At 40.7% G+C, this 226,946-nt stretch overlaps 3 protein-coding genes across 6 annotated transcripts; all 3 read left to right on the top strand.

Moving 5' to 3' along the window:
• Positions 1–1,942: 1,942 nt before the first annotated feature.
• Positions 1,943–179,898, top strand: LOC140310094 (tetratricopeptide repeat protein 28-like). Of its 3 annotated transcripts, XM_072388249.1 has the most exons (25): positions 1,943–2,196; positions 4,583–4,882; positions 109,460–109,607; positions 115,717–115,989; positions 118,473–118,603; positions 143,471–143,978; positions 155,272–156,068; positions 156,170–156,714; positions 157,854–158,377; positions 162,844–162,953; positions 165,863–165,992; positions 166,136–166,354; positions 168,003–168,162; positions 169,795–169,935; positions 172,388–172,532; positions 172,684–172,863; positions 172,972–173,516; positions 173,867–174,114; positions 174,210–174,334; positions 174,427–174,658; positions 175,318–175,394; positions 176,049–176,072; positions 177,056–177,185; positions 177,335–177,442; positions 177,568–179,898. In XM_072388249.1, the coding sequence occupies exons 1-25, from the start codon at positions 2,167–2,169 to the stop codon at positions 179,175–179,177; spliced, it is 7,440 nt and encodes a 2,479-aa protein (XP_072244350.1). In that variant the 5' UTR covers positions 1,943–2,166; the 3' UTR covers positions 179,178–179,898. The 3 variants fall into 3 exon arrangements, with proteins under 3 accessions (XP_072244350.1, XP_072244351.1, XP_072244352.1); XM_072388250.1 differs by lacking the exon at positions 176,049–176,072; XM_072388251.1 differs by lacking the exons at positions 1,943–2,196; positions 4,583–4,882 and adding an exon at positions 60,773–61,580.
• A 300-nt stretch (positions 179,899–180,198) lies between these two features.
• Positions 180,199–197,725, top strand: LOC140310093 (phosphatidylinositol transfer protein beta isoform). Its single transcript, XM_072388248.1, has 11 exons — positions 180,199–180,283; positions 184,465–184,495; positions 185,806–185,951; positions 186,168–186,259; positions 186,468–186,475; positions 186,604–186,678; positions 186,756–186,839; positions 188,770–188,847; positions 192,125–192,235; positions 192,492–192,614; positions 195,222–197,725. The coding sequence occupies exons 1-11, from the start codon at positions 180,264–180,266 to the stop codon at positions 195,267–195,269; spliced, it is 816 nt and encodes a 271-aa protein (XP_072244349.1). The 5' UTR covers positions 180,199–180,263; the 3' UTR covers positions 195,270–197,725.
• A 4,971-nt stretch (positions 197,726–202,696) lies between these two features.
• On the top strand, positions 202,697–219,137 carry mn1b (meningioma 1b). Of its 2 annotated transcripts, none has more exons than XM_072388246.1 (2): positions 202,697–207,281; positions 217,660–219,137. In XM_072388246.1, the coding sequence occupies exons 1-2, from the start codon at positions 203,765–203,767 to the stop codon at positions 217,869–217,871; spliced, it is 3,729 nt and encodes a 1,242-aa protein (XP_072244347.1). In that variant the 5' UTR covers positions 202,697–203,764; the 3' UTR covers positions 217,872–219,137. The 2 variants fall into 2 exon arrangements, with proteins under 2 accessions (XP_072244347.1, XP_072244348.1); XM_072388247.1 differs by lacking the exon at positions 217,660–219,137 and adding an exon at positions 216,917–216,957.
• Positions 219,138–226,946: the final 7,809 nt, after the last annotated feature.

Raw genomic sequence — 226,946 nt, 5'->3', positions numbered from 1 at the left:
TCTATGAGATTAATCATCATTTGAGGTTACTTACTGGGAAGACTGTGTTAAAAAAAGAAATAACATAAGGGACTAATTATTTTTTTAGCTAATTTTTAGCTAATCAAACAAAGCACTGGCAACAGTGTACACAACAGTGTAATGACAATGTAATACAAGAAAACGTTTGAAATTAGACTAACATAGAATTAGAATGAAATGAGTTTTTACATACTCAGAGTAAACCAAACTCCTTTGACAAAGTTTTGTGCTTATGTATATATAATAACATGACTGCAAGGGCAATAAAAATGTTCATATCACAGCACAGATGGCTTCTCCGTAGCATTAGTGAATACTTTCTTCTCTGTCTCTGTTGAACACACAAAACACACTTTTCCCCTCACAGATGCTTTGATAAGCCCAAGCAGAGTCAGTTCCATTTAAATGTTTGGATAGAAGACATATACCAGTGAGACAGCACAGACAATCCCAGAGGCTCGTACTGCAGCTATCGATATGGCTGTCAGCTACATTTGTCCTTTTCCAGCTCCAATAATTTAAAATGTTTCCTGCCGAAGAAGCTTATTGCAAAAATGTTCTTTTCAAGAGCATTATGAATGATGGTTTCAAGGCTAAAAGTTATATTAGCGATATAGACTAATATATTACATGAGGGATTATTGCACCATCTGCTGGCGAGGATCTGGACACACAAAGAGTATTTTAAACTGGGACCGTCATAGTCTGTAGTGAACTGGTGTTGCCTTGCCAGATTCGTGTGTGCGGTTGTTTAAATTAATTCATTGATGTAAACCTACCCTCAAGGTGGAAATCGATATCAGAAAATGTTAGATGTGGGGTTGTTATCTTATCTAAATAGTTACTGACGTGTAGGTACTTACAGAAATGACTCCTTTAAATCACACAGTGGATAAGTTTGAGAGGATTGTTATAATTTCAAACAAATACTATTCTATTTGAATTAAACACATCCAGAGGACCTCTGCTTCTTGCCTGATGGGATAGGCTCCAACCCTCCTGCAACCCTGAATAGGAGGAAGCGGGTATGGAAAATTAATATATGAATGAATGAATTAAAGTTCATGCCAAATGCCATTATTCCCTACAAAGAGAGAAAGAGGACATATTGCCAGCCAATGTTTATGGATGTATACTATCAGGGGTACCTGTATTTTTTTTACGATGCATACTGGTGTAAAGATGCATACTGGTGGTCATATGGCGTAAGACGTTATTTAATTCTCAAAACCCCCTTTATCATGTTAAGGGTTACAGGGGGCTGGAACTGATCCTTGCTGCCGCTGTGCATAAGGTCCGGAGGCCTGCATCGTGGACAGGTCGCAAAGGTCACCACAGGGCTGACTCAGACAACCAAAAATACTCTGTACTACCAGTTAGCTTCCACTGACTGTGGGAGGAAATTAGAGTTCTCAAAGGAAGAGGGAGAACATGACCTCTCCTCACAGAAAGGTCCCAGCTGAGAAATATCATATCAATACTTAAATATTGACGCTGATCTCAGGATACATTTAAAGTTTGTTAATCTTGAGGTAAATACTAAAATACTGGTGCACAGCCACCAACATGAGACACACAAACAAACAAATGTAATAACGCAAATTGCAATCATGCCACAGCAATAAACTTGGCCACTTGAGGTGGCTATTTTCCATGTTCACCCGTGACCTTACAGGATCTTTGAAAGCCCAAGATTCAACATATTTTATTCCCCCTTTTTTTAAGAACTGCCTTGACTTCCACTTTTTAAATTGCAGTGCGTTTGGTATCCGTTGGCTGATTTATTCATTGTTACTACTTTCCTCCGACTGACTGACTGAAGCTCCAACAGAGGTTCCTGCCTCTGTGTGCACAGCAGCGCTCAAAAACCCGCTATGGCAACAGAGGGAAAAAAAATACACCAAAAAAAAGGAAAAGATTTGACAACATGGCGCACTTTCTTTGAGGAAAGTTTCTCCTGAGAGGCACACGGCTCCGTTTTTTTAGTGGATTTCGTCGGCGTTTAACGACCTTTACGCAGCAAAGTTGACTTTTTGGCTGAATCTGGAAGAGTTCTTGATGCACAAAGAGTCGACACGAAGTCTACAAAGAATGTGATGGGATGAGAGCGATAACCCGTCTCACAAACCAACGCAGTCACACAGGATGGAGAAACAAGCAACTCTGAAAGAAAAGGTAAACACGTTTCCAAAACAAATGTTGGGGTGCGAGCTGTCAGCTACTTGTACATGTTGGCATTTTATTACCCAGATTTGTTTTTACTTCGCGTCCTGGCCAGGAAATACCAATTGACCATTCCTGCAAAAACCTCGTAAAAGTCCTCTATCGATTTTCCAGCCATGCATTCTGCGCTGCACAGTGGATGTGTGGGCTCTCCTGCAGCAGACAGTGACCAACACAAATGGGAATTTTCTGTCAGTGGAGGATCGTACAAAACAGGCCGTTACTTCAGACCACACTTATTTGGTGTTGCATGAAGAGAAGCTTGCACTGCCAGTAATAGTAGGCTCTATAGCAGAGAGTTTGACTGTACTGCCACGAGTAAATTCAATTTTTTCCCAAACAGAACCGCGAATAGGTGCAATCCAAGCTACATTTGACTTTGGAGAACTGAGGGAATCTCAGTCTCTGATTCCTTGGGATCACGTTGGTGGTGTGTCTGTATTGGTGCAGGCTCTCATTATCTCTCACTCTCCACCCTTCCTGCTCAGTGCTGCCCACACACAGAAGGCAGACCTCAGTGTGTTGCTGCAGATTCCCTGCCTAAGAAAGAAAAGCTGCATGCTCACGAGCCTTGGAAGCTCTTGTCAATAATGGATGCTACTCCTGACACTTCTCTGGGTGTGAACTTTTGCATGTCTGCTGGGTGACAGCTGTGGTGTGGATGTCACCCCCCTCACAGCCATTTGTGTGTTTGTAAGAAGTGGATTGCCGCTCCATGGCACTGTTTCTAAATACCATCTACAGAACACACCAGTTCATCCTAGCTGTTGTCTACTTTGCCAAATTGATTTGATTTTACCATTACTCAGGTTTTGAATTAGCACCGTGGACACTTGAAAGTTAATCCCTTCCAACAGAAACCATTTTTCAACTACTGTTATGGCGAGAAGGGCAACAAAAGTGGGGAAAGATTAAGGTTAAAGAGTGCACGAAAGCTGATGGTTGAAGCTGTATTGTAACACGATGTCAATCTGCTTGATACCCAAGCCCTCATTTCGGCTGCTTATCCTGCCTTGGTCTCTGGAAGTAATTACCAAGCCTGCCCTATCCCAGAATTCAGTCTGAGGAGGTGTGGTAAGAAAGAGGTGTAGTGGAAGCCAGCCCAAGAAACTTTCAGCCCTGGGATGAATTTTATAATTCAGCAATGCTTAGCAAACTGTCACTGTTTAATGTTCACAGCACTCATCTACATGTTGTAATCCATCAGTCATTAGGGGTTGGATGCAGTTACCAGAGAACAAGAGTCAGTATGAGGGCTCCTTCTGCTGCTTGGTTAAGGAGTGTGGAAACAATGATAGATTAAATGCCACAATGCAGACGACTTGGTCTATAAACCAGGAATGAGATTTACTGCTACATGTCCAGATGAGTAAAAGCTAAATGGCTGCGTACAGCAGAATAGATGTGGGCTTTATTTTAAACGTATTGTGAACTGAACTATAGTGACAGGAAGTAAAAAGAAAGTCTTATGTGCTGCATAATGAGATTGGTGGTTTAACCTAAAGTTCATATATGCGCAAAATCCTAGCTCTCCTCAAGTTCTCCACTAAAAAAAGTCTTGTTGAGAGAAAAACACAATCAAGCCGAGTCTGGATTATTTTGAAACCTTTATTATTTTAAAAAGTGCACTATTTTTTTATGCTATAACCATATTGATAATAATGATATCGCTTTAGTGAAACAAAATAAATGGATCTCAGCCTTCCTGTTCTGTCTTTAATCTTATTTTTACAGCAGACAATAACATTGACATGTCATAACAGGAAGATCACAGGTGGGATAAATAACTCTCCCTCTCAGTGAGCCAGGGTCTGGGCAAGCAAAAGGAAACAAAATTAAGTCATTTTTAGCTTTCTGATGTCTGTGCTTTGTCTGTTATGACATGCTGTAAGTAAAAAATTCTATTGAGCTTCACGGCCACCATATCTAAATTTTTTTTAATAGATGTGTGAGAGGAGATGTGTGAATTTGGCTTACAGGCTTTGCAATAAACTCTATTTCAAAAACACTCAGCTTCAGCTTTCATTAACATTCCCTCACACTTCCGCTGTATGTTCCAGCTGCTGTTGTTTTGCCAATGGACAGCAGACATTTTGACCTGTCAAAGCAGCCAAAGCACAGCACATAAATATCTCAAACACAGCTTCTAGTCTTAGTGGTGCGCATGTTGGCTCACTATCATGGCTTACCAGGAAGCTTGATGGAACAAAGCCCTCGTTAACAAAATTAGTTTCACCTGTGCTGCTGTGGAAAAAGCTCCCTGAGTGCCTTGTGAGTGTTTTGATATATTTTGAATCAGACCGATGAGAGCTCTTCTTCTCTCTGCCCATTTATCCAGTTTTCAATCTTCGGCTCTCGAGCAGGGGGCAGACCTATCCGGTGCGTTGCCGGAGACGACAGCACCAGGTATGGCCTCAGCAAAGCAGAGTTCATGGAGAAAGTGCAGCAGAGCAATGAGGCGTGTCAGCGGGGTGACTTTCAGGCGGCGGTCCGTTTGTACAGTGATGCATTGCAAGCTGACCCGCAGAACTGCATCCTGTTCAGTAACCGTTCAGCAGCTTTTCTCAAACTGGGCCAACACCAAGCAGCTCTGGATGATGCTGAAAAAGCTTGTGAGCTTAATCCCAAGTGGCCAAAGGTAAGTGTGCCTCGAAGGCTTAAACTCTGGATTTGATGATATCATACATCATCTGCTGCATAGAGCAGCATAAGAAAAACATTTAATTTTCAGAATAGAAATTATTGACTTGTGCGCTAATAGAGTATCACTGCTAAGAATGATAAATCTCAGGCCTAAATCTAATTTGGGAGCTTTGATGTCCATAACGTTGCAAATTTGAACTTCATCAGCGCTCAGCTGGATAGATTGAAATGAGGTACAAGCTCTTTTCTAAAAGGTGTGTAATGTCAAGAGACTTTTTTGTCGCTGACAGTAGTTATGTCAATGTAAGTACTAATAATACAGTTAGTAATAAGGTAGTCCCACAGTTATATTGGTGCTGTTGCACTGGGAGTGAGTTTGCGTTTTTTGTTTTTTTTTCTCACTCAAGTACTAGTTAATTTATCTCCAGTTCAAAAGTGTTTCAAATTCTAATCACAATTTCGCTCCTCAGCTTCATTCTTGTGGCTAGTGATCAATACAAACTTTTCTGGGGTCTCGTCTTTGATCTTGTCCAGGCCATGAGCACTAACCTGTGATAGATTTCACATTACTCAGCCACAGAGCCCACTAGGAGACCAATTCCTCTCAGTGATAGAAATGCATTGATTTCCTGATTTAGCATGGAGGGATACTTTTGTCTTTCGAGAGAGATTGATGATAATGTGGTAGAGTGGTATTGACGATAATTTGTCGCTACCAATGATGCATCAGTGGCCATCTCTTCTTTGATGTGAGGTCGTGTGTCTTCAGATGCTCAGGTAGGTTTCCTCCTCTGAGAAAATGTGTCATTACAGCAGGAACTGAGACACTGTCACTTTGTGTTACATAGATGGGTGCTTGCCTCATTCTCTCATAGATGGAATGAACACGCATCACAGTTGTAGCACTTCTGTCTTCTTTTGTTGACTACAGTTCTTGAAATTTGTGTTGTTATCTATATGCAGATGTCTTCAAGCTGTTAATAATATGTTACAAGTTTTACAGCAGTGTATTCTATATTGTCACTTCTTTGCTGAACTTAATTTCAGCGAGTTTTCATAATCCTCTGAGGCATTGAGACCAAACAATAATTGAAAATCTTTGCCAAAATCATTCCCCTCCCCTTTATATGCTGTCCAAGTACAATGAACTCTTTGTGGTCTGAATGGGGGATGGTTGGCTTAATCTGGGTTGTGTAGCTCTGCTTATTCTTGGAATTACTCTCTGACAGCTTGACTTTCATACCCAAGTTCGGGTTATCTTTCTTGGTGTGAATGTATAGCTTGACCCTCATGTTTTACTTTGTAACATGAGGCAAAGGGATTAGCGTCTGCTGTATCGACATTTTTACTGATTTGAGTGTTTCAAATTAAATTTTTAGAGTCACCACTAGGGGTCATTCTTGTCAAACAGGAACATCTCGTCTATGCTTGAGAAAAAGGCACTCAACCAGTGAAATTTCCAAGATGCTTTTCTTCTCATTTAGTGGAGCCAAAGGAAACTAAGTGATCATCGTGGCTGGCTTTTATCTTTATGGCAGAAAAGTGCTGTAACATGTATTATATTATCATTTTGTAAAAAGATGCTAAGGTCACAACAAATAGGTCTTCTTTTTTGTATCTTTGATGTGCAGTTTTCTGCTTTCAGAGCCACTTTGCATAATGGATATAAATGATATGTATTACAACTCTTGTATTCAGTCAGTGCTGCCTCACAGAATTAATTAGTAATGGTGGTCTGGCTTTGGCTTTGGAATGAGAGGCTTGGTGTTGTGCAGTCCATCTGCCGTGCCTGGGATGTTTGATGAAGGAACAGGGGTTATAACACAGGAGTGTGCTGGCATTCAGATCCTGTGTGAGTACATAATATCATCAATCATACCTCCCTATGACTGCACTTCTGCGCTGGCCCATCAACTAGTGACAGGCATGGTGTTGCTGCCCCAAGCACCAGCGAGCAGCCCACCCTCCTGAAGCCAGCCTGTGAAGGAACTCCCTGTCTAATCTGTCAGCTTTCACTGCTTTAACTGCCATAAAACACATTCTGAGAGAAGAAAGAAAATGTGTGGTTAAATGACCCAAGACAGCTTTAGGCCCTTTGTGCCTCTCTCCCTTACTGCATATAAAAAGCTTAAATGAGAACAAAATAGAGTGTCATGTCATAGACAAGGGGTGCACACTTCTGTGTCTGCTCACGTTTTGACTCCATGAGCCAAGCTGGGATGGAAACTGAGATAAAATTAGTAGATAAACCAAGCTTCTCTTCCTGTGCTTCATTAACTTTGAAGTACAAACACAATGCTACTGCTGAAAACTCTTGTACATTAGCTTTTTGATAGATATTTGTGCCATTTATCTATGATAAAAGACATTTAAGCATCATTTGTACTGTACTTTGATGTGCCTCAAGTGCCTTTTAGGTCCACATGAGTGACAGAGAGGACAGCACTCTTCTAGACCGAATCCCAGTCTGTTCTGCTCCTCCATCTGGTCCCTCCCTCTCAACACTGCTGTTCCAGTGACATGTTAAACAAACAGCCCTTTCTGCTATCACTCTAATTCTCCAGCTTGAGCGCTGACAGGAGAGTTTCTAGGGAACAGAAAGAAAACTGGCACTGCAGTGTCAGGGGGAACAGCGCTACCATTTGCATAGCTTCTGATTATGGGTTATGATGATACTTATCAGGGGTATTCTGTCTTTTCAAATGTTTATTGCAACGTTACAGATGACACCCACTTATCATGATGGTTACGTATCATCAGGTCTCAATTTCTAGATGAAGCTGGAAAGCTTTTTTTTTTTTGGTGTATTATCTAGGTACATACATAGATACTGTTTCACCAAAATGAAATCTCCATTTACGTCCCAGTGGCTTGGTCCTGGGTTTAACTGACACAATGAGTGTTTGCAGTGGAAAAGGTCACAGTGTCTGGAGTGCTGAAAGGGGACTTTAATTACAGCAGCACCATATCTAGTAACTGACAACCTGATGCAGCGTAATGCTCCTGTTTCCTGCAGTGCTGGGCGATGACACTATATTTTGTTGTTGCTGTACGTTGAATAGGAAGAAAATAATTTTTTGTATGTTTGATCTGAAGAGCTAGTCATCAACGGCACTCTGCTTTAAAAAAACAAACATCAGGGTGCAATGTCTCACTGTTGGAATGACAGCCGGCTAAACCAGCTCACATGTGATCTGTTTAAGAAGGGTGAGTGTGAGTGTTTGAAGAAGGGGGAACTTGTTTTTCAATACAATTGATTACAGCTCTTATCTACTCTTACTTAGCACATTTCTTCTTGTCTCATGGAAATCATCTACAATATTTTCAGTATAATCTCTATAAACATGTATAATAAGACAGCAGACTCTGGTTGATGGGGTTACAGATTGTTTCTGATGATTTGTCCAGTGTCATTGAAAACAAGCCAAATAATCAGTAGTAATTTTCAAAATGGAGATGTGAATATGCATGATGTGGCCTGGAATTTGTTTACACTCTTTTAAATTGTTCAAAACTCATGTAAAAGCTGAGGCTGTCAGCCAATCTACTTACCGCATGGCTCAATGGTCTTTAGTGGAATTTTTAATGAACCATTGATGGCTTGCCGTGAAGTTTGTTACCAACACTAACGCCCCCCTCACGCATTTACACATGCATTCAAATAGCATTTCCGATTCTACACATGCATAGCTGTTTTGTTTTTTTTTGCCTTTCATACATACAGTTACAAACTAATTATCACATTGGGGGGCAGTGTTGGGCTCAGCATCCTGCCCAGGAACAATGTGACACGTGTAGGGCTGGGAATCAAACGTCAACCTTCCAACAGATAATTGCTCTTCTATCTGAGCCCTGGTCGCATCTTCATCAAGTCAATCTGATGTTAATTTGTCTAATACAAAGTAAGAAGATCCAATCAGATCAGCGGTAGTTGTAAAATGTTTTTATTGCCGATGAGCACATATCAGTGTAGAGACTTAAAAACAACCCCATGGGTCGTTTGTTTAAGCATGCGGTAATGGCCGATAATTACATTAAAAGAATTAGCAATTTCTAATGGTCTTGAAAGTAACTGAATGTGAAAAAGTGTCAAAAAGGCATGTCCATGAAGGTGATGGTGGCTTCGTAAAAATAATGTACAGTATATTAGCTTTAAGTATGAACATTTCTCACTCTAACCACACAGTTTTGATTTTCACGCCTTACAGAAGTTACAGAAGCTGTTTGGTGTTACTTTGTTGTTGAGTGAATGTAGTGCAGAATTAAAAAAAAATTTAAAAAAATCAAGAGGTTGTTGTATCTGGGTGTTGAATTCATGTTACATAGTTGAAAGCACTGCATGTAATGGCAGCATCCACCCCCACATGCTTCCTCTTTGAGAGGACTTCGAGGCTTGTCAAAGGAAACACTTGAGAATAATGCCTGTCCTCCTGCCTGTAGGGTTGGTTGTTTAAATTCATATTCTACTTTGCAATCTTAAACTCACAAATTGCTTGATGAATAAGTAGAAATATAAAATGTAAATTAGATTGAAAAAAAATGTTGAACTCTGAACTGTGAGCCCACATTATTTATCAATAAATATTTATCATATCCTGTGATACATATTTAAGATTAAACTGTGGTGCTTTGATTTGAAGGACCTAAATTCAGATTACATAAGCTTGCAAACATTCCCATAGTTATGAACAACTATAAAATGTAAATGGCTGTAGCTAATCATGAGAATATTTATATTCGTCAGAAACTCATCAGCATGTTGGGCAGAGAGGGATTCTCGCCATTTTGCCCTCTCAAATCAGATGTATTGCTTTTTGCTAGTTGGTTCAGTGTCCACGCTTAGCTCGTCACTTTCTGTTAAAGGGCTGTGCTTACAAGGCAACGTTTCATGACTGTAATTGTCAAAACCTTTTTTTCTGAAGTTCTTAAAGGGGCTGAGACATTTAAACTTGAATAGTGTGGCAGCCATAGAGGATATGTACCATTTGTGTTTAAAAGCCCTAACATGTATTATTGCAAGACACATTTACTTAAACATGTAAAGAAAACATTAAAAGTATATGTCCTATAAGTTATTCCCAAATGCTAGTAGCAGTACTTAAACCTAAGAAATCCACAGAGGGGTCACATTTTGTAACCAACTCTAGAATATTCCTAGGAGAGAAGAAATTAATATTCAAGCGTCAGTTTAACTGTAACAATTTGCACCATATGCCTCATGGGAGTACCCTAACATTACATCAATGTTGAACATGCTTATGAATATATTTTTAGTTTAACTTCTTATACCAATGGCCAACTCTCAACTTCATCAAGCTGCATATTTTAGAGAAGTAATTACATACTGGATATTTGAAAATGAATCGAGAAATGATATTCATTCTGTGCGGTTACATGCGGGCAATCGGATCGGATTAATGGCTAAATTACAATAAGATTGAGTTATTCGGCTCATGTAACAAGCTTAATCCGACAAGAAATCGGATCGGGTTACTTGCGATTGAATTAAGACCCTGGGATAACTCGATTCGATTGTCCACTTAACGTGCCTGGAGACGACAGTGGATAGGATCGAGTGTTCTGCGCATGTAAGATTTTTTTCCCGCAATCGTCACCCGGAAGTCGGAACTGTTGTTGTCGCCGCCGTCAGAAAGAAAGAAACAACGCGATGGAGAATGCGCCGTTGTGCATGGCGTTTGTGCCATAACCAGCTCATCACAAATGTAGAGGGACGCAGCTTCATCTTGCTCTTCGTTTGCCATCTTTCTCGAATGCCTTCGTTTTGCTGTTGCTGGTGGTGAAGACGTCAACCGGAAGTGGCTCTATTAGTGATAGTTGAACTGGGTACAGCGCCACTTATCTACTGTGGTATTGCATGCTTTGTGCCAGTGATTCGATACATTCACCGCCATGTAACAAAGGATAATTACCCTTACTCAGATAAGGAGCATAACCCAACTATAGCTATAATCGAGTTAATCTCATCATGTTACTTCTTTTGCTCTGTAGAGATATGTTGACAAGACACGAGATCTGTTATTAACCCCTGTTTAAGGTAATTTGTTTTACATGATAAAGCATTTGTACAGTGTATTCTATAAATAAATACTTTGATATGTTTAAATTTTGAAAAAAAGCAGCTTTGGAAAAAATACATCTGTGATCTACAAACACAGACACAAAAAACCTTTTTGCTGTACACTTGGTTCATGTCTTGATATTTTATCTGTAATCTTAGTGTTTTAATGTAAGAGCTGTTGAAAACACACAGCCTCTCCCCAGGAAGAGGTGTGCTGTTTTTAAAAAAAAAAAGAAAAAAAAAAGAGAAGAAATCATCCTGACAGCTTCACCCCTCCCACTACTGCTCGGCTGTTTTCCACTAGAGCTCCAGTGCTCACCATGGAGAGAGCAGAGTCATGAACCACTAATGAGAGGGTTCCGTTTTGCTTCTACCCAGCCGAGTCTTGACCTAATGAACAAATCAAATGAATGGCATTTAATTATAGGACAGGGAGACCGGCATGGACAGAGGGTTGGCGCTAGTGGGCACAAACCTGAAATTATTTGTCTGGAAAATCTGTGAAAGGAACGGTAGCAGTTAAATTCTGACTTTTTCCTTTCGAAGGCCTCTGTGGCTAAGCAGTGCAGCACATGTGCACTGGCCATGATTGAGGGAAAATGACCACACACACACACACACGTACACACGTCTGCTGTTTTGATTTCAACACCACTTCCTTGGCAGCTATGTCAGTCTTTACGCAGATGAGATGGAACTAATCCTGAGCTGCAGTTGTCAGTTTGCTCAGCAGTGCTGCTTTCTCGTATCCACAACAGAGTGTTGCTTTTTTTACTTTTATGTTTCACTTCATGTTCCAAACATGAATGAAGTAAATGTTTTATTTTGGCCAATTCAGTCTTGACCTTAATGCAATGTATTGGTACATGAAATGAGCAGTTCATTTTAGGAGATATCCTGCTGAAGCTCTTGATCAGTACAGAGGAATGGGCTTCCTTTTAACTGTTGTGCAGGACCGATAAACATTTACCAGAAATGTTTAGTTGCAAAATGGTGCTCATGATTTGTTTTGCTGGGTGCTTATCTACTATTGCAACGTTTCAAAATCTGCTAGTGTTTTATTCAGAAATAGAACATTCTAAGGGGTTCACATATCATCTTAAGGCCATGCACAACACGATAATTATGTCCGTTATATGACTGATAGGATTTCAATCTAAAACTGCACTGCTTTTCCCAGTTTTTCAGTGGTTGACTGCTTACTCAGGTTATTGTGATCGTGTCCAAGCTGTTTCTTCTCCGGCACACAGGCACCAAATTGCAGTGTTTAGTTAAGTGAAATTGACTTTCCAGTAACACCATACTCACAGACATAAAAAGAAGAAAGTGAGACTGAATTGTCTTTTTTTACAGCAAGCCATACACTCTGTATGGTGTATATCTTAGTTTTTTTTGCTGAATCCCTGTAAGTTGACACAGAAAAGGCTTTCAGTTTTCAGTGCAACATTTCAGGATGATGTAATGTGATTTGATGCGTGGGTGATGACCTCTTTCTCACCCCACAGATGCCTGTCTCTGGACTATCAGGGGAGGGGGGTGGGGTGGGGGTGGGGGCGTGAATCAGAGCTGAGAACTGATGTCATACCCATGATAATCCGTCAGGCTTACAGACACACCATTAACACCTACGAGCCATCACACAGGAATTTTTGGACAATCTCTTTTCCACCTAAAAATATTAGATACAAATGTGTGTGTGTGTGTGGGGGGGGGTTGTTTTCTGGAACTTTTGCTCAGTGCTGAAACGTATGTGCGTGTTAGCTTGCTTGAATAATCATTTTGTCCTACAGTTTAGAGGACAGCTACTCAGAATATCAAATGTGATGGTCTTATTGTTCCAAAAGGAATAAAGTGTGTCAAAGACGCGGTAAGCACCTTAATCAAGAAACTTTCAATCATGTTGAAGAATGTCTGCAACTTCAGAGTGCTAACCCTAACCCTAACCCCTTCCGAATACACAAATTGATTACAAACTTAATAGCCTCTTGCTTGCTGTTACATAGGATGAAATGTCAACGGGCCCAGAGAAAGCAGGCTCATTGCCATGCTCATGGCATCACATTCTGTCACTGATAGTGGATCAGCTTTACAAGCTTAAGTAAATGAGGAAAGCAATTGCACCCTGCTTCTACCATGTTAACCTCTGGGGTTATTCACATGCTCCTTTTTTCTTCCAGGGGTTCATCTTGCTGTCAACCCCATATTGTGCTGGCCCCTCTCACTTGGGAGCTAAGCAAGATTTAGGCCCTGAGTCCTGGTTGTCTCCAGATTTAGCACAGCCTGGCGCTGCTGCAGGGAGCAACACTCCCACTGGGGAAAGAGGGAAGAGCAGAATGCCCATTAGTATACACTGCATAAGGATGACAAGATGAATTGTAGTTTTGTTTTTGTGATCTGCTTCCTGATCCTGTTGTCTTCACCTCGCCTTCACCTTACGTGACCAGAACACACTTTTTTTCCCCTCTTGTCTTAGTGTCAGCAGCTGTGTCAGACGCATGCCACAATATTACTATGCAGATGAAAGAAAACTCATTTTTGCTGATGCTAAATATCACCAGTGTATTATTATATATTTCACCTCTTTAAAGAGGTGCAAGGTTTAGTCTGAGTTTACGCCTCTGTGGAAAGAATTCGTCTCTTAGCTTGTGGTCTGTTTCATGCTGCACCTTTTCATGATGTAAGCTCCCTCTGTGAATGAGTCATCTGGCCCTTATCCTCCCAGAGAAATAAAATGGTAGGGATAAAGGTGCCACTAATTCTGTACTCAGGTGGATGGTTAGTCTTTTTGGAAAGACTTATTGCAGTATTTTGGGAAGTCCTGATCAAATTAACTCTCACTTGAAACGAAAGAAAAGGTGTAAATTTAAGTGTGTACCCTTTTCTAAGCTAATGCTTTGTTCGTGTCATTTTCACTTACTCAGTTCAGTTATTTGTTACAGTCTTCCAGTAAGCTTGTGAAAAACTTTACCCCTTATTTTTTCCTATTATTATTTACGTTATTTGCTATTGGTGCTTATTCCGATTCAAATGAGGGATGAGGAATTATGTGATCCTTCTCCCACTCACCCCTGTAGCCTTAAAATATGATGTTAATACTTCACAAATCTTCTCTGATGCAGCACAATAGCTGGCAAAATGTCCTTCCTGACAAAATGCAACAATATACATGATGTGTTTGAGCATTTCTCTGCAATACCTGGTCAGATTGTAGCAGGGCATCATTAAATTAAGTAAGAGATTGAAAAAGATGTCTTTCTTGATTATAGCAAACATAGTCGGCACAGAGTACTCTGCACATCATTGTATGCACAATGTAAAATGTCAATGTGCGTTAACGGAATAATAATGTCTAAAAATCTATCATAGCTTTATTCAGAAGCAATCACTTAGTCTGTCAGTAGAAAACAAAGTAATATTTGTCAGTGTTGCCCATATGGAACCGGGACATGAAATCTAATCAGGCTTTAGTTTAAGCATGACCTAATTTTGCCCAGTACTTGAGTGCTGCCTGGTCACAGTTTTTCTGCAATTACTGACTTAACTGGTATGTTGAATATGATTAATGATAGATGATTAGTTATAAATAATGGATGTTTGGAAGGCAGTTGGGAACAAAGACTGCAATATTCACAATATTATGTTATGTTGCTTTGCTGATAATCTTAGATTTTGTCACGAGACGATAAACAGGACCATTTAATATTCAAATCCAGCCAGATGATAAATCTTGTTTTTCTATCTAGATTTTGTTGCGTTTAATGGCCCTCAGCCTGATTCATTCATCTGAAATGCTCATTCTCGATCTCAGGGCTCACTTTTAGGTAGCTAAATTACTCATTTGTGCCAGGTTATTGCAATTAGATGTTTGAATGCTTGCACGGCCGAGTCTTACCTAGATACTTTCCTCTAATTCATTCTCTTCATAATGAGTTTGACAAGGAAACAACAGCAGCAGTCGGAGCAGCAAAATGGAAATGCCTGGGGAGATGTATTGGCTAAAAAACCATGGAGTGCAGTTGGTGTGTTTATGTGTGCAAAGCTGACAAAGGACATATGTGTTTGTGGAAACAATCTCTGTTTCCAGTCAGGTGGAAAAAGTGACATGCACACACACTTAAGTGAGTTACTGTTTTAGTGACGCAGACAGTTAATATATATTATTGCTTTAGAGTTTGTGATTCATCAAGAAGATGTATATTTTTGCATAAATGTGACCTTACACTTGAGTTTGAGATTTTTCAGTCCTAAAACTGATGTAAAAATTGGATGAAAACATTATACTTGGCCATTTATTGATGAAGGAAGATGATCCAATATTCCATGTGTAAAGTGATAAAAAGTATGTGAAGCTTTGATTTCAGCACTGTTGTGACCTCCTTATTCTCAGTAACTGCAACTATTTGTTTCCTGTAACTATTGATCTCTCCTTCAGATCAGCTTGGAGTTTTAGGCCATTCCTTTCCTCAGAACACCTTCAACTCTGGGATGTTGGGGGGGTTTGCTTTAACTCCTTCAACAACATTTCTAATGTTGCGATAATGGCAACTTTACTCTTCTTAACCTTTCTTTGTCTGAACAGTGTATGTTGTCTTGTTGCAGGATTTGCTGGTGCCATTCAGAATTCTTCCATTAATGATGGCAAGCTGTGCTGGTTTAGATCTGGTAAAACAGGACCTAACCATGATACTGTCACCACCATGTTTATAGATGCGAGAAGAATACTGGATAGTTTTTTTTACCCTCTAAACAGAATGCCATTCACTTATATCAAAACGTTCTACTTTGGATTTATCTGTCTACAGATTTGCAGGCTATAGAGTGCAGCTGCACAGCACTGCTCTTTTGGTCACAGCGGGTTGCTCACAACTAATTTTCTGCTTGAATAAAAACACCGTAGTCTAATTTTACCATATGGCAAGATAATCCTTGAGGTTCACTCAGAAATAGATAATATTCTATAATTTTCTTGTTTGTATACTTGTGGCCTGTCTTATTAAATCAGTCGATGCTGGAGCCGACAATGTAACCATTAATGCTTTGTACTTGTCATAGTAATTGTTTTTATTTGAATGAATATAAAAGGTGTTAAATGAGCCTGATATCAAGAGATTGTTGTGGTTGAATCACTAGCATATTATAAACAGAGTATTCCTTTGATTATTCTCTCATAATTCTTTTATCTTGATGAGGGTTATATCCTGCTGGGAACTTGAAGGCAATGCATTCGATCCAGTATAGTGATATTGGATGCCGTGACCCTCTGGCATTGACCCATATACCAATTTTTCAGAACCCTAAAACCCATTACACAAACACATGTAGTGTACATCCCGATGGCAATTGCATTGAAAAGGGAGTTAGTGAGGGCAACAGTCAACAGTGAATTCCTTCTGTAACTCACAGTATTGACCTGCCGAAATACCAGGACCGTAATGCATTTAGTGTGATGTGTTGTGTGCAGGGTTGTTTTAATTTTAACAGTAATTGTGGTCCAAACCACAGGATGCCTGCTGCATTCATCCATCCACCAAAGTTTTGCAATGTCAACTTTTCTTCTCCTTTCATTGTATATCTTATATTGCTGCCTTTAAGAGAAGTAGACAACTCTAGATTCCTTGCAATGTTCAAAACCTGCTGTCATGAACACTACAATCATGCCTTTTTCAAAGTCAGCTGAATTTTGATTGAAACCCATTTTGTTAACCTATTCAAATGCAAAGCAAGTTTGAATTTCTCTTGTCAGCACCTGTTTATGTAGACATAGATATGCAAATGTTAAGTACCACTCATGCTGAAGTAGCATGTTTTTCATGATTTCATGAGCATTGATATATGCATTTGTGCAGAACCAGACATGTCTCAGAAGGAAACCAAAAAGAATGTGGAATCAATTAGTTAACTTTCATATTTACAGCTATTTTTGTAATCTGATTATTATTTTAGTGGGTTTTTTTTATTCAACAAATGGCAAACATTTCTGTAGTTCCAGCATCTGCAATGTGAGAATATGAGGCATTTGTTTTATATTTACAAAGTCATAATTGACAAATCCAGATGCTAACTCAGCAGAGCATTTGTTTCACATGCAAATTACATCAAGAAGGCATTAAAAAAAACAACAACAAAAAAATAAGTTCAGAGCTTGAATTTTATCCACTTCAGTGCATTAAATAGATAGCTAGACTACAGAGACACAGTAGTTCCATGACCATAATGAATTTATTCAAACCTCATCACTAATGATTGGCTAGTTACCATGGGTGACCAAATTCAGAGTGCCGCATCCACTTCACTTGGTCTTGTTGCCTCAATTGGCAACCAATTTCTTTTTTTTGTAACGGTCTTCTTCTACAGTTGTTGTATTACTTTGAAAAGAAAAAAGAAATTCAATATCTCAGTGAACACTAATGACAAAATCCATATCCTCATTAAAGCTCAGAAGGATTTTCCCCTTTTGCTACAAAATAGAAAGACTCTGTTGTCTTGTCAGTTCACTGTAAAATGGCTCTATAAAATAATAATTATCCTTCAAATGTACCTTGCAAACCATATTTTAATTTGACTCATTCAGGAATGGATTAAAAAATAAATTTTTAGGGAAAAATCTGTATATGCGTGTGTGACTACTGGTTTTGTCTGACCAGTAATCGTCATGAGAAGCAAAGCCTGGTTCTAATGACACAAAACATCCATTTTTGGGTCCTGGTTTAGATTTGGGGTAAGGTGTGAATTGGGGTTAGGGAATGGGATCTTTTTGGAACGTGGGCTGAATCCTTGTGAAATTGTAAGTATGTTTTTGTTCCTATTATTTCTAATAAATCTTAATCTAACAAACTGGGAGTTCCAATGAGTTAAATTCCTCTTTCTCCTGTAAGCCGATATCACTCTAGAATCAGAAAAGACCTTGGACCCTCCTAATATTTCCTCAAAATTGGACTTAAATTTGTTATTTAACATTCTTCCAATTGAGGAAAACGTGGTAACCAGAGGAATCGATTTCCCCCAATCCCTCTCGCTTGTTTCTTTCAATTTCTTGAAACAGTCCCTCAAAAAGGGTTTAGAATACCCTCTTTTTCTCAGAGCAGAAAATAATATCCGAACCGCTTCACAAAAATCCTCCTGTATACTGCAAATGCGCTTGAATCTAAGAACTTGAGATTTAACTATGCCTTTAAAAGTATGTTTTGGATGGAAACTATTTTTATAAAGCAGTGCGTGTGTGTCAGTAGGTTTGAAGTAAATCTTAATGTCCAATTTGGAATTATAACTGAATTGTGGACCTTTTAAAAACCGTAGTGTCAAGGAAATTAATGGAGTTATCATCTACCTCAGTTGTTAACTGAATAGAGGGATCATGAGAGTTGAGGATCCCAACAAATTCCTCGAACTCCTGTTTCGACCCGGTCCATATTCCCCAAATAACGAAAATAAAAGGCTGGCTTTTTATTACATTTTAAAATTTCCTCGGGTTCCCAATTGGCCATGAAGATATTTGCATAAGCTGGGGCAAATTTCTTCCCCATTGCCGTCCCTTTAATTTGCAAATAAAAATTTGCATTAAACATAAAATCGTTTCTTGTCTAATTGATTTCTAATAACTTCAAAAGCTCTTCGTCCGGTTTTTTAGGGTCAGGGTATTCTTCAAATATTTTCCTGATGCACTGTAAACCAGCTTCAATCGGGATATTGGTGTATAGATTTTTAACATCCATTGAAAAAAAGAAAGATTCAGCTGAGATTCTCAAGTTATTGACAATTTCAATAAAGTGATACGTATCACGGATATGAGCAGGGTGTTTGCTGGATAGAGGATTCAGATAATAATCAAGATATTCACTACCGCAATCCGAAACAATGGCCTACCCGGGGGGACTTCAAAAGGAATTGTCCATTTTTCGGGATCCTTATGGATTTTTGGTAAAATATAAAATTGCCGTTCACAAGGTTCAACCTCCCCCATTAAATACCGTCTTTGTTTTTCCATAATAAACTTTTTCTGTTTTAAAGAATCTAGAATTTCTTTAACCATAGGGATTGTATCACAATAAATTTGTTTCTCTAATTTTTTGTAATAAATTTGGTCGTTCAATTGTCGCTCCACCTCAAAAATATATTGATCTCTACTTAAGATAACTAAAGCTGATCCTTTATCAGCTGGTTTGATGACAATATGTTTAAAATTTTGTAACTCCCGTAATGCCCTGAGCTCTTGAAGGGAAATGTTGGTAGATTCTATCGTTGGCTTATAATGTCACCTAAATGCCTTCTCATCCTTGCTAATCAAATCCCTAACTTCTGTAGGCAGTTTGTCCAGTGGGGGTGTCCAATCTGAAACTCCAGTAAAAGGTAAAATTTGTCCCCCACTGGAATCTTGGAAATAACTGGTCAATTTCATCCGTCTGTGGTATTTCTGTATATCCCATTGAAATTGCATTTTTTGGTTCCTGCCTATATCCGCAATAGGAATAAAGGACAACCCTCTACTGAGGAGATTATACTGAGGTTCAGAAAGGGTAAAATTATTTGCTAAATTAACCACATTCTCACCTTGAAAGGACCAAGGTCCCTCGACCCCCACCTGTACTGGACTCAAGGGATATCGGCGTTTAAAAAGTCCATCCAAGGGTAGAAGATGGCTGTCCCAGTCTCCCTCGTCCAATGGATGTCATCCGCCTCCATGTGACTGTTTCTATTGGGGTTAGGTTAATGTTAGGGGTAGGGTTGAGGTTAAACTTTACACAATGAATGAAAGAGTTTGATGTAGAAATTTTAGCATGTGTGTATGTGGATACAATGTTCAAGACCTTACCTGCTTTAGTAGTTACCATCTGCTAATGTTCTTCTCAAGACAAAAAATAGCATATGGTACTCAGTAAATTGGCATTGCATCAGTGGAGCAACAGTCAACAGTGTACTAACAATCAACAAAAATTTAAATTGAGGGCTATAAAAATCAACAGGTATCAACCCCTAATTATAATTCATTAATGCACAAAACACAAGGTGCCATAACTGTTAACACACCTGTATCTGTAAAAACTGTCAGAGTACTTAAAATGACAGTAATGTGCAAAACTTGCTAATGAAGGGCTTTTTTGAGCTTAATCTAATTTAAAATGGACTTAGGGAAATTGGAGAACGGTTGAATAAATTGAGATGTGAAAATCTTTTGGGAAAGATGGATCATCCATCGTATTATTGGGAATTAGTTAAAAAGCACTATTAATGCTGAAAGGTATATACAGATCTTTTTCTTAGAAGGCCTTGCATATTTCAGCAGAACAATGGTAAACTTCATACTGCATCTATTACAACAGCATGGCTTTGTAGTTGAAGAGTAATGAGTGTTGGACTGGCCTGTCTGCAGTCCAGGGGTCGTATATTTAGAAATTCCTTGTGCAAAGAGTTGCTCCTAGTGATGACATTTCAAGAAAATACTTACAAATGTGTGTTGCCCTGAAAATGAAAGAGTGAATCCTAGTAAAGATGAGTATTTCATGAAACATCTTAGCCCCTGAAAGAGCTCTTTAGATGAAAAACTGGATAAAAGAAGATAACTTTTAATAGGCTTAAGGATTCCTTAAGCAGAGAAGAACATGGTTGGTAAACTAGAAGAGATGGGCTATATGTAAGGGATGACTGTCGGTTGTTGAAATCCCACAGATTAAAGGGTCATGTCTGTCAATGAATCAATCAGTTGATCTTTATTTAAAGTACTTTTTCAAGCAAATTCAACTTGGTGCTTTATAAAGCAATTAAAAGGACACAACCAAGGAATGAATTCTAAAAGCTATTTGCAGATAACAGTGACATATTTATTACATCTGCAAAAGAAAAATATATATATATGAAAAGACAAAAAAGAGCATATTAGAGCAAGTGGTGCACAAAAAGTTCAGGAAGTTAAGTACAAGTGCTGTCAAAAAGATTTTATTGGAGCTGAACATACATCTGGGGCACAGCACAAAAATGCCTTGAAGCCAGGTGCCCCTCAGTAAGCATTAAAGGGCCCATGGCATGATTTTTTAAATTTTTTCTGGTTTATCTGCAGTGTTAAAAGAATTTATTAAAACTTTAAACGTCAACCAAAGCTAAAAATAAGAGCTTTACCCGTGTTTTAGTATTTTTATGTAGAAGGAACTTGTTTTATCTAGTATTCTCAAACTCTTGTCTTTTTTTTATTTTTTTTTTTTATAGTGGCAGTTTAGCTTTTATGTCATAGTTCTCGGATTTCCTTGTATATGGTGAAATTCTCCAGGCAGTTTGCCCCAGCTAGAGTGTACACTTTATCCACCATGACCACTTTAAAAGCGTACATTTTTATCACTGCAAGGAAGGAGTGCTCCATCACTACGTCTCAGAGTACAGCACTATGTTTTTGTTTCAGAGATGTCTTAAAGAAAATGTGAACACGGGAACACGTTGACCTTTTTCAGCTTACCCCAAAGACCAGTGATCTTGGATCAGTGGTTGCAGTTAGTTTTTCCTCGCCAGCAACACAGTTGCAGAAATGTTTGGATTTGCTCACTACAATTCTATAAACAACACCTAGTACAACGCTGGCTTTGGGGGGAAAAATTAAGCTGACAGTCAAGTAAGTTCCAATACTAAAAGGGCGCGAGTCTGAACCTCAAATGGAAAATGAAACTGTTTTTGTAATCTGTGTTACGTTGGCATTGGGCATACAAAGGCATTTTAGTACAAATGCCATGGGTACACTGAGATAAAAAGCAGCTTACGGTACTTTGTGCTAAATAACTTGTAAGTTTAATTTTGTTGCTTTTACAACCTCTCAGAAACACAAACCATCTTCCATCTTACAACCTTCATGTATCATGTTCAAAGAAAAGCAGTTAGCAACCTGTCCTTGCTTAACAATAGAGGAGTCTGTAAGCAGATGTTTTCTGTCTTTGTTGGAATGTTACCTCACTTCCCACATCACACGTGGGAGTATATTGAAAAATGTATACGATAAGGATCTGATCTGATACATAATCCATAGTGTTTCACAGTTGCAGGTAACAAGCATACTCACCAAACATATTCTTTGTTGTGACTGTTCATCATGCTGCTCACTTTCTGGATCCAATTCTCAAACATGTGCAAATGGACTTTGTTGCATCTGTAATTGCAGACTAATGAGCTCCAGTTTTTCTGTTTATTATTGATTCATACTAACTAATTAATGCTTGGCACCTAACTATGTTGGTTATGTGATGCAAGTTTGTGAAAGCCAATCTGAAAGCTTTAAAAAAGATCTCATGAAAGAAACATGATTTACTTGTCCAAGACTTTGTAGTTGCAAAGAGCTCCACACAGATTTTATTAAAGCAGTACATCAACATGAATGTGTGCTGCAGAGCGAATTTTCTTTTCTGCTCTTCCAATCAATTATTTTCATGTTTTCAGATCATTGTTGTATATCACTGTTCTCCAAATCTGGATACAAATTTCACAGGTAATGTGAAAGCAAGAGTCGTACATGTACAGTTCTGTATTTTCTGCCACATATGCAGCATTGGCAGCATTCTCGTCATGCTGAACCTCATTCAGTCAGAATTTTTCTTTGATAAGAAACAGGGCACAGACTGTTTTAGTTTGAATCAGCCATGAGATACTCCTCTCTACTCTACAAAGAAAATATGTGAAATGACCGGTCTGAATAAAAAGATGACAACCTTCACAGTCCTTGGGAAACTCAGATCCAACAATGAGCTGAAAACAGGAAACTGGTTGGGAAGTTTGTCAACAAAGCTCGGAAATGACCTCTCGTGAGTCAGGGTCGCAGTTGTAGCTGCAAAAATCTAAACACTGAGAAACTTTTGACTTTTTACTTAAAAACCACAATCAATATAAACAGAGACTATAATGGTCAAAGTGTCAGCATCTAACATCACACATGAAGATTATTCCAACATTTGGAATTGTTAGTCATGTATGTGAGACATTATGACGACTTGTAATCACAGTTAAAAAAGTACAGCAGTTTATCTTATTTCATCATTATTTGTGTCCCAGCTGATTCAAAAATTATTTGCAGATAAATATTCTTGTAATGAAATACAAGTATATTGAGGATTAGAAAGCTTCTAATCAGTGAGTAAGATACAGATTAGATACAGATAAGATTCAGATGACACAAATACAATAACGAAAAGATTCAGACTCTGGGATCTTTATTTATGATGCAATTTTCTTTCGATATCATCTACGTTCTTCATATAATTGCATATTTGCATCTGCAGCACCACCACAGCCCTCTTTCCCCAAGCAACACTCAAGGCGCAACACTTATTCATGCCACATGGGATTTTACCATCACGTAGTCTGAGAAGAAACACCTTGCCTGGGACTGTGTGTGCATACGTGTGTCTTCATTTCTGCCTAAATAGGTCAACATTTTTTTGGAATATTTAACGCAGTTTCTTATGGAATAATTGTAACAATACTGTGAAAATATACATTGAAACTAGTGTGCACCACTGTACACGACCATGTGCTTTGAAGTGCTTTTTCTGAATGAACACATGGGTTTGTTTTTACACACTTCACTGTCAGCCTGCAAGATACTGAAAAAACAAACACAAATGAAACGTTTTACCAAATCACAATTAAACATGATGCACATGCGGTTGTGTACATGGTCAGAAGAATTAAAGTGTCCTTTTGCTGACTTGTTGGATTAATAAATAGGCATCTTTGGCGGCTGGTGGGTCTGCAGAGGTCAACAGAATCTCTCAGCTGGGCTCTACAGGCAACACAGAGCTGCAGAGCGAGGACAATACGCACAGCACAGTGTACATTTAGATAGTGCCTTTACACACTGGGCTATATTTCTTTGTTGAATTCATGTTTTATGATGATATTATAAAGCAATCTTTGTGGACTGTCAGAAAAAGTTTCTGTTTGTGTGACTTTAATCCTAAACAGGACAGAACTATGCCTAGCTTCAGCAGGGCTAATAATCCTTGAGTTATCATGTTGAGATACAGTCACCTTTCATTTCACTGCTTTTCACGCCACAAAGAACTGTGGCACTGGGAAAAAAAGTGTTAATATGATGAAAATGTCATGACACATCTGTTCTGTCTGAATGAAACCATATAACCACAGTAGAAGTGTATTCTGAGTGCATTTTTATTTGTTCAAAAGTATCTGTGTCTAAGAACAAATGTGGCTAGAGCTGCTCAATGGCATAAAACGTTGTGATAGTCTTTGTGATTTTTTTTTTTGATGGAAAAGTGATGCTGATCTGATTGCATTTTACTGCTTTGCTGCACCTACGGGTGTCTAGTTTGCTGCCAGAACTGCCAATAACCAGGATAAAAGCTTATTGCATTCCTTTCAATCTGAACATTGTTGATCTATTCCCTTGACGAATCGTAACTCATTGTTATATAGCGCTGCCATTTCTCGTCTTTATCTTTGCTGCTCTGTTATGGTCACCCGGACCATTTGGTGCCATTTCACAGACATTATTCTATTATGACAGACAAAATTTAATCAATCTGTGAGTGTGTGTGTGTGTGTGTCTGGGAATGCTACGAAAATCCGGTCAGAAATGGAGGACACAGACTTAGCTTTAAGTGGAATGTAATAAAAGCTTTTTTTATTTAAACACAGATGTCCTGTTTGAATGAGTGAATAGCGGAGCGCTTATGTCTGAAACCCATGCTGCTGGCTTGAATATAGGGATGAAAATATTGATCCATTATCTTGTGTGTTAATGGTCAGTCCAGTAATTTGTTACTAACTAAAATGTCTCGAGATAATTTAGTAAGATAATTTAATATTAACTGCTTACAGAATTTACCTGATATTCATTGAATCCATTGTGGGGATAGTTGTCTGTTCCACTGGCTGAAACCATAAACCATAATGATAAAAATGGCATAACAACAGTCTCTTATATATAAAAAAAATGTGATTAAGTGCCTTGAAGTGCACTACCGCTGATAGCACCTAGGGAGTGACTCAAAAAGATTTCTGACTCGACTTTATAAAGCACCAACTTACATCACATCCATTTAACAGACACCAGGGCTGTCATGAGATCAGATTTTTATGCATGATTATTTTGCCCAAAGGATTACAAGGTTAAATAATAATACTAAAGATAATAACACAATATCTATAATATTTAATAACACTTTAATCTTCAACTTTATTAAACAATTTGCCCTTTTGTTTCGTAAATTAATTATACCAAGAATATAAGGTACAATCATACTTCAGGGATAATGTAAAGGAAAACAAGTGAACCCCTAAAAAAGAATGTACAAGGCTCAGTCATCAAAACTATGTCAATTGAAACAATATTCCTTGTGTGGCGCATAGATTAAAGCTGCTGCTTTAATCAGTTCTTATAACTGGTCTCTCTACATCATTAGATGTATGTCTGCAAATATAAAGGACATCATATCTTCAGCCATGAAGTAGGTCAAAGGTTTAGTGATGGCTTCATTGTGAAGTGCCCCATCCATGTCTACTTTTCTTTTCTTATTCATTGTTTTAAGCATTACTTCAAGGTTCCCTCTGTCTTCCTTGATACTGCCTGACAAAACAAGAAGAGAGAAAGTATTGTGAAATCCAGTGTTGTGATAACTAACTTTAAACAACAGAAGAAAGACTCCAATGTAACATTTCCCATGTCAGGGATAGAAAACCAACTGCAGCTTACTCAATCTACCCTAGTGAAGCTTGCAGGATGATGGATGAGAAGGTGCGTGACCAAGTTAGTTGTATTCTTCTGCTTCAGTGCTACTCCCTGCATACTACCAACTTTTAAAAAGGATCCATACAATTCTTGCACTGCTAGCTAACTTCATTCAGATGAGGGTACTTCTCCCTGTTTTTTGTCATTTCTGACATGATTTTATTTGGCGGTAGTCACACACACGGTCTCATTGTATTGGCAAGTGAAAACAGGTAGGCAGCTAATCCCTGCTTCTTCTTTTCCTGCTCCCCTGCGTTGTATTAATGATGCAATACCACCTCTTAGAACAATGACTGTCAACAAGGATCAAGATGCTGGTGGTCATTTAAAAGCAATTCAACTGCCAACAAATGACTTAATCCCACTTGATGCAATGTGTTGTTTCTCATTCCTTAAACAATATCAGAAAAACACATCCAAGAGCAAGAGCATTTCCACACGTGGAATGTAAACTCAAGGTAATAATTAAGACTAGACATCTGTGTAATTTTAAGAAAACTAGTCAGTGAGGATGATAGAAAAAAAAAGGCTTAAATTTGCATGGGAGCATAAAGATTGGACTCTGGTACAATAAGAAAAGGTCATGTGGTCTGATAACTTCATATTTGTCCCGTTTGAGAATGATGGACATAACAGGATCAGTTGATGCACGCGTCATGCCTTTTGCCTTCCATACAAACCTATGGAGGCAGCAATACAATTGTGCTTAAGTTGGTCAGGTCTCGCATCAGCATAATTTTGTGCCTAAACAATGAGATCAGCGGACTCCCTGAATACGCTCAATGAGCAAGTGTTTCCATCAGCAGATTTTTATTTTCTCCCTTGACAGTAGGGGAATATTTTAGGATGAGAATGCCAGAATTCATTGTGCTCAAAGTGTGAAAGAGTTGATTAAAGAGAGTGAGACATAATTTTCACACATGGGTTGGTCACCACAGAGACCAAACCTTCAGTGCCATTGGGAATCTTTGGGATGTACTGGAGAAGACTATACAGTGGTCTGACTCTCCAAGCCATGGTACAAAATTTGGGTGAAAAAATAATAGAAATCTGGATGGAAATAAATTCTGTGAAATATTATAAGCTTATCGAAAAGATAGTGAATGCTTGCTGTGAACTAAAGATGGTCTAACAAACTATGGATGTGAGTCCAGTCAAGTAGTCTTTTTTTTTTTTTTTTAAACTGAATTAAATGAAATATTTGAGTAGCATCTGTAATATGAGCTGTTCAAATGATCTAAATACTGAGGAAAGGAGCACCAGTGCTTTCTATATTATCACCTTTAGCATAGGAAAGACTCGCCCATCCCTAATTAAAGAAATTTGATAATTCTATCCCAAAATTCCTTTCAGCTACAACTTTCAAAGCAATGCTTGATTATTTTCCTTCAGTCTCATTGACTCATTGTAATTTGTGTGGATAAATATGTGTCCATGAGGCTAAGTGTGGACAGTCTGCAACAACATACTGTTAAATTCTGTTTCTTTTTCATTTTTACAATGACAAAGCTTGTTAATAAAGTAATATTTTATATTGTATCTTCTAGCCTCTATGTAAAAAAACTGCTAAGCATGCATTAGACAAAGTATCTAAAGCCCTTTTGGGAGAAAAGTTTAGTTTCAGTTTCTCCTATCATCTTTCCTTAACTCCAAAGAGGTCAATGTGAAGAGCTTGGGGAAATAAGACATTTTTTGACTATTCAAATGGACTTTGTCTTTATTTCTTTCTTTCTTTCTTTCTTTTTTTGCCAGGCGGTGTAGATGTCAATGAGAGACTGTCTCAGCCAATCAAACTTCTTGTAACACTCTCCATCTCCAGCCTCTTCACTAAATATGGTCACAGACTCAGAAAGATGAAGATGGCGACGACCAAATGATTAACTCGAAGCTTCAAAACAATAGTCAATAAAGCAGTTGGAAATATTGCTGTGTCTATATCCACAAAGTGTGATCCAGCCAACCCCTCTGCTTAGCAGTTGGGGAGATTTATCAGACTCTGGAGACGCCACTCTAGAGTCTGATAAATCTTCCTGAAGGTCTCTACCAGGGGCTTTGATTTGCCTTTTTAGCAGTCTTTCTGTTCACAGCTTTACTCTCCCTGCCCTTCCATTTCTTAATTGAACCATGATCTGAAGAAGCAGCTACCTATAATTTGCAATGCGAGGCAGCTGTCTAGGAGAGCACATTGCGGCTTATTGCCAGTATAAGGTTTCAGGAGATGATAAACAAAGCTTTGAAATTAGCCTTAACTGGACTCTCCTGTGACAGTAACAAGTCTTTACACCAGCAGACTAATTACAGATTTGATTTTAAACTGATTAAAATATATATGTGTGAACAAAAATCTTGGTCTCCAAAAACCTTTCCATGTGCTTTTTTCCTTTTTCCGCTAATATTGTGCAAAAAAACAATTATGAACGTATCTTGGTTAAAATCTTAAAAGAATGTTACACTTTAACTTTGTTTCTTAAATACCAGCTCTTCTTCCACTCACTTTAGTGCACAATAGCTATGATTTTGACCTTATATCATAAGTATAGCGCTGGAGATTCTCACCGCTGTCTTTTGTTAAACTGCAATTAAATAATTGAAACCCTAATCAATGCAAAAGAGTGACAGATTTTTTTTTAAAAATGTAACAAAAATTTTAATGGTTTTGGATGTTTATGTCACTATGTTGATGCTGCTCTGGACCACCTATAAACCATTATATGTTTGTTAATATCTAAGAGCTGTTTAGAAGCTGAGCTCATGATATATCACTGATTCTGTGTTACTTAGCCATGTTTACTACTTTTTTAGAGCAGCTTCCTTTCTACACGGGCCATTACACTTGTATGGCAGGTAAGAAAAACATTTAGCAGATTTCATGTAGAGATTATTATGCCCGAGGTGATAAGAACATCTGTGGTTACTTGCTGTTTAACTCACTCTATCTGTGCATAGATTGGGTACGATAGGGCTGACAGAATGTCTGATACAGCTGTCTCTACCTCTGCTTTGATCCTTCCACAGAAAGAAAGGAAGGTGGGTTTCATTGTCTTATACAAGGCAGGTTTTATTGGATGTGGCAGACTAATAAAGAGTCTGACTTTGGAGTTGAGGTGAGGGGTCAAAGCTGGTGATAAGGGTATAGATAGGGACGGATGGGATTTTTTTGTGTGTCTTTGTATGTCAGGGAGTGGGGCTATGGAACCTGTCTTATATTCCACAAATCCTCAGGGGACTGAGGGGAAAACTGGACTGGGATTATAACAGCCCAACGCTGTGTTCTTGTCACTCTCTGAGAAACACATCCTGTACTGCAAGAGCCTAAGACGGATGTGAGATGTACAGGAGGGCCACGGGTGATGATGAAAAAGACACTGCGCTGTTATCATTGAAAAAATATCATTTTCAGATGACACATTTTTAGAAAGATAGGACTAACCATCAAAATATATATAGAAAGACATCACTCTTGCATGACATAAATGAAATGGGAAGAAAATCCAACAGTCTCGCGGATCCAAAATGCACATTTTACTAATAACATGGTGGAACCAAGACAGGCTACATTTGTTACACAACTTAAAGTGTGTGTTTGTGTCCCACATTGCAGTTTGCCATGTTATTAAAGCACCACAGTGCTTGTTTAGAAGCTGAACTAACTGACTCTTATATTATCCCTTAGTGTGCTCAGGCAGTGTGCACAAAATTAGTTAATGATAATAATAAGCTGCCATATTACTTTCATTACATTATTTTGACCTAATGGCATGAGAAAATATTTTTCTAGATAAACAGGTGGAGGAACAGTTGTCCACAGAGGTCATTTTCTCTGATAATAAAAAGCTAAATTAATCTCAGTGTAGCTCTCATTTGTAGAAAGCCACTTTTCTATGTGCTTAAATGAGCCTTGAGTGTACATCTCTACACAACTATTCTTATTTCAATATTTAGTGTAACACACAAGACTTATTAGCCTTGTGGAATGTGAGATATATATTTTTAATGACACCATCCGTTCACCTCAATCCTTTGTGGGAGCAATATATATATGTTCCATATCACTTTCCTGTGGTATGAATGCTGTTCTATGTTAGGGGGCTGAAGGCATATAGAGGGTCACATTAATTAGGACCTCTCTCTGGGGCTTTTTTGGCATTTTAATGCTGGCAGTTCCCATAAGGATCTTTTTATTTAAAGAAAGCACTTTTACATTGTCATACAATATTCACAACACAGGTGTCAATCTGACCTTTTGTGATATGAGCTCACAAGATGGCAAGCTCCATCGGAAAGCCCACTCATGGAAGAGCAACTGCATGTACTAGTATACACAAAGGTGGCTGTGCAAACAGATGCTCAGGGATTAGGAGCTGCCTTATATTTATGCTGTTGTTTGGATCTAATATCTCTCCTGTCTGAATCTTGTCTACTCAATTGAGACTACATTCCCTGACACATGCAGCCATATTTATCAGGTAAAGCACTTTAATCACCCTGTATTTGGCTGTTGTTCTTGCAGCATTTTGAAAACTCCCACTGAGGGATGTGGTCGTCACTGCCACAGCTGTCCACCTGATTACCTTAATTTTCTCTCTAATTGCTTGTTTTGTTGTTTGGTAATGAATAGCAGAAAATGAACAAGAAATGCTGCAATTTTCAGTCTTTTTCAGTTTATTTATATTCTTTTTCACATTGTGTACAACCTACACCTTTCACATCTACTGCTTCATCTGTTTCCCCTATTTCACTGGTGAGTCTAGTCAGTCAGGTGCTGGTCTCAAGTGACATGTTTTCCTTAATAAACAACTCTCTGTATTTGTCCATTCTTTTCCTTATTGTGTCTGGTGCAGAACCACCAGGATTGAAGTATTACGAGGCTTTAATTTTCACTGACAAGGATTTGTAGTTTGAGGGTGTGGGGAACAGACAAGGGGGTGATCATTAATGTTTTATAATCTAATCGTTTTTTTTCTGCTCTTGTTTTCTTATAAGGTGATATTAGCTGTGTGTGCTCTGGATGATCTAATTCTTAAGATAAAGTGATGCAGCAAATGTTGATGAAAGAAGATAGAAGATGAATTTAAATGTTTATGCAGCTGAAGATCTTACTTTTCAGTGAAAAAAAAATCCCTCCCTTTTCCCTTTTTTGATGAATCAGTACTGGTGAGCTATCCATCACCTCCATGTTGCCCATCCTGGAACAGGGGTTGCTCCCCAACAGTTACCTGTTAACACAGTTAATGGGGGTCCATATTTGCATAAGCCAGAGTAAAGAGGGGACTGGAGCTAGATAGCATACAAGCTGGGCGGAGCCTCTCTCATCTAACAAATGAGACCATTCATCACAGCTTTGTTTGCACGTATGCTCCTTCTCATGAACAATTAATGTGCTGCAGACATTTTTGAGCTTTTCTGCTCTTCCTTTATCTTACTTTATTCCTCTCTTTGTCTCACATTCGAGAATTGTCACTGCAGTGCGTACCTCCTGGTGACTGTAACAATGAGTCCATTTATTAGTTTAGTCTTTCCCAGTCTTTTGTCTGAGAATGGGATTGTTTTTTCTCACTGTTAAGAGGTGTCAGGACATAAAGCCCTGTCTTTTCTTTCTTTGTCTCACCTCTTCCAGTGTTAAGTAGTTTCTATATCGTGCCTGTGATCTGCTTCAAACGTTTTGTAAAGCTAAAAAGTCCCCATGTAGTATTTTCGTCTGTGTATTTATATATTTCAAATAAAAAAAAAATGGAATTAGGTGGTCTGGACCTTCCCACAAAGCATAGTATGCTGAGATTTGTGTCAAAGGCCTTGAGAGACATAAAACTTTGTTATTTCTCAGAGTACAGGGTGTATCGTCTACATTTCTTTCTCTAACACTCTAAAAGACTTTTAAAGATAATATTACAAATTTTTGGGCGTAATTTCTGACAGATTCTGGCTTACATGTAACATATATTGTATTGCATCATGCAATATATGTGGCAATATTGCCATCTTGGCAAGCTGTGCATTTTACTGCAAAGAATCAGACATTGGATGAATCACTGCATTCTGCTGAGCAAGGTTCGGAAAGAACAATGTTGTAATGCACATGTTTGTCTTCACAGATTTGAGGCTATAGGCTTTTTTTGCTGGCAGTTTGATGTTGCTTACTTTGTACACAATTTTTATGCGTGATCAATATGTATGGTTGGATATTTACCAAAGCAATTTGGTTTAAGTGCATAGTTGCCTGAGGACCTATAGAGATAGAAGACCACCTGGGAATAGATGCCAATATACCCTGAACAAGAGCTGTCAGCGTAAATCAACTGACACTTAACCATTAACAAAACGCATCCATTAGAATGTTTTTCCGTCTTTTGTTTAAGCAGGCTGTTTAATGCTGTGTATTGACTTTTACACTTGAGACCTTTTTGTCTCGGCTTCTTCAAATATTAAAGTGTAGACATGAGTTATCTCTGTGTACACGCTTTCCATGTTTTGTTCACTGTCTTGGCTAACAGTGTAATAAAAAGAGACTCATGAAAAATGAATTACAGCAGCGATAGACAGCGGTTTCCAATTGGACTCTTGATCTCTCACAGTCTTGATTTACGTACATCGTTTAACTCATCTATTTGCCTTACTTTAATAAAAGTGTTAATCAATTTAAGTTATTTACACAGGCTTTTGATACTGTTACTTATATGTTCTAGTTAGCCTTGGTAAATAGTTAATAAGCATGAGTAGGAATGAGACGTAAACTTACTGTACATTGTAGTTCAACACCAGGTTGTGCGACTTTATTTTAAAAAGGGCAAATATTTTGCATTGTTTTTCTGAGAAAAGACCTGTATTCATGTATAATTCATGACTAAAACTGTCACCAGATTTATAAAGCTTTGTGTACATACAGTTCTCTTTTGTAGACCTCAATCATCTGAAAACCACACACACATGCATAAACCTGATTCCACTTCCATTTTTAGTTATAAATAATAGATAATTTCAATATCAACTTGCACCAGTAAGCTTAATATTGAACACAACAGTGAAGAAGAAACACAGATTTACCAGATATAAGATTGAGAAACTAATCAGTGAAGTAGAGGAAAAGGAAATCAGTTTTATTTGGTAATCTCTATTTGGTTCTGTAATCAAGAACGGAGCTAAAACTACTGAATTAAAAACTAACAAGCAATCAGCTCTGTACATTCAGAAAAAAGGACCTTGCAAAGGTAAAAAAGAAGTGGTTGGATTATAAAGCAGCAGCCAAAACGCGCATCAGCTCACATCGCATGTCAAGGCAGCAAACTGACAACTCCTGCTTTATTTGCAGCGTATGAATGCACAGCCTGTACACTTTACAGCCTGCCATGGAGATGATCAGAGGGGAGACAGAGATGTACAGATGGCTCATGGAATTTTTGCTGTTTTCTTAAATAACCCTAGGGAAACCTATGAGACAATATTTTGTCTGAAAATTCAGAACAATCTCTAAATATACACTTTATTTTAAAAGTCTAATAAGAGTGGCCTTCTGTAGACCCCACACATGATGCAAAAGTGCAGTTACTCAGTACCCATATTTATTGTAATCCATCCATCCATCCATTTTCTATACCCGTTTAATCCGATGTGGGAGGGGCACTCACTCCAAGGGTCAATTTAGAATCACAAATTAGCCCAACAGGCTTTATTTTAGACTGTGAGAGGAAGCCAGAGAGGCTGAACACTCAGAAAGACCCCAGCAGAGATCTGAACCAGGAACCCTTCCTGCAGTGAGGCAACAGTGCAAACTACCACACCAATGTGCAGCCCACGATAACTGTAATTGAGAGTATATTGTGAAAATTGACGATATGAAACAAAATCAGAAAACCATCACTAACATACTGTGATATGATAGTGTGTGTAAGGTTCAGAAGAATTTGTGAGGTGTGCACATTTTCATAGCACATTCTCTGTTGATATACACCAATTTGTTGCAGAAAAAGGTGTGCACGCGTGAGTACAAATGATTTATGCACCTGGCCCCTGGAGTAAAATACGGGCAATGAATCCGATTTATTTATTTTTTATTAGAATGCTGACTGTTAACATCTGGACTCACATAACTAAATGCAAATAGATGAATTAAATGTTTAATTTTTTTGCATGAAGCTTACAGTTGAGATAATTTTTTTTCTTCAACATTATATGAGGAAGCAGCAGTTACTGTCGTTTTCTGCTCAGGATGACAGCCTCCCTACGCTCAGCCTCTGTCGGGCAGAGTGATAAAACATGCATTCAGAGACCTTGGGAATTCACGCGCATCTGTGCCTTTTCTTTTGCACACACGGTTAAACACACTGTGTACAGATAGAGATCTTGAGATGAAGCATCAACAAACAACTGACACCCGTAGCTACAGCTCACTGTTTGAATTTCAACAAGAGGAGCATTACTGCAATAAGCTTTATTGATATTTAGACACCCTTTTGCCATCTGTGCTCAAAGACTAATTCAAATATTGTCATTTCTTTTTTTGGAATTGCTTTTTCCCCCAAACATGACAGAAACTTGTTTGTTTCTTCAGGCATTGCAGGGAAGATGGCACAGTAATAAAGACAGATAAAAAAAAAATCACATAATTGCTGCATGAAAGAAAGCAATTGATTTAAATGTTGTGATGTATCTTGCCCCTCCCCCTGCTCTGCTTTATTGGATATTGTCACTGGGATTGGGTGGAATGAGTGTTCCTAGGAGACTCAGTCAAGCTTGGAGATCCTTGCAGTGGACTGGTGGTTAAGGGACTGTGGGAGGAAGGGGGACATGGTGCTAACATCAATAATTGACAATGCTATTGCTAGGGAAACAGGATTCAAAGGTATAGAAGTCAGACCAATGCGAATAACACATTTCTGCAATACCATGCAAATAAATCTGATCCAAGCCACAGTATTTTTTTCTTTCTTTCTTTCTTAGCATTTCACAGCAGTATAGATGTATTGAGCCCATAAAAATGCATAATGATTGTATTGATTTCAATGAAGCTGTTTTCTCAGCTTGTGTCCCACAAGCAGAGAGCTTAATTTACTGGTGTTGAGGCTTCTGGTTTTATAAACCTTGTAGTCGAGAGGGGAAGAGAAAGGGGTAGAGCGAGCCCCAAAGAGCACAGGCTATTTCCCAGGCCTGCTTATTAGATTTCCAATCATAGCCTGTGGTGCAATGGCATTACCACCATAAAACACCTCTTTGCTATGTAGCTGTCTGGGCAGAAATTGCTATTGCTTGGTGGAAACTTGAGTGTTTCCTTAACATTGATTTCTGTGGAGATGGGAGCGAGGGAAATTGAGTTTAGGCTATCGTTAAAACAGAAACACAGAGGAATTCATATGAACTGCACACATTAGCTGCAGCTTTTGTAGCCTCTGCCACAGGTGCTGAGTGGGCTTTATGAAGTGTTCCCTCTTGTGTTTTTGGCTGCTCATTTTCACTGCTAGGAGCTGGTCCCTGTTATGGATATAGACTTAATCCATTATTGAGCTGATTGCCAATGTGATTTCTGTGACACTCTTCCCCAGGCATGGGTCAATTACAAATCAGACTGAAAATGCATCAGTTATTCATGAGGAGTTCATGAGTAGCTGAAGAGTAATAAGTCAGATGATTACCTTTTTGATAACCAGTAAATCCGATTATGACTTGATTTAATGTTGTGACCATGAAAATTATATTTAGTTTTTACTTGATAATCTAACATTAGACTATCTTTGTCATATACCCAATGCACCACAGTATAGCTGCTTTTTCATCTTAGCCCCACTCCCCAGTGACTCTCTCCCTCCCTCTTACCCCCTCCACAATTTTCTCATTAGTGATTAGAGCAGAGTTTCCATTTCCAGGCTATTGACTGTGCTGTTGGAGGCTCAGAGCCCATTACATACGTTGCTCCCACTAATTGTTTCCAGTCATAATGAAGTTCCTTACAGTGGAGGAATGGTAGTTAAGGCACATTAGGTCATAGGCACATACAGTGCATTATTGTGAATACGACATGTCTGCTGTTTCTTCGTAGTCATTCACATCATGATTGTGTTGTAATTTTGTCAAGTGATTTTAGTACCCATTCATGGGTGTGATAATTGAACATTCTCTTAGAAAAGCCATATCTGTTCACTTTTTCAGTTTTCTTCTCTTATGTGTTTGGAGGCTATATCCAGCATGGTGGTTTGTAGCGTTAATGCAGGTTGTCTGCAGAGCACAAGCCCAGAGTGTCTTGGATTAGATTAGAGCTGTTCTGTGTGACAGAAGTCCCATTTTCTGCCCGTTCCATTAAAGGGAGTTAAAGTCTTACCAGTCAATCCCGGCTGTTTGTGGCTGTAGATGGCTGCTTCACAGCTGCAAAAACTGTTTCATTTCATTAATAGGCTTACAATCCATCCATCTATGTTCAAATCATTTCTCCATTTGGAAGATGTGGTAAAAGACCAGCAGAGCAGTCACATCGGCTTTATTACCAGAAATTTTCTCCCATTCCTTTTATGGTTTTTTTTTTTATCCACCCTAACCCTTCAGTCGGGAGTTGTGAGGGGGACATCTTCAGAGAGATCGGCAGCCAGGAGGCATTCTCATTTAGAGCCCATGTCACCTCAGATAGAGAGAAATGACAAAGGTGAATGTTGCCTAATTTGTTTAAATCTCATCCTAAAATTGTTTGCCTCTGTTCTCCGTTTTCACAGCTCTAATCTACTATTTTTGTCATTTTCAGTTAATGGCTTAACTTCATGCAAACAAGGGGATCTTCTTGTTGTAGTCCGGTGCTTGCTTGAAATGTGCAGAAATTCAAACATAATCCATACTGTTCTCATTCCACATAACGTCAACACACAGTAGCCATAAACAGTGAAAACAGCAGTCTTTACCATCTGCTTTATGTTAAACGAACAAAACTAACTTGGGGAGAACATATGGCAAATAAAATGCACATGTCTTTATGCTCTTATATATCTTAGGATTTAATAAGATGTCTCTGTGAGTGGAATTATAGGTCAAATTTAATGCCATGCCATAAGCCAAAATGACCCAGCTTTGTCTTTTTATTCAAAAGTGCAGGCCAATGACAAAATGGCTGTTTTATTTGGTGACCACTCATACATTAAGCTGTCTGACTTCTGTATATTCGGTCATGCATGAGGACAACATGTTCAGCCACTCAGATTACAAAGCTCTATGTTGTTCAAACACAGTCACAGCATGCCGGGATGACAGGCGCTGTGAAATGAAGAGTGATGACACCAGTACAAAGTAGAGGTCTGGTTGAGATGACCCTTAAACATGGAAAAACACACTCTGCTCCAGTCAAGTGTTAAAAAAAGCTTTTATGAGTCTATCTCAGTCTGCTGGGGAATGATTCACCCCTATGATACTCCGTGTCATACCTGCCTCATCAATATACTGTCATGACTTTAGTTCATGTCCCATCTCTCTTTTGCTGCATACTCTGGAGCTGAACATGTTATATGACTGCTGCATAGAAACATCATACACCATATTATGGTCTAAGGACCTCATGACTTTATAGTACATATATCACAGTGCCATTTTAGAGCGTGGCTTGGCCTTAGGGTAGGCAGGGGTGGACAAGTAGCAGAGGTCTGCTTAAAAGAATAATTTATTTATGGTCTTTCTTGTGATTAAACACAGCATTTTGTCTTGGAATTGGTCATTATCTTATTCATCCTGCATTTCCCGCTATGCTTTTTCCTTTTGTCTCCTTCCTTTACATACAGCCTTATGCATTTCTGCAGGAATGATGAACAGGAATTTGCACCATAGCAAATAACCATACCAATGAATTATTGATGGAGTAGAGAACATGTTTTCTTTTTCCCTGAAACTCATCTTTATTCTTTTACTTAAAGCTCCCAGTTGCAGATCTTGATGTTGTTCATGTGGCTGTGTTTGTGCATGTGTGTGAGCTTGGAGTGCTGCTCTGCATGTGCACTTGGTTTTCTCTAATCTGAAAGATGTATATTTCTTGGCATTGGGTGCATCTCTTTTAAAATACACTTGAGTTTAGTTCACCCCTGTCAGATCACCGTCTTCAGTTGCTTTTAATGTACTGACTTCATATTTGCATTGACTTTATTGTTACACTACAAATACACTTTGCAGTTTGGTCATATGAACCAATACCATTATTTGAGCTGCTCCTATTAGTTGAGCAACTCACAATGCTAAGCTTATTAAATCTCGCTGTATACAAGTCATTGCTGGAGTATTATTACATAGTCGAACAGACTTTGGATCAGTAGATCAACATAAAGTGCAGTGACACTTCACATTGTTTATGAGAATTATCTCATTTCAGTTGAAAATATTAATCATAAGCAATACAAAATCAGGGGCTGCACAGTGGTGTAGAGGTTACCGTGTATGTGTGTTCTCTCCAAGTACTCTGGTGTCCTCCCATTCCTCCGGCATGTTAGGTTAATTGGTGATTGTACATTGTCCCTAGGTGTAAGTGTGCATGGTGGTGTCTTGTTTGTGGCCCTGTGATGGACTGGTGACCCATCCAGAGTGTACCCCACCTCTCACCCTTTGGCAGCTGGGATAGGCTGCCATCGGGCTGGATTAAGTGGGTATAGTAAATGGATGGATTACAAAATCTTACACTCTCACACTAAGTTCAGACTTAGCATTCAACCACTGCAATATATTTTCAAATATGAGGATTTTCCTACAGAACAAACCTAAACTAAATCAACTCTACTGGAGTGAAGAGCTGCACATTTTTAAAAAAACTTAACAAACAGCTCTGTGACATTGCGTTTATCTTCCGTGTTCACAAATCCCACCAGAATTATAGCTGGGATGCTGCATTGTGGAAGTTTTATCATAGGTCTTCATGTTTATAGAATTCTGTATTTTGAGAAATTAATTCCATCTAGACTTACATGCCTGAAAATACACCACATTACCCTTCACATATTCTGGTCAGTATTGGCTGGAAACAGAGGATTGGTTGCTTAGTTGAGATCAACGGTTAAGCTGGTATTACTGTGGTTGCCAAGGTGCACACAGTTGTGTGCTAAATATCTCTAGACAAAAGCCTATATTTGAAAGGTAAACAATTTATAGATGTTCAAGTGTAGACCTATGATTCATATAATTTGATTGAATGAACATAACCCATAGCATACTCTGATCTGTGTTGACAACCGTCCACTCTGGATGTGGCAGTGTGTAAAATGAACAGGTGATGCCAAAACCTATAAATTATAACATTATCATCTGATTATTTCCAAGCTTAATTTTACATGTCAAACTACCTTCCATTACTGAGACAAGGTGTGATTTTAGTCTCTTTGATATCTTGCTCAAACCATGCTGGCTTGCTCAATAGTTTAATTACCGGCTAACGTTACTGTAATGTGACAGACGGTTTCTTTCAAGCAGGCTTACATCTTGTCAAACAGAATTGAGTAAAAATGGAAAAGTTTGTTGTTTAAGGAACATTAAGGCCATTTACCTTTTAAACAAAATTAAACATCCATGTCAGTTTCCGTTTGCCTTCCATATGTATTTATCTGTGAACCATCTGACTGCCAATCCGACTGGGAATTGATCTGCGAGATATCCTGTGTGTGGCTTATATTTGCAAAGTTGCAAATTTTAAGAAGGCTATTTAAAATGTTATGTACGTTTTTTAAAAACTTAACTGTTTTATGCGGTTTCATTAGCCGATGTTTACATTTGTGTTTTACTAATTTTCGTGTAAGATTAGTTAATCTATGATATCATGAGTGTAGAAGGTTGCCCTGCAACCCACCCTTAGTTTGCAATGAAATGACTGCATGATCTACATGCAATTATTTAGAAGCAATGAAGCTGAAATGCTGCTTGCTGCATTTGTAGTCATCTAGTTGTCACAAATGTACATAATTGCTTATTTAAATGTGATCTTGGTGTTTATATCTCTCAACAATATTAGAGAGTGGATCTGTACTGGCCCAATTTAACACCCAATTTAATTGTACACCTGAGAGTCTACACTAAGGTACTCATTGAACTCAACTATCTACCCACAGCCGCCAGACTCAAATTCAAGTTACTAATGCTTGCCTACGACGTCAGTCATACAGGCTCATGCTCTTCTAGTCCACTTCATTCTTCTCAGGAACGTACAAGACTGTACAAGACTCGGTCCAGACTGTTGTTATTTGTGGTTCCACAGTGGTGGATCGAGCTAAGTGTTATCAGAGCTGGGGTGTCCCTCTACATTGAAAAATCTCTTGTAGATTCATCTCTTCAGAGAACACCTCTAACCCTAACACATTTAGCCTGCTCGTCTGTACTGGTTGTAGTCATACTATTTGATATTTGGAATGATTTGCATTGATTTATCATTCTTAGTACAATCCAGGGTTTTTTTGTTTTTTTTTACTGCACTGAAGCCTAAATGTTGTTTTCTCATTTATTAGTCACCTTGGATAAAAGCGTCTGCTGAATGACTCCTGTATATTTGATCCAGTTAGGTTTTATTTCACACTGCACTTTATACAAGTGCACCAAACCACTTCACATGACATAACCTAGTCCCGTTGTCATTACCTACAGTATGAAATCTGCTTCCGCCTAAGCTAGGCATTGATTGGTTTGGACACATTTGTATGTCTGCATTATTGTGTAGCCAGGACTTTAGTCAACAGGAACAATTTTAGTAACTGTAATATTATTGCATTACAACCAGCCGCAATAAACTTCAATCATAATACTCAAGCCTTGAATTTGCCAAAAGAACGTTCTCATTATATAAAACGTAGGTGTGGACGCATCCTTGACATGATTTGAAACTTTTTAAAAATCCAACGCCGTAGTTATAGCACAAACTGTCTTTCAAAAGATTTTTTTTATTTTGTAAAGGTTCTGTTGAATGGCATTATGTCACCAGAGTCAAGTAAGTGCAAGAGCAGCACAGTAAAATTCATATGCACTTCTAGCTCCTTCATCCTCATGAAATAGAAGGTGCTTGAATTTGTTTAATGATGAATCTGTTTGCTTTAAATGGGTGATGATTTTTTAAAGAAGAGTTGTTATGTATTCTTATTTTGCAAGTGCTGATGTTAAATAGGACAACAACAACAAAAAAGACTCAATCGGCAGTTTTGGTGGTTTTGATGATGATTTACAGTTTGTTTTGTATTGTTCATGGACTGTTCTCCCAGGAGTGTTTTACAGTTGTATATGTGTCTTAAATGTCCATCCTATTCTGCTAAAAGCAGAATCATGCAAAAGTAAATGGCAACATGCTGAGAAAGATGATCAAAAAGCTGACTCAAACATGGAGTGTAATTTAGAACCACTGAAAGAGGTGTATTGTATAGAGTAATTCTCTGCGGCTGATATCAATAAAGACTATTTTGCTCACTTGATGATGCAACTGGAGAATTGTTTCAGCAATAACTTTACACACTCCAGCATTTTTTTAAGTGATCATGTGGCCATTTTTGCTCAACGTGTAAGTATAAAAGTTGTGTTGTGCTGGGGTTTAACTATTTTGCTAAGTTACGATGATTCTGTAAATTGTGGCAACAAGCTAATAAAGGAATTTACATTAATAAACAGAATAAAGCAACCATTAACACTGCTACCATATCATTGGCAAAAAATATCACACATTTTTGCAGATTTTTTTCAATGAAAAACTGAATAATTCTATAAAGAATTTTCTCAAACTCAGTGTTTAATTTATTGCTACTCAAGGAATGTTGGTGTTCACCAAGGTCTATAATATATTAGAACATAGAGTAACATTTCTCTACATTTTTGCCATCCATATTCCCAGTTTAATTTAATTTCTCTGCCAATAATGCATTTCAGCGTAATGCATTGCGACAGCTTCTGAAATTCATTATCTGCATGATAAACATTTTTTTTTGCATACATATTAAATTGTTTTGCACCAAACAGTGAGCTGCCTACCCCATGTCCTTGAGCATTTTGCTTCATTTGCATGTGCCTCATATTTGTTTTAGTCTGAGAGAGTGTTGACGTGGGGTAATTCAATGCACATGAAGACAGACCCTCTCACATGCCTGCCAGCTCCTTCATATCCATCCGTCTGTCATGTTAACAACTTTAAATTCGGGCGCTTGGCATCTCTTTCATGGAGGGTAAAGTGTCATGAGCTGGTGCCCCTGTGGTGCTTCTGCCTGAGAGCAGTGTACCAGAAGGTCTATTTAATTATTTAAAATATCAATGAATTAAATAATAACTGCGTTTTGGATTTTTCATTATCCAGCTTGTGATTTTGATTGGTCAGGGATGTAATGTATTGGCTTCCTTGCCCCACAGACTGTCTTGTGCTGCAGCATTTTGATTAGTCATTAAACTGTATTACACTCTATTAAACTGTATTACATTGATAAATTATTTAAACTTCTACTTTTATTCTGGTATACCCACTGATAGTATATTGTACTCCACTCTGAGCACCTCATGTATGATTTTCCGTTCATTTCCCCCTGTAACGCAAACTCCCCCATTGTTTTTGGCTTCCTGCAACTGGATGCGGGGACCTTGCTGTGTGTATTTGCCACCAGCTTCATACTATTTTTCACTCTCTTTCACTTGTTCATTTCACACTGCTTCTCACCTTCCTCCCCTTTTCCACTTATTGTTCAGCCCATGAATGACTTGGCTACCTTATCCAGCCTCCTGTTCCTTTACCAGCTGGTATAAAAATAAACAGGGTTTTGGTTTGGCAGCACTACTCTGTTTGAGTGGGTTGTAGACGGCACAGCACTGCCTGCTGCTCCAGATGCTCAAAATCACGCCGTCCACACTACAGACCCTTGCTTTTTCAGACTGCTTGCAGCTGCCACTGAAAGGCTGGGATTTCACAGACGCTCAGTCGGCATTTCTTCACGGGCAGCTTGCACAAAATTATACTACATTACTGCAGTTTCAGCACGCTGGAATCCTGCTCAGCACACTCTTTTAAAGACTACTTTGGACACATTTGAATAAGATAATGAATGAAGCAAATGTTTGAGCACAGATGGGGTTTTTGATGTTTCAGTGCTTTGCAAATACGATTCAGTCTCTAAAACATAGAGAAATTGTAAAGGATCTGTGACTTTTTTCTTTCTTTGACATTTTTTCAACCATATGGTCCTTACTTTTTGTCCAGTGAGAGCTCCATTGAGGGGGTCAACTGAGCTTAGCACACCAATTAATCCTGCCACCCATCAGCAACTTGCTTGAGAATAGCAGTGGTTTATGGTGGAATTATGCTCTGGAATAATTAGTTGTTAGCTTTGGCAGTGTCATAGTTAAAATGCTGAACTGGAGCACTACCATGTGACAGTGTAGACAGAATAGAGGTTGCTAATGCTGCATTTAAGAAGGAGAAGTACACTGTCAATACAATTTCTTGCAATTCTATCCATTTATTCATTCATACTTCCTTTCTTTATAAATCTCCTCTTTCCTGTGTGCCTGTCTCCATCCTTTTTCCTCCATCCTTTCTTTTATTGTCACCAAGCCAGCCCTCTGGCTGTGAGCCTCACAGTTGCCATGGTAATGATATAGTTTCTCATCTCTGTAATGTGATGTCTTATTAGCTTTCATTGGGGCGTGTGTCACTATTTTATTTCACGCGCCATTTGGTGAGCTTCGGTCTCTTGTTGAAAAATCTTGTGCTTCAGAAGTGAGCAGTGAGTGCGCTGACAGCCCAGTGTAAAAACGGCAATGTACATGTGTGAGGGTCCTGATGGAGAGAAAGAGGACAAAACGGAGTGAAGCAGACTGTGAGACACGAGGGACAGTGTCTGCTACAGCCACATAGCAGGTTTTCAGGTTCTCAGCTTTAACGTGCAGAAAAGACGAGTTGTGATATGAATCGGAATTTAAAAGGTGGGATTGTCCCAGAGTGACTGTCTTTGTCTCTGTGTTCTCTAAGGCTGGCACATCAGGGAGGGGTTTCAGCTGTTACCCAGCAGGAGGCACTGTGTGTGCTTTCAACCATCAAGCAGAGGGTACTCTAGTTGTAATGCAGTTCCTACTTTATCTCCATGTGTCTTGAAAGTGTTTTTGTCCATAGTTTAGTTTAGGTGGAACTACCACTCTTGATGTCACTATTGTAGGTTCACTGTTTAAGTGTTACTTTACATACACTCTTTTAAATATACGCAGAATGTCTGTATGATAATCAACAGTATTTGCAACGTCCTTTAGAGTTGCCATTGTGCTGTGTATTTATCCTCTGTGTGTGTGGGTGCATTTGCAGACAATGCTTTGAATGCCTGTGAGAAAAAAACAGTGGGAAGGGTGCTGCAATCAATAAATGATCAATATTAGCCCAGATGCTACTGTCAAACACATCAATAGAGTTCCTCCAACGGTGGTTTTTATCTCTTAGCGTGGATTAACTGCCTTATGTCAGCCCACAGGGCTTTTAAAATGACCCCTGTGCTTCATCTGTCTTTACAGATGTGGCCCCCTAAAGGCGACTTCTTTTGACAAATAGCAATTGTGGACTGTGCGATTGTGACTACTGAACAAGCTGTTGGGATGGTAATCGCACATCAGCAGTTGTCCTAATTTGCTCAGGATGGCTCCCTTTGAATGAAGATGCCCTGTTTCTCACTATTTATTTATAGTTTTAAAGTATATTTCAGTGGGAGGTGAGTGTCAAATCATTTTCTGTAGCCGTGACCACATCTGCGTTTTGTACTTGAAGATTTTTTTGGAGTTGCTGAAGCTGGAATCCCATTGTACTGTTTTTGACAAAAGTGTCATAAGACAATTATGAACATTTTGAATAGAAAAATTACACCATGTTTGAAGAGCCATTTGATTAAGTGTGCAGAATTACAATCAGGGCAGTGAATATCCCTCTCAGAGGATTCTGTTTTCATACCCGAACACCTCTGATTGGCTTCCGTGTCTTGTCACTTTGTGGAATATTAGAATACACTTGTAAACGATGATGAAAAGCATATCCACAACCATGTTTTTACATTTTCAACTTTGGAGATAGGCCCAAAAACCACAGCATAAGGTGTTAGTTTCACAATCTCCTCCCACCAAACTATGTTGAAATACTGCTTTGAAGTTCCCTTGTAGTATCTCTTAATAATGCTCTGAGAAACCTTCATTTGGCTCTGTCTTTGAGGAGGCAGGTGACACAAATATTTAATCTGACCATATGTGTTTTTGATGAGACCCAAAACACCAAAAGGCCTTGTGTTCAGTAAGCATGTGGTGTACATAGAGCTAGGTGAAGATTTTAATTTCTTCTCTTGAGGTGCACTTTTTTTTTCTGTGTCCTCGACAGGCTCATCAAGGAGGCATGATGTGCTTTTGATGGCATCTGTTGTGTTCTCCTCTCCTCTGGGCTCCAAGCCAGGCATGTGTTTGTCAGATGGCCGTGTTGCTAAGATGGAGGTTTCTAATATATCTTGACATGTTCGCTCTTCCCTTCCATTGACTATGCCATTTGTCGTATTTTGAAATGTTACCACATTATAATTTGTATCATCACAACTCAAATTAACATACACACTTCCCTCGGAGCATACAGAAAATGGAGTCTTAAACAAGAAACTAGATCTGTTTAAAGAATTGAACTGGAATTTCTCTCACAATAGACCTGAACTTTATCACTTGGGTTGATGAATAATTTATCTTTTGGAAAAATGAAAACAATTTAACAATTAGATTTTAAGCTCCTTCTTCTAGAAAAGGTTTATTCTTGGTTTTAAATTACATTTTATCATCACATAGATCATTCCCAAATTTTCCTTTACTGTGAAAATCCCACAGTAGTTAGTGTAAAATCAAAATACAATCAAATAAACTCTAAAAATTTAATCAGGTAAGTGTGACAGCAAAGTGCAAGACAAGGCATATGATTAAATAAATCCTGCTTGTGTATCAGTTTCATTTACTGGTCTTTGACTGTCTGGCATGAAGGTTTGTAGATATTTAGTTGAACCCATCACTGTTAGCCTCAGTGGACTTTTATTTCTGTTTTTGCTTGAACATGGGTCAACATGGAAGAAGGTGTTGTAGGTGATAATGTCAGCCCAGTTACAAGAATAAAAACAATTGCAACATTTTACATCTGTGCAAATCAATGATATGTATGATTTAACCATCTTTGACACAGAAGAATCATAACCTTCTAACTCATCTATCGCTTATTAACTATTTTTAGGCCAAACTGTGACATTTCCCAATTCTTAACCAAGTTCATTTAAACCTAAACCTAAAAAATGTTTGTTTAAACCAAACTAAGCAGCAAGTGAAAACAAAAGCTTTAAATATGGCACTTAAGAAGCTTGAATTGCGCTGTCAAAGACAAAAGAAATAACAATGCTGTCTCCCAACAACTTATTCCACCACCACCCCTCCTTCTCATGTGGAATGTGTTACTGTTTCATAAGACACACATGTGCATATTGCCTGAGTTTGTGCTCTCCTCATCAAATATTATTGTGAGTGGTGTGTCAAAAGACAACAGGTCTGTATCTCAGAGCTTCAGAAAGGTTCTGATAATACATATCTGATCCAAAAAGTTCAGTTCTTGGACTATAGCCCTTTGGCTTTTTGGAACCAAGTGACCATGTTTTGGCAAGAACACATTTAGTGCAGAAAATTCCAGTGCCTATTTATGGCTGTATAATTTATTGATGTTCAGCCAATACAGTCAGCGGTGTGGAATGCAGGAAGAATGCACAGAATGCTTCAAGACGGATCAACTTCCGTCCTGGAAAGCACACTTGGCGACCTCGTTCTCCCCGTCTGGACACAGCTTTGAGGTACTACTGCTTTTGCAACATCTCTCAGTAACTTACAGACAGAAAAGGTTGACTGATTTGAACTTGAAAGCATAGTTGCTATTAGGCTATTAGTCTTATGACTATCTGAAATTGGAAAGCTGTTGTATTACAGTGGACAAATGGGGAGATAAACAAGATTTTTTATTTTTTTTTAAATGCAATGAACTATATCTGCTGAGAAAAAATGCAAAAATTTGTTTAAAATGATGTTCAAATTTAGATAACCAACAGAAGTTGAGCTAACAGAGAAGAAATCTTGATTGACTGATTTCAAGGAACATTGTTGATGTTACAAAAAAAGATTAAGTTTGCCAAAAATGACTAACCTCTGATACAGCTCAATGAGATGACCCCAAAGACAGGCCAGCTAGAGTGACAACAAATTACGTTGTATTTAATTCAATGAAACCCTCAAGTAGGAGTAAAGCAACATAATGCGATCCAAGGTAAGAATAGGACAGGATATGACCTGTAATAGAGGTTACAAGTAGTGCCTCTTTTTATGTCATAATTCCTCTTCATGCAAAACAGGTAAGGGGGGCGTGGGGTGTCCCCCAATTATGTAAATGATTTTCAGGCTCTGATAAAGTATTTAACTGTATTAAGGTTCATGCATGAGGCCATAAACATATTGGTCTCTGCTGCCTTTATAGGTTAAGTCTCTTTGAAGCCAGATTCAAATGACCATTTGAGGACCTGCACTAGGTTTCATTTCTCAGCTGTGGACGTTGCCACTTGGTTACGAAACAAACTAATTGCGAGATCAAACTAATTTCTTTGCCAAGTCAGCACGCAAATTGATTAAGATGTGTAAACTGAAATCTGAGCATGTCAACTGTTTAGCTCTTTTCTCTGCTTTGGGAGAAGCAGATTTAGGTCAGGAAGATTTGGGGGTGGCAAAGCAGCTGGAAAGCTCGTTTGTGACTGTCAAACTGCCCCTGACACCAGCTGGACGGGCTGATAGTGCTACAAAGCCAGTTATCCTTTTTTGAGTAATGTGTGGATCTGCATTGTAAAAAGCCTCAACTGCACCTCTACCTCTGATGCATTCAAATCAAATCCTAGGTGACTGTATTTCTTCTCCTCTCCATTAAACAAGATTATACATACTGTACACACATGCCACACAAGGACACAAATAATTATCTAACAGTCAAGATATGTGAAAAGCATAAAACATCCACCCGGAGCTGCCTAAGGTATCTCTTTTCTTTAAATAGATATGAACAGTCTCTTTGTCCGCAATCCTTCATGTCAGTGCAGTCATGCCCACCTTGTCCAGACTTTCTCCATTGAGACATCCAAGCAGTCAGAACTTCCATGCTGAAAAGCAACGGTTTATGCCTCAGATTTGACAAGTGTAATGCAAGTTCGCACTCTCAGATATCAGTGTGTGACAGACAATTTGAGTGTTGCTGTGAATGCACCACACCTTTCTGCCTCTTTGCAGCTCACATTTATCTTTGGTTCAGAGGATTTCCGATAAAGCCAACTTAACACAAATGTCTGAAATGTGAAAACAATAGATGCAAAATTCCTCCTTTTTTATTCCTAAATCCACCTTTTGCTGATGTGCCATTTATTGTAGTGATCATGCCTCAAGCACCACTTCCTCTGAGGCTGTGGTGGAGCACTCTTCCTAAGTGGAAGGTGAAAATGAACATCGCACCTCTCAATTAAAGCAGTGGTGCCAGTTGGTACCTTTTGATTTTATCACAGTGTTAATACATTTTGTGTCAATGATAATGAGTGCATAATCCACTCTGAATACACACTTCTTACAGGTGATAATTTAGTGTGGATTATGAAGCTCAGGCAGTGATTTACACGCTCTTATCTTGCTGTGTAACTGATGAAAGATACTCAATTCCTGATGATAAACTTGCATTTGCCATATATTATCAGACAGATAATTAACGAGAGAAGGATAATTTCTGATCTCATGGGTCTTGTTGATTATGGATTTGTGTAATCTAGCTTTAGGAAAACACACACTTGAATCTTTCACAGATCAACCATTAAGAATCTTCATCAAACTAATATGTGTTTTTTGTGCCTCTTGTTATATTATGTTTTTCTTTAGTTTTCAAAATATGGGATTGTTTGCTTTTGTGTATTGCAACATTTTTCATATCTCCACACGGGCCACACACTGTGTAGTCTGTGATGAAAGACAATGAGTGATTGATGCACACAGTGCATCTACACATCTGTTGTGCTCCTCAGGGGGAGTTTTGAGGGCTGCCCAGCCCCTGTTAGAGGTGCTGGGGTGTGGGAAGCTGCTGTTGGGCTGCAGTGTGGAAACTGCAGTTCTCAAACATAGTTTTCCCCAGCATTACATCATCTCTTGTCCTTTTTCTCCCACCACATCAAATGGTTCTCAGGAGACGCCTGCTTACAGGAAGGGGCAGGCGTCCACTAGGCCTGGTTGTCCTGAATCATGGTCTTCTAGTATTCATGTTGTCCTGCACCTGTGGACTGTAAATGTGACGATTGAAAATTTTAAGATAAGGAGCTTTCAATTGGTTACTTAATGTCAGCAGCTGGTTTGCTAAATAAAAACATTGTCGGGGAGCAATGGCACTCCAGCAAAATGATCTAGTCATAAAGATCCTTATTTTCTATACAACTTCACAGCTGTGAAATATGTGAAAATCTACACTGTTCTTTATCGTCTTCAAGATGAAGTGAACATTTATTCTTGCTGTGGTACTAATAAAAGATGTACAAACCTGTGCATTGTGAATATGTGAAGATCTTGACACTCATTTATCAAAAACTCTTGTTTGCAATATACCTTCTCACCAGAATCTTTCTCGTTCAAGTGGCAACTTTTGTGACAGAAGAATTTGTCCAGTGCTGATGTGCCAAAATCTGGGCTCGCTAAGTGTCCACTTGAGGGTGGCTCCAAAAGTCTGTCAATCCCCATTGACCTTCATGTTAACATGCCTAACTTTACAGCATAAATAAGAATATTTGCTCCCTTGGTTTCTATAGTTTATTCCTTGTTCATGATAATTGTACACATTTTTTTGTATGAATCTCCCTTTTACAATTCTATTGAGACCCAAATTTATGCAGCTTTAGGAGGTGACTACTTTGAATAACAGGTCAGTATTGAACTTTAGGCTTTAAAATAGTAGTCCATGAACCACTGGGCAACATCATGGTGGCTGATTCCATCTTTTACATACAGTCCATGGTTACACCCAGTCCAAACAAAGCCTAACAATCTGCTTGTTCAATCAGTCAGGGTCTCAAATCCTCTCCTCTCTTCCTGACACCAGGAACTGGGGTTCTGCCAGAAAATGATGTCTCACAAAAGCCAGAGATTTCTTATATAGAGATCAAGGTGGCAGTGTAATAATTGAGACAAATCTTTTTATTTTTATTTTAGTGACATATCTTACAGACTTATTTGTTTAAAAAATACTGATCCCATAGCACAGCCTTTTGTATTTTTAGCAGCAGTGTTTTCATTTAGAGCACTCACTAAGCTGTTTGACCACCGTTCAGTTCTGTCATCTTAACTACTGCTTGATCATGACTCTGTGTCCCATGATGTAATCTAATTAGCTAATTGCACATGCAGCATATAAACAATTGTCACATTAAGTGTATATCTTAATATCAGCTTTATTTTAGTTATGAATAACAAGTATTTATTAAGCAATCTGACATAAGAGCATGTTTATGTGTTCACTTTTGTATTAGTCAGATGATGATGGAGATGTTGTTGTGATGGATGTTAAATCAAGTTAGATGAAGTGTTGCATCACAGAGAAGTGTGTTAGCACTAAGGCCTACTATGTGTTTCTGGCTAGGCTGGACTATGTTGTGGAGGGAAGGTGTTGGTGGTGGTGGTGGTGGTGGGGGGTTGGTGGGATGCGCAGGGTGGTGATGGATGAGGACCGAGCGAGAGAAGGACGAGGCATGAAACAGAATGAGGATGAAGGACAGAGAAGTCCTGGCTGGCTCAGGGAGGGGGAAGGAGACTGTGAGACAGAGATGGAGAGAATGAGAGTCTAGAAAGAATGAGGGTCAGAGAGAGACTAACCTACTCTCAAAATTGCTGATGTTTGCTCCTCTGTGCTGCACTGTGGTGTATAGCTTAAATTTGCATTTACTAAGACAATATCAGGTGAGTAGATAAGGTAAGTATTCTTCTTCAGGTGTCAGACCTGTGAAGGTCAACATTTCAGTGAAGCAGAGACTAAAAACTCAATACTCAAAAATGTTTTGCTTTTAAAAATCCTCAACACTGTCCTTGAAGATTCACGTTGATTTAGTTAACAGCACACCAGAGAGATTTGTTAGAATTCATTGATAAGTTGAGATGTTCTTTCTTATGAGATTATTGTTTCTTTTTCGTTCAGTGCAAAATGTTATAATTTCATCTGTTGTATCACAGACTTCTCCTTATCAGAAGTGAATATTGAACCTGAGGTCTGGATTAAAATGTAACATTTAATAATTGATTGGACAGATGTACTGTTTAAAAAATCATTACACTTTTTTTATGAGTTGAAAGAAGTATGCCATAGGAAGTACGATATACCGGTAATTAAATGATCTGATTGCTATCATCACATTAGGAAACCGTGTCCTAACTTTGCAGTCTGCACCAGTCATTAATATTTCCATCTGTTTATAAGCTCTCCTGCACTGCTTGGGTGAGTGGAACTACTGGGGCTGGAGATAAAGAATATGATATCACATAGAGATGAGAATTTTTTTTTTTTCAAAATTCAATGGGTGGTGTGATTAGCAATTATTTTTTCTCATTTCAAAACTTTATTACATTGACATTCTTTACTTTGTCATGGGAATGTAAACACCATCACAGTGAAGACTGAGCATATACCTCTCCTTTGTGCTTTTTCGACTTAATTTATAATGACCTTCCACATGGTCATCTATACTGGAAGCCTGCTGTGGATCTGCGATTGGCTGCTGAATTGTGGGTAAATGAAGCTTTAGTTCTGGCTGTGAGCTGTCATGATCTGTTTGAGAAATGTGGGATTGTATTCATGCGTGCACACTAGCTTACATATAGTAGTCTATCTCTCTCTCACACCCACACACACAGTACTGTGTAAAGGCAAAAACAGACAGATTCATCAGTCACTGAATCACGCTGAGGGTGGCAGCTTAAAGGAAGCAGTGTCCTCTCTGTCTCTCACAGTCCGTCTGTTACTTTCTCTCTCATCCATTAGTTTATCTGTCGCTCCTCATCCCTCCTCTGTTGTACGTCCACTGCTGTCTCGCTTCCTGATCATTCTAGTGTAGCCTGACCTTCCTTGGGTCGTCTTCCTGTCTTCAGCGGACCAGTAGGGGAGAAGGGCTGGCTGTTAGCAGGCAAGACAGATGGCTTGGTCTAGCCTGGGACTGGAGCAAAACCCACCGGCCAAACTGGTAGCAGACAGAAGCACTGTGGGGAGCAGTTTCACCACCACTGCTGCTCCTCCCATGGTCAGATATGCTAATTAGCCATCTCTACACAGGTGAATGGACGTTCCTTAATTTTATTGTTACAGCTTTAGTTTAGATTTAGAGTCAGTTTGTCACAGTTTTTTCCCGGCACACTTTTGTTGCGGACTCAGCTGACAGGAGACGGATGAAGATGATTCGAATAGAAAAGTCAAACTGACGGCAAGGAGGTTTGACAGCAGGGAAGGAGGTTGGTGGGGCTGAGAGGCAGCTTGTGTGAAGAGTTTTATCGGAAACGACTGGAGTGTTCCTATCCTTGGAGTGGAGTCAAACCCCCTACGACTTGCCGCTTCTGCTACGTCAGATGCCAAGCCTTAACTTGATACATGTCAATAGCATAGATCTGCTTTATTTCTCTTGATGTATTTACTATACCTTCCCTGAGGATTTTCATATGGCCACTTGTTCATAGAGCATCTCAAATCATAAAGTGTGCTTTACACAACCCTTGATTCAACAGAGACTGGGAGAACAGCTGTTTGACTCAGCCTCTCTCAAAACACTGCCTGCATGCAAATGAACTCATTTTGCTGATAATTCAGAGCAGGGCTGTTATCTGAGTGGTCATGTTGACGGAGGACAACTAATCCTGGTGGGGCAGCAACAGCACTTCTCTCCTCTAAGTGGGCTCTCTGTATTTCAGTCCATAAGTCAGGTGTTGAGATGAAAGAACGGCCTGCATGTGCTACATGGCTAATTTAAGGGATTATAACCTGTTCTACCAAGGCACATTAATCCTAATCCTGCTTTAACCTCTTTGATCTGAAGTCAGAGTGATTTAAGGAGTGGACTGGCCTAATCCCTTCACAACATCCATCAGTAACTGCAGGTGCTTAATGGCGGTTTGCTTTACAAAACAGTATCTCCTGTTTATTTTTTTGTTATTCTGTTTGTTAATCAGCATAGAGACAAAGTTATTTTCAAATCCTTTTGTACATCATTTCTTCCTTGGCACTTCAAGAGAGTTAATTCTCAGTTGATGGGCTCTCACAGGATTGGATTAGGGCAGGAAGAACTGCCATTGACATAATAAGGCTTGAGTATTATAGTGTGATCATTGATGGAAAAAAATGTTGAAGCAAATCCAGACAGTTTCTACTGTAGTCTGGCTTTGAAACAGCTGCTCTTTTGCCTTCTTTTTCTACAAATCTGTATGTAAACAACTACTCTTAACATTGGAAAATTTTCAGAGAAGCTTGGAGGTAGTTAATTATTTGTAGCCATTTACTATTAATTGTTGTCTGTTTGAGAGATCATCTGTCATATATTGTTGCTTTAATGCTTTAACACGCTCATTATGATTACCAGATTGTGGTGTGTGACTAAGTGTGCGTGTGCGTATGTGTGGGTGTGTAACACATGGATACATTTGATATGAGAGGGAAAGGAAACAGACTGTGGGAGAATTTAGATAGAGTTGGTGTGGTGATGACGATAGGAAGAAAGGTAATTGAAAAAGAGAGGCATAGGTTTGGTTTTGGGGTTTTCTAAATGAGGGACAAGAGATGGGCGGGTCTGACCACAGCATGCTTTTGTGCGTGTGTGTGTGTGTCGGTGTGTGCTCATGTGCGTGTTTGTACTCATGGAAGCAGATAGACACAAACACATCTGAATACATTGTCCTTTTCCATCTCTATGTGTACTGTATAAACTGAGAAGGACCACACAGGATCTCTGCCTCATGTGTTGGAGTATGTGGCAATGCTGTTATTATTGATCCTGCCGCAGACGTCAAACCCCAGCGCCTATGTAACTGCCGGTCTGATTGAAACAATATGCTGGGGCCTGTTTCATCCATGTCCAAAACCACTGAATTATTAAACGCAACTCTAAAGCAAAGGTCCTTGGCTTTGCTTAATGTCGTAACACAAATCTACTGTTGAGCGCCTCTGGGGGATAAACAAGCCTTTCTTCATTAGCGTGATTGGAAGAAGAAAAAGACAGAAGAAAAAAAAATTGTGGATGGGGCTAAAGAATAAAAAGATTATAATCACATGTCTTAATCACACATGAATATATGAAGACTCACTGATTAAACTGTACAAAAAGATAGATTTTAGTGATGTTTTTCCTAATCATGATTTCTCTGAGAGGCTGAAGTGGGCTCTTTGGATACATGAGGAGGCAATGACAACATTTAATCTCTAGATGCCTCTGTGAAATTGTGTATGAAAGGATGCATTAGATATACACTGTATGTTCTGCAGTGTAGATGTAAGCCATTTAATGGCTTTAATTCACAAATCAGAAATTAAAGCCATTTCACACATGAATAGGCTTTGCATTTTCTAGCACTCAAACAGCAGATTTTTTAACTGTAACACCTAACATCCATTTATTGTTCAGCATAAATACTTGTTTTTACTTTTCAAAATATGTTACAGTTCAAACATTCAAAACTATAGCCGGTTTATGCAATAATGCAGTCAGTATCTTCTATGGTGTTGGAATTTAAGAAGTAATAAAAAATACACCTTGCTTTACCAATGGAATTCTGATTGCATGCATACTGCATAAAAGCAACTCTGAATCACATAATACTTTACCTTGCTAACACAGATGGTGTAGCCAAGGGGTACATAAAGCTATTGTCCTTCTCCATGGCAGCTATGCCCTTTCAGGTAAGTAAAAATGACAAAAGAAAACAAAAAAAGTAACAACATACCCTACAGCTAAAAATGCAAAAACTATTTTCTTGGCCACCACTGAGAGAGTGATGAAAATAGTATTATCATGGAGTGGGTAAATTGTAAAACAAAACTATGGAAACTGTTTGATTTTTACTCAGTCACTTCTTCATCTGACAGCTGTGCAGACTGGATTTGGGTAACACAGTCCATGTTGCCACACGGGTTTGGAACACTGGGTTTTTGGAATGGAAGTGGTGCTGCAAGGAGGTCCATAGGTTGAGAAAATGTATTGACAAAGTAAGCAACTAATGCAGAACTAACCGTAGTGTAAAAATCAACAAAATAAATCGTGCTTGAACTGCTTTGAAATATTTAGGTTTGAGTTATTTTAGATGGTGAATAAATTGCTCTTCTGGTGAATGTATCCTTTAGCTTTAGCTCATCTGTCAGGAAAGCATCTGATTTAGCAAACTGCGAGCGCTCTGTCTGCTATCTACTGCAGGTAAGACACTGACTACTAACACAGTAAGTACTGCGAATAACCACATTTAGAAAGAAAAAATAACAAAGAAATATCTTTTTGAATCTCTTTCATGTTTGTCAGTCTTGCGTCATCATTTTCAGAAACTTTAACGTGGTCGTCTCCTTTGCTTGCTTGCTTTTCTTGTCCTCATCAGCGAATTTGGATCTTCCTGTTTGTTGGACAGCTCTGATGACTTCCTCTGTTTTAATCTCATAAATGAATGCTCTCACATTAGAGACCTCTGTCACAATGCACTCTAAAATAGTGTTATCTTTACAAATTCATTTTTTGACAGAGAGAGGGAGATGACCTGCAGATCTGCCACCCTCACATAGAGTAAAATATTTTGATGTTAATATCTAAACCTAAATTGTCAGGGGTTGATTTTAACGCAAGGCTGTTTTGAATTCTGTAGCATGTGACTTATCTTAGTCCAAAGTGACTAACTGGGAAATGACAAGAACTGTAAAACTGTCATGGTGTTGTATTTATTATTTCCATGCTTTATCATGTCTTTGTTGGTGCTACCTGGATGGTAGGCAGTGAGAAAGTCTAAGCCTCTGTAACACATGCCTTTTCAAGCTGGGACCAATGCGTCTTTTGTGCTTGGTCTCATGTGTGAAACTACAGGGGGCAGAATGAGGGGTCTGTTTCACTTATTTGCCACTGATATGCATATGAGTGGCAAAGTAGGTAGTAACATAGGCAATGCAAACCAATGGTGCAGTCGCCAGTCAGCTGATTCCACAACACAGGACTGCTGTGTGTAAGAACACATCGATGAGGTCTGAGCTTCCTCTGTTAAGCATTTGTGAACTATAAGGATGTCTTTTTTTTTTACACAGAAAGGCACAGTGGATATGTGAAAGGTTATAGACAACTTAGTGACGTGGGTACAATAATAACCAATACTGAGTGTCCAATACTTTGAATGCCCTTCCAGCAATGCTGAACTAGTCCCTTTTGCTCTATAACAACATCACACAGCTTCCTTCTTTTCTCCCAGCAGCTGCTAAACAGTTTTGTCACTTGAAGGGAAACAAATATTTTTCCACTTACCTAGAACAGATCATGCTTTTGACCATTTCTTCTCTCTCATTGCAAACACATTTGGTCACTTTTTATATATAAATTCCTTTAAATAAGATTGCAAATGCAGCAAATTCCCAGACACACACACAAAAACCCAAAACATAACAAATTATGTTGCAAGAGCGATGCTATCACTGTCATAAGAATGGAAGCCAGGTTAGTACATTGGTTAGTAAATGTTTTGCCGTGCTCAACCTGTGTCCCCCACCAACTCTTCCAGTTTCATATGAATTTTTGCTTCTTTTCAGTCTTAATGTTACGGACATGACACTAAATGAGATGATCTTCTTGCAGTGCATATTGCTTAGTGTGCACATTGTTGACCAGTAGAGGCTGAACTGAGAGTGCTTTAGAAAGATATGAAATATATGTATTCCCTACAGCTGAGAGAACAGTTTTCTGACATTCAAACCTAACTCATCACACTGTTTGAAGTATTTATTAACCCCATTGTGAGTAGTGACTCCACCAGCTGAAAATTGCCCTTACTTACTCATCCTTGTGTGACAGTGTCTTGCCTTCATTCTGCTCTGCAATGAATCTTCTTTCAAGATGAAACATTCTACTCCCTGTGGACAAAACCCAGCAAACAAATACGATTTGGAATGGTTTTCAGCACCTTAAACAGCAGCCTTTGCTCAGGGCATGTTGGGTGGTCAGTGCACGTGACCTTCTCATAGTGGGGCCCCATAACCCCCATCCATCCCTATTAGAGGACACTTATCAGGGATGGCAGCCAGAGTGATACACTCACAGCTGGGCTTCCCTGGAGAAAATACTGTGGAGTGCAGGGAACAATCCCCTCGGTGCACTGAGGTGTGTGTGTAGTTCCTCTTTGCAGATAGGACTCTGTGACTCTGAGATATGCACAGGCTCATTAATTAGAGGCTCTCATTATCCCCCCTCAGGCTCCAGACACTTAATCAACACCAAGCTCCAACTAAGACACAAGCATACGTGCACTTACACACTCTCACACACACAAACACTCACTCATGCTCACCCATTTCACATATCCCACAACAGGCTAGATTCTGACACAACATCATCTACCAATACAGTTCTGTAAAAAAAGGTGAAAGAATGAATGCTGACGGGGGTTATTTGTTTTCAGTGATGTACAGCACAGCAAAGTGGTGGGTTGTCATTACTGTTTCACACTTTCATTGTTGTAATGTTGTTAAGCATTTCCAAAGGGATTAATCCAGCTGCCATGTCAGTATATGGAAACAATCAGTCAAATACTGTATATTGTATTAACATGTTTAAAAGTTTGATATTAGAAATAAAGTTACTTAATATTCTAAGCTTACTTCTTTATAAATAATGGATTTCTGTGATGTGTTTTGTCAGTGTATTATGCTATATTTATCATTTATTATGTTATCATTTAAGCATGAAACACTGAGACCTTAAAGAGTACTGGAAAGGCTGATGCTCTGTACTGTCTCAGGTGCTTGCGTTTTGGTATACACATTTGACACAGGGGATACATTTCCCGGCCTGTGTTTGTGCTGTGGGATTTATTGCCTTAAAACTTCAGTACTTTTAATTAAAAGGCAGCTGTTTATCCAAACAGGGGACAGTGCACAGAGACAAGTCATTTTGCTAATGAATTACTCTCAGACATTGAGGAGAGCTTTTGGAGTGCCTCTCCTGCTCCATGTTGTTTTTTTTAAAACATTTTGACGTTTTTTTTTTTTCCAGTGTGGGTGATGCATTTTTTTTACATTATGTGGACTAATACACAGGCAAGCAGAAAGATACATGCAATAAAATATGCATATGGACACTAATACCTAGAAGAATATATCAGATATCATTGTTTCTTGAAGTTAGATTTCAGCCTTACTCAACACAGCTGTCTAATATTTTACAATCTTAAGTGGAATTGATTTGTTAGAAGAATGCAAATGAAGACTCCGTGATCTACCTCTGTTCATTTCAGCAGAAAACATCTGCCTTCTTGAAAAATGCAACAGTCAAAAGGCATTTTACTAGAAACTATTTACAATCAGGAGAAGCAGTGGTATTGGAATTCCTAAAGTAGTGCCTCTAAAAACTACTTCCCTTCACATTACTCAGTGACAATACTGCCTTAGTCCACAATATTTCATTAGAGTTACGTGAACAACAAGATAACATGTTTTGACAGTTGAAAGTCACATTGGGCATTATATGGTGCTGAGCCCCTGTGCCTCACATGAGTCCATCTTCATCTTTGTATTAATGCAGCTGTCCAACTTACTTTAAGATTAAAGTTTACTTCATAGACCAACCTCACTCACTCACCAGCCCTTGATCAGAACCTACAGAAGAGACATTTTTGAGGGCGTGATTGGCAAGAACAAGAAAAGGAAGCGCAAACTTTTAAACAACTCCAAGTTGTGGAAAATGAAAGAGGGGGTTTTTGTTTCCCTCTGAAGGCTGGAGTCTGATTTCCTGTGCGGCTGTGATTGGGAAAGCAGAGGCACGCACAGGGAGCCCACTGCTGTATGGAGATGCCAGATGACAGGCTTCACTATGAAGAGACTGTTGTTGTACGGCACACTGAAGTGCCCTTTGATTGGTCCTCAAAATGACTTTTACAAGAACAATCTCTTGTGTAAATCTTTTTTAGATTTTGGGACTTTCATGTCTGTGTGTGAGTAAGTGGTTAAAAAAGGAACTACAATGTTTCCTATGTGGTGTATACTTCACAGGCAATTGGAGCCTTTTGATTAGCGGCTATAGGAATGAAAATGATTAACATAATCTATTATGAAGCGATTGGAAATATGGACACTGTAACACATAAAGGCACAGTAACCCCCTTCTCTGTGAGCTTTGATCACAGTGCCAGCTGTTCGTGCAGAGGTATTGTCAAACATTTTGTTCATGTTCATCCATGTGGATCACCAAGTGGAGTCCCAATGCGCAGCAGGAGTTTGTCCATAAGGCCATATGTCAGCTTGTCCCCTCCTCCTACTTGTCTTTTGTCATCTGAGTGACCCCAAGATGCACTGCGAACCGTGTTGACCTCTAAGAGACTCCAACTTATTGACCAGCTCACAGCTCCATAGAGTCCATTACCTAAACCAATTTAAATCACAAGCCTATTGTTAAAGCTTTGATATCGATCATTTCCTTAATTCATATTTCTTTCATTTTGGATAAATCTTCGTGAATAGAGAACCCCACTGGAAATGTTAGTGTAGTACAGTAATTTTGTCACACATTCAAGGATGATTATTATTTTTTTTTATGTTCTGTAGCATTTGAATTCAACACCAGCAGTTCTATTTTCAGTAATGATAGCCATTCTGCTTCAAAAGTATTTTCAGTCTGTGACTGTGGCAGCAATTGTGGTAACTGGGTTGTTGCCAGATTTACCATATCGTCTGCTCTCAGTTCTATTCAGCCCTCAAAAATGTCAGTTTTTAAGTGTCTAGAAACTACGGATATTTTCTCACGTCAGCCAAACAATGTCTAATAAAAATCTCCAGCAATGTTATGCATCTGATGGCAATGTGTGATAAAATATTGCACAAAATACTGTATGTGACAGCTGCTCTCAGCAGAGAGAAACAGGGAACATGTACACACAGTAAATGGGCTTTATAGGTGTCTCTAGTATCCAAGGTCCATTCCTTTGTGTACTGTGTGTGTGTGTGTGCGTGTGTGTTTTATTGCATGAATTCAATCACTATTTTTTACATAAAATAACCAAGGACAGTAGCTTCTATTGATAAAGATCAAGGCAGCATGGCCATCCTGCAGTGGAGTGTGGTGTGATTTGAATCTCTTAAACTCATCAAAACCAATTTTAACTGTGAGTAACAAACCTGCTGAGGGTATATATATATATATATATATATGAAACCAGGAAATAAAACAGAGCATCATGGCCAGAATAGACAGCAGATCAGCAGTATTCCCAATTTTCAATGTATTCAGTGTAATATACAGAATAAGTATGTACTTGAAATATACAATTCTATAACTGAAAATCGTTAAGCGCTACAGTGTCTTAGAAAAAGCCTTTAAAATCCATGTTAATGTGGTGATGTCACTGGAAAAAGCCCAAACCTCATGGGCGTGTACTTGAAACGTATTTTCTTTTACTATGTTTGGCGGGTTTGATATAGGTTGCTGCAGCACGTTCATTTCAGAAACATCGAAAGAGCAGTCAAGCATTCCTCAACTTTCACTTTTTAACCAAATTTAGCTTTGACCTTAACACGCTTGGTGACGTGCGGACATTCCCTTCGTACACCAACGAAGCCTCCTTATCAGCGTCCTGTATGTAGACTACAGTTTATGTTGAACACGCACAACAGAGCAGCATAAGCACTGCGTAAATATTTTCTGGACCTCGGAGGGTGATCCTGAGAAACGTACCAAACCAAACGCACCACACGCGTCATTTCTCGGCTGCACCCTCAGCTCAGTGCGTAAATGTAAAGCGCACTTTTTAGCAAGTCTTGCGCCGGCGGCGCTATGACCCTGCTACCTCCTGTCTTTTCAGCTCCAAGTCTGTAAACTGCGAGGCTGGAGGAGCGCAGGAGAGGAAGTCACCAGAGAGCTGTAGTCCAGTTTGTAGCTGTTGCAGGAATCGGGGTTTCCTTCCAGCTTCTCACAGAAATTCCAAGGATTTTTTTTTCTTTTTTTGTATGTGTGTGTGGTTGTAACCCCTCCTTCCCACAAATGTAATCTTACTGCTTGTCGCGCCGTCTCCGCCGGGCTCTGACTGTTCCTCCACTGGTACTTCCAAAAGTGTATCTCGGCCGCTGGGAAACTGAATTTGATCACTGTGATATTTTTTTCTGCATTTTGGCACTTCCTACGTCTTCCTATCGTTTCATCTGGATCGGGGAGGACAGATAAGATATAGTTTCTCCGTACTTCGTTGGACTAATGGTTTAGCCTACTTATAGGGACGACCTCGATTTTAAAAAGTTCAAGAATAAATTTTCCTCGTTCACCGTCTGGATTGGTCCTGGGGGCGCCGATCTTGCGTGCGAGTGAGGAGGGAGTGGGTTAGTAGACCCCTACTTTGGATTTACGCACAGGAACCTTTCATCCAAACATTGTCAGCCGACACTGTGTGCCTGTGATTTATTCTCCGCGTCCAACTGTGGATTTAACCGCTGTGTGATTTGTGTGGACTGTGCTGTCGCCCCCCAAATTGCCGCAAAGCTGAGACTCGCACACCATCATGCATCGCTTCTTGGGGAAAATCTGCTGCAAAATCGAGAGAAGTGGAGAGGCAGCATGATATGCGCTCTGGATTTCTTTGAATCTACATTCCATTCTCATATAATATCTTAATGCTGTTCAATTTTGGTTTACAAATATGATGAAATGGCAGCCCCGGAAGAAGGTGAGTCTGATTGGTATTTTTTTTATTCTAACGATGAATAACCTTTCTCTGGTATCACAAGTTGGAAAGTGGAGGCTTGTCCTGTTCCTTTACTACAAATGATTCCTAGATAGCAGTAATCACAACTACACTGTAGTGAACTAAACTATATTTAGCTGTACCCTAACCAGTTTTAAAACAAGTTTCTATTTCTTTTCCACTTTGATAGGGAGTACATTTTCTGGCATATGTTGCTCTGTACATAACTTGCCCAGTACTTGTACACTGAGCGGCATATTATAGGGTTTGAAATTTGTGATACTATGTACATGGCTATAGTACTATATGCCTTTATACTATGACCTGTGTGCTCACATGCTATGTATGCTCTGCACTTCTTTTTAGCATTAGACAGACATGCTTACATTCCTAATCTGGGCTAATCAAGACATCAGTGTTTAATCTACGAGTGAGCCTCTGAATTTGTGTGCACACGGCCTGCATAATGGAGCCTAGTGTCTGAATAGGGTATGACTTTGTTAGATTTGGAGAGTGAAAATGAAATATTCTACAATTTATGCATATAAAAGTTTCAGAATAAACTAACATCCTTTCTTTAATAACTATTCATATAGAGGGTTAATTTCCATTATTGTATGTATATTTTGCCTTTAAATATAGATTATTTTTGCTGTATCCTACTCCTCAATTTTAAAAGTCTTTCAGTGTTACACCATGGAAAATGTCTGAAAATCATCTGGGGTCTGTAAAAAAAAAAAAAATTTACAAAAATGCCCATGCTCTGGATTTTTACCAGCAGAGGGCACCTGTCTGACAAGAAACTGCCTTTTAAACTGGTCAAGAGTAACGGGATATTAAATAAAGGGATGGGTAACTCCTTTTGTTAATAAATCATCATTTTATAAAAAAAAAATGTAGGTACCCATGTAACTTTTCTTGTCACAAAATACTCTTAACCAGAAGCATGAACAGGACTGTTCTCCTCTGTCACAGATTGTTTCAACCTCTCAGCTGAAACATGATGGTGATTTTGTCTTTTTAACCCCACAACACAGCATCAAGTGTACTAGTAATGAATGCCAGAAACAGTGCAGCTGCTGTTATTGGTGTTTGAAGTAGAACTTCAGTGTAAATGACCTACAGTATTAAATAAATGCCCCCGTGTTGTTTTTTTCTGCATCAGGTGTTATTAATGCGAATAAACTCTGAGAGATCAGATGGAAGTCAGTGATCAAAACCAAGCTTATTAATGTGGAGTTATCAACTGAGGAAATAATGTGGTGAGCACGTTCTAATGATTTCTACAGCTGTGCGGTGTATCTGCCAGAGTCATCCACAAGACCCCCCTTTGAGGACTAAAAGCCTTTCCTCACTGCAGGGACTGATTCGTAGCCATGCTGCACTGTGCTGAACTTGAAAATATCATGAAAGTAACACTACTCTTCATTACACTATTTTACGCTATCCTCACTTCACCCATTGCGGTGGCTCTCATCAAGGAGGAAAATGGTTACTCACTTGTGTGATGCTGATTAATTAACCTGTTGGTGATGTTGCATGCTGGATGCATATGCATGAACACAAGCACTTAGAGCAGAAAACACAGACCCACAGGGCAGTGTTCAATATTCAGAATTACTTGCCATGCACATAGTGTTTATCTTTGTTTTTGTGCATGTCTGACATTGTCCCTTCACCCCCATATCTTGTTCACTGCCAAGGATGTCCTCTGACTACAATATTGCAAATAACAGGAAAGTCTTTGGACTTAAAAAAAAAGCTATTGTGTTCCACATTGTAAAGAAAGCAATTTATTTAGACTGCAGTGCTCCCATTAGAAAATTCACCCACAGTAATTTACAGTAGACCCTCAATTTTCCCTGTTCTCGCTTCATCGTTATCAGCTTTTTAATCTGTCTTTATACTACACTTGTAGAACGACAGGAATCAATAGGAGGTGTAGGAGAATCATATTGATTCAAGCTGAGTGTCCAGTCCACCTCCTCATAATGGATTACACAAATGAGACAAAATTCCAAATGTCTAATGTTGAGCAGAGGAGAGCAATTCCCTTAATGCTGCTGGCAGAAATCTTGTCTTTTCTGGAAGGAGAATGAGAATAATGGGACTTATGTGATTACTTTTCTCTTCCTCTGATTTGATGGAAATGTTCTGAACAGCTGGGGTGATCAAGATGGACAGTATTACGGAGTAATAATACAGGCATTAAACTATCTGCTGCTATATAATTGTGTGTTGTTGAGGGTAGATGATGCTGCCTGTGCAGTGATAATCAGTGTTTCTTGAGAATTTTTTGGTCATGTTTTTTTAAACCAAGTGCAAACTATGGAGATGGCCCCTTTCCGTTTAAAGAGGAATAAGTGTTATTGTCACGCGAAGAAATGCTCTGTGGGGTTGAGCAAGTGTACAACTGTGTCCACTGCAATTTTTTTTTTTGGGTTGGGTTGTATTAGAGAAAAATAAACATAAGAAAATATGTACAAAGCACTTGCTTCATTGGGTTATTAGATGAAGATCTAAAGTCGTCTGGCTTGAAATATGTAGGGTGCACATAGCTCCAAACAGGTTTGGATGTTAAATATGGACTGTAGTGGCTTTTACCTTTCATTTACCTTACCTTTACCTTACCTTACCTTGCTCATGCATTTTTGTTTTCTGCTTTTTTCTTTGGTGCTATGTGTCTTTTCAAGTCGTGATCACCTCACGTTATCTTGAGCACAATTACTCACAAGCTGTTATTATATTGAATGGTCTCATATTAGAAAACATGGCTCTGCATTTATAGTTCATACTGTATTATGCTGTTTTTGTGTGGTTTGAGTGGGTTACACATAACTGAGATATTGTCTTCTACCTGAGAGGGACAGGATGGTCTGTTCAAGGTTCTGTGGCCAGACCACTGTGACACCCTTACATCTCTGACCATGTTAATTGGCTTTTTTACCAGTTGGATTTTCTCATGCTTCCTTTTTCATCATTTTTATTATTTATGAACTCACTGATGGGGATGGAAAGGGTACCCCCTCAGTGATTCATCAGTCCCTCGCTGGCAGCAGCACAACAGGTTTCAGAATGCTTTCACAGCAGGGATAACCCGTCAGATTGTGAAGAGTTGTGTTGGAAGAAACACATTGGAGGAGAGAAAAAAGCTGGCAAAGCTGTCACTGGAGGGTGGAATAACTCGGGAAAACCTGGAAGTATAAAGACTGAGAAATGTCCAGGTACAAATTGGTAGAAGCTAGATTTTAGGATTGTAGGAAATAAGACAGTTGGATATTGCACAGAAGAATTGGGATGGCTCTAAAGCTGGAGATATTGATAGAATTTGAGATTGTGGGACTCTGAGTAAAAGAAAATGGAGTATGGTTGGAGGCCTGAGAATAAGATGGTGCAGGTGATAGATATTTGGATTTTAGAAGTGCAAGGCTCTTGAGAGATGCAGCCAGGATAATTAATGATAGGGTGTGATAGCACCTGCTGTTCCTGATGCTGCGCAGTATTTACGGCCCAGCATGCCAAGTGGAACGGGATGCGGCTGCGTGGCCAGCCCCCTGGCTCATCCTCCTGGGGCATGCAAAGATAGGGTGGAGGATTGGGTCAAGGAAGGAGGTGGGTGGGGGGTGTGTGAGGAACATCGACTCAGCAATACTGTTGAAATTTATGTGCTGTACTCGCTTTGTTAATCCAACCTCCCTGCCTCCTTTTGGGAGAGCTGGGCAGAGATGGAGGACAGAACGTAAAGCTTCCTGGAAGGCTAGGCTTCCCTTCTCTTACTGTGATGCAGCAGATTGCAGCATGCCTAAGCTACAGACATATCTCTGCTAAGGCACTCTTGGGAGTATACTGTCAAAATAAAACAGGAAGGACAATGGTGACTTAGCCATCATGTGCTCATTAATCTTCATTCCTGTGACCTGCACTGTGAAGGTTGAGATAGATTTTTGGATATCACATGGTTAATACAAAAATTGATTTATGTGTAAAACAGTCCATTTGTAATGTTTCCCCCCAAGCCCCAGAGCTCTTATTTCTGATTTGTTGCACCTTTTTCTTTTCCCCTCACTTGCTTCTCTTTGAGCAAATGGACCCATGTTCGAGTTTATTGAGGTCATTGTTCCAGGGGTGTGGTCAGCCCCTCTTGGGGCTCAGGAGGTGCCTGCCTCTGAGTGCCTCCGCAGCGAATGAAGCAGACCTGACTTGATGGACCACATCAATTGGAACACATTTCCTTGTTCTGTGAGGTGGAACAGTCCTCTCCTGGACATAAGCTCCATTCTTTTCATTCTTTTCATTGGTTTAGCTTCTGTATTATGAACTCAGTCTTGCATACACGAAAGAGAGCTAGTGTTTCAGGCATGAGATGGATAAAACACTTTGAATAAGGACTGTCAGTGGCACTAGAGCCACATCCCATCCGCATATGGCCTTAAAAACATGCATACTTTTCCTGTTTCACAACATTTATCAGAGTACAGCTGCCAAAACCACAGTTCCTACATTCCTTTGTAACTCCATGCTGGACTGTTTCCAGTGGACCAGACGCTGGATCAGCTCTGGCCCTGCAGCTGTCTCCAACCAATGCAGCCTGTGTGTTGTGACAGACTTTAGTTTCTAGTGTGTTCTAAAGAAAGGCCTGTGATCCAGCTGGGATAGAGACATGTGAAGAACACCACTAATACCCCTCTGCCTCATACTGATGCCCCTAAATCCCACTAATTCTATCCCTTCTTTTGTCAGATTTGGGATTCATGAGACATTCTTTGAAGGCTTAATTTTCCAGGAGTATGTTCATTGCAGTTGTTTTCTTGTCTTCAATTAGCCTCTGCATCATCAAGACCACTGCTCAACTTGATGATTTGTACATAGAGCATGAAGCAGCAAACAAGATCAGTTGGAGCGTATTGAGTTTCATGAAAGAATATTTCAGGTGTGCCGTGCCAGGTTTATGTTTTTAAACAATGTAGCAAACACACATGACACCAGCCCCTAGGGGTCCCAGGGGTCACAGACGTAACCATCCTCAGTGCAGATTGTTTTAGTTCCCTTCACTGTCTCTCTGGCCCAGCTAACCCTGCCTCACGTCACTTTTTTTTGCCACACTGGACATGGTGTGGGTAGCAAAGAAAGGTTTTACTGCTAGCTGTAAAATCCAGTGGTAAGGAATGAGAATTTGTGCTGATCACGACCCTCTGAGCCCTTTCCATTTCTCTCTTCCCTCTTGTAAATTTGGGTATATTTATATGAGGCTTATACTGGGATATTTATGTCAGCCATATGTTTATAGTTGCTAAGATATGTGGGCCAGGAACACTCCCTTTTCCACAGTGGGCTTGTGTCCTAAGGGACATTCATAATTCCAGCTTCCTTAACAAGGCAGACAGACAGGTGGTGACTGACAGGCACACTGAGATAGACTCAGTAATGAGGAGAGCAGAACAAACCTCTGTGGTTCACCCCCCCATGTATCTTCTTCTCAAATGATCTCATGCCTCATATATTTTATATATTTAACCAAGGTTTCTGTTGCAGGCTAATAGAGGTACTTACAGTATCACTGTGGCCCCTTATTCCCCATCTGTTCAACCCAACAGTGTTACCTCCTGTTGTGCATGTTCAAATGGTTGTCTGTATCTTAAAAGGAGAAGTGTTTTATCTGTATTTAGTTTACAGTGAACTTATGACTTAAGCCATAATGTGTACCGTACCTTTTCCAGCTCTAAAACTTGACATTGCCTCTCCCCTTAAATTAAGTTGTTGACATTGACATGAATGTGTCATCTTGTTTATTCCAGTATATTTATGCAATTCAAGATGTCCCCTGTGTGTTTGTCTTGAAATGTCTTGGAAAATGGCTGTCCTGACAAGTGAGTGATGTTCCTGTGTCATATACAACATGACTGATAAAACTGTGCAATATTATCATCCATCAGAGAAACTGAAATAGTTCCTTGTCTGTCTCTCATCCAGCCTGTTCACCTTCTCCACACACTCTTCTTAATCTATGTTCCAGTGAGTGGGGTCAGAGGCCACATTAGAGCATGTATTGTTCAGCAGTCAGAAGAGGGCTCCAGTTACCTCTGTGAAATCTCAAGCATCAGCGCCGTCTTTGCTGTTAAGATGTACTCCATGAGTCTGAACACTACTATAAGGACCAACCAGACACAACACTAAAATGTCTGTCAAGGCTCAAGACAAAATTTTTCCACTAATGGCACTGGTGCTCCTAACTTAACATTTTAAAAGCACAAGCACAAATTTAAGAAGCAACACCTCAACTGACAAGATTTACATTGCATATGTTCATATACTGTGTGAGACACTGTTGTCAAACACACCACAACTTTGCCTTTTTATAAAACTAAGACCAGCTGTTGAGTCATTATCTTGTGATAATCTGATGTTTGGGAGGGCTACTGCCATGACAAAGTCTGCGTGATCTTTTCATTTGATAACTAAACAAAGACAAAGCAGAAGTCTTCCACTCACTGAGCAAAATGGGTAGATAACACCCTGTTTAGCGTTATTCCCACCTTGTGTTGTCATGGTGAAGAGAACCTGATGCTAGCTCTCTTTTCACTCTCAATTACACACACTTGAATACTTGCTCACACACACTTACAACAAATCTTTCTCTCTCCTGGAATCTCATATGATATGATAACATAAGAAATAATATTTTTGCTTGTTGTGTAGTATGTGCACTCATTGCAGCTGTTCCAATGTGGGTTATAAAAAGAAAGACAAGCTAGCTAATCACTCATTAGAACTAAATATTCTAACTTGGCAGAGGTGTGAAATTACCCTTCTCATTTTCACTTGAGAGCATGTGTTAGTCCGGTCCTCTTCATTTTCTTGTGAACAGTGTTATCTTTTGCAGTTTCTGAAAAGATTTCAACTATCGTAGTAATGTTTTCCTGGCAAACTGCGGTACTTTCTTTTTCAGAATAGAAAAGTTCAGCTGCCACATCAGGTCCAGATGAAGTAGTGGGTTCAGCTCAGGTACTGAGGTCCTGAATCAAATCGTTGAGTCTTGGACATATTATATTTCACAGACACAAAATGCTTCTCGCTTGCATCTGCTGGGCTGTGCAGGTTTTACAAAAGTGCCCTGGAGACATCATTGGAACCTTGCTCTACTGCCTGGCATTTGGACATGTGAAATTATCCATGCCTGGTTCTGTCAGTGAACATGACTACATGTGTCCATCAGGCTCCGACCAGCTGCAGCTGCCTTCAACAGGCTAAGCATGCCTGCCTTCAGCAGATTCGTGTAAAGAGTGCAGCTCAACGTGCACACAAACTTGTTACCTTGAAGTATTGTGTTTCATTTTCTACCAGACAACTGGGATATTGTATTATTTATAGCATTGTATAGCACACATGCTCAACAGTGATCAACTTGAATTCGTATGAGCTTCTCAAATGCTATGCAGCTTAACTAGAGTTGGTTAGAACTAAGCTGTTGACACTTAACATGAAGATATCAATTTCCCCAGCTTCCTGTCACTCCATCTCCTCATTCCTCCATCTCTGGACAGTTCTCCTGCTCCAAGCTACCCGAGCTAGGCCTCAGGCTGAGCAGGTGCAGGCTGCTCTAATGGTAGTACATACACATGGGTACACTCAAGGGAGATCAGTTGGCTGTGTGCGATTCTTAGCAAAATAGCAGATCAAAATTCTCTGTTGGGGGGAAGAAATGCCCGGTGTTTTCTGTTTTTTGTGTTTGAAGCAAGCAGGCATTCAGAGTTAAATCAAACCTGGATTTGTAGATGTTCTCTCTGCGCTGAAGGAACAGTTAGATCGAGTAAATCCTGTTGACCTGTATTATTTTGGATGGAGTTTTCACTGTTTGTTGTACCATGTAACTCATATTTTTTTGGTACTACATCCGAAGAGGTTCCAAGCAAACTGAGCCAATACAGTACGATGACATTGAAACATTACAGAGTGCTGAGTGGTCAGAAAGAATCATCTTTACCTTAACTCTCTACAGCAGCATGTACACTTGTTACATAAAGTTACTGAAAGTCTGACTGACAAAAATGATAAGTCATGGATGTCTCATTTTATTTGATTGATCACATGTTGTGATTATGACTAATAAATACATGAGCATGTTTATTACCTGGATTTACAGATTGGTCCTTGTTGTTCTAAAGAATGGAGCTGAGCTGTGCAACGTTCAGTTGTTATGTTCATTTCCAAAAGATATTTGAACTCTTCTGAATTAAAAGCATGTCGCAAAGTCAATCAGTGCAATACCTCCTCTATATTCCTCTGTACTCATCACTTCTTAGTTGCTTTGGATAAGTGTCTGCTAAATGAGCTTAATGTAATAATCACTCACACTTTCTGTGTTGCTACAGCTTCACACACACTGCGATGATTAAGTGCTGATCCCAACCTCAGTTAAGGGATACTGTCTGCAGTACAAAACAGAGCAGGGAAGGGCTGTGCCGAGTTGAAGCTTAATCTAGTGTACTGTACCATGCAACTGATACCATGCCTGAAGAAGCTGGACCTGATAAACTTTTGTACCATATTGAGATGGTCTCACACTGTGGTATTGATTTTATCTATATATAAATGTCAGCTTACTATACTGTACTGTATTATACGATTTAATGATACATAAGTTAATGATATAAGTTAACAGGTTGATTTGTCCCTGTTGCTGCAGATGCATCATGAGTGAAGTATTTTTGGTATTTAAAAAATTTAAACAAACTTACATGTGGTCCCCCAAAACCCTAACAATGCATAGCCCACAGAGATCATACCTATGGAGAAGGCTGATTGGTTTAAATTTAGCTCTTGCTGGGATGGATAGACACTGGACAATCGTCATAATTTATATAATTTAGTTTTATTCCATTACAAAGCAGATGTTTGTATGATGTCTCTGTTTTTGAAAACAGAGAACAGCTAAAGAACCAACAATAATTCCAAAACAACAAGTAGAGCCCGCAGCTCAGATTGTTCCTCATATTTTGGGACTACTAAGTGGCAACAAAACACTATAACACATAGATGTGGTTTTGGGAAGCACCAAAGCAGAATGGTTGTAGAACAATGTTCAAGCCATCTGTACTAGTCAAACCTTTGAACCTCCCCATTAATTTTGAATAAGCAGGAGTGGAGAAAAATCACTTGCTCATTTTGTTTCTCAGTTGTATTTGTCCTTCTTTCTTTCTGTTTTCTTGTTCAAGCTGTGCTTTGTTCAAGAAAATAAAAACTGACTTGACATTTCAAATCAATTTTTAATCAAAGTTGGAGAAGAATGTAATGGCTGTGTGATGAAGCTGTCACTCTGTCAGACAGCTTTGATGAAATACTGTGGAATTCTTCATTCCTACTTCAGGAGTAATCATTAGAAACTGATGAAAAATGTTGAACAATAGTGAAACTGCAAAGTAGCGTTCAACATTTAAGGAGCTGCTGCTGCTCATTGCACACAGCACATGTTTCAATTGGAAATGGAGTTTGTCAGTCTTCTGAGCAATGTGTGGCAAACAGACAGATGGACTGGCAGGTTGACAGATAATAGAGTGGCAAATGTGGCGGGCTACACTTCTTCTGCGACACCTCTTTGACTGTTATCACAGCCACTTGTCCCTTTTCCCATAAAGAGAGACCCATTTAGTTCCCTGTCCTCATTTCCTGCAGTGATGGAAACTGTCGCTTTGCCACCAGAACCGTTCACCTCAGGCGATTTTTTATTTTTTTTTCAAAACAACAAGAGACAACAAGTTTTTTTACTACCTCCTGAGATATATTCAGTGCCTTACATTTTTTTCTCATTTGCTATTAATGCACTACATAGTTATCACAATCAGAAAGCATCTTCAAGTGCTTTTCTGTTTGGAAAATTAATGTCAAATGATCTTGTTTGAAGGCCTGCCTCTTGGCATGTTTGAATGTGAATCCTGGGGGATTTGTGATAGGATTCAAATCTGAGGTTGTTGAGCGGAGGGGGAGTCATGAAACCTGATTAGAATATGGCTTGAGTTAATTAACTAAGGATTTTTTCCTATTTCATCTATCTGTGTGTAATCTAATTACAGTTGGTGGTTTTCCATTTCCTATCAAGTAAAATGTAACTGGTCCCATGAGGGGTTCCTCCCCAACCACCCACCCACCTAACTCCTTCTCCGCCTCCTGGTCAGATCCTTTCAAGGCTGTGCTGAGGAGTGAACAGATGTGACTAAGAGCAGTAGAAGAGATTCGTTTTTTGTGTTTTCTGCAATGTGACATGAAAATACCTGTATGTCAATCAAATATACTCTTGGTGTCATTGACTTCAGAATGAAAATGCATTTTCTCCTTGTGAAATTGGGTATCTTGCACATGTTATGTAGCTGTCTGAAAGGAACAAACATAAAATGCATACCTTTGTCCATGTTTTCGTTCCTACTGCGGTACAGCACCCATCATGCTCCTGGTGACGTTTACACACATTTGTAACAGGATGATGTCGACAGTTTTTGACATGGACAAAAAAATGCTTTATGAGGGTAAAGGCTGGGGTGGTGGGTGGCACAAAGTCCCTGACCGGCAAGCAAGAGATTCCTTCATCAAATCTTGTACTTCACAACCTTTTACCTGTTTGTTAGCTTGTCTGTTGGCCATTGAAAGTGTATCATTGGGGTTAAAATTGATGTACATGGCTGGGTTTAAGTTAGAATTTTTTATTTATTTATTTTTTTTACACGAACTATAAATTTTTGTACTTATTGGTTGTTGTTTTCTATAACATGACAGAGTGCTGCCAAGCACAAGACAGTTTGCTAAGAAACGGTCATCTCAGAGTTTTGAAGTCTGGATTGGGAAAATACTACATATTGGACACATGGACAAACATTCATAATTTACAATTTCAGGCTAGACTTGGATGAAGAAACATTTCGCACATGGGAATTGCACATGCTTTTGTTAAAAGGGAGAGTGATCAGGGCAATGTGACTATATGTTGTAACTCAGCCATGGCATTACCGTTGGAAGTGGTGGGCTACAGACCACTTTAGTTGCTGCAAGAACTTCAAACATAATTATGAACAGATGGAGGACCTCTCATATTCTTTACTATGGTCCTACTTTCCATTGCCTTTGTTCTACTGGCTTCTTTCCAGCTTCTTTATATCTTTCTTTCAAACTTCTGTGAATGTAGTGAACTTCTTCATGCTGACATGCTCTTTTGTTTCTGCTTGTTGAATATCTGAGCAGTTCTTGTCATGGTAGCTGATTGGAAAGATCAAGAGCTGCCCTTCAACTGCAGTCTCTTTGTGTAAGAGAAGTTAGCGGCCAAAAATGCAATTCAAGCACTTCTGTCTAGCCTCAGAATTGACACTCATATTAGCGCCAACGTCTTGCTTCCCTGTCTCACATCTTTTTCTGCCTTTTTTCTTTTTGTCTAAATTCAAAACCCTCATCTTTCCCAATCTACCTCTACATATTCTCTGTACTTCATCTTTATGTCTTTGTCTCTGAAGAAGACACAGCCCTTAGCTGTAAATTGGCCCATTTCTCACATTTCATTTCCAAAAGTTTTGGCAAGTAGAAGGGAGTGGGGGAGAACCTGCTAGCCCAGCATGTTGGTAGAAGTGTGAATTCATTAGTGTTCCTGGATCTTTGAAACAAGAGAATGCGGGTTTTTTTTTCTCAAATCAGTCAGAAAGTTAGCTCTTTCTGTATTGTATTTCACTGTGGACCCATAAGCAGATGTGCACAGGCATCTTATATACTGGCCATGAAATTAAACAGAAGCAGGGGTTTAACACTGAACACTCTACAACACACCAGAGTCTACAGTTTCCTGAGTGAAGAAAAATATCGGGACATTTCCATTATTCTGCAAATGTGTAAGTCTGTAAAAGCATAAAATTAGATATCTGTGGAGCATAAAATTAATTCTGAGACCTCTACAAAAGGTCAAAGGATATATTCAAACTAAACCCATGATTAGCTTCTTGTTTGACATACAGTTTTAATGCTCTGTAAGAAGTCAGCCAGTGTGGAATTGGTATTTCCAGTCACACATTATCCAGCTTTGAAGTCTTTTAATTCTGTTGTGACCTACAAAGGATTACAGATGAATTTCCCTTATTGTTCTGATTAATATACGTAACATTTTGAAACATCATTGGTTGTGGCAAAAGTTTGCCACAGTCTTTACTCTCATGTCTCCACTTTCCATGCTCTCAGATTAGGAGAGTGTATCAGCCAATTACATTTATATCTTTGTCCTGCCGCAGACTCCCCACTGTCTGTCTGCAGCCCTCCCATCAGCCAAAAGAGCACCCTCTTTTCTCCCCGGCAGTGCAATTTGTCAAGATCACTCATTCAGATTGGTGTCGTTTTGAGTCGGGGCTGGTCTCTGCCTTTGGAGAGGGATGATTACTGTAAAAGCAGATAAAAAGGCAAAATGCAGATGATCCTTAATCTCTTTTTCAGGAGTCGTACCTCCTTTATCTTTTCTTCATCCCTTTATCTCATGTCTTCCCTGTGTCCCACTGACCTCTCATTTTCCCCCTTGATTATTTTTATCTTGATCACCTCCTGCTCTTTATCTCTTTTCTCTTTCTTATTCTGTTCATAAATGTTCTCCTTTTTGTATTTCTTTTTTCCTTTTCTTGCACTCCTTTTGGCTTCAGATTCCTTTCATGTGTGGACGACACAGCCCCGACCTCATGTAAATATGTAGGCTAATCTCGGCTTTCATTAGTTTGTGTACATGAATATTGCATGACTGGTACTCCTGCACTAGCCCAGATTAATTCTCAGTCTTTTCCCCTGGTTAATTGAAAACCATTATAACTAACTACAGTCAGGAGTTGTGCTCCAAAAAGCTTGTTTCTCAGGCTGCGCTGCTCTGATCTCCTCTACCCTTCCTGCCCCTTCTGTCAAAGCCAAAGCTACTTTTCAAATGGACACCAATCAAAAGGCTCTTCTGGAGGAGGCAGAGCACAGTATTGGGAAATGAGGTTAAGTGTGCACACTGACCGACCTTCAATACTGCAACGCCTTCCATATCAGAATCTGACAGGCTGTGAGAGTGTGGAAAGAGAGGGCTTGGTGGGACGAGTTGTAATTGGACTGAGATACTAGATGAAGCCCCGACTTGTCTATTTTCAGTGCATGAAGGGCATGAGATGACAGACTCACCTCCGTGGTTTTTGTTTTTTTTGCTGACAACTGCTTCCTTTTGACTACAATAAACAACACACTTTCATTACATACACACTAAATCCCTCGTTCAGTTTGTGTGGTAGACGCCTCTAACAGACACAGCATGCATAAAATGTCAGAGCTGAGTTTATCATTTTATACTCCATATCTTCTTTTTCTTTTTTTTGCTGCTCATCGAAAATTCAGAAGAGTGTCTGTGGGGTGCTATTTTAAACAGTCCTCTCCTTCTCTATCTGATCTTGTGTTGTTACTCGGGGATATGGGGGATTGAGCAGAGTGTGTCGGAACTCTTTGGAAACAAGGTCCTCTGTGTTGCCCCTGGTCACAGTCTCCCTTTCAAGCAGCTAATTTTATGCAACCCTCATCATGCCTTTGGAGCAGAGAAAGAGACACAGAGATATTATCTTCAGGATGGTGCCAAAATAAGAGAAGGAAATTGAGTGGAAACTTTTGCTATGAATAAAAGCAAGCGGTATATCATCATGGGAGAATGGTTTTCTGCCTCAATCCTCTTCCCTCATTTATTATTTTTCCAAAACCTTATTCTTGTCAGTTTGCCTGTCTGTTTGTGCTGGGAGGTTGGAAGATGGGAAACCATAAGACGAATACATCAGCTGAGGAAGACTACTGTGCATATAACCTCAAATCAGAAAAAGCTGGGATGGAATGGAAGATTAAAAACAAAGAATAGTTCTTGTATTTATTTTATCTCACCATCTTTATTTCATTGTTACACCTAGACCTGCATTTCAGGCTTGCAACACAATCCAAAAAAATTGAGATATGATTTGTTTATGGCTAGTTATCAAGTAAAAAAATTGTACAATTTAGTACAAAAGCAGCACCTGTGAATTGCTAAGTTTTTGAGGAACAAAGATGAGCAGTTTATCAAATGTGTGAAAAAATCGTTTAGATTTTTAACAACAAAGGTCCTCTTAGAAAGATTGGAAAAGATTTGCAAATTTCTCCCTCTACAGTGCATGAGATTTAATTCCGTAAAGAGTAAGGGTGCAGGCTTAAGCTGGACATCTGGGATCTCCGATCCTTCAGACGGCACTTCATCAAGTGCCATCATACATCTGTAGCTGATATAACCACATGGGTAAGATGTTACTTTGGGAAAACATTGCCAAAAACTACAAGTTATATTCATACGTCATGTCTATACATGTCTATACTGGAGACGACCATCTTGACTGTCATCAACTACAGGTTGATTAGCCAGGCTCTGTGATGGTATAGGGTTATATCTGTACTGTTGACAAAGCTCAGGTACACTTTTCTATGGTGACAGCAATGAAAAATGTGACAACTATACTGTTCTGTATACTGTTTCACACCTTAGGGCATGTTGACAGGAAGAGTGGAACAAAAAATAGCACCTGAAACACTTCATCACTTGGCTTTCTCAATGCCCGACTGTTCTGTTGTGAGAAGGAATGACAACATTCAAAAGTAGCAAAAAAAAAGTACCGACCGAGCTTTCTTTAGAATGCGTTTCAGGCTTCAAAGTTAAGCAATAGCTTTATAATAACAGATTAATTTAAATTGACTAAACAAAATAAATCTTGGGTTAATACTATACAAAAGAAGTAAAAGTTCATGTAAATGTATAAATCACAGCATTTTTCTTTTAATTTGCAATTGTCTTACGATCCCAACATTTTCTGAGTTGCTGTTGTACTTATGGGTGTGTGAACATCCTGGGAAATGCAGGTAGGTCACTGATATACTACAGCTTTCTGCCTTGACCTTTGAAATATTTCACATATGTTAAAATGAGACATTTAAGGTTATTAGCCACAGTGTTTTTTCAGGCTGAAAAAAAGAAAATTGTCATTTAGCTTCACTTTTCTTTCCCTCATCCTACTACTTCCCTTCTCTATTTTTACCACATAACACTGCAGGGTTGGCAGGTTTGTGGTAAAGCCTCAGGAATGGAAATTAGATGCATGGTGGCACTGTGTCAAAGAGCAGCAGATTGTACATTAGCCTGAATCGTCCAGCAAATGTTTTTTTAGTTTTTTTTTTAAAATTTTATTCAAATTAGCCCAGAATATTGGCTTGTGAGCCAAGGGTGCAGAGAAAGCTCTGCAGTGGACACCTGCTCTATTAACCCCACATGATGTGTTCGAGTATGATTGCATGAATTATCGTAAGTGGGAGAAAGAATTCAGTGTTTGTGCTATTTATGTTCTCCTCAGTATTTGCCTATGTGACTCAGGACAACATGAAAATATAACAGCTGAAAGTTAGATTTAGCTGCTTTTAGAAACATATTAGTTGTTAAAAGATGTATGTCTGCCTCATGTTTGTTTCCCCGGAAACAAAGTCTTGTATCTTTCAGTCTTAAGTTGAACAGTGGATCTAAACTTGAGCAGAGGGAGGGCTGCTCTAGGCTGACATCAGACAGGATTATTTATGGTGTATTTGCCTGTCGTTGGGGTTTGACTTATTGCAGGGTCACAGGATGTGGGTGGATTTAGGTGCTACTTTATCACTCTTACCTCACCATTCTTACCCAAGTCACGTCGTACTCTGTCACGGGGCTGGGTCACCTCCAGTATCTGCATCTGTATCTGTGTGTGTGTATCTATGTGTGTTTGTTCCTGTGTATATAGTTTTCACTGTATACTGTGTATGCTTTTGATACCTCTTGATACTATCGACTTGGACCACACACCCAACCTCTCTCCTGAAGGGCCCAATAATTCAATCTGAGCAACAGCAAATAGATTCAAATTTTCTTCTGATTTCTGTTGACATGTCGATTACTGAAAAAATACTTTTGTGCACACTGAGACATATGAAATAATGCACCCCTTTAACGCCAATGAGATAAAAACAGGAACAGCTATACGCAGAATGAAATCAACACCCCACTACTGGACAGACGTATAATTATTTTATGCTTTTCATTATTTAACCAGTCTCCCATTGAGATTCCCAATCTAATTTTCAAGAGAGTTCTTGCTAATATAGCTTCATCAAGTACAGCAATTACAAAAAAATCGAAGCATTAGTTTACTCTAATACAGGTGATTTTAAAGTAAATTATGTGGTTGAAATTAAAGATGCCGTGTTATGCTTTTCTTTTATTTATGTGATATTCAGCTTTTCATGCATGCGAGTGAATAACAGAGTTGCAGTCCCCATGCAAACAAAATATTCTTTCCTGCATTTAAACACTGCTCCTGAACTGCCTGAAATGGCCTATTTTTATTCCAAGCTTTTTATCCTGGACCTGACAACATCCTCACGATATGTTTTTGCCTGACATGCAGCTTCTTTGGGACATCTCAAACTTGAGATGAGAAAGTTGATACCTGTATAGCTCAGGTTTCTATCGCTGCTTCTGATCCATATAGATTTAGAGGATGTTAAAAAGATAAAGTAATTTGAAAAGGTAAAAATATAAAAACCAATGTGCAGAAAATTTTTCTTCTTTGTTTCGAAGAACATTTCTTGTGCATCCGGGGAATGGAAATAACATTGCAAATTACATCTGACGTGGCAAAGATTAAAATTAAGTAACTCACCAGATGTTTCTTGTTGGAGCCAACAAACAATAAACTTATAAATCACCGGGTCTTCCTAGATATATTATATCCTACATTTAATCTTATAGAATAAAGTAATTCCTAAAGAAGAGCTGGCTTCATGTCCCTATTGTGGATGTCCAAAGCAGTTGTTTTTCCTCTTGGAGATTTATTTCTAGTTAGTTCAACTACTTCTATTCAATTACAAAAGCTATCAGTGTACCTTATACACCAGTCTTCTGGTAACGTCACACAGCAAAGCTTATCTTATTTTATCTTAGTCACATCAAATTATTTCATGGAAACATCTGATTTGTACCACCTTTTTTGCAGCTTTTGTAAAGAGCTCTTCATATTTTTTTTTACTTAAACTCAGCTGTTGGCAGCTGATATACATTGCTGCTATGCTGTCGTGCCATAAAAATCTACTAATAAATTAATGGAATGTCATTATTAATTCTAAACTGGTTTTCATAAGATCTGGTGTGTTATAAACATGACACAGTAGATATAATGCTGGTTACTTTTTGGAAGCATGTTGAGCTATAGTGGGTGCATCTATTCATCTAAACAGCCACAACATTTTTTAGTTTCTATGAGTTTCTATGAATAGATAGCCTGTTTTTTTATAACCCGGTGGTTTATAAATTTATTAGTAATTACACTCCTTAAACTCCAGAAAGGAAGAAACCATCCACTTTTACACCCAATGACATAATCGTATTTATGAAAATAAGTAATATCCTTCTATGTAGTTTATTGTTAGCTTTTTACATAGCTTCTTATATCTTCTTTTGTAAGTCGCTTTGGATAAAAGCGTCTGCTAAATGCATAAACATAAACATAATATGAACAAAGAGATTAGAACAGGGGGCACTCTACTTTCCCTGACATAGAGAGCCCTGTGAGCTGCCCAAGATAGCTTTTAGTTTTGATTCCACAAATGCAACACACTGTTGTTTTTTAAGTTTGTGTGTTGGACCTATAAGCAAAGATGAGGAGTGGGCAACAGAGGTATAATTCCTAAAACCATTTATTATTTTCACACTTGCTCATTCAAGAGATTAAGATTCAGGAAGTTTATTGATTGTAAATGTTCTTCTCGGGAGCCACACTACCTCTATGTAGTATTATTAGTTAAGAAAATAGAAAGAAAAGTGTGTGAAAACGGTGTTGATATTCTTTAAATGGGGATATACTGCATGTAATATATGTATCAACAACTGTATGCGACAGTGCCATCACAAACCTGCTCTTGTGGAGATTGTGATGTCATGTTTTTACAGTATACATCATGTTGGCCTCAAGCCTTCCTCTCTGTCCTTGGCTGGTTTATGTGTGCTGACAGTAGCTGCTCTGTTCTGCCCTTAACTTCAGTCTAAAGCCATGACTGATGGGACACACAAGCCTCCTCCCTGTTTCACCTTTCACAGATGATGTATGTTTGTAGAGAAATGAACTTTTTGTAGTTTGTGTGGGTGTGTTTGACCCTTGATTTTTACCTACACTTCACAGAGCATTGTGGTCTGTGTTTTTTAGCTGTGGGATTTGTCTTTGTGAAAATTAACTAGGTAAGAACAAGTGTCTGCTGCTCTCCATTGCATGCTTTTCTTGACTAAGTCTCGGTTGACTAGCTATCATGTCAGCTGGGTTTTAAATGTTTAATGCTAGTGGATGTAGGAGATTGCCTTTTCCTTGTCCTGATTAAATATTTAGGAGTGTCTGAATAGAGCATTTGACATTGCAAGGTGGTAAGGGACACTAATCGCAGTGTGAAGTGTCGGAACATAACTGAGTGCCAGCTGTCTATTTGGTTGTGACTATGGTGCCACTGGGACTTCGCTTTAGGTAGACTCGTTGCGGACACAGAATGGGAGGTGACAGGGGAGGTTATATTTATCCGGGTCCTTCCGTCTGTGAGGAGAGCCCTTTTTCTTCCCTGCACAGCACATGCCTGTCTCTGATTGAGAACTCTGCCTTGTCCTTGTGAATATCATTTTCATCATAGCTTAGATATAATTTAGATGTCAGCGGACAACTTTGTGACTTGTATTTCTTTGAATAACTTTATGGGACAACAAATGCTGCCAATATAAGAATAGTGAGATGGACTATACATTTACTAATAAAGTAGCATTACAGACTGCTGTAAAGTCCTCCAAAGAAAATAGATCGAGGTTATTTTAGTTTCCATCTGGAAAACCCAGTGAGGCACAAGTACAAAGACAGCCTTGGATTGGTATCTTGGAGTTAAAGAGCCTCTCAGACACCATTTACCTGTCACCTTTGTCCACATTTAATGTGCAGAAGTCTGTCAAAACAGGAGCCTTTTTTACAGTTGCTAATAATACTTTGTGGTGAATGCTGACAGAAACAATGTGCTACATAAATAAATTAATACTGAATTTAATTAAATCTGCTTGCAGTGCTTTAGCTGCTTGGTAGATCAAGCACCTCCATTTCCTCTGTGGCTATTACGTTTATGTTCCGCTATTTGGCTTTTCAGCATTGGCAGCAGAACACAACACAGCATGTGCAATGCACAGATGTACTGTGCTGCATTACGAAATGCCAGAGCAATCTTCTAATCACTCATTTCAAAGATATATGTCTGATGTGTGTTTATTGAATAGATCCCAGTATAAATTAGTTAATATTGATGATATATGTAAGCTTCTGAACTTTACATTCTGATGTTTAGACTCTGCCAGATCTGCAAAATCAGACAGATAGCTAGTTGTGTATTTAACCTGCTTCCGTGGAGGCGTGGAATCTTTACGGGTCTCTTAAATTTCTCTCTCTGGTCCCTGCTTACTACATCTTCCAAACACTGAGAGGTGAAAGATATGAGAAGACTATATTGACATGAGACCCCAGGGATCATCTAAGGAGACACCTGGTCGCACCACAGACCACTTTACAATGCTGGCTCACACTGGCTGCATTGTTCTGAGAGGCTCACATCAGAGACACGTACACTGAGACGCACTCTGCAGAGAGGACATGATGCATTCTTCTGAGGTTACGATGCACTGAAGACCCTGGCACTTTCCCCAGCTTACACATCCATACTCACATCCATAAGGCAAAGACAGTCCAGTTGTGATTCACCCAAATCAACCACAGTCTGCAGCTGGGGAGATAAAGACAAAGAAGGCAAACTTAGTCCAGCTGGAGAGCATTCCCTCTGGTCAACAGAGGAAAACAAAGTAAGAGAAAAGTATGTCTGACTTAGCCCGTCTGCTTGGCTGGCCTGTTGGATGACCCACAAAGGGAAACGGAGGATTGATCAGAGGAGGAGAGGACATCCACAGGAACAGCCCAGAGGCAGGAGCAACAGGCAGCTCTACTTCTGAGGAGACAAATGCTCAGAGGATCAAAGTAGACTCTACTGATATTGTGGCTGCATGAGCTCAGTAATGCCACATGATGTATAGTGGATGTTTGGATCACAGTTTGTAATATGCTTTAGTGGTCTCTACTTCTGTGGTAGTTGGCTGGTTCAGCATTTGCTGTACTCACCTTAAATTATTGCTCAACAGATCTCGGTAGTTCATGAAGCAGCATGCTATTAGTCAAACCAGTCTATATCTGTGACTAATATAGAGGAGACATGTATGATATGTGTTGTTTGAAAAAGAGCTTTAGAGCTCTAAACTAATGATTTAAAGGGTGACTTGTGGTCTTGCACAAAATAACCAAATTTTACAACTCTCTGCACCCACTGTCTATACTTTACAGTATTCCAGGGGTTTGTGGTTAGGCTATAATGCTATTTTCATTGTGTGGCTCTGGTGTTTGCTCTACTTTATGTTTGGTTGTTGTGCTATTCCTTTCAGGAATGTTGTTGGGTCTCTGTTTTTTATTAGCTGAACTGCATCAGAGGAACCTGACCCATGAATGTTGGGGAGTAAAATCATGTAGGCAATTCTGGTTATGTTGTGGATCTCTGATTACAGTGTCTCCACCTCCAGGATTTGCACTGACTTCAGGATCATACAGATCCAGTTGTCAGGAGCAGGCTCCCTCAGTGACTGCTTGTTAGTATGGTAATATACCCTCATATTTTTTCTTATTTCATGTCTGAGACATAATTGAAATTGATTTATTTTGTGTTTCTGCACTTACTGTACCTAATTTCTTCACATATGCATCTCTTAAGGCAAACAGGGATACTGGGCCCAGTGTTTAGAGAACCATGCTGGGTGGATCAAGGCAGGATAAGTGGTTAAGGTGTAAAGGAGCTCTTATAGGCCCTGTTATGGCTGAATGATTTAGCTATAATCCAATTGAGAGAGCCAGGCAGGGATTGGTGAGGTGGCAGCAGGACCTCACAGTCAGACAACCAGTGGTCGTACACCTGCCACTCCTTACTATCTCAATGTTCTAGCTGATTACTGACAGTAATTCAAATTTCTAATGATATCGGATTCACTATCTCACAGGATTTGTAGAAATAGAGATTTTTGGCTGGTTTTGTTTTGGCTCAATTACCCACTTGCTTCTCATGGGAACTGTAGCCCATAAACTAGAGATGAGCTGTGTCAGCTCTATATCTCCAACAGCTCGTGCTGGTCCTCTGCCTTAACACCTGCAAATGTTTACAATTGGTTTGTCATTTGGTCCATCTCAATATCTAACATTGAAGAGGAAGAATAAGATGCGCTCCTGTCATGAGAAGACCATACACTGGTAGCCCGTTTTTAGTAATGAATATTCAGCGGAATCAGTAAACAGGTGAGCCAAGAAGAGTTTCCAGAGCAGCATGTAATCGGGATTGTTGACGTTTAGTCAATCAAAGGCACAGAAAACATTCCTAAATGGTGAAGAGATGAGGGGAAAACCTTCTTCAGATCAACGGCAAGAAATCAGTAGTGGAAAACATGAGTGGCAGAAGCAATCCTCTAAAGCAATCTACAGCAGCCCATCCAACCTTGAAGGAGCACACAATAGGCCGAGCTGTTCCCTCAGCATTAGCAGTCTTGTGTGGGATGCTGCATAATCTACCTGCCAGATTAAGATGACATGGTCATTGTCTAGAATAGAGAATTGAATTATGATGTGTGAAAGGTTTTAAATGAGATTATGCGGAGAGAACTCTTCCAACGTGTGAGATGTGCAAAGTCAGAGGCTCGACACGCCGACTACACTTAAATCTCTCAAGCACTCAATTTTACTCTTGCTCTTATTCCGTGTGAGCTATTTTGCACAAACACAAACACAAAAATATGCAAACAACAGTGTAACATGCAAATATCCACACGTAGACCCTTGACCTAGATTCATGCATCAGGCTACTTCAAAGCTCATTCTCTTCCACTTTGCGGCATTCTCACATGAAGAGAGTACAATTTCCACGTATTTTAATGACGATGCAACTTTTATCTGTTACTGCCCACAAATTTGTTTACAGTTTTGGCTCCCCTGACATAAGTATATAGGCTAATCCTCAGAATGGGTGTGATTAGCTTAACCATATTTAGTACATGTTTCTGCTCTGTTTAACCGCAGCTAATCTCCAAGCACCCCCAAACCACTGAGTTTTCATGATCCTCCCCCTTCATGTTTACACTTAATCTCCACCTCCTTTCATGTTTTTCCTCAGGCTCTGTGTACTTGTATCTGTAGGCGTTTCTCATACTCCGAAGCGTATGCGTTACTGTTACAGGTGGCTGATTCATACATGTGTTTGTCGTTTTGCATTTGTTTTTGTGCATGCGGTGTGTTCTCATCTAGTTGTTTTAACTCAGTGGATGTTTCTGTATGTGCGCCTACCCTACAGAACACTCATACATCCTAAGCAGGCTGCCATTTATCTTCATTGACCCTCAGGTGATAGGATGCACAAAGGCTTTATAACAACAGTGATGGTATCAATTAATCACATTTACAGAATGTGATCCCATCTTTCAGAACTGCCACCCAAATGCATTTATGCATCTGTGCCTGTAAATCAGTTGAGGCTGGATGGATTGGAATTAGCAGATGGACTGCATTTACATTAGCCACCAGGGTGCTAGCACAGACGGAGTCAATCTGTTGTGCAGGGCTGAGACCAGGTTGTTTGCTCATCAGGGTAGAGCCAGGCCAGGACACCCTGTCTGGGACTCTGCAGCAGCAGCAGCAGGGGGTCGGATGGAGTCGGTCTGCCTGGGGTTGAGGAGATATGGAACAGAGGAACAAATTAAGGATTACAGTTTTCAGTAGTTGCCTAATAAACACCATTTTTGCTGCCTTCTACCTTTACCAAACAAAACATAAACAGTGAACTGTGGTCATATACTCTGCTGATGTGAAGAAAGAGGATATGACTAGAACACACAAAAGAAAGAGCAAGAAGACAAACGCTCAAGATGCAAGTACAGAAGGAAAACTAGGGAACGGAGGACATATTAGGGAGGCTTATGAAATCCAAAACTGCTTCCAAGTGTTTTGGAGTCAATTAGCGCTCCTCCTGATATAGTCATGTTCTTTCATTACTCTTTGTTCTCTGTCCTCTTGCATGGTTATCATAGCCCCAAGCTCTCTGCAGGGTGCTGGTTGCAGGGTTTTGGTAGGTGATACTCATGTTTATGTTGGCCAAAAAAATCACATTGCAGACAGAAGACCACATCTGTCAATTTTTCTTTTTTTTGTTCCTTTAATTTTTCATTATTCTTTCCATTCTGTCTTTGAAAAATGTATAAATTCAAGGCAACATTCAGGTTCAGACTCCCATGCAGATGCACAATTTATACAAAGGTTGTGACAACACGTTTTCAACATTAAAAAACTGTGCTGTTAATTTTGCTATTCCCATAATGCAATCCCTATGCATTCTAGGAGCAATAGGCTGGCTCTGATCTTTGGCCTTTATTTCAGCAAGTTTGGTTGCCACCAGCACTCATGACTGTGTGGGGTGAAAATAAATTACCATCACTTCTTTCTTTCTTTCTTTCTTTCTTTCTTTCTTTCTTTCTTTCTTTCTTTCTTTCTTTCTTTCTTTCTTTCTTTCTTTCTTTCTTTCTTTCTTTCTTTCTTTCTTTCTTTCTTTCTTTCTTTCTTTCTTTCTTTCTTTCTTTCTTTCTTTCTTTCTTTCTTTCTTTCTTTCTTTCTTTCTTTCTTTCTTTCTTTCTTTCTTTCTTTCTTTCTTTCTTTCTTTCTTTCTTTCTTTCTTTCTTTCTTTCTTTCTTTCTTTCTTTCTTTCTTTCTTTCTTTCTTTCTTTCTTTCTTTCTTTCTTTCTTTCTTTCTTTCTTTCTTTCTGTCTGTCTGTCTGTCTGTCTGTCTGTCTGTCTGTCTGTCTGTCTGTCTGTCTGTCTGTCTGTCTGTCTGTCTGTCTGTCTGTCTGTCTGTCTGTCTGTCTGTCTGTCTGTCTGTCTGTCTGTCTGTCTGTCTGTCTGTCTGTCTGTCTGTCTGTCTGTCTGTCTGTCTGTCTGTCAAAGGATTAAGAGGGGATATAGTGACTTCCCTGGAACTATCCAAGAAATGCTTTGCAATGAAAGACAGCGATATTGACAGATACTTAGTGGCTTGTTTTAGAAGTGGTTTAAGAGCATGACAGTGGTGGAACAAAATGAAAATAACAGCAACTACTTCTCAGAGCTTTTAAGCTTTAGAGCAGGCCACTACTTTAGGAACAATGCCTCTCTGAAAGAATGAGAAAGTTAAGGGATGGACAGTAGGAGAATTCTTCAGAATTCTTTCTTTTCACTGGACCCATTACATGTCATCACTCCAAACTAATCATGTCCTGGAAATTGTCCTTTAGGAAAAGGGCTGATTTTGGATTTCACTCTGCTTCCATCTCCATCCCCTTTTTCTTCAATATTTCTCTCTTTTCTCTCAGTTTCTTCCTTTTTCTTTGTCCCACCCTCACATCGTCTCAACTCCTTATCTAAGTCCCATCTCTAATTCCTTCTTACTCTGTCCATATCTGTGTCTCTGTCTTTGCTCCTGCTCTAGGCTTTGTTGATCTTTTTTCACTGTTGACCACTGAGCCAGGGAATAGGCCTCAGCTTCTCTTCACTGGGTTTGTTTGTTCTCAGACAAAGAAGTGGATTTTCAATTAGAATGGCTGTCATTAGAAAGACAGCATTACTGCACCTCTCCTGAACCAACAGCTGCATGGATAACCTTCACTTATGCCCTGATTTTCCTCACCATTATTCTCCATTTTCCCTCATCCTGTCTCAGTCACTTGAGGTTTGTTTGTATCAGAAGCAAAGCTCTGTTACTAGTGGCCAGGGCACCACCAGACATTCTAATATTAAAATCCACAGTCACATGTTAGAAGTCTGCTGTGGGCTAAAATGCTGACTGAACTAGAGACCCCCTGTCTGGTAATTGCATTGGCTTAATAGTACCAAGAATGCTATCTCCTCATGACAGGTGGTCACAAGATCTGGTGGGATAAATCACTGCATAAATTACCCTCGGCGGTGGAATGGCAGTTTTGCTGAAAGTGGGAAACACAAACGTTTCAAGAGAAGAAGCGATAAGCAACTGAAATGTGATGGGAGGAGATGGAGAGGACCTAACCGTGACAAAGAGGAAGCTGGGTTGTTGAATGGTTGAGTACTGGATTGATCGTGCACAGTTGCTATCTTTAAATACAAAAACACAAATAATCCAGGTCTGTATAAATGAGTTTGAAGAGCAGGAGCACAGGGGCCCTGGGGACAGACAGCATACAGATTACATGCACGGTATATCCTCTGGGGTGGAAAGAATACGCTGTTCCCTATAACATTGTGTTTTCATACATATTTGATCGTCTCATGGCTGTGATTACCACCATCTCCCTCCACTTCCAGTCTGTCCTTCTGTGTGAGAGTGTGGAGTGAGGGGGTTGTTTGTGTGTGTACATATGCACACTTTGTGGCAAGAAGGGGGCCAGCTATATTAGATTTGGCAGAGGCAGCACAATTTGTCTGATATGTTGAGAGAGAAGATTAGAGGGGGAAAACACAAAATGTATTCACCATTACACTCTCATCTCACAGCTGTAGCAATTGATTTTTTTAAAAGTACACATTGGAGCAGCTGGACTGCTGAAAACTGGGAGGGGAGGTGTGGAGAACTGCCATTATCAGGCCAAAGTCTCCAATGCACTCATATAGAAATTCAAAATGAAAAGCGGATAAACTGCAATAATCTGTTTCTGCGGACGGAAGCGTGTCTAAAGTCATTTGGGGGGAGCCGCCGTGTATGAGTTTCTCCACTGCTCAGGCTCATTGTCCTTTACTACATTGCTAGGCCTAAGCCTGGCCTCTGGGTCAGATTACTCACAAAATGCCTCATAGCCTTCCCGGGATTCCACTACTTTGAGCTTATCATTCTCACACACATTCAGCAACTCTAGTGGAAAGCGAGGGCACTGTCTTAGTGCTAGAGAGTCCATGTTATGCCTGCCAAATGACCAAACACTGAACACTATATGGAGAAAAAAGTGGAGAAAAATGCATGTAGCAGCAGTGCACTGGTAATATGGATCAACTACCTGGAAAGCCTTCACAAACAGTTGCAGCAAAAAAGAAGCATCTCAAGTTAAAAAATATGGAAATATTTCAAAATTTCTCACCCTGATGAACAGAGTGCTTGTCAACACTCCCTCTGCTCGTTGGCCATTGATGAGGGTGAACTTTAAATGAAAGCACCAGTCAATGTCAGCCTGTTAATGTCGTTCAATCGCAATAAATGGTTTCTTAATGGTTAGTCAATTTCCCACTTTTGCTTGTAGTCTCTTATGAAATGATTAGTGACGCATGGCTGTGTTAGGAGAGGGAACATCAATCAAGTCTGAGACAAAGAGTAGCTAATAACACGTGTCTGAGAGGGAGGCTCTAAAGGGTGGAAGGTGGGGTGGCTGCCGTTCAAATTTAAAGATATATTTAGCTTTTTTCTTCTCTCTTTTTATCTCACAACTTGTAATCATAAGTCACTCACACAGAGACTTTAGGGGAAAAATGCTCATTCACTTGAGTTCTTCTCAACAAAAATTAAATGTAGTTTTTCATAAAGTTGACTGGGTTAAGTTTTAGACTATACACGCAATCATGTAAACACATGTGCTCCAGAGCATGTGTCTGCTCAGTAACTGTTGATGTAATGCCTGGATGTTTTTATAAGTCCCCTGCTGCATGGGCTGATCCCCTCTGACGTCAACTCCTGGTGGGCTGTGAACCATGAAACCTCACATATCATGTGAGTTTAGGAACAGAAGAAACTTCTCTCTTTGATCAGTCAGGAAAACTCGAACCAGCTTCTGTCATACTGTGCCAGTGTGTTTGACTTTCACACAGTATTTACCTTGATGGGGAATTGAAACTGACTTGTTAGAGGAATGTGACGCTCCTGGGGTGTAGAACAAAGCGCTTGTGTTAGTAAATACATGCATAAACTGCATTCTTCTGCACTGTGAGTAATAGATTGCACACATTCACAGCTTGTAAACTGAGGTGTATAATTTCAGTATCCCTCAAGCTTCCCAAGGCTTTGGTTAGACATTCCAGAAATACCATCCTTTTAGTCCATCCTTGGTCACCAAGCCAAGGAGTGGCCCCCTGCTCATTTTCTACAACTCCTTGTGGAGCTCTCCAGTCAGCTGGTACTTTATGCTCCATCTGTGTGCAGACACTTTGTTACTTTTGTCATATTTCTATCCCTGTGTATCCAGCAGCTGCTCACCATGGACACTGTTGACTATTTGGCTTTAGCTCTGTTAGCAAACAGCTAATTGTGTGCTGATAATATTCAGTAAACTTTGCTCATGATTACCAGCTTTGTTAACTGAACTGACTGTAGGTTAATTTCACATGATATCTGTTTTAATCTTTGTTTTTGACACAGTTGTTAATACTCTTTAACTGTTGTTAATACTTTTTTTTTACTTATATATCCTGTATTTTCATTTGATTTTCATTGGTGGTGGTGGTATTTCAGGAACCACTTTGTCTTTTTATTACACTGCTAGATTTATATTAGATTGGACATACATTTTTCTTTATATGCATTATTTTTGAGCACTGATCCAAATGTAAATCAGAAATGTGTTATTGTCAGGTAGGGCTGCATCAAGTTAAAGGTTTACAACTTTGCAGAGGTCACAAGACAAAATAAATCTCTTTTTTGTTACTAAAAAAGAGGATGCATTTTAACTCAGTTATTTTGTTCATTTTTAATGTAATATTTTGCAAAGTGTAAGAATTCAGAAGTAAATAATATTCCCCAAGTATAGAAAACTAAAGTTATCTAAAGTGTAATGGACTTCCAGCAACACTGTGTGGTCAATTATTTGGCTGTTGATTGTTCGGACTTTATCATTATTTGAATTTACACTTTTCAAATTCAGACAATCTAAACTCGAATGCTGTTTGATTGAATCTTTTTTAGGTGATATAAGTATGTGTAATGAGGGAAGATGTGACCTAAAGTGATTAACACCTTACATAAAAGATGTGCATGATTATTAAGCAGCTTAATTTCCTCAAGTAAAATGGGCCATAAGAAAAGATTCAAGTGACAGTAAAAAAAACTTTTAAACTGTAAAATGCCTTTCACACATATGGAGCACTGGAAATAAGGAAACTACTGAGGCGTAAGATCCTTATAATCAAACTTCATGTTGCGTATAATCAACATGCTCGCAAAAAGTATTAAGGAGAAGAAAAGGTGCAAATTAACTTGCAAATCACTTACAAAAAATTAAACATGGCGCTGCCAACAGCCAGTTATCCTCTGTTCCATAACTACAGCCTTCCTGGAGTGTCAAGAAATACCAGGTGTAAGGTGCTTAGAGACATGACCGAAGTATTAGAAAAACCACCACTGAATGATAATGATTTATAAGTTCCCTCATCAAGATTAAGCCCAGAAATATTTTAAGATACTTTATTCAAAATGTTTTTGAGCTAATGAAATGGGTCAGTGTTGATGGAGCAAACGGGTGGCCTGTGGCTGTATCATTAATGGATACCAATAAGATGCCACCTTGAATCAGTCACCAGCCGAGTGAAGTATTGGTTGCTGTTTTAAAAGATGAGCTAACTAAACCTTTTCAAATTGAAGACAGACCATGGCAGATACCATTTCAAGCAGTGGTACAGAAAAAAGTCTGCAGCATTTTAGAAGGCTGTGGTCAAATGTAAGACAATGCTGCATCACAAGCATCAAGTACTGACCGAATATTGACCTGGCTCCTTTCCTGATTTGACTTTAATCTTATTGAAGACTTAAGGCCTCACTTATACTTGTGATTTATTTAGGGAAGACAATACACCTCTTTGAACACAATTTGGGAGCCTTTGGTTACTTCTTCGAATGGTGTTGGCAATATTGGACTTTTGCCTTATAGTTGACTTACAATCCCACTATGAGGCAAAATTCTACTTAATTTCTACAGTATCTTCAAATTAGAAATACAAAGTTCAATTTTTCTTTGTGAAATAAAGAGGTTTGAGGTTCAGTAACATTTGCAACTGGCTGAGAGCATTGCATTTGTTCAACAGTAATATTAATGCAGAAAAACACAATTTATTAAAGACGATGCAGTGCAGGGTATGGGCCAATAGTCTAGTGCCAGACGTCCCCAATCTACATGTCACACTTTATATACCTTAGAAATCACAGCATGGTATTACTCTAATGCTAACTCAATTACGCCCCTTCCCTCTCCCCAAGCTTAACCTTATCTTAGATAGCCATGAACCATAACTGATATAATCATAGCAGTCCCTGTGAGGATGTGTTACCAGCAAATTATCAGAGGTAGTAAATCAGTTTATGGATTAATCAAATTTAGCCTCCTTGGTTTGAAATGGCTACCCCACCCACCCCCACCCCACTTGCTTCTTCACAGTGTCTCTCCTGCAGTGGAAGCAGCTGAGTGCACTGCCATTTTCCAAAGCGGTCAGGTGTGGCTCCACCTCGGCACTCTGTTAATAAGGGGGTAATGGCTCCATATCTGCTCCCAGGCCAAATGAATTGAATCAGTTCCACAGTGTGAATATCAATGTTTAACTGGTGGCCTGGGTGTCGTATGCAAGATTTTGCTTGTGCTCTGGCTTTAGCTGAGCTGTCCGAGTTCTTGAGAACCCAGTTTTGGTTAATGTCTGAAGCAGCTGCTTTCACTTCCAGCAGGTATGATCATAATTGGTCAGCGGGTGACCAACTGTAGCAGGTTTGTCAGAATGTGAAACGCTGTCATAACACTATTTAAATGTTAAGATGATTACAGTTTTATTTTCCTATGAGGTAATTTATAATATGAAATGTATATTTTTCAAATGTTTTTTTAAGATGGAAATGGAAGTCAGAAATAAAAGCAGCATTTGCTTCTTATCTTTTTGTGTTTTAATGATGAGGCAAAGATAGACACGAACAACAGGGGAGGCGGACAGCAATAGCACAACCAAGCCCCTAATTAAGTTTTTCTGTAGCCAACAGCCGTAGATAATGAAGGATACAGTGATTGGTGGGAATTGGTTTGACTATGTTTTTTTAGTGTGTTTTTCCTCTCACAACACCATCCTCTTGGTTTAAATACCATATAAATTAGACAAAAGAAATGACGGTAATTGCCTTTTTAAGATTGCACCTTGTTGCTTACTCCTCTTTGCAAACCTCAGTTCACTTTAGCACAGATGCACTGAACTGACAAGGTTTGTTATTCAGATAGATCTTTAGTTTGTTCAATTTCAGTGGTAATTTCTGTACTTTGTCTGCGACTGAACATCATACAGCCAGCTGCTATTGATGGAACGAGTCATCACTTACAGTCAGAGCATCCCTGCTTGGTGGTCCTGTTTGGATTGCACATTTCTGCCACTCACGTCACATTTTAACTAGAATTCATTTTATGTCTCCAAAGCCTTAGCTGGCATCAGTGTAGGCAGTATATGTACAGTGTTCCATGTGCAACATTTACAATAGGCCATCATCAGTATTACATCATTATTTTTTTATTTTATTATTTTTTAGGAAAACAAAGCTGCGGATTCACATGAAGACAAAGCAAATTTATGGATATAATAAGGTAGAGAAATGTAGGGGGGGTGAAAAGATAAGCAAGTGTGAGGGTAGGGATGGACTGAGAGAGATGAATAACAGTTTGACAGGTGGAATGAAAAGCCACAGAGGGCGTTTGGAGCAGTATGTTAGGAGTGTGTGCAGTGTGGTGTGGTGTGGCACAGCGTTTGGGTCATACATCAAACTAATACAGCACGAGGACATAGCCTAGCACAGCGCTATGCAGAGCAGGAGAGAATAATGTGCTGTGCTTGCACATGCTCAATCTGATTGAAACACACAGCATGGGGGCTTCTCCCCCCAACCCCTCACATGCACACTTTATAAATCCACTTTCACTGTGTATATTTGTCTAGATATTCCATTAAAACAGAAAACAGATACATGAGTTCTCCATCATGGTTAGACAAGGCTCTATAGCACTGTGTGCCAACTTGCAGCGTGTTGAGGTGTAGGGCTACTTTGGCAAGGCCAGACACATTTAAGTACAGTAAAAGGTGAGCAATTAAAAAAGCACTATGTCTGGGTTTGGCTTGCTATTAGACATTGATGAGGATCGTTTATGAATTTATAAAGTAAAAGAATGGGAGGAAAATAATACTATTGGCATTCATCTTCCTCTTGTGCTCATAGTAAATGTCATGCTAATTTGTTTTCCTATAAGTCTTTGTCTGGCTGCATTATTTCCTGTTTGAGGCTTGATATGTTGATATAAGGGCCCCAAATTAAGAGTGGGAAACCTTAAAAGCTATTGAAACTAAAAAGCATCATTGTAGATGGCTGTGGTGTTCTATGATTTAGCTCTTTTTTAATGGATGAAATAATCTTAAATTATTCAGATGATTACAACTGGTCCTCGCCCTGTGTTACTCTCTGCTTGCCTTTGTTCACTGGAGCACGATTTAAAGCAGTTGCTTCCTCATGCTACTGACATTTACATTATCCACCCTGGTCTTTCTTGCGTGTTTATGATTAGCAGCTCACTGCCGTGCTGCAAAGTAAGTAGGATGGTACACCACTGCAAAGATGGTGTAACTGCTATGTGTTATGCTGTCAGAGCAACTCCTGTGTGTGGCAGGTGAAGGCCCAGTCTCATGTAATGACAGGCAACAGATAAACAGTGGTGATGTGATATTCATACATTCATTGTGACATTACAATCCTGTGTTTGGGTGTATTTAATTGGCTGGGGGGTTCAAGTCCCAGAACATGCCACCTGCTTACGCTGTGATTAGCATCGATGGTGTGCTGCCTTACATTTTCATCTCTCACCTCAGTTGGGGACCAGTAAATGTTGGGCTACTGTTTGGACTGTTGTTCAACTCTGATTTCAGAGGGTGATTAATTCATTTTGAAGACCAGCCAGATAATCACAAAGAGGTGATGATGAGAAGCGTTTTAATGACACCCCATGCAGTCTGCTGTGCTCTCTCACCTCCTGGCATGAAGTTGAACAGATAGAGTCATCTCTGATAATAACCACTTCTTCAGATGTGGGTGGGCTGTGGGGACCTTAGGGTCTACCAAGGAGCGAGAATTGGATTCCCTCCACTAATAAAGATCCTCTCACCAGGGAGTAAAAAAATTATGGTGTTTTTGTCTTTGTAAGATGTGGCTGTAGGGATTTTCTTTTGGGGGGGGGGTTAATAGGCTGAGATTTAGAGGTGGAACCCACTGTTTACTTGGAGGCTTCTTTCATTTCTGGTTTGGACGATGCTCATTTGAGTTCAAGGAGTTGGTGTGCATCAACTTTCACAGAGAAATAGGGGTTTCAAGAGATATAAGAGGGTCCCTCAGGCAGTGAACTGGTCCTTTGGAGCATTGAGGTATTTGACAGGGCAACTGTAATTGCTCCGTAGAGACCAGAATGAGTCAGCGTCATCAAAATGAGCCTTTTTGAAAGGGATTCACTCCCATGAGAAATGAAATGCTGCATAAGACTAAGAGAGTGAGACAGGAAAAGATACTTATTCATTTTCTGTTAATAACTTTTATATCTGTGGAGAAATTACCTCAGATGTCTTTGTAGTTCCTCTGGGGCATAGAAATCACCTGCCCATTTACTGCTTAGGCCATTTCCTCTCACCAATATATTTTTTTTCTGGAAATTCTCTTTTCATTTATGTCAGTTGTTGTGTATTGAAAAACATGAGCATGAAGCCAAGGCATGGGCCCCCCTGAGACCAGCACTGAGGCTCTCTTAAAGACATGTGGTGTGATGTTCAAAGGCTCCTCCAGTTTTCAGCCTAGTTGAAAGCCAAGTGTTTTGGATGATTCCCAGTAATGGCTGTGTCCTTTGCATTGCTGGGTCATGAGAGCGGCTGGGGTCATGAGCATAGGAAGAATTTTGAGCTGCACTGTCTGGGGATAAGAAGTCAGCAATAGCTGTATTCACATCTGTTGCTAAGAGATAATAGTTACATCGTGGCTCTTAGATTCTTTTCTGTGTGAGGTTTGTCTGGAGGCTGTGATAGATATACTTGTCAAATTGACTAGGGTGTTAGAAACCACTTACTCTTGTTTGTCTTGATTCGCTGAATGTTTGTTTATGACTGACGGGCAGAGGCAGCTGCAGAAACAGTGTGGCAGCATCTGCTGTTGTAAAACCACGGTGTGTGTATTTATGTGTGGTGGTTGGAGGGACGTGTTATCCAGGTCAGATGGGTCACCATTGGAGTGATGGGTGTGTTTTTGATGGGTGACCTAACGTTCTCATCCAGCAGATCTGTCTTCCATCTTTTCACTTTTGCTCTCTGCTGAGTTTGATAATATTGCTGGATACTACAAGATTAAAATATCAGTAACAGTTTAATCATATGGCCTGCAATTATTCCACAAACTCCACCCACCCGTAATGCAGATATATTTGCATTAATAAGACCAGCCCTTCATGGGTGACTGCATGCAAAAAAGATCCCTCTCTATAAACAAAGCTTGCATCCCCATGGGAGGAACCCAATTGTTGACCCACGATGACCTCCTGACCAGAGCTGCCACATCCCCCTGACTTGGTTCAGTGATACTCTGGATTTGGACAGACAGACAGCAAGTGTGAGAGACAAACTGACAGTTTGACCCAGACACATTGGAATGCAAAGCGGGGGATCTATAGACCTTATGCTGCCTGCCAGAGAGAAGCCTGGTCAAAGAGACAGATACGGTATTTCTTTTCATGTCTCAGACTGTAGTTTCACTAGAACTGACTTGTTGTCACAAGCAAATTATTCCTACATTCCTATATACAGTATATATATATATATGTGTGTGTGTGTGTGTACCCCTCTTTTGTGTGTGGAGTTGTCAGATAGAAATGGCTTATGAAAACTGTTCAGGAAAGGAAATAAATGAAAAGTCCAAAGCTCTGGGATTTCTTTGTCAATGCATATCTGTTCAAGTCAGAGCAGGCAGCTAAGCAATCTGTGCAGGAAGGCCATTTGTTGTTTATGTAGTGTAAATTGTTTGAAAGGGTTTATTTCCTCAGCAAATAATTTGGTTAAGCACCAAAATCTTGTGATCTCCATCTGCAAATAAAAATGCTTTTGGGCTATGGTGCCTTTATGATTAACTGTCAAACTGTTTAAGCAAATTGAAATGCTATAAAAAGCTTCCCCTATTTTATTTTGTGATGCAACATGTACAGAAATGTAAAGCATAGTGTCAACTAATACTTTATACTTATGATTTAATAAAACAACAGTATTTTGGTGGATTTACTTAATTGTGCTTAAAACTGGAGAAACACAGGCAGTACTCTATGAACACTTTGAATATACATTTTGAATACACTGCACATTTAGAAATGAATCAATTGGCATGTCCAAACTTCTGACTGATACTGTATTTGCTTTGCATATTAAAATTACCTTCCAAATTTTTCCTTCTTTTTTATGTGAGGGGCTTTTCTGTAAGCCTATACTCCCCTGGAACTGAAGACAATTAATGCTGAGGTGGTGGTGGGGGTTCAGCTTCCTTTCCCCATCACTTACCTCTTCTGTTTGTCCTGGTTTCCATAGCCCCCCATTCTCTTCTCAAGCGAAGCTAAGTGCTGCCACTATTCTCGACCTGCCAGCTCTAAATTGGCAGCCTGACCTTCTTTTTCTTCCTCGGGGCGTCTGCACAAAACCATACTTCTGCAATGGGGGGAAAATGCAATTAAGAGGTGACATAAACACTGAGCACCTATTGTAGCTGTGCCCAAAGAGAAGGAGAGAGTAAGGTAGCTGCCACTGTGACACGCATGCATAGGAGCTGGTTTTTTAATTGGTCTTTACGCATTGCAGAGTGACACTGGGGTGAACAGCTTTAATGGAGACTGGATGTGACTCACTGTGTCTCTGGATGAGCCAACTAACAGGAAAGATGTGTCAAACTTTACGGCTGCCCTCTGACCTTGTGTTTTGACTTGTTGTAGGCAATTACCTATATTGTTGTTGAACATGAACAGCAAAGAAGCAATGTGCAATTTATCCAATGTCCTGAATGACATAACAAGTTCCCTGTTTGAAATAAAAATACACTTTAAATGTTCTCAACAGTTAATGGATTAGAGGTTGATAACAGTCATAACTTAAAAGACGTACAGTGGCCTTGAGGTGCAAAGCACGACGACATTTTATTTTTAAATGTTTTGTGAAATGTTGCGGTGTGCTTTGTTTGTGTTTACTGAAATGTTCTTGAGTTTTCTGTTTCATTGTTGTCTGAAATGTTGTTTTTCACCTGAGAGACGCCATATTGATGAGACCTGAGATGGAAGGAATTAAAAACTAAATATAATCCTGTCTTGTAGCTACGAAAATTGCTGTAGTTTACATAAGTAGAGGTGCAAGCAGCCTGTGTCTCATGGTTATTTTCATTATGATGGATAGAATTCTTTAGACATGTTTTTCATGTTTTAATTGAAGCTATTGTTGGCCTACATGAGAATAACTACAAATGATATATGAAGTACCCTCTCGGGTTTATTGTCACGATACAGTTTTTTTCTATGTGAAATGAGAGCACCTTGCAGCTTTAAAAAAAAAATTATATTTAGTTAAGGGAGCCCATTAAAACAGTGATGGAGGGAAAATGCTGTTTAATTGCCAGCTGGGGTGTGTGACATTTTGAGCAGCACATTGAATCTGGCCCTAAGTCCAAAAGGTATTGTGAGGGACTGAGTAATTACTCTGGTTTCTCCAGGCAACGAGTTTAATAAGACGACTCAGTGACGGAGGCACATCATTCACATTGGGGAGACAAATTTGCACACTTCACCCATTCGTGAAACGGGGCACAGTGGTTTCACTTGGGATGATTTTTGATTTGAACTATTGATGCCTTATGTCCTCATGATGTCCTTGATGCGTGTTGTTTTAGGGCAGTTTATGGCTGATGTTTTATCCATAGGTACCCTTTTTACCATAAGTAGAGAACAATCTATAACCCTAAAAGTTCTGTTGTGAAAATTAGTCTAAAAATTAGTTTAACTTGATGTCCAAAACCTACATTTATTTTTATCCATTAGACTCTCTGAGAGCCATCAGCAGTGATCTACATGCTTGCTTAGCCATGTAAACAGCCTGCTCCTCCATCCTGTCTGTGCTTACCATGTTTGTTCTGTAGATGAGTGGCTCACTGGCCCTCTCCTTGGGGTTGTTTAGCTTTCAGACCCCTGACAGAGGAAAGAAATCTCCCTTGTGGGAACATGAATCACTACAGGTTGAATGAAATTCTCTATGAACACTCCAAAGCTCTCTTCATCTTTGCAAGCTCTGGGGAAAAAGCAGCAGAAAATGTTTAAAACAGGATGCTTAATCTAGCAGCATGGAAAAAGCATAGTCGTGCACAGGATTTATTTATTTTTTCTTTTTTTTTTACCCAAGAGAAAAAACAGTTTACAAGAGGCCCAGCGTGATAGGCCAACATAATGAGCCATCACTGGCTGATATTAGGAAGTTTATTCATAGAGTAGCACTATGAGATGGCTTAGTGCAGGATGTTATCTTAATGCTACAACATGATAAATGATTCAGCGAGAGCAGGGTTGAAAACAGTTAGGAAATGTGTAGTATAATTTTTTTTCAATTGGGTGAGCAGAAATATACGCAGTGTACAGAAGTAACACTTGAACTGCAAGCTTATGTGTGCTAGTATTAGTATTATGAAATGAGGCTGACACAGTAACAATAGTAAATCCTGGAAGTGTAGAAGCACATGCTCTAATTAATGTTTTGTTGGTGAATAAAACTAAAAGAAAAATAAAGACTAATCCAATGATGAGGTATGAGCGTGAGTACTGCTTTTAAGGTGGAGGTCCAGGGGGTGTTTGTTTGAGTGTAAGTTATGGTCTAGGTCTCAAGCGGGGGCTAGTGGCTCTGTAAATGATGGTGGCAGGGTTGGCTGCATCAACTGGGGTCATCATTCCCAGGGTATCCTGCTAGGTAATTCATACACCCCGGTCATATAGGGGGGATTTGTGCCTTTTTGCCATTAATCTTGCTCCTTCTGTTTCTAAAAACCCCTGCCGTGCTGGTCTGTGATCAGGCAAACTGTATTATGACAGAAAAAACAAGAAGTGCAGTGTAGGGAGATGCAAAGGTTTTGGTATTTGGCTCCAGCAGATAACTGTGCTCTTGCTGGCCCAATTGCATCCTCCAATTTTTGCACCACAGAGCTGTGAGCGTAGATCAGCAGGTATGGACAATGTGCTAATTTGAATTAGCAGGTTTCTGATGTTCATTTGCAAATGGGTGTTGCACTTCTACACCTTGCTTGGGGTGATCATTAGCACAAGAGAGGGATTTAGTATTCTGCTCAGCCGAGGCGCTGACATAGAAGGGTCCCTGGTTTCTGTTAGAGTCCATGCCCGCGGCTGCACAGCCAACACTTCAATGAATGCTCTCTCTACACATGGCCATTTCTCTGCTGCAGCTGCCACCCCTTTATCTCTCTAGCTTAAGGATAGAAATATGACTCTAGAGAACACCCATGGTATTCTCATGCCCCACCTCTCTCTCTTTTCTTCTCTACTCCAGACAAGATTTCACATCCAATTTTCCCATTGCACAGTGACACCCATTCCCTTAAGAGTCACAGCTACTACGGGATCACTGGTCCCTTCTGGGAGTGTGTATATGTGCTGTTATTGATCAGGGTTGTGTCTTTTTAGCTTGGCTCCTGCTGCTCTTATCACTGCAGTGTTGAGTGTGGGGAGGTGGGAGTGACGTGTACAGCTTCGGAATAATGTGTGTTATCTACAGCAATTTACTGTACGCTTAGGACTTAAGTGTTTACTCTTTGCTTTGTTATTTGTAATGTGCTCAAAAAGGTATGCAATTGAACTAAACATAATTACAGTTGGTTTGATGTGACTGCTATCCAGCAGCCAGAATATAACAAGAGAAAAGAGTCTTAACTGTGAATCATCTCCAGTTACTGTAATAACAAATAGGAGTAGGGTGTCTAATTTGATCAAAACACGATTGCTGCTGGATTTGTTTTTCAATTAAAGACTGTTGGTATGAACGATTACAATATAAAGGATGGAAATGTAGTCATATGGACATGGATAAAATGCAATTTCTGTGTTTTTCTCAATTTTTTACTTCCCAAAGCTACACTTCTTTGCTCAGTGGGTGTGGATGGGACTTTAATGATGGATTGCATTATTGGTCCTCTTGAGTGCATGCATGTGAATGACTGAGTGCAGCCTGTTTATGCTAATCTCTCCACTACCTCCTTCTTTCATCTGCCATCTTTTTTCTTTTTCTTTTTGTTTTCCTGAAAGTTCTCCCCAACCACCCTGATTCATCCTTTCTCTCTGGCTTTTATGGACCTGTGTTCAGAAATTCATGCAGGGACGCTTGTATGCACTTGAGTTCATCTATGACTACACACACAGACAGGCTGTCTCACTCAGCTGCATTGTGTAGCACCCAAGGCACCACTCCTTTGTGGCCACAGTGATTAATTACTTTTAACAAAGCAAACAGAGTCTTGCTTGTCCAGATCAATCTTTTTCCCATCTTGGTGTGAACTGCTGTCACCAATAATTGCCAAAATCTGTGTTGTGTGAAAAGAGGGCCACTTTCACCTCTCCCTGGACCTAATCCATGACTTCAGTTTTCTGCACTTGTGCTCCTGCTCACATGGCCCCTCTGTGTAATTTTTCCTATGTTTTATTTTTTCCCCTCTGAAACATGATGGCTCTGAATTCCCCCATTCCTTCAGAGCCATGATGCCTTTGAGTAAAACTGAGATTGGTAGTCATGTCATTTTAACCCAAGCATTTATAGTAGCTGCCGTAAGCTTTTAGAGCAGCACATAAAATGAAGCATCCTGCCTCTTTCCATCCATGCATACTAATTGCCATTGCTTTCCCAAGCTGATCAAACACCATTAATCTATTTGTGGTATATATTTGTTTCTAGATGAGAAAATTAATACATTCCACTACTACAGCCAGCTGGGTGCGGTGAGCCTCATTGATTGTTGGCATCCACAGTATGACTCATAGCTTGGAGCAAGTTTTTTTATTTGGCTTTCTCTGTGTGACTGTGTTTTCATGTGTGTTTTCAGGCAGTAGATTACTTTTATGTTGATATCAGCTGCCAGTGGAGTTTCAGTGAACATGTTTATCTTATTTTTACATAGAAACTGTCCACAGGTGGTGAGAAGACTTGCTCATCTCATCTTATCACTGGACAGGCCATCGAACCTCACAGCATGCATGGAGATAGACATCAAAGACAGAGAAATGCAACGGGCATTTTTAGCAGGCGGACACAATTAATGATGCATGGTGATGGTCAAAGAACGCTGATGGAACTTGCTGTTTAATGAGCTAACACAAAGACTGTGCAGATGTGTTACAGGACTGCAGTGTTATCAGAAGCAGATACCTCCTTTCAGTAGAGCTGTGCCAATTAGTCCTCCTATGGGAGTTGCCTGTCAGGATTCCAGTCTAAGTTAGTGAGTACTTGTTGCTAAAATATGCATTAGCAGCACTGCACATTTTTTTTTTGTGGGTTTCCCCATGAAAATGATACTATTGTTCACCTCTGCTGCATCTGAGATTGACCAATAATTCTCCACAGGAAACAGCTCTGAAAACTGCTCTCTTCCATTAATCATTAATAAAGCCAAACTGGTCCACTCATAATCTTACTTTTCTCAGCTTCTGGTATTTCTCCCTGGCCCAGCAATGTGCTTGAGCATGTCATATATATGATAAGTAGAGGAGCCTGTCCGCGTGGGACTCATCACACACTTAAATTGGTGCGGCATGGAGTTCATATTGCACTGTGGCCAAGGGGGAATTAGCGAGTCTATATATAAACCTGCGCTGCATGTGTTGTGAATTAAAGTGCATTTATCTGATAATCGCTGGGGAGATCTCTGTGTGCACAACCATGGCAGAGCTGTGGGGCTGCAGCCACAACAAACCAAGTATACAGATGCTGCTGCTGCTGCTGCACTGGGAGATGGGAAGGAGAAATAGGTCATTCACAATAAAGAGCTCTGATAGCCTTGGTGGCGGTAGACATGTACAATAGACGAGGAAGGAATAACAAGAGGCATCTCTGTACCTCCTTCATGTGCTAACCTTTATCTCCCTCTTCTTCTGTCTCTCTACCTTCTTGTGTATGTCTAACCCTTTTGGCTGTGTTACCATTGTCTCTCCTCACCCTGCCTTCCTCTGTGCCAAGTCCTATCAACCTCTCAGTGCCTTATCAGTGATTCAGCTTGCCTTTACTCAATCATGTATGACTCCTTACAAGCGGAATCAAACACAGCAGGGCTTATGCCATGCTTTCATTAGAACTCTCCATAATGGCTGACTGTAAGTCTTTTGAAGTATTGCAGGGTAGCCCTGGAGAAGGCACACTGTTGGGCAGCTGTGCTGCTGACTCTTGTTTGATGAGGCAACTTTCCACTAAGGCCAGAGTGCTATAATGAAGTGCTGACTCTGGCAAAGAGCGGTGCCTTCTGTGTGTCACACTCTGATAGAGTAATGACTTGGTGGACTCTGTTTCTTGTAGGCATCTTCAATGTCAACCACCCAAAAAAACACCAGCTGGCTCAAAATGTTTTTGACAAGGCCTTTTTTGTGCAAAAAAAATGCCATTTTGAACAGCTTTCTTCTTGCACAGAATAAAAGGAATGTGAACAGAATGGTTCTTTTTTTTTCAAACAGCAGTACTTGTCTACCACTACAAAATCAATACATGTGTCTTTCTTTGAAGAGTTGTTGAGAGAGGGTCATGTGGAACAAGAACACATCTCAATGGTTAATGAAGATGCCTGGTTTCTCATGGATAGAACATGTCTCTAAGCCAGTGTTTGCTAATAGGTGGGCATTTTTCAACCATGTTTGAGTTCACTGTCAAAGCCAATTAAAGGAGTACAAATTAAGATGGAGAACATGGTGCCTCAGGCCAAGAGAGCACAGAACCAGAGCTAGGTAGCCTCCTCTCTCATCAGTGTTGTGCTAAACACATCAGGGGCACATATGCTGAGGGATCTTTGTTCAGTTGGCATTGTATAGAAATGATAGGAGCCTTAAAAATCTGTATCAAGTTTTAAGAGCTGATAGTTGATTTTATGAGTATTTTCACTCATAAGAGCAACTACTGACTAGATCAACTATAGATCAACTATACAGGTTGGCAAGAAGATTAAGTAAAACAATGAATATTAAAAAATGCTTGATTAACCTTTTCTGATATAAAAAGTATACACTTAATAATTTAAACCTTGAGGGTATTTTCTAATGAAGTCCTTTATGGCCACTTTTAGTCTCGTCAGGTTAGAAGGCATTTCTGTAGCCTGGAGGTTCCTCTCTTTTTTTCAGGTTCACCATCTGGCCATGATTGATTAAAGCTCCTTTAAGTAATTAATGCCTACTTTAATTGAGAGTCAGCCCCTGTGGCTGTGGGGATCGTACGCAATACTGAGGCAGAGCAGAGCCAAGAATCTAGTTGAGAGGGGCACAGAAATCTGTTTAGCACCCTGACCCTCTCAGCCGTACATCTAAAGACTCTTAAGATGCTAATAGGAGTGCAAGTATGCTAGCTGCATCCATGTGACAAATCGAGCTATAAATCATAGTGGTGGAGTGTGACATGGCTTTTCTAACATTGGAATTAACATGCTTGAAATGAGCTACAGGCATATTGCGATTTTATCTGCTGGTTTATCACTTTCCATTGGTCTGTTTCCTTTGTGAAAACGGTCTGTTGTTGTTGCACGTAGTAGAAAGAAAATTGAATTTCTTTTGCCAAAGAGTTCACTGTGACAGCATGTCACTGCACGACCCCACAGCTTGCATCTATTGTGCTGTCTCATCTGTTCATGATAAATGAACAATATTAGTTCTTTCCCTTCTGTTTCACTTTGACTGTCACAATAGATGTGCACCACAAGGCTTGACCTTCTCTATTGAAGCTTCTCTTTGTCTTTTGATAATTGTTTTTTTTAGAAAACATTAAACTATCCCTCAGTCAGATAATGTGAGACACAGTGAATACAGAGTGGTCAGCATCGATTCCACATACCTGACTATGACCTTTTCTGATCTAAAGACCTGCGCTGCATGCCAGTTTGATGTGAGCCGGCTAATCGATTCTTTGCAGTAGCAAGATACTCTCACGCTGAAAACTCTTCCAGGCAAACAGAATTTACCTGAATTTTACTGTCACCACTCACTGAATAATGTTACATTTACCCTTTAATTGCCAGTTCCACAAAGAATGATCAGTTTAATTTGCTTCAATTATTGCCATCTAATCTAATGGGCTAATTAAGGGCTTTGGATGGAACAGCAATCACTAGAGTCTACAACGCCCTTTGGGAGGAATACATCAATGGATCATAAATATTTTACTGTGTCTACCTACATGCTGATTGTAAGGTGCCTCAACTTGACTAGCACAACTGCCTAACATGTACCTTTGTTATGGCTTCGGCTACCAACAAAGAAATTACTATTATCTTTAGAGTTAAAGAGTTATCTTTCCACACAAGCCCTTGAGGTCACATTTTTTTATTGATTAGTCAGATTGATAAAGAAATAGTTCACTCAATGTGAGGAAAAATTAGTCTGTCACTACTTTTTTAGTCGCAACAAACACACACAGATTGATCGATGCAGGTCAGGGCTGTTTGCTGGTTAAGGATTCAGTCTTATTAGATTGGGGAGATGGTAATAGACAAGCAGCTGTATCATGATTCTATCCATGTGACCCTGAGGCCAGAGGTTTATGTCTGACCCAAGGCGACAAATGTAATGCCCCCACTACCCCTTGGCAAGGATAGACCTTAGACCTCTTCAGTCCCGAGGGATAAAGATCTATACCTGCAGGGGGTTGTGTAGAAATGGTACAAAATTTAGCTTTTAAGTAGGTTTAATTAAGTGGAGTCTCCATTCTGCTTCTTCTGTGGCTTGCAGCCTGTCAATTGTAGGGCAGTAGGCCCAAAATGGTAATCTTTTCATTTCAGTTTTTTCAGCGGTTCTCCCAGGTAATTTGTCATGACCGACAGTTATCCCTGGATATTAAATTAAGCAGCTGACATTTTGTGTACCCTGTGAATCATCTTTGTCACCTTGAAAATGCGGTAGCAGAGTTGTGCAAGGAATGGCGTAGGTGCATGTCTAAAACCATGGTCTACATGTGACATTTCTGGGGCATAATGGAGGCTCAGGCAATGACACCTACTGTTAAAGAGCAAGGAATCAGAGAGAAGAAAAGCAGCATTTTTTCTTGTGACACTATTAGTGTTGATATAATCCTAGCACCATGTCCTAAGTGGAAAGCTTATTCCACGTAATAAGTGTTTGTTGGAGACAGATGGCTGGTTTTCTAGAGGAGATATTGATGTATTTTTCCTTGGTTTGTATTGGTGTGTGCGTGCAGTGTATTTGCAGCCTGCTGTCCCTGTTTGATGCCCTGATTTTGGTTCTGTCTTCTTGCCAGTGGGGTCTCTGTTCACAATCAGTGTTTTGGCACCACTTGCCCTGTGGGTGATCAGAAACCTTCTGGAGCAGGCGTATCCTAAACACACTACAGCAGTGAAGGGTGTGGCACTGTCTTAACGGCACTTACATGGCTTCCATTGATTTCCACATTTGAGTGCATCTCTATTATTTGTGATCACCGATCAGAGCACAGCAAGCACTGCAAAGCCTTGAGCTACTGGAGCACAGCTGGAGCTATTGCTTAAGTGATGGGCTGCCTGGATTGTGTGCAAGGAGCTCTGTCTTCTGTTTAGAGACACCTCAATGGTTGAGCTTTTACAGCTGAATACATGTCAGAAAAATATTTCAGCTGTTTGTAAAGCAGCTGAAAACATGGGTGTGTTTCCAGGCCCATTGTCCTTGATACAAAGCAATCACAAATCAGCTTGGCAATTTCTTGCTGAAAATAAAAGATCAAGAATTGGCTGAACAAATGTATTCATACATATGTATCTTTGTGTATAGTGCAACCCAGAAAAGTGAACAAATATTTAAACTCTTGGAAACATACCATTGACTGAGTAAGGTGTTTCTTATCCGTGGGAGAGTTTATTCTTTGTATGTATTCATCCTATACCAAGAGGCTGGATGAGAAAGTTTGCACACTAACTTTGATCAGTTCCTACATACAGTAAATCTTAATTTCTATATGCCAAATCATACCCGTGTTGCTCATTGTTCACAGCCTTTTGGTGTCAGAGTCAAAATATTGAATTCTCTCCTTTAAGCCTGTTAGGCCTACATCTAGAACAAGGGTAAACAAGTGCAAACACAGACGTGTTCCCTCGGGCTGAGGACACCCCTGGGGTTATAGTGTACTGAAGAGGAGCCTAAGAAGGGGCAAGGACATATGCTTCGACATTAATCTGCTAATAGAAAAAGAGCCTCTAACAGCTGGTGTTGCACCAAACTCAGTCTTAATCTTGTCAACTTTCTGTTCAGCTGCTCTGACTGTGAGCCTTATTGTGAAGACAGAGCTGTCACTGAAAGAAAATTGTCCATGTTTCATTGAAAGTGCCTTGTTAGAGCAAAAGATGGCACAAATGACAGTGTGAATGAGCTTATTTATGTATATATGGGACAGTGTTGTTTCCCCACTGTGTGAAATGCAGTGTATTAAGGAGATTTTTTTTGCATCATTTCCTCTCTTCCTCCTAAGCATAAAAACATGAATATTTAAAACTACATCAAACAAGCAGTCATGAAATATTAAAATGTTGGAGAAAGAAGAAAAGCTTTTATCCTCTCTCTAATTTTTAAGTATTTTGAAGCCTACCTCCCTCTGTGTTCAAACACACACATTAACACACATGTGCAGATGTACATGCATTTTATACTCTCTGAATTTACCCAGGGGTTAGAACGACAAAACTTCCCGTTCTATCCACTCTTCTGTGGTATCAGCACATTGCTGCATAAAATATAGGAGGCAAAGATGCAGAAAGGTTCAATAATTTACACCGGATTGAATTCCAGGCAAAACACATCATTAGGGGGTCTTGGTTTGTGGTGTCATGTCATACGAGATAGTGAACAAGTTCGTCACATTTCAGGAGGGAAAACTTTGCTTTTTGAGGTATAATTCTGTGGAGTGCTCCTGCGCTCTCTTTCTCCTCTACAGTACTGATTTCGATGTCTTTAGCTCAATTTGTCTCTCTATCTGGCTAAGAGCTAGAGGCTGTGCTAATCACTGTACCAGCAGCTCTAAGCAGATACTGCGGTGTTTTTAGAAAAGATCCTGTTAAGCATGAATTAAAGAAATGTGTAGGGGTAAATTCTTGGTCTTTTCTCACTGTAAATGTTTCATGCCAGCAGCACAGCCAACCTGTTGGTGTAATCGCTGTAACTTTAACCATTACTGTATGCTGCCTTATACTATTGAGGATTTCACTTGATTGTGTCAGTTTCAGTTTATCTTGTGCCTCTGCAGTATTGCTGTTACCATTATGTTTAATTAATATCAGATACTGTAAAGTGAATTCAATTGAACCCTCCCTTTTAGAAGCAGCACCTACTGAAATTACTTGTTGGATTATGCAAAGGCTGAGGTTATTCTGTGCATATATCTTTGTGCACCCACATGATGTAATTTGAAGGCAGTGAGAGATTAATGGAAGAAAAAGGCTCTACGCTACATTGATTCTGTCATTTTTACCAAGCCACTCTCATTTATGCATTTATTCTTGTGCTTGAGCGTGCAGCATTCTAATGCATTCTCTGCCCAGTCCTCAACTTTATGTGGGACAGGATAGGCTACAATTAAATGATTATGATTATGATTTTGTTTGAAGCAAACCTTATTTCTTCTATGCTTTTTTCTCCTTTCCCTCGTCATCTCAGTCAGGGCATGGTGCTTGAGGGAATAAAAGAGAGAGCGGTCATATTGTGGACTAAATCTAATCAAACAGAGAAGTGCTTTTAAATGTCTTTTGTTCCCTTGGGCAAAACGTTCGTGGGCCTCTCAGTTGTAACCAGTGCATGTTGCCCAAACTCCATTGCTACAAGATGCAATTAATATTGAGCGGGTACCCTGCCCGTCATATAATAACAGTGTTAGAACAAAGGTTAATGCTTTGAATTTAATCTCTGTCTTCGTCATTTGCAATGGAGTTGTGTTGCAAGTGAAGAGAGGTGAAACTTTTTTTGGGGGGGGGGTAGCAATCTCTTTCTCTGGAAAGAGATTGGTAGTCAGTGGGGTGCTCAGATGGAAGCAAAATTAATTACTGGTCTCTATAAATTCAATGTCATGTCTCATTTTCTCTAATCCTCCCTGCCTTTCTCACTTCCTATTGGTGCTAACAGAGAGGCTTGGGAAGACTAATGAAAAGGCCTCTTAGATACTAATGGCAAATTAGCCTTCATGTCACTTTTGGAGGCTGTGAGTGGAATGACTGCCTACTCACTGAGGAGTTGGTCGGAAGACAGCCTGGACCACTGCCCCCTCCCCGCTTATCCCCTACACAGATGAAAACAGCAGTGAAGGACAGGATATGCCGCTAAACATGACAGTTTCTTTGCCTCACACAAAGCTTATTGCACATGTTCCCCATGCTTTACCACAGTAATTGTGTGTTTCTGATACACAAGCCCACATACGGCTATTCTGAGAGATAGTTTGCTTTCTCTTTGGAGGATTTAGTGGTTTGGATCAAGAATAATGAGCTGAATCTAGCTCGGTTTCTCTTAGTTTTTGTTGCTAGACTGGACCAGCGTCAGGCTTAACAACTCACTTGGATTAGTCTCTGATCAGGCCTCAGACACAAACATACTGAGTCACATGTCTGGATGATATTATAGTTTTTCTTTCTCTAGTGAGTCCAAGTAGACATGTTGGAAAAAACAAAAACACACTTATTGCTGGGGTTTGGATTCCATAGACAGCGTCTGTTTTAGGTTTGGATCAGCAGATTGTTCCAAAACATTTAAGTTTTTCACAGAAAGATACAATATATCACAAGATGCTTGCAGTTTATGTCTCAGTGGCACTAAATTATTGTTCAAGAATGTGAATTTTTCAGCTTTGTGAATAAATGATTGAATGACAAATCTATTTATTATTTGTGTGCTTGAAAAGTTATTCATGTTTCAAAAACATGACACGTGCATTGATCTGACAAAAGATTATGCATCTCTGGCCGGTTGTGTTAGTGTTTTACAACTTGTGTCCTGTCAAAGGGAAATGCATAGTCTGAGATGTATATGGGTGTTCTTCTTTGAGCTACAATCAGACATAAGTATAAAACCTCTGTCTTTTTCTTTTTCTTTCTGTTTACTTTTCTAACACAGCCAAATTGAAATCCCAGTGCTCTACTTGTGCAGTTTATTCCCAAAGCAAAGAGACAAAAAATATCAAGCAGAAAAACAGCAATTGCTCCTGAGAAGGCAGCCATCCAGAGTGTTACATGTGCATTTATGTAAAACTTATAATCCAATTAACAAGTACAAAAAAACCCAGTGATCACTCTATAATGGGAATACAAAGCAGAGAGGTGCCATGTTCAGGAAACTGCTCATGTGGAAAAAATGCAAATAGCGTGAAATGAGTGTGTCTGGTAATGTGTTTGAATAAAGTCCCATGCTGTGGCAAACGACCGGAGTCCTGATTACTCTGTCTATTCCCTCTGTCTCCCTACAGGCATACTTCCGACAGGGTGTTGCCCTTCAGTACCTTGGTCGCCATGCCGACGCACTGGCCGCCTTTGCCTCTGGGCTGGCCCAAGACCCGAAGAGCCTACAGCTACTTGTTGGCATGGTAGAAGCGGCCATGAAGTCACCATTAAGAGGTGAGAAATGTGTTAGTTCAACACAGGGCACTATATATGTGTGTTTCCACAGGTTTCCATGTGTATGTCTCTGCCTGAGATCTATCCCATCTTCACGTTTTGTCCTACAGCAGCCTGAAAGCCTGTCTCACTGCTAATCCTCACTCTTGTCAGTCAATAAGCTTGTTGGGGTGACTTTAGCTGTCAGTTTTTTTAACCCATTCTGCAGACAGGCTGTCTCTCTATCTGTCTATCTTTCTTTCTTTGTAACTGACTGTTGGTGTCAAGTACTTACCCCTGGACTCTAAGGCACGACGCCCGCAGCTTCAGCATATCTTATTGTCAGTCAGGCTGATCACACACACAGATAGCTTGTTATCTTAATGAGCATCCAACACTAATGCCATTGTGTGTGTCTGCACCTGTGTAAGCCTTTTTCCTAAAGCTGAGTAGATTTATAGGTAGTGCGTGCGTTCAGCGAAAATTGTCACTAAAATGTATTTTTTATGCATTATCTCATATAATATGCAACAACCAAACAGTACCTCTGATGACCAATGCATAAGATTTATTATTCTTCAGATCTGGATGGCAGAAACTGCTGACATAGTCTGAGTCATCCTGCAGTCTCGCATTGTCATCATCTTTTGCTGGAATGTGCTAAAACTGTGTCTCAGAATAAATGTGATCTTGTTTTATGATCCAAAAAAATACTGAGCTGTGCAATGAGATCAGTGGCTATTGTGCTTTGTTCTGTGAGGAATTAGTTTTTCATTGATTTAAGACAGGGCTGCGCTGAATATCTGCATGCGGATGCTAAGAAAAAAAAAAAAAGCACAGTGGGTAAACATTGGAGGACCCATCTTAGCCACCGTGAGCCTGTAAGCCTGCCATTGGAACCAAAACAAGAAAAGGTTTTGGGTGTGAGCCCAGACCTGTGCATTGTGGACCAGAATGGGTCTTCTCTGTAGGGGATGGCCAACATTGAGTCCAAGCCACTTAATCTCTTAATTGTTTACCCTATTTCCCAGAGTGCCAGGCAACCACCAGAGGACCTAATCCAAGGTGTGTTGAAGAGAGGTAGCTAGGTCAAAGGATTAAGAACAATGATCCTCTCAGAGGGGCTCTTGGCACATGGGGGCGATAATCAATGTTACGCCAGCAAACAGGGAGTATAATCAGCATTACGCACCAAAAGTCCCCTGATAAGTGAAACGTAGGCAAGCACTGCTTTTCTCCTTCAAGGTGGCACACTCATCTCAGAATTCAGTCTGTTGATTACCTCTTCAACTGGAATTAATCAGTGACAAAAAAAAAGTATCGTAACACCTTGATGAAATTATTTAGCTTTACACCAAATGTAAGGTTTGTTGGTTCAATTAAGTTCGGTTATGTATTTGCGTGCTTACACACAAAAACTTTCTAATTAGCTTCTAATTGCACTTTGATCTCTTATACTATATATGCTCTATAAATGCTGCATTCTTACCCATGTGTGTATGCAGTAAACTCATAGTTGTTTCCATGTTTCCAAGAAACATCTGATTGTATCTAGTTGTGATTGCAGTGCACAGTTATCTTGGTGATTTATCTTTCCACAGACATCTCAACACACAGTGATGCTTTCAATCCTCTCAAAGCACCTTGGGTTTATTCTATGCCCCTGGCTAAAGAGATCCAGTTGATGACATTTATACCAAAATAATAAAATAAATTAATCTGAATAGAGGAAGACAAATATTGAACCCCCAAATAATATGATGGTGTATCTCTGGATATTGAATTGATTTATTTAACAAGTGTTTTCACAAATCATTTAATATTATATGTTTAGTTCTTTTTTTCTTACCTCTCATGATGTTGTATCTTGAGTCTATATCACATCTCTAGTTTCAGCAAAGGATTGTCACAAAAGGGCAGACTCATACAGTCTCACCTCCATGTTTTTGTTCTACTTATGTCTTTTCCCATCTGCACCTTCCAATTATCTTGGCAAAAGGTTTTCTATCAATGTCTGCATTGTCCATTCTATCATTGAACAGTCTATGGGAAATCAGCCTCTATATATTCAAGGCAAATAAGTGACATTCTTACTGTTGGTTGTTCAGCTTGGACAAGTGAGTCTAGAGGATCCATCAGCTGTTAATCATTTGTTTTATACATTTGCTAACTACAGGAAGGAGTTTTCTCTTGAAAAGATTGTTTCATGCCATGGCAGCTGTTGACCAATCCTGGATCACTTGCTAATGAACGACAGAATCTGGACACTGTGCTCATTAGCATCTGTCCTACTGAGATACCTCAACGCAAAGTGCCTTTAATTTTTAAACACTGCAGGCACCACAGTGGCAGTTTTATAACATGATTTTTACATAAATTCCAGCAAATCCAATAGAAAGATGAAACCATCAGGGAACTGCTTCTGCTGAAAGTGTTGGGAAAATACACATACTGGGTGAATTTTACCTTCACTACGAAGGACATGGATGCTGCAGTTGATTGAAAATTGATATGTGTTCTGAGTTTGTCACATTACAGAAAAACATAACAAACATCAATTACTAAAACTAAAAATTCCCATATCTATATAGGGGTTAGATATTAAGTTTTAAAAGGCCAGTATTTTCTGCTCTGAAATGGTAGAAGTATGTCTGCTGAGGAAACGGACTGGCAGATCTCAGATCATCTTAAATAAATCCCACTAACAGTGCAAGCAGAGCAGAGTTTGTTGAACCAAACTACTTCGATCTGAAATCACAAACGCATGCTGCAGATATGAAATTATTTGATCAGCTTCCAGCTGTGGACTAAGTTCTTTCAACTGTGCAGTGTTCACCATTTTGGAGGACGTGTCTGGGCAACAATACAGTTAAAATCTTTGCATTATGTGAGCATGCTAACAAGGGAAGAAGAGTTTCAAGGTTGTTGTGTTAAACTATGGCTGGGGTGTATCGGTTAATCCCAGCTTTCTCTGCTGGATGTTTGTGAAACTGTGGCTCTGGGCAAAATCTATCCCCATGAGCACGGTAACTGGTTGTAGCCTGTTCCAACATCTACAGTGCTGTGTTTCAGGTTTGTTCTTTACAAAATTGATCTAATTCTTCTTCATTTCAAAATTCCTCTGCAATTTAATTATGCTGCCAGACTTCTGCTAATTCTGGCATCCAAGGAATTAATGTGTCCATGATAAATGCAGAGCAGTTAGCTAGCTAGTAAATGAATTATCACAGCACACAGCAATCTACACAGGGACCTTTTTCTAGAGTGGGATTTCTTGATGTTTACTAAAGCTTTATCTCTAAAGTAATATCCAGTAGAATTGGTATGGAATCTCACAGGCAGTCTCCAAGTGTAACCATTGAAGGAAAACATTAAGTTCACGTATACAGAATTTGATTGTAATTCCATCCATTTTCTATACCCGCTTAATCCGTTGGTCGGGTCGCGGGGGGGGGGGGGGGGGGGGGCTGTAGCCTATCCCAGTGGTCATCGGGCGAGAGGCGGGGTACACCCTGGACAGGTCACCAGTCAGCCATCACAGGGCCACACAGAGACAAACGAGACAAACAACCACACACACGCTCACACTCACTCCTAGGGACAATTTTAGAGTCACCAATTAACCTAACATGTATGTTTTTGGACGGTGGGAGGAAGTCGGAGTACCCAGAGAGAACCCATGCATACACTGGGAGAACATGCGAACTCCACACAGAAAGACCCCAGCAGGGAGTTGAACCTGGAACCCTCTTGCTGTGAGGCGACGGTGCTTTGATAGTAATTTTACGAGGAATTGATTTGCTTATCTCAAACAACAATGCTTCATGGTGCTGACATGAATTTTTTTTGTTTTGTTTTGTTCTGACTACTGTGTCAGAAAACATGTTTCTTGCTGCTTTGTCAGGGTACAGGGCTGGCTACAAACCATAAATGCAGAGCAGTAAAAGGAGCTTCAGTTGGATTTATTGAAACCCTTGTTTTCTAACAATTTTCTACAAGGATGTGCGAGGTGTGGGAGAGCTTTTTTGTACTGTAAAATGTAACCCCTATGAAACAAGCAGAAATGCATGATTTATTTCCCTGAAATACTGCCATAATTGATGGATTAACATTTAATGCTGAATTATTCCAGTAAATTGAACCAAAGAGAACTGGATCATGCACCAAGATGATACATTGCACACAAGTTGTCATACTAATCAAACCATAACAGATTCATAACAGCAGAAGTTGACATACTTTAACCATTCAAATGCATTGAACACTGTATAATCTGGTAAAACACTGATAATCAAATATATTTCATTATATATATATATATTTATAAAATTTGTTTTATTAGGCGACCTTTCTCTACTTTAAGGACTTGTGTAAAATACTGATGATCTTTTAGGTCAAATTTATGCAGAAATATAGAAAGTTATTTTACTTGCAACTGCAGCTTAACCAGTTCCACTAACACTCTCTCTTATACAGGAGGGGTAATGTATGATTTTGGTCTTTAATAATATGTGAGGCAGAATACACGTCACAGAAAGTGCCGTATGTTTTTCTGCTTGCTTCTTTGCTGTCACCACAGCAAGGTGTGTCACCGACTGCAAAGGCAACATTGAAAATATTTTTTGTAAATTCATTAAGGAGAGAAAGTAAGAGGCAGAATTACTTTCTGTTGTTACTTGTGTGCAAGTCAATGAGGTTGAGGCGCTAAGTCTCACATAGCTATCTCAAGGCTCAATCAGGAAAAGCTAGCTTCAGCATTTGTTTGCATGTCTATGTATGAGTGTGAAACAACACACTCCGGTGTTGTCATAACTATCTGTTTATGAATGCAGCAGCCATGACACCTTTTAAGAGAGCATTCTCTGTGTTTGATTTATGACTCTGCTCTCAGTGTCACTCTGAAGGCAATTACAAGCTATGAATGGATATTATATGCACGCACTGTCTCCATAAGCACAACATCCTGTCAAGTGCTGGAACAGCAGTGATGCTCTTGAAAGAACATCATCAGTTATACTTTTGTGTGCTTGTTTGGGGATGTAACTTGTGTGTGTATGTGTGTGTGTGTGTGTGTGTGCATGTGTGTGTCTTGGTGTGGGTTTCTAAGAACTACTGAGTTTGTTCAGATATTGTTGTGCCCAAATGTTTCTCGAAACAAATTCTAAACAGTTCATTAAGGGTTAGGCCTTATAATGAAATATGAGCTACATACATGGCCTCACAGACCATTTTGTGCACACACATCAGCTTTATATACTCTTCTGTTTAATGCTTTGACCTAATTAGCAGCAGCTCTTGAAATATTTGCACACCCAAGGCCATGTGGATTTGCTATCCCCAGATATGCACCTATACATGAAATCAAATATATACACAGAGGAACACTAATCAGTCAATAGACACAAAGGCATACATACACTAGGTCAAGTCTCCCCTGCTTCCTCTTCTTGAGGTTCGATGTTGGTGTCTGCCAGAGGGCTTTATAATCTTGAAAGGCTGTGGATCCCCAATCCCATGTGGCCGACCATTGATTTATGTCATGGTGTGCATTTTCAGCTTCTTCAGAGGTCACCTTGTGTGTCTCTTTTGCTCTGCATTTCCCCGCTGCATCTACTGTTGTGCATGAGCTGCATTAGTTTCCCCATCACTTATTGAGCTCCATCTTAAGACCCTCTTGTCGTTTTCTCACTTATATCAGTTGAAAGAAAACGTAGAAATATGCCACGATCTCATTCTGTAGTCTGTAAACATAGTTTCCCACACTGGTCTAAAGCTTTGCCATTTCTATGCAGCACTGTTGGAAATTGCCTGAGATTACCCCAGTCATAGTGGAAGAATAGAAAAATGACTCAGCTGTATGTTGAGTTGTTGTTAAATTGTCATTGAAAGCTGTCACTCATTCTCACTACAGGCTGTGCTTATCGAGGCAGGCAAAACACAGCCATTATTGAAAGAAAGTAGAATATGAATGCAGACAGCAGCCACCTTTGTCAGAGTTAGTAAACATGTAACACATTTACAGCATTCAGTGTGATATGTGGTTGTCAGTCAGCATGTCAGCACAAAGTTATATTCTTGCATATTTTATAGTCTGTTTCTAATCTGTCTCATTGATGTCTTTCCTGAACAGATTCTTTGGAGCCCACCTATCAACAGTTGCAAAAGATGAAGTTGGACAAAAGTCCATTTGTGGTGGTGTCTGTAATTGGCCAAGAGCTGCTGACAGCAGGCCACCACACAGCCTCCGTTGTGGTACTCGAAGCTGCTTTGAAGATCGGCACATGCAGCCTCAAGCTACGTGGCTCTGTCTTCTCGGCCCTCAGCAGCGCCCACTGGTCCCTGGGCAACACAGAGAAGAGTACCGGATACATGCAGCAAGACTTGGAGGTGGCCAAGACCTTAGGTATGACAGCTGGATTGAGGAGGAGGAAGTAGTGCTTTAGAGTAGGGCTCATGTAGTTAAATTGTTGATTACTTCTATTAATTATTAACTTGTCAGTGTTATAATATAGTAATATCAAATCCTCACAAGCATATCTGTGATATTTTTGTGTGGTAAATTATCTGAACAACAAACAACTTAGAAACAATATTTAGACAGCTGTTAGTCCAAGTATTTGATAATGACAATTTCTGTCAACTCTTGGGTCCAGATTGAAATACAGCAGGCTATAAAACACAAGTGAATATACTCCTCTGCAGTATTACTTAAATTTCAACTGATTAAAAATGTTGAAACCTTAAAGTAATTCCATTACTGTCAATTAAACAGAATAGTATTACAGTTTAGATTTAGTATATAAAAAAAGCTCCTTAATATGAACTAAAAGTAATTTCATCACTAAGATTTAAGTCTCAGCATTTCTCTTATGATCATCTTTTTTTTTTAACTGAGTCATTCCTCATCAACATGGAGGACGCCAGTGATGCATCTCTGAAGAGCTGCTCTGTCATTCTTCTGAGACAACTTCTTTTCTTCAGCTGCTTTTTGATGGATGTGTTATGTTGCTATACGTTTCTTTTCAACATACCCCAAAGGTGTTCTGTTTCAAGTCAGGCAACATACTTGGCAAAGTCAGAGTTTTAACTTTTAGCTTTAGAAACTCCTGTTTGATTTTAGCACTGTGCTGTCATGCTGTGAATTTCCCAGAGTGCCAAGCTTCTAAAGACTGAGTCATCTTGTCAGCCAGGATTTTGATGCATTCAAAGGCATTCCGCGTGCCATCTGTGAGAGTCCCAGAAGTTTGGCATTCTCACAGCCACATATTATCACACTCTCACCTCTGTGCTAGAGACTGTGCATTGACTGTAGTGTTCTTGGTACAATTCATGCTCAACAAGCCGGAGAACATCGTAGAATAAATTTCTTAATTTCAAGCAACCAAAGATTGTTTTTGTAATATTCGCCAGGTCTCTAATGCTTTTTATCTGAATTCAATCTACAGTTTATGGTAAAAAATAAGAAAAGTGCTCTTCACACTGAGTTGCCACAGAAACTTTTATTTCCATTGACAACCTGCCTGCTAAGTCTGAATCACTTGTCCATCTGTTTTACTGAGCTAGATTGTGCAAGTAAGCACACTGTCTGTGGTGTTATTTTAGAAGGACGGACACTTCCACTCTGATTGATGATAGTAAGTCTTGTTTATACCATCTGATTACTGCTGCAGCAGCTGTCTTTCCACTGATTTCTTGTTGGTCAAGGGTCTTCTGATATAATTTTCTGTCATGATGAAGGTCTTATGTTTTGTTTTTCTTTCCTTTTTCGAATAATTTCCTTAGATAGTTCCTTACCGTAGACCCAGGAATGATTTCTGGTATTCACAAGTTCCTATATAAACATGTAAATCCAGTTAGGCTAACTGGAAATAATAGTATTTCATCTTTCATTAATTCAAAATGGAACTCTTTGAGATATATTAAAATGCTTGTCATTTAACATTTACATGGTATTACACAGAGTTGTGGTTACCTTCTGCTAATGTCGTACAATATGTGTGCTATATGCCTACTATAGTATTTCATTGATTTATATAGAACAGATCAACAAAATATTGCATACTGTTGTTGCTCTAAATGACGATAAAATGTAGCTATTATTGCTTTTAAAAATCCTCATGTTAGTATTACCATTGTAAGCTTTTTAGCATGCTACAGTTGCTAGCTTGGCTGTAGACTCTTGTTCTTGTGCATTTTGATTGATTTTGGTATGGTTTTTATGAGTATGTCTCATTGTGCTTTTACAATTTGAACAATCTTGCACCACAATTTAAGGATTTATTCAAATGAATTCACCCAAATCTTGGATCAACAACAGATTATTTTCACTTTCTCGAGGTATGCTGTTTCTCTGTTGGTATTAAAGAGGAAGAATAATCATTGAACAGAAAGACAAAAAAAAAACATGAAAAGAAATTTAAAGGGTGAAAAAGAGAAAATGAAACCAGAGCAGTACAGACTGGCTCCACCCTTCTCACTACCACACATTTGACACATGACTGGGCAGAGCAGCTGGAGATAAGAAGCTGTGGTTCTCAGGTGGAGCACAGAGACTTGTGCTTTACTTTAGCCCTGTCTGGGAGGCCTCTCTGTCAGGCAGAAATAATAGGGCCTTCCTCTCTCACCCATGAGAGCATTGAGATCAACACCACCAGCTGTTAGAAAAACTGCTCTACTGTGGACAACTTAGAACGACCACGTTCCCTTTTAAGGGCACAGCGGCATGTCAGTGGCATAGATATGGTTCATCACATCACTGTTCAACAGTGGCAGGGGGACGATTAGATTTAAACAGCATTTGGTTCACACTGTAATCCTACAGATTGCATTGTAGATATAATTCAGCTTTTCACTTCTCCTTTCATCTTTTTTTCCCCTTTTCTTCAGGTGACCAAACTGGGGAATGCCGTGCTCATGGGAATCTGGGCTCGGCATTCTTCTCCAAAGGGAACTACCGTGAAGCGCTGACCAACCACCGTAACCAGCTGGTTCTGGCCATGAAGTTAAAGGACAGAGAGGTAGGAAATAGTACAGCAGTCTTGAAATAGGCAGAGCAGGCCAATCGTCACTGCAGAGGAAAATTAATTGAGGTAGCAAAGACTTTTTTTCCCCTCTGAATCTCTTATCATGTGGCAGGTGTGGAATTGTGCTGTGCCCAGGAATTCCTCTGCTCGGTCTATTTAGAGGGCATGTGAAGGAGAAGTCTGAAGGACATAGATATACTGCCCCTCTTTGTCTGTTTCAGAAAGGTGATGGGAGGGAAAAAGAAGTCATATAGTAAAAGAAACAATATACGATGGCATTAGCAGCTGGTTCATCTTAATATCAATGCAAACTGTTAATATAGATATTATGCAGATGCTTATCTGGATCTTGAATCAATAAGTCTGGGGCTTTGTGGCATACACCTGTTTTTTTTACTGTAATTTTCAGAGATTTGGTTGTTTAGAGAGGGAAATGAGTTGGACAGTTTGATCCTTTTTTTTTCACTGTTTTTGCCTTTTTTCTCTGTCTCTCTCTGCTCGACCTTTGTGGTCATTGTTGCGGGTTGACAGGTGCTTGTTCCAACACAATTCCCGTCACACAAGCAGAAGAATGGCCCCTGTTTCCCCTCCATTCCTTATCCTCCCCACCAGGCTGGCAGGCCTGCTTGTTTGTGTGCTCTGATATCAGGAGACGTTTAAACAGTCCAGTCAGATTCAGGACAATGCACCATGATGAAACTAACTGTTGAAGAATGAGGCTAGAGATGCCCTTGACATCTCTCACTCCCACAGAGTAGAAGTATGATTAAGAGTCGCCAATATTTAATGAGGTTAGTGATGGAGGTGTGTGAAACGACACAAAGAAGGTTTTTAACGTCTGGTATGAGCTCCTCTGCTCCCAGCTGGCTGTAGGAGCAGTTAGCAGAACAAATATCTGTTTAAATGTTTTAACTTATAAACATATGTATGCGAGTTTATTTATACATCCCTACAAGTGTATCCACCTGTATGTGTTCCTCTGCACATGATGGAAATTGAAGACCTCAGAGTATCCACATATCAGCTACTAAGACCACATGCCTCTCACATATTGTTTCTTAAAGGGAAACAATAACTGAACAACACCCCATACTTAAATAGCAAATTGACCACTTTTCTGGGTCTAATTCAGGCGATTCAACACCACTAATGGTTGCATCATATACAAAACGTTTTGATTGGCTCCAAACAACCCACCCTACCCCTCTCTTCCCATTCATCTGAAGGCCCCTAATCAGAGTCATATGTGTGTCACACCACCTGGTCTCCCTCAGAACACACTGGAGCCTGGTGCGTAGCTCATTATGGCCAGCCTGATGTTTTCGTTTCTGATGTGAACTTTTTTTATCTGGCCTTTCTGAAGCTGAGGTCACCTCCTAGGGGCCCGAGAACAGGATGTTGTTTCTGACTGGATTTCCAGTGAGCTGCCTACAGTATATGAGCATTGAAAAGACAGAGAGGACACTTAAATAGATGAAGTAGTATTGATTCAAGTCCTAGGGGATTCTCAGGAATTTGTGCCGTTTGTGAATTGAAGCTTTAATTGTAGTCCATTGCAGTTATTAGACTGCAATGGGTAGTCTAATACCCCCACCCCCCAATACCCACACTTAAAAAGCAAATTTAGTCTATGCCTTCATGGAGGTTGTTATGCATACGGTATGGACTGTAATAAGATTGTACTCATCAAGTTAATTGCTGACATCTGGACAAATGGTGGAATCATAAAAGAGAAGTTGATCAAGTCCAGGGGGTCAAGGAGCCAGATGGTCATACGGGAAAAAAAAGATCAAAATAAGATTTATTTTTGGCTTAGACGATACTTAGTATTTCTTTTACCTTGTTGAGGATGTCTGCTGATAAAGATGATACCACACCTAATTGCAAGTATTGATGTAACTTGAAACTTTTTGTAACCACAAAAGCAATTAGTTTAAACTACAGTGGTTTTTCTGTGATGAAAGAGCAGTGCGAGAGAAAAAAAACAATCCAGATGGGTATTCTCTATTAATCAAGAGGGAGAACCGTTTCTTTGGTCATCAGAAAAAAAGCTGTGTAAATGATAATAACAAGCAAAATCTCTGTTGTTGCTCTTTATGGCACAATACAGCAAAGTAGAGTCAGCCCCTTTTCTGTAGCTGACCAGCGGACACTTTGACATTAATGGATAGTTATTACTCTAACAAGGACACTTTAAAAATGGAGAACTGAGGGGAAAAAACAAATACCAAACAAAGACGGAGGCCAAGCTGCGGAAAAGCTCAAAGAGTGAGTGCTCCGTCATCCTCGACTGGGACAGGGAGCTGCGGTCCAAACCAGTGAGGTCATGGACTAGTGTGAAGTTAGTGTTTTTCTTTAGCTTGCTGACTTTTGGAAATATCCTTTGCAGAATTTCAGCTGTCATGTGTACTGTGGCTTGAACATAAACCTACTTTCTAGTCTTTCTAGTTATGTGTTTTTCTCAACTTTTGCTTTTTGTCCCAGTTTCCACACCTGGCTTTATCCAAAGCCTGTCAGTAACCATATTTACATTAGACTCTGTAATTGTGAAACAAAATTGTTTCACTAAGTCTTTCCTCTCTGTACTCCCTTTTTCATCCTGTCTGTCTATGACGTTTCCCCTTAAATAGTAGGTTTAAATAGGAGAAGGTAACCCCTAATTTGGGGTGTGAGTGTTTAGGAGAATCTGAGGCGGACTGGCAAGGGTGCACTCTGTAATTATGTCTTGTGTGATGTTAAAAAATTCTCCACCACTGACTCCCCCAACCCCAAGTAGAAATGGAAATCACAATCAGGGAAAAGTAAAAAGGATACAAACAATGTTTTTCTTTTCCATAGGCTCTGCAGTTTTTCTTCATCTGCTAACACCACTCTCTCAGCCTTTGTTTATCTAGACCTTTGCTCCCTTTGCCTGTGTGTGCTGCAAGGAATTTAGTCCAACTTTGCCCATGACTCTAAAAGTGACTCTGATTATTTTGTCATGGGTGTTTATCTTGCTGCTTGTTTGGGGATGTGTGAATCTTGCTGGACCCTAGTTGGCGTAATGAGGCTGACAGCTGAGAGATGAGCCTCTGAATAAGGGGTGAGGTAGAGGGCTAAGTGTGGGTGTTCCTCTTGTCAGGGTCAGGGTTTGTCAGTGTTTGTCAGCACTCTAACAGGGGAGGGGATCATTAAGGAGTCATTAGTGTATGGACGTGTGCCTCTGCCACATTTCTTGGGGGCCAGGGTAATAGAGAATGACAGGGGAAGGGGGTGAATGTTGCTTGGCACCCATGTCTATTTTCTTTAGCCTCTTCTGCTTTGCTGATTGGGAACCAGAATTTAGGGATGATTAAAGGGGCCAGTATAGCTGAATTGTTGGGTGAGGGCAGGAGGACAAAGGTGTCCAACTAAATAAAAAGCAACATGCCTCTTGCTAACTGTGCACACTTCATAAGCCAAGGTAGATTGTGAGAGTGTCCTCAGCTGTTTGTATTACAATTCTAGCAAACGCACTATGAGCAGCTGCACCACACACAACTGTACCTGCTTCTTCACCTCCCGTTGTACCAAAGTGAGGCACAGAGCCGGCTGTAGTCCACCACCATGTCCAGCCTGCTGTGGCTTAATGACACACAGGCTCTTCTCTTCTCAGCCCAGTGGTTTAGAACTGCTTTACAGCAGCTCGCTTAGCCATGAATCATGGGAGATGGACGGCAGGCATCAGCCAATGGGCCATGACCAGAACTGGGGAACAAGGATTGTGTGTATGTGTTTTTTTGTCCGTTTGTGCATTATGAGAGCACACATCTGTGTTCCCATACTCCGGTGTCATGCAAATGTGTCATGTTCTATTCATGTGCATGTTTCTCTTGGAAGATTTACATGTGCAAACAGATATGAGGCACATTTTCTGACAAGAATAATTGTAAAAGAGGAGAAAACAGAGATTTTTTTATTCATGCAGGTTGATTTTTTTTTTTACTGCTGTTTTTTACATACTGCGCTTGCACTGTTTGCAGTATGTGCACTCACTTGTCTTTTTGTACTTGCTTTATAAACATGCATTTCCTCTGTTATGTGTACGTATGCAGACGTGTGTGTGTTTGTGTTGTGCATTTGCTGCATTGGAGGTGACGCAGCTTTGTGTCTCCCCCAGCGGAGCATTTGGAAGGCTGTCAGAGAGATGAATGACTGCCGTTATATCGACTACTGCTCTCTGCTGTCTCCTCCCTCTCTCCTTCCTCAGTGCCCCATGCTCTATTTCTTCTTCCCTCCACCCTTCCACATCACCTCTACGTCTTTTCCTCTCCTCTATTCCAACCTCCTTTTCCTCTGTTCTTCTAATTTCTTTCTCTTCTCTATCTCCATTTTAGGGTGTGTTCATTCCTTCTCCATTTTATAGAATCACAGACCATGTCACCACATTTTGTGGGAGCGGTGCCTTTAGAAAAAACACACATAAACCACTTTAAAAGGATTATTTGCCGTCACGGTCTTAGCTTTATAAATTGACTCTATAAAGAACACTGCTGTATAGACTTCTTGATTTACTGAGTAAAGCATCAATGCATAAGCATCACAAGTCCTGTTGCTAATGCTACTTTAACAAGACCTTAATCTAAACACTGTGGCGCCCTGTTGTAATGTTGCATAATTTATTTTGAATATTACACCTTGTCTTTCTTCTTTCTTCCTAGCTACTTCAATCAATGTCAATGCAGTAGGACAGATTAGACAACAAATAAGCTGTGACATGGTCACATGAGGTTCCTTTGCTTTCTGATACTGTGCTATGATGCACTGTATGATTATGGATGACAGCCAACACACACTTGTATAATGATCTTCCGAGGGAAGAGAGAATCATGAGAGGTTTCCACTGCACCACAGGGCACTGAGTGCATCATAGTAATTTTAATCATAATTAAAAATCAAATGTTTGATCATTAATCTTGGCCGAAGGATTTGATGTCAAATGGCAAGAGGGTTTATAACAGGATTCACCAACATAACTTCTTTAGATATGAAATATCTGATTAAAGGTGCTAGGTGTGAGGCTTCAATTAAAGAAGATTTCATTGTAGCTAACTGACACATTGCACCTCCACTCGCTAGTATTTTGAGTGCTCCCACTGTTGTGTTCACTTTCTGGAGAGCTTGCAAGTGGTCCAGAGAGGCTAGATACTGTGTTGTTTAAGCCTTTGTGATTAATTCATTATCTGATCATATCAGCATAATCCCCATTACAGAGATGGTGAGTCTTTTTCATGTAAATTGTGCCAGTGGGGAAATCTCATTGTTATTCACTGGTGACCAAAAATGCGTCAGGGTCCAGACGTCTGTGGCAGACCTCCTGGTTAAACATGGCAATCCTCCTCCCCTCCGGCCTTAGTCCAGCTCGGCCTTCATCCAGGTTGGCCAGAGAGCCATTTAAAGCTCTGGAACTGCATCCCTTTCTCCAGCCCGATCGATAGCGGAGCTGTCAGCAAGATGAATGGAGGCTTTAGGAAGTCCATTTTAATGAAGGAGAAGGAGCAATGGAAAAAGAGGTACTTGGATAAAGGTGGGAGCTGAAGGAGAGAGGGAGGTCCACTTGAGGTCGTTATGAGGGAAAGGAAGGAAAAGGAAGAAAAAAGGAAAGAGATGAGGCAGAGTAGGAATGTGTGCTTGTGTTTATTGAGTGTGCGCGTGTAAAATTATATGAACTGTGTAATACTGTGTATAGTGACAAAGGTTTGGGAGAGGTGGACTGGGTTGATTTAGCCACAGAAAGACATATTTCTTGCCCAGCGGTGTGAAATGGCTCCGTAGCTCCAGTTACTTGTACAGCACACACCAACACAGAAACCTACATTAATGGACTGAGGGGATTTCATCTGTCCCGAGCAGCAACACCACATCAAGTCCTCTGGCTCATGAATTATGTCAGTAGCTCTGTGGTAAAAAGACATTGTTGTGACAAGGGAGAGGCTACCAATCCAAAGAATCTCCCTACACAGCTGCCCTTGTCCAGCATAGTAGCTTGCATCAACACATTTGTATGCATTTGCATTTAGAAGATGTCCTCTGGAGCAGGCATTTAATTTAGGATTTTGTTGTTGTTGTAGGTTGTTTGTTTTCAACCCGCTTAATATGCATTCTGAGCTGATGCCATTTTCTTTACGTCAATATGCAGAAAAGACTGCATGTTAATTGATGATTAGGACTTGAGGTCAGAGGTTAGGCACAGCCAATGATGTAGACCAGCAGAATCCTTCGGGCAGTGGCCCTGCCAAACTTACTGGAACAATTACTAGCCTTGATTACTTTGTACAACTGAGGAAATGATTATCGATTTATGCATATGGCCAAATGTCTGCAGGTAATCAAGTCGGCCAGGGTTGGCAGTAGCCTGGTAAAGCCACCAACATACAAAAAGATAAATGATGTAAGTGCTCTGGGGATTTGAAAAAACGTACAATGATAAATGTTGTAGAGCTAGCAACATTTACTAATGTCTCATTGCCATTGTTGACTATATTCTCCCTACTCTGCGCTTAAGGCAACACTACAGGTGAATAGGGTTAAAGAAATTTGACTAATCTGCATCACCATGAAGCTTTCATAGTTTATTGCTTATGATAAGGAAATAAGTTGTCTGTGTGTGTGTGTGTTGCAAGGTTTCTGAAATTTCATGCTAAATGATGTAAAAGCCAGGTAATCTGTGCTGATTTGGCTAATTTTCTATAAAAACATTTCCATAGCAAACAGTACAATATATGTGAGAATACTGTCAACAGCCAGAAAAAATCAACTTTTGCTGTTTTCTTAAGAATAAAATATTATAACGACCAGGATATGAATACAACAGGAACAAAGCCTCTGAAAACCTTAAGATTGAAATGAAAAGGTTTTGTTTGTGTAAGACCTTGTGTAAGACGTGTTAAACCTTTAACGGATAAGACAATGAAACAGCCAGTTTATTTGCATAAACACACTTTACTCTTGGATTGCAAGTTTTATTGTATGTCATGAATTCAATTACATTTTCAATGTTTTAATATACAAATGAGTCATAACCGTATTAGGTATGTAGTAATTTACATACATGTCCAAAATGACAAAATGTGGAAAAGTAAAAACCTGATTTTCACTGAGGGTAAGTCACTGTATTGAGGTTTACTCAGCTAGTGAATAATGTGTTAGCTTTCTTTGATTATATCATATAGAGGAGCATGGATTTCATTTCCTATCAGTTCCCACTTAATAATATGCAAAAGAGATCCATAAATTGTTGAATAGATGAGTGGTGGACATTTTTTTTATCATTGATGATATGAGGGAACATGTGATGTCTGGCTTCCTGATAACCCCTCCAATGTATCCCCTCAGCGAAAACAAGAAAGGAGCTAATGTAGGTACATCCCGTTCATGCAATATATTTTTCCTTTTCTCCTTTCAACTGTCCCAGAAACAGGTTGCATTATGAAGAAACACCCCCCTCCCTTCTGAGCTTTGCTTTTCTCAGATCTTGAAAGAGTGAAGCCGAAGATGGGAACCAGATAAGCCCTCACCGCTCAACCATCTGTAAAGTAGAGATGAGCTTGTCCTTAGAGATAAGGTGATATTCAGATGGTGCGGTGGAGTTTTGGACAGGTTCCATGTGTGTTTGGAGAATGTTTTCTGTACTACAAGGGAACATGGGTCTCCCATGAGTAAGAGGTCAGCTCGGCCTCAAACATTATATATAGTTGCGGCACACACTTGCATGTAGGAGAATGCATTTTTGCAGAGTGAAGATATGGCCTTTTGTTAGAGTTTCTGATATCAAGCCAAAAATGGGCATTATAGCTGCTCAGTTTGGCTCAGCTCTAGCCTCCTAACAACTCCTATACACTGAGATTTGCTCTGTTTCTCACTTTGTCTCTCTCCACTGTAGCTTTTGTTTGGTGTTAGAGCAGTGTCAGCATTCTTGTCCTTGTGGCACAGTATCCAGACCTTCCCCTGTCTTTCTTGGATGGCAGTCTTATGTCTGTATGAGGGGGTGGAATGTGTCTTTGTGCAAAGCCCTAAGAGAGCACAATAAAATGGAGAGAAAATAGGAGGCCCCAAGTTAGTGAAAAGAAAGTACTCCATCTTAGGTGGAGATGGCGGCCTACGGGTTCTCCTTATACTTGACCCTGGACTCTAAATAACAGCAAAGACAGACTGGCTGCACATCAGCCTCAGAAAAGAAAACCTCTTGATTGTGCTGTCTTAAACATAGAAAGGGACCAAGTGAAATCAAGGTTGTAAAATATTTAGTAGAAGACCCAGAGGTAAACGCTGCTCTGGTTCACTTCATTGTAGCCCCTCTCATTTTGAAAGTTAGTTTTTATTGCAGATGCTGTCAGCAGATTTATTTGCAGCCATTGGCTTTTGCTTGTGGCAAGGTGTGTTCATCTAAGGTTGGATCTATGCTCTTGTGGTTCCACACACACACACACACACACACACACACACACACACACACACACACACACACACACACACACACATCCACCTAATGCAGAATAGTGCTATTTAGAGACTTTTTGTTTTTTGTAGTAAATATAACATCAATGGGAATTTCTCCATCATAAGCAAACTCAAAATCATGTATATTTTCTGTTACAAGTTTTATTTGTCTTTTTTCTCCAGCTGTGATGAGTGTTAATAGTGCAACTCTCAGGCTTCAGAAAAGACCAACAGCCTCACAGATAAGATAACGCTACTCAGAGAGAGAAATCCAGAATGGAAGTCACTGCTGCTAGTAAAGCTCTCAGGTATGAGTGAACATTATTGTGGCTCAGTTGAGTGAGCAATTTGGTTAGCTGGTTAATGAAAAGACGTTGACATATTAAATTTAGCATATGAAACCAGAAATCATAAAATCTGGTTGCAAAACTAGTATGTTGCTAACTGAGGAGAACATATTGTTCTCATGCTTGAATACAGACGTGACTCTTAAATGTATAAATTTCCTGCAAATTAGCCGTAATTGGTTCATATTGTGCTTAATCAGACTTGCTTTTACAGGCTGCACACAGCTGCTTGTGCCTATTTGTGGTTGTAGTGATGAAGAGTGTGTTTGCCGTCATGTGTTCGTCTGTGTGCGTGTAATGAGTCGGGCATCTTTGAATAAGTGCATGGGCACGTTTTTGACTTCATCGCCATTCAGAGAGGCTTAGCGTGATTAGAGCAGTGTGATCCTCTGAAGAGTTAATGATGAGAGAAGCAGTAGCTCCGCAGAGGCCAATCACACACCAGCCTCTGACAGCATGCGGAGGCTTATCTCGCTCTATGTATTGTGTGTGTCTCCGACTGTGTGTGTGCAGTTGTGTGTGCACAGCATGGGTTTTAATGTGTGGGAACATACATGATAAGATTTTAGCTATCATTTCTCACATGATAATGTTTGTTATCATTCACTGTACCCTGAACACCATTAGAATATGCATGATTTCTTTGTCTGGATGTTTGACATTTGGGGGTTTATGGACATACAAAGCAGAATCTATAATCATATAGCTTCATTATGCTCGTGTCAGACATAGATCCAGCACAGGAGGGGCTTTTGGTTCCTTCGGGCCTAGTTCATGGCTACACACCGCACTGAAGAAGGCCGTTGGCGGTTTCCCCTTCCCCACTCTCCACGGGACTGACTGACAGGCTTAATGACACTGTCGAGGTTGCAGCATGTCTCCAACTCATTTTCGAATGTGATTGAAGTTCGCAGTGGGTAGCTTTTCATCAGTGCTGAGCAGACAAAAGGGACCTTTTCACTGCTTTCTTTGTATGTGTGTGCAGTTTGGATGTTTGCACATCTATGCCTGCTGCTCGGAAGAGATGCACAAGAGAAAAATCACTTTGTGGTTGTTATCCGGGCTGTGCAGGAATCTCAGAGATGATGAGTTTTGTAAGGATGAGTCTCCTGTGTGCAATCTACTTATTTATTGCATTCTTACATGAAAACATTGTGCTGTTCAGACAGAACAGTGGACACTGCGTAATTAAGATTTTATGTCTGGGTCAGTGTGTCATTTTAACTGGGTTGACTTTGTTTAGTTCCTTAAGTATAAAAGACTGTCAGAGCCGTTTTGATATATATGAGTGATGCAGTATAAGGGAAGTGTCATGAAAAGAGTTTTGTCCAGTTTATTCTCCAGTGTATATAGCTGTGTATGCATTGGCTATACAGCTCAGATGACTTGTGTTAGGCTCAGTCCACTTTAGTTTAGACCCACATCATTTGCTGCTGCAGATGTGGGATGAGTCATGTAATAGATGTTAGTGTTGGCCAGGATGTACTTCTAACCCTCTCCTCCTTCCCACCCCTCCTTTTTCATTTCCGCCCCTTTCCTTTCTGCCTTTTTCTTTTATCTTCTAAACTGCTAAACAGCATTTAGGATGTTAAGGGCACTAAATGCCGCTGCAAAGGTAATCTGTGGTTGCTCTATCCCTCCAGTGCAAAGTGGCCAGTCTAAAGCAGGCAAAATCTACTTTGTTTGAAGCCACATTGGTGTTTTTTTTATCATTCTTACTGTTGACTGGTGGAAGTCGAATTCCACTGGAGCTTATGTGTCTGTTTTGAGTCAGCTGATACTCTATGGCTTTTGCTTAGAAGTCCCCCCCACCTGGTCCACTGTCTTTTAGCTTCAGCTTGTCATCAGTGGGGAGTTCGGCATAGCCAAGTATTCCTCCTACGCTGGCAAATCCCCCATCTTACATTGCGTGACCTGAGCACAACAAGCATTCCAGAAAAACCAGGCCTTCAAATTCCAACTCAGTCCCTGCAGAGTGTTTGGTAAACATATTTCCCTCTCTGTCTTTTTCCAGCTCTGCCTCCTTAATCTCCAAACACCCCCTTTTCCCTGAAATTCATTCAATGTATCCTTTTCCATTAAGACGTGTTGCTCTTTTTTTCCTTCCTAAAAAGGTTTATGATAATTTAGCAGAGACAGATGTGTGTTTGTTTAGAGTTGGGTTTTTTTGTGTGAGTGTGTGTGTATGCAGTGTGCATTGTTAGAGCACAAATCAACTTTAAGGAAATGTGCATCTCTGGTTGCTCAATTGAGATGCCAACTTAATTTGTGGCTAAAGGGCTGTAACAAAAGCCAATCACCCGTCCACTCTGAGTCGCATTCTGCCAGAGGCGAGAGATACAATCCGGGCCCCTGCTAGCAACTATTTACCCTCTCTGTCAGTCAGAGTCCTGTGGTGTGTACTCACAGCTGGAGGCATCACCGGCAGGTGGCCTTGCATCTCCCTGAAATTATGCCTTAAAAACAACGATTATTTCCAGATCATCCCTTCCTGTCTCATCAGCACCACACCCCACGATAAAGCCCAGCATACCCTTGATCTCCCATCTGCCATCATCTTTTCTCCCTTCTGCCTTGCTCTCAGTGGTCCATACTACCTGCAAATGGACTGCATCAGTCAAATCTCTGCTGGACTGTTCTATGAAATTTTGGACTTATGGCAACTATTTAGACAATTCTGGTTTTGATCCCTCTCCCTTAACACAGGTGGACACACGCTTTACAAAAATGAACGCTGTCTCCCCCGGTAAGCAGATTTATATCATGGGACATGGAGAAGAATGTTTCTAGGATTTGGTTTCCATCATGTTGCACAAAGAGAGCTCACCATTGTCTCCAGTCTGTGTTGCAGTGGAAGGTAGTTTGTATACACATGTTTCTGAGCATATGTATATATGTGAATATACAGTACGTGCGTAATGTTTTTATGAATGTTTGTTAAAGGCCAGTGCTAAAATCCTCTTTCTAGCATTTATCAGGTACACCAGCTCTGTCCACCTGCAGCTAAAGCTTACTGTAGAGCTCAGTAGTGCTGATCACATGGGATTAGTCATGTATAACTTGAAGGAGCCACCGTCTAGGGAGCAGTAAGGTGTGAAGGTGCTTCAGAGGGATAGCCTTGTCTTTTGATCCCTCTAAGCGTTGGTGTTGATGGTGTGTTCTGCAGGCTGCCCAGGCCAAAGTAAGCACCCTCACCAGGCTTGTAATTACATTTTGAGAATAAAGGCACAGAGGGAGGAATGGATTTAAATGGTTAGGGTGCTGGACTGGAGGTAGAACAGGGCCCTTTCACTCTCAGCTGCCTATTATTGCTTATATATTTGCCCAATACTGTAGAGCATGATAACAAGAGTCGTTTTACAGTGTAATTGAGCAGGATATTGAACTTAGACATGAGAGTGGTGGGAGGTTGTTTTGATGGGGGCTGTTTTTTTTCTCTTTCTGAAAGCTTTTTCCTTTTTCATGCTGAAGATTGTACTGATTTAAATACTGAGCTGCAAATGGCACTACACATATTATACTGTACTTTGATTTTGTTTTAGAGCAGCTTTAAAACTTATATTATTCAAACACACAAACTCTAGAGAATGTAACATTGATATCATGCAGTGTTGAATTCTGGGTAATTTGGAAGTCATTGTTTTATATTCCCATGCACTGTTGTGAGGATCCCGCTTCCTCTGAGGTTGCCATTTGTACTGAAGAATGCTGAATCCTAACCTTTAAGAGTGTATATATTGTGCATAAACTTTAAGATGGACCTTTAAAATCTCATTTCAATCCATTTATTTTAAAAACCAAACAAATGCTAAATTTGTCTGCCCCTTACAACTTTTTTTTTTGTCAGTGTGGTAAAAGTGAAACGTTCCTGACGTGGTTGTATGAGTTTGTATAATTGGTAGACTTCAACGATTGGGCCAAAAAAGAGGGTCATATTCTGCAGGGCATCAGATTTTGTCACAACACCTGCCTGTTAATTACCAGCTCTTGCACCCAGGCACTTAAAATAGTTTGTGCTTTGAGGATTTTTTATTTTCAAATTTACACAAAATACATCTATTCAGTGTTAAAACATAGTTAACAATGTGCAGGGATGGGGGCATAAATAGTGCATTGGGGGCAGCAATCCAGTCCAGCATACTACGCCGATAACCTTGAATTAAAAATAAACTCAAAAAGCCCCCATCCAGCTTCCTAAAAAGAAAGATAAAAGATATTTGTCCCTTGAGGAAAGAACAAGAGGTTTTCCATTGGGAATGATAGTGTTAACACAGTCACTCAATCCACAAATTTGCGCAGGCTGAGGTATCTTGATAGAAATTTGACGTTACATTCTCTCACATAAAGTATTGGGTCTTTCCGAAACAACCATTTGAACTCATAATCATTAACTTATAATTAAAGAAAAAGTGCATCAACGCACATTCCTCTGTTCTGTAGAAGTCACAAGTTTATCATTTCAACCAGGAACTATTTTCCCTAATTTTGTCTTGAGAAGATTTGAGAAGGTGGGAGTTCAGAAGGCCAACCTGAAGATGTGCAGAGCTTGACTACAACTACACATGCCTCAGATTTAAAAAGGAAAACCTCAGGAACTAACATTGGGCAGCTGATACAAAAAGCTGATAACACCAAATTAGTAGGATTTATTTTCAGCTAATTCATCTTCTTAACAACCTTTAACACTGATTTACTTTGGATTTCACGACTGTCATCTTTTCATTTCGCAAAAGAAAAACACTTAAAAACAAAGAAGTCTATTTCACAGAGATCTGATCTGCTCTAAACTCATTAGGCATGAGTTTCAGGCTCTTGCAGATGGATTAGAAGAGAGCTGCACAAAAGCTCTATCTCCCTTCTTTAAAAATACTTAGAGGTGTAGAGAGCCCGGACATTTGATTGTCACACTTCATTTCACTTATTGTGTTAGGCCGCTTCGGGCAACAACTCTGGCCATCTCGTATTAATCAGGGTTCTCATCCCTTAACCTGTGCGTTCTCTTATTTCTCCTGTCCTCCGCTCTCCTCTACACTACATGCTGGGAATTTGCTTGAGCAAGTGTGTAAAGGTGGTATGTGAGCGTTTCGAGCTGTTGAGTGAGTTTGGGATGTTTATTTTATTTAAAAAAACTAAGTTTCATTGGTTAGTTTCTTGGTTGAGTTTTACTTGTAAAAAGTATGGAGAGCCATGGCTGACCCACGGTACACAGTAGAAGACGTTCTCTTGGCTGCAGGAGAACAGGTGGGTTTTTGTAGCTGCGTCACTGCTCTTTTTGCCATCAACACAGATGACCATGTTAGCTGTAACATCGTTCATCCATTAGGAGCTGTTGGAAATTGAGCCATTTCGCTTTGATTAGTTTGCTAGCAGGTTCAAAACAGCTTGTCTGAGCAGTAAGAATGCCCAATTATTGTGCATCCGGTCTTTATTTAGACAGGCATTCGTGTACTTAAACTATACTGGTCAAACTCAAGTGGTGTCCTTTAAAGTGAAATTTGAAGATGGTTTTTATGCTGTCTATGCAACCTCTAGCAGCATTGAATGTGTTTCGAGTGTGGTGATGTCAGCCATAGGCAGTCATCTTCCCCACATAAAGAGCAGACTGTGAGACTGAGCAGCCTATGGGGTGCAGTACTGCTGAGCTGCAGGCTCCAGGCGGCAGTGCTGATGAGCTGCAGATCACGTGTGACAGCAGGGGTGAGCTGCTGGCTATAGATGATGTTGTCACCAGCAGTTGGTTAAGGTGAGGGATTTATCTGGTTAGGGGGTGCTGTAACACCTGTCCTGATAAATCAAATACAGAAACACAAAACAGACAACTGGGCAAGAAACAAGCAGTGTTAAGAACATGAGCACATATAATACAAAGAGAGGGGTTGCGGATAGAAATGAGGGTAATGAGCTGACAGAAGGAGCGATTGACTCTCAAACAGTAGAGAATAAAATTCAACTTGTGAGACCAGGTGAACCAGACACCGTAAATGTTGAAAATGAAAATAAGAAAATGGTTGATGACTCCTTGTCACAGTACTTTGATACTGTATAACAGGATGATGAGCATTTCTTTTCACTTGAAGACACTAATTATTTCCTGAATGAAAATTTTGGCAGACAGTCTCAAGATTCATTGAATCTGTTTATAAAATAAGAAGACTTGCTATGAACAGTTGAACGAACAAAAGAGGTTTCATCTTTTGAAGATACTGAGAAAACTTTGGAAGGAAATGCAGGGGAAGATTCCTCTAGATATATAATAATTCATAAACCTGGGTGAAGCACTGAGGGTGTTCTCTTTTCCTTTTAAGGGGCTTGTTGTCCTTTTCTTCCTTCTTCTCTTTCAGCTCTTCACTGCGAGTTTAAGAATAGGAACTTTAAAGATCAATGGAGGGAGGGACAGAGACAGGAGAGCTTTGTTAGCTGAGCTGAACAGATCTAAGAGCATAAATGTTTTTCTATCTTACAAGAGATTCAGCTCAGCAGATAATGAAGTGAAATGGGAGATGAGTGGGAGGGGACAGTACTTTTTAAGTCATGGAACTAAACCAGGAGTAGTGTTTTTATTTTCACAACACCTAAATTCACTAAATGTCTATACATTTAATTCAGGACAGATATATTTGCTCACAATTTAGGCTCTGATTGTTTTTGACTGTTCTGCTTATTAAATGGTTGATTGACAGTTTCTCATTAATAGTTATAGGAGAGATTGGAACTGTACTGCATATCCTTCAGTTTACAGAAATACATGAGAGCCTCATCCACCATAAGCTTCTCTTCTGTCATGCAGTTTAACAGAAAATTCTGTCTTAGATATTTACAGAAAACTTTATCTATTTGACAGACAGTATACATGGGTAAATGTAACTTGGGACAATAGGGTGAGGACACATTTGTTTCAGATACTGGTTAATTTCTTCTTGAGAGGTTTTCACTGGATCAGATATACAGTGCTGTGCATATCCGTGGAGGAGGAGGGCCAATAACTGATTGAACCATGTAGCCATAACGCGGCCTTTCTCCTCCAGACTGTACAGTGCTTCATATAATCATAAACATCAGCTCTGAAACAACATCTGTGCTGCTCTGTAGGGTGAAGATACGAGTCTATGATGAGCACCTCTTTCTCCTCAATCAACAAGAATGGATACGTCACAGACTTCCTGTTTTTATCAGACCGTTATCTAAACAAGGAAAACTGTTCAGAGTATAAGGAGAGACTGTTCTAAGTTTTACAGAGATGTAAAACTTGCATATCTGAAATCAGTGGGGAACTGGAAGCCTTCTGCCAGAATGAGTAAGGAAAAGTGTTAAGTCTCTTTAGTCATAGAAAAACTGGAGGAGATGATCAGTGGTCATTTCAGGGAGATATTGGACACAGAGCCTATGGAGGATCTGATGGTTATGTGTCAAGACTGTCCGTGCTGCAGTGGAAGAACAAGATGTTTCTCAGAACATCAGTGCTGGCAGACTTCCCTTAATCCACAAAGAAAAACCTATATTCTGTGTCTGTGACGGTTCTCAACAATGACGAGAGTGGTCAGGTGGTTAGGTGTGTTGGCACGAGGGTCATCTCCCAGAGGCAGCTGGTGGTCCATATAAAACGGTTCCCACGGAGAAATGTACTGGGGTTCTTCAATTGAGTATATTCCATGGGGCTGTTGATACAAACAGACATGTGGCACATATAGACCATAGATCAAAGAGAGACTGTATTTGTCAAGTGGAGAAAACTTTATATATTTAGCACAGTTGCCTCAGACATGCTCCACTTTTTTATTTTGTTGAAAGGTTGGCTTAATGATATAGTACTAGTTTTAGATGTTTTGCAGCTCATACAGTTGTAGGAATGCCTGTCTGATTAACTTTTAAATAGGTCAAACCAAGTTGAGCATCTAGCTCACTCAAAGGAATTAAATTATGGGGACAGGTTGTAAAACTAGACTTGAGTTCAAAGGTTTGATGTTTGCATGTTTGAGAGATGTCAGATTTAGAAGAATTGATTCTATTTGGAGAGTTGGTGAAATGTTAGGAGAATCCATTGTTTTTAGTCTTTGATTAAACAAAAGATAAATTAATTTAAACTTGATGAAGTATTATTTATTTTTGTAAGGACACATTGCATCAATAAAGATTTTGTTAAAAGTCTCCTTTCCTCTCCTCTCCTGTCCTCCCCTCTCCTTTTGATGTGTAATCAAAAAGATTGAATTCGCTCTGTCAGGCTTGACTTGTCCAGCTGTGTGGTCTGACAGGGGCTCCACCTCCAATCCTTCAGCCTTCAACCCTTTTATTAGCCCTGGACTTCTGCGTCCTTGGTTTGACTGCCTGGCATCCCGCTGAATGCTCTCACTTGCAAGTGGGGGCCTTCAAGCTATGCTATATTTGGCACTGTGTCCTGAGACCTAGCAGGAAACCATAATAATTGCAAATGAGCTTTTAATGGATGGAGTTTCAAAATGATGTTGTGTCATCAGATGTTCCATCCCTTTATTACTATCTTTAGTCTTTACCTGCATTACCTTGGGATCTTCTTGATTCAAAAGATATTTTTAAGCAGTAGGTTGTGGGATTTGTTTTGTCGTTGTCAATAACATTTAGCAGAACCACTGCTTCTCATACTTGTTGGCATTAAAAGAGTTATCCACTGTGCCCCTTGCTCAAGGCTTTAAAGAGTGGCAAACCTTGATAAATACCTCACCACCCCGTCTCAAATGACTTTCAAACACCACCATGATTTCCCTTTCTGTCACCACAAGGTCTCTCAAGAATTGATTCCCTACACCAGCAGGCATGACACAGCTATGCCTGTGGAGATTTGACTTTAGTACAGAAATAAACAGCAGTGCCGTGCAACCCTTCAAGGCTTTGCTCTGATTTAGAGTACATTAAGATTCATTCATAGTGCTCCTCTTCCCCTGTGTGCCACCTCTTCAATTTCCTCCTCAAGCAGACTTTAAATTCATGTGTTTATATCAGAAGGCAGGAGGACTGTTTTTGCATTTGAACAATGCTGACATCCTGTCACCAGGGACAGGCACTCTAAGGTAGGGGCTGTGGGGGCTGGGAAGCTCAGTTGCTCTGCTCACTTGCCGCCCTCCCTTTCTTTTCCTCTCTTAACATTAGGCCATTTCTGTAAACATTGTTTTGTCTAGCACATTGTCAGAAAGAGGGAGCTTGAAATATCAAACCCCTACGCCATGTAAAGGAACAGTCAAATTTTCCACCAACACCAGTGGAGACTGTCAGGTTCGATTTTTCTCCGTGGCTCTTGTGCTTCTTCCTCTCAGCTGCCTGTTTACCACCGACTCGTGCAACATGCCCTAAATAGACATAAAAAATAAGAAATGAATAAAAACAACACCACCCACATGCACAAACCTGACTATAGTTATTACAAATGCAGAAACTTGGCAACACAGAACGAAGTGTTCATGCACATAGGCAGGACCCACAAAGCTCCAGGATAAATTTTATGTGCTTGTGTATTACTTTGTGTCACTTTGTACAGATGCATGAGCTAAGGCAGACTGGATCTCTGAAGGAACCAGAAATGATCCACCACTTACCCGGCACAAATGCAGACTTTTGGCACCTAAAAAAAAAAAAAAAAAAAAAGGACAAAAAACCTTTTTACTTGGAAAAGCATTGCTAGAACTGTGGCTCGTCTGTATCATTAATTCACTTCATGTGATTCTGCATGTATATTAGTGAAACTACATACTTATTTCTGAGTGCACAAAATGTATGGTTGTGTTAGTGTATGACCAACAGTGTAGAAGCTGTACCGAGTGTACTCATCTGTACCTTGACCTTTAGTGACAATCAATCCTTTGTGGACGTGTCCTGTGAAGGCTAAAGGAATTATCAGGCTACAGGCCCGGTGGCGTCATTTATCTACAACCTCGAGGTTAGATAGGTCATAGAGGAACAAGTGGCTCCAGTGGTATCTCATCACTGTTAATAAATCAGATTAGCCAGATTAGCTCTGATGATTGATCAAAGAAATTGTTTAATGGCTTATATTTGTTTTTTTTTGTTTTTTTTATGAAACAAACTAAAGCTGTCTTTCCATGAAAAGCATTCCTAAAAAAAAATGGTAATCTGATTGTTTTTTACTTATTTGCAGTTCTGGTTACTGCAAGCATAGACTTTCATGAAGCAAAGAGTCAAGGATGTAAAGCAACGCAACTACAAGCTTGGACTGTTCCAAACTTCTCAATCACGGTTGACCACTGTATTTTGAGCGTCTATATTAGGATGGGACTTTAAACCAACAGCACACCAACCAGTGGGCTTCTGTCATTCTGGAGACCAGAATTCCCAAAGGTCCAAACAGCTTTTTCGAGACTTAAGATATGGGGCTGTATTTACTAAGAAGGCCAAATTGGCATGTGGTCGATTGAAGGGGCCAATTCTGCTTGTGAGCCACTAACATTGTACAATTCTACCAACACAGACAATGCCAGCTCATTTAAATAATCACTAAAGCAATCTGCCTCGACCAAATTATTTAATGCACAGTTGCAGACAAGCAGACCGTTTGATTATTAGTTAGTAATTTACTAGTGACACGGGAGCAGCTTGTTCCTTGTACCAAATAGACCATATCACATGAGATTTACCATTTGTAAATCTGGCCCTTTATTTCAAGTTTACTGTTAGAATTAGCTAAGCGTTAATGTGAGATTGAGTGTTTGGCATTAATTTATATGTCCAAGTTTTCATATAAGTGCACGTGGGGGAGAGCAATCAGGCACAGCTGTACCTGCCCTCGCATGGCAGAACACAACACTTGCCAGCTTAAAAAAGCAGAAGGTTTTGATAAGGCAGAGAGACAGTCATTTGGCTGAGCTAATGGTGGCTCCCGTGGGATCCATATCTCTGTGCAAACACTGAGGAAGGACAGAGAATGGAGAATACACCCATAAAACCAGACAGATATTTTATCATATCTATCCCCACCCCCAACCGCCACACTGACATCCCCAACAGACTCCCCCTTTTTCATCTAATCTTTTTCAGATATGCTCATATACACTTTGCTGCTCACGCTAACAAAGAGCATATGTATTAGTCAGGATCTTTCAAGTTTCTTTCAGACCATCTTCTACTAGTCCGTTCCGGACTAGTTCCGATATAGCTGACATGATTCCTTTTTTGGTCAAATTGCATCGCTTCAGGTGCATGCAGATCTAAAGACATTCTCACTTTTGGGGGTGTCTCCACTATTCCCTTTTCTCATCTTCAATGACAATTTTTCCTGTAGCCTTTTATTCCCCTCCCCAACTCTGCTCCACCCACACACCCCCTCTCCCAGCAGAGTGCGGTTCTGTTCTCTGCCAGCCAGCCCCTGTTGCCGCCTGAGCTCATCTCGTTAAAAGAGACACTGGTGCATGGTCCTCCTCACCTTCCCTCTGCAGTGCCTTTTAATTAGAACACTGTTCTTGTGTGCACATGTTTACAATGGAATACATTTTTGTGTGTATGAGTAGATGTGTATAGTGCCAAGTACCAAAGGAATTTAATAGCAGTATACACTAAAAACAAACAAAGAATTTAAGCAAAAGTAGACAATGACACTTGGATGTGATTATAGACATTTTGGTTCTAGTTTTGTTATATTACGATTTGTTGCTTTTCTCTGTTTTACTGCTGTATATTCATTTTTATTTGGTGTTGATAGTAAGTCTGTCAAAACAAGCTATTTAATTATGTTGCATTCGTGCTCTGGAAATATGTTATAGAGATCTTACATTATACAATGGCATGTTCTGATTACTGGATTATTTTGAAGAGGTTCTCTATTTTGTTTCAGAGACATCCTTAAATGATTCAAGTTCTTTTTTTATCTTCATTAATCTACACGATTCTCCACAATGATAAAGCACAAGAATGTTTGTTTTTTTCTGGTTTCATTGAAGATAGAAATGAAAATGTCCTTCATTTAAGAACTGTTTAAAGCACCTTTGGCAATTTTCCTTTGGAATTCTTTCCGTTTTTTTCTTACTAAACCTTAGCAAAAGCTCAATCAGGTTGGAGAGCAAGTTTTATAGCCATTTACAGGTCTCTCCAGAAGTGCTCTACTGAGAGTGTTTACATTGTCAAAGACTTTTAGCTGGACAGCCGGATCTATTGATGGAAGTGCATTGATAGTTACAAAGTTCTGTTGTTGTAGAATGATGAGGGGTTCTGTGCTTTATTGAACTTAAAATGTTTCTTGCATCCTTCTCCACATCTTTGGTGACACAGTCCTTGCTTGTGTGCAGGCAGTTTTTTCAGCCCTGTGGCTGTGTTTGTGTGTGTCCTATGAATTTAATGGACTATGTTGTAGAATTACCACAATGACCAATAATAGTAGAAGTGGGATTTCATATGAATTTTCCAATAACTTCAAACCTATGTATTTGATTTGTGATTTTGCTAAATCTAGAGAACAATTCAAATACAATATAAGACTAGTCTAAAATTCAAGAATATATGGATAATTTATGAGAATATATAACTTTAGCTTGGCTTCTTAAATGTGCTTCTCCATATGCCATTGCTTTGTTGTTGTTTTTTTATTCACATTTATTCATAGTGTTTATTTTCACTTGAATATTAGTTTTTGCAGAGGTCATTAAGGTATTATACAGATATGGGACATCTCCCCTTAAAAGCTTAGCATCTGTGTGGGTTCAGCGAACAGTGAGGTTGTTCCCATATTTGTGGTAATGGAATCAAACCTGCTCTCCATCTCAGCTTTTCATGAGAGAGCAACTCATCCATATAATCCCATTAACAGCACTTTGCTGAAGTGAGGGCTGCCCTGCCATTGTGCAGCATGCTGTTTGAACAGAGGGCAAACTGTGGGCTTCTTAACACCTTACACCTCCCAACCCTCACATGTTCTCCCTCATCTGCTGTTACTCATTTATGGTCTCATCAGCAATACTGGGTGTTTTGATATTTTTTTCCATTGAATCTCTCTTCAGTTTTGTCCTGTGCACGCGCACAAACCTTTGTGTAGTATTGGTATTCTTCAAGTAAGTTTAGACTTCCAAGCATTTGTGATTGGGGGTGCTGTTGAGTCAAATAATGCAACAAAAGCCCTTCTTTCTTTAGGCTACTTCATAGTACATCCTACCAGCAGGAAATGGAGTGTGTGGTTGCTGTCAGAGCAGTGGGTGCTTGTTTCTACACTTGCCCATGTTTTTGTTTGCCTGCTTTTGTTAATTGAAACGAAGGTTCCACACCCATGCTTTGAGCTCTTTTCAACATAGCCTCTTCTACCATAATCATGCCACTAAGATCTCCATGACAACCAGGCTTGTACCATAAGCTGAGCCAGTCTGCGATGGTAGCCTTAGTTGTTTGGAGTACATCAGACCTCAAAGGTCCTAAGTGAAATAAGGAGGATTTTCAAATTCATAGTCTCACAGCTGCAAGGCGAGGCATAACCACATTGTTCAACATAGCAGTGAAGTTGTGGGCAGCACCTCTCTGTTCCAGAGTAAGAAAGAAAACACACACCAGGGGCTCAGAGTCACAGAACTCACACAGAACCAGCATGCCCAAACATTAGGGGGAACTCTGCTGCATGACATAAGGGGCTAATTATGCTAAGTATAATGCATTACCTCTAGCATGTGTTGTGAAAGCAGCAATTTCTCTAATGCGGTACAGAATAAAACATACTTTGTTTGGGCTGACAGAGGAGAATCACCAAGGGATTCTGGGCTGATGTTGGTGTCACAGAAAAGAAATGGAATACTGTTGTTGGACCCTAGCATTTTTGATTAACATGTCATGTCAATTCTTCTCTTCTGTCCCCTGTCTCCTTTTATTCCTCTCTCCCATCCAGTATTAATTTACCTTTCATTAGGAGACCCTTGGTGCAAAATTTGTTTGCTGATAACAGTCAGAGGTTTATCAACCGTTGTTAATGGACAGCGTTAGAATTAATCAAATCAGCATACATCCAGAGAAGGGCTGGACTGTGTAAACACAATCAGATCTTACTCTGTAGATTGAGGAGTGTGTGTGTGATAGTGGTGGGGAATAAATGAGGAGGGAGTACAGACAAGTGCAGAAAAGAAATGGAGCAAAATTAGAATGAAGTCAATTTGGCAGAAATTATGCATTTTGGAGAATTATTTTTCCCGTTGACATGATGTTATTTAGCAATATTGGTTGGAATCAAAATGAGCCATAGAGGGGTGGAGTGTAATCAGAAGGGAGGAAGAGACATACATATGGTCCCAGTGTCCAGCCAAACACAGTGCATCCTCTGTTACTGGCAAGACTGGCTCCTCATTATCTGCCTATCTTGGCTCCCATTTGAGGAAAAAATGCAGCGTTGCAGTCTCACTTTAGAGGGACACTGATCACAAGAGCAACTCATCTCAACTGGAGAGAGAAAGATTGCACCCTCCCTCTCGCCTTCTCTCCCCTGTCTCCCACTGCGCTTGGTTGAAGACAGACACAGATGAGGAATCCTCTCTGTTTTCTGCTTAGAAAAGTGCAAGTTTGAGTCTGAGAGATGGAGCGGAGCTTCAAAAGGCACATGTAATTGAGCAGCTCTAGATACTCTATCTGAGAACATGAAACAGCAACAGTTGTGACGAAGGGTAATTGCCTCCCCGGGCTCGTATAATGCCTTGTCGACTCTTTAAACTTGAGCAAACTGCTGGAAGTCCTTATGTCAGCAGGTAATTGGTTCCAGGCATCAGCAGCTATGAGAATTGATGAAAAGATATGTTTGTGTGTATTTGTACATTCAGAAAAGGGATGTATGAAAGATTCACAGAGATGAGGCTATCTTTATAACCTCTTTCAAAAGTGTCCAAACGTAATGATTTTGTCCACAGCAATGTTTTTTGGTTTTCATTTATTCAGAGGGTTCAATATTTATTAAATGTTGCTACAGCAAAGGAAAACGATTGCTGTTCTCTGCTAGTGTATTTTGCCTAGTTTTATCTCAATGTTTTTTCTGAGATAATATTTTAATAAAAGCGAAGCTCAAGGTGGTGGCACTGATGCCTCCTCTGTTGTTTAAATCAAGTAACTGTGGAAAGTTTTAGACCATGTGACTGTAAGAAGTGCTTTCATTAATATCTTGAAGCTGTAGAATTTCATCCCACACTGATGCTGACTTCTGACTTTTCACAGTCTCAAAACCAGGCTAGAAGAGTAATACTGTGGCCTTCACTGTCAGAGTGTCTGTCCTCTCTGCTGGCCTGCATCCAAGCTCCTTCCTGGCTAAGGATAAGGAGTAGGACCTCAGGAAGGATATGCTTTATTAGTTGCCCCCTGCATGATTAACTGAACATCTGTTCATGAAAGACAACTGACCCCAGTCCTCAACTGCTTATTCTCTGAATATACATTTAATATGCCTGCCATGAATGTGTCATATAATAGGTCAAGACTGCATTTTGTTAACTGTCCATTTCAATATTTCCCTCTTAATTTGCACATTTAGTCTCGGCTTTATTTTCACAGATGGACACTGGTTGTGAAAATGGAAGATTGAGTGGATGACAATACAAAGAATATTGTTCTGGATGTTTTTAGCTTGTCAGCAGTCTGTTGGCGCCCCACAGCTCTGGTGTGAAGCTAAAACCTCACTTCTTTTCCTCCTGATTAGCACAGTCTTTGTTCCATTGATGGTGGCACACCATGAGGCGTGATTGCAGTGGGCAAACGGAATGATTTAAAACAAGCCTGCTGCTGTGCGGATCTGCATCACACTTTACCCCCCTCCTTGCTCAGCATTGACAAAATGAAATCCGGTTTTGTTTGTTATTTGGTCTCTGAGCATTAAGCCTCTCATGAGACTTAGGAAATTTTTTTTTTTGCCTTTTTTCATTTGATGCACAGCTCTTCTGGTCAAAGGGGCATTTTAATATGGGTTGGAAATCTGTGATGCAGAGCCAAGAAAATTACTCACTGTTGATGCAATGTAGCTATAATTAATGGGGCTACTTGAGATTTCCTTTTTTTTTGCAGACAGTTTATTACCTTGCTGTTTTTCTTACTTGTTGTCTGCCTTTCTCCCTGTGTGTCTGTCTTTCTGCAGGCTGCTTCAATGGCACTAAGCAGCTTGGGCCATGTGTATACAGCCATAGGGGACTATCCAAACGCCCTAGCCAGCCACAAGCAGTGCGTCCTGCTGGCCAAGCAGTCCAAAGATCAGCTGTCTGAGGCTCGAGAGCTGGGAAACATGGGGGCAGTCTACATTGCCATGGGAGACTTTGATAATGCCGTTCAATGTCATGAGCAACATTTAGGAATTGCCAAGGCCCTGGAAAATAAAAGAGAGGAAGCCCGGGCCTACAGTAACCTGGGCAGTGCCTACCACTACCACCGTAACTTTGATAAGGCCATGTCCTACCATACTCATGTTCTGGAGCTTGCCCAGGAGCTAGAGGAAAAATCCATTGAGATGAGAGCGTATGCAGGGCTGGGTCATGCTGCTCGCTGTATGCAAGACTTGGAGAGGGCCAAGCAGTACCATGAACAGCAGCTGTCTATAGCTGAAGGACTGAAGGACAGGGCTGCTGAGGGAAGGGCCTCCTCCAATTTAGGTATGTAAGCAAACTACAAACAGAGTTCTAAAATAAGATGGCTGTTAAGTGACTATGCACATCGAATTATTCAATATATTCTGGTAAGGTAATTTGTTCTCTATGGTATCAAACAGTGTGTTGAATAATTAGGTGCTATAATATGGATTTTGCTATATGTAAGATAGTACAGTGATAGTACAGTGATGCTGTGTGAGACATGTTTACTATTCTGGTGAATTATGTAATGATGCTGCCCCTTTAGAGCAGGAGGGGGAATTTCTTCGAATAATGTACAACCATTTATGTGGACTCAGTGATGAACTGGTATCACACAAATGTCTAACAGTAAAGATGATAAAGATTTTGTTTCCAAAAAGGTCAAAAAGGAAATTTACAGTTAAGTCATAATGTTCTGCAAAAACACTTTTATTGAACACCATAACTCAGGAGGTGAGGGAGAGATTCTGACCGAGTTTCAGTGTTGTTTTAATACTGAACTGATGACAGTAATCTTTTTGCTGACCAGCTAGAAACTGTGGTGATTATTATTTAGCATCCCTATTTTTGATTTTGTAGAAGCTTTTTTTCAGCTAAATCTGTATCTGTAAGTTATGCATTACATGGTGACAATTCTGATATGTGTTCTATCAGAATCAGTTAAAACATAACAACATGACTACACTTAATATACATTATTAAAAAAAAAAAACCTTCAGTCTCCACTACTTGTGTTTTGGACAGAGTCTAACTGTGAAAACAATGACAGATTCTTCAGTGTGTCAACTGTCAACACACTGTTGTTGCATTTTGCTCGATTAAAGAGAGAAATTTGATAATGGGCATTTTTAAGTGAAGTTGTGTACTTACCTGCAGTAGACAGTGATCAGAGAGCTCTCTGACTGGAGAACCAGTAGCTTTCCAGATGGGCGAGCTAAAGTTAAAAGCTACTCAGAGTAGGGCCACCAAAAAAGCAAATATTTCGCATTTCAAACAACTCAATCGTAAAAAGAAGTCATAGCAGTTTGAGTGAACGCTGTATATAGGATCACTCACTGTGGGTATAATCCCATCACTACAGACAGAAGTTCAGTCAAAAGATGTAGGCTGTAGGCTAGTGGATGTATGTCTTCCTTTGAAACTTCTTTTTTACCACAACAGTTGAGGGCGGTGTGAAACTCAGCATCCGTCAGGACATCCACAGAGAAAAGAAAAGCATCTGGTTGCTGTGTCTTGATTTTGATGCAATATTGGAGTTTTAGGTGTAAGGTTAGCTACCTTGGAGCTTGCTAAATTAAGACAGGAAAAGGGAGTTGACGAATGTGACTGAATGTCACTGTTTAGTGAAAGTCATCTGCACATATTATTAGGTTGATGATGCTACATATGTGAAATCCAGCTTGCTCTTTTATTGTTTTGCTGTACAGTATGAGAGCATTCGTTTCCTGCAGGTGTTTCAGTTTGCTCTTAATTACATTCCTTTGTCTTTATGTAAATGTGCTGTTTAATAATTCAGTTATATTTAGGGTCTGTAAGACCTGAATGTTATTGTTACTTTTAAGCAGAGGCAGTCAGTATGCTATATTCTAATAATAAACCATATAATTATTTAATTTTGTATTCAAACGCTGTTTGTAGACAGAGTATGTTGTGATTACATTAAGTTTTGCAGTGGACATTGCCTTGTAGATTGTGTAAGATAAGATAGTGGAGAAACTCGAGAAACAAAGGAATATTGCAATAGAATACCAACACGTAATCCATACTGACAGAGCATAAATACTCCTCATAAAAATGTGTAATTTTTCATGGGAAATGTCTAGACATTGATCTGTTATTCTCTCACATCGACAGTGTTCTAGTTCTAATTACTGCACTGTGGTATGAAATAAAAAAATGAGAAATTAAATATATGATCAAATTTGAACTACAACCCCCATACCAGAAATGTTTGAACACTGGAAATATTAACAGAATGTAATGATTTAAAATTGAAGGCGAATTGTGCACAGATATGGTTTGATGATGAACATTTAAGTCTACAATTTTGCTATCAGGAACATTATTGACACAGTTTTATGCAAATTGCTGAATCTCTCATTATTTCTTGGAGCCTCTGCCTGACTAAGGTGCTATTTTTATTCCCAATCATTTAACTGACCTGTTGCCAATGAACCTGATTATTAGCAAAATGTTCCTCCAGCTGTTTCTTTTAAATACCAACTTCAAGATGAGCTAATATTTTTCATGATATTGTAAAGCACTTTTTTGTATGTTCTATTATGATGAAAAATTGGATTACGAGTTTTGCAAATAATTGGATTCTGTTTTTATTTACGTTTTACACAGTGTCCCAACTTTTTAAAATTTGGGTTATAATACAATCCAGTGTTTTCAAACTAAATGTGGCTAAAATTGAATTTACTGCAAAGCAGCCTTGTGGAATTTGCTGATGTAATCATGAAAAGAGCCTCAGGGAATAAAAGTGTCCTTTTGGATTTTCAGTTCCCAATGTGATATATCAGCAGTTTTCATTATTTAGTCTTGCAATTACATCCTACGCTGGATGACTTATGATAACCATCAAGATGGTGGTAAACCGCACTCTAATGGACAACTAAGAGGCATAATAGTTCCTTTAAAATGAATAATTCTTTAACCTAATGTGCAAAATTGTGCACGCAGAGTGTAGGGTTAATCGGGCAAACATAAATTGAGGCTGTCCTTTGACCAGCCTAATGGTCATACGTCCTAGGTTGCTCTCAGCCACAATACGCACCTTTAACGTTGAGCTGGTAACCGGTTGTCATAAATTAGGGGCTCCAGTGAGAACATTTTATGATTCTTTAGAACATAAGAGTTTTATTAGAAGTGGGCACTCTATGTCAGGCAACAAATTTATTCCTGTATTGTAGGCACTATGATTGCACTGAGAGCACTTTTATTCATTATGAACTGTAATATTACAATTCTTCCAGTCAATCCAGAATAATGATAGTGTAGCTGATGTAATATCAAAGACCTCACATGCTGAATGCATGGCATTGAAGTCTGTTGCTCTATGGAGGCAGACTGGACAAGCTGGACCATGATGTGGATGCAGCAACACTCGACGTCAAAGGGAGCTTGTTGCCCATCGTAGTGCTGCCTGAACTGTTCGTACTTTTAGTCTGCTTTCACCCTCTTTTACTTTAAATGCTTCCTTCTCGCACTCTTCCTCACCCCCACTGATTGTAATCTGCAGCTGTCAAGCTCTCAGTAATTGAAAGTGACTTGATGAATCGCTTAATTACCTTTAATAGCTGATTCAAGAGGAGCTGAATAATGAAGATAACAGAGAATGAAGTGGAGGTTGTGAAGTACCAGTCTGTAATTGCCCTATTGTTGTTGTTTTTGTTTGCAGCAGAAGGGCATGCAGTGTTTTTCTGTCATCTGTGCCCCCAAGCCTAGCTTAGCACAAGAAGATAGGGGCTAAAACTAACAGAATGTTGTTTGTGACTTAAAAAAAAATCCTGCCTTTATGCTCTGCACAAAGACAGAAAGGATGATCGAGTGAAGATTAACGAGCAATGATAAAAGCAGAAAACATTGTGCCAGAGATGGGAAGTAGAAGTTGCAGAAACAAGAAAGAGCAAACTTTTATTATGCCCTCTCAGCTTGTAGTTAATGTTGCATGTAGTGTGGGTCGAGCAGCAGCTGACATGGCTCCTAGGTACAGTTGTATAAAGATTGCCATGCTTTAATATATAACCATGATGCCTAGCAGTACAAGCAGCCCTGTGCTCAGCACACTGACCTATAAAGGATATGAAAATGTTACATTCCAGCCACAGTTATTATTTATTAATTGGCTAACTTACCCCCTAGTCAGCAATATTTAATATGTGAGAGAAGACTGAAGCTGTCGGTTCCCATGTATTCACTAGACAGAATCTAAATGGTATTCTTTCCCTTTGCATTTCACTTCAAAGAGACTAAATAATTTGGTTTGGAAGGGGTTGTGTTGTAGCGTTGCCTTTTTCGTGCTTCCTTTTCTTGTTTCATAGTTCCTCGTTTGACCATATGTCTCAGAGAAGTCACTTGAAAGGTTGACTCCATCAGCTGGAAGGGGATGGAGGCAGAAGTCCTAATTAAGCTTTTTTTTTCGCTTTCGCTCTCCCTCTTCCTTTTATCCAGCATCCCTGGGGGATGCTTTCTGCTGATGTTAACAAAAACAAAAGCAGCAAAAAGAGGAAAACAACAGAGAACGGGAGTTAAAAAATGAGCACAGAATCGGACAGTGTATACTAAGATGCTCTGTGTTTAGATACTGTCGCTAGTATCAGAAAAACAAGACATAACTGATGGTGTATATTTTGATTTAGTTTGTGACCTTTGATGATAAACTCGCTTCACACTACAATATTTTGCAGTGTAGCCTTTTTGTAAGTCACGGGAAATTAATCTGCTGCAGAAAGCTGCTCTCACAGAATATCCCTTTTCCCAAATTTTGTAACATCTCTCACAATGTACCTGTTAGAGGACTAAACTTTAGGATTTATGCTTACATTGGCAATTTGTTATTATTATTTATTATAATGAAACGTAATAACTCTCCCCCTGAGATTGGCTCTTCAGCATCTGATTATCAAATTAATTACAATATTTAAGTAGTTTCTGAGTGGAATGCTAATAATAAAAAGAACAATTAAGTATTAGCAGTACATGGTTTTAGCTACGGATGCCTCATCCCCATCATCATCATCATCATCATCATCATCATCATCACAATGTTGTGGTTATGTGGACATAAATACAATACTTTTCCAACAGTGGACCAAACTACAGACAGAGACAAGACTTGTTTTTGAGCTCTGAAGAATAGATTATTCTGTTTTCTACCTAAGCCTCTGGAAACAGCATTCATCTAGATATATTATGAGTGTGACCTTGTATAAGAGCACGAGAGGCTTGAGTTTACGGTGGAATTTAGAGAGCCTAATTGCTCTGACAGAATGAATTAAGGGATGCTGTAAACCAATATGTTATCCACAATAAAATTTAAAAAACACATATAATGTTGTAAGTTAGACATTTGACTGTTTAATGAAAAATATTTGCTCATCTTGAAATTGATTGCAGCAACGCATCTCAAAAAAGTGGACAACAAAAGGTGGCATAGTAAGTGGTTCTAATAAGAAATAGCTGGTGCAACATAAAGCAACTAACTATGTTCATCGGCAAGAGATCAGTAGCATTATTGGGTGTAAAAAAGTGCACCTTAGAGAGGCAAAGTCTCTGAGAAAAAAAAGACGAACTGAGGTTCAACAATTTGCAAAAAAAGTAGCATTTTCAGTTTGCGAGGCTATTTAAGAAAAATCTTAAATAAAATTGCACAGACTGAAAGTTGCATCATCTACAGTATGTAACATCAACAAAAGAAGAGAATCTGAAAACATCTCTCTGGTCAAAGCACATGGCCAAAAATTCATTTTGGATGTCCATGATCGTCAGGCCCTTAGGTGGCACTACATCCATTTAAATGGATTGAGACTAAGTGGAGGACTGTTTTTGTTTCTTTTTTTGTCATGGACGCTGCATCCTCTATAGTTAAGAGAAGGACCATCTGGCTTGTTATTAGAGCTTAGTTCAAAAGCTTAGATCTCTGATGGTATGGTGGGGCATTAGTGACTATGGAACTGGCAAGTTGCACATCTGGTAAGGCTCCATTGATGCTGGAAGGTATATACAGGTTTTAGAGTAACAAATGCTCCCATCCAGACCATGTCTTCTTAAGGGAAGCTCTTGCATACATAAACAAGCTGGACTGTCTGGGCCACACCTCTCACCAACTGAAAACATTTTACATCAAGAAACATGCTCTCTCCAGGTCGGGAATGAGATCCTTCCCCAAGTGGAGGAGTTCAAGTATCTCAGATTCTTGTTCACGAGTGAAGGACGAATGGAACGGGAGATTGACGGGCGGATCGGTGCGGCGTCCGGAATGGTGCACCGACCCGTCGTTGTGAAGAAGGAGCTGAGCCAGAAGGTGAAGCTCTCGATTTACTGGTCAATCTACGTTCCTACCCTCACCTATGGTCACGAGTTGTGGGTAATGACGGAAAGAACGAGATAGCGAATACAAGCGGCCAAAATGGGTTTCCTCAAAATGGGTGTCTGGGCCTCCCTTAGAGATAGGGTGAGAAGCTCAGTCATCCGGGAGGGGCTCAGAGTAGAGCTGCTGCTCCTCCACATTGAGAGGAGCCAGATGAGGTGGCTCGGGCATCTGGTTAGGATGCCTCCTGGACGCCTCCCTGGTGAGGTGTTCCGGGCACGTCCCACTGGGAGGAGACCCCGGGGGAGACCCAGGACACGTTGGAGAGACTATGTCTCTCGGCTGGCCTGGGAACACCTCGGGGTCCCCCCGGAAGAGCTGGAGGAAGTGGCCGCGGGCAGGGACGTCTGGGTTTCTCTGCTCAAGCTGCTGCCCCCGCAACCCGAACCCGGAGAAGCGACAGAAAATGGATGAATGGATGGATCATGAAAAACAAAATACCAAGAAAGCTAGAATCCCATTTCAGACAAGAATGGGACAACAGTTCCGCTCTCAAAGAGCCAGCAACAGGTGTCCTCAATTCTTATATTTTTCCAGACATTTGTGAAAATAAGAGGGGATGATGCACAGTAGTGAACATGACCTTGTCCCCAATGTTTTGAGACATATTGCAGCAATTGACTTTGCATTTCTATTTCTTGGAATTCTAACAGACGCTCCATGCTTCCCCTCTCATGGTCCCTTTAATCCCTTGACTGGGGACTGAGCCAGAATCTGAACTAGTAACTCTGTGACGCACACTCATAGCCCTTGTCCACACCAAGGTGTATCTCGCTGTATGCAGTAGTTAATATTCCACTCACTGCAGTGCTATTAAATAAAACAAAAGAGCTGTAGCATTCTTGTGCACTTAGTAACTGTGCCCTTTTTCCAGCACATCTGCAAATTCAGCATGAAATATGATCTGCTCCTTAACAGACACGAGATGGTGCAATGCAACAAAAAGTCAAGAATGAACATTGTTCTTTAAACAGTAGGTGAAATCAGATGTCATGTTTGTGGACTGTACAGACTGCTGGATTAGTGAGCTGAATAAAAGTGGAGGGTCAGTAGGAGTAGAAAAGGAAAGCAGATCAGCTGGAAAACTCAACATTGTTTTTGTTGGCAGACCACCCACTAAGCATTCATCCATTTATCCGTGCCCTGTCGTTTTTTATCTTCCTTCTTCCTGTCTCTTTGTCAGTCAGACTGCAGGAAATGTCTGTGTCTGCAAGTGAGGATTTGGTACCTTAAGCCCAGACCCCTCCAGCTCTGCCCATATGTGCTGACCCCATGAGGATCTAATGTCTGCTGCTTCAGTTCACTCTCACTGCCTCGCCCAGTGGATCATAAAATACAGTGTTGTTGTTCTAAGATTCAACTCGGGCACTTAGAAAAATGCAATAATGTGGTCTTTCAACTCATTATTTAATTTCATCGACTTGATTTGAAGTCTCCCTTTAATCTTTGTTTTATGAAGCAGTCATCCATTTATTATGTTTTTTTTATTATCATATTCCATATTCCATGTTGCCCTTGTGCCATGCTCGTTGGCAATCACAGTTGCACTTTTCAGTTGCGGTATTTCCACAACTTTAAACTGGAAACCCCGTGGCGTAAAAATGTTGTAAGACAGAGCGTCTCTTTGACATTCATAATTTTATTTATTCTGTGTGGCTGCACGGTGGTGTGGTGGTTAGCACCATCACCTCATAGCAAGAGGGCTCTTGGTGCGCATCCTGGCTGGGGGTCTTTCTGTGTGGAGTTTGCATGTTCTCCCAGTGTATCTGTGGGTTCTCACCAGGTGCTCCGGTTTCCTCCCACCGCCTAAAAACGTACATGTCAGGTTAATCGATGCCTCTAAATTGTCCCTAGGAGTGAGTGTTTGTCTCTTTGTATCATGGGTGTACCCTACCTCTCGCCCAATGACAAGTGGATAGACTCCAGCCTCCCTGTGACCCTAAATTGGAATATTATTTTTATTTATTTTGTGTGGAGGTGGAACTGAATTGATATTTGCAGAATTCTCAGAAAAAGATTTATTTTTTTAAAGTCACTAGATCAGAACAAGTGCAGCTATTAAAAAAGATAATAAATTAAGTATGTTCTACCTTACTTTATATTATCTCCAATAATTGTTTTTTTCAAATATATACAATTCATGATATTAGTAGAAATAAATAACATATGTCAATGATACAAAAAAATCATGATTTGATACCAACTGATAAAATAAAAACAATATTGATTTGAGATTGGCCTTTTTTACAAAAAAAAGTCTATTCATAATATATATCACTATAATATAATTATCACAAATCTCTTGCCTATGATTATTGTTTCACATAAAGATGTTAGCATGATTTGCCTAGCTTGTTGTGTGATTGAATTTTTCAGAAACCAAAAAAAGATTATTTGGTACTAAACTATTTGTGCTAGCTGTGGAAGACTTACATCTTTATTTTGATATATTTTGATATACACATGCCATCATTCTTAGGTTGAGACTGAAATGAGCATAAGCATTACCATTAACATGTATTCCCTAAACATGACCATATCCCAAAGTATATAAAAGGAACACACCCAGGCACTTCCTTTGGGCTCTGGATGCTCATCTCTGCTATATTCCTAGAATCACCTCCAGCATTAGTCGCACCATTGTCAGTAAAATCCTCTTCGCTAACTGTAGGCAGCAGTGCTCTGGACCCTCCTCACCCGTCGAAGAATGGCACAGTGATTTACTCTAAACATGGCTCCATCAGTGCTGCAAATCCCACTATGAACAGCAAGCTGTGTAATAAAAAGTGACAACACACTGTCATGCTTTTAACATCTTTGGTCATGGGGGGGTGGATAGGCCTTTGTATAACAGTATTAAAATGGTGGGATGTCTTTTTGCATGCTGTATGAAAAAGAGGAATAATTGTGTTGTATCATTTATTTATAGTCAAGTACATTTGCAATACATCACTGACACAAAGTAAAATTGGGCGTTAAAGTGATTTGGAAGACAGATACTTTGTTGACTTCATTTTAATTCAGACAGTACACCACTATGGCTACTTTAGCTCGACCTCCCATTCCTACCAATTCCCAATTTCATGTTACAGGACTATTTACTGACATGTTTTGAGTGTTTTTATTTACTGTTCTTCGGGATACCATTTCCCACAAGGCTTCATAATTCTCTTACCATATGGGGGGCACAGAAAATATTCCCTTGCTTAAAGTGTTGCTGCAGGCATAGCCTAAGGCTTAATTTTGGCAGCAGCTTCCAAGCTCCAATCTGAAATGTGGCCATGCTCCCCCTCCCTCTGTCCAGCTTGTCCCCTTAACCTCTCCTTCCATCACCAAGAACCAGATCCATTTTTAGCCTGCAGCATGGAACATGTTCGCTAGTAATACATCAGTAGGCATTATGTCCTCAGTGACATCAGCATCCATTGGGGAAAGCACAACCTTGGGAATGACATTGTGGTTGTCAGTGCTCGTTCTCCCAGCCTGCTGTGAATCTTAACATGCCTCCAGACTCCAAAGATAGGCAAAGCTGAGGAGTTTGTCTTAGGTGTAGAAATTCTTTGTGTGGACCTCTATAACCAGAAAGATCTGTTGTTATCACTACACATTGGCTGCAACAACATGGATCCGAATCATTGTGAAAGTCTTCATAAAGTGTTTTGCAAACTGAACACCACCTTTATCGGTTTGCTTCTCTCTGTGTTTTACACAAGCATATTAATTCCTCATAGCCGGGATCTAATGATTGCAGGGTCCCTGGAGGTTGTATCACTTTCACTGTGAGAATGCTAACAAGCAAAGACACAGCACATCTGGGATGTTTTGTCAGCAGGTCTATGCTGCATGCTGAATCATGGTCCGGTTATGTTTCCAAAAAGACATCAGGGAAAGTTTAGTTTTTAATTAATCTTGTCTTTTACACTAAAGTGAAAGATTGATGATGCAAATTTCAGTCATGCATACATCCAAAAGTGTGTATGCACTGTATGAATGTGTATAGTTTGTAATGTGTCAAATCAGTATGCAGCCCAATGGGTCAGGCTGTAACGACACCATAGCTTTTTCTATTGTTATTGGCCGTAATGCGGTGCTTTCTAATTCAACCCGCATGGAATAGCATAACCACATCTACATGTGACTTCTGCTGTCGTTTAGGCTGTGTGTTTGGTTTAGTTTCTACTGTTTATGTAGCTTGTGTTTAGGCCCATAATGTGGCAGGCTTTGGATGAAATAAATGGGAAAACACACATGGTGGTAACTAATCCCAGCTCCACCATCAAATACTCACCACAAACCACAGAGCCCCCCTCAATCCCCTGTTCTCACCCACTCTGACTCCAGAACTGTTTTCATCCCTCGTGTCCCATCAGAGGCTGTTTCGCACTTCCTACCGGACCATTAGTCCACGCTGATGCAGCAAAACAAAGAGGACAAGTCTGTATGGTAGATGGAAATTGAGTTTTTTTGCCTAGCACCTGGTCTCTCCGTCTATCCACCAGCATACACTACATTCTCTTTGATATTATCTCTGCATTTAGTATTGGTGAAAACTCTGTGACAGTTCTAAGGAGGAGTCAGAGATTAGCAATTAATCTTAGAAGGAGGAAGAGGTGCGATAGATATGCTGTGATGTCTATTTACTCTCTGCTGTGTATTTGTCAGTGTGCATTAGTATACAGGTGTGGGTGCAGATTTGTTTGGATACTGGGACAATATGTGTGAGTTTGCCAGATGGCTGCCTGGTTGTAGAGTAAAGCTATTATTTTTCAGAGGATGGCATTTTATCAGATTTAATACGCTCAATGTACTGGGTTCTCTGTTATTTGTAGTTTCTTCACATTTATCTGATTTTTTTCTGATGTTGTTTACTAAGCGTTTCATCCACTCCTCTCCCTCTCTCCCATTTTTACTTCCTCTGTCATCTATTCTTGTTCTCCCATAGCTATTTCCACCCATGTGGAAAAGCTGTTGATTTTGGAAAATTTGCTGGAAGACACAGTCAAAGACAGTTAAAAAAATCAAAAGATACTATTTTGGTGTTGTAGTAACTTTGTTTGATTGTACCGCATTATAAAGACCATAATTCTGTGGGTGAGTATGTTTTGTAAGCAGAGAACAGATGGCTCAGAGAGCTGACGAGGCTCTTGAATTTTACTCATTTCCAATTTCCCCTTGAGTAGGTCTTTAACTTCAGCCTCTTTTTCTCTCCCCTCTCCACAGGCATCATCCACCAAATGAAAGGGGACTATGAGACTGCACTGAAACTCCACAAAACACACCTGGCCATTGCTCAGGAGCTGAATGACTATGCTGCTCAGGGTCGGGCTTATGGTAACATGGGTAATGCCTACAATGCCCTTGGAGCCTTTGACCAGGCTGTTCGTTACCACCGCCAGGAGCTGCAGATCTCCATGGAGGTCAATGATCGTGCCTCACAGGCCTCCACACATGGTAACCTTGCTGTGGCTTATCAAGCCCTGGGTGCCCATGACCGTGCTCTTCAGCATTACCAGAACCACCTCAACATAGCTCGGGAGCTCAGAGATGTTCAAAGTGAGGCGCGGGCTCTGGGCAACTTGGGCAACTTCCACTGCTCTCGGGGAGAGTTTCCTCAAGCTGTGCCCTACTATGAGCAGTATCTCCGATTGTCCCCTGAACTCCAAGACATGGAAAGTGAAGGCAAAGTTTGTCACAATCTTGGTTATGCCCACTACTGCTTGGGAAACTACCAGGATGCAGTGAAATATTATGAGCAGGATTTAGCTCTGGCTAAGGACCTTCATGACAAACTGAGTCAGGCCAAGGCATACTGTAACCTTGGTTTGGCTTTCAAGGCCCTAGGAGACTTTACTAAAGCAGAGGAGTGCCAGAAGTACTTGCTGTCACTGGCCCAATCCCTCAACAATGCACAGGCTCGCTTCAGAGCTCTGGGAAACCTGGGAGACATATTTGTATGTAAAAAGGACGTGGCTGGAGCCATTCAGTTTTATGAGCAGCAGCTGGCCTTAGCTCATCAGGTGAGGCCACTCATAATAGATTTGTTAAATAGAACAATTTAACAATTAAATAGAAAATAACATTTATGTCCCTCTCGCATATATTTTTGCTGTTGTTTCAGGTTAAGGAGCGAAGGATGGAGGCGTGTGCTTATGCTGCCCTTGGAGCCACCTACAGACTTGTGCAGAAATACGACAAAGCCCTGGGCTACCACACCCAGGAGTTAGAGGTGTATCAAGAGCTGGGTGATGTGCCAGGAGAGTGCAAAGCTCATGGCCACTTGGCAGCTGTCTATATGGCCTTAGGGAAGTATGCGATGGCCTTCAAGAGCTACGAGGAGCAGTTAGAGATTGGTCGGAAATTGAAAGATCCTGTTGTGGAGGCTCAGGTCTATGGAAACATGGGCATCACAAAAATGAATGTCGGGGTGATGGAAGAGGCTATTGGCTACCTGGAGCAGCAACTGGCTACTTTGCAGCAGCTCAGTGGGAATGAAGCCGTAATGGACCGTGGCAGGGCTTATGGGAATCTGGGAGACTGTTATGAGGCTCTGGGAGACTTTGAGGAGGCCATAAAGTACTATGATCAGTATTTATCAGTGGCACAAAGCCTAAATCGCATGCAGGACCAGGAGAAGGCCTATAGAGGCTTAGGAAATGGGCACAGGTAAGTGGAATTTGTTTCGAAGTTAGTATTTCTTATTGCTAAGAAAAAAAAAAGAAAAAAAAAGAATTATCAGTTTCCGCTGGTGGGTGCTGTTGCAGATAATTCTGTTTTCTGGGGTTTTACAAATAATCAGACTACTTTGCATATAATTTGTCTCTTTTCCTGCGCATTATCAAGGACCACCTACTTAGAAACACTTTTCTGATGAATCTGGTGCTAGCTGTGTCAGCAGCAGCATACTGGCTCCTCTTTCTTATCTGTATGCAAAGTAGTTTGGCACACAGATGCCTGAAACTGGTGGAAACACAGCTACTTTAAGACGAGTCCTTACATCTTGTGTCTCCTCTTCCTCCTCATTCATCATTATTCCTAAAAAAAAGTTATATAAATCTTTGAGACTACACTCAAAGATAAAATACGAAAAGCTTGACGAAATCCACATTTCAGAGATGATTTTCTTCATATTGTTTGACATCAGCATGGCACTACAATCACACACAGCTGTATTTGCCATGCACGAGTTCGGAAAGGAATTTTTGACACCACATACAAACCCTTCTCATCTTCCCTCAGCCCTCAGTCAAGCAGATACATTATCACACAACATTAATTAAGCTGAGAGCTGTATTCTTGTAATACTCCATTTGAACTGACATCCAGCAATTGTCGGTGTGTGTGAGAATGTGAATAAAGACTGTTTGAAGTCTGTGAAGGTGAATGAAATGTAAAATTGAAGGGGGAATTATCCATATCATATTAGTGGATGGTAAACTACATTACCCTTCAAAAGAAACCTTTTAATGTTTAAAATTTCTTATCATTTTTACAGACTTGTAGATTATGCACATCAGCAATTTTCAACTCTGGGATGAACAATGAAATTTATATTAATTTAATCAAAAGCAGAGCTTAACTTTGTAAGAGAAAGTCTTGCAATGTGAACTTGTTGTGTTTCAGCAGATATCTAATAAGAGAGTAGGTATACTTTCCAGAGACATTGAGAAAGCCATGATTTATTTTGATTGTTGTGGACTTGAAACATATCTCTCTATTGCTGAGTTTTTACAGAAAATTCAAATGCAGGGTGGGTTGTCTCACTTCTTTACTTGAACTCATGGGTTTCCTCTTTTCATCTGCAGGGCCATGGGAAACCTACAGCAGGCGCTGGTGTGTTTTGAGAAACGACTAGTTGTGGCACATGAGCTGAGGGAGTGTGGAGGCAAGGCTCAGGCCTATGGTGAACTTGGTGCACTCCACAGTCAACTGGGCAATTACGAGCAGGCCATATCCTGTCTGGAGCGTCAACTGGCCATTGCACGTGACACCCAGGACAGACTACTGGAGGGCGATGCCAGCTGTGGTTTAGGTGCTGTGTACCAATCTATGGGAGAATATGAGACAGCCCTGCAATGCCACCAAAGTGACCTGGAGATTGCAGAAGAAGCAGGGAGCACCACACGCCAGGCCAGAGCTTATGGCAACCTGGGCCTTACTTATGAGTCACTAGGAAACTACGAACGAGCGGTTGTATTCCAAGAACAACATCTAAGTGTGGCTGCTCAGACTAATGACTTGGCTGCAAAGACACTGGCCTATGGCAGCTTGGGGAGAACACACCACGCACTGCAAAACTACTCACAAGCTGTCATGTACCTGCAGGAAGGTGAGTGAGTCAAGGAAAGCAGGGGAGAGGATTGCCTTTGTTGTCTGAGCTGATAGGCTTAGAGTTTGTGAATTCATGAATATGAAATTCGGAGCCTATTTATTGCTAAGCCTTTGCTACACTGTTATTAGGCAGTGTGCATGTGAGTGTGTTTGGGCTTTTGTACTTATGTGTTATACGTGCACAAGGGGATTTTGTGTGAGCATTGTGCATCTGTGTTGTCTTCTGAGCTGTATAGGTATACCAGCATTTGTGTGTGTGTGTCTGTGCAAACCTAACAGAATGCCGCCAAGGTATTTCTCCTGTTTATTGCGAGCTATTTTTCACACCTCTATATCTACTTTCTCAGAGGGGTCTTTGCTGCAAGCTGCCAAAAGAATCTTTTTGCACAGTGGCTGTCAGACTGTTGCCTCTTCACTTTATTGTCTCCAACAGATTATGGTGGAATAAAAACCTGCAGCTTGGCACCTCAAAAATTCATTATGTCAGTGAGAGTGCAGGAAGTGTTTGTCACTGAGGATGTGATAGCATGCATTCACAGATGTGAGCTAAATGTCCACACAACCAGCCTCACCTGTGTTTATTGACAGCCTTCACGCTCAAGCACACCCACCATGTTAAACCCAAACCATGTTTGAAGCCAAGAAAATGGGAGCGTCTGTAAGAGGACATTTGTATATTTCACTCCGCCGGGAGTGAATGCAAAATGGACAAAAATAAATCTCCTCTATCTCTCCTCCATCATCTGTTAGAGTTAGCTGGGTCTGCCGTGGTCCATACACCCACTGCCGGCCTGCTTGTTGAGCTTTAATGGAAACAAAGGCGACAGGCCATTCTGTATCTACCCTGTCCTCCTGTTGTCCCCTCGCACTGCCCTTGTATTGTTCCTCGTTTTTGGCTTTGAAAAAGAACAGTGCCTTCACTATCCTTGACAGCCAATTATTTCTGCCCAACCTACCCAAACCGAAAAGTTGAATTTTTTTTTCCCTTTCATTTTTATCCATTTTTTTTCTGCTACTACTGCTCGTGTTTTTCTACTCTTCATACTACACTGCTTGTTTTTTGTTTTGTGTCTCCCCAAAAAGACTAATTGTGAGGAGGGCTACCGAGGCAGCTCTAAACTGGTGCAAGTACTGTTGTAAGCACAAGACCTCTAAATCACTGGATGTGTATTTATGTGTGTAGCTTCTGTGGAGTTAAGAGTTTATACCACTCCCTGAGTTATTTTTCTCCAGCATTACACTTTTGTGTTATTAAATAAAGGAGTCATTTCAGATCAGTTTATTAATTTGAAAAAAATTGTATTGGATCATTAACTCTGATACACACATCAGTATTATATGCCGAGGTTTGTATTGAAAGAGTTTAAACGGTGAGAATTGTGTCTCAGTTGTGTGCCAGGAAAAAAAGCATTACTGGTTAAAGCTATCATCTTTTGGTCAGAACACAAGAGTTTGGGCTAATTAGCTTTCTATACCGGCAGTCATGGATAGGTTTATGACAGCAACCAACACTGGCAGCACCCATTCATTGAAGGCATCTGTGTGGCTTGTTTTTTTTTCTGATTGGCTGGTTCAATTTGATAGCCAGATGTTTTATCTAGTCACCTGATAAATATTCATGATAAGTGTCCGCCCCTTTCCAAACTTTTTCTAAGGAGGACTTCCCAGATCCTTCTAAGAATAAAAGCATCCTATGTGTCAGCTTAGGTAGAAATTTTTGGAAAATAAGGATTTACCTCTCCAACTTCTTGAAGTAGGTGTGGATTGGTCATGCTTTTGGCTTTTGTTACAACTAGTGGCACATGCATATTTCACTGGTTGAAGGAAGAGTGGAGTCAATTAAACAGCATAAAATTCTGAAAGCAAACGTCACATGATCTGTAAAAAAAAGCTGAAGACGAAAGGAAGATGACTTTCATATATGTCATATAATCATCTCAAACAGCTTATAATCCGAGGTGGGCCTACTTAAGATGTTAAATTGAAGATTTTACCTTGGCCCACACAGTGCCCTGACCTAAACATCATTAAACATCATCAAAATCAAAACAACATCAAACATATCTTAAAAGGGTAGCGCATGACATATGCCTTAATAATCACACTGAACTAGAAGCCTTGTGAATGTGCAAAGAGTTTTTTATGTTACACTAAAGGAGGATTTATGCTTTGTCCAGAGTGTGTATCACATCGATGGATAGCCTTGGAGATCTGTCCCCAAACAACTCTGGAATGTCTAATCATTGCTTTATGCCTCTGATATTCCCATCCACTTCATGGGACAATTGACAAGCTCCATGGGAGTGAGAGTGGAGCAAGGCATTGTACCTGGCTCTCTGGGTGTCTTTTGTCATTTTGTAATCAACTATTTGTGGCACTTTTCTTCTGCTCAATCCAGTGCAACACTAGTAATGCATTGCCCCTGTGGAGGTAGTCTGAAAACAGGCGCTGTTATTCTCGTTCTTCAACGATATCACACACACTATTCACTGTTCCACTCGTGGTCATGATCAAAAGGCACTTTGCTGTTGTGTGTCAGGTGCGTGCATGTGCCAGGTTATCTGTTAGCAGCACAATGAACATGCATGAGATATCTAAGTGCAGTCTCCATGTAAAGCCTGTGACTGAAGACAGAGGTACGTGGGCCTTGGGGGCTGCACACGATCTCTCACCCAGCTGTCAAGCAGCCTTTAAAGTGTTCTCTAGTTGCTCTTCAGGGTGCAGCCAGCCACGGCCACATCCTCATGTCAGCCGCTGATACGTGACTGTGCCCGCCGGGCGCACCAAAGGCACACACAGTGACAGTGACAGACACTGAATGACACAGAGTGGGAGAAGAGAGGGAATGAGAGAGTCAGGCAGAGAAGAGGAAGTAGAGAGAAAAAAAAGAAGATGGCAGGCAGGCAGAGGCGAAAGACAGAGATCAGCATGAGTCATAATTCTCGTGTATTATTTCACTGTCAGCTGGAGAATAAAGAAAACATAGAGTTGGTTGACATCCAGGCTTGATCATAAAGAACTATCATGGAGCAGCTCAGAGAAAGAAATGGTTTGTGTGTGTGCCTGTATGAGCATGTGTGCGCTTGTGTATGTGCAGATGAAAGGCTCAGAACTGGAGTTGAGATGAGTGAGGAGTGAGGCTGTCAGAGAATGAAAAGGATAATTTAGATCTGTTTCCTCTCTCTTGCTCCAGCGCCTAATGAGCCCTAAGCAGTGAAGAGTCCCCCGCAAGCACTGCCACCACAGTAAAGATGAAACAGGTAGAGAGTGAGGGGGGCAGAAACAGAAGTGCAGAGATGAGAAGAGGAGTTACAGCAGCACAGAAGATGCAAGGGGGAAGAGGGCAGGCAGGCAGGCTGAGGGAGGGTGTGTGGAAAGATAAGGAGAGAGGGCAGACTGTTTCGGCTCAGCTTCAAAGGCTGCCGACTAGCATGGCTGTGAAGGAGCCATGAAGTCTATGACTGCGTGGTGAGCTGGACTTGTGGAATAGGCTTCTTTTTCAGGTCACACTCACTGTTCTTGGCTTATCTAGTCCAGCCACAGACAGTTTTCCAGGAAAGCAGAGAAAAGCAGACTAGGACTAGGCTGGCTTGGCCCATTTTCTCTTCTCTTTGACCAAAAGTGTGTTTCGACCCTTCCATCACACAGGCGAGTGGAGAGAATAGACTTGCAATACAGAGCCTGAGTTAAGCAAGGCTGTGCATGAGCAGTCCATTGTAAACTGCAGAATGCTTACTGTGTGTTTAGCACCTTGTGGGTGATGTGTGGCCCACGAGGTTGTCATTTTTCTTTCATCATTGTCCTCTGTGGAGTGGCATTTTCATCTCTATAATTGGGCTGAACCAGGTGCTCGACAGGCAGACTGAGGACACATGCAAAGATGTGACACATGCCTCGCTGCCTGAGGAATTGGATTTGAAAAACAAACTGTGTGCTCACCAGGTGATGTGACACAGACATACTTACTGAACACACACACCTAGATACACACATTGTGTATCCATGCACATTCCAGACCACCCCAGTCTTTCTAAACAACTCTGAAAGTGTTGCAGTGTCTCGACTTTGGCTGTGTGTTTACATGCAGTCTATTATTAGCTCATCAGTGTGTTTGCAAATATTTGTTTACAACTTTGTGATATTGTGTGGCTTCCTTTATGCAAGCATTACTCGTGTATTTGTGTTTGCTCAGCCAGTCAATTCGTTGCATTGATTACTATGCAGTGCGATTAGTGCTCTAACAGTCTTTCCCCTTTGCCAGAGGCGTGTGTGCTTTAAACCCAGTGCACAAGCAGTTTCTTACAACTGAGGCCAAATATCCAAATCTGTTCACTGTCAGAACATCAGTACCATGCTATGCTTACATCTGTTACTCTCAAAGATACATAAGAGTCGGTCTGCTCTGAATAATTTTTGCTCTAAACTCCCTCTCTCATCTGCTCCTGTTTCCTCCCCTTCTGACAGGCCTGCGGCTTGCAGAGCAGCTGGCTCGGCGTGAGGACGAGGCGAAGATCCGCCATCGTCTGGGGCTCTCTCTGTGGGCCAGTGGGAATTTGGAGGAGGCCCAACATCAGGTAAAGTATCTCCTGCTCTTTCTCTTCTTGCTATGAGTCACCTTGACTCAGTTCTCATCTCATCTCCTATCTTCAATCTGGACTCCTTCCAGCACATCCAACCCTTGTAGTTAAAACTGACCTCCAATAAGCCCACATCTGTTGGCTTAGACGTTGGTGAAGCTTACAAATGGGGGGTGGAGGTAGATGTCCAGACACATAAAAGGTGGGAAATAAGCTTTCAGTAATAACCTTATGGTGAAAGAGGAGTGAAAACAACAGGGGAGGAGAAAAAAGGAGAGGTGGTAGGTGATGGAGCTTGAACATGGTTGCTGGCAGTATGCTGGAGAGTCTGTTGAGCTGGTAAATGCTGTCATCTCAGCAGACAGGCAAAAGATGAGTGAAGATTTTTCTGTATCGGTGTGCATGGCCTCAATAGCCCCAAACCTCTGCATCATATACATTCACTCCTCCTCAGCCCACTGTATGGAAGTATGGAATAGCCCCTTAATGTCTCTCTTTGCAGTCAGCCCACACACTAAAGCACAATATTTGATTCTTTTTTTCTGGCTTGTGAATCCACACATAAGTATGACAGTCAGCCAGCAGCAGTGGCTGTCACGTGTGTCTGTAGGGATGTTTTCCAGCTGCCTTCATTTTCAAAATCTACTCCAAAACATTTTTATGATACACACGCAGGACTAACATCTCTGTGACCCAGATAGGTTTTTGTTTTTTGGTCCTGCATCATACTTTTAAAAAAAGTAAGTTTTGTCTGTTTGCAATTATCTGTAACAAGAGCTGGGAAAGAAAGATTGAACCAAGGTGGCGACTGCAGTAGAGTCTGAGTGCTCATGAGTCATATTGAGGAATTTGTGTTCAATTAAAGCAAAATATTATTCCAACAAGCCGATGCAACATATTTTCCACTGCGTGTTTGCTTCCCAGTTTAGTGCTCGACCCTCAGACCTCAACAGTCCGTGTAAAGGTCTTGTTGTCCTTGTTGCAACTAACAGTGATTGAGTTCTTTTCCTGCATATACCACAGATATTTTGAAAGGGTTTTTGGCCTGTCAGCTTATAGCCCTCAGGGTGAATTGTTAGTGGGAAAGGACACTTTTGTCCTAAGAGTATAGATCCAATGGTTATTCATGAACTGGCCTCTTTGTGCAAATAACCTTGGTAAATGCTCTGACCCACTTCATACCACATTTTTTTAAGGCTTGGATTTAGGGGTAGATTGGGACAACTTGACCTCATGTGCCTCATTCTCTAACCATGTAAACCTGATTGTATTTTACAACCCTAGCTGTGATCCTAATGTTCACCATGACTTGCTGATTGACATATCCTGATTCTAATCAGCTATGTCAGCAGTGTCTGCTCCCTCTGAGAGATGCTTACATTCATATCTTAGCAAGCGTGAATCGATATATCCTCGTTTCTTAAATATCAACGGTCTACTGTAGATTAAGCCTGTGCATCTGATATCATCTTGCACAGAGGCTGAGACTTCCCCTGGGGAGGTTATTTTATAAAAATCATTAGATTAGGTACATGTGTATCAACCTCTGCTCATGCTACCAAATTGACATGACACTTCACTGAACATGTCAGATAAAAGCCACGTTAGTGTCACTGAGAGTAAAAAAACAAGAGAGCCAAAGTGTTGCAGGTTTTACAGCAAAGCAAGTCACTGTGGATGCAGCACATTTGGGAGTGTTTCTCTTTCATCTGTGCCAAGAAGGGTCAGGCTGAAGGGAAGGCGCCGTGAGAAATTAGTTTCATTCGTACAGGGATGTCTGCAATCCTAACAGATTGAACCAGCACTTCAGCAATCAGCCCAGAGCCCTATCAGCGAAATCAGCCTCAGACTAGTCGCTCTTTTTCTAGCACTAATGCAGCAGAACTCCCAGGATTTTTGTCTCTCATTCCTCTGACACACTTTCCTGCGTGACCTTGGCTAACGCAGACCAGTTTCAGTTTATACATATGTGGGTTCTCACTAAAAACGTGCACACTCTGTCTCTCTTCCTTTATTCTATCAAAGCCACAGTTCTCATAAAATCCATTTAATCCTTACCAGTAACCTTTTCTCTGCTGCAGCTCTTTGTCTTGTATGCACTACGGTCAAGCAGTGTGAGTGTTTTGCCCTCTCTGCTGGCCCCAGACTCCTGGAGAGTAGCTCTGTAGCAGTCCCAGTCATCCTCCAGGGCTGCTATAGGTGCAAAAATAGGAAATCAATAATGACTCACATGAATCAGCAGTCCTGGTCAGCTTTGCTTTGCCAGTGCGCAACATTGGGGTCTGTCGCCCCACCTCTCCATTGTCTCCCTTCTTTGCTCAATCCAGCATCTAACACTGAGTGAAAAGGTCCAATAGCCCAGACAAGTCTATTGAATTCTCGAAGTATTATTTTTCCTTAGATGCTGTCTGTTCAAGATGCACAGCTAAGTGCTCAACTTTATCAATGCTCTTACCTAACCCAAGTCCTGGCTAATAGGAACTGAAGGAAGGTTTAAGTGTGTTTGATGGTTGCTCACCAAACTACTTTACAGTGGATTACTCCTTGGATAGGGAAGCAGACGAGAAAGGAAGTCTGGTCAGTGATGACATGTTAGGTGGGATGCTACCATCTAGTGGCCAAGACAAGTCTTTCTCTCTTGAAAAGCTTTATCATGCACACACATAACTGGCTAACTAACATTTTTATCCAGCATGTCTTTCAGACAGTATCATGACTACTTACATTTATAGCTGTCCTCAGTTAAATTAAACCCACAATGGCGTTATTTGTGCTGTGCCCACAATGTTCTATTTTTTTAGTTGCCTTGCCTTGTATATCTTTAGGCCTCCATGATAAGAGCATAATCATGTTGTAGCTGTTGGGTTTTCACATCTGAAAATATTATTGCTGTTGTTTCCCCTCAGCTCTACCGGGCATCTGCTTTGTTTGAGACCATTCGCCATGAAGCCCAGCACAGTACAGACTATAAACTCTCACTGTTTGACCTGCAAACCTCCTGCTACCAGGCTCTCCAAAGGGTCCTTGTGAGCCTTGGTGAGCCAACAAACATTTCTTTTTCGCTTGCTATTTCATGCTGTTAGATTTCGACTTGTTTATACTTTCACCTATATAAATACATAAGGTATTAGCTTTCAGAATTTATCTATTCATTTACTGTTGACCTCTGAACACCACAGGCCACCACGATGAGGCGCTGGCAGTGGCAGAGCGGGGTCGCACACGAGCCTTTGCAGATCTCTTGGTGGAGAGGCAGACAGGCCAGCAGGACTCAGACCCTTACACGCCAGTAACAGTGGAGAACATCTTGGACACTGTCAACAGCCAGAGGGCTTTGGTGCTTTATTTCTCTATGGCTGCAGGCTACCTGTACAGCTGGCTGCTGGCTCCAGGACCAGGTAATGGTTTTACTCTGCTTTGTCCAATGTGCTAAAATGCTCTCAGGTCAGTCTACCTCCCTGTAGTTATTGCCTCATTTACAATATTATATTCTGTGACATCTTGATCAACATCTTCATTTACAGAGATTAAAGCAATTTGTATCTGAGATCTATTTTGTTTTATCTTTAAGTGGGTTTCTTGTACATATATTAGCAAAACAGTTACAGATGAGTGCACACACACACACACGCGCGCGCACACACACACACACACACACACACACACACACACACACAAATACTTGCTTGTTCAAATGAAGCAGAAAAAAAGGTCTTGAGGCTAGAGGCTTATTTTCAGCCACCAGGGGGTAAGAGGGCCAGCTTTGACACCAAGTGGCAGTGCCACCTGCCACTCCACAGCTAAGATTTTCTCCCTGCTTTGCTTTTCAACCCTGAAATCATCTGCCAATGAACCATGCTAACTGATTGTGACACAGATCGCGACACAGCCAAACAACCCAGGGAACATCTTCGCTCATGTCAACAGGAAAACGCTTTGCTGTTACACCAAGTCAAAGCATAATCTGCTTTTTTCACCTCACTCCTTTGTTTCTGTCTTTCCTTTCTTTTGTTTTCATTTCCCTCTCTTTTTCTTATGACTGGCAAGTCTTTGTATATGTCTCCCTTTCTGTCTTTTTTGTTACTGCGCTGAGCACCACAAGCACATAGAGATTAATGTGCAGCCCACTCACTTAAACACACTGCATGATTGGTGAAATTCCAATTTCACAAGGAGAAGGGACTAAGCTTGGAGCTAACCGCATGACTTCCATGTCTACCATACTGTCAGCTGTACTTTAGCCTCCTTTTGCTCTCTCCTGTATGAGAGGCGTGACTTATGTCCCAATGCCGCAGGGCTTCAACATTTGATCAAAACCAGCTCCCAGGCAACCAGATGAACATGACCCCCCAGCACTAGTCCCACAAGCAGGAAGAAGACAACAGGGACCACTATAGATCTTCAAAGCGTTGAATATCACCCCGGGCTAGGAGGGAGCCACTTGCTCACTAATCGCCTGTCTGTCACTTCCTGGCATTCCTTGGCATCCAGCTGGCACACAAACATGGCCAGCTCTAGAGTGCAGTCAATAAAAAGGCCAACTAAAATCATGATTACTCCATTTGTGTTATTTCAGCACCATTCAGACTTGACTGTGCAGTTGCAGGCAATTGTGCATAAGTACAGTCCATTTAAATACATTTAATATGAAACTTGCATGATATGACATAGACTTATATAGCCCTGACACACCCACTGACACACATGCATACACACAGGCTGTGCTCCATCTCCCAGTGAGCTCTTGATGCTCCTGCATTGAAACTCATCTAGCAGGCAGCAGATGTCACAGGCAACCTACTCTTATCTTTTATTGAGTATTGTTTGTTTCATTCATTTGGCTTCAGAGATGCACTGCTACACGTAACCATACTCAGAGCTCTCAGTTGAAATGATCCAATTTTTCCCTTGTTGTGAGCGAGTAATAGAAACATATTAGACAACGATGTTGGGAAATGGTTGCATTTACTTGTTATTAAACTTTCACTTCATAAACATTTAAAATCAGTCAGTCATGTCCCCTCCCCCCTTTCTCTATATCCACAGGTATCCTGAAGTTTCACGAGGTGTACCTTGGTGAGAGTGTGTCGGAAGGTGTATCAGACTTCCAGGAGGGAGGCAATAGCGGAGTGGTCAGCGGCTCCTCGCTGGAGCAGCACATTGCCAGTGCCCGTGAGGCTCTGGGAGTAGAGTCTTACTACAGCAGGTGAAATGCTTTCTCCTGTCACAATTATTTGAATAATTAATTTCGAGAGCTTGTTATTGAAATCATAAAATACATATCCCATGCTATTCTCTTTTAGATAGGTCACTTTTTTAACTATGCTATGAGGGCTGCATGATGGTGTGGTGGTTAGCATCTTCGCTGTCTACAAAGTCTACAAAGAAATGTTACAACATAAATTGTCTGAACAGATACTAGAATTAGATACAGTACAGACCACATTGATAAATGTGCTTCTTACAAAGCCCTTGGTAACCAGTCTTTAGATGAAAGTGGAGAAACAACATGCTTTTCTATCTAAGCTGTAGCCCCAACCAAAACACTTTAGTCCCTGGAGTCGTTTTATCATGTGTCTGTGTGTAAAGAGTGTTATTCTGCCCCATTGCACACTGGGATGACAGGGCTCCACCACCTAGCTAAAGCAGTCCACTCTCTCAGTGGAAATAAATGAGACGGAATAATAGCTCGTTGGATCGCTTGAGATGTTGAATCCACTCGACAAACAGCAGACCTGAAGTAAAGGGACGGACAAAGGCGTTTACTGACAGTATCACAGAGAAAAGGAAAAGAAAGTTGAGATGAGGTGATAAAATCAATGGCAAACAGTCAAAGAAACAGAGGCTGGTGAATATAGACCTAACACACAACAGGGAACATAGCCAGAGGGATGCTGCAGGAAGGGATAGAAGATGCAGCGAGATGTGTCGAACGTTAAAATCACCACTGACATCAGTGGTTCTGCACAGCTTTCGACATTTTGTCTAGTTGGCTTTTGATCCATAGTGCCCAGCTGGTCCGCCCAGTGCCAGTCCCCGCCACCCTGGCAGCTTGGCCTTCCTGCCCCATTACCAGCTCATTTGCTACTCCAATGGGAAGTTGCATACACACCACTGCGCCTGGATGGGCACAATATGGCACCACTTACCAGCCCATTCACTATCTTGAGTGCAGACAAAAGGAGCCAGCACCCTGAAATGAGTGGAGACTAAATGGATGGGATGGAGAAAAATGGAGAGAACATATGTGTGTGAAAGACATGACAATAAAGGGAGAAAAGGTGTTAACCCAGGTGTTGATATGTTTCACTGTATTCTAAATCCCATTTTTCTCTGACAGGAACATCAGTACCCTAAATCTGAGGATAATCTAGAATAAGGCTTTTAAATGTAATGATTTCACAACATTGTAGGGACGGTACAAGATGATGCAAGATTCTGTTGTAGTTAAAAGAGATCCAGAGTACTCAGACTGCTGCTGTTAGAACAAGAAGCTGATATTCCTCTAGAGCTAACTTGAAATGGTTGTATTAGAGAAAGAGCTCAGGCATGAAGGAAGAGAGTGGTGGCGAGTAAATATGGGGTGGGGGTAGTTGACTCCCCCTGGACTAGATCAGTATTACCAGCATTATAATAGAAGGATTTCACTGTGCTGGAAAATTAGGCCAAGCGTGTGGGTTGAATAGTGTGTATTTATGGCAGATCAAGTGTGCATGGAGTTGATTTATCTTTAGAGAGACCATGTTAGTCTCTGAATTGTCTATTGTCTATCTGTTTTCTTGCCAACATTTGTATGGCTGTGTATGTCTCTCACTGCATCTCTTTCCTTCTCTGTCAGAGGGTGTTCAAGCAGCGAGACAGAGAGCGAGGCAGGAGATTTGTTGGACCAACAATTTGAGGAGCTCAACAACAAGCTTAACTCAGTCACCGATCCCACAGGCTTCCTGCGTATGGTGTCTAGAAACAATCTGTTCAACAGGTAGGGGATTATTGCACATCACCTAAATGTTCCTGTCCTCTTAACGAGAGGCTGTCTTAATCACCAAATGCTACTTAGACCCACTTTTCTAGAAAAAAAAAGAAGATGAAAAATATCTGCTTGGGTAAGGAGATTCATGGGTATTGTGGCTCATCTGTGAAAGGACTCTTTCCTCCATTGTTCCGTCAGCACAGAAGCAGCATGTGAACCCTCCTTATTAAATAGAATGGGTTGAGCCAAGCTACTAAAACCCTTATCAACTCTCTTCTCTGATGGAGCTTTGTGTGTGTGGATGTGTGTGTGAGCACACTTATGTATATGTATGTCTTTTTGCCAGACAGTGAGACCAGTGATTGCTCTGCCTGTGTTTGTTCAGCAGATTTATGAGATTTCAGTAAGTCTGTTGGTGGCCTGTACAGAGAGTTATTTACTGGCTCTATTAAAAGTATTCATGTACATTGTGCTGATTGGTAATATATACGGATTGAAAGTATGCATGTGTGTGCATGCATGTGTGTCTGGGTCATATTTCCCTGTCCTCATCCACAGTTGAGCTGCTTTTTGATGAGAGGGTAATTCCAGCTTTAATTGAGTCTCTGTGCTCATTAAGCCCCTTTAATGGGCTGCTGGTAATAATCCGCTCATTCTTTTAGGCCTCAAAAAACTCTGAATTTGAAGCTGCACATCCTTAGAAGTCTATCATCCATCACAATACTAAAACCAGAGAAGATTAAGAAAACCTCTGTCATTTTAAGACTTACATCTTGAGGTTTGGTGTCAGATAATCAGCAGTATGTGCTTTTCAGGGGTGTTATTTGACTTCACTCTCTGATATAATTTTCTACTTACTTGCTAAGGTTTTACATTAGAATTCTTCACAATAAATGGGGCTGCAGTTTTGCCAGTTACTTAGAAGTAAGAGAAAGGATAAAAATATGATAAAACCCAAATGAGCTAACATTTAAATCAGAATGGGTTCAGGAACAATATGTTCAGCATTAAAAAAATCTGTCAATTGCCTGGTTTTGCCACTAATCTTCACAGAGGCGCCTGGGAGGATTACTATGGGAAGGTGTTGATGAAAGTCTCTGTTTATCTAATCCTATCAACGTGTAACTGAGTAAGTTATTATTCACAATAATCACATAATGAAATTGTGTGATGATCTTGATTAAATTGTCAGTGAAGAGGCAGTCAACACTTACAAAACAGGTTGCCTGCTATATAAAAGTCAATTGCCCATTAAGTTCAGTAATAGTTTTTTTATTTCATTCAGTCAGCATGAAAAGAATTTGGTGTAGAAAAATGTTGCCTTTCTTTAGTTCTAAAATCTTTCTTAAGGAGCTGTCTTTCAACTGCAACCCAAACTAGGCAGCCATTGAATGCAGTCTTCACCTTCAGCCTCACTGCTCTTAAGTTGTTTCTATTCATTCTTTCCCTCTACACTTGACACTTACCTTATTTTAGCTTGCTCCTTGCTTCCTTTTCATCCCGCTTGTCAGGCTAACAAACGATTGTTTTGCTTTTCCATGGAGGCTCATGCCAAGGCCCAGGAGACAGAAAGAGTGTTGAAAGGCTGGAGGGATGCCCGTGGCCTGGGGCTACCAGAAAGGCGAGATAGATGTCTGTTGGCTTAGGTCCGGAGGACACTCTGACTGGTGAAGCAGATGGAGAGCAGTGACAAGTGTAGGCACAAAGCTTGATCCTGCAGGGCCAAGCAAAAGCCTTCTAACCCCAGCGCCACCATTACCACAGTTTTCAGTATGTTGGGTGTCTCTCCCCGAGCAGATAGCTGTCATTTCTGTCGCGCAGCATCTTTTCTTGGTTTGTGTAAAGTTCTCAAAATACTTTTACAGATATTGGCAGTGCCTTGAATACATGCTCACAAACCTATCATCCATTTACTTGATGCTCTGAGTTTTGATTACAAATGACTAAGAGGCACCTGTAAAGATGAGATGAGAGTGGCTTTCGTCCTCATCCTGTGATGACTCTATTAATCTGATTTCTTTTTATCTTACATCAGTGCAGCACTCCAATACTGCCATCTAGTGGGGTCTTCTACACTAACATTATCTCCTTGAAATAATACTACCCAGTTTATGTTTAATCACCACAGTGGCCTCCCTTCATCCGCTTCAAACTTGGATTAGCTTAGAGCAGAAAGAAAACATTTCAGAAGACAAAAAACTTCTACTATCGAGCGTTGGCTCACTATCTTTTACTGCATCCATGCAACCTTGTCTGATGTGACACTTTCACAAGTTTAACATGGAATTTGTCAGCCACATCCCTGGCTGTGGAGGAGTCCAGTTTGTAACTTAAGAAAAAAAATCGAAAAAAAACCCTCAGATAGATGGAACCTACAGTAAACACAATTATATGCATATTAACTAAAGCTGCCTTAATATTCAAAATGAAAACTATATAGCTTTTTATTGTGTCTGTGCAGGAGTTGCCAGAGTATGACCAGCCTGTTCAGTAACACCATGTCCCCTGTCAAAGACGGGAACTCTTCCCTGCCTCGTCGCTCCAGCAACCTTGGAAAACCTCCACTTCGGGCACTTTATGATTTGCTCATCGCGCCAATGGAGGGGGTGAGTACTACCTTTGCGCTCCATTTCCTGCCAGCTTATGTGGTTGCGTTAAAGAGAGAAGAGAAGACTTATTTTGTGGGAGACTGGAATCTAAAGCCGTCAAAGTTTTTTGTGTATTCTACATTTTTGTACTGATATTTTTGTCTGACAGGGCCTGATGCACTCCAGCGGGCCTGTTGGCAGACACAGACAACTGGTGATGGTGCTGGAGGGAGAGCTGTACCTCATTCCATTTGCCTTGCTCAAGGGAAGCTCCTCTAATGAATACCTGTATGAACGTTTCAGCCTCATCGCTGTGCCGTCCATCCATGGCCTCGGATCCAGTCCAAAGGTTTCACTTTTTTCAGATTACTTAGTAATATCATACTGTACTTCTTTTGGAGAATTACTGGCCTTGGATTTTTGTGCCAGAATGTAAACTATGTTGTTGTGCTCTTAGACTCACTCTCGGCGTCCTGGACCAGCCACATCTGGTGGTGTCTCAATGGCAGCGGTCGTGGGAAATCCTAGACTGCCCTCACCTGTGATGGACCGCTGGCTGTGGGGACCTATGCCCTCTGCAGAAGAGGAGGCCCTTATGGTTGCCGAGCTGCTAGGATGCCAGCCCCTGGCCGGTTCTTCTGCCACAAAGGAGAGAGTTATGAGTGCCCTCACACAAGCTGAGTGTGCCCACTTTGCCACCCACATTTCTTGGAAACTGGCTGCTCTTGTGCTCACCCCAAACCCTGAGAGTGTGCCTGGAGGGGCGAGTGCCAGTGTGGGAGTGGGAACAGTAGGCAGAGGCGCAGGTGGGAGGAGAGGCAGTAGTGGGCGTGGCAGGAAGGGCTCCATTGGAAGTGGTTACACTATCCCCGAGTCGCTCCACATGCAGGATGACGGCAGTGATGTGGAGAGCATCTGTGACAGTCCGCCCCTTCAGGAGTTCCTGCTTACAGCTGCAGATATATTGGACTTGAGGTTGCCTGTCAAGCTGGTTGTGCTGGGGTAGGTAGATTGTTGAGAAAAACAAATTCAAACCGTGATCATTAAGTTGACATTGGTTGTGATTTTCTTTCTTTTTTTCTATAATTTAAAGCGTTGAGGAAACGAATGGGTTGTTTTAGTAAATATAGGTCATAAGGAAAATGATCTTAGAAAAGATGTGAATTCAGAGCTGATTTGTAGGATATCAAATGCACTATACCTCATAGAGATTGTAATGTGGCTAATGAGAGAGGGATAGCATACATTAGAAATATACCAAAAGATTGATATGTTAGAAATGCTGAGCTGTTAAGTATTTAAAGCTTTCATATTCATTTACACATGTGCCTAATCTGTCACTGTGACTACAGGTCCTACCAAGAGTCCAGCAGCAAGGTCACAGCAGATGGAGTCGTGGGACTAACTAGAGCCTTCCTCGCTGCAGGTGCTCAGTGTGTTCTTGTGTCCTTGTGGCCTGTCCCCGTTGCAGCCTCCAAGGTTTTTGTCCATGCCTTCTACTCTGCCCTGCTCAATGGGACCAAGGCTAGTGCAGCACTGGCAGATGCCATGAAGACTGTCCAGAGCAGCAAGCAGTACTCACATCCTTCCAACTGGGCAGGTTAGAGATGTAATTTATTTCTGCATGAATGCCACATTACCAGAATTAGAGAAAAGATGATTTTGTAATGGAGCTGTTCAATTGTCTCTGTCCAGGATACATGCTGATTGGCAATGATGTGAAGCTTAACAGCCCATCCTCTCTAATTGGCCAAGCTTTGGCTGAGATTCTACAATACCCAGATCGAGCTCGTGATGCTCTGAGAGTTTTACTTCATCTGGTAAAACATGGACACACACATAAGCTTATGATACACATGAATGTCACATCCAAAGACACAATAAGATACTGATCTTTGCCATTCTCTTGCAGGTGGAGAAGTCTCTACAGAGGATACAGAACGGACAGCGTAATTCCATGTATACATCCCAGCAGAGTGTGGAGAACAAGGTGGGGGGAGTCCCCGGCTGGCAGGCCCTACTGACAGCTGTGGGCTTCCGGCTTGACTCTGCAGGCACAGGTATCCCTGCTGCAGTCTTCTTTCCTATTGCTGACCCAGGAGACAGGCTCCAGCAGTGCAGCACTACTTTGCAATCCCTATTGGGTATGTTGAGACAAGCTACACATCACTTCACATCACTCGTTTAATCAGACACATTTAGAGTCCATCCAAGGTTTTGCATTTGGCTGCTTTTGTTTTTCATACTTTGTTTTCCAAATACAGTTTTTGCCTCTTACAGGCCAATACACTGAGAGTGTAGTGCTGATGTCTTAAAAAATGTCAGCGTCCTTATTCGTTATTTAGCTGTATGCAACTTAGTGATCACCCTCTGCTTTCAAAGAGACAACAGTTCTCCTTAGTAGTCTTCCACATTTGTATAGGCATTTTCAATTAATTACTGCAGGTAGGCTCTCAGAAGTTTCTTGAAGAATTCAACTTTTCTTCTCTCTCAGATAAATTGTTTGAATAAAGAATCTGCTGTGACTATGCCAGATTTCTTGTTTGTTTTTGTCACTGAAGATGTATTTCATGACTGGTTGTATGTGTGGAGTTTTTCATGCTGCAGAATATAGCTCTGGCCAGTCACTCACTTTGCTAACTTTACTGTACAACAGATCTCAGTTCCGAGGGCATAAAACTACTGCACTGTGTATCATTTCATGTCACCCCAACTATCACCTGTTTAGTGCTGCTTATTTCTTGGGTATAGATTGCAAACATTGTATGAATAATAGTGAACTTCCCCTGATCCCATTCCTTAGGTCTGCCACCACCAGCTCTCCAGGCCTTGTGCAAACTTATCACAGCCTCTGAGGCAGGGGAGCAGCTCATCAATCGGGTAGGCTTTTTTAAATCCAATGTACCATCTTTAAATTGTGTTTTTGGATCAAATTATCTGTACTAATTTATTATAAAGTCTTAAGAACTACCAAGGTGGGCTCTTATACTTTCAGTGAAACTTTTGTTCACCTTTACAGCTCCTGTTTCTCGCACAGAATATCAGGGAGATATGATTACTTAACTCTCTTACATCACAGTCACATACACACATGCAGTAGAAAATCATGCAGCATCTTAATCTGTTTTGAAATGCTGCATTGAAGCCTGAATAGCTGTGCTTGCATTACAAAGTCTTAGCGACAATGGAAGTCCTGTTTTCTTGCACCTGAGCTTGTGACACCAAAGAATTAATCTTAGGCTCCAGAGATTTATCCCAGTACATGTGTAACGTGTGGCTATCACATGCTTAAAGTGAAAGGCCGAACAGGCAGGTGATGGTTGGCATTCTAAGTGCACAGAACGTGAAACATGCTCAGCCTAATCTATATATGTATGTTGGTAGCACCACACTCTATGACACATTAAAAACTATTGTTGCTTGTTGCTGTAATTCTTTTTACTGACATGAACCCTTGTACCCTTTCTGTATGGCTTGTGTGCATGCAATTAAAAGCCTATTCTTTCTCCCCTGCACCTAACATGTGATCTGAAGGCTGTTAAAAATATGGTGGCAATGGTAAGTGTGCATTCACCTACCTGCACTCTTTCCCACTGTACTCTGTCCATTCTTCACTTTCTATCTTGCCCATCGTTAAGCACCTTCTGCTGTAGTGGTTGCATGGCCATTTCGTAATGTTTTTTTTTTTTTTTAAATTATGCTTTTAAGTTTGTATGCATAAATGTAGTTGAGCAAACATTTAATGCATTACCTTTTTATACAATATTCCATGGTTAATTACTGAAGTTAGATCTTGGTTTTTTGTATCTAAGGATTAACAGCCCTGGTTCATTTCAGGCCAGAGGAAGGTTTCAGAATAGTGGCAGGAATAATAACTATGACTTATAAAACTGCCTTGTCACCACTGTGAGGTAGAGGAGGCACGTTTTTATTTTCTGCACAGTTAAGCCAAGTTGACAAAGATGCCTTTGTTCTAAACTATGTAATCCCCAAACAAAACAGGCGAGTGTTTTCCCAAGCCAAGTTTACATCCCCACAATCTCCAACCCCTTTGGTTCTGATTCCTGGCAGCTGTTTTTTCTTTGCCCTGATTACCCTTGCATTGGACTCAAAATGTGTTAAGTAACATTATGATACACACAACCAAAAATGTTTTGTCAGTACTCCCACTTTGGAGAGGGATAGTATAGTGGTATGATTGCCACCTTTCATGTAGGAGACCTGGCTTCAAATCCCTTGCATGAAAGGTACTACCTCCAGTAGGGGTCCTTAGGCAAGACCTCCTTACCCTATCTGCCTACCTGTAAGTTACTTTGGATAAAAGCATCTGCCAAAAACATAAACATAAAACTTTAGAAACTGGCTTTCATAATATTAGGGAGTTAAAATAGATTCAAAAAATAAAATCAATATGAGGAACAAGAACTGAATAACTTTCTACTTGGGATATGTAAGTTCTTGAGTGAATAGCAATTGTTCACTCACACAAAATTATATTAAATCACTTGTTAATGCTATTCTGGTGCTCTTGTCTTGTTCAGCTCCACCAGGTGCTAGTCCAACTCCAAACAGGAGAAAAGGAACAGGATTTTTCCCTCATCCCCATTCAGGTGTCCATTAGTGTACAGCTATGGAGACTGCCAGGTTGCCATGAATTTCTTGCTGCTCTTGGTAAGTTTTCAACGAAAATGGTTAATTTTATCCTCTCTACTTTACCAACTACTATATATATATATGTATATAATATGCTAAACTATATTCATCCATACATTAATATGAGAAAAATGTCAGTTACAACTGGTGTTCTTTTGTATTTGCAGGATTTGACCTATGTGAGGTTGGCCAAGAAGAAGTGGTGCTGAAGACAGGCAAGCTGGCCAACCGCCGCACCTTGCACTTTGCTCTCCAGTCTCTACTGGCACTGTTTGGTGAATATTCTTATTTCCTCAAACTTATTGTATTATTTATCTCTGTAGTGTCTTTATGAATTAGCCTGTTTACTTGAATAATCCAGAAAGTGCATTTAACATTTTCATCACATCTCTGTTTTTAGACTCCACAGAACTGCCCAAGCGTCTGAGCCTTGACAGCTCATCTTCCCTTGAGTCTTTGGCTTCAGCCCAGTCTGTGTCCAATCCTTTGCCAATTGGGTACTCAAGCCTTCCTTTCTCTCCTCCTTGCCTGGACAATCAAGCATCAGATGCCATCTCTGTCTATAGCCTCAGCTCTGTGGCCTCCTCGATGAGCTTTGCTTCCAAATCAGATTGTGATTTCCTTGGTCATCGACAGCGCGGTGGGGCCACGGCCCACTACTCTGTCCATAAGCTTTCTCATGTTCCCCGTAGTCGTTCATCTCCTCATGGTGCAGCTGCTGCAGTGGCAGGAGCACGAGGGGATGAAGAGGAATATGAGGGTTTTTCCATTATCAGCAGCGAACCACTGGGAAGTCACTGTGACTCTCTGCCTTTACCACCAGGCCATAGCCAGCGACACCACCGTGGAGGCAGAGGGGTTGGTGGGGCCAGTACAGGGGCAGGAAGAGGTTACACTGTCTCTGTCTCATCAAGGGGCAGTGTCAGCACTCCAACATCTCCTATCAAAACATCCCTGGTGCCCAGCCCAAATTCACCATTCCAGAAAGTGGGTAAGGTGAGCAGCTCAGATACAGGTGAATCAGACCAGTCCAGTACCGAGACAGACAGCACTGTCAAGTCTCAGGAAGAAAAAACTGTCCCTCTTGATCCTCAGGAGCTGGCCCAGAAGATTCTAGAGGAGACCCACAGCCATTTACGGGCTGTGGGTAGTCTTCAACGAGCTGGGGCAGAGGGTGGGACAGCTGGTGGAACCTCAGCTCGGAGCAGCACATTCCGCTCCTCTGAAACTAGTGCATTCAGCCGTCCCAACAGCAGTGCTAGTGGTCGAGGTCAGTCTTCCCCAAAACCCAAACCTCCCTCCCGTTCTTCTTCCTTGCAGAAGATAAGCTCTGGATATAATAGTCCTGCAGTCTCTGAGTCTTCCCAAAAGGAGGGCAGCCATCCTTCACCCACTCTGGACAGCCATGCCCAGTTCAAATTGAAGTACCCAAGCTCACCATACAGTGGCCACATCTCTCGTTCCCCAAGTAATGTGTCTCCTAGTTCTGGTCACCAGTCACCAGCTGGTAGTGCTCCATCCCCTGCTCTGTCCTACTCCTCTACAGGTTCTGCCTGTTCTACATCGGCTGATGCACCAGATTTGGACAGGCTAAGAAGAGGAGTAATTGATGAAAAAGTCCAAGCTATCCACAACCTGAAGACCTTTTGGGCTAACGCTGCAGCTCAACAACAGCAACATCTAGGTCCTGTCAAAGCCGTCCACAGCACTCCGGGACCTCTTGCTACTGCCAGTAGAGATGTACTGAGCCTTCTGAACCTTTCTCCACGCCACTGCTCCCCTAATGATGCCCAAGACAGCCTGGAGCTGCGGGAGCTGGGACTGCAGTCACTGGATAGGGGCAGCAAGAACTCTTCCAATGGACACCACTGCTCCAACCCCAGAAAAGTGGCGCCATCACCCACAATTTCCACAAGCAGTAGCCCTGGTGCTCGTTCTATCCGACTACCTGCTGGCAATGGATACAAATTCTTGTCACCTGGAAGATTTTTCCCCTCTTCTAAATGCTAAAAAAATGCAAAATGGTCCTATACTTGTGTTTATAATATACTTTACTGTGTGCTGGAGGAGAAGGGCACTTTTGGAGGACCGCTTGGTCCGCCGGTCTTGACTGATAGTCAGAAGGATTTCATTGGTTAGTGAATGTGTTCCTGCAGAGGCACATGAATGATTTAGAGACTGTCTTGTCTTTGTGCCCATAACACTGTAAATGGCAATGAGAAATACTCAACGACCTGATACTGTGTTTGTCTGTAACTGTGTGTCAGGTAAATGTAAATGCCATTTGTTTGTTTTTTTTCTCCCAAAACTTTGCAGTTTGCGAGGGCCAAGATGCAACAGTTATGACTGATTTCCTCCATTCTATTTTTGTTTTGAAATTGAATTGTTATTGTTATTATTGTTTGTTAATATTATAATTATTATTATTATTATTATGTTTTGTAAATTAATTTGTGTTTCACAATCAGTATTAAGCTTTTTTATATAATTAAAGTGAACAAACCTGTACCGTGTAAAGATGGATAGAGTGGAAGAAAAGATTTAATATTTTTTATTGAAATCAGAAGGGCATTTTGCCTGATTTCTTTGTGAATTAAGTGTCTGCTCTGAAGCATGAATTCTCTTGCTATTCAGTGTTAAGTACCATGTATGACTTTTTAGCCCATGATTTTTTGAGATTAAACATGAAAGTTTCACAACAACCATCTGTCATTTATCAGTAAACAGTTTCAATAAAAACATCATGTTTACTTTCTTGCATTCCTGACTTGACATCATTTGCATGGATGGATGGATGGATGGATGAGTAAATAGATAGATGGATTGAGCCGAATGTGTAATGAATGTGATTTGTCCATCAAATTTAAACTAAAGGGGTCGTTTAAGTAAAGGCAGACCTACAACTGATAGATTTAAAGTTATGAGATTATGAGAAGTTTCATTGGATCATTTTAATTAGTGGGTGTGTCCCCACTTCTTCTTTTACAAATCACCGCTCGAGTGGGCGGTGACACGCGCTTCTCTTAGAGCCGATGACGTCAGCAGCAATCAGCGGTCGCTGGGCAGTACCAGCAGAACCAAAAGGAAGAAGTTACGATGGTTCTCATCAAGGAATAGTAAGTTTGCTTACTCTGCTTAAACAGATTTCTGCTCGTTTGAAACCCCTGATATTATCATTATACCTGTCTGATTTGGCTGGGAAGTTTTTTCAGGTCATGGACACCAGGGGGAACTTTTCATCTTATGTCGGTGTCACACGAGGGAAGGGTGGGATTGCTCAAGAGCTGCTGTGGCCTACCGGCTTTGACAGCAGCATGGCATTGTGTGACAGCTGTTGGTTTTTCTATCGTTTCTCTCACGTCCATGTGAAATATTTGGCTTTTAAATGCGCGGGTTGTGCAGTGTGTGGGCGCGCTGAGTACCAACTCTCGTACTCTCCAGCTTCAAAATGGTGAACTTCAAAAGATTTGCTAACGCTAAGTTAGCTAACCTGAAGCGTTACCTGTACTGGCAAGTAACCTAGCGTTGTCTTTACAAGTTTGTGTTGTCCTCGCAGTACTGACACGAACTCGTAACAGCTCCAGCTGCTCTTGGGTTTGGCTAGTTATTGGTTGAAATGTTGTGTCGCGACATAAATTAAGGTTGTTCCGTTGACTAACCCGCTTCCTGGAGCTTACTTCACATCACATCGGGTAACTTTAGTAATGACGTTTGGTTTAAATTCGTTAGAAAATGTGCAGCATGCTAAACCATTTCGGTACGCTTGGCACAATCTTGCACAGAAATCCAGTAGTTTAGGCTTTCATTTTGCTCTTAAAGACATGTGTTGAATTCGACTCAATGTTTACCGTTAAGTCTTATGAGTGTTGCCAGGTCTCGGAGAGAAATAAGCAACCGGGTCTGTGGAAATGATCCTTAAATAAGCTACTTTACCCCATAAGAAATCAATCAGTACTTTTAGAAACGATTATACAATGGTCAAAAGATTCAGTTTTTGTTTAAGCTGGAGAGCCTTTGATACAAGGATATACTCATTTTGGATGTTTGTTTTTGCTGAAATTGTTAGATTGGGCACATCATTGCGGCTAAATAACAAAAAACGCCTTTTTGTTTTTGTCATGACGGTGTAACAGCGCCACAAAATACATCCTCCAAGTTTACCATTAGTCAACTGAATGATTTGATACCTCTCATATAACTATTTCAGTGTAAATTGAACATCGTAAAATTCAGACCTGCATCATTATTAGACTGCGTCATTTTTCTGGAAGTGTATCTTAGAAAGTAGCGAGAGAGCATATTTACACTTTGAGCATTTTATGCACAGCCAGTTAAAAATAATTACATGTCATTTTTCATTTGAGCTCTTAAGTCGAACAAAACGGAATGACTAATAAGCAGTGATGAATGAAAGAAAAATTACAAGAAAATGTTGACTAGAATGAAAGAGCCATAGTTGTGTGGTTTCTAGCTAATTAAGTCCAGTCTCTTTCTCCCACTATTTTTTTTATTCTGCAATTTGCTCAGTTTGTGCCTGTAACTAAATAAACTCAATCTTTGTTCACTCAAGTAGAGGGAACAGAGTGAATAAGGACAAAATGGGTACTTTCTGTTTAATTTATTAATTTGTCTACCTTTATTAGTTAAGAAAGCCTCATTGAGATACAAAATCCCTTCTTTCACGGAGTCCCGGTCAAGATATTTGCTGACATGTATTGTTGAGCGAGTTGTTGGACTTATTTATTGGTTGCCAGATTAATCGACCTGATTTATTATAATTTAGTAAACAAATTAGGAATGGAAACCCATCTTCAGTTTCAACAGTGTAGTTGCTGTGGAATAAAGATCACTACAAAAAATGCAGAATAGATGTACATTATCAAAGTCGATTACAATAGGGAAACTTTGATACTGTGCTTACCAAATATTCTTTTAAGACTGTTGGCAGGTTTCAGTTACTGAGCGTTTCAGGATTCTGTTTTAATGTTGTACAGCACCGAATTAAAAAAAAAAAAAAAAAAAAGTAATTAAGATACAAATTTGGATAATTTGCTATATGAAACCAGGTTTTCTTTTTTCATGAATAGAACAAGGCACCATTCGACATGCACCTAGGCACCATGTGATGTTAATTCCGTCCAAGTTCCTGTTGGGCAAACGAGAAAAGACACTAAAATTCTAAATGACCATAATCTGGACTAATGCATGAGATCACGTTGTTAACTTTGTGAAGGCACACTGTATTCCCACATCTGCGTTTTTCTATTGCAGCATTCTCTCGAAAAAATTAATTAATAAAATAAATAAATAAAATAAAAAAGACTGCTTCACATTTCACACAATTTAACAGTGGGTTGTGGTCATTTTTTTAAATGTCAGAAAGAAGTCTGCTTGTCTTGTGGTTGCTTGGAAAGAATAAAAAAAAAAACCTCCAGGTTTTGGAAGTCACTTCAGTTCAGCTGCAGTTTTCAACACAGGATAAGGGAGATGTGGCAGTTCTGGGCAAAACAATGTTCAACACTGTTCATCAACATTAAACTGAACATAGAAAAAAATAAAAGCTCCCCCAAAGTGTGCATTAGGCTAGAACAAAGCATTGCTGATACAGAACTTCCTCTTCCTACTTGTTCTCTCTCTCTCTCTCTCTCTCTCTTTCGCACTGTGTGGTTAGGAAGGGGAAACTATTTGCTCATCATTGCAATTTATGCAATGCCTTTATGCACAACGTACCACATCACGCATTTCAACAGTTTGAACACGAGAGGAAAAAGTTGCAGTTCAACCCCGGACAAAATTAGAGACTCACCAAACTGGAGGATGCTCATTCAACCCGTTTTATTTTGTCAACAAATGATCACAACACAGATATGATGCAAATCTGTTTATTGTTCTGTTCGTTAGCTGAACATTTTTGTCACAAAGTAATAGAGGAAACTGTAATTGCACAATTGTGAGGTGAAAAAAATGGAATAACTTTTTTTTAATGACTATCTGTCTAAATGTCAAGATAGGCGTCACCGCATCAGGACAGAAAAGTCAAAGCAACAGAACAGATGAAAAACAAATGGGCAGAGACGGGATTCAGTGTTTGTGACCTGTATGAAAACCAGCCGAAGGAAATGAGCTTTGCACCCAGAAAAGCAAAACACGGACCATCACTAACACCTAAACTGAAGAAAACAAGGTAACAGCGGTCTGAAGAGACGCAGTCACGGACTGTGGATGATTGGATGGAAGTGCTATTCAGCGGTGTGCATTGGGCATGCAGATGCTGGTGGATTTAGTTTGGTGCAGGTCCAATGAAACGTGTATAGAGATGATAGACTGAAGAAAACAAGTAAACCTTTACAACCGTTGATGATGTGGGGTTGGAATCAGGCAAAAGATCAGAGAAGATGACAGCAATTACCTTTACAGTTACTGTGCAGGTTTACCTTAAAATGTTGAACTTTGTTCTTCAGTTGAACAGGAAACGTCCTTTCAATGATGCCGGCCATTTTTCAGGGTGCCGAAGCGTCTCGCCACAAAGCAAAAAGCTTTGAAACTCTTGTACCAAAATGTACAGCTATTAAATAAAATTGTTTCGTGTCATATCTGTGTTTTGGTTAATTTTTCCAGACAAAATAAAAAAGCTAAATGAACATCCCTAAAAGCGGAGTGACTCTGTCATTTTTGTACCAGAGGTTGTCCTTTCAGACCTTTCCTCAGTCACTGACCTATGACAGGCATCTGTGACTTTCTGGCCCGTTTCTCACTGAGTGCGACGGCTGCCTGCTTCTTCCTGCTCCTGGCAGTCGAGGGTTTCTGTTCATCATGACGGGTTGTTTGTTGGATTTGTAGATTGGACCAAAACCTTTGCAAATTTTACTCCTGTGATGTGGACAGTGGTTACAGAGTCAAGGTTTTTCTTCATAAACAGGAGAGCAAAGTATGGTTCTGATGTATTTCTACAGTTTAATGATGGAAACACTGTTTCAGGAGTTTGTTTTGAAACCGCAGTTTTTAGACGCTTTTTGAAAATGCTCATTATGTTTGAATGGGTCTATTGTGTACATGTGCAGTACGTTTGTGACTTTTCTTTTTGCTCCCATTTGCTAGGTTGTCTGCCGCCCCGGTGGACCACGCAGTTCACATTTAACTTGACACATTCAGTATGTTTACCTGCTGTAGTGATGTTAAACTTGCAGACCTGCTTTGTTGTCTGTGTAGAAATGGAATGGTTCTGGAAAACTGCTCAATACTAAACGGTGCTTTACAAGAGCAAAGTCTGAGTTTTACCACATTTTCTCTCTTGCAGCCGTGTGGTTTTACCCTGCAGTGTTGAGGAGGTGAGTAATCATTTTTCATTTTCACAGTTGCAATAATTAGTGTTTGTAAACGATAGCTATTTTGTCCTCATATGACAACTTCTGGATTATTTTGTTTACTCTGTAAATGCCATAGAAGGTTGGTTGATAGATTTAATCTTGGCTTTGCATGCCTATTATTATAAAAAACTTACTGTATCCCAATAAAGAAATGATGTCACCAGTTCTAGTGGCCAGTAGCATGTTTGTCAGTTGTATGACAAAGCAAGCAGTTCTTCCCAGTGTTTAAAGAACGTAATGTCATGAATCTTAGTCTCTTTCTCTTTTGCCTTTTTTGGAGATAAAGGGACAGTTGAATCGTCAGATGACTCCCTATGTGTTTTCCTAAATGCTCATAATTCCTTAATACAGAACAATGCATCAAGCACTGGTGAAGTTTGTAATGACTCATAAAATGACAACCATATTGAAATGAATCTGAATACTCTCACTAAACTGTGATGTGAAATTGTCAGTCAGACTCTAGCTGTCCAAAATGATGCCTGATAAAGAAATGTTGGATAATTAGCCTAACACATTTTTATTTAAAATGATATAATAAGATCCTGTAAAACTTAATTACTGTGGTTGCTAATCTAGGGAAGGAAAAAAAGGCTGCTAAAGTAAAACATTTCATCACAGGCTGTTCACACTCACCCTCTTGTCCTCATTTATCGACTTGATTCCCAATTGATACAACTGTGTGAAAATCATTGAGCAAGTAATTGTGGGACGTAATTATCTCCTTTCTTTCGTAAAGGAAGGCGTTAATAAAGGACATGTTGAGGGACCTTTGCTTAGCATTTAAAGAATCCAACTGTCTCTTTTTCATGACTGCAGGCTTCAGGGTCATCTCATTTAGTAAGGAACCTTCTTAAGTAAAAAAAATATATATAAAAAAATTCCTAAGTGCCCACTAAATTCTTTCTAAGACAATTTTTGACAGTTTACGTCTCAGTTTTGGAAGGTGATTAATGCCATGTCCCTTAATTGTGCCATGCAGCACAGCTTGTAACTGTGCCTCCCAGCCAGGGGTTAAGGTTCCCACCAGTTGTTCAGGGATATGTTTGATACATATCTTAAACAAACTGTCATTTTCTTTCTCTGATTTCTGGTCTCAATTTTTCAATTTATTTATTTATTTTTCCCCCCAAGCCTGAAAAATGTCGGGAACGTCTGGAGGATTAAAAAAAAAAACAACAACGCTGATTTTGTTTTCATGATTTCAGATATAGTTTGCATAGTATGCATTTTTTCGTCTGTTTCTTAACCTTATCGTTTGTATGTTACAGTATCAAGTTGGGCAGCTGTTCTCTGTCGCTGAAGCAAGTAAAAATGAGACGGGAGGTGGTGAGGGCATTGAAGTACTCAAGAATGAGCCCTATGAAAAAGATGGAGAGAAAGGACAGTATACACACAAAATTTACCATCTGAAGAGGTTTGCACTTCCCCCTTTTTAGTCAGATTATTGGACACATTTTTTCAGTGTAGTAGCGTGGTTGTGCCAGGCTGTGGCAGTGTTGTCCCATCTGTGAAGCATTAGAAGTGACACTGCTCCCTCCTGCTCGTCTTCCCTTTTAAAAGCACTGATAACTGAAGCAGTGTGTTTCCCTCTCCCTTTCTCGATCTCTTCCTGTGCTACACCACCCTGCAGTAAAGTCCCTGGGTTTGTCAAGCTCCTAGCCCCCGAAGGTTCCCTGATATTCCATGAAAAAGCTTGGAATGCCTACCCCTACTGCAGAACCAGTGAGTCCCCCCCCCCGTTTATCCCTCCTCTTCAACTTACCCTGAAACCTTTCTTCCTCTCTCTGATCAAATTGTTTGCTACTTGTGTAATCGGCACGAGTTTTCAGTCTTATGCGTTTTAGTGTATGATGTACACATTTCTTTAAAATCTTTATAATTATGTACATTGTTTGCTCTCCTTTTCCCCACATGTTCAACCTTTATCCAGTTGTGACGGTATGTTGTCATAAGCTATCTTTTAAATTCAAATATACTTGTTAGGCTTAAGAAAAATGAAGGTTTTTCAGCTTAGTGTATTCACTTTTCTTATACATGCCGTTTCCTGGTATATGTCCTCTTTCCAGAATGAATATATGAAAGACAATTTCTTCATTAAAATTGAGACTTGGCACAAACCAGACATGGGCACACAGGAGAATGTGAGTACTTGTATGTTGAGTAAATATATGACTCTTTAATTTGAATTTATGTGACAGATTTTCTTTTGTTTGTTCAGGTGCACAAACTAGACAGTTCCACTTGGGAGAGTGTTACGGTTGTGCCTATTGACATTGCAGACAGAAGTCAAGTGTCTGCTGCTGTAAGTAGAAATTCTTCAGGTGCATTTCTGGTGCAAGATTAAAACAGTCTGGTGCCTCCGTGTGGACAAGTGGGATCATTACAGCCTTTTCCCCTTAAGTTTAACCATTCTATTTTACATGGACAGGGGTTATGGATTTTATGTCTAATGAGCAGATAATTTACCAGTTTATTTACTTTTTGAGGAATTTGCACAAGTAGAGGACCAGTGAATGACAACTGAAATGTGGATCCTGAGAATGTTGCTTTTCTAACGTGAAATTGCATTTAGACTTTAAGAGAAGAATGGCTTAAATACGTCTTTATGTACTGAATATAAAGGTTACTGTTTTTGTAAATACAGTGTGTAAATTGTTGTTCAAGCAACTAGTTACGGGGCCTATAAAGCATACTCGAACTGTAAAATCAGAGTTGTGTTAACGGCTAAAAGACCCAAAGGTGCTGAGTTCAACGTGATGTGAAACAAAAACAACTTCTGCTTGGAAAAAGTGACTAAATGTCTACTAGAATTGCTCGTTAATTCTCTGTCAGTTTAATCATTTAATGGATAGTTGTTTTGCATTACAGTAAGTTTTAAGAACTTCAATGCTCAAATATTGTTGGGTTTTTTTTTTTTGTTTTTTTTTGGAAATGCCAAGAATAAAATCAACTTATTTTTCAATCTTTGAAATGTTATTTGAAGATGTTGCACATTATTGCTGTTATTTGACATCCCATTGCCTCATTTCAGTGTGGCTTTGTGTGCAATTAAATGTGTGGCTATTTGGCCGAGAAGCAGCGGTTTGTGCGCATGTTTGTTTGCTGTGAGTAGTTAACGAGGCGGACATGTTTGCCTTGCTGGAGGAGTGTGTTGTGTCTCAGGGCCCTATCAGCCCTCCGCCTCGGGCATGACTGCAGGGCCTGGGGCGCACCGCCAGCACAGATGAGTTTGTTAGTGTAATTAAAGCTCACAGTGCTGCGTGCGCCACAGCTAGACAAATACACACGACATAAACACACTTGTACTTTAACACACACTCCTTTTACTTGAGGAGTTGCGCCTCTTCGTGTACCGCGACACCTCGACTCACAGACCTCATTAGTGCAGCACGCTGTATTGTTATAGCAATGGAGCTCTGAGCATTAAAACAGCCACATTATTGTGACTGTGTGCGTGCGTGTAAGGTAGTGTTAGAGGGGAGTGTGTTTCCATTTCTTTCCACATGTTTGGCACCCTCCAGTTGGTCAGTAGCTCTGGAAAAAGAAGCTTTTAGCTGCAGGCGCATCATGATTTATTTAAAATTACTGGGCCCTTGAGCTGTTGATAATTTGAAAGCAGTTTCATACATTTGTATTACTATTTCTCTTGCCTCTTTTTATGAGGTCACCTTTGTCATGTTGCTCATTCTGTGCGCGTGCGCGCTGGATCCTTGTATCCTTACTTGTTAAGCCCTGTTCTTATGAGACCAAGAGCCTCTTGTGTAATGGGTCATAAGTTTTTTGTTCATTAAAGTGGGTTTGGCAGGACAGAATGAATGAAGTGCATATACAGGGTGAGGAGGGCTTTTGCATTTGAAACTTGAAACACCAAATGCTTAATGTGCAGTACATGCACTCCAACACACTTGGGGGTAGATGCAGGTGAATTTCCTGACATGAACCGATCTGAATGTCTCTTTAATTATGAAGATGTTTATAGTGACATGTGTTTCTCTCAAATTCACTGGTGTTCTGAGCTTTTTCTGAGCTTTTATTCATCATTCATTCATGTCAGTCATCAATGTCTGAACATGCTTTAGTTTGCCTTAAAAACTAATTGCTTTACAATGTCTGAACCTGGTTCTGGATGCACTTTATTTAGGCTTACCACGGGTAAAGCAAGTTTGTTTTTAAAATGCTTTGCTTTGTATCAGTTGTTTGACAGAAATAAATGAATAAAATTCTTTCAACAGGACTATAAGCCAGATGAGGATCCTGCCAAGTTCAAGTCGGTTAAGACCAGTCGCGGACCGCTCGGGCCCTCCTGGAAGGTAATACTCATGTGAGCGATGACGATTAAATGTATTGCGTTCACAAAAAACAGTGCTTCTTAATGTTTAGAGAGATTGAGAGGGGAAACAAAAGTAAACTAGCTGCATTTGACCCTGTATACTGGAATATTTGATACATGCTGGGGCGGACTTATAAAGCAGTTTAGCTTCTTAATTGGAATGATTGGCATGTTTTACAGAGTACATGAAGGGTGGCCAATGAACAGTCTTATAAGAGTGTAAAGTTTTCTGAATTGAAGCTGATGCCATTGTACGTCAGGTATTTCAGTTCAATCTTTAGATATCACTTTGGATTTCACTTTTGCAGTGAGCACAAACGGTCCTGATAGAAGCTCCAATTGGCAATTCATCTTTAAGAAATGGCTAATTGCCAGGCAAACACACATAAGGGTGCCATTTCTCAGCCTGTTCTCACACTCACTCACAATGTGTCCTGAGTAACAGCTTTGTAAGCTTACCTTTTTTTGTTTTTTTTCATATACGGTTAGATTATCTTCGTGTCATTATTTGTTCCTCCTTCACACTCACAAAATTTGAACGTCTTTTAAGCTCGACTCAACATTGGCTACCTGAGATTATTGATATTTATAGTCTTCTTGAAAGTGATTTGTGGTCTTCTATACATTAAACATTCGTGATGCATCAGTATCCGCCTTAAAAATGACCCAAAAATATTTCAAACATATTCTACAAATTCTGCATGGTGTGTCAGAGCATGTAATGGCCTCCTACAGTTTCACAATGCTGATGATTCATTATGTAACAGAGTTTAAATCAACTTGTTCTTATATTCTGAAATTTCATCAAAATTGATGTTGCAAGGTGGTCATCGTGCAACTGGAGCTGACCAATCAGAGCAGAGAGGGCTTTTTATGAAGCAGGTCAGCCTACTTCACTTGTGTATTTACCAGGAAACCCTGAATTATAAAGAGCACTTTATAGTTGGATTGCGATCATGGTTTTGGGTTATGATATGACTTATTCATGCAGTTGACTGAAGATATCCGCTGCTCAGCCAGAGTTGAAAGATGAATGGATGTGGGAGGTTTTGACTGATTACTACGGTATCGGCTTTGCAATTTTATGCACTCCTTCATGGTCGTTTAAAATGGTCACGATAAAATGTATATGGAACATCTGGATATTTGTTTCAAGCAGACAGTCAGCCATGCAGTCGAGCTTTTTCCTGCTCTGAGAAAGCTCCAGGCTTCAGTGGCTTGGATGATGGGAGGCATTACACGACAACATTTGGAGAGGCAGAGCATAACAGAGCTGTGAAAAGTAAAACCCGACATGTTTTCGGGCAAGGCCTGTTAGAAGATTCCTCAGACACCAAAGAGGAATTTGTATGTGTGGTGGTGCAGCTTCATCCACTTTGGATGGTCCTGCGACGGGTTTGCACGGACACAGTAAATGTTAAATGGACCGGACTTGTTAGGCGACCACTCAAAGGGCTTTTACACTGCGAGCTGCATTCACACATTTGCACACACTAAGTCTTAGTCTATACAATGTTACAAGCTACACGGTGCTTTTTTTTCTCTTCACACACACTCTCACACTGATGGACGCATTGGTAGGCAACATGGGGTTCAGTGTCTTCTGCAAGGACACGTCCACATGGTGAGAGTCCAGAGCTCATGGAGACCTCCAATATTCATAGACTAGAAATAAAATGTACAATGAAAGCGGCAAACACTAAGTTTGTGTTATTTTGTTTTATATTTTTTGTTAACTCGACTGTTAAATATTTGTTTTGATGTAGATATGAGTCTCTCCACACATCGTCAATGACAAAGAACAGCCATAGCTGGAGGAAGGCTCAAATGGATTCCACAGCGCTGTAATGCTGGCCTTGGATCTGTCTTTGCTCCAATAGAATGAAATGGACAAATCGGTTTATCCAGTCAAATGAACGCTATGTTCTCTGAGCGTTATCTGCCGAACCGATTATTTGCCAAAACACAAAGGCAGAGGTGGGGAAAGCATCAGTTTATAGACTGCGGGGCTTTGTTAAGACTGTATTTTTGGTGAAATGTCGATATGGCGCAGGGGATTCACACAGAAAGATTGACAGGCCCTTTGCATCTTTCCCCTTTACGACCTGCAGCCTCACATAGGGGTCCTGCTTGCTGATGGAGCTGCAGTTCACCATGGGAAACTTTCCTCTGCTGCAAGAATGTTCACAGAACAAAGGCAGCCGAGCTGCTTTAAAAAGTAGGAATAAAGCGTCGCAACTTTTATTTTGTGTTTTTAATTAGATCACTTTCCCGTCCGCTGTGGACATAGAAAAGACTGTTTTTGAAAAGGTGGGGAAAAAAATGGTTATGTGACAACAGAGGCACAATTTCTGCCAGCTTCTTAGAGCAATAAAACTCTTGTCTATCTCTGCATGCACACATGCTTGCATATCAGTACCCTTTGTATTTCTAAAAACTTCTGCTCCTTTGAGTGGGGCACAGAGAAGGAGAGAAGAAATGTCACCGTAAGTGTTTTGATGTCGAATCCGTTTCATGTGAAGTTCTCCTTTAGCGATGACAACTTTTCTAAACCCACTGCAAATTTAGAAATGTTTCTCATTTCCCTTCTCTTGCACTCCTCCATGATTGTAGCATCAAACAGCAGTGGGATGAGGAGGGTGAGTGAGGCAGGTCTGTGGCATTTTCTCTTGGAATGCCGAGCCAGAATGAAGTGATTAATTAAACAGGTGTTCTCGGAGGGAGAGTGTGTGTGTTCTGGGGGCGAGCAGGTCCTGGGTGTTAATAATGTAACCAGCTTTGCACTGCGACGCCCTTATCGCTTCGTGAGCACCGTTTTATCTGCCTTCTGTGGCCACAAAGGCATGCCTGTCGGGAGCGGTGTCGCTGTCAGGGCGGAGGCAGGGAAATGGTCCCTTCATCTGGAGTTTATCCACTTTGCTGTGCCCCAACCCCCCCCCCCGTCCCTCTTTTCTTCTCTTCTTCAGAGTGAGGCATAGTGCAAGCGGCAGCGGATGAATTTAGAAAGTGTGTTGTAGATTAGAACACTTTTATCTGTGCACAGCAGATCTTATTGATAATTATTTCAGCAAGCTCCACACCCAAAGTATTATGTATTAATGAATTTCAGCTCTGTATGCATCCAAGATCAGTCAAGAATGGTATTATCTTTTTTTTTAAGCAGTTATCTCACAGGAAAGTTTTCGCTGGTATTTTTATTCTGATTTTGTGCTTTTAAAAAGTGATGATTGAAAGTTGTGATCTTCCTTTCCCAACAGAAAGAGCTGATGAGTAAAACTGAATGCCCAAGGATGTGTGCCTACAAACTAGTCACAGTCAAGTTTAAGTGGTGGGGGCTGCAAACCAAAGTGGAGAACTTCATCCATGAGGTTAGTGACGTGTTTGTGCAGTTAAGCCTCACACAGCAGGTTTATTTTTGCTCATGCTAAGAATTCAGGTTTTTAGAAGCAATACTGTTATTCCTAAGTGACTGACCCTGACTAGTCCACTATAATTCTCCAATATAACTCCCACTTCAAATCTTCCCACTTGAGGGAGGTTTTTCCAACCTACTTTGATTTATTATCATGAAACTGGTCTCACATGTCACACAGTTCTAGCCATAACTGTCACTGTCCCTCTCAGCAAGAGAAGAGGATCTTCACTAACTTCCATCGCCAGCTCTTCTGTTGGATTGATAAGTGGGTGGAGTTGACTATGGATGATATCCGGCGAATGGAGGCAGAGACGCAGAGAGAGCTGGATGAGGTGTGTGATACGTTACGGTCCCACATGATTAGATGTAATCCTTATGCATGCGATATTGGCTACTGATAGGATTAATACAAAGAACTATCTCTTAACTTGTAGACTGTGTCAGATATTACATTTGATACCTGTCAAGTCTTATTCTGGTGAAGATGTTGTCTTCCATTCACTATATACTGTATTGGCTCAGTAGACAGGAGGTATGCTACTGTGATAAAACAGAATGACTGCTGGAGTAAATCTGGCGGCTCAAGGGTTCCCTGTGGACTTCTTTTTTTTGTTGTTTTTTAAATTCCTATGAGTGGATCCCTGTACCGTTTAACTCCTGCACATCTGAAATGAGAAACGCGCATGTGGGTTGGTTGTGAGTGCTTTATGAGAATGGTACAATAAATGTCCCATTTATCAGGACTTTACAATGTGGAAAACTCCCAGTGGTACCTTTTTTTTTTTTTTTTTAAAAGACAACTTTTAGTTGGTTAACTTCTGATTACTATAACTAGCAAACAAACTCCCTTCTTAAGCTTTCTGTGGTCACCTAACTCTAGCTTATTCCAGGCTTTTTAACCCGCATTTCTGTGATTTGCTGAATCTTACTTTATATCCAGATGCGTAAGAAGGGTTCTGTGCGAGGTACAAAAGCTGCAGAGGAGCAGCCAGGCCAAGTTTAGGTCTGTGTGTTGCTGTGTAAGTTATTACTGGTAAAGGCCAGTCTTTTAAAGGGTTTTTCCACTGATCTGGCTGAGGCTAGTTGTGCCATTCCCAATTCTAATGGCATACATTTTCTATGCAGATTTGTGATATGTCTGTAGCAGGTCTGGTGTCATCCCATAGCCTCACCATCCTGTTTTGTATACTTTGGAGAACACTTCTGGAACCTTGACTGCACATTGAGATTTCAGCCTTATTTTATTGTTGGCTGATTTATTTTTTCTTAAATTTCCCCTCCTTAAGTCTATCAGAGCTGTGTTAAGTCACAGCTCATGCAGTCTAGCAGCTCTCTGGTAATGCTGCCTCACTTCGCTTTAATTAATCTTAGGAAATGTGTTTATCGCGCAGTTTATAGAACATAACTGTAGACGCACGCTACTGAAGCATCTCTGTGAGATGCAGTGGAAAAACGCTCACAGTGAATTAGCGTGGTTCGGCTGGTTGTGGCTCTTTGTGGCATGGTGCAACTAACCAAAGTCCGCAGTGGAAAAAATCCCAGCTGCATGCTTTTCTTACTCACTCTGGAGTCTCTGTGTTGCTTCTTTCACTCTGTGCTTCTCAGTGTGGTGGGAGGTTTGCACTCCACATCTCTGGGTCGTGCTGGGTTGTAAGGTGTTAATCTGAGTTGGTCCTATCATGGTGTGTGCGTGTAATAACTTTCTCAGAATTAAACATGCTGTTTTTTAGCGGAAGCTAGTAGTTTGAAAAGTACCCAGAAAGACTTCCTTAGGCCCAGATTCCCATAGAGAAGTTAAAGAAGGAGAAGAAAAATGTTTAGCTTCTAAATTCCATGCTAGGATTTCTGTGACTCTCACTCTGTAAAACCTTACCACCGCTTTGCTCTTGGAGTTACTCCAAATATCAATCTTCAAGCTTTTGGCCGTACATGGAGAACAAGGGAGGAATCTGGACTAGACTGGCCAAAGAGGGCCAGTCTCAAACATTCCTGGCTTACAACCAACATGCAGCATTTTGTGCTTTGCCTTCCCCCTCAGAACATCTCGCCCAATTCAGCATGTGTTTCCCATTTTCCCTTGGAGTAAGTAAACAGGCCGGTACCATCAAAGAGGGCTGTGGCTCGGAGGTTGGCTAAGGCCTAAACCTCCGAGCTGAAGGGTTAGCAGGGTCACATTTGGACTGTTTTGGGTGATGGTTAATACAGTTACTGCACTTTATGTACGGGACAGGATTGCTCTGGGCAGATGAGAATCTGCCTCAAGGAGACAATGCACCCACAGACATGTCTGTATTCCATACGCTGCACTGGATCCCTGTATTGGGATCCAGTGCTGTTGGTGTAGAACGAGGAGGTATGAGAGAAGGTAAGGGTGAGGATGTGGTGGGCTGCTTCAAGATGACTTCTTTTTCCTCATTAACATACAAATAGAATTCTGCTGTTGAGAGAGAGTCTGGCCTGTGATTGAGGGAGAAACTAGAGGGAGGAAGAGGGGGAAAGGATGGAGAAGAGAGGGTAAATCCTCATGCCATTTCATCAGATCTGTCTATTCCTCTGTTTAGAGCCAGTGTTAGTTTGAAACGGTTTCATTTAAGGTGTTGGGCTATCAGATTCTAACACTAATTGACTTTCCAAAGTCATCAGCCTCAGGATGGGAGAATTTGAAAGTGATGCTTTTATCTACCTAGGAGACAAACAGAAGACTTGATAAGGACTGTTGGGGCTGATTTTTAAAGAACTTGATATTTCAGTGTGTTAAAAGCAATTTGTTATATTTTTAATGGATTGCACAGACGTAAAACTCCAATGTTACATGTATTGAATGAAAATAAGTTTAAATATTCATCAGAAACTATCATCTTCCTGGTGAATGCACATAGCTGGTTATCCTGTCAACCATTTACATAAATCTAACTTGTAATCTTTCTTGTCCCCCACAGCTTCGCAAAAAGGGTGAAGTACGAGGAACCAGTGCTGCAGACGAATGAAAAGGCACAGGATTTTAAACCCCCACGATGACAGCGCTGATGGACTCTGCTTAAAAACAGGCTCCATTGATGCCACTTTTTACCTTAACTGATTCAGGCTGTGGAGGAGGGAGCACTGCGACCTGCAATCAATAGAGCAGATCCCTGACTTGACCCCAATCATAGATGCTCTGTCCATTGAGGAATTGATTTCTAGAAACCAACACGACCCTAGCTGATAAGACTCTGGTTAATTTTGATCTCTTGAGTAGAGAAAGGCCAGCTATCATGATCATGTGAGACCTAGACTTCAGGAGAGGTGTAAAGAAGGAGCTGCTTGCAGTATAGATGAATACAGAAAAGCAAATAAATCGGCTTGATTCCACTGTGGCAGGTGTTTGACCAAATATTTCCTTTTTGCATTTTATAGAAAATCAACTTTTGTTTGCCTCAGACACATTCCTCACAAGGTGATGTCTTGTATGACCTCGCTTTGTCTCCTCTATGGTCTTAACTGTAAACACCATGGCTCAGTGGTTTGCATTCCCTGGCATGAGACTGTTTGTCATACTCATGTTCCTTCCTGCCACAGCCTCCATTAAGTGATTACTAACACCCTTGGCGCCCAGGCCCATTATAATCCTCCTTCCATCACCCCACCTTAACCAAAGCACTGCATCTTATTATCACTGACAATCATGCCTGTACAGGTACTCACTCTCCCTCCTGTTCAAACCTAGTAAAAACCCACACACATGAATATGACACATAGATTACGCACATGAGGATGGAAGTGTGAACTCATTCTTGCACATTTACACACAGACACACAGGTGTGGATACCTTTGCGCTGACTTATCTGTTAAAAGCTCCTGCGGGGCAGATCCCTGCAAGCTTGTTCACCTAAAGGATCTTACAGTTCTCACCAGTTCCCCTCCCCCACCCCCCCACTGTTCCGAAGACATTTACACATAGCATACAGCACAGCATTCACCTCTTCAACAGATGTCCCTTGAGGGAAAAAAAACGCACTGAAAAACAGCCACAGATGGTGCTACACCCCTCCAACCTCTGTCACAAGCCAAACTGAACCACAGTCACCCGGCGCACCCCAGGGGCCTGTCTCACTCATCTGGTTCTCAGAGGGTTAGCTGGTTTCCAAAAGGCCTCTTCTTCTACTTCATTCCAGTCGTGTTTACAGATTTCTAATTGCTTCATCAGTGCCTAGTCAACACCAGCACCACCACGCACTGCTTGCCTTAATCTCTGGACCTCTTTTATACCGACTTCACCTGCCGTAGCTCTGCTGCCAGCTATCGCTCCAGCTACCTCCCTCATTTCTAAATGGCAGTTGTCTTGATACCTAAGTGTTAGCATTAGCTGCTGCTTCTTAGGAGTAAATCTTGGTAAACAGGGCTTTATGGGGAACACTGTTATTGGCCATTCAAATCTTTTCTTTCAGTGGAACTGCATGTTTGTCTTCAGCCAGTGTACACGCTGCAAAGGGCTGCAGATTAACATCTCTGCCTCAGATCAGATGTTGGACAGATTTGCCATATGAATTACTCTGGACTTTCAACACTAAAGCGCACTTTTCCTCTTTAGGCTTCAGAACCATGTGGCATTGTTCTGCAGTATTTATTGCTAGTGTTACATACATGCATACAGCACACGTGGTTTAATCATCTGATCCCTGCTGAGATTGTGCACTTCAGTTGTGTGTCATTGTCTTAAATTGTGCAACAGGAATTTTGGAGTTGTTTTTTAGACATCTTGTTTCCATAATTCTCCTTTCAATAGATGAATATTATTGGATCTGATGTTTTTGTTTTCAGTCACTCTGAGACAATGTGATTATTTCTTCTGTAGTTGGTTTGTCCAAAGAGTGTAACTGCATTGATGTTTGCATGTGTTCATTTCCATAGGAAAATTTGAAAGCAATTGTTAAAGGAAGCATTTTCTGAGAATGAAATATTCTCAGGTGAACCAACTGATACAAGGATTTTTTCTTTTTATAGAACCATATCTTTTTCTTTAGGAAACATGACTTTAGACTTCAGCATTTTAAAATGGTCAAAATATATATTGCTCCATTTTATTGCCATCTGGACTGTGTTTTTCTACTGGGATGATATGCGTTGGTTTCAGAGGGAGAATGTGTGGAACAGTCTACAGTATAATCAGTGTTTCCAGGTATACCTAATGATTCCTGTAGTTGAATCAGTCCAGGGACTATTAAGAACTTGAAACAGAGATTTACCTCCTGATGATGTAGGGGAGAGAAAGCCACAAAGCAACTTTAATAGCTTATTCTAATGTTTGAATTCCACAACGGCTTACGTTTCAAAAGGTTCTGATCAGCTTTTGAAAATCAGGGGACATGGTGGTGAATGTATGGTATTCTGTGCCTTTTCTTTCTGGAGATCTGTGTGTGTTAAGTCTGCATATTGTATCAATAAATTTTGTCTCTATAATGAGTTGCTGCTCTTTGTCCGACTGTGTGCATTTGGATGCTGATGATGTGAAGACTCCATATTATGCGTTTGGGTTGCTCGGCCGTGTGGTGCTTAGCACTGGAAGAAGAATTTCTGTTTGAATCTCACCAGGGGTCTTTCTGTGTGGAGTTTGGATGTTTTTCCAGTACCAGCATGGACTCTCTCTGGGTAATCCAGCTTCCCACCACAGTCCAATAGCCCCCCCCCCCTTCCAACCTCCACACACACACAGAGCACTGCCCCTGAAATGCTCATTTGTAGTTCATGTTTTTATTCTTTACTTTAATTGTCCAATATTTGCATGATAGTTTGAGACCTCTCAAAAGATAAGCTACGGGACGGTGAAACACACAATGAAAGACTGAAGTGTTTAAGAGACTTTGTGTTGCTCCAATGGTTAGTGTGTTTAAAACATGTAAACCGACAATGAACTACATGGGAATGGGATGATTTCTTTTAAAGTTTACCCTGAGGGGATAATGCAAACGCGTTAAAGTTAAACCTTAGACCCACTAATGACTCCAACAAGCCCCACATATGTTCATAACTCATCTTAAGATGATGTTGGGTTTATCCAGCTTTCTGTCAGTTTTAGTCTCCACCTTTTAGATGGTATACAATAACAAACAATTTGGAGTAGCTTAAAGAAGAGCCGAGGCTAAATTCAAACTCCAGTTCTCTGCTGCAAAGCACATAACAAACATTCCTTCAGCAAAGTTGTTGGTGACTCCTGTAAGGACTAGACTTTCTGTGACCTGCAGGTCAGAAAAGTCACACAATAACAGCGGAATCTGTGCTAAACAGCAGGAAAAGCTGCCAGTCTGCTGGCTGAGATAGCTGCCTTTTTTATTGTTTGGAGGAATGGTCACATGGGCTTTCTGCAAGGAAACCAGTCATTTCTGCCACTGAACACGCAAATAATGCTGTTTCTAAAAGGGGAGATGGGCAGACTCGCCCACACACCTCCTGTTAAGTGGCAGCTCACAGTAGTCTGCTGTAGGCATGTATCCATCCATCCATCCATGTGTCTCTCTCGCTCAGAGAAGATGAAGGGACATGTCATGAGTGAGCCTCTTACTTTTAAATAGATTCATCAACAGATGAAGAGACCAAATAAATCTGATAGAGAGGCTGAGGACTTGACACAGCAGGAGATCCAGGCACGTTGCCAAAGGAAGTCTCGCTGTTCAGAGCTAAAACCGCTCTTTGATAGCCGGCTTATTACAAATAGAATTAAAAGATTCTTTAAATCTTTCAAATAATTTGTGTAGGCCTAACAAATACAAATGTTTGTATTTTTGCTGCAAGACAACTCACTACGGTGAGTTTATTTTATTGGAGGAGGATTAAGCTCACTGTTTGGTCCTCATCGACCATGCTTTCTTTTATGCGACTCCATCCCCTGTGGACAGATTTTCTCCAGGGCTGCAGGTTTTCTTGGACAGGACAGTTATTTCTGGCTTACATGGGTTGGCAGTGATGTCACTAGTACTTCCTCATCCCCCCGGCTTGGGTCAAATTTAGCTCCAGAGATTCTCCTGAGTTTTTCCTGTTGTTCAGCATGTGATGTGGAGACAAATGGTGTGTGTGTGTGTGTGTGTGTGGTAGAAGTCTGTCGCATCCCTACCCTAAATACAATAGTGCTTCTCTGGATGACAGATGCTGCTTAACCTGCCCTGACCCAGGGAGTTGTGATGCCTCTGCTGAGTGACAGACCCATAGGACACACTGAGGCTCTGCTCCTCACTGCCTGAGTTGCACAGGACGCCGTACCCCCCAACAAGGGAAGGAACTGTCTCTTTGGGCGGCCCCCACTGTAATGTATGTCTATCTGAGGAAAAGCTTAACACTATGAATTAAGGGTAAAGGAGGGCACTTGCTTCTGCTATCTTGTCCTACTGAGTAAAATATTGAGACAAATTGCGTACTAAATCACAGCGAAGAAGTGTGGTAATGTGACAGTGCTTGAAAGCCTGTAGACAGTCCATTGTCATGAAGTCGCCTCAGCAGCAACCGCTCTGAGCTGCATTTATCATCACTAGGGACTGAGCAGGAAAAAAGAAAACGTGCTATTGGTTTGCGTCTCATGCTGTCTCTGTCTTGGAGAGGACAGTGTAGACGATGCGAGCAGGAATCTTATAGCACGGTTATTATCATTGCAGTCAAATCAAACAATATCTGGATATTTTTTGGATAGTGTTGAGTTGCAAGATTCTTGCTTCCTGTGCTATTCGTGGGGATTTGTGATACAGGATGGCTTTTATCAGATGAGAATGAATATTAATCTTGGTTTTTCAAAGGGCCTTAACAGAACCGTGATATGTACACATTTCCAGGCTTGTTTTGGCTAAATTCTTAAGATGCTACATCCAGATGGCCTCCAGATATGGAGGTGGTCCATCGGCAAGGTGATGCAGAGAGAAAGTGGGATTGTGTTGAAGAAGCACACTGCACAAACAAAACAGACTCAACATTTTGGCATTCTTCTCTTCTCTTTTCTTCTCTACCTGCAACTGCTTTACTCCATGCCTGCTTCACACTCTGAGCTTCTGACCACTCAGCTGCAAGAGGTCCATGTCAGTGCCTCGTCCTGGTGGGTTTCTGGGTCAGCCTTTACATTCAAAACCCTATCCTCCAGGTACAAGAGTGGACATTTTGTTCGCTTCTTTTTGCCAGATGACTGTGCTGACTATTTAGCACTTAGAGCTTTTGTTCCGTCCATAACTAGAAAAGACAGCTTATAGATTTTGAGATCATGGCAATAAATTCAAGAATTAATTGCGAACTACATATGAATTCCATTTAAGCTCATATAAATCGATTATGACTCTAACATAATGACCACTTTAAATCATTATTTTCTCTAAAGGTGATTGTGCTTCACTATAATCTTGTTGCTTTTTTCAATTGCCCCACAGCCCAAAAATAATTCAAAGTAATGCGTTTCATTTGTCTTACATGTTAAACTGCTGTAATACTTGATTTTGTTACAATAGATTATCAGATTTTCTCTGCATTTCACTGCTGAGGCTACTTTTGCATCATTTTACATTATTCATTTATCAAAATATATTTCCTCCTCTTCCGCAGGTTTATGGCACTTTCAAATATAGCACTTTGTGTGTACCTCATTTATGTAAAACTGTTCTCTGAAAGCTTCTGTTTGAGCAATTCCCCCCTCTCTCTCTCAGAAGCACACCGCTAGGTGGCACTGTGTCTGTTTGGTAAAAGCCCTTCTGGTTCCCCCAACAGGCGCAGAACTGACTGCTACCAAATTCTCCTCCAGTTCATAATGTCGGGAAAGGATTGTCTGCTTCTCCCCTCTCACCCAAGAAAATATTCATACACATGAGTGAAGGCAGGTTTTGTTCATGAACTATAGCCGCAAGTGACCCCATCCTTTATTTGTATATAGAATCCTCTGAAACGTAAAGAAGGAATGACACCCCAAAGGCACGCTTAGATTCCACTTAAGGAAAAAAAGTTCATGTTATCTGTTTTAACGCAAATTTCTTTTTGATTAGCGGTGAATAATGTGGAAGTCAGAGTGAAAGTGACCATTTCAAAATCTCTTCGACTTCTAAAGTTCAGAAGACCTGAAAACAAGAAAAACAAAAAAGAAAAAGGCAATAAATTACAGTTGACTTAAACACAATGGAAACACTTTCTGGACTGTATAACATTCAACACATTCCTGAATAAACCAATAGCACAAAACTAAAATATGCCAGGAGGTTATTTGTAAAATATTATCAGGGTATTAGGGCAGTGCTGACTTTCCTAACTGGGTCCATTGTGTCGGATGAACAAGGCTGTTTTAAATGATTTCATGTCTTATCTTAGGATGTGGCAGCACTTAACCCCACACAGATAACCTATGCTTTTGTATGCCTGCAGCTAATTAACCTTTGAAATGAGTTATCCCAATCTGGCACTGCAAAAATGCTTTATTTTAAAGACTGTAAAAGTAAGAGAATGCTATTGATTATCGGAACCGTGGCCCAATATCATCCACTTGATTTAGTTCAGATGGTCTTTTAAGGAGGATTTTTCCCGTTGGGACACGGTTTCACACGCAGTAGACTACAGCGGTGATTTTGATTGGCCACAAAAGTATGACGAGAGACAACTTTATTATTCTGGTCTGGTGTAGGCCTTTTCCCTAACATCAAATTCAGCTCCTATCTGTCTGTGCCTTATAAATCGATCTGCTGAGTCCAGAACCAGGCGCTGTGATCATTCTGCATATATTTCAGGTCATGTCACCCGCAGCTCCCCACACGTGAGATAAAAAGAAAATAAAATCCAGTTTGTGGCATCAGTATTGGTCATTTGTGATATAATTTCAATTTTTTCTTACCATTGAAACAAATAAATTCCTGGTTGCATGTTTAATTGTCCCACTACAGCTTTTTGGATTAACCATCCATGTTTCATCAAATGATCAATAATCGCTTTATGTGTTGTTGAACACATGTTGAGGTGAAGACGAAGCTTGCATGTGCAGAAATCGCTGCGTCAAGGAATTAAAATGAGTTTGGTTAAATGTTGAGTGCTGACACATGATACCACGCAGAAACGTGTAGTATTTTATTTCAAGCAGTTGAAGGCTTGAGACTGATAGGATTTTTTTTCCTTTACTGAAAGTTATCTAGGCTGCAAATCTGCGGGTGCTATGGCGATTACAATGATCATTTATTGTAAAGTGTTTTTATTAGCGGGATTACATCTACTTCCAATCCGGTACTCGGTTTTGGACATTACTACTTTTAAGTGAAAGCAATTTCTAATATCTGATTTACACACAAGAGTTTAGAATGTCGTTGACTCCACGGACCACCTTAACAGCCTTTATCCCGCCCCTGAGGTTCGTTTCGTCCCTGTGATTGGCTGAGACCTCTTGGATGGAAGTGGCTGCAGAAATGCAAAACTTGTTGCTGGCTCGTCTGGACGCGTTGATCTCACACAGCGCCAAGCGGTAGAGCGGAGTGTGAGTGTGTCTGTGTTTCGCTCCCAAGCGCGCTCAGACCACACCAGACAGGAGTCGTTAAACGGAGGGACGCACACGTTAGGAACGGAACGCACAGAAAGGACATAAGGCACGGTGCTTCTCTACGAGACGCATGACCAGCAGCGACTGAAGGATGCTGTCAAGCCGCTCGGTGGTTGTGGAGTGCGGGTAGTGCATGCTGCGCTTCTCCGGATTTGGTTTCTCTCAAAGAGACGCTCCGGCTCTCTGGTGCCTGGGTTGGAGAGCCGTGCTTGTGGACTTTGCAGCACGCTGGACTTTTTGCTTCATTCCTAAACAGCCGGTTTAAAATATTTCAAGGACATCATTGGGCAGAATTAATACAAAGTCAGATTTTCTTCTTTCAAACCCACAGAGGCAGGTTTGCCAACACGGCTCCAAATAGTCTTCCCCCCTTTATTATTTCCAGTATGGGACCTTATTTTAAAAAGTCATTATGGAACATTTGATGTCGAGCTGGAATAAAGAATTAGATTAGAAAATAAAACTTTTATATCCCCCGATTGATCTCGAATCGTTTGCGCTTTTCTTTTAGTTTGTTAGAGATAGGATTTTGTTTTACGTTCGTTCCGAAGAAATGAGCATCGTAGAAAAGCTTTGGAATATCATAGGTCATTAGTCTAGTAAGTTTTAAAGCAGTATTTGGTTTTTGTTTAATGATAAAAAGATTTTTAAAAAAACCACTCGCAGGCATTCATGCGCGAACAGACGCACAGTTTACGTGCGTATTTGGACTCAGTCTGTACCCCCTGCGCTTCGCGTCCTTGGAGAAGTTAAAAACAACTCTCTATTGATTCACAGAAATGAAAACTTATTGGGTGAGTTTTATTGTTTAACGTATACTAAGCATATTAATCATTAGAGTGACACAAACATTTGAACAGTTGTTGTGTATCATTTTTTCCCTTTTGCTTTTGGGGACAGACGGAAAAATACACAGTGTGCCGATGTCTGGCAAACTAGCCGTCATGTGGGATTGATTGCAGGGGAGTATGTTTGGGCTGGAGCAGTTTGGTTCTCAAATTAATAGCAGAAACCCTGGCCAGTCAGAGAGAAACATAAACCAACAGAGACTGAACATGGGCTCCCATTATAAAAGCCCAGGCTTTCATGCTGGAGGCCCGACCGGAGCTGTGGAGCCCGGCATGGGCCCTATGAACGAGCCGCAAATGCTCGGGCTCAATATGGGCATGAACGGGGAGCCTTACGGAGGATTTCACCCGCGGGGACACCCAGACATGCATGCAGGTAGCGGACTGCAGCAGCAGCAGCAGCAAGGACCCATGCATGGATTTTTTAACAACCAGCAACCTCATCCAGGACATCCACACGGCCATCAACCTCATCCCCACCAACATCACCCTCACTTCAGTGGGAACTTTGGAGGCCCAGAGCCAGGGTCATCATGCCTACACGGTGGCAGGCTAATGGGCTACAACAACAATGGCATGGGACCACAGCAGGGTTTTGGAGAAGGATTTGATCCTCTTGCTGAGGGACAAGCAGGGGAGGGCTTTCCACAGCAGCAGCAGCAGCGGCCTAGTAACATACCTGACTTTCAGCATCATGGGCCTCCCAGTGGCAACCATGCTGTCCCTGCTCCCTGTCTCCCCCTGGACCAGTCGCCCAACAGAGCAGCGTCCTTCCATGGTCTTCCTTCTTCGTCATCCAACTCATCAGATTCTCATGGTTTGGAGCCTCGACGGATGCCCAACCAGGGCGCTGTGGAAGGATTAGAGTACAACTTCCCAAATGAGCCTCCATCTGGACATTTTGATGTACCTGTATTTTCCCCATCAGAATCAGAATCTCAGTTACCACATTTTGGGCCAGGAAGGCCAGTTCCCAGTGGGAATTTCCCAGGGAACCCTGGCATGCCACGGACACCAGGTATACAGGGCATGTCTAAGGGACACCAACCACCACCACAACCCCAGCAGCCTCAGCATGGAGTGTTTTTTGAACGTTTTGGAAATGTCCGGAAGATGCCTGTGGGAATGGAGCCAGGGGTCAATGCAAGACATCCCCTCATGCAACAACAGCAGGCTAGTTTGATAGCCAGACAGAACTCGTGCCCCCCTGTCCTCCCTCGACCCCCTCAGGCTGAGCCTGGCTCCACTAACCCCAACATTCTGGATGGAGGGGTCATGATGCCTGGCCAACACAACCAGTTTGAATATCCCATTCACAGACTGGAAAATAGGGGTTTGCACCCCTATGGGGACCCCATGTTTAATATGCAACAGCCAGCTCCTCCTCCCACCCAACAGCCCCCAAATCAGAGGCTGCAACACTTTGACTCTCCTTATATGAACATGGCAAAAAGGCCCAGATTTGATTTTCCAAATTCACACAGTGGTGAAGGCTGGTGTGGCAATATGGATAATCATCTTTCTCCCTCTGCCTACCCTGGCCTCCCTGGAGAGTTCACCCCACCTGTGAACGAAAGTTTCCCACCAGGTCCCCTGCAGCACCCAGGGCCTGAGCCACAGTCTCTGCAGCAGCGTCAGAATGCAGCCATGATGATAAAACAGATGGCCTCTCGCAATCAGCAGCAGAGGATGAGGCAGCCGAGTCTACAACAGTTGGGTCACCATGGTGATGTACCTCCTGGTCCAATGGCTCATGGGGGCCCAGTTGGGAGCATGCCTCAGCCTAATTTTGACAGGGAGAATGGTGGCAGGATGCCCAACATTGATGGACAAAATCCTCATGTACCTCAGGAGAACTCCTGGTTTCAGGGTTCCCACCCACCAGGAGAGATGATGTCACGGCGTATGGGTGGAGCAGGGAATGAGTCAGGGCCTCATGACATGGGGCTACAACAGAATGGGGCTGGGATGATCTTTCGGCCAGGCATCGGTATGCAGGAGCCTATGAGAATAGCAGGAGATGGACATGTGCAGACCCTTCATTCCCCTGGCATGCACTCACAGTTTACTGGCAACATGGGCAACGTTTCACAAATGCAGTCTCCAGGAGCAGGACATCCAAATGTACCAGCAGAGAGGCGGCCAGCTGATTTTCCTGCACCTCCAATGGGAGCACAGCCACCGTTTCCCTATGGGGGGGCTAATCGCCAGGGGCCGGCCCACAGTGCTCCTCAGGGTGTTAGCACCTCACCAGGGAGCTACCCTCCTCAGTCTGAGTTCCCCTCAGGCCAGCGGTCGTCTGTCAGTAAGCTTGGAGCTCTGTCCCTTGGGAACTTCACCAAAACCAGCGCTAAAGACAGTGTTTTTGGACAGAGCTGCTTAGCAGCCCTGTCCACGGCCTGCCAGAACATGATAGCTAGCCTAGGGGCCCCAAATCTTAATGTAACATTCAACAAGAAGAACCAAAATGAGGGCAAGCGAAAACTAAGTCAGACAGAGCAGGACATTAATAGCAGCACATCTAATGGGACTGGCAGTGCTGGTGCTGAATATTTTCAGAGCAGCACTTCCCAGAACAGCCAGATGCCTGGCACCGGGAATAGCAACGCTAAGCCTGCAAGTCAAAGCCAGACGGTGCAGGGGGAAGCCAGTGCCCTCTCCCCAAACTACAACATGGACGCTACCCCGTGCAGTGAGGGGAAGGCAACAACAGGGAGTGGGAGAGGGAGAGGGAGGAGAAAAAGAGACAGTGGACATGTGAGCCCTGGCATTTTTTTTTCCTCTGATAATGGTAACCCTGTTGTAAGTCCAGGCCAGCACACCCCCTCGGCTGGCGTTGGGGAGAGGGGTGGGGGCACACCCCATGAGAAACACCTCCAGTCACCTTCTTGGGGAAAAGGAGGTGACCTAATGTTGGGGGACCAGGCTGACCTTATGTCTTCTTTAGACAGTGGCATTCAAAGTGTTGCTGCCAAATCTGACAGCAGCTCACCAAGAGTGGACTTTCCTGACGATGTCAGCACCCACTATGGCAACGAGGATGAGGTGTCGTCCAGCTCAGATGCAGGAGGGGCCTCTGCCCCCAAGCCCAATCGCAGCCCTATGATCACCGGCTCACCTAAAATGCAGAGAGGTGATCATGGGTTAATAAATGGACAGAAGCCCGTTGGCATGGGCATTAACAATCATACTACCTCGACACCAGACAACTATGGACTGAATGCTGGTGTGGGCACAGGGGCCAGTGGGGTAAGCCACCCAGGAACGCCTGGAGTGGAGCAGGTACGCACCCCATCCAGCACCTCTGGCCAGGAAGAAATCCATCCTCTCGAGATTCTGCAGGCCCAGATTCAGCTGCAGCGACAACAGTTCAGTATCTCTGAAGACCAGCCCCTGGCCATGAAGAATGGCAAAAAGAATGGCGACTGTCCCACACAGAACGGAGACAATGAGCTGGCAAGCTGCAGCCCGGATGCTGGGAAGGGCTCAATGGGCACTATTGACCTTGACACCCTCATGGCAGAGCAGCACGCCACCTGGTACGTGCCCAGTGACAAGGCCATGATGGACGGGTCAGAGGACGACAAAGCCATGGGACCCTGGGAAAAAAATAAAAGCCAAAACAACAGCAAAGAAGGTAAATGACTTTCCTCCCTTTTCTGTCACTTTACTCTCTCACAAGCATCAACTGATTCTAAAATTAGTACATTTTAATATTGAAATGCTGTCTAGTTTTAAAGAAATGCAATGTAACAATACCTACATAATATATAAAATGCCCCTGATGAAGCTGATAGTAGAAAACATTTTTGTGCAGGCAGAAAGCACTGTCTCTGTTTCACACTGATCTCTGAATTTAACAGGTTCAGCTCTAAAAAAACAAATTTAAAATAATGACTGCACCATTCAGGTTTATATGAAGAATAAAATGATTTATGTGGCTTGTTCTATTCTTAAATATAAAATGATATAGTAGAATGTAAAAATTCTATATTTATAACTAAAGTTAATGTTGCGCTTTCCTTGCAAAGTGTTATAGGCTTTTTCATTGTAGCCTACAGGCACTTCAAAAGAACAGCTGAAGAAAAGTAAACATTTCCTGTGGATCTTTATCTGGGTTTTCAGGGTGAACAACTATTTTGAGAAGATTAATAGCTTTCTGAGGATAGGGTTTGCACTGCGGGGTTTCCCTTGCCTTGTTACGTGTTTGTTTTTGTCATTACGAGCAGAAGAAAGTGGATTGATTTTTAGATTGGCTGGACAGGAGTTCAAGGATTACTTATCATGGTGAAATTATACTGTCATTCATTGTACTTTTGTTTAACTTGGGAAATAATTAATATGTTACGAAATTACAATGAAATTGATATATTTTCCAAAAAATATCGCTACTTTGAAATTATTTCAAAATAACTATCAACCTCAGTTGGGTTCGAATATATTTGGAGGTATATTAATTCTTTGCAATACAGGGTTTCTTAAAGAAATTGGAAACATCATTTGACTCAAAGGTACAGGAGTAGTTTTTCAACAAGGGGAGATATTAATGTAATTTGCAGCGGCGGGTTCATGGACACTATTTTTATCGCAATGTTCTTTTAATGCAGATTAATCATTTTCCCGGCGATAAATTATTTCCCTCCTCCTCGTCTTCTTTGTCTTTGTCTTACAGAAATAATAATATTGTTAATAATTTTGATAATAATATTAACGGTAATATTAATAATAACAATAATGACTGTATTTATTTATTTCTATTTAATCGGTATTACACAGTCGATTGGATTGTATTCAGTTTTATGATCATAGAAAATGATCATAGAAAAATTGTGTTATGCATATTAACCACAAATTTAACCAAGCTGTTTTTTAAGGTATGTTTTATTTATTATTTATTTTTGGTGAAGTTTTCTTCTTGAATGTGCTTTTTCTTTAATGTCGAAATCGTTGCTACACACACTTAGAGACACGCGCACGCTCACACACGCACACACCCACACCCATATACAACCAATCTGGAATAGTCATGCCGTGTAATCTTTAAATTAACGAAAGGCCCATGAAACTCCCGATGTATAAACATTTGATATACAGTCATAATTGAGGATAGCACCTTTTGGCGACTCCAGCGCCTCTTTGTTCTAATCAGTGCGGGTGCAGAGAGGTGCGGGGGCGCGCATCGCGCGGACTTTGGCGTTCAGGCACTTTGTTTATACGAGACTGAGCACCGGGTGTCGGGTTGTAACACTAATGGTATTACGTGGAAAGCGTTGTAAACCTACCATTTAGATCGTGATGGTGGCCTTTGTCACTGGTCACTTCAGTTATTAAGATCCACTGAAAATATTAATTTGATCCGGTGTGATTCAAACTAGGAAATTTCAAAATAAATACTTTTGATATTATTACTCTTTTGAGTTGAAAGCTCAGCGATACTAAGCACTCAGCCACTTTCATTGTTGCCTTGCTTGTTTTATTGTCTCAAGAGCTGGTTGCACATTTAAGATTATTAATTCACAAAACTGAGAACGCACTTAATAGCAGAGTACTCCTCTCCTCTCCTCCTCTCCTCCTCTCCTCTCCTCTCATCTCTCAACCCTCCCTGCATGGACACAAGGCATGCAGCTCTGAGGGGATCGATAGCTAGTTAGCACAAATCACGGCTCCTGACAGTTTCTCATTTGAGTGCTTCAGACAGCAAAGATGAAAAAGGGTGGAGGTGTATTTGTGAGGGAGGGGGATTTTGAGATTGAATCTGATGCCTAGGCTACACAGAGGGAAGCAAAATAACATAATAATTTAAGATAAGTCACAGCCCACAGTGTAGTTCCAGAAGAGCTAACATCCACAGGCTTTTCTCACTGCAAAAAATGCCTACATGGACTTACTCAGTCCAGTTTAAAGTCCTCAATCTTGTAAACAAAAATGCGCCACAGGCAATAAAATGCCAGTAACACTAATTTCAAATAAATCAGGGAAGTTCTTTAGCCCATTAATGTTAATGAAATATTAATTGATCAAATATGGAGATCATTGATAAAGAATAAATTAATTTATAGAATTACACTGATGGAGGAAATTATTCTTGCCTCTTGTAGTTAAGTTGAAATAACATTTTAATCATCAACACAAGATCTCATCCACTGTTAAGATATTGTTTATTGTGGAAATAGTCTCAAATATAGACCAACAGGATGTATATATAGTATAGCTCTATAAAGTTATAGATATGTTATATGTCTCCCAGGTGTGTTGGTGAATTATACAAGGAGCATTTTTACATGTAAACAACTAAGCGCTGCTTTTGCATAATACCTTCAATAATGACAAAATTATATAAACGAGTAGCCTCACGTGCTATTTTTTACAAATTAAATATAAATGAAAACATAATTTAAAGATAAATTCAAGTGGAATTAATTCTAAGAAGTATGTTGTGTCTCTTCATTGAACATTTTTAAATGTTTGAATTTTGAATGTGAGTTGAGTTGTTGTTTAGTTAACTTTTAGCGTGTTTAAATGTGAGACACTGTGTTGCAGGTTTTGTCTTGTTTCAGTGGATCTTCAGTGAAGTTATTTTTTTTTTTTTTACCTCGTGGGGTTGAAGAAACTAGGTGATCTGCAGCTGGTGAATTATCATGCAATTTTGTGCACAGATGGTCTGATAGCAGAAAGAGTGAAAACTCTCGGAGTCAAGGGGCAGTTTGCTTCCTACAAGCAGAGTGTATTGTGGCAGTTTTACTGAAATCATGTGAAATAGCTAAATGCCAGAAAAATGTGTTGCCTGGTGTGCTTGTCTTAGAAGTTGAGCAGGAGATGCTACAGGAGCAAAGAAGCGTGCTGTGATTGCATTAGGACACTGTGCAGATATTCAATAACTTCCTCTCAATGTTTGAAAGTGTCGACAACTTTTTGATAAGTGTAATGGTGTTTACAGGAACTGTGCTCTCAGTGCTGATGTCTGTTCACTCAGTGCATCCCAGCTCGCCCTCTATAGTCCCTCTGCGCCTGTATAAAGTGATGCGTGTGGCAGTAATATCCCCCTTTGGACCCCATATTTGGCCTCCTGTCTATGTGACATTGTGTGCTCAATTTTTTTCTCTAGTTGCTAAGAGCCCAAGGCCCGCCGTGTCTGGTGTGCTACGGCATCTCACGCTCCCGTAGAGGCAGCGACTTAAGGTGCACGTCAACTTTCCTTCACTCAGTGGCAGTGAATATTATTTCTCCTTTTATCAAACGCATTTTTTTTTACACACTTCCTCTTCCCTTTCTCATCTATATATCTTAGCCAGAAGCTGACCGTTCACTTGGAAACTCATGCTCAGTCTTGATAAGAGGCAACCAGCAGGCGTAGGAAGTGATTCAGTTATTTTTATTTTTACTTTTCACTGTTTTCGCGACACACGTCGGTGTGAGTTATTCTTCTTCTCTATCAGCTCAGTTAAAACACTTTTGCTCATCACAATTACTAATCAGGCTTTAAACAGCTCTAATAATGATCAAATCTCTGTCACTCTGACTTTGACAGCTTTGAAAAGAAGGAACTTGCTTCTTATCCCAACAACTTGAAAGCACGGAATGAGTCATATTGATATTCTACCATAGAGAACAATCCTGCGAGACTACCTGCCTTTGACATTTCAGTACAACAACAACCCCACAAATCACACTGGTAATTTCTGTTTCCCTTTTTGTAAGAGGAAAGAAAGTGATTGGCACGTGCTTGAATGTGGTAAAAACAGCTCGGGGCAGTCTGTGTTCTTTACCTGTCATTACAAGGTGTTTTATATTGACTTCTTTAACAACACACATTCACAAAGCTTTCACACACCCCTGTACTGCAGTAATGATAATCATTATGATAATCATAGCAATCAGCATTGCTTATATTGTTTTTTTTAGTGTCATAATTCATCCACCAGCCACTACTAGAAGTTGAATTTGTTATTAAAGGGTTCACCACAGAAAAACAGCACCACACATACAAAACTGTGATGAACTCTTAACAGAATTTCTTTTTTTTTTTGTTGAGGACAAAGAAAATCGCATAGTGAATACGCAGAAATTCCATTTCTATAGCATCTGTGTATGTTGGTGTTAGTAGGCATAGTCTGTGACAAAGGGCAGGATTATTGGCACTGGAGCCTGATAGTGTGGATTTGTCAGCTGTAGACATAAAGTTTGATTTATTTAGACTCGGTGTCAGGCTCACGGCTTCAGCCTCCGATCTCAGGTGTCTCACTGGGTGGAACACGCACACTTAATTCTAATGTGTTGAAAATATTTAAGAGTATTTACTCGGAGTGTAAATAGTGCCTGACTTGTATTTAACGTGTTTGGAATTTAAGTCACTGCTTATGAGTGTGTGAGCGTTTGTGTTTGTTTATATGTTTCTGGGCTTTTGCGAGACATTGAGCACTAGTGACAGTCAAAGGAAGCCTGTAAAAGAAGCATGCTTGTGACTGATGAAGAGGGGAAAAGATGAAAAAAAAGTGTCAACCCTTTTTGCTTTGCTGGATTTTCAACTCTTCAAAATAGATGTTCATCCGGAGTTTTGTTTTTCTCAGGGGAAGGGTGCAAGAATAAAATGAAACTTGTCTCAGCATGTGGGAAATGTTCTCCTTGGATTCAGCTGGGAATGGAGAGCAAGATTTGTCTGGAAGAGTGAGGAGATCCAAACCTTGTGGATGTATGTGGCAAACCTCCAAATGTCCACTGTCATGTTGAGAGACTGCCCCATTGTTCCCAACAAGACCGAAAAGTGCATCTTTTTGACACAGAGCCCCTGAAAGCTGTCTCAGGTTCATATGTTGCTCTGATACAGGCCCAGCTTTTAGAAAGTGCATTTGTGTGTGCGTGTCTTCTTAGAGGTGTGGATGTTGTCACATTGCCAGCAGCGGTTGCTATTTGCTATACAGGTACTCGTCAGACGCCGTTTAATTTGTATTGAGGAATTGACAAATGAGTTATGACACAGGAGCTGTTTCTCCTGGGAGACAGAAGTAAAGACTGATGGAGTACAAGAGAAGGTGCGAGAGATAGAAAGAAGTTGGTTTTTCAGAGAACATCTGTAGCTCGTGAGGCGAGTGAACGGGTAATAGCTACCATTTGCATTTATGGAAGAGAAAAGAATTCAATACACTTTTTTTTCATCGGTGTCACACTAAATTTCTATTGTTCTTTCTTGTCTGAGTGAAAGTGTTTTAAGCACATACTTAATTATATATCTTTTAAAACATTCCAGAATAATGTAACTTCTTTACACAAAAAAATACGTAAAAGACCTACATTTCAGTTTTATGTTTTTAATTACATAGATTGAAATAGTTTCTTTGGACATTTACTGCAATGTCTTTACATTTAGAAGTGCATAAAATTACCCAAGTTAAGGTTTTCATTATTTTCTTTAAAAAGCCTCTTTCATGTAGAACCTACTCCCAAAATTTCCTGCTTTTACTCGTGGTTGATCTAAAAACATGCAGACACAGAAAATCAAACATGCAGCACTGTGCTGAAACAAAATAGAGACAGCAAGTAGATCAATATGTCACTGACTTGGATGACATGCTGGACAGGTCCTGGACATGGTTGTGAGTTATGTTGGAGGCACTAAATCACTTCCCATGTTCTGATTTGTGTCTGGTTTCCTAAGCACTTCTTGTGGCCAGAGGGGGAGGTGTGCGAGGGGATGAGTTTGAGGGGATGGGAATGCGTGTGTTGTTAGAGAGAAGGTAACAAATGCTGGGGGCCGTGCCTGCCTGGGCAAGTTTTTCTTCTTTTCTTTTTTTTTTCTTCATGTTTCAGGGCAGAGAACAGAGAGGAAATTCAAACCAAAATAACCCCTGTGCCCTTGCCTGAGAAATGTGCCCCCTGCTCCCTCCAGACATCCTCTCTGCTCTGAGGGAAAGGTCACTCTACGGCAGTTGGGTGGAGTTGAGGGGGTGGGGTTGCAGGGGAGCCTCTCATGCCCCCACCCACACTAGGGCATGGATACCTGGGACAATACAACTACAGTATGTACTGCATTAAGTATTTTCTGAACATACCTGCACTTTAGGGATCTGACGGGTTTTTGTGGTTTTCTGAATCACTCGGATTATTCATGTCAGGGGAGATTTTCAGGAAACAATTTAAGGAGACCCTTACAGTGTTTTATTTTAGCCGGCCAAAAAGACTTTCTTTGATTGCTGGTTATTGCTGGTTTTCTCATCCTCCGTTTTTAAAATCGGAACTTTTCTCTATGGATTGTAACGGGTGTTTTGTGCTGACAAAGCTGAGTCCTCTCCCAAGACCAGAGCAGTAGTTGTTATGCGAAAGGAATCTGACCTGATGTCACACACTGTCATAGGAGTGAAGGCCTTTGGGTGTTTTTGTCAGCGAGCAGCGCAATCTGATTGGTCTGGTTTGTGTTCAGAGAGGGTGGGGTCATGGCCTCAGGAGCCTGAGGTTAAAGGTGAAGTGTCGTCATGGAAGTATAGGGCTTGGGATAGAAAGGGCACAGGCTGGCCACATGAGACGTTGGGGCCTGGGAAATCAGTGTGACGGAGGACTCGCACTGAAAAGGCAGCTTTATAAACTCCAATCCTCTGACGCACATTTTATTTTCTTCTTCCCTCATTCAGTTCAGCCTTTTTTTTTTGCTACACTCATTTAAAAAAAGCATTTGATGTATCTGTGTCAGCCTGAGAGGTTATTGAGATTGAAAGTCTGTTGCTGCTTTTAAGATTCATTTAAAAATTTATTCCCCGCCATGATACTTATTATTGAACTTGTAGAAAACACGGTCTCCGAGCAGCCTTTGTTTACCTTCCTGTGTTGCTTCGGGTGTGTTGAGTGTGTGCGGTATAACATGTAAACCCGTGTCAGGCCGTCAGCTCCCAGACACATTGGTGTCATCCAGACAACCGGAGCTGTGCGCCGTGCTCCCTGCCTTCATGGCATTCAAGCTCTACTCATCTCTGTAAATCGTTTCTGGCTGTGTCTGTGAAACGGCTTCACAACTCCGGTGCTGCACACACACACATGTGTGTGTATGTGTGTGTACGAACATCATCAACAGGCACCAAATAAAAACATATGACACTTGGGGTAAGGGATTCAGTGATAAAAATGCATCACTTTAAAGTCAGTATTTATCTAACATGTCTTTGGTAATCTTTTGTGGCTGTAATGTGGTTAAGGATATTAAGGTGTATTTGTGGCTCAGCGTAACTGCCTGCACTGTAGCCGTTTCCGTTTTATTAGGCATGTTCTCTCTTGCTGGTTGAAGTTAAGCACGTTTCCTTCAGATGACGAGGCTATTATTGAGATATAACCATGGATATGATTTCTTCGTCTGTCAGCGAACAACCATAACCAGATAGGTCTTACTGAAAAAAGATTCTCCTTGTAAAATTTCATGGTGATTTGAGATTTACACTTGTGTGATTTAAGATTTCACACTGTCGTTTACACCTTTGAACAAATCTGTCGGCATGGATAATGCAGACAGTTTAAGTGTCTTGTTCTGATTTTCTCCATAAACTTTACACACCTAGAATCCCACTGGCTACCAAATAATACTGAGTGATATATATTTTTGTGGTAAAACATAGGGCTTATTTTACAAGTGATGGAATTAACATATACTCCTAATAGAAAAAAAATCTGTATTGTAACAAATGGCATTCATTACAATGTAGTCTTAAACAAGAGGCAATGCACAGTGTATATGTACAGGATCAATACATATATTCTTTTGATTGTATCTCTTACTTTTGTTAGTCAGTAAAACAAGATCAGTCTTTGTGTGATCTTATACCTGAACATCAATTGTGGGATAATTCAAGCGATAAAATTCAATGTTTGCATGTGCGCAAAAAAATAAGTGATCATTTTGGATATTTGCGAAATGTGTACTTTTTCTCAGTGTATCTCTCACCACTGTCTTTCCATGTAAGATGAGTAATGTGTCTAGCTGGGCCAGTGTGTGTGTTTGTGTCTCTGCATGCACATCCATATGTATGCAGGATTGTGTGTGTGCATGTGTAGCAGCAGCTGAGGGCTGGTGTGAGTATGGCAGCGGCGGCAGTTGTTGGTGTGTTCTGTGTTTTTGGCTGTGTGTGTTGTCAGTTTGCTTTGTGTCAGCAGTGAGCCAGGGGAACGCTTGGCTGCCTATTCAGGCCGGTGCGGACCCTGCTGTGCCCAGCTAGCATGAGCTGCTGGCGGGTGCTTGAGGGCACAGCGCTAGGAAGAGGGAGTGGGGGAGGGTGTGCAACTGGCAGGGGGTGGGGATCAGCCATGCTGAGGTGTATGACTGTACCCTCTGGCAAATGTGAGATCTTGTCACAGCCGCCACCAACACTGCTGTAAATCCTCATCTCCCCCTCACCCACCACACAGACAGCCCCCGCTTACATCAGGTTCCCAATTCTAGGGAGGAAGATGGAGAGAATTTTACAGAGGCCGGCAGTCACAGAGGCACATGAAACGGAGAACAACAGGAGTCTTGACTGCCTGACCTTTCACCATATCCCCCCACTTTTCCATTCCAGTTGCTGCAGCCCAGACTGACCGGGGCTGGCCAAACCTGCCTTAGTGCCTGCCTGCCTCTCCTGGTTGTGCTACTTGCTTGGTCTTGACTAGCCTGGATTAGCAATCTATTCTCTGGCTGCATTTTGATATTTTAAAACTGCATCTGCCGCAAATCGCATAAAAAACTGATTAGGAAGTATTAGTTGAATATGGCAAATAAGGTTGTGGATCATACATGCATGAAGGTTTGTGGGATGCTTCTCTCTTCCCTTTGGTGAGCAACACCCAGACCGGAGTGTTGTGATTTAGAGCTTCTGTGCCCAGACTGTCGTCTGTCACACCTCCCCTCCTCTCTGACACATGTAACTCAGCTTGTCAGAGCTGTTTTCCACCTGTCTCTACACTCAGACACCAACTTGTCCCTGCGCCTCAAAGCTTCTTGTCTATATGGGGCTGTTCTGATTTGTTTCAGCCAACCTAACAGCACAAGGCCGTGATGCATTTTGTGTGCTTAGGGGATGGGAGATTAATCGGATTGATGTAAACGAAGGAGCCCTAACATCTTCACACACTTTTTCTTCTGTGCTCAGGGCTTGCTTGCAGGCAAAACCCAAAGCACAGGATGCAGCACTAATGTTATAACACGTAGCCCTAGCACTACCTCTAGTTGCTGTGTGCCTCTCTCTCCTTTTTTCATGTTCTGTGTCCTCTTCAAAACTTTTTCTGACTTTGCCTTTTTCACACTCTTGTACTCTGCAGTCTGTGTCTCGGTGTGACAAAATGTGACGCCGCACTTATAGGTATAGTTTACCCTTGCACTTTCTGCCGTCAAACAGTCTTCTCCATGGCAATTTTTTTTTTTCATTAAACAAAATCTTTTCCCATATGTGACGCATGCATCTTTGGCATCAGCATTAACTAAATGTGCTTATATATAATTGTGCTATAAATGTGCTTATATATTTATGTTTTTGATTTATGTATTTCATATGATGTGTTATCAACCTGTGTATGGATTTTCCAGAGGCTTTGCACAGCCATTTAAAAGGAAGCTTCACGTCTTCGTGATACAGGGTCGATACTGTGTCATGGTCATTATACCTATAAATTGGGCCAAGCAGGGTTAAAGGGCAATTTTATCAGTGACCTTTAACCCACTGATGGGTCATGCTGGAGCATTGCAGATTAGCATGCCTGGCTAGGATCAAAAGAATGCATGTATGTTTGTGTGTGTTTTCACATATTTATATCAGGCAGCGAGGAGGTGGACTGTGAGGAGAGGAAGCTTTGCATACAGGCTCCTATTTGGGTCTTATTGATAGGGGGGTGTTGAATTAATTTCACAGTGCAGATTTAGAGTGGGATGTGAAAATGACACTGGTTTAATTAAACGTGTGTGTTTTAAATGATTAATCTGTATCAGAGAATGCCAGTTGCTTGAAGTTGTTTTCCATTTCCTCGCCATCTTAATTAACCTTTTTTTTCTCTGTGCTTGTCTTCAGAATCAGAGCTCTCCCAGAGTAAGTCTGGAGCTGCGGCCCCAGGGGCTGGAGGAAGTGGGAGCAGTGGAGGGAACCACCTACAGTGCCTCTCTGTCCACTGCACTGATGAGTTGGGGGACAGTAAGGGCCGAGGGGGTCCCGTCTCCTCATGGCGCTCTCTCCACTCTGATATCTCAAATCGATTTGGGACGTTTGTGGCTGCGCTAACTTGAACAAGAAGCAGGCCCAGAGGAAGAAGGACAGAGACTCAGAAAGATAGAAGAAGGACAGCCTCAGAGACAAAACTGATAATGAGGACGGTGAGGATGATTTGTTGATGAGACAACCATGTTTCCTGTTCAGAGAGAGATAGACATTTACACTCATAAATGCAAACAGGAACACAGCTACACATAGACTTAAACACACACACAGACACACACACACACAAAACTACCATGTTTTCCTTATACTTGCAGTGACATGTAAGAAAACTCACACGGCTGGACAATACAGCATGGGCCCTACTCTGTGATGCCCACATCTGGAAAACCTCAAATGATTTTTTTCCTTTCTTTTTTCTTTCCTTGAAGAAAAAAAATTTAGAAATGTTTAAGGAGGGAAACACATAAGCAGAAGAGAGATACCAGTGGTCATTGGCTTTTATTGTATACCAATGTTTAGAATAGGGATTAGACCTCGACCTTGTGAGTTTTATTCTCTAGCTTATTGCAGTCTTCCTGCTCTCACCTCATTTATGGCTACACCTCTGTCAGTTCGTTATCCTTCCGATGGAGGCAATATCTGCTGCCAAAATTCTGCCGCCTAAAGTCAAAGTGTCTGAATACAAACAGTTTTTCTACCCCACAGTTAGATATGGCCTGTTGGATCATTAGAGGATCCCTGAGCATTGAAAAGCAGAAAAGGGAAGACAGGAAGAGGAGTGATTATGCATGAATGTAACTCAGAAATTCTCTTGTGAACAAAAATTTTTCCATCTTTGTAAAAGCAATTTTTGACCTTTATTATTTTCTGCTCTCAGACATAAGACCTGTTGTAATTTTGTTTTGTTTGCATTGCTGAGAATGTCTTTTCCTCATTCTCTTCTTTCTTTTCTCTCCTCTGCTACACATCTTGTTAGCTCAGCCGCTTGTATACAATTCAGCCAATGGAAACTCAAAAAAAAAAAAAAAGGAGGTGAAGGGTTTGTTTAATAAGGGAATTGAAAAAAAAAGATTATTGGTATTGCACATGTATAATAAGAGAAAATTTGCTGTGTGTTAGGCAATCTTGTAATCTTTAAGTAAAGCTTCTGTTGAATTTGAATTTCTCAAACAATAGATGGAGGACTGTGACGGCAATTTACAAACGGATTTTTGTTTTTTGTTTTCTTTTTTTAATAATATGTAAAGTGCAGTCGTCTGTTTTCCTGCATATTGTATATATCTGTATATGTTTTATTGAGTAACTAAATAACAATAAATATGATGTTAAAGGTGGCTTTTGTGTTTCCTTTTGTTAAAGTTTCAAGCTATTTAGAATCTGTCAAAGCCAAGAACAAAAATATTCCTTTGGTATTCATTGTGCAATATACAACACAGGCCTTCTATTCAAGGAATGTTCAGTACTGAAGAATTCTGTGTGCATACCCTCAGGATCATGGTTGTCTACTACATATTCCAAGTGACAGATAAGACAGGGAGGCTTTGACTGATGCACAATACCTGACAAGCCTGCAGGAACTTGTGTAATTTTACAGCCCAGAGCAGCAATATAAAAAATACTGGAAATTGTTTCTATGTAGATTTTCTTAGCTAAGATCATATTTCTATTTGCACCCGCTTACCATCTGTGTTGCAACTCTGAAAAGTAAATAGCAAAAAAACTGAATAATCATGTTTTTGCTAATGATTTGTGTAATATTGCAAAATATCAAAACGAAATGCAAACATTTAGGCTATTTCTTATTTTGTTACAGATACATCTTGCTTCTACCTCCTCCTCTCCTCCCACAGTCTCAACATACTCACACATACTCACACACCTCCCCTCTTTCACTCCCCAGACCCTCTTTGGCTCACCTGCTCTTTATTGGCCATCTGCATGGATGCTTAATGCTAATCAATAACTCCCCCGTGTGCCAGCTCTGAGGTGGAGACGTCAATACTACCTAACAGGGCTAGTGATCAAGCTGCATCACTGCTGTCTAGGATACACACACAAATGGGAGCTCCCTGCAGGACCCTGCCTGTTATTCAGGTGTGTTTGTGCTTGCTGCTGTACTTGGTGCCTGTGGTGTAGGATTGCACAGCCTGTTAAGTGTGGGATACATGAAGTGCTGCAGCGTTAGCAAACAGCAGAGACTGGTTATGTGAGAGACTGTCATGTCACTTGGGAGTGTCTGTATAGAAGGAAGAGATGATTGGGAAATAAATGCTGATTACAAAGGCTCGTTTTAAGCAGGAGATTTTCTGATAAGTTCTGCAACAGAATCTGTTTAAAAATAATGATGTGAGAGTATTTATAAGCTTTTGTGTGTACACATTTTAATTAGAACATTAACAAAATACCTAACCTCTAATGTACCTTTATACAGCCATCAAAGGTGTCACCTTGCTATTAGTCACGGGATATTCTGTACAAAAGCACAATAGGTTCACATTCTTGATGATACTGGTCTGACTGGTCTGTATATTGCAAAAGCACAGATCAAATAGTATGCTTTTTCAGGGGTAGGTTGAGTGAATGCTTACAGATAAAAAAAACGCTTCAAGTGGCTCTTTATTGCTGACTGAATCTAGAGCTATACTTTGTGCTTTGTGTTCACTCATGCCAAGGTGCCAAATTTCCTTAGAGAGTTACCACAGTGTGTGTGTGCCAGGAGACCCCTCCCGTGGTGTGACACACTGCTTGCCTGTCTGGTTTGGCTGACCTTTTATATAGCAGGAGAAGGAGTAGCTTGTGCTCATAGGTTTCTGATGCTGACACAAATACTAGATCATTATTAAGTACAGTACCTGAAGCTGTGGTGACCACTGTTCTTCTGCGTTCTCAAGTTTGCAGCTGGCCCATTGTCTGTGGTTGTAGTGGATCTTAATACAACAATAACTCCACATCCAAACTGATCAATTATTTGGTGTATATCACATAAGCTAGATACCCCGTATTCCCAATCATGCCTGCTGACCAGCCACATACCATACAGGCCTAATGACAAAGACGCCTTGGGGTATTGGCTCTAGTCAAGATGTATGATGCTGGACATTTTCCTTCAATGGACTCCTCTGCATGGCAGCCATATTGGGAAGGATAATACTGTGTGGTCGCCTGAGAACTTGTGTGTTTCCCAGCCAACGTGCATCTAAAGAATAACAATTTCACTAGCCACGAAGACAGTCCATGGAGCCATGGGGGCCATGGCCAGAAAGCTCAGCCAAACACTATCCACTCACGCAGCTTTCTATGTACTCCTATAAATACATCTCCTATTTGTATAGAGGCGATATGCATCTTTGGGAAAATACCACAATGTTGACATAAGAGCACCCTCTACACCCTCACCTCCCCCTTACTCACCCCCTCCTCCCTCTGTCCTAACTCTTTCTACCCCTTGCTGAACCTTTCACTCCACCAGAGAAAGACTGAGAAATAAAGAGAAAGAGATAGAGAGAAGGAAAGAGGAATGGAGGGAGACTGGGAGTAAAAGAAGTGTCTCTTAGAGGCCTCCACGGTCTTTAAGCCACTATGGTATCCACCAGAGCCCTCACATACACTCAGCCTCTAAAGGCCTTTTGTCCTGTAAAGAGGGGGTTTGGCTAAATTGGGGGTGCTTGTGGACTGGCGGGTGGGATTGGGTTTGGTGTAGTATATTTGGATCCCACGTCTCCATCGCTGGAATGGCAAACTTTTTTTTGTAAAGCTAGGGAATTGTGGGGTGGGATGTGGAGGGGCCAAGGGGGATCTGTGTTTTTTTTGGGGGGAGAGGTTTGGAAATCTTCCAAATAGTGCCTTTTTGCTTTCAAAGAAAGCTCCACTTGTGTAAATGTGCTCTTTGTCCCTTGCCCTATTGTTTGAATAGCATTGTGGACTTTTTGTGGGAAGCTCAAAGGGGCCTGGGGGCCTAGGGGGCCAGAGAGGGACTAAGAGGGGCTCTGTCTGAATGACTCGGACCCAGGACAACGGAGTTGTGGATAGACCAAGGTATGATTGAGAAATGCTCTTGTTCACACTCACACACATAAACATGAAACTTCACACATTCTCGAAAATACACCTAACATTAAGTGAAATAATGTTAAAATAGACCACAGAAGAGCTTGTCTTCTTTTTGAGAACCAGCCCATAGTAGTGGCCCCATTACAGATAGAAATAATATGAAAACAGCTCAGCTTCCACCCCCTGTAAAAGGATTTCTTAATAGAGCTGAATGTCTGGAGTCCCTTGCTTCAGCCAATTCATGACTTCCATCTGTCCTCACTCTAAAAAGATGTCGACAGGTGGAAAGGAAGCATAATGTATTTGCATTTTGGTTAAATTTATTCTGCTTTTAAAGAATCCATGGGCCATTTGTGTAAAATCTTTACCCAAGTTGTATAATGGTAGTGTAGCAAAATTAGTCTTTATTAAACTCCACTGAACTGTACCCAGGAGCTGTATATTTTACATCAGAGTGAAATAACACCCTTAATTTTTGTTAAGATGAAGTCTATATATGCCATTTTTTTTATAATTCCAAAGATACCTACATGCAATTAAACAATAGAATTGTAACGATGCAATATTGCTGCAACAGGTGCTTTTAGTTTCACAGACCACAAGCAGACTTATTTCAAATCCAATGAGGATAATCTAGTGAGGATAAAGTAGAGTCGAGTAAATCTTCCTCTGCCAACTCAGGATGGTCTGCCTCCCTTGTTTCTGTAATGTAGTCTTCTTTGCCTCCAGTAAATCCCTATCCCAGCTCTATAATACCAAACCTTGAACATTCCTACACTTTTCTCAATTGGCTAAATACTCCAGTCACTTCTGAGTTCTCCTTTGCTGTCATCACCAGATATCCTGTGACCCCTCTTTGCTTCGAAACCCTCAGAGCTGCACACAGGCTTTTTGCTGGAAGGTGATTGAGCGTGGCACCCTGCTCCAGCCCTGTCCTGCTTTGTCTAGGGACGTGTGCCTGTGTCAGGAACCACAATTAGTGGGGCGCGTCCCCTACCATTAATCACAGAACAGCTCTGGATCCCAGTAACCCACAGTCACACTCGCTGTTAACTTCCATGTCATCAGCACCCACATGCTAGCAGCATCCTCACATACGTAGAGCCATTATCATTTTAAACATATTCTGCTTGTATGCCACATCAAGTCTTGCCCACCAAGCGCTAATTTCTGCTTAACAATAAGACTCAACTGTTACTTCATAAAGTATTTAATTTAGCAATGCCACCAGATGAGTCAATAAGATATTAATACTTACAGTTGCTGTACATATTGTTGTTGTTTCCAGATGTCGGGTGCCGGTTGGATCCGGTCCAGAACAAAAATCAATTCTGGCCCAGACCAAGGCCATTTCTGGTTTATTTTGTTTACAGTCGGCCTGTTTTAACAGCTTTAGATGAATTTTGGAAATTGTGCATGTATTTCGTAGAATTTACTGCAGAGGGCAAATGCAAGGCTGGCCTCTTGACTGAAAAACTTGTCCTCAATTCTCTTCTCACACACAGTATGCAAATCAATACTGTGGCAGGATGTTAAATATTTGTCATCAGGGGATCACACATTGATGAAACAAATCAATGGCTGATAGGAAGGGACTGACACAAGGCTGTGCTTGCTTACCTTCCCCCTAACGGATGGGGAAGGAAAAGAAAGGAAAAAGGAAAACAAAAGGGAGATGGAGATTTGTGACTGTCAGGTGCTGAGACTTTTTTTTTGGGTACCTTTTTTTGTTTTGTTTTTTTCAGGTTAGATGAGGGACAACCATGAGGAAAAGAATAAGAGAATTTATGAGGTGAGATTTGTAAGTGAATGTGAGAGCTTACCCATAGAAAATCTTTGCAATTCATTTTTGAGTGTAGCAGTTGGTTTGCCTGCCATTCTTTACCCACATACATTTTTATAACACTTAACTGATGCAGAATACTTGTATATGGAATATAGGCTGGAGAATACACACAATTTGTCTCACTCATACACACACTACACTGTATGCTTCCCTTCTCTCACAGTCTTTATTTAAGGCATAATGAATTTTTTGCCCAGTCCCTTTCGATCTCTCTAGCTCTGTTTCTCTCTCTGTATTCGTCTTGGTTTATAAAAACAGAGGAATGAAAAGCAGCCAGATGGTAGCTCAGGCCTAATATAAAATCAATACACTGCCTCTGAGAGAACTAAGGGAGGGAAAAAAGAAGAGCTGGTGAAAAAAGAACATTCAAACACCACAAATGCCAAAGTAGACATCTTTGGTCTCTCCCTTTTTTCTCCACCCACTCCCTTTCTTTTCTTCATTTTCTCCCGTTATGTTTTTTTCTTCAGTACAACTAGACGCACTGACACACACAGAAAGACACAAATTAAGTCGGTATGCTTCAACCATCCTCCCCAGCTTTGAGTAGACCCTGGCTGCCCAACTTCCCCACCTACTGCCTCATAATGCACCTCCGGGGCAGGCAACAGGACCTGCTCATGTATGTTTGTGCGTCACTCCAAGCACACAGGGATGTCAGCACATCTCATTGGGCTGCAAATTGAGAGAGAGGAGGAGGGCAAGATAGAGATAGCCTTTGAAGAGAGAGAAGACTGAGGGCCATTGAGAAGTCATTAAGGTAATGATAATTGGCGCGGTGAATAAGCAAAGAGACAATAGGGGGAGCAGAGAGTGTATGCATGTGTGTCAGTGTGTGTGGGGGGAGGGTGTTTAACTGATGCAAAGAGGTGTTATGTAAAGTAAATTTGATTGACAGGCATATAGTTGAACTTTAAAGCACTCGTGAAGTTTTGGATGGGCCTTATTTTCTGTGTATGTGAGGAATAGAAATAGAGGCTCAGAGATAGTGTGCATTGTGAGAGTGTGTGTGAAAGCAGTTCTACTTTGTGTGTGAGGAGCAGTAAAGCCTGTCCCCTTGTGACTGGGTCTGCTTGCCGGGTGACAGATAGCCCAGGGAGAGAGGGGACACCAGGCTGTTTAGCTGATAATTAAGGGGGTTTTATCTTAATTTGAGCTGTTACTCTCTATCCTCTCCTGTGATTTATGAGTTGTTGGCCAGCCCTGCTGCCCCGCGCTGCCCCCTTAGCATTGGGAACAAGACAAAGAAACCTCTTCCCTCTGTGCACACAACTCCCCATTCATGCATTACACGGTGTACATTATCACCATGCAAACTCTGAAGCGCAGACACACAAACTGATAATTATACAGCTCCCAAGGAATCCATTATATGATGAGATCTCAAAAGAGTGCAAAAGCACTAAGTGCACAATTTAAGCACACTGGCTGACTGATATCTGCCTGTTGCGGTCTCTCTTATGGTCTTTTTTTCCCTCTCAGTGAGACTCTTGTGGTAATGAATCATATGAGAAAAGGGCCTGATGCTTTAACCTCTCGCCAGCTGGCCAGGGAGAGACATGGAGCGGTGCAGGATTGAGTTCCTGTGAGGTGGAGTGACCGCAGGCAAGAGTTAACTCGATCTTCAGCTGGGTGGGGTATGAAGTGAAGAGGAGGCATGGTAGGGGAGGGAAGTGTTGGGGGGGTAAACAATGTGAGCCACTGTTCCCAACCTATCACCCCCTGGGGTCACAGCGGAGAAGACATGCTAGTGCAACTTCATCTCCTCCAGTCGCCTCTCACGTAAAGCCTGGGGATTTCTCCAGCGCCCTGGCTCGGATGTTGTTTTTACCCAGATTGTGGGTAGGTCTTTTGGACAAGCGTGTTTCGAGCTGTGCTATAATAATCCCACAGGTATTTGGCTGGAGGGAGGGACCTTCACACCTCCTCAAAACTGGCATAGGGCAAAAGAGTGTGGCCATGCAGGTGTGTAAGCCAAGACGCCATTCTCTCTCCCTCACTTGTTGAGCTATTTCTGTTTCAACTTTTCTAGTTCGTCTACATTCAAGAGATATTTCCAACTGTTCACTAAGTCACAGCCTTTCTAGGTCATTACTATCTCTACAGTTGCCAAAACAAGTTTGAAATAAATATTTAACAAGCAGGATTTCTCTGTGAAGGAATTCAAAGATATTCCTCTTTCTGTAAACAAACCAGTGTGAGTATAAAGCTATTTCAGATGAGATGTACAACAGCGATAGATGTTCAACACCGGAAGTTTTTCTATTGACCCCCAACCCCTGTGAGTCACATACCTGTTTGTGTTTTTAGAAGGGTGCTCTTGCTTTGCTCTTATCTCTTTTCTGGTGGGGTGAGTGAAGGAGTACAAAGGAAGATGCGATTTCAGCCAAAAGTCTTCACAGGGCATGAAACCTCATCTGTCCCCTCCTCCATCCATATAGGCTCTTAACTTTCACCCCTGACCCTGTCACACCCTCCTCTGGGTTCCAGCGCCAACAAAAGCAGGAGATTAGGGAAACTGACAGGCTAGAGGGGATTACTGTAGGCCTTTACATCTTTGGCTGCGCACACAGTTGACACAATCTGTTAGCAGTGCTTCAACTTAATCTGAGTGCAGTTTTCTTTTTAGTTTGTGTGTTTAGCCTTGGTTTGTACATAGACTTAATTGTTGCAAAGTCCACAGAAATAACAGACACCATCAGTTTCATGTTTGACTGGCATTTAATTTTCATTCACAACACTTAGGTTAATAAACATACCCACCCACGTGTGATTAACTAGCTCAACTAAAGGAAATGTTGACATGTTTTTGCTACTTATTTCCCCCTTCAGAGGTATCTCTGTGGAGACGTCAAACACAAACAGGAAATGTAGAGTTCCATGGGACATCAGAGAACTGAGTGACATGTGAACAAAGGGAATGCCAAGAGTGTCTGAAATACAAATACAGTCAGATTACATAACAGCCATCTTTACAGAATGTATTTTCAGTTTCCAGCCTTGACACAAAGTTCATTACTAGACACCAAGTTGAAATAGCGTCACCCACCTGCAATGTCAACATGTTCTTGAGCCACACCTACTTCTGAACCCTGCCTTGACTGTGATCTGAACAACACACCTGTACATCTTACACAGATGTGATGCCATATTGTCATATTGAGAAAATCTGATCTGTGATAGGGAAATATATAGAAGGTATTAACACAATCCAAAGTACCAAAACTTACCTTTATGTTAGATCCTG

The sequence above is a fragment of the Leuresthes tenuis genome, unplaced genomic scaffold, assembly GCF_036924035.1.
Source record: "Leuresthes tenuis unplaced genomic scaffold, fLeuTen1.0.hap1 SCAF_6, whole genome shotgun sequence".
Taxonomy (NCBI): domain Eukaryota; kingdom Metazoa; phylum Chordata; class Actinopteri; order Atheriniformes; family Atherinopsidae; genus Leuresthes; species Leuresthes tenuis.
Note: the sequence above shows the minus strand (reverse complement) of the source record. Positions and strands in the feature narration are given on the sequence as shown.

Bases quoted from the DNA above. Each gene is read 5' to 3' on its own strand.
- LOC140310093 (XM_072388248.1), top strand. From the start codon at position 180,264: ATGGTTCTCATCAAGGAATA. The intron at 180,284-184,464 runs GTAAGTTTGCTT...TCTCTCTTGCAG, and splicing joins ATGGTTCTCATCAAGGAATA to CCGTGTGGTTTTACCCTGCA. The intron at 185,952-186,167 runs GTTTGCACTTCC...ACCACCCTGCAG, and splicing joins AAAATTTACCATCTGAAGAG to TAAAGTCCCTGGGTTTGTCA.
- LOC140310094 (XM_072388249.1), top strand. From the start codon at position 2,167: ATGGAGAAACAAGCAACTCTGAAAGAAAAG. The intron at 115,990-118,472 runs GTATGACAGCTG...CCTTTTCTTCAG, and splicing joins GGAGGTGGCCAAGACCTTAG to GTGACCAAACTGGGGAATGC. The intron at 173,517-173,866 runs GTAGGTAGATTG...CTGTGACTACAG, and splicing joins GTCAAGCTGGTTGTGCTGGG to GTCCTACCAAGAGTCCAGCA.
- mn1b (XM_072388246.1), top strand. From the start codon at position 203,765: ATGTTTGGGCTGGAGCAGTTTGGTTCTCAAATTAATAGCAGAAACCCT. The intron at 207,282-217,659 runs GTAAATGACTTT...GCTTGTCTTCAG, and splicing joins CCAAAACAACAGCAAAGAAG to AATCAGAGCTCTCCCAGAGT.